Source organism: Rhamphochromis sp. 'chilingali', assembly GCF_963969265.1.
Source record: "Rhamphochromis sp. 'chilingali' genome assembly, chromosome: 16".
Lineage (NCBI taxonomy): Eukaryota > Metazoa > Chordata > Actinopteri > Cichliformes > Cichlidae > Rhamphochromis > Rhamphochromis sp. 'chilingali'.
In genome coordinates, this window is record NC_137943.1 from 33,340,969 (window position 1) to 33,629,326 (window position 288,358).

Below are 288,358 nucleotides of genomic sequence, written 5' to 3' on the forward strand. Positions count from 1 at the left end.
CTGCTTTCTCCTCCATCAGAGTATTCAGTGACTTTGTGCAGCCATGCCTCAGAAGAAACATCAGAAACTCAAAGAAGAGAAACACGAAGCTTGTAGTGGTCGGACATTGGTGGCCTGCACTGGTAGTGTGAGGCGCTGACTGGAGGAAGGAAACTGAAGCTCAAGCAGGGGTGAAATGCTGGTTTGTTTTGCCCTGAGGGTTATATTCTCACTGTAATGCGTTTACGATATCAAAGTGATTATGTAATCAAGCTGCTATACCACAGGGGATAATGGGTTTTTCCCTCTCTGTCAAACAGATAATATCAGTGATGCTGAAAATAGAAATATAGGAACTCATCCCAGAGATGACTGCAGAGGAGGAGAGTGTGTTTCCTTTGAAAATGCAGTAAAGGAGAAACTCTGAAAACTCAAGAAACTGTAGCTCATGCCAGGTTCAGACTACGCAGTGTTTGTGTCTGATAATGTGGAAGAGCTCGAATCTCAAAACTGCAGTTCCTCTAACGACCACTTGAGGCTGGGCCCAAAAGTGAGTCAATCCCCATAAACTCGCATGTTAAAAAGTACAACTTTACATCAGCAATAAACATGTATACAGCCTGCTCCAACAAGCAGTTTAGATCTGTATGGGAAGTTTCACCCCTCGTAACATTATGGAGGTCATTTTTGTTTCTTTTAATAACTTTCTTTTAAGCCTGAGCACATGGCTAATGTTATTCTTTGTAATTATGTGGAGTCACTAAACTTGTTCTTTGGCAGTGTTTGTGCTTTTGAGGTGTTATTCAAATGGATGAAGTGTGTCAGCTAATAACTAGCTCTCTGTCCATTTTTCTAAATATAGTCAACTGTGGTTCTGAAGCATTGTGGTAACCAAAACACTAATGATGAGGCTTCAAACTACAGAATGTAAAAAGACAGATTTTTTTTAATACTGTGGCATAAAACCATCAAAATGTTGCTCATTTGTTCTTCTAATGTTGCTTGGACCATTTTTGTGCTAATGTCTATATAAAAACAGAACATTTTGACATTAAATTTTCAGTGTCTGATGTCTGAAAGTGATAACTCAAGAACGAAGCGATGTAAGAGTTTTAAATTTATACCACAGGTGTATTTAATAGGAAGCTGTGGGGTAGCACTGTCCACTGTCCATTTTTATTATGGCAAAGACTCTAGGAAATAAAAAGACTAAAGAAATAAGGAAAGATGAAGCGCAAACCAATGGGGGAAACGCTGCCCCCTGGTGGAGAACATTTTCATTAGTTTGTAAAGTATAATTACAAAAGCTACCTTTAAGTTTGGAACGAGCTCGTAAAGAACATAACACGAAGAAACGATAAAGCCCATGAATGTTGACTCTTGAAGCAGAGTTTCAAACTGGGATGAAGTGAGGAGTGAAATTCTACAAAGAAGCTAGGAAGGAGGTGAAGTCATTACCTTAAAATGACCAGCCCAGGTAGACAACAGGAAAAACAAAGACCTCAGCATATTTCCACATTACTGTAAGCTCCTTCTCAGCATGCACTCTTTCTATGCGCGGTGCCTCTGCTAGTCTCTGCTATCAGCTTACAAACATCGGATTTATTTGTGCAAATGCAATTTGAAACTTCCCGAGCTTTCAGGAGCTCAGACCATAAACCGCTCCAAACACCGTAATGGCTTTCCTGCAAGAGCAGCTGCCGTTTTACCTGAAACTTAATTAAGTGCTTCAGGTGAGCCAATAACATGGAGCCAAGGTAGACAAGCTAATATAGGAGACGTATGATCTCGGTCTCTTGTTCCTGTCTCAGATTTCACATCAGAGGCTTTTCAAAGAGCTACTGGGACATCCTGATAATAAGGAATTAGACTAAGAACGCCCTGTCTCAGAGTGATGCCGTAAAACTACATGTAAAAGTATGAAGCAGGCCGCCCAAGAGCAATAATCAAAAGTGTATTTCATACCAGAGGAACTGTAATGTCCAGAGTAATATTCTAAGCTTCTGTTCACGAATTTTTGGTGAATTTATAAGTATTAAAGGTCAAAGTTCTTTCTTGGCTCATACAAGTTTCCATCCTCGAGGAACTTCAGAGTCAGTTTGGAATGAGACACAGTCTGTTAGCTTAGCTAACAGAGGTAAAATCCTGTTTAACAAATGGATATTAGAGTTTCCCACTGAAACCAGTTAAATATGTCCATGATGAGAGATGGCGATTGTTTTTCTGATAAGAACGTGGAGTTGGAGCTCAGAGGTGTCTGAAGGACCTCGGTATGACTCTATAGCACTGGACTGCATGCTGAGGTGGCAGTTCAGCCATTTGATGTTTCATGTTGCAGCAGCTCATGACTGAATGAACATGGTGCAATAAAAGTATTTTTAGAAGCAGATTTTTCCAAACACTTAATTTACTTGAGTAGGGTTAGGCGTTGCCACTTCAGCATGCAGTCAAGTTCTATACTCTTGCTAATGGCTTACTAATTTTATTTAGGTGTGTTGCAACAGGGAGACATGGAAAAGTTTCAGGACACCGGCCCTCAAGGACTGGAGTTTGAGACCCCCGGTTTAGAACATGTTCATTTGATAAAACATGGAAGAAGCAGTGGATCCAGAAACCGTCCCAGGACATGGACAACTGTCCATTTCTATTTCCCTTTACATCAATAATCTGTACCATTTTAATTAATGAGGAACATTTATCAGCAATTAAGATTCAATAAAAGAACTAGATGTTACAGTCCCTGATAATGTCTTTTTGGGAAATGACAAACATCTGAATGTAGTTTGTTTGAGTGTTGTAGTATTTCAACCGTCAATGTTTTAAAGTATTTTAAAGTGAAACTCAAATAAAGAATAAATAAATCCAGAGACGCTGATGTGTGTGTGTGTGTGTGTGTGTGTGTGTGTGTGTGTGTGTGTGTGTGTGTGTGTGTGTGTGTGTCAGAGAGAGAGTGTGTATTGATATCTTTGTGGGGACCAAAAATTGGAAATTTACTATACTTGTGGGGACCAACAGCCCTTATAAGGACCCAAATCCAGGTCCCCACAAGTTTGAAGACATTTTTGAGACTCAAAATGTGGTTTTAGTGACAGGGTTACAACTGGGTGATGGTTAGGTTTAGGGTAAGGGTTAGGGTTAGGCATTCATTTTTCATGGTTAGGGTAAGGGGCTTGGGAAAGCCTTATGTCAATTAGATGTCCCCACAAGATATGAATACCCGACGTGTGTGTGTGTGTGTGTGTGCGCTCTCTGGTTAAAATTGACTGAAGTCTTCAGACTTCTGTCGATTTCAGTCCAGACTGAGACACTGGTCCATCCAGCTGCTCCGTACAAAGGCTACTAATGGCGCTCGATTGTATGCGTGTGTGTGTGTGCATGTGTGTGTGTGCATGCATGTCCGTGTGTGTGTGTGTTACAAGCGTGCACACACAGCGCTCGCACAGAGACCCCATTTCCAAATGTCAAGTGTTTGTGAAATAAATGTCAACTAGCTGAGGGATGGGAAATCAAAAGGCTCCTTTAGCGCCGGCTACAGCAGATACGACGGGAAACGGAAAAAAAAGTCATCGATTTTTCTTTTTTTATTTCCATCTTTGACGTGTCTTAAAAAACCCAACAAAAATCCACATGAGGCCTGCAAAGAGAGCAGACGGGGCCGTCCTGGAATCTGCAGAGAGCAGCTGGGGGAGAATCTTTGGTATTGACGGACTGTCAGGCCGCCTGCCTCGCTCTCATAACGTCAGCAGATCTGAGAGAGGCTGGGAGACGCGTTATGACACCGGCGTGCGGTGGCAACCATCCCACGGATTTCTGGTTTTAGTCAGCCTCCAGAATCCGCTCCATCTGTTTGAACAGGTGAGAAGACGCCACCTGATTCCTGCTGCCATCATAGCACACCTCGTCCTCAAACTGTCGCTTCTTTAACTCAGTTTATTTTGCCAGAAAATGAGCCCAACATGTCAACTCATGTGGTATTTTCTGGACAAACCGACAGCCGATGAATGTCTGATGACAACTGATAAAAAATGTTATCATATCATCCATCCATCCATCCTCTTCTGCTTATCCAGTTCAGGTTGTAGCCGATCCCAGCTGTCACGGGGCGAGAGGTGGGTACACCCTGGACAGGTTTCCAGCCTGTCACAGCACATCTCCTGGAAGCTAAATAGTCTTTCCCTCTTTGTGCCTGCATGACGGATGTAAATAAAACTGGTAACTCATGTGGGACGTTTTGCACACAGCGCAGGTATTGCACATTGGAAAAATAAATTCACGAGGGGAGGAAACCTCTTTTGTCCAGTAAGCTGACCGTCTTCATTACTCACCTCTTGTCTTTGGTCACATGTAATGGAATCACCGAGTCTTTGTGAGCGGGACGGATACGCAGGCGCGCTGTAATGGTTCACCTTTATGGACGTGCAAACTGATACTGGGCGGTAAGGATAGCAAACACTGCACTGTGTTCCTCTGCCTTCATTACACTGCAGGTTTTGCTTTGAATAAGTTCGTTCTGTTGCTTTGCAGTAAAGACAAAACTTTAGAGCACTCTTTGCATCTGATTTCTTCCTGGTTATCATCACTTGCACTGCATCTGAAGTATTTCTAAACGGCAGAAAATCCACTTTGAGAGACGAGCTCGTCACGTTCTGCTGTGCCAGACTTTTGCTGTATATCTGTCGTTTAACGCGATGTTCCACATCCAGACTCCTCCAGGCAACTTCACTGTGCTGGAATTCACAGGTTTACCACAAGGTTCACGTGCTATCAGCCAAAGGCTTCACCCAGGAAGTTTCCCTGAACTGTGACACCAGCTGAACCGTTAACATTTGCGGCCACAGACTGCTGGTTGTTTGGCGAAATGATGGCATATTTGCCCCACAGGAGGTTGATCAAGGCGTGCTGTTTGTACTTTTTAGTTTGGGTCACTCTAATCAAACAGAACTGTAGTTTTCCATGAACAAACATGATGAACTGCTGATTTTGAAAGACTCATTGATCACTAATGAAAGAACTCTGCGGTCTTTGCTTTTAGCAAATCAGGAAATCTTCCTGGAGATGTTCAATCAGTGACTTTTCTGTAAAACTCGAGCAGTTTTTCTGGTTGTTTGCAAATCACATCTTTACTGTAGGAATTAAAAGGACGTTTTTTGTAATTCTCTACAAATACGAACAACCTCAGGGCTGAGTTGTAATATGCAGATTGCAATATTTCATGCTCGCAAAGGAAACAACCTGTCTGATATAAAATGTTCAGAAAGGTCTTTGTGCTCTTTGCTCTGAGTGTCTGTTAGTCTCATTAATGAGCCACCTCAGAGCCTCATTATAGTCTCACTGCAGGTTTGGTCATAGTAAAAAGAATGTGTGCACGCTAAGCTAGTCCACAGAAGCTTAATGCTTGTACTTTTGGCTTACTGACTTATTGAACGTCAAACCGGAGCACGAACAGATTCAGGGTGTTTTTATATGAGATCCTACAGACGTGACTGCTGTAGCCATGAAAGCAGGTTTCTGAAGCCGCCATTGTTTGTGCTTTGTGGTGCACCGACGCTCTCGTGCACACGCGTGCCTCTTTTCTTTTGCAGTGTACCTGTTCCTTCTTTTGTCTCCGGTGAAACCTGCCCGTCACGTCCTACTTTCAGTCCGATCCCATCAGCAGAGACCTCTGTGTGCCGCGTCTGAGTGCACCGAGAGAGGAAGCAGGGAACACAGCAGCAGGACAGCAGCTCAACTCTGCCCTCTAAGGTGGGAAATGTGGTTACTGTATGCTGGTCTGTTAGTGGTTCAGCACATTTTCTGTGTTTTTGTTTATCAATCTAGCTGAAATAACGCGCTGCAGCCAAACGATTTCCTTTCTGAAGTTTCTCTCAGAGCATGTCTGAGTCACCACATCAAATACAAACGTAGGAGTAATCCTCCTAAAAGTCAAGTAGTCATCATTCCAAGAAAGGAAGAGTTTCTTTTTATCTTCATTTAACATCGCAGCTCTTGTGCTATCATTCAGCTTTGTTTCGTGCTCCAGTATGGTGGCTCTGCTGTGTTATTGCAGAGGGAGGATGTACACAGCAGCGGTTCATCCAACGTTCATGCAGAATCTAAACCTCTAAGTGATGTTATCTGCAGACTAGAGGTTGCATTAAAGGGCGGAGCTGTGAAAATTCATTTGAATCATTTTTTAGTGGTAGACACATTTAATAGAGATCAATCGGTCAAATCAATTTCAGTCACTGATACCATAAAGAGAGGGCTTTTCTCAGGGCAAGATAAACACGACCCTGAGTTTCCTGCACTCGCTTTCATGAGAAAACAGGAAATAGTCCCCAAAAATTAAAATGCACATTTGTTTATATTTATTTTGTAACTTCTCTAATTCAGTATTATAATATCGTGTTTGATCGTTACAGCAGAAGCACTGAAGCGTCGCCGTACGTGTGTCTAGACTTCGCTTGTAGGTCTTTTATTGGACAGACAACTTTCATATTAGATTTTATTTCATCCCTCAGCTGCCTTCTCCGACCCTGAAACTGTCAGTGTCATGGACTGCGTGAAGCAGGCAGGGATGAAGGACCCAGAATGCAGACTCAACAGGCAGACTTAACTCAAAGCTCAGCTTCATTGCTGGAAGGAAAAACACAAGACTAAACTGGGAGATACTAGAAACTACACTCTCAAAGTGAACACACAGCCAGGGATGAGGGAGACCGTGACGCCGAGCAGAGGGAGACGCAGACACTAAATACAAAAGGGAAACAGGGCAAAGAGGAAACACCTGGGAAACATGGCTGGCAACTAATCAGACAAACGAGACGTTGGAGAAGCAAAACAGAACGCGACGCACAGGAAGTACAGGAACACACTGAGACACAGACTGACTAGATCAGGCTTGGTCAACCCCAGGCCCCGAGGGCCGGTGTCCTGCAGGTTTTAGATCTCACCCTGGGTCAACACACCTGAATCAAATGATTAGTTCATTACCAGGCCTCTGGAGAACTACAAGACATGTTGAGGAGGTCATTTAGCCATTTAAATCAGCTGTGTTGGATCAAGGACACATTTAAAACCTGCGGGACACCAGGGCCTGGAGTAGATACAGGTAACAGCAGGAGCGACAGAGACACGACTGGGAATAAACAGAGACAAGACTTTACGTGGGGCATGGAACAGCAGGGAGGCAAGACAACAGAAGACCTCAAAACTAGATTGGAAAGTGAAGACGACCTTACAACATAAACAGAGGGTCGACAGAGAGCACACAGGAACTGGGGAGACAGACCACTTAGACAAACAGGAAGACAAGATAGACTTCACAGGAAACACACAGCGGCAACATGCAGACAACAAGAACACTGAGACGAGACCAAAACACGAACAGGACCAACAGGACTAACTTAGACACCAAAACCAGAATAATACTGAATAAGCTCCCTTGGTCAACGACTCAACAATCGGCCAGTATTCAGCCGTGGTTCGTTGGTCAGGAGAGATCAGAGTCACTAAAAGTGAGAGTTTCTGATCCTGCAGAGTGGCCTCCTTCTGCCTCTCTGACCCTGCAGATGCTCCAAGACATTGATGCAGGATTCAGCCATGTATGTTTAATGTTATAAAGACAGCTCAGTGTTAACAGTGTTGTGTGTGAATTTTATGGCAGATTCACCATAAACCTTTGAATCATTCAAAATGACAAACAGCCGTTGGAAATGTGAAAAAAATATTTGGTTAATGAAGCTCTGCTGCAGGCTGTTGGTGCACTCGGCTGTGTAGTGTTTGGTTTTCACTTCATGTTCACGCTGCACAGTTTTAAGATCCCAGTAAGATTTAGTCAGCCTGATGTTTAGATGCTTTTTGTTTTTCATTCTTTTCTTTATTTGTGATCTAACCCGTGGAAGCTGCAGGTCACCTGTTACTAAATAAAACGAATGGGATTTCTACACCCAGAGCCTGGTTCTGCAGTCTGTCGTGTCCTCGTCTTTGTTTGCCTGTCTCATTCTCCTCCCAGGGAAACAGTGAGGGGACTCAATACACTTACAATATCAGGCATCTGGAATTTAAACTGGGATTTTATGTGCAAGTTTCAATTTATTTGAAACTTTTCATGGTGAAACAACCAAATCATTTAAACCTAAGAATCCAAAGCAGAAAAAGAAAGAAGACTATGATGTGGAACCAGCTAAGAGTAAAGTTACTCAGAGTGCTCATTTCCTCATAAATTAACATAGATTATATTTAAAACCAAGCAGTCTTAAACCTGCAGTCTTTCTAGTGGCCAGCAGGGGGAAAAGAAGTCCAGATGTACGGAGTTTTTGCAGATGTGACCACAAACGATGTCGTCTGCTATTTTGGACATCGGACAACCGCGGTGATGATGTATGATCAAGTGAATAAGGACTCGGTCACAAAGGCTTAGAGAGCGATCCACACGGAAAAATCAATATTCCCCAACTGGTTGTGAGCTGTTTCTGGAAATCCCTGGGAAAGTCGCACAGGCCTTCAGACCAGTCCATGACCCCCCCCCCCCAGTAACGATCTATCGCTGGGGAAGAACGTGTATTCTTCAACCTGCTGGCAACCAAAACAATGGCTGCGAGGTTTCTTATGCATGTCATCGAGCAAAAGCTACCTGCCTACAATGCCAACCAACCAGGGAATACACATTTTCCCTGGCTGCATCCTGTCGCCAGCTCGATAGCAGACTGAGAGGTCAAGGATCACTAGAGCCCGGCCGAACAGCAAACACACCCCGCAGTCTTTCGCTACTCAAGTTAAATATGATATACATGCCAGCAAACATCCTCTCAGATGTTTGCTGGCCCCTCTCTAAGCTCATGTTAGCATATTTTTACATATAAAACAAGGCAAGAACAATAAAAGAAAAATTAGTAGCTATGAGTGAAACTAATCTCTGAGAAAATGGCTGAGCTTGGTTGGTTTGAACTGGGATACTGGAGTACACAGAAGCTCAAACAATGAGTGAGAGAATACGAAGTAATTAAAATCCAGTTTGGGCGTATGTGCGCATCCCTGCAGGAAATCAAACACCCATTGTTCCTCCACCTGCCACTGCCTGCTCATCTCCTCATCCCCTCACTCTTCCAGACATGCCGTCTCCCCCTCTGTGGAGGATGACTCATTGTTTTCAGAGTTTCCTCGACTCACAGCCACATTGGAGTGGGCTTATTTCTCCCTCTGTGCTGTGGGACTCCTGAACCCCCGGCTCATCAGCTGTAACGCAACTCGTCACATTGACCTGCCAAAGTTTTCAAGGATTCAAAGGCTCAACGAGAGCTCGGAGCCCTTTTAGAGCGAATAAACATGAAGATTTCTTCCAGAAGTGTAACTCATGTGTGTGAAAAGAAGCAAAACTAACACAAAGAGGCTCGGAGAAGCAAAGGGACACCAAAGGATGAGTACAAGATGCAGAAAGACATGGAACCAAACACGGAGCTCCACCATCTCCTCCAAATGTGGTCATTCATGTCTCCAAAAATGACCGTCTGAGGCTTCAAAATGTTGAGTCCAAAACTAATCAGTGACATGATGGTGGCGATGATCCAATAAGAGGCCTTTACCCATGACTACCACACAAAGTTACCAGAACAGTGATAAAATATGATATAATGAGGAACATGAACAGGTTCAGATGATTATTTGCCCTCCTGTCAGTCAGACTTTGAGTGTGTTTTCCACCTCGGGCTCAGCAGCTGTTATCGTGTGTCAGAAACTTTCCTTCCTGCTCAAACTGTGATCTCACACTTACAGGTGCACTCGCACTGCCTCGCTGTTTTCATTCCTCCAAACCTCGGTTCCCAGTTTCATCCGAGTGCTGCTATTCTCAGCCTCCTGATGAAGAACAGGGCCCACAGCTGACACACAGGTGCTGCGACACCTTTCGCATCTGACGGAAATGAATCGACAGCCTGAGAGCGCACGAGCGCAGCGGGCTTTGTTCGTTGTCATTATGTTTTTACAGTTTAAACTTCTGATTTCGTTTCAGCACCTCGGCTTTTCAAAATGAAACTCGCCGACGAATGATTCAAAGCTGGCAGAATACAGATCTTTAGTCTGCATTTAAATGCTCCATGCTGAAATCTGCAGACCTTTAAGGCTCCTGTCAGCTCCAGGTTTTGTGGCTTGTGGCTGGTTACATATATATATATATATGTATGTATATTCTTATGGGAAGTGATCCTACAACATGAAACGCTGGTATCGGAAGTATGGATATTTTAGGATGGCTCCACACGTCACTACCCCTCAGTCAGTGAGTGAGATGGTAGACAGCGGTGAGGAGGAGAGTGCGAGTGCGTCGCAAAAACACATAAATATGACTGACACAATAGACAAAGCAGCATCTGGCTGCAGTTTAAAGAAGAAGCAGATACTAAGAGGAGAAACCGCATCAGCCCATCCAAGCTGTTTGGTTTTCAGCCTGCACTGAGGACAGACTGCTCGGCTGCTGAGTTTGGGTCTGTTTCTGTTCTGTGGTTTTGTTTACAGTGTTTTGTTTTTGTGTTGAATTAAAATGAAGTTTGATTAAAACATTAAACAAAAGTAAGAATGCCTGCTTTTGTAACAGAACAAATAAACAAAATTAGGCAATTATAAGGTTTCTCATAATAACACTAAATGCAAAAGAGTTTATCAACACACATGTATGAGGCTTCAGACGTATGAAGGAGAGGAAGGTGAGAAAACTTTCAAAGGTCAACTCTAGGAACTGGAAATTTAAATCTTACATGTAACGACTGAATTCATTTTATTTTTACATTTTCATTTACTAAATCGTGACAACTGAATGTAAAGCTTTTTGTGGCTGAGGCACAATCGGCCCTGTCTCTGTTACACAACAAAGACGAGTCCTGATGGTTTAGCTGGTGACTCAGATGAAATGAGCACAAACCTGTTTCTTTTCCTTTTCCTCGCTTTCCTGGTTTGATCGTCTGAAAGTCCATAAACAGGGTCTGTTTATGCCGTCAGGGTTATGAATCTTACATGTAATATATCCCCTGAGCTGGAAATCTTGCCTTCTGTCTCAGACTGGATGACACTCTAACGGCTTCAGCGTGAGCGCTGCCTCTGAAGAGGAAGATTTAGGCAGCAAGGAGACGATCAAAAAACTCTTTTTAGCTGAGGTACAATCTGTTCATGCTGGCGCATTATTACCATTTAATATATGAAAATTGCTTCATGTTTAACATTTAACTGTTGATTTTTAGAGATAATGAAGATTTGGGGATTCTCGTATGCAGTTAAACATTAAAAACAGCAACAATTTTCATTATTTCCCTGTTTCAGCGATCTATCAGGCAGAAGTAGGACGAAACTGGCAGATTTGGTCTTTGAGCTTCTTAAACGATTGACGAGAACATCTCACATCTTCACTTTGGGATCCAGTTACTATTTACAGACATCTCATGAACCATATTAGTAATGAAAAGACTAATTTGTTGCAGTGGTAGTGTAAATGTTTTGCTTATTAGTCATGCAAAATAAACTCAGCAGGCAGGAAACAATTTGCAGAGTCATTCATACGGAGATAATAGATGAGTGTAATCTGCCTCGCAGTCTGTCATCAAATATCCTGAGAGATGCTGCGCTCTCTTTTAACCTGCCCGGCCCTCCTCTGCTCTTCACACCCACTGTCTGCTTTATGTACGAGCAGCTGCACTGCCTAAAACGATGAAATCACGTCAATCATTCACAGAGTTGATCCACTGGTTTTCCAAGTCAAGTCCGGAGATAGGCAAGCCTTTCAAAGCTACAGGGATGTTTCAGAGCCTGAAGGTGGGACTGTGCCAACGACAGAGGAAGAACAAAGACCATCCATGTGTCCGTGTGCGCTGTGGGGAGTTATCGAAGCCCTAACTCAGGGAAAGCCTGGCAGGAGATAAAAATTCGGGTCTGTTCACTCAAACTGATGACACACGACTCATCATTTGACTTTTAAAATGAAAACAGTTTAAAGGAAAAAAGTTTCTCCAGTGCCCTCAATCTATAATTTCCTGCCTCAAATTGCTGTGATTACTGCCTATTGTGCAGCTCGTTATGGGCTGAATAATGTTTCACGATGAATGCTCAGGTTTGTTTGGCCTTTCTTTCATTTTTTCTTGTAAACAACTAAGAAAACCTCCAAGAATGGTTTCCAGGAACAGTCTGAGATCACGCAGCGTTGTCCAAATGTTTTGACAGAAATGTTATTGTTCTTCTTCATGACGGATCACGTCTTACCCTGTAACAGAAATATGCAGCGTAAACTTCAAAGAACAGAAGCAGCTCCTGGTATTGTTTAGGCACCTGTGAGACGTGGACATTAAATTGCTATTTTTTCTCGGGCTCTAGTCCTGGTCAGCTACCTTTCACCTGGACATCTTTCTTGGACTTTTAAACAAAGTAAAGTTTGGGTACAAGAGTAGTTCAGTTTATCCTTCGTACTAAAAATAAGAAAAGCAGAGATAAAGTCAGTCTTAGAACAATATTTGCTGGGTTGCTAGCAACCAAAGGAACAATACAGACTAGATTTTCCAACTCCTTGCTCAAACATGCATGATGTAAACATTTAAAGTTAGCAGGAATGTGCGTTTGCGTCAGTTTGACTGGACGGCGTTGCAGACTGCCGGATGACGGCGTCTGAAGTTGAGGCTGCTGTAACCGAGTTTCGCCACGCAGGATTCACGTCTGTTTTGTTGACTTGTGCTCCAGTTTAATTGCACAGTGTGTGTTTATAGTTTTTCCAGATATTCACTCTGCAAGGTGGAGGCAAACTCCAGATAGTCCTAACATGAGTGAGCTTTTCGCATTTCCAGCTGCGTTGGATGCTGGCCTGGTGGAGAGCTTAGAACAGCAGCAGACGGAAGTTCAGCAGTTTAAACAGCACACCGAGAAAAATATGTGTAATCACCAGGAGGGAGGCTGGCCCTGCTCTCTGTGTGAACATGCAAAGGTTACAAGACATTTTGACTCTATATATAAGGTGACTGAACCCCCCCACCCCACCCTACACCGCTGCAGAGAGGATTGTGTGGAAACGTGTGTGTTTGTGCACGTGCATGTGTAGAAAGTTAAAGTCTTATGTATGCGTGCTTTAAAATAACAGTTTAACATTAAAGTTAATGTTTTGTCTCCGAGTTTTGTCTCCAGTTATTGATGTGTTTTAATAAGAGTGAACTGCTGCCCATAGAGTCGAATATCTCCTTTAAAGAAGAAGGAAGGGCGCGTTCAATTTTCTTTCACTCGAGTGAACTTTCATCACATTTTCAGGCTTGTAGGAGGCAGGTTTGTAAAACATTACACATTTCATGCTACTCACCAAAGCATAAGATCTCCTGTAATCTCATATAAATGGCCCAAAATGTGTTTAACTTTTACACTGACAGGGATTTCAAACTTTCTTCATCCAAAGTGAAAGCAGAGTTGCAAGTTAGCCCAAGGTTCCTGATAGATTATTTAACAAATGTCGAAAGAGGACCAAGAGCTTTCATCATCGTAGATACAAATCTGCCAGGAGCACACACAAGGACTTCAGTTTCAGTAAATGTATAACTGAAGGCCATCTGCATAGCAGCAATAGCAAATGTCTTCAACGGGGCTCAAAATATGCTGAAGAGGAAGTAGATATATTAGAAACAGTAAGGGGCCCAATAAAGAACCCGGTGACACACCGTGGGAAAGGGAAGTGGCAGATGACCTGTACTTGGAAACCGCCACAGAAACGCATCGTTCAGACAAACATGAGAACCACTCCAAGGCAGATCCAGATACACCGACCCAATATTTGTTGGGTTTTTCTCTGTGTGTAGTATTGTGGGGTCTACCTTACAACACAAAGCACCTTGAGGTGACTGTTGCTATATAAATAAAACTGAATTGAATTGAATAATTAACATCATAACAAATGCAGCAGCATTATGCAAGGAGACGTGTTGCAGACAGGTTGCACTCATCAGCACACACTGGCTCAGGCTGACTGCAGTTATTCTCTCCCTCTGTGAGTGATTCAGTGACCACCAGGTGACCTCTGCGATAACCCTGCTACTGAAAGCTGATCCTAAGTTACCATCTCCAGATTCAGCCACAGTCTTCCTCCAAAACCTCTCTTTAAAAATGACCCATCTTCAGATGCTGCTCCTGTCTGTTTCTGTCCTGTTGGTGCTGACATGAACTTTAATTTTACCCAGAAGTTGTTTCAGAGAGCAGCAGAAAGAGCCAATCAGGAGTCTCATCTGTTCACCGCAGCCGCTCGTCAAAAACTAAACCGGTTCTGACTCGAAGCACAAAAACATCCCAGAGCAGCCCGACAATCAGCAGCCATCTTGGAGGTAATGAGAAAACTGTGACTGTTTTAACGTTTCATTGACCTCACCGGCTCGCTGATTACACTTGTCAATATTGTGCTGCACGCCGCCGCCGCCTCCTGAGCAGGAAGAAGATGAGACAGCGGTGAACAGGCCACTTATGGTCTCAGCGCCTCAGCAGAATCGCAGATGAGTGGACTGACTCCATACGATGCAGGATGTGTTCATTTCTCAGTCACACAGCAGCTAATATATTAAAGTAGGATTTGTTTCTGATAGCACAAAATAATCACCACGTACTTTTCAAAGGGGGGTGACGATAAGTGTTTTCCCAGCTGCTTCCTGGCTTTTAAAATCGGCTGTTTTCAGCGGCTCAGTGGCAGCAAACTGGCCTGGTGTGTTAGAAATGTTATAATTAACAAGCATTCATGGCTGAAATGTTTAATGGCACAAACAGTTTGCAATCAATAATTCACAGGATGTGAGAGACGGGAATGTCGGCAGGTATGCAAAGATTGACCTTCCCGCAGGGACTCACCTGTCAGCAGATCAGGTGTGTGTGGCTTTAACATTTTAAACTCGGGTCTAAAAGGTTTACATTGAAAAAAGCAATAGATGGATGTTTATTTTACTCCCTATCTGACATCCCATTGGTTTAAAAATTAGACAGAGCTCTCTGTGTGTGAAGCCCCGCCCCCTTCACACACATGTAAACAGGCTGAGTGAAACATCTTCCTGGTTAAATAACCGTCTGTGTTTCTGTGCTGACAGCGAAACGTTGCTGACTAACGGATAAATCTGTTGATGTTTGCTCGGTGATCACAACACGCCCCCCCAGCTTTATTTATAAGCTGACCCACCTCTGTCACTCTGTCCAGATGTGACACGCAGGCATCTCCTGCATTAGAGTAATTACGCACACACAGAAAAAATGTGTTTTCGTGTATTTTGCGTCAGGCGGAGGGAGAGTGCTGCCGGCTGCAGTTGACTTTAACAGACGCTCGGCGTGCCATCTGTGGGGCCAAAGCTCTTAATCACCCTTAAGTCTATTGGACAGTGCAGCAAATGTCCTTAAGAGCTTAAAAAGCACAACCGGCACACTTTCACACACATTTACACATCAGCTCTGAAGGGTTGTGCGTTCTTTTTTTTTTTTAGCAGAGTTCAGATAATTACCATCTGCAGATCATTATTTATTCTCTTATCTTGCTAACATGTGACAAATTAAAGGAAAAACTGAAACATAGACCCCTCCCACCAAATGCCAGACGTCCAATGGCTTTGTTTTCTGGGATGAATCTGGTCAGCTATAGTCTCTGCTGTTAGAAAGGCGTTCTTTTACACACTTATAGAGGTGAAAGTGAAAGATTTTCAGCTTAATATGGGACTGGAATTATTAGCGAATCTGCCTCAGCTGTTACAGCCACCACTTTTATTATCATAAACTATATGATGCAGTCTGCTTAGTGTCTTCATCATCATCAATTAGCTGAGCTGCATCATAGAGATTACGTTTTAAAAGAACTTCCAGCAGATGAGCTGATGACACTCACACAGCTGTCACTTCAAATCTATTTTTAATGAAAACATCAGGAAAAAAACGTTCATCATTGAAATATTAGCTGGGAACGTATAGTAGGAACAAGAGTGACACATCCAGACAGCATTCATAAGAGTAGATATGTACTGATAGCAAAACCATCAGAGCTGTAAAATGAAGCCAGCATGGACATGACAAACACTGCACTTCCTCTGATGTCCACTAGGGGCTGCCTCCAACCTAGTCCTCATGGATTCCCAACTTTACAGCAGAAATAAACATGTTTACAACCTGCTACAAAAGTAAACAAACAAAAACCACTTTAGGTCTCTACTGACAGTAATGGTAAGGCTTAAAGTTAGGGGCGTGGCCACTTTGATTGACAGGTTAGAAACAGAAAGCTGTTGCTTCTACCTGTGTGCTGGGCTTCACCTGCACAGGACATTTCAACCATGTCTGTGTGCTGCAGTCTGTGCTTCAAATTTGATGAGAGCCATTCTAGTATAATAGTCTGTTACTTAGCAGTAAGTGGATAACCTAGCAGTGTGAGTGTGTGCAGACCTGTATGGTTTATAATTTAGCTGATAAACACTCGGCCCATTTATCTAAATAGGGTCAAACACTTATATCTCCATAAAGTATGACAGCAGCCAAAATGCTCATAGTGGTTTCCAAATGTGATGAGTAAAATAGTAAAATAACCACAAAATTAGTTTTTGTGACTATTTTACATCTTGACTCGGCTCTTTGTGTTAATTCACCTCTCTGCATTCAGTCATTAGTTATTCATCTCTGGCTCTCTTTCACAGTGTGTATTCTCCCCCACCTCCAACTGATCACAGCAGATGCCTGCCCTCCCTAAGCCTGGTTCTGCTGGAGGTTTCTTTGTGTTGAAAGGGAGTTTTTCTTTCCCACTGTCCCCATGTGCTTTCTCATAGTTTTTTTTTTTTTAAAAGGCTGAAATGTAAATAATCATGTAAATATTCAGTCAGTGTGTGTGTTCGTTTTGGACCCTCATACTTAAACCCAGCATGCGCTGAGGTGATGTATCTCATAATGAGCTCATGGTAACATGACTGAACTCCATCATGGCTAAAAACGCATCGCTGACCCTCTGCGGTGAGCTCCGGGGTCCCGTAGGCGGCTATAATTAGCACCGTCCCGGTGAGCAGGCAGCATATGTAGAGCGGGGGCGGTTTTTGGCTCCTACACACACACTTCCGTGTTTATCTGTCACCGTAAAGCAGGAAGCACTGTAGTAATGTGTAGGAGTTGACGAGCCCTCCTGCTGCTGGTTCCTCACAGGTATGTCCACCGGTTACCGTCTCAACTCTCTCCCCCTAACGTCCCCCTCCCGCCTGTCTCCGCTCCGTAAACCCTCCGCAGCCGTTTGGACCGCAGACATTAGCCTCTCCCGGGCTAATTCCTCCCGGACGGTCCGTGTTTACACCGCTGTTCCTGTTTAGCCCATTAACGAGCCTCCCGGCCTCTCTGTTGAAGGTGTCTTATGAAGCCACAGTCAGGTGATTTCTGCCGTTACAGGTAAAGAGAAAGCAGCCGGGGAAGGAGCTACATGGAGGCTAACTAACTGAGCCCGGATCCGTCGGTGCTCGGCAGACGATCACACACACACACGGGGACTGCGGTACATCGGTACCGAAATGCCAGCCGGTAAGCTGCATGTCGGTGTGTGTCAATGAGTGTGAGTGTGTGTGCTGACATGTTTGACAGCTATCCCTACAGTCCGGTGTGTCAGTGTTGCGTTTAAGTGTTGGGCTAATTGTTACAACGGTAAATGGCTGTCTTAAAAAAAGTGCGGTGGTGTGTTCATGGTCACTGTTTCACTGTGGGATTTTTAAGGTGTCACCTGTAGTCCCCGCAAATGACGGATCAATCGATTAATTGATGATCTTCATCCTTAAAATGCTTCTCAAAGTAGAGAATCTTTTTTTTTAGTCCAGATTGTTACACGTTTCACCTATAGAGTGTAACACATATCTTCAAATCAGTTTAGAAGCAAAATAATCTGTTTTGTTTTTTTTTTTAATTTGAGAAGCTGCAGATTGTTACTTTTGACATACAAAGGCCCTAATTCATTTAACTGTTTAAAAAAAAAAAAAAAAAACCCAGTTATGATTTAAGTTTCAGTGAATATGGAGAATATTACGACAGTGCAGCTCTTTTGTCCATCCCTAAAAGGTCAAACTCACTTGCTGTTTAGTTCAGTTCCAGCCGAGATCTGCTCAGCTCAGCAAGATTGGTCTCGAGGAAGAAAAAAGTTTTGACAAGAGAATGTTTGGAAGTTACGACTCCAGAAAAACATTACTGACAACATCTAACAAGGAAGGGCCTGATATGTCATCACATGGTTCAGAGTGAATCATTGTCCTCGTCAGTAGGGAGTGTCCACTGGAAAACTTGGGTGGTAACTTGTACATCCATTGTCTGCTTTTGTCGAATAAACATAAAAATGCCTTTCAATACAGAAAAAACTTTTATGTGGTGCAAGAAAAGCAAGAAAAACACCAAAACAAGGTGCTCGGTGGAGGATAAGCCCCAGAAATAAAATATCCAAGTCGTTTTTAAATCTAAAAATGGAGACTGCGTCCTTCTCTTTTCACCATCGCCTGTCGGTTGGGTGTAACTGCTTCTGTGCCGTGAAAGAAATAAGGATGAGATGTGGGCTAAATCTATCAAGCGCTGCCTCGAGCCGTGCAGTAACTGTGATAACGCTGATATAAACTCATAGCTGAGTATCATTTCTGATCTAAAGCTTTTCCTCTGAATGCTGTTGTGAGTCACTCCTGCTGCCAGTGCGTGTAAGGTGCGGTCAGACCTGTGAGGCCAGGTGGAGTTTAACCCTCTGATGTGATGAAAAGCAGCCGATGATGAGAGCAGGGCTGTAAACAGGAATAAATTGTAGGAGATGGCACGAGTTAGCTTCTCTGAGCTGTTCCTCCTGCTCTGCTGCAAACATTATTTGATCATCCAGGTGAATAAGCTGCACTTTATTTCTGAAGATCAGACTTGTTTGTAGCCTGAAGCCAGCCTATCACTCCTAAGCTGGCTGAACACTGGTCAAACTTCATTGTCAGTGTCTGTAAGTTCAGACCACCATGACTGAAGACTTTATTACACGAATGTATTTCCTCCTGTATGTAAATCACTGCTCTCTGCAGCAGCTGTGTAACTACTGGTGCAGTTGTAATGTCAGCTTGGTTTCAACATAATCATTTATTAAGGAGGAATTGATCTTAATTTTCAATCGACAGACCTAAACATTCACCTACATGCACACGCAGCTGAATCCCTGATGTCCACTTCATTAGATTCCTGGAATATTATGGGTTTTTGTGGAAGTGTGTTGCAGAGAGGAAGCATCAGTCAGGCAGTCTCAGAGGTAATTTGACGACTGGGTCCCTTTAACAGAAATGAATCCAGATGCTTTTTTCCTGTTGTTTCCCCCCTCACGGTATTTTCTGCATCCAGCCCACAAAGTTTGATTTGTGGAAATGACGCAGCTGCTGTCGGCATCACAAAGGATTTATTGTCATTGAACTTTTGTGGTGTATTCAAGTAAATAATAAAACATGTGTAAACATAAAAACAGCTCTCATATAGCACACTGGATGCGTGAGACGTCTTCCAGTGTAAGATACCGGTGCCAGATGAAACCCGTCCAAGTGCTGTTTGTTTGTTTGTTTGTTTGAGCATTTGGAAAGAAGCTGTGGTGCTTCTGGATTTCATGGATTGATGACGTCTACTAGAACGCAGCAGAAGTCACACGTGAACTTCTGATAGTTTCAGGGATTTCTTTTCCTCGTGCAGACGGTGACAGACAGGTCGGGGTGGTCTGTGGTGGTATAGAGAGGGCTGTTGATGAAGTGATTCCTGCCCTCACCTGTGGTCGCGAGCTGTGCATAGTGATAGAAAGAAAGAGCTCATGGATACGAGCTGCAGAAATGAGTTTCTCTGAAGGATGTCTGGGCTCTTCCTTAGAGACAGAGTGAGGAGCTCCATCACTTTAAAGGACTCAGAGTAGAGCTGCTGCTTCTCCACGTTGATAGGAGCTGGGTGAGGTGGTTCAGGATGTCGCCCGGGGCACCCACGACATGCTGGAGTGATTATGTCTCCCAGCTGGACTGGAAAAACCTCTGTGCCCCCCCAGAAGAGCTGGAGGAGTTGGCCAGAGAGAGCAGAGTCTGGGTCTCTCTGCTTGGACTGCTGCCCAGATGCAGAGAAGCAGCAGAAGATGGATTTAAGTTTTCTGCTGTGAAAACTTGTTTCTGAGTTTGAAAACCCGTCTCATTCATCACAGAGGAAGTCCTAAAGTTTGATTCTCAGGGATTTGACAGGATTTTTGTTTTCTGCCGGCTGTAGGTGGAGTGAGTCACACCTCTCGACATTGGAGTTTATCATCTTAAAATTCAGCATTTTTGTTTTGCTTTTTTCTTCTTTCGCTCTCTGTAACTCTCATCTTTTATCTGCTACATTAAAGATGAAGTCAAATAAAATAAATCAGTCTTTTTATTAAAAACACATCGAGGTTTCTGTGATCTGCTGCAGTGGTTTTTTTCTTGTCCTTCTTACTCTCTGTCCTCACTTTAACCCCTTTAATCTTGAATCAGCGATACGTGATTTCAGACTCTGTGTGTGTGTGTGTGTGCGGAGTCTTGACTGTTTCTATTTTGGGAAAGTTGGACTTTGGGCGCCCTCGCCTTTTCTCCTCCTCGAGCAGCAGCTCTGGCAGGTAACCAGCTGCTGTTTACTGCAGATCGTTTCTCTCCTAAAAACCCACTTGGCTGCTGAGACAAGTAGGATGAGAAACGAGTCTGCGGGCCAAGAAACAATCTCCCCCCAGACGGACTCATTATGCTTTGGAGCAGTAGCTGGTGCTGGTGGTGGAGGAGGAGGAGGAGACGGAGGTGGTATTTCAGGCTGCTGATGTGTGTGGATGCTGGCGGTTTTGCTGCAGACAGCATCTGCAGCTTCAAGGACTCTGCATCCCTGCAGGCCTCGAGTCTGCTCTATAATTAGTCCTGGTGGTAAACTGCTGATTGCATTAGTGTTAATGTGACGCTTTCAACATCGATCCCCGATGGGCTGAAGGAGCCGCGCAGGGGTGCGTGTATACATGTATGCATGCATGCATGTATGTATGTATGCATGTGTTTGCTGGACCCAAACGTCCCTCCTTATGTTTGTTTAACTTAACATTAAAAGTTTTCCACTTTTAAAGGGTGAAAACATTGTTTGGACACACGCAGCACTTCAGAGCACTGAACTAATTATTATAATATTTTATTATTAATAATAATAATATTGTGATTTACACTTCCTTAATAAATGACTCCAGATTGAAGTAAAGGCCTACGCTGGGAATAAAAGTAGGGATTTACATTTACTTGGAAACTACTCGATAAAGATGAGACAAAACGAGACTAAACCTCTGAGGGTTAATCAGATCAGTTTGTGATAATAAAAATGAAAATGTTCTCAGTTTTTACAGAGCTCAGGTTTCTCGGTTGCTATGGTTACGCATCCCACTGAAGAGTCTCAGTCATGCGTGCTGTTGGTGTCGGCAACAAACAGCGCTTTGTGACTGTTTCACTTTATTTTAAAACGATTTAACGGCCAAGTTTAAAATAACTTTATTCTAAAACGAGCTCCCAGACAGACGGTGGGCGTCAGTGATTGGTCCTTAGTTTTTCACGCTCGCAGCTCATTCTCGCCTCTGTTTGGCTGCTAATTGGGCGAAGGAATGTGCTGCTCCCCTCCCCCGCTCGCTAAACAGTCGGTTCACAGGGAGATGCTAACAGGCTGCAGCTGCGGTGATGTCACTTTTTTCTTATTTTTCACATGAATTCTGGAGCAGACGTTACAAACTCGCTGTTGTCTCAACGACGATCCCTCCATGCTCATGTACATCCAACCAAAGTCTCGTCCAATCAGCATCGGTGTCACGTTTCCTTAATTCCATGTCAAACATGGCTCAAGTTTCAAGTTATGACATCAGTGTAGGTACAAGGCTTCAGATTGCTTTAAACACTCAGTATCGGAGCATTGCGAGGGAATGACGCTAATATGGTCATCTCATTCCCACGGTTTGCAAGGGACAGCCAATCAGAAGACAGCTAGCTTAAAGGAGGGTTGGCTTCAAGCCTACCCAGTCAAAGTTGAATCAGGCGTGTGCGTCTGAGCCACTGGGAGACAGGAAGTGGATAAAACTGTGTTGATTTGGCTCATTTTCAGTTCTGTTGGCATTTATAGTCGACACAGATTTTTCTGAGCGCTGCTCCATTTCCAGAGCTCTCACTCCTGGGTGTGTTGTGGTCTAGAGGCTCTTATTATCCTCAAAGTGTTAACCACCTCAATTAAGTCATTATGTAGGACAAACCCGCCGTCGCTGCTGTCGCCTCTCCCTGTGCTGCTGCTGCTCTTTAAGTCTGAACGAACAGTCAGATAAGCGCACGGGGAGATAAGTGGAGATAAATGGAAATATTCCTGATGGGAAACATTTTTTATTCTCCTGTTATTATGCAGAGACATTTACATTCAGGGTGATCTGAAGAGGACGCTTCAGTCTACCACTCAGATCCTGATGCCCGTCTTCTTGTAGCCACTAAACGATGCTTTAAACAGTCATGTGTGGCCTTTCGGCTCTGTGATGAAGCACCTCTGCTCGCTCCCCAGAAGCCTAATGTTTTTCATAATGCTGTCGTCACTTCTTTGGATGTTGGCAGAGTGCCTGGTTGGTCCCAGTGCTGCAGGAGGTCTGCTGATGCCACATTTACCAACCCTGCCTTAAAACTGTCTTCATCTACTGGCTATAAATCGATTGTACCAGCAGGCTTTGAGCAAACAGCACCAGCTTGTCTTAAGAAGTCAGGAGTTTTGGGTCTGTCTTAGGTCTTAGTTTCCAATTGTTTTGGCCCAGTGTCGATAAGTGAACCATCTTAAACAGTTACACATGGGTTATTAGTGGAGATTGACTAATCACAGAAACCCCTGAAATTCTACCATACAAAGAGCTGAATGAAACAGATTGTTAAAAGTGTCCACTGCAGCCATCGTCTGTGATTTTCAGATGTTTTTTTGTGATATTTACCTTTTTAAATGTGTTTCTTCCATTCCTGGTGAACGCTGTCACTCGCTTCCCTGTTACGGTCGATTTATCAAACAGCCAGAATTCAACGGCCGCGCAGCATCGTCCACGTTCAGCGCCGAGTTTGGGTTATTCATAGGTAAACGCTTTTGCAAATGGACACAACCGCAGTATTACTCGGCATAAGAGGCACAGGATGAATGGAAATCATGTACAAAACATCACGTGCAGTAAGCTGGAGGAGCTTTATTTTGAGAACTGCTTCAATGAGAGTGATAGAAGTTCTTGAGATCTGGTGCAGCTGACAGCAAAAAGAAATAAAGGTTACTAAAAGCTCGGTGCTTTGTTCTGAACATGAATGAAAAGAATCACCAAATCTGCTGTAAATCAGAGCTGCTATAAAGGGAATCTGAACTGGAACACCTTTAAAAACATCAGAAATAAGAAGAAATGTTGGAGCACCTGTGTTATTTACAGGTGGGATCAACGTTTCTTTCTTTAATTTGAAGAAAAAACAAGGTCAGGTTCTCCCTTCCTGTTGAGCTGCTTGTACCTGTAGCGGGCCCAGTCTTGATTCCTTGATCGATCCGATGGTTCAGACTTCTCGATGTGCGGCCTGGCTTAATGAAACATACTTACGATCAGCCTGAGATGATCGACGACTTCGGCCTTTAGGAGACTGTTGGGATTTGTTGCCATTTTCTGATCTTTTGCAGATCATCATCATCAGTTAATCGAGAAAAATATCTGGCAGATTAATTGATCATGAAAACAATCATAAACAACAGCAATAATGTAACCTTCAGAAGATGAGACACCAGCGTACGGTGATGATTACACAATCTAAAATTAGCAGGCTGCTAATTGATTTTCATCCCCTAAAGAAAAAAAATGAATCGAGAAACATTTGACCAAGAAAGAAACGGAGAAGAGTGCAGGACGCATTCAGAGATCATCAGTAGAAATCAGGCAGTGTTCAGAAGACTTTACAAGCTGTGTCAGAATAAAGGTTAACATGATAGATGTGCTATAACTTAATCCTCTTTTCTGCCACAGCTAGCGTGTGCAGGGTTGCCATTAAAAAAAAACATTTAAAGGTTTATTTCCATTTGCGTTGCACTTTTATTTGCGTTGTCGGTGCTTACGCCGTTGTAAAAGCGTCTAAATAGATCAGGACCACCTGCGGCGAGGGCCCTCCGTCCGCTCACATCTTCAAAGTTGTGTCGGATGAGAAGCTGGTCGCCCGTTTGCGTCCTCGGTGGAACACGGGAGTATTTAGGATGCAGGAGGAGTCGCAGTGAAAGAAACCCAGCGGGCCCGTGCTGTTTTGATGCTCCGCTGGCTAATTGTACGTGAGCTGTCGGTTCCTGTGCTCTTAGGACGGTTCCTCCCTCAGTTGTTGGCTGTGATTTGTATTCACAGTGGAAGATGGTTTGTTCTGCAACGGAGGATTTTGGCCTAAATATAACTTCAAAGGAGATGCGCCTCGCTCTGTTTCCCCCACCGGTTGCGTCTTTGCAGACGGGGAAGCTTTTATCTTTCTGTGCTTGTTGTTTGACGCCCAGCTCTCTGCTTTTCAGCACTTTTGGATGGATTTTGCACCTTTCTTCTGGTCTGTTTTGTAGTCGGGTGTTTGCACGCGTCGCTGTCAGTATCACAGGTGTCGGTACAGAGATGTTGAGCCGCAGTCCTCTGTCAGGACAACAGCAGCATGTAAAACAGCCAAACGGGGGGCAAAGCTTCCAGTTTTCACTGCAGATGCTATAAAATGACTGTGCAGCTTCCACATAATGTTAACCCTCTGAGGTTGCCATCGATCACGACTTTAATCTAAATTCTAATCATAAGTAGATTTAGTTTTTATTAAATTGTTCTTCCAAGTCTTGGAGATCAGGGGACAAAGACGACGGTCATTCTAGCTGACAAATCAAAAACTCGTCACGCCTTCCTCGCAAACGCAGGGTTGGGTCGGGTTATGCTGCGTAGCTGATTGATTCATCTAGCGTTCATTTCTCCAGCCAGGTGTGTGGAAGCAGCCTGTGGATCATCAGCAGATCACATCTGTACAGTCGCTTGATGGAAATATTCTAACATTTATTAGTGGAATAAAAATGTATTTGGTTTTGTAGCTGAGGGGGAACCTCATCATATCAGGAGGCTGCTGACATTTAAACTCCGCATGTTTGATATGGACCAGCTGAATTTCAGGCTGCTGTCAGTCCAACCTTTAACCTTTGCTGTGAAAACAGGAAGAGTGTTTTCTTCACGGCACAGCTTAATCTTGTAGTTCCCACATCGCTCCCTTATGGCTGTTTGCTGCCAGACCTTGCCTTTCAGTTCAGCGTCATGTTTTTAAAAGAGATTTTTTTTTTTGCAGTTAGATTGTTGTTTAGAAAGGTACACAGTGTCGTATCTAAAGACCACAACCCGTCCATCGTGGCGCTCTCGTGTTCCTCTCTCGGTGTTTTGTTTTCAGAGCACACGCGACTCGCGCGGTAGCGGTCCAGACGCTCGCTGTGAGGTCCCTCTGGCTCTGCAGTCTGTCCTTTTTTGGATGCGAGAGGCTGTTTGTGAAGTCTGTGGAAAGAATGTCAGAACACAATGAGCAGGAGGAAAAAAACACAGCTAAACTTTGCTTATTTTAGAATAAGCAAAGTGACTAAAGCTTGGCATAAATGAGCACTGTCTACAAACACCACGCAGTGACCTGCTTGGATGTTTGATGTTTGGCTTCACTTGGTCAGGTGTAGGAAAAGGTCATGGGCGGGGCTAAAAAACCCTCTGGCTGCTCAAACTAGTGATGAACCCAGCATCTAATTTACTGTTACGCCGATTTAAACAGGAAGAAATCACGTTTAGTTGATTGTTTTGAAACATTTCAATACAAGTGAGTCGTAGATGAGGTTAAATATTACAAACATTAGTTGTGAATTTTGACTTTAAGGAGTTCATAAATCAATCGATTTGTATTCATAGGTATACTGCTGCCGTTCCACCCCCTTATTGTAATATTCACATCTTCATGACATACGTGCGAGTCAGTAAGGACAAATGACTCAAATTCATGACAGCACTTAACACTCAAATGAAATAATATGTAGGAAATATTTCCACCTTAAAAGCTTCCAGTAGCTGCGGGTTCATATGTAAACTAACAACGAGTTATCTTACTGGAGAACAACAGAGTGACTGACAGACACGGGCAACATCATAGATCATCATGTGATCTGCTGACTAATGTATGTAAACATGAGCCTTGATCGTGTGCTCTGCTATCTGAACTCATACCTCTGTACACCTCTATTCTTAATCTTATACCAAACAGACGTCAGAAAAAGGTTAATCTACTAAATAAATCATGTATGTGTTGAATGTTAGTAACAGTTCAGAGAGTTGTTCACTTTGTGTGATGTGATTTGTCATTGGGGTCTGGTCAGTCGTCAGCATTTTGTTATCATTTCTGGTTAGCGCTGTAGGTCAAGCAGAAACGGACCTCACAACAACTGGGAGACTTTGATCCATGCACATCTGTACGAATGAGCTTTGTGGGCTCACGGTGTTTGAACGTGTCAGCCAAGAATGGCTCTCGAGCCGGCTCAGCTCACGTTCACGACTTTTTCGTTATCCAAAACTATCAGCGATGTGTTGATAACGAAGCTCGTGCTGTGGATGGCTCGTCGCAGACGTTTGGTCCATTTTCAGCGTGGCCTTCCTGCCACCTGATGGTGTTTACCTCTGCTTGAGACCCGGAGCTTGAACTTTTACTGAAAACTGTTTAACCATCATGCTCCATCCTCCCTGTGCTGGCATGTTTATATTAGCCTAACCTTAGCTCTGTAGTCACAAGGGAGCACGTTGTGTCAACTGGCGTAAATTCACCAACTGTCCAAACGTTGCTAATTTTTAGCTTCTGGTCTTTGTTCATCGCAGATAGCTGACAGACGTTGACCTCAGACCAAGTCTGTTTCTCTCGGCTAGGTGTCATATTAACATGAATTTAATGTAATTGTTGAGTTAACAGTAGCTTTAATAAGAGTGCACGACTCACATGGAATATACTGGATGCACCTTGTGGTTCAAAATGGTTTTGTGCAGCTGAGCTTCGTTATCAACTCCATCTTCTCTGAGATACATTACATACACGTCCCAGCTGGTGTGTATTCAGATTCTGTTCATATTTTTATTATTTTAGGTTTGAAGCTGTTTGATAAAAAGCTAATTTAAGAAACAACTAGAAGCTAATAAAACACCATCAGAACTAGGGCTGCCACGATTACGTCGACTATCAAAATCATCGACGACTAATTTAATAGTCGACACGTCGTTTTAAGCTTTGTAAGATCCCAAAAGACGCAGGAATAAGTAGCAGGATTTAAGAGTGTAATAACGGACTGAAACGGAAGATGGCAGCACTGCATGTACAAGGATGCCAGCTGCCGTTAATCCTCGAAGAAGAAGCTGTGTCCGGTATCTTAGCTGTGTCCAAATTCTGGAACCGCATCCTCCTGTGCCCGCGTTTGTAGGCCGATTATGTTACACCGACACGACGAATACTGTCCAAATTCGTAGAGTCCGACAAATACGCCCTTCGTTTCCCCAGATTTGAAGGATGGGTCGGTTGTATACTTCGTGGCCCAACCTATCCCAGAATTCATAGCGCGGCCCAGCTCAGTTTCCAACAATGGCGGCAGCTAGTTAGTTTTAATGTTACTCTTATTATTCTTTCTGGGTCACAAAATAAACGTTTAACAGTTTCAGGCGAGAATGTAGCTGTGTAAACCTCAAATATCGGCTCAGTTTATCAGGACACCACATATTTTCAAAAGCGCTCTGACGTTTTCGGAGACATCTGTTACCCACTAGCTCGATAGCGAGCCGGGGGCAAGGCTCACTAGAGCCGTGAGAACACCGGACTCCCGGCAAATCGTTTTCAAACCCACCGCCGTCTTTCGCTACTCAGGTTAAACATACATAAGTCACTTAGATAACTTAAAAATGTTATTGTTTGGCTTTTTTTTTCAGTATTTTATTTGTTCCTGAGTAAATCGGTTTGGCTGAGATTAAAGTTATAGTTTTTACACAGCTGAATAAACGTCAAGCAGACAGCTGATTATCAGAAGTGTGAGATGCTCCAGAATTTACTCCGGTGTCCTGTTATATTTTAGATAGCAAGGAGTTTATTAAACTTCACCGAAACAATCTGCAAATTTCATTAAAATTTAACAAACTATCATCTTGTCTTTATTGTTATTTAGCACATACCTTAAACACTTAAAGCTGTAAGCTAATGATAGTTATATAAGAGCAGATGCTGCTGGTGCAATAAGCTGTAGTTTTACGTTCAGTGGATGATGATCTGACTAGTCGACTATCAAAATAATCGTTTGTGGCAGCCCTAATTAGAATCATCTCAGTAAATTCAGGAACAATAAAGTTTTGTTTGTCTCTCACAAGTAGTAAATACAAAAACGAAAAACAAAATCTACACAAGATTAATAAAATGTAGCAAATATAATATGTAAATATTTCAAAAAGTAGCAGCAGCAGGAAACAGTAACTGAAGCTTTGAGTGTTTTCTGGCAAATGTCTGAGCAAAATAAAGGCGACTTAATGGAAAAGTGTTTATTTGGAGATTATTTTTAACAGTTTCTGTCAGGTTTAATTTTGCAGCCTGTATGTTTATATAAGAGTGGAAGTGGAAGCTGTGTCCTTCCCTGTTCATTCAATAATTGACCAGTTATTCTTGTTTTGGTTGTTTTTTGCTGCTCTAACAGAATAAAATCTGGTCCTGTCCCCTCCATTTAGTCCTGATATTGCATCTTTTGAACTACGCTGCGGTTCAGGAAACGGAGCCCTGCGATAAAAGTTTTAGGTAATTTTAACAGACCGAGCGCTGCTGTGATTTGTGCCTGTCTGGAGTGTTTTCAGCTCAGTCTGACTCTAAAATTAGAGCCTGAGCCGCCTGACTGTGTGAGGTATGACGGTATCTGCAGCAGCCATCTGTGGCCGTTACGCACCGAGCTGCTCCACACTCGCGAGGACCCGACATCAAGCGTTTCTCCGCTATCTAACCTTGAACCCGAGACCATGTCTACACTAACCCTCTGAAATTGAAAGTGCAACTTGGCTGAGCTTCTGTTTGGACTGAAACGTGAACTCTTTTAAAAACAGACTGAATAAATCCATAAGTTTGCTCACTAGCATAGATGAAAACATCTTTTTAAAACCTCATTTTGTGCCACATCAGCAAACTTATTAAGCATGTTTCTAAAACCAGATAACGACTGTTGTTATTTTTAACCCCGAGTAACTAGCAGCTGTTTGGCAGGCGTCAAAGCTGGTCAAGGATTTTATAGGGTTCAATTTTCCTAGCGACCGCAGGTTGCCAAGTGGTTTCCAGGTATTTGCCAGGTGGTTGGCAGCCAGTCTCTAGGCCTGTGTGACAGCGCTCTTGGTGATGGCTCTCTGGCAGGTGTGAGAACTCGTCGAGGTTTTCCGGGGAGCCGAGAGTCTCTGAGTTCTTGTTTGGGGCAGTTTCCCACATTTGTCCTGCACGAGGTTTCGACTTTTTGCGTTTGATTCCTGCTAGCTGTGATGACACCTTCAGTTTGTGCCTCTTGTTGTGAATGTTGAGGTGTGTTTAGGATCAATATCTGTTAGAGAAACCGTCCTCTTGTCATCTTTTTAACGCTCCCGTGCCTGCGGTTGCAGCACCGCCTGAACCAGCATCGATTCATGTTTGTGCTCAACATTCGGAGCTGAGGTTGCAGCCAAATGTCCACATTTAGACGTCGTCCTTGAGCGCCGTGGGGCCGGTCACAGCGGGAGGGTAACAGTGAGGATCTGTTCAAAGAGCAGATCATCGTGAAAGAGAAAACCTGGCTCTGAATGTCGTCTCTCTTTGAATCGCACCAGCTTTCTGAAATGTTCTTTACTTCTGAGAAACGTCCTCGTGTTCAAGGTCTTCAACTAAAATTAGTCCCGAGTTACACAATCGCAGAGGCCCACACACACTCACACAGATGTAAATGCACATGCTCACACACATTTTTAAAAACGCCAAATTCCTTCAGCAGCAGTCTCTCAACAAATCTGCGTAATTACTCTCCAATCAGGATGATTAAAACACCGTCGACCCCGCACACGCACAAAGCCAGAATACACACGCTCATTATGTCAGCTCTCCAGAGTGTGTTTGCATCTGCGTGTGTGTTTTAGCATCCTTTCCCCTCAGCTGTCGGTGGGGGAATGATACCGACGTGGTTTTTTGGAGCCACTCTGCAGCGTTGCAGCTTCACCTGCGGCGTTTAGCTGAGCTGCTGCTGCTCTGCCGCTGCCGGCGGCGAGGGGAAACGAGCACTGCAAGGTCAGTGGTGAGTGTCAGCATGTGAGGAGGGGGGAGGAGAGAGGGAGCGAGCGAGCGAGGCTGGAAACAAAAAAAGGAGAGGGAGAGAGAGACTGTGGAGTCGAGGTCCACCTGGCAGGCCGTCCTCTGCGTCGCCTCCAACAAGATGGATTCAGAGAACAACGAGTCGGGTAGGGAGCTTCTTTTTAATAAGCAATGCCTCTCCTGTGTGTGAGGGTGTCTGTGTGTGAGAGACATTGGCACAGTGAGAGAGGCTGACAGAGTCCAGGTCTCGGGGATGAAGCCTGCGTGGCAGCGGCCATCGATCTGCTCGTCTCGGTCGTCCAATCAGCTGCCGGTGCTCCTTGACTGACGTGCCTCGAGACCAATGATGGCGAATGCACAGATTTCATGTTGTGAGGGATCCTGACGCTTTCTGACTGCTTTTGTTTTTGAATCGAAGCTCACAGTCGCCTCAGCAGCTGCAGACGGTGTGTGTGCGTGCACGCATGCATGGGTGTGTGTCTGTAGGATTTGTGCCTGTACAAATGTGAGTGCTAGATTCTCTTATTGTTGTGTCATGTATAAATGAGTATGGGTGGCATTCAAAGAGCTACTTAGATGTATGAACATATTAAAATGCTCAAACATACAGAAAACTCCAGAAAGAGAGGGGAAGAGCTGAGTTACACCATGAAATACAAAAGTTGTGCCTTATTAATCCCAAAAGTTCGGAAATTATTTTCACAGCAGCCAAAAAGCAGCGATAAACCTGAGTGACGGTTTCTCGCAGGATGTCGAAAACCCATCGGCTCGTCCGACGTCGCCGACTTTCAGAAATGGAGGAGGAGCTCGCTGGAGCTGGAGCTGAATGGCTCAACTTTGCTTTTATGCAGGAGACACAAAACAAGCGAGAAGTGAGAGAAATCTCAGCATCCCACGTGAGGTTCTGGGAATAAGCTGCTGTAGTTTGGTTCCAGCTGTTAGAACATTTCCGGGGAGTTATCTGTTACGGGTGCAGTTATGACCACAATGATATTTATCAGGTTATTTATCAGGATTATGCTTTGAGTTTTATGTATAGTGCAAATCTTTGCATCAAAATAAAACTGTTCCTCATTCACCTAAATTCAGTGCACCGCTGAGAAGAGCATAAAAAACAACAGGAAATGAAGTCAACATCTGGCCGACATCACGTTTACCTGAAGCCTTCGGTGCTCACTGTGTTTATTGCACTCTCACCTTTTGCCAAGGGGAACACGACTGGCTGGAGATTCAGGTGAGATGGACAGAGCGCACGCTCGCTTTCATGGACGTCTGAGCTGACGTTGGGCGATTCATGTTCGCAGCCACTGACCTGTTTTACTTTGTCGTCACGCATTAATAATACTGCAGTTTGTGCTGTGTTTGCTGGCAGCTCATTAAGTCAGTTACGTTGCTTTGTGTCATAGACACAGCTCTACAGGTATTCATCACTTATGCTAAATCTGAAGTACTTGCAAAGAACAGATGACGACGTTCTTCTGGGAACAAGCTCGTCACGTTCTGCTGTGCCAGATGTTTGAATTTTTGTTCTCATCGTCTGGTGTCAGTTGTGTATCTGTCTCTTAACACACTGTTACTCATCCCGACTATTTCCAGGAAACTTGGAGCTGCGTGGTGCAGTATGAGGTCGTGTTCATTAAATTGTATGAAGCCAGAATCCTGATTTGGATTCAAATCGTGTGGCTCAATTAGCCGTAGTGTTTCCTTCCCTCGTGTTGTGATGATGGCTGTTCAAAGTTTGGAGGCATAAATGGCAAAAACTGTTTCATGCAAAAAGATTTTAGCATGAAAGTTTTCTACTTTTCCTCTTCAGAGCTCTCCTGTTTTGCAGCTCATTGGCTCGTCTGATTAACGCTGCAGGGTCTTTACAATATAAGACTGCTGTTGTGTTTGTTGCACACGTTAGTACTTAACAGTTGCTTGGTTAGCTCATCAATGGTTTAAAAAAAGGACAAGAACCAAATAAAAACAGCTTTTTTTTATTTTTTTTTTAAAGCTAAAACAACAATTTGATTGGTCACAGGAAGTCTTTCTGGGCTGATGGCATCCATTTGTAAACGAGATCTCTCAAACATGGCCGACTCGATCAGCTGCCTCACATTTACTCGTTAACCAACACAGAGTTCACGAAGTTAATCCACTTGTATCTGAAGCTGCTTCGGCCTGTGTTCCCAGATGAAGCTGAGCATGAAGGACTGCGTGTGCGTGTTTGGGTAGCGGGCGGTCGTCCTTCCGCTTCAGGCTGGCAGATGTTTGATTGGCGGCAGCGCTGAAGCACCAGAGGTCATCCGCTGCCTTTCACGCTCAATTAAGTCCCTGCCTGCGGTACACCCTGCACGTCTTTATGAGGGCTCTCACTGATGTGCATGTCTGCTAACTAAATGTAGCTCCAACAGCAGTCTGATGGTTAAAGCTTTCCTTTTAGAGCCAAGCTTGGAGTCAAACGGTTTTCTCAGCGAGTGAGGAGTTGATGGCAGGCAGCACTTCGATTTCCCTGCTGCAGGCTGTGATATTGGTTATAGTAGTGGCTTTCAGAGAGAGTGTAATGCAGGTCATTGCTTGTAGCAGGCAAGGATATATCAGGATACACTCTCTGAATGCATGATTGTGCCAGATTATAGGTTGCAGCGCTCATCCAAACAGCACGTGTGAGAGACTGAAGTCATTTGTTACAGGAGCTCTGCACGGCTCTGATGGCTGATGCCACAGGTGCTCTTCACATACGTTCAGATACAAGCCTGGAAACAATGGAGGCGCTTTGTCTTTTATTTTCTTTGGGTCTTTTATTGCTGTGCTTGTGCTCGTATCTAAAACCAGTCCACGATTTACGAGCCTTATGGTCATAACTGGTTTGATAAGTGATTTGTCAGCTTGTGCTTACTGAGCGTTTTAAAAATATCCTGAAAGACCAACATCTTCCAGCCGCCCAGGAGCAATTTGTTGAAAATCTGCTTTTTCCAAAAGGTCTTGGAGATTAGACCAGATCTACTCGAGACTCACGGCCCGCCTGTCGGCACACCTCAGGTGTCACTTCAGTTAAGCCTTTTAGTTGTTGTATCTCACTTATTTGTTACTGCGAAGTGTTTGCCTGTGATTAGTTTAAATGTAATTTTTGCATTGTGTGAATTTTGCATTCGGTTTTTATGTTCTGTTGTCTATTTTCTGTTTTCTTCTTTTCCATTAAAAGAAACATGTTTCCTGTCAGTGCAGATCAGATGCTTTCATGCTGGATGGGGAGGAGTTTAGAAATGTTGTTTGAGTTTTCCAGTAAGTCGTACCCCGATGCAGTCTGAATAACATGATGATTGTTGAAAATGATCCTGTAATAGATGTGTGGCATGTCTGGAGTGTGAGGAACACACGTGAGCTATTACAGAAGTAAAACTGATGTAAAAGCCACAGACAAATGAAAGTTAAGCTCCGAGTCCACATCAGCAGAGAGCGTAATCCCTGCCTTTGAAAGTCTGGTTACAAACTGTATTTGACTGAGTCCTGATCTTAGACTTCATTATAATGTAAGATATGACATCTGAGATGCTTTGTGACAGAAGCATAAATAAACTTTGATGTGTTGCATCAAATTTCAGTCAGATCAGACATCAGAAGTCAGATGTGAGGACTTTCATGCGTCGCATCAAGTCTTCTTTCATATTGTGGTTTTAAATCTTTCTCCTGTCAGATCCTCTTGATCTGAGCGGCGTGCCGGGTTGGAAACCGCTAAACCAGGAAATCAAAACCTGAATTTCAGTCACAACTAACTACCTTCAAAATGTCCCTCTCTTTTATTCCTTTGGCAGTTTTCTCTCTGCTCTTATTCTGCATTAACATTTTTAGACATTTTGCTGACATTTAACTTTGCAGATATTTCACCCACAGTCGACTTGGATTTGTAGCTTTTCATCTCTGAGGAAGGTCACAGTCTGAGCTCCACTCGAAAAGATTCTTATAAAACTAGTTCACAGTTATGTAAAATATTATGATTATATAGTTCTGTATTAATTCTATAAATCATCACAATCAGAGGCTCCTCTACAAATGTGCTTGGTTCTCTGTTCTTGGCTACTTTTTAGGTGAAACTAAATAAAAAGCAGCGTAATCCGAGTGCGACTGTGAGCTTCAAGCTGGGTGTTTGCTTGAAATGACTTAATCATTGTTCAGTCAACATTTTCTGGCTTTAGCATTTCAGTCATCATACCTGCCAACACCCCCGTTGTTTCCCAGCAGCAGGTTTACTGTTTTACCTGGAAACCTGCTCCAACTTTATTATGAATGATTCACAGTTTTTATGTAATTAGAACCTTTGTTAAGCAGCATGTTACAGATAATAAATAATAGCTCCACATAACACGATTTTCCAGAATAAAGTGGATGGATGACGGTTGACTGTGTGCAATAAGGAATCTGTAATTTCACCCACTGAAGATCGCAGAGGTTTGACATGGAAAAGGTGGCATGTTGGGACCACGTGCCTTTCATTTATCTGATCCGCACTCCTGTTCGCCGCTCAGTTTCATGCTGCCTGCCCAGAGCAAAGCGTTATAGCCCGAGCCTCGATGTTTTCAGATTTGCTAATGAAGCTGAGGTCAGTGGAAACCGCTGTGTTTTCCAGAATACTGCGTTCTTGGAATCTCGGTCTTTGCTGCGGGATTAATTGAAATGGCAGTGGCTGAACTCCTAATGTGATCAGTGTAATTCAGTCTCTGGCCGATCGAGAAGATGGGGCTGCTGATAGATTCATTCAGAGGCAGTCCCGCTTAATTGGATTCGTTCTGCCTTTAAAGAAGCAGGATGTCTTTTATAAGGTTTCTGCCTGCAGAGCTTCGCTTCACGTGGACCTCGCTGACCCTAAAGCAGCAGATATTCTGCATTCAGTAAAAATATCACTGAGTTAGATCTGCAAAAATATAATGCGCATCATCATCATGTTAAATCATTTGCATACCAGAACATTTCATCGAGTCACAGCTCTCCAGCGCTGGCTGACAGACTGGCCACAAGCGATTACAGCCACAGTAGCAACATGTCAGAACGGTCGAGCGTCTATATTCGGGTTGCGCGAGTACGTACGCTGGTGACAGTTTTTATTTGTGGCAGCAAAAATTCCAAGTGTGGCTGCAGCCAAATGAACACACTGCTTGGACGAGCTGCTGCTGAACAGTTCGGGTCTGTCTGTAGTCATTCATCCAAAGCCGAGGCATAGTTTCCACTACATCTCATCAGGAGCCTCGTGGATGTTTTTCTATTGATCGTCTCTGTAACATCTTTGTTTCGATCTCTGTGAGAGACTCGCATTTGTAAATCCCAACTAAAATCTGCACAGATGCAGTAAATCGTGGTATTTCTGCCTTAGCTCCAAGGTGTAAATGTAGAAATCCTTCTAGGCTGCTCATCCGTTTGTGGAGCATTGAAGGACGCGTATAGTCGTGTTCTACAGTGAAAGACTTTACACTTATTTAGAGATGTACTCAAGACTGAGAATAATGCTTAATTACCCACATGCTGCCAATGTTTAGGATCGTGTTATTCACCTTTCTAGTCTCTAGTTATGAACCCACAGCAAAAATAAACAGGTTTAAGTTGAATATTTTCATTGATGCTACATAGAAATATTGACTCAACTTCAAACTTGCTTTGGTTTCAGAAAGCTTGGGTTTGGCTCGTTGGAAAAAATGACCCAAATCTTCTATTTTGCAGTGTTTGGTGACCTAAAAGCCAAAAGATACCAGGGAACCTCTGATTGGCCTTTTAGCAAAACAAACTTTCAATATTCCACTAGCTTACTTGGCTATCCTTTGGGATAGTCTGTTAGCTCATATATTTTTCCAACATGGTGAAAGTGCAGTGATTTCAACGCTGGTATTCTGCTGTACACCAAACGCAGGATGTCTTTGTCTGCTTGGAAATATGAAAATATTTAAGCATTTAATGGTATTAAAGGTTTGGGCTGTAGATGAAGCATCTCCTTTGTGTTTTCACTGATTTATTGTGATCCCTTAATGATGTGCTTCCTGATGTTGGCCTCCACTGCATTCAGTCTACTGCACAGCCATCAGTCCTGCAGCTGCAGTCACATGACGCACATCATGATGCGAGCTGCCTGTCTAATGTCCTGTAGTGTCTCCTATAGGAAGGGGGAGAGTTGATGTCTCATGACTTTCACAACAGCTGCATCACCGCAGAGACGGTCGAGATCAGGTCCATAAGTATCATCCCAGTGCCATGATGTAATATGGCTGTTCTGTGAGGTCAAGCGAGGCACGCAGTGCTACAGTCCTTCTTTACCTCAAACAGCATTCTGTACCATAAAACACCTCCCAGTGCCTGTTTACTGCCATCCTGTGGCAGGAAGCAGGTTTGATGGCGCTTGACTGGGATCTATTGGAATCTGTAACTTCTGTCATTTTAATGGGTGTGTCCTCGTCCTATTAACAAAAACTGAAGCTTTTTACTTGCAGTTCACCCTCAGCCACACCTACTGCTGCACATTTTAACATGGGAGTCTCCCTTTTTGAGAACTGTAGTTCCTTTAATGGCCACTTTACATGTCGCTCTATACACTCGTTCTTGTGTAACCATATTCTTATTTACTTTGACATGATGCATCCAAAAACAACAACTTTCTGACCTCAGGCAAACTCAACCAAATGCTCTTCTTGGTTCACTTTTCCTCCACGCTGAGCCGTGTTTGAGTTGCCGTTGCGTCGCTGCGCCTAGCAGATGTGTTTTTTCAGCACAAGTAAACTCAAGTGGTGTTGCGTAAACAGCGCCATATGCCCGTGAGTGCTGCATATCGCTTCCTGTGGCAGTCCATTTGCTGACTCATAGAGAAACTGAGACTGTCTGTCAAGAGAGGAAGCAGCACAAAATTGCTCCACTTCAAACCTTCATATCCTGCTGGACCAGAGGCTGATTTTAACTGCTTTCGTGCCCTTCAGCCTTCGATATTTCAGCAGCTGAGCTGGATAGTAAATGTGTTTGTTTCGGTGAACAGCTTGTTTGCTCTTTTTTTTATCATTTTGAATGTGGTTTAAGAGGTTTTTATTGACAACATTTCACAGCCTGGCCGTCCCAACATATCTGCTTTGTGAAGAATAGAAAATAATATTTTGAAATTTGATCTGAAGGAGAAATGAGCTGATAAAAGCTTTAGGATTGAATTTTTCCCGCGCTTCCCGTACTCGACCTCATCTCGGTTTTCCTGCTGTTACTGTAAAGTTTTTGCTCATTGGTTGTAAGAAGCGATTTTATTGGTCAGATTTCATTGTTTAGGATGCAAAACGAGGAGGCAGAAAAACCTGTTTCACAGCACCTCTGGAAAAAGGGAAGCACAGTTTTGATCTCTTTTCCTTTTTTTGGGTTTGATGGGGGTTTTTGAAGATCACAGCGTGGGGGCAGCGCCTCCATCAGTCCAATTGAACTCCCATTGTGAGCTGACATAAAGCTGAAGGCCTGGCGGATGGAAGCGGGAAGATAAACATTTGACTGTGATGTGAAGCAGCGGGGTCAGCCGTGTTGACTGAGGTGGTCCTGAACTACGACTAGATGGGAATAGATGTGATTTTATTGCCGCTGAGGTCACAGAATTAGTTTATAATGAAAATACAGATCATCTGAATGTTGTTTTCTGTCAACTGTTGCTGAGGTTTAGTTGAGAAAAGATCAGAAGCTGTGACATTTTATCTAATCCAGCAACTGGATCAGTTCATTACCTCTTTTTTTTCACACTATTAAACAACCGTAAACACTGTCAGCTTTGTTTGCTGCAAGTTACCATGAAAACCAAACAGAGCTTTCACTACAACAGTGAAACGTAATAATCAAAGGCCTGTCTTCAGTCCATAAGTGTAGCTGTAGCCAAGCGTGATAAACTTTGCGACTGCCCTGAAGTATCTGCAGCTGTAGTCTCTGTCAGTCACGCCTGTCGGCTTTCTTCTGGAGCACGAGTTAAGTGAGAGATCCTGTGAATCCCCCCTCAGCTTCCACTGCAAACACTTCACAGCAGCTTCTTTATCAGACTGACGGCTCTCATCTCACCACAGCCGGTGGAGATATGACAGGGAGAGAGGGAATGCTCCTAGCTGAGGCTCTACACTGACACATAATGGCTCCGTGAAGAGTGCCAGACCTGTTTTTACTTTTTTTAAAACTGTGTTTGTTAGCAGGACTGCTGAACGAGTTGTATTCACATTTGCATTCAATTGTTCCTGCCGTGGAGCTCTAACCAGGAAGTGATTAAATGTGCCCCGATTTATTTATTTTCATGTGCTGTGGCACAAACACACACGTGCACACCTGCCATGTATCATCTACACCTACGTGCACGTGACACAGAGCTGTAAAAGAGCAGCAGTCATGCAGCAGGACGTGTTCCCGGTGTGTATTCGTGGTTTGTGACTCGTGTGCAGCACACAGCAGTTGTAATGCTGCCTCTGGATATCGAACTATTACAGTGCGTCTCTCCTACGTCTCTGCTGTGGATTTCATGCATCACATTTTGTGTGTTTGTGCTTCAAGGTGTGTGTGTGTAAGTGTGTGTCTGCAGGCGTGTCTGAGTGAAATGATGATGTGATGAAGTTTTTATTAATTATTCTTCTGTGTGCAAAGAACAACAATAATCCCATGTTGTTTTTTATTGGCAGGTGTTACATTAAGAGTTAAAATAAAAAATAAACGTATATGCAACAATAAAATTTAAAAAATGCAGTGAACGTAAACAATCGTCAATTTAAAACAAACAAAAGTAGTTAATGTGAAAAATAATGTCAAAGTGAAACAAAAACACTTGGCAGCTGATGACAAACTTAGCGTTTACTTTATTAGTTTCTATCTGAACAGAAGGGTCGGGCCGTGCAGCTGAGACCACCAGCTGTCACCGCTAAGAGAAGAAAAAGCTGCACGACTCGGTGAGGGAGAGGCTGAGAGAAATTATTTTATTTTAAGGCAAATTATGTTATTCATGTGTTATTCATGGAAAGCCGACCTACAGACAAAATACCTGTGAACTATACTGTGCTGGAGCACAGAAACGTCAAAAGCACAGATTTTTACCTGATTGGCTCTTTTAGGGCCGCATCAGCTCACCTGCCATGTTTGCTCCATCGATTTACGATCTGTGAAGTGTGTGTAATAGATGGTTCTACAAAAGGACCCCTGGGCCTCACCTTACTCATCATTTAGATTCAGGTAGCATCTCTAGATTCCTTATAATGTAATTTAGAGACTCTGCAACATTAGAGAGAAACTAGGAATCAGGTGATCGGCTATGAGCAGCACAGGGCGACAGTGGTGAGGAAGAACTCCTTATTAACAGGAAGAACCAGATTCTTCATCAGTTAGAAGATGATGGGAAAGAGGAGGGAATCCATCACACTTTCAAACACAATGTATCAAATGAACGTTGTATTTCCAACACTTTCTGCAACAACAGTAACGGCTCGTTTGCACCCCCCGCTTCCCCAGCTCTAAGGCTGCAGTTTGGCATCCAGCAGCTCTTTGATTCAGGCTAATGTATTTAATATAACACACATTCTTTGCCAAGAGTTGAACTGAGAGACATTAAGAAAGTGATTCAATCCAATAACCACTGAGGGATCCTGAGCTCTCAGGATTTATGAAAAGGAATGTCGAGTTAAATCCCCTCGCTGCGCCTCTCTCCCTCGATAAAAGGCTTAGACAGGTAATTGTGTGCTGGCGCTGACTCTCACCACCCCACTCCTCCTCTTGGATGCCCACCAGCTTCAGTTTTAGCAGCTCACTCTTTCACTTAGCTGCTCCCCTGAAATGAAGGCTGGTTTAAAGACGTCCTGATAGCTGCGATTCATTATTTAGCAAATACATACAAGTGAAGTTTTGGTCTGGACGTCAGATCTGTGATTAATGTCGTCATCTTCAGTGTCCTCCAGAGCTTCCTTGTCTGGGAGGTGGATGGGAGGGTGGAGGTCTTTATATTGGGCTCATCTGTCAGGTTGTAGCCTCTCCTCCTCCTCATAACCTCTTCAGTGTTTTCTCCCTTCTTGTTTTTCTCCCTCTACCATCACCCGTGATGCCACCCGTTCAAGTCTTTTGCCCTTTTAAACCTTTTGTTCTGTTTTGTCCCTTTTTTACCCCCATTTTCCTTCCTTTCTTCCCCTCTTTCACTCCTCCTCTCGCTTTTTCCTCACTCTTCCCCCTGCATCCACCTCTCCCTGTCTATGCTGGCTGATTTCTCCCTGCCGGTGGCTGTAATTTGCTCAGAGACGGATGGGTCGGCTCAGCAATCATCCTCCTCCCTGCTGTTTTTGATGGATCTCCCGGCTCAGCCGTTGGAGTCATTCTTCGAGCCGCTCGGCTTTAGCTACCCCCTCTGTGTCAGACTGATGGAGCGGGCGGCTGGGAGACAGCAGCTTCTGTTTCTTGAATGCGTTTTTTAAAACCCAAATGTCGCCGGATGCGCTCTCTGGGTCGGCATTATAAGCTCGACCTCACTGGTGCTGAGTAGGATCCCCACTGGCCTTTGCTGAAAATGTTGAAATGCTGGACCCTGCTGAGTCGCCATCTTGGACTTCCTGTGGATTTTCAAGAGGTCGCTTTGTGTTCCCTCATCTTGATGGTGGTCTGTTGGGCTCGGATCAGGAGGTCACGTAGATCATTTGAGTGTCGTGGAGAGAAGATGATTTATTTAAGAGCCTTTATTCCTGCTGGAAGCCTGCTTTTTAGAACCCGTCTGCAGATTGTTATGAAGCTCCGATTCGGTCATTTGCTGCTCAGAAGACAAGAAGTCTGCAAGAACTGGCATTAATTAGCTTTAAGTTTTATTCTTTATGTAAATTTGTAAGGTTTTTTTTTTTTTTTTTAATAGATGTTGAACAGGTTTTCTATCATTCAACAGCCACTTACTGTTTTGTGGTTTTTATTTGACTAATTTAATGGTTTGCTTTCTCAAGAACTCAACCTTTTAACTAATTCAGGTCTTAAACGGGTCACAGGTGCCAAAACGCATTTTCTCAAACGGTACGGCCTCAAAGATGCGATGAAGAGCTTGGACATCCAGAGGGAGCTCGTTGTAGAGCAGGGGTGTCAAACATAAGGCCCAGGGGCCAGACTGCCAGACACTCCGTAAATTTCACAGCATTTCTTACTGATAGGTAATAGATGAAAGAGGTAAAGACATGGCTGTTCATACTATAATTATCAAAAGCAGAGGTTCTCTCTAATCTTACACATTTATTTCTTACAATTTAAACCCAAAGACTCGAGGGTTGAATGTGTAGGTAAACTTCTTTACGCTGACAGAGGAATTTACTGTTCCAGCCCATTTTAAGATCAAAGTGAGCTGTATGCGGTCCACCATGGAAAACGAGCTTGGCATGGCTGGAGAAGATCCCGGGGAAAGGATCCAGCTGAGATGATCCAGGCATCTGATTGGATGGGAGGAGACTCTGAGCTGGACCCACAACAACATTTTGCTGGGAACAAAGCACATTTGGATTACCTGCTTGGCTTCCTTGACCTAAGTCTGGAAAAGTAGAAGATGCTTTGGGAAGCATGGCTGTCAGTGATGTATTGTTGACCCCACAGACACACTAAAGTCTACCTTTACCAGTCAAAGAGTGCTTGATGTTTTTCTAGTGCATCCTTTACTGCTTTTTAACATTTAACATCATCAGGAATCTGTTCCAACACACCTTGAGAAGCCGTTATCTTTTAATAAAGGATTATAAAACAGTCCTTCGTGGTCTGGCCCAACTGTGACCTCAGTCACCAACACGCAGACATTCATGAAGTAATACTCACTTTAAAGTATTTAAACCTGAAACCTGTAGCTTTAAATAAAACTGCAGTATTTTTTGTCCCCTCTGTTCTGTTTTAGGGGTTAATATTCACTGTGCTTAAAGCAAAATAATCCATTTGTCGTTTTGTAAGACTTGTACCTTCCCGCCTCAGCGTTTGCAGAGAGCTCAAGTTCCCCGTGACGCCTCCTTCCTCTTCACCATCTAGGAAACGTGAACCCTCAGATTTCATCTGACTCAGTTTCCATTTCCTTCTTTTGTCTCCTCTACATAAATATTTAAATGAGAAACACTGAGCTTCCACCGCCTCCGCAACAAATCCACTATCTGTAGTTGGATCATAATTCACTTTCGAACATAACAAATTTATCACAAGGCGCCGACTGTTCCTGTGGCTGCTGGTTAAATGTTTATAAGGCAGTGCCACGGGGAAGGTGAGAGCGCTCAAGGCGATACCATCGCAAATCTCTCTACTGTATAAATAAGGGAAGTGTTGGTGAATATCCTTGGTTTCAGGGAAAAACTTTAACTTGTAGATTTATTATGCAAATTAAGACTCAACGAATTCTGCACGTGCTTTAAGATGTGTTAACTAATACAACACGAAGCACGGAGGGAAGCGTTTTAATTGTCAACTCTAGATGAGGTTGAGATGTTGTGTGATTGTTAAAGTGTATAAAGGTAAGCGTAATTCTCCAAAGCAGAAGTATTTGCTCTATATTATCTTACAGACACTGTGGGTGAGGGGGTGAGGGGGGGGAGTAATTAGCAGAGAGGGTATTTGCATAATTCATAAACAAATGCAATAAACTAAAATTAGTAGAGGTTATTATAGCTTCAACGTTGAGATTGAAATAAACTGTAATGTAAATTAATATTTGAAGATTCAAAAAAGAAGTGTAAACGACCAGATAATGAAGTTGTTGTACAGACACCTGAACGTAACTTTACCCTCATCACAGTTTGTGGAGGAAAAAAATTATTTGTTGATTCAAACAAAGAAAGTCTCGGTTAGTTCATGTTGGATCAATTAAACGTATTTTTAGATTAAATGATATAAACATTTAGAGATTAAATAATTAGGGCCTTGTAGTCTACATTGTGATGGGTGAGTTTTTAGCTTTTCACAGATTGTCCAAAAATAGGATTAAAAGAAAAAGATGAGTATATGAGATGATGCCGACTCCCTGACTGGTTTTGAATGTGAAGATAATTTTAACCAAACAACTCACAGGCTGCGTGGGAGCAAACCTTTTGGAGTAATGTCACAGCTATAGCATGCTAGTTAGCTTAGCTTAGTCTGTGATAGCTTTGGTATCGTTTGGATGATACTGGCAGCATGTTTTTTTGGTCTCAGTTAAGTCCGTTTCCTCCGAAACTCTGGCTGAAAGATCAGATCTGATGTCACTGATCGCACCAAATGGAACAAATATATTATATTTGCAAAGACAGCGAGTTAAATCCAACAGACTGACTCGTTAAATGAGAAACAAACTGGACTAAACAGGCTGTTTTATGAGTCCTCCTGGCATCCTGCGTCTGCACATCGAGGAAAGGTCGCAGTAATATTGAGCACCACAGGAGAGTTTATTACTCTGCTTATGAGTCCAAACTCCCTCGACCTGTATTGCTCGACTCCCTTTTATAATGTCCCAAAATGAATGTTGTCCTTTCGCTCTGAGGTCTAAATGCCCCGGCTCATGTAACCCTAACAGCTCACTCTGTATTTTCTTTTTTTCCTGAAAGCTTTAAGAAGTTTAAGGTGTTTCACCCCATCGTTCATGTCAGAAACTCATTATAAAATATCTTCCTAAATAACAGCACATCCTAACTCTTTCATCCTGCCCATTGTTGGGAATAGAATGAAGAGTAGTCCTTATCTTACTCGAGCCAGAGACGAATTGGAGAAAAATCCACATATTACAGAAGTTTAGCCTCCACAGTTTCATTTCGCAGTGGCCACGTTTATGATGTGAAAGGTAGCAGTGCATGCAGGGAAAATAAATCTGATAATCTGATCAGTGTTTTGGTCCCAGCGTTTCACAAACTAAGGTTGAACTAACAAAATAGGCAGAAGTCTTACAGCTGAACATCTGAGCTCTCCGACTGTGCTTTAATATAAACAGCATTTCTGCAAAGGAACGGGTGCAGCGAGCTCACCTTCTGCTGATAAATAAGAGACCTTGAGAAGTTGTGTGTCCGGCGGTCAGATAATCCTGCTGACAGACCGCCGAAACCCGGCCACAACTCCGAGCCACAGACTGAGGGGGAAAAACAGATTTTTAAGCAGCATAAATTTAGATATCCGTCTGGCTGGGACAGCTCCAGAGCGACAGGGAGGCTGTAAATTTATGGGCCATCATCTGTTTTTGTGCATGTGTCCTTCAAGGTTCAAAAGCAGGATGTGGTAATGCAAGTCAATGAGCCCACCAGCCATTCACAGGAAGGGTTTTCAAAGCAAGCAAACACTCGGGCCATTTGCAAAATGCATAAATATCAGGATATTTATGGGTATGAGCAGCAGACATTCATGTATAAATAATGTGTAACTGTTAATGTAACAAACAGGCTCACAGCTGCAGATCTGATGAGACACTTTTTAGGTGTGAAGTAAATATTGGAGTCATGATGTGTCAGATTTCCATATTTCCTTCGTCTTCCTGACTGACAGTGAGCCTGTTGGAGATGGATGTACAAAGTGGGTCCTTTTTTCTTTCCAGGTGAAATAAAAACGACATATTTGAATATGTTGGGCACATCGTATACAAACAGTTTGCTTTTAATTCTTGAACATGCATTCACAGATTTGCATATTTCACCAACAGGTGCAATGGACAGATTCATATATCTGCTAATTGGTACTAACAGACTTGAATACAGCAATTTCACTCACCAAAACTGGAGCACAGACAGATTTTTATCAGCTAATTCCAACAGTATAAGTGTAGCAGAGAGAGTCGGGTTCAGTGTCGTGAATTAGTGGAGGTGAAATCTGCAGCTGCTTGTGTCGGGCCACCTATCAAGTCAACTAAGTCAGTAACTTTAAATGGATGAGTTCTTAAAAAGGGAGAAATTGACTCTACAAGCCCATCTTATTCATTTTCTTTACTGCTTTATCCATTAGAGGGTTGTTGGAGAGGTGGGACTTGCAGAGCCTACGTCGTACCAGCATTTATGCTCCTGTCTGCTTTGTTGTTCAATTTCACCACCAAAACACTAGTTGGCAGAGTTTCTGTCTTTGATTTGCTCCATTCTCTTCTGATCTCTTTGAAAAATGGTAACAGAAGAAGAAGCAGCAGTAAACGACAGCACTAAACGGTATAGCAGGGCGATATGGCCAAAAATATTTATCACGATATATATTTGAAAATTTGCGATAACGATATAACTCACAATATAACTGATTGCGAGACAAAATACAACTCCACAACTTTACTAGCGCAAAAAAACCCATTCCATTTATTTTCACTTAAACAAGCAGCTGTTTTTTTTTTTTTTTGTGCACTAAAGCTATATAAAAATGTAACAGTGCCAATGCAAATTCCTTGCTGACAGTTTAACCAAAAGGCATTTCCAGTAGAAATGGGCTGACGTATCCTGAGCATAACCATGTATAATATCCACTAAAGTTATAAAGAGGTGCTTTGCAACATTAAACTGCAGTGTGGCAAATAAAAAAGTGAAATACGTATTTTTCGGACCATAAGGTGCACGGGGTATTAAGGCACATTAAGCGAAACAAAGCAGTCAGATAAATCAAACTATTCAACTCATTCTTCTTGCTTCTTCCACTTCTGTACCATTGATTTGTTAATGCTGTATTCTATCACAGCTGCTCTGTTCCCATGTTGTTGCAGTATATTAATCACTAACCTGGTATTGTGGATGGATTATCTCAGTTGTTCTCCTGACTGAAGTTTGGTCCGTTTACAGCATCCTGCCATAGGATTGCATTTGTCCCTGACCACCAGGAACCTTCACGTTAACTTTTATCGAGTGGAAAAGTGTTAGCTTAAATCCTGCAGCTTCACGGTTTATGTTATGCTAACATAGCTGTGTCGCTAGCGATCACGTAGCACATCATTATATACCAGCTAGCCCAACTTCAGTAACCCTACAAACGTCACTGCTGTTTAGTTTCCTGTCTTCATTTATGTTGGAAGTGATAGCAGAGCTGTACATTTGAATTTTTTCAGAAATCTCAGTCAGAACATGCTACATCATGCTTAGGTAACTAGCGAAACTAGCGAGCTAACTTCCGCTAACTTCCTGCTAACTTTTAACTCCATTAAATGTAATAAATTCTTTTTTTCATGGATGCCTGGATGTTAAACTTCATAGTTACACCTGGTAAAGCAGCAATGCTGATTGTTTTATTAAAGATGAAAGAATTTAGACAGCTTTTAACTCTCAGTGATGCTGCAGTGTTCGTTTGACTTTGGGACCTGAAAGGGACGGAGTATAGGACCCAGATTACTCCCAGATTTACGAGCACCTTAGTCCGACAAATACGGTAATAACGACGGCTCGCTTGCATGTTCTACAAAAAAAAGTGCTTTGATGGGTATCTGACGGACAAACACCAAACCAGTTCCACATCACTGAAGTGGCACCATTTTTACAAACCAATTCTGGTTCATCCGTTTCACTGAACGATCCGCTTTCTCCCTTCTCATTCTCCGTTACCGCCATGCTTTTTCGGCCATGTGCACATGCGCGTTTTACACATATTATCGCGATATTTCTTTTTCTTATCGTTGCCTAACATTGTACCGGGGACCATGCTTGTGCATCAGATCAGTGTCAGAGCTGATGAAGATGGATCTGTATCAGCTTTATATCTTCATATAAATACCTGCGTCCTCGTCTGTAGTCCTTCAGTGAGAGGATTATGTTTCCTGTCTGATAACATCGCCCTGCTTTCCCTTGAAAATTTTAACAATAACACGCTCAGCCGCCCGCTGCTCTCCTTCAGGCCGCTCTCACAGCTCATTTAAATCCAGCTTCTATCATCACAGACTCAACTTTATTAATTTTTCTTATCTCCAAGGACGGCGTCTCAGCAGCCAGACGGGCCCGCGCACACTCATCTGCGACCCCAAAAACGCGAGGCGAACAAGGGCGCAGCGAGGAGGATGCTGTCGGGCGCCTGATTGACAGTGTGTAGAGAGAGAGGGAGGGAGAACATGGCTTTCATCTGCTTGTCAAAGGGCAGGGAATTAATCAGCAGGGGTGAGGGCACTCTTTAATCTTGTAGATTACGTGCCTTGCAGACCGTTTAGGTGTAGATTAAAGGACGGGCCGATGCCAGAGGTGAGAGTTGCGTTGGTGGGAGGTGTGTTTGTTTTTACTTACGGCTGGAGAAAAGATGGAAGTAGTAGATGGAGCAGCAGCGTCATGCTTAAGAGGTCTTGAGGTGTATGTTTTCATGGAGCTGTAGGGTCTGAAGAACATAATTCTACCTCTGTATACGCCACTGGAAGTATACGGTAACATATCTGATGAAAGAAAACTAAACCTGATGTGTTTACTGGCTTTAAATATGGATGAAAATGAGGAGGAAATACAACCGCCCTCTTATGTAGGTTGATTGGTGATGTAATCATTTATACAGCTGGGGAAAACATCCATCCGTGAGTGTAGAGTGGTGCTGAGTGTCATCATTTATTTTTTTAGCCTTGAAATAAAATAGCAACAGACAGAAGGCCATGTATCAATACCTCAACTCAAAGGCAACATATTCTGCTCTACAGTTGCTTTGCATGAATCACTGTTCAAAATAATCCCTCTTTATGTGCAGCATCTCACCTGTTTCTGTAACTCTTTTTGATTGGCAGCCCATTAACCTGCAGATGGGTGGGGCTTCCTTACCTTACGTGACCTTTTCAGGATATCTACACTCTGTGACATCATGCACATCCAAGAGTAGAAAAAAACGTGTGAAACAGAGTGGTTAGCCTGAAAAGTGCGTCATTAATTAAAACTTTGTCCATGTTTAAAATGAGCATCAATGAGTTGAAGATGACGTGTGTCGCAGGAAATAAGCAAAACCAGAACAAGTAGTCTTTAAACCTTTGAAGTAACAGTTTGAGTTACCAAAACTGATTGATTGCACTAAAAAGCCCATTCGAGAGGTCGAGTGGAATCGAATTAGCTGATCTGAAGCTTCTCCAATAACAGTCAGCAACAGCTACTTCAGCTGGTATCCACCCCTAACTCTGAATTATATGCAACTTTAAGCATAAATGAAATGTAAACAATTTAAAGCGCCCCTCTCGTAGTTGTTATGAACTGGAAGCTCTCCACAGAGAACTACAATCATGCTTTGTTGCAGGCCTAAACATTTATTGTGTAAACTTGCCTGTGGGGACTGACTCGTTTTTGGAGAGATCCTACAGAGGCCATTAGAGGAGGTTCAATTCTTGGCTTCATTTTTCATCCCTGGAGGTTCCTGGTTGGTTCTTCTGCTTTCAGTTTGCATTTTTTGGATTTCTGGTCCACAGGTGTTCATGTATCCAGACACAGGGCTGGTTTTGGAGCTGTATGTTTACTCATGTCTATACCAACCAAACTGGCACATTCCCAGGACTTTTCCCAAAAGGCTTTTCCACATTGTGTGATTTCTACTGGGAATCTTTTCCATTTAAATGCCTCAGCTTGCCAAAAACTACTTGTAGCCCGTGTCCTGACAGCCCGGTCCATTCTTCTAGATCATTCCTTTTAATCTGTTTTAGTTTCCATTTATTTAGTTATTTGAACAGCTCTTGGTCATCGTGCTTCTTCCAGCCCTGATCCTTCCAGACCCTTTCTTCTCTGTTTTGTTTTGGAGATATAAATATAGGCTGACTGTAAACTGCCACTCACGAGGACAGGATGTGTTACCAACAAGGATGTAAGGGAGCTCATTTACATGCATTTTTTTCATAGTGTATAACCATTATTAAAAATGTGTTTACATTTTCATGAATAGAGCATATAATTCGTTTTTGTGTCCAGCTTGTGGAACCTTTCTTCTCTGGTTTTTTACCTTTTAAGTCTTGTGACGTCCTGTCATGTGATTAAAAGGAACCACAAAGCTTTTATTTGTGGTTCTCAGGTTAATGTTCCTCTCATTTCTCACTGAGCTCCTGCTCTGAGATGATGTCAGAGACACTTTGAGGCTCTTCTGTTGCCAGGTTTTGTCCCCGTCTCTGTGTTGGATTACGTTTTCCAGTGAGCGCAGAGGCCGGTAACCCGAGACCCTGTAGACAGACCTACATTAGGCCCGGCAGGGTGTCGTCTTCTCTGCCAGAACGTGGGGTAATCCCAGGTGATTGTAGACTCGCAGCTCCAGCTCGAAGCCCAGTGGTTGAGCATGTTGTCCATCACAGATGTGATGCTGATCCTGTACCAGGGAAAAAGCATGAAAAGGTGAAGCTGGAACGTTTTCTTGGTGTCACTGGTGAGGCGGACACAGAATCTACTTTTTGAGCAGACAGTCTCATTTTGGAGGATTTACTCCAAGAAGAGAAGCCCATGCCTGCCCACTGAGGCTGTGGGATCTGTTTGGACCACAGTTGGGATAAATTGAAGTTTTCTGCAATTATGCCGTCATTTTGTGGTAACGTGAGGAGGGGTATCCTGAGGAGATACAGGCAGGTGCCTCGAACCGAGGCTGACGGAGCCTTCAGCTACAACCGCTCCTCAAACAGACGAGGCCTCGTGAGCTCCGGTAGGTCAAACTCGACCCCACGTTTGTTTTTTTTCTATTTAACCAACATTTCAAACTCTTCTGTTTAAAAAGTTTAATGATCATTAAACTTTTCTGAAGTAAAGAAAAATAAAGTACTAAACTAGATGAGAAGGACAAACGCGACGCTTCAGTTCAGTATAAAATTTTAATCACAGTCTGGTTGGTTTCTCATTAAAATGAGACACAGATATTAGTCTCAATGTGACAAACGAGCAGAAAATCTCAGAGCAACAGTTTCAGAAATCTGAGTTTATCGTGCTTACCTCTGCAGCTCTGTGATCCTCCTGCTTTAGCTTCTTATTTTCACTTCACATAAAAATGCAAACCATAATATTTGATTAATCAAACACGTGCAGCTCTGTGCTGGGCTGGATATCAACCAAGAAAAATGATGTTAGTACTCAGGTGTTGCTCGGGGGCAAAGCAACTGTCTGATGACAAATCTCTACCCAACATGTGATTAAAGCACGTGTTACAAGCTATTTAGACCCACTGCAGACAGAAGTGGATTCAGACGTTTAGTGGCGATTCATGCTTCGCTGCATGACTCCAGCGGTTTGTCAGGACGTGTTAACCAACGTCCGTCCGCCTTTGTGTTCGTCGCTGCAGGATGATGGATTCCATCCTCTGTAATGGCCTCTCCTCAGCCCGCTCACTTTGTTGTGCGTGTTTGTAATTTATTTGTGTGTTTGAACGACCACCACGGTCTCTCCGTCTGAAGCCCGCAGCAGTCGCGCAGCCTTCTCTGCAGCGCAATGCTTGAATTGATGCATCGCCTCTATTATGGCGCTGAAGTCACGATGCTCGAAACCAGAATTAGTTTTAATGTAATTTAAAGCTGCTGTCGTTCATTTTCTGCTGTTGGTGCCTCCATACAGACGAGCTGAGCGGGGCTGAAGGCGGTCCAGGAAACGCAGTGAGATGGTAAACTGATCAAAAAAGGATCACAGCTCAAAATACAAGGCGAAGAGGACCGAATGTTAAAGGAAGCATTAGAGCTGTCAAGAGACAGACGGCTTGGCAAAGAGGAAGCTGAGCACCGGAGCCCGGGTGCACTCGATTAGTCCAAAATTTGACCTCTGCCCCCTTTTCCTTGACCTCAGTGTAGTCAGGAGGTAGAGGAATACCGATGGTGCTCAGAGAATCTGACTGACGATACTTCACTCAGTTAGGAACCTTCCTCAGTGAAACTGACTTTTTAAATACACCCCTGAAGGTCTCTGAGGGCGGAGCTAGCGGGATTATATGATAACTGCACATGTGCCTTGAGCCTCTCTTTAAACTAGTCCTTTAAAGGTGGATGCATTTTCACCCTGAGCTGCTGCGGACGCTGGAATGAGAGGCGAGTTAACGAGGATGGAAACAGAAAGCTGTCACACCACCTCCCCCCTCTGCAGCGCCGTGTTTGGCCCGATCCATCTGCTGTCCCTGAACGCCTCGCGCAGGAGGAGCCGCGGCCTCCCAGGTGTTTCCACTTCATCCTCAACGTCTGCAAACACACAAACACACACGCTGTGTCTCTGCAAGAGCCCAGCATGTGCGCGTTTACATTCATGCGTCTTCACCTTTTCAAGTGTGAAGGCTGTAAATAAGCCGTGTATAAGATGACTGCAGCGAGAGGCACAAACGCGATGTTTAATCTGAAGAAGCTTCTGATTTTACTCATTCTAGAGGCCCAACTGTTGATGTGCAACACTGTGATGGACATGAAAGTCGTGTCAGCTGACGGTCACAATAACGAGGCCAAAACTTTGGTTAAGACATGAAAACGAAGATTTAAGTCAGAATTAGCAAAGCAGGGACGTGCACACGCTCATGGCTGTGAACAACGTGACTTTGTCAGAGTCTCTGTGTCGCGCTTACAGGTGTAGAGCGTCGGAGCTGAATTCCATTAAAGCCGACGAGTTGCACTAACAGACGGCCGCTCCCCCCGCCGCCCTAATGTGGCAGGCAATTGTAGGATCTGTAATGAATGCTTTAAAGTGGCGGCAGGTTGTTGATACAAGCCTTAATGAAGTTGGTAATCTGCAGGTTCCCCCGAGGACTGCTCTCTGGAGGTGTTGCAGTCACCTTCCATCTTATGAAGGGTGTCAGCAGCAGGGGCTCCTGGGAAATGATGTCCCAGGCCTGATCCCTGAAGTTAGTGTTCTGAGTCTGAGGAGGGAAGCGGAGGAATATGGAGAAAGTAGCATTTCTGCTTTTGTTTCCCATAATCTGCCTTTAAATGTTGGTATTCAGTGTAACAACTGAAAATAAAATTTAAAAAAATTAAATAAAATAAAAAAATGTTGGTATTTAGTCAATAAATGGATTAGAAACATCTTGGCAAAGTGTTATCCTGATGACACACCCACACCGCCACATCTGTCTCGCCGTCAGTCTGTGGAAACTTCTCCTTTTCAGGTTTTATCCATCCATCCATCCATTCGCTTCCGCTTATCCTTTTCAGGGTCATGGGGGGCGCTGGAGCCTATCCCAGCTGTCACAGGGCGAGAGGCGGGGTACATCCTGGACAGGTCGCCAGTCTGTCGCAGGGCTAACACACAGGGACAGACAACCATTCGCGCTCACATTCACTCGCACATTCACACCTAGTGGCAATTTGGATTATCCAATTAACCTATCCCCACAAGCTGCATGTCTTTGGACGTTGGGAGGAAGCCGTAGTACCCGGAGAGAACCCACGCAAACACGGGGAGAACATGCAAACTCCACACAGAAAGGCCCCGGCCTGATGGTGGAATTTGCCACCGTGCTGCCCCCCCCCCCTTTTTTTTTTCTTTCAGGTTTTATAGCACAGAAAATTAAAATTAAGGCAAAGTGTGAGAATGTGTTTTATTTACCTGTTTCTGGGAAAATGTTCCAACATCAGCAGCGTGAGGAGGCGTTGGTGCAGATGTTTTTGGAGCTGGATCTTCTGATGGTTGTGAGCCAGCTGCCCGCTCAAAGCATCGAGCTTGATTGATTTTTAAGAAATATCAATAAATGACGCCCGGCTTCATAAACTGTTTAAACGTTTCTTTGCAGCTGATGGATTTAAATTTAATTCTGGGAAGTGTTATTTGGTGTTTTGGACGATCATGTTTGGAGGATTTCTCTCCTTTCTTCTGATTCTCTGCATTTGGATTCAGCTTGAGCCAAATTTACATGCTGTTAATTCCTTAATTGATTTTTGGTGGTTTCCAATAGTTTTTCAAATTTAGTCTGAAGTAAAAAAAACAACAACAACTACTCCTGCTTAGTCTCTCAGAATTAAGGTCAAGGTCTAAATTGTTATATTTGTATTATTTTAACACAATGTTACAGAACTGCTAAACATTTTTACTGCTTCCATAAACACCTTGCATTTATTAAACCTTTACAAATGCAGTGCTGTGTGAAACTCTTAAGCCAGCACTTCTGTGGTGAAAAAGCACCAATGTCCAAATCAGAACTCTGGAGCCTCAAAGTTTGGGGAACTGCTGCTCTCAACCATTTGATCATTTCCAGGAAGGAAACAAAGCATAAAGAATGAGTGGTGGCTCGAGTGTGCACAGTGCTGTTGTCCTTCTCATTTCAGATGTTTAGAGTTGCTTCCCCTCGTACTAATGTTTTGCCTCATTGATCGACTGTCAGGGCAGCGCGGCGCTGCCGTGACCCCTCGGCTGTGGTCTGCTGCTCCTCTTAATGCAGAAACGCTGACATTTCACTGATGACACTTTGCACTGACGGTCGAGGTCATCAGTCAGGAAGAGCGTTCACAACTCTGTGTGCACGTGAAGTTTGAGGCCTGTCGGGACAGAAAGATGATAATGTTTCATGTTGCGTTAGGAGAATTACTGGATAATGTTAGGAAAGGACAAATTCTCACCTTGGATTTAACTGCTTAGAAAGAAATGGCCATAAAGTACGCAGTAGTTGAACACTGCATGAACTCGCCTGAGTCAGATGCCCCTCGTGAGGACTTCTTCGCCGCCGATCCTAGACTCTGATGACTCATCACTTTCGTATTGACTCCCGGCCTGCTGCTTGTAATGCTAATTCATGTTGGTCAATACGAGGTGACCTATCAGAGCCAGCTCCTGACTCCAGAGTAAGTTTGGATTGTCTCAGGCGCTCGTCCATGAGTCACAGGAGGAAACGTGAATGTGTTTTACAGTCAGGTTCCATCGATCCAATTGAAAGCTCCACATTTCGTCCTCAGCTACTCTGACTTAAAAGGGTTACAAGCTCCATTTCTTGCCCCCAGTTTTCTGTTGTCTGTGAGGCATGAAGACAGCTGCTAATTACAGAAAGTTGGAGGTCAGGCTTCACTGATGGCCATTTCTGTCTTCGTTGCAGGAGTTTGCGGCTGCTGTGGGCCGCTGAGGCCGAGGTACAAACGCCTGGTGGACAACATCTTCCCTGAGGACCCCAAAGTAAGTACCTGCAAACACATTACATGTTTGTTGTCTCCCCTATAGGACATTTAATCTAATCAAATACACAAAGACTGGACCCAGGTGTGACGTGACCTCCGCTGCATAAAATCTACCATTAATGTGAAAATGTTTTACATCCAGATTAGTAAAGTATCAGATTTTTACCTTAACACAGCTGAAACAGCGCTCCTAAAGACCTTTACTAACACTAGTTTGTGCATTCATGTGTGAGGCCACGTGTCAGATTTGTTCTACTGATCCTTTATCTGTTGCTCTGGGGAAGCTGCGAGGGTTTCCCAACATCCTCCGCTGTGTTTTTATGGACTGAGAAGTTTGTGTCCTGCTGGCATTTGATCAGAAATGCTGTGGTACAAAAGACAAAGGAAGCAGAAAACCTTCAGACTGAGTCTGTTAGACAGAAGTCTGTAGCTTCCTCAGTGTGTTAGCGCTGCGTCTGCTGCCCGGGTCTTATCACACCTTTGGGATTGCTGTGGAGACCCGGCGACACGCCCACCGACGAGCTTCATCGACACAACACGGAGATAATTGGTCGACCGCAGAGCCACGCATGAACGCTTCAGACTTTGATAATTCTGCCAGTTAAATGTGACGTGGCTTTGATAACCAGACCACCACAAGTTGTTCTCACCTGTTTGGTTCTTTGACGCGTGTTAATTAAAACGCCACGTGTGTGCGGTTGGTCCGGTGCTCAGGGGAGGGATTTTTCTTTTTTTTTCGCGTCCTCCCCACACGTCTTCTCACACGTCTTTTGGTTTAAGCAAACATGTGCAGTGGGAAATCAAAATGCCTGAACGATCGAGACCTCGGCCAATTAATTATCTCTCACTGAGCGCCCGAGGGGTTGAAAGCACTCGGGGAGCAGCCGGTCTCAAATTAACTCCCCCCTCTGGCCAGTCAGTACATACAGTATGTATACGTGTTGACTACAGTACAGCATTGAAGTCCTGAGGTTGAGCACTCTGATAGAGAAGAATCTGAATCCCTACACCGGAACGAGCTCTCGTTAGTTTTAACGAGGCAGAAATGGACCCTGAGTGAAGAGAGGGCCGTGAATACGCTGCAGTAATTGGACTTCAGTATGAATAATTTCTGATAATGTGCAGTTTCAGTCTCTATAATGTTTCTGAGCACTGATCTGTGGTGCTCATTCGTTTGCATCCATGTCAGGGAAGCCAAATTAAACACACTCACAGTCCACTGGTTTTAATGTCAGTGCCACAAAATGAAGTTTAGGAAGTTAAAAGAAGGATTCAGATGACTTTGATCAACTGAAAGAGTCTGACTGGAACTTTGACAGATTGATTTTTGCCGTTCGATGAACCTGCTGATAAGTGTTCGTTTTTTGTTCTGACAATGAGAAATTGAGATCATGGGTACGAGAGCTGGAAATGAGCTTCCTGTGAGTCTGGGTCCAGCTTTAGAGATGCAGGGTGAGGAGCTCAGAGCGGAGAACGTGCTGGAGAGATGATGTCTCCTGGCTGGCTTCTGAACGCCTCGGTCCTGCAAGAGCTGGAGGAGACAGCTGGGAATACCAGATACATGTTCAAGTTTTTAAATTCTTCATCTTTACATCTGATAGAATTCAATCCAACCTTTTTGATCGCCACATCGAGTCCAAGAGTTTTTAGTATTGTAAGAATATTCTTATTACTTTATTATAGTACCGCAGAAAATCTGTATCATCGATGAGCGATGGCTGCAAATAGCAATGAATATTTGGCTTCATCACATCGTGTGTAAAATAACACTGAAAAGCAAAATAGAATCAAAGTGATGTCGTCGAGTTTTGTGTTTCGTCCGATCAGCAAAATTCAAACATATTCAGCACAGAGTGCTGTGATGTCTTAAAAGGCACTGAGTTTATTTTCAATCATACGGGAAGATTGTGATGTGTTTTTAGTTAAAACTGCACTGATTTATAATTTGTGTTACGGCTCTGCTTTGGTATCGCCCTGCTTCATGTGCACGCATGAAAGCCAAGTGGACAGGACAGCATCAGTGACAACAGATAAACTCTTTTAAAAGAAGACGTGGGTTGCAAAGTGGCTTGCAGAGGCAGTAGTGGCTGTATGCAGGCTGAAGCAGCTTATATTTTAAGTGGACAGGTTCTTATGTAACTCTTTTCTACTCTGCTTGAGCACTCAAAGCATTTTATACAACACGTATCCTTCACCCAGTTTCACATATTTGCACAAGCACTTTTTTCTACGTCTAAATGTTTTTCGAACGTTCACGCTCTGAACGCTGCTGGAGTAACTCTGGGTTCAGGAAGCCTGCTCTACATGCGATGCTCTATATGACAAAGTGCATCATCTGATCCGTCAGTGCGTCAGTGTTGACAGAAGATAGTTTTAGCAGGCTTTGTTTAAATCCTCTGAATCCTGACTGCGTTGTTGTTTCCAGGATGGCCTCAGTAAGTCGGACATGGAGAAGCTCACCTTCTACGCCGTGTCGGCTCCAGAGAAACTGGACAGGATTGGAGCTTACCTGGCCGAGAAGCTGAGCAGAGACGTGGTGCGACACCGCTACGGGTGAGTGGTGTTTGACTTGTTAAGTCCCAAGCACCAGATAAATGTGTTTTATCCCGGAAAACCCTTCATCACCTCAAACAGCAAATGCTGTTAGCTTCAATTCATGATGCAGATTCAGTGAGATAGCAGGAGGAGAATAAGCTGCACAGTTCCTGTGAAACAGTGAGCTGCAAATGAATTTGCCAAAAAAATACTGGAAATCTGGAAATGACAAGAGAAAAAATTCTGAGGGAAAAATACCTGAGAATGTAGTGCGACGTAGCAAAGACACGTAAGGATGCTGAAAAACAGGATGAAAGCAGTCGCAGTCAGCCCGAGGTTCAGAAATACTAGGTGACATTTAAAAACAGAAAGTGAAGGAGACTGTCCAGCCACCTGTCATTAAAACTCATCAGAAGAAGTGCAGTGACATTAAAAGTCTCGTCCACTTCCATTTCTGCTCTGGAAAGTAATTAAAATGAGCTGAGAGACGGAACAAAGAACCTCCCTGAAGTATTTCTGAAAGAAGACTGTCAGCACTGAATCAATACAACCATTATAATGTCAGACTTTCTGTCTGAATGGGCTCTGATGTTGTTTCCCTGAGGATGACGGTCAGAGAGTAGACGCGTCTACCTTCTGCACGGCATCCACGCACCCTTACCGGACCGCTCATCACCCAGCAAGGCGACATGTTTGCATGCTCGGGTCTGTAACGTCAGCCTTCTCCTTCCAGGTGGAGCTGCTGTAAAGTTACATCATGCAATAATGTGCTCAGTGCACAGACACTTTCAACCCGACAGTGACCCACTCTTTTTGTGTATTTTGATCGAAACACATCTGCTGCACCGTCCTCTGTTCAGAACCAATCTCTCGTCTCCACCCTTTGCTGCTTCTGTTTTTAAATAGAGAAGAGCCTCAAAAAACTGTTCAGTTAGCACATTAGGAGGTAGTGGGTTAGGCAAGGTCTGGGTGTCTCTGCTTAGACCTCTCCCCCTATGACATACATCCGGAGTAGTGTTTCTGTAAACTTGCAGGTGTTGAAAAGCTCCTGTGTCATGAGTGTAAAGCTTATTGCTGTGTGCAGGAATGTGGTGATAGCCATGGAGGCTCTGGACCAGCTGCTGATGGCGTGTCACTCTCAGAGCATCAAACCCTTCGTGGAGAGTTTCCTGCACATGGTGGCCAAGCTGCTGGAGTCTAGAGAGCCAGACCTGCAGGTGCTGGGAACCAACTCGGTAAGACGAAAACACAGAAACACACACTCGAAGCCTTTTTTCTAGATGAAGGGAAAGGAGGAGAGCATGCAGAAATGTGTTGATAAAGACACTGTGAACTGTAACCTTAGTGAAGCCAATTGGTACAGCAGGTAATCCAGACTAATCTGTGGATTATGTAAAAGATGAATGTGTACAGATTTCCCTTAAATGAATGCTTTACAGCATCGGAAACCAAAACATCGTTTCTCAGAGAACTTTGCTTCCACTTGCACTTTCTTTCACTCTTTTAAAAAAACGCCTCCCAGGTGTTGTGCTCTGTCCACATTCCACAAATGGTCTTACAAAGAAGAAGCGTTAGCATGTCAGGTGACGCACAGCCTGTTTTGCATAGATAGGACAGTTGGTGTGCCTTCATCATGCATGCCAGCAGCATTTGAAGCTGCCGACGCTGCAGATGTTGGCCGGACAGAACTTCCCTTCACACGCTGTAAACTGCGTGCAATAAAAAGCTTCTGCTCTTCTCACTTTGAGCTTGATTATACTTTTAATCTCAGGCGGATACTCTCTTAGCAGCAACCAGGATTTTATTGTTGACTCTGCTTTATTCATACTTCGTATGTTTCCCATCACAGACTAACCCACAATCCTCCAGATTAAAGCCACAACAACGTTTTTGACACACACAAAAAAATAAGGTCATAAATCAAAGCAGGTCAAATACGTCAGTGGTTGATGTCGGCACTTTAATAGCTCATTTCACTTCTCCTCTCACAGAGGAAATTGTCGTGTAACACATCCCGTGAAAGACTCTAATTATTATTAGCTTCTAAGCCGCCAGCAAATGTCAGCCCCGTTTCTCCTTCTGTTTCTTCTGAAGGTGAACCCGAAGTTTTTCCTTCATGCCGCCTCCTGTTCTGAGCCTGTCTGTCTCCATTGTTGGGGCTTCATCCGAGCAGGAAACCGAGCCCAAGGTTTAGATGTGAAAGCCTTTGCATTATTTATGTGTGGTATTTAGACTGACAGAAGAGAAGAGCAGTTAGCTGAATCGGGGGGCTGGAAGGTGCTCGCCCTCTTTAGGTGAGAGCCGTGTTAATTAAATTTTCCTTTACGGCGCCGGCTCCAAACGGAGACGTTTCGTTTAATGTCTCCGTTTGGTTTTGTGGCGCAGCTGAGCAAAACGGAGCTCCTTTGTTTGCTCTGTTGCCTAATTATCAGTTTAATGAGTTTGTTTGAGACGTCTGCAGAAAAGCACCAACACAGAGAGCTCAGCAAATTACAGCAATTTGGTCAAAAGACTGTTTGAAACCAGCTGGCCGGCCTCAGCGGTGTCTAATTACTTTTAAACGTCACACTTTTAGTGCTTGTTGTTGCTGCTCAGCAACAAAACAGCTTTACAGTAGCTAAAGAACTTCATATCCTTCATGATACAAGCAAACAACAGGAGGTTAACTCCTAGAGTCCTAGAGGTGCTTATGTTGAATGTCTGTGCTTTAAAGCATCAAAATAAACTGCTATGAATTTTTGTCCATGACACGGAGTCATCGTGTTGAAGAGCAGAAGCTGAAGTAATTCTTCTACCAATTTTACCACAAAATGATGCAGTGAGTCAATCATACAAGTCATTAACGACACGTTACAATTTAAAACGCCAGGACTGGAAAAAGACGACTTCTTTAGAGGAAATGCCCCCTGGTGGTGAAAGTTAGTTACATAAGTGTCTTTAATCCTTTCCTCCATAAAGATGACGTTTGACAACCTCTCCTGTTCCCGCAACCTGGTGAACCAAACATCTGGTTCCACGTGTTGCCAGGTCTGTTGTTTAAATACAGACATCTGTGGTATCCACACAAACATCAGAATCTCAGCTCAAAACTCACAAAAATCATTTCTCCGACCGCAAAACAGAACAAAAAACAATTATAAGGCAGGTAACGATGTAAACACAAACGCATTCTATCTTCCAAAACTTAACAGCGAGAAAACTGTGAACAACTCAACGCCCCAGAGTGCTTCAAGAGCAGCTTCCCATCGGACATTGACATTTTCTGGTGCCAAATTACAAAATGTCTTGCTATGTCTGTACTACAACCTCTGTAACTTTGCAGATGTTGATTCATTCCACATGTTGATTTGTGGTTTTCTGCAGTTTTTGGTCAATTGCAGCATATTTTCAAAGTACAAAAAGAAAAGAAAAGAATCTTTCTGTTCCATACTCAGTTACTGTGACACAGTGGCATCTATTGTGATGCTTGTTTACCTTCATACTTCATACTCTTCATACCAAGATGGTTTACATGGAGTTTGTGATCGCAGAGAAACACTCAGTTCATGTTGGGCGCATCATTCTCGAGCAGGAACCACAGAAAGAGAGTTTTAATGAGTAGTTTGGACATGTCACTTTATAGCTCAATAAAGACGCGGTTTGACGACCATTGGAACAGATTCCAGGTTTTTCCAGGTGTAGCCCGAGTAAGTTGTATAGGCAGAGATCATCCACATTAACTTGTGACGTCATCTTATTCTAGAAACACGCCTGAAATATAACAGAAATTGCTCAGTTCAGAAAAGAGAAACAGGGATTTCCTCTAGTAGGCATCCAAGGGGCAAAGGGTTAGATTTAAAGATAAAAGACGGGCGGGGATGATATCATATCAAAATAGATGGAGTGTTAGCTGCAGACCTCAGTTTTTTTCAAAGCCCCTCAAAAGCCAGCAAAACTGTTACTCTTACAAAACTTTGGACTTTGGAAAAAAAACTTGGAAAAGTAGTGAAGTTGGGCTCGTTGATACAATGACGACGACGGGAAGGAAGGCCGAAAATGGACCAAACTTCAGTCCAGACTATGTCTGAGATGATCCATCAACAGCTCGAGGTTGGTCACTGCTGTGTGATTTGGTTTAATCATTATGAAAAAAATCCCACATCCGCACTGAAACCTTAGTGGGCACAAAAGCGTTTCTTCAACGAATCATTCAAATATCGGTCTTCGGGAGCTCAGGGCTGTTTTTAAAACCTTGTGTTAAAACAAGCTGGAGAAGCAAAGAATGATGACTGAGTAGCTTTTAAGGAACAGTCCATTTTAGCTCCTCCCCCTTAGCTCTCCCTTGTAAACTGAAGGTGGGTGGGGCGTCCGTGCCTGATTGGCATATTAGGAATATCCACTCTTTATGACATCATGCAGAGCCAACAGTAGAAAAAAAAGTTGACCTTGTACTTTTGTACAAACGTGGGCCTCTTTATCTTCTGCTGTCTAATGTGAGCATCCAGCACTTGGCGAGGACATGTTTGTCAGACAATGAGGGAAAGCCCAATAAGTCCATTGCAAGTTAACTTTGGAAACATTCGGTTGACTAACGAGCCAAAACAAACCATCGTGGGGGGAGGTAGGTGATAAATCATCCTGTATATAAATAATACCAAAAAAGTTCCAATCAGTCTAACAGTGACATTTTCATTAAACCAAACAACATTTGTCACCTTTAATGTAATCATTTTCCTCCTACAGCCCCACTGGCTTTCCTATTTCTTACCGTGCCCAGTATAAATGTGTGTGACCGCTGTGTTCTGCTGCTGTCTGGCTGCCAGCCGTTCACGCTTTACAAATTCATCTCCCAGTTAACTTTATCACAAGAAATTGGCAAACTGTGACGGCTCGAAGTGGCGCTTCCTTCACTCCATCTCAATGGAAGAGGCGCTCATCAGTCCAGACTCAGACACCGAGTCAGACACACAGGGGAGTCCATGTGTCTGCGATCTATAACCTGTGGAGCCAGATGTGAGATAGATGCAGTCTACAGCTTTATCCCAAAACCCAATTTTCCATGTTTAGATTTGTGTACAGTTTATGGATAGCAGAAAGTTTTGGTCAAGTTCAAAAACTATGTAGGAATAAGATTATTTTTATTTTCATTTCTCCAAAGTTTGAAGCATTTTGACACCTTGATACCTCCGAGACGCTCCGTAATCAGAGTCAACGTCTCTGGTTTATCGAATTCCATCTGTTGCTTTTCACTGCGGCCTTTGTTGTCCTTCTCCTCTTGTGATTTCACACGTTGCAAGCACTTCGCAGATGGCCAGAGAAGTATGAGCTCCGCTTCTAACAGACGAGCCTTCGTTAGTCAACAGTACAGCCTTTGTTTCTTCCTCTGTCGGAGCCTTTAAGTGAAGCTCAGACCCCAATTTGGGAAAAAAACCAACAGATTTACAAAAGTTAGATTTGGAAAAAAAAAAGATATTTTTTAGCAGATTAAAAAAAAATTGCACATCATGCAACATGATGGGTGTAAAATACAGAAAAGTAACTTTACAGTGCAAATAACATCAAAATAAACATTTTAACGTTCAGTAACCGCCAGCTGATCGCACGGTGAACTCGATTTTTGATGAGTAAACCCCCTGTCCAACAGTTACCGGGGCAAGGAGTTCTCCATCATCATCATCATCATCAGCTGAGTCAGGGCTCAGGAGGAAGCAGCCAGTTATGAATCTGTCTACAGCTCAAGACGTTCCCCCAAGTTGTCGTAAACTTCCTGTGAACTTTCTCGCGGGAATGATGCCGAAATGTCACGTTTGATGAGGTTACAGGAAATTGAATGCTATCAGGAAGTACAACACCTGTAAACTGCTTCAGGCGCACGATACATGAAAATGAGTCAGCCCTGTTATTACAGGTTATCATCACTTATAATCAGAGCCGCTGCCAAAGGGAATACACGCTAATAATTAGTTTAAGCTTCAGTATTCCACTTCCTGGCTTGAGTCTGCAAACATTCAGCCTCCTCCCACTCAGACTGTCAAGCTGACACTCCAGCAAGTTCACCAGTGAACTCTCAGCCCAGGCAATACATCGTCCCGATGACTAAATGTCAGACTTATGCACTAATGAATTAAAGACCCTAAAATCAGACGAGAGGCATCTCAAAACAGCACATATTCAACAAAACGTGGAGCATTTTTAATGCCACAAAGGACTTCAGACTCCTTTCTGTGAAGTTTGAGCTTGTCTGAGAGTTCTGTCATGGTTTTACAACAATGCAGTGTGCATAGTGTGTGGATATTAGAGAGTATACCCAAACTAAAGCCCTTCAGGATGTCTTTGTGTGACGTGCAAATTCAAGTTGTGACCAAAGCTTCTCCTTCTACCTCCTAAACACGACTGTAATTGGTCTGTAAGTGCCTACAGCTTGAATTTGCTCTTCTGCAGCAGCACAGCAGTACAGTACCGTAATCTGCTGAGGGGAAGCCACTCTCCTGTGCGCCAGCTGCCGGCATAGCTCCTTCCATCTGAGCCATTACCCCCAGGAGAGGTTAGGTACAAAATGGGAGGAAATTACCGGTAGAACGGAGTGGTTTTTGCCACTGACGCTGAACTGTGCTGACGCAATTTGTCGTAGTGGACAATGACAGGTTGGTGAGAGAGGCTCCTCGAGCGCAGCCGGCTGAGCCGGGAGGAGGAGGCCTCTCTGGAGGACACTCGAGGCTCGTTTGGAGGGAGAAGATTACAGGCTGGGCCGGGTGGGGGAGGTGGTTCTAATAGTTATTGTCATTGTCACACTGGCTCCAAAATTAATTAGTGTGCAGGAATGTGACGGTGCTTTGGCTCACAGGAAATGCTCTGACATGTTATCAGTGTTGTGATCGAGGGATTTTTTTTTTCTTTGTATCTGTTGTTGAGGTGAAAGGTCAAACATTTATCAGCTTCCCATTTTCAGGACTTCAGGTTCCTGCATAAATGGACAATATATAAAACATGGCTGTCCTGCATTGGTTAGCAAAGCCTGTACCTGAGTGTTTTTACGGTTGACAGGTTGGTGTTTTGAAACTGGATTAGATGGGCGTGGACTCATCAGCTGACGTGTGATTGGCTGATAATCTGTTAGACAAAAATTTATTTAATGTTGTTTAAAGTAAGAAACAACAGCTCGAGACTGTGAATTAATCAGGAAGTACTTACTGAGGTCACAGGGCCATTTCCCCCACAGAGTTATTTAATTGTCTTTTTGCAAGCAGAGGAGGCTTCACTTTACAGGCCTGGAAGCTTTTTGAGAATATTTTTTTACTCTAATGTGGACACCTCGAGGAGTGCACCATTCACTAATTCTAATTATTATTATTTATTAATAGTACAGTTACTACTTTTCAGAATTTCACAGAGCCTGTGTTCACTGTGTTCACACAGAAAATTCAGGCTGATGAATGTTTGCTGATTCTTCCTCTGCTCTCTGCAGTTCGTGAAGTTTGCCAACATCGAGGAGGACACACCTTCCTACCATCGCCGCTACGATTTCTTTGTCTCTCAGTTCAGCGCCATGTGCCACTCTACTCACGAAGACCAAGAGACCAGAACCAGGTACAGTCCAAACTCAGACATTTCAAACAGACCCTCTAATGACAAGTATACTATATTTATATTTCAGGGTTTTTTCATCTTGAAAAACCTGAATAAATTAATATTAATTAATTTAATAATAATTAATTTTTTAAGCATTAAACTACACAAAATGCTGGATTAAGCAACAATATACAGGTTAAAACTTCTATATGGAAACAAACTGAAATCTCTTTTAGAAAAATTGTCACAAGGTTCAGTGAACATTTCAAAAAGTAGAGTTTTCTCATGGTTCAGGATTTACCCACAAAAACTGACTGCTACACAATATCAGGACATCCTCTAACTTTTTAGCAGGTTTTAATTTTGTTTGTCCTCATGATTTTGTTTTTATCTTCCTTTTAGTTTTATATCTTATGTGAAGTACTTTGTACTTTTTTCTGTGATAATGTGTTTTAGCTCTTTCTTTTTGACAGTGATAATGGGCTGGTTTAACTTTTCTGACCCTCTGCCATCAGCTTTTAGATTTATTTCATCTTCCCTTCACAGCATTGTTCGTGGAGTCCCACAGGGTTCAATTTTGGGCCTCCAGTTGTTCTTCAAAAACATGCATGCATTAGAAAAAATGGTTTAACTACTACAACTATAACAAATGTGATATAAAATTCCTTGTTTTCACCATGCATGGTGTGTGTGTTCATGTTTTAAGCTCTAATGGATCCCAAAGGTTTGAGGAATTGCAGTTTTTTGCTTCCCGTGACTTCATTTTTCAACCCTGGAGGTTTCTCCTGGTTACTCCAAGTCATCAGGAAATGTTAATGACCCAGATTTATGTTTAACCAGATATTATTATAAGAACTTGTCGAAAAAGACGACCAGAGGACTCGAGTAAGGCTGCTGTTTATACCAAGAAGAACAAACACATTCATTATGTCACGTTCTTTCTCTTTATTCTCACATCACATTTTAAAGACTTCCACAATAGTGCTGGGCGATATGACGATATATATCGTGTGGACGAAAGAAAAGTGTCTATCGTGCCATTTGTCTTCTATCGTTTCTAACCTAACTTTATAAATTATTACATAAAATATATAATTAACCCTTTACAACCGGTCGGAGCAGGCGCACTCCGTTTTACCTAACTGTTTTTAAATCCCCGTAGAACTGGAACCACGTAAGCTAGCGCAATATTTTTTTTATGCATGTGAAACCATTGGAGTTGTACTTACATCTAATGCCATTAGCTTTCCCTAGGTCACGGTTTCCTTCCACATATAGCTTTGCAAAAATTGCAAGAAGTGCAAGAAGCACTTAAAGCAACAAAAAGATAATATTCCAGAAACACACTTTGCCGATGTTCAATAACACTTCCTACGTTGGCATATACGCCAGCGTGAACTATCGCATGTCCGCCATTACCTGCCCGAAACCGGAAGTGACGTCATTTTCGCGAAAGGGCCTTATAAGCCTATGTTGTATTTTTTGTTTTTTTTAAAGTCATGTTTGACTTGGAAATGGTTTGTTTTGATGCATTATAATATTTTCATTTTTCCTGTAGTATATAAAAATTAGTGTATCTCAAAAATAAAACTATGAAGACACTCAAAATAAATTTCTCGTGGTTGGAAATTATTTTGTGCAACCTTTTTTACAGTTTTGACGGATAAACCTCTTAAATTTTTCTTACTAGAAATATATGTAAAAAACCCAAAATGTTTTTCAATTTTTTTGTAGTTTATTGCACTACAATTGTTTGCAATTTATGTAGTTACTATGGACTTAATGCATACATATATTAAAATTTGGGCTATAACAGTTGTATTGATATATGGAAACTTGAAATGCTCCCACAAATGGCACTACAGCATGTAAAAACATAAAGATAAGCTCTAGCGGACTTGGTTCTATGGTAGGTCTTAATAAAGGGTTAAATAGCCTGTGGCAAATATATTAGTGTTGTCTTCTCACTATACATGCTCTTAACTTTATGCAAGAGAAAATAAAGTATAAAAAAATGATATTTTTCGCAAAGAAACTCCGTCTTGTGGTTTGCTAGCTGGTGCTGCTGTACGTGCACCCAGATTTGCGACATGCTTTACGGTAACTCAAAACAAAGACTGCACCCTCGGCACTTGCTGTTTACAGACTGCGTACTTTCTAGATGACCACAGGTCAGGTGGTATATTGTGATATAAAATAATTCATATCGTGATAAATATTTTTTCCATATCGCCCAGCACTACTCCACAACTCAACTGTTGTTTGTTGCACTCAGGAGAGGCTGAATAATCCTAAATTTAAAATATAACCATTGATTCTCAATCAAAGTTATAATTTTACTCCCCTGGAGCAGTCTGAGTTAGTGATTGGTTTCCTTTTTGTGTTCAGGCCGATTCACTCGAAGCTGCTTTTTTGGACCAAATTAAAATCTGGAAGCAGCGAGCTTTACTTCTAAAATCTGGGCTTCATGCCGCAACATCATTTTGGAGTATTATGAAGACATGTCATGGTGCTCCTCCACCGCTGAAAATTTCATGAACGACCTCTTTCAAGCCAGCGAGGAAACATGCTTCAGCCAAAAGAGGGGCGGAAATAAAATCCCCACCAGGGCCGCCCTCACCCCCACTAGAATCCAGTGAATAAAGAATTAGAAATACGTCTGACTGATTTAGATTTTCGGGCCTTCTTCTGAGAGGGCGGGGCTTGGTAACACCACCACAGGAAAGCATTGCTCCACCGGCCAGGTTGAAATATAAGGATCTGAAATGATGATGATGGAATGATGTGTTGGGAAGGCTCTGCATAAATGAGGCTACAGAGAAAGGAGCGTACCTGCCTGCATTGCTTCCAGCATCAGGAGCTCATTCTTCCCTCCACAGCAACAACTTCACTCACAGTAATGAGAGAATACAGCAGGATACTGATTTGTCCCGTTTGGCTTTTAGCCGTCTTTAATCTTTAACGTGGATTTAATATTCTTTTATCTTTCAGAAACGTTTTTATTGTGTAATAAAGCAGAAATCACAGGGATGTTTATGAGGCCTTTAAATGAGTAATATTTTATGGCAGCATCACTAAAAACAACAAAAATAACTTTGCTTGAACCTGACAGGTGGTAGTCTGACAGTTTATTCCTCAGATTATATCTCGACACCTAAAGCTCCCTCAGTTATTTGCTGGTGAAGGTGTTATGTAGGAAACATTAGCAGTTTTATTAGGTGATGATTTGTTGAAACAAAGATGCAGCACCGAGAGGAAAATGGCTGGTTGAGAGTAATCACTCACAGTCAGCAGTCTTTCGAGACGAGAGAAGAATATATAATGTTGCAAGCCCACAGGATTTGGAGCTGAGGAGAATAATAAACAGTCGAGCAAGCCGCGTGCAGTTCAGAAATATAAAGTCTTAAAAGAAACAAGCAGGAGCTGCAAGTAGGGAGAAAAAAGTCAACGCCGATCCACAGACTGTATATAAAAGACAGATGTAGTCCACGTGATGTTGCTCTGTGTTTTACGACGTCTCGCTGTGAAGCCTCAAGCTGAGTCTTTTTGTGCCTTTGAAAAGGGGATCTGACAAGTAAGGCTTACGTAAGCTTACGATGTAGCTAATGCAAAAACTTAAAGCTGCACTCTTTCCAATGACTCTAATAAAAATACTGCAGTGCAGATTCAGGCCGACACCTTCCAAACTAGCAAGGTGTAAAGACTTTGATGGACCACAAAACATAAAAGAATATAAATACAATAAACGCAAACAAAAAGAAAAACATTTCTGATTAAACCATGAAAGAACTCGACTCCACCAACCTAAGAAATGAAGCTAATTTCTTAGTTTCAGGTTGAGGGAAGGATTACATCCGTTTTCAGACGCTATCCGGGTCCAGGTCATGTGGGCAGCAGTCTTGCCTGAGATGCCCAGCATTGGAAATGCCTGAAACACCTCAGCTACGAGGTGTCCAGGAGGCGTCCTGGTTAGATGCTCAGTCTCAGGAGCTCTACTCTGAGTTCTTCCTGAATGACAGAGCTCCTCAGCCCCGTCTTTAAGGGAGAGCGCAGGCACCCTTGTGAGGAAGTCCTTTTCCATCACTTGTATGTTCGATCTCACTACACAGAGCTCATTGTTCATTGGTGAGGATAGGAATGTCATACCATGAATTGGGGGCTTGTCCGGGATTTGAACCCGGGACCTCTCACACCCCTAGCTAGAATCACAGCCCTAGACTTTACCACAATAGAAGGTAAAACATCCACATTACTCTCTCCATCAGTGTCCCGCTGTGTCCTCGCCTCATTCATGAACACGACGCAGAGATTTACATTTTAAAAAGAGGCAGACGTCAGGCACTCGCATTTTTACTGTGAAACTGAGAAACTGTCTGCTTGCGATCTTTATTGTAAGTAGGGTAAAAAATAACTGGTTTGGCAGCGGCGGTGAGGTTGTGACACCACACAGCACGTTAGAAGATGCTTTCCCCGCCGGGGCGCTCGCCCTCTGCATTAAAACAATACCTGGAGACTTCTGTCTCATTCACTGTGAAGATAACTTCCCTCCTCCAGAGTTTCTGAAATCTCACTGCAGCAGCGACGAGGTGTCTGCACGTATTCGTGCATAAAAAGCCTCTTTTATCTCCATTTGTATGTATGAGGGTGTGTGCGTGCTGCAGGTTGGTTGAGGGTGGGTGGTGCGGTGAGAGCCAGGGGATGCTGGGATTGTTTTTGAGTGCGCTCTATACCTCGCCGCCACCGCTGAGCTATAAACTGTTTGATTTCTGACGCTGCTTCTTTTTTTTTTTCCTCAGTGTTTTATTATTCCACTCAGCAGTGTCGGCTGTAGGTGGAGAGGAATTCCCAAATAGGATTTCTGTGGCAGTGATTAGATTAGCTCTCAGGCGAGGTCATCAGTGCTGTTCTTTGTGTTATTGCTCATGGAGTTATCCGTGTCCAAAAACGAAATAGTAAAAGGTGAAGTCGGCCTCACTTTGCTCCTGAACATTTCTGCTGTGCAGGCTGCTGAACCTCTTCTCAGGCGGAAAATTAGATTAAATCAAAGGTTTGGATGTTTTTCCTCTGAAGTGAGATAAGATTTGGAATTTGAGGGAAGAACTTGGAAGGTTAGTCTTTAGTAGTGAGTTATTTGAGAGACGTTTTCAGATTAAAAGCACCGTGATGTTGTCTGGTAGCTGTTTGTCCATGACCAGGTAAAACTGACTTCACTGGGGACACTGATGCTGGTGTTCCAGCAGTTTCCAGGTTACGTTAGCCTTAAGCCTTTTTAGTTCCTGGGTTGTTCCTGAACATCCTAACCAAATTCCTCTCGCCTGAGGGTGACAGTTTGCCCACATCTGGAAGCAGACCCAAAGTGGTGACATATGTGAATATTTATGTGCGGTCATTTAAATGGATGGCCTTTTAATCCTCAGTTATTCAGAAATATCTCCCAGAGACCCTCCCAGTCTGTGTAAATCTACAAGGAGTTCCTCAGATTTTCCCGTTGTTCACAGTGTTGGTCAGTCCAGTGAGTGCTGTCGAATCTTGAGAAACTAGCACCTGTAGTCGATCATGAACACTAACGGGAAGCTAATAGGCCTTGGCCTTTTCAAGTTAAAAGATATAATTTCAGTACCACTTATAAAAAGCTGTGTATATATTTGACCCTGTGTGGGTTCGAGAAAATGAATTAAGTTGTGCACCCAGATTTGTTTTCATAGTCTTTAATGGTTTGTGCTGTTAAAATCCCAAAATGACCATGACATTCATGCCTGTGATGAGTGATGTAAACTTCTGTCCACAGCTGGATGTGTGCCTTGTTCTTCCTCTGAGTCTCTCTAATCTCTGCCGTCAGGATCCGTGTGGCCGGGATCAAAGGTCTGCAGGGCGTGGTGAGGAAGACGGTGAACGACGAGCTGCAGGCCATCATCTGGGAGCCGCAGCACATGGACAAACTGATCCCATCCATGCTGTTCAACATGCAGGACAGTGAAGACCTGGACAGGTACGACACACGCCAAAGCTGCCACGCGCTCGCCTCAAACCGAAATCTCCCTGCCGTGCGTTGTTTTCCCATGACTCATTATTCTCTGCCCTGAATATGGAACTGGAGCGATGGCAGTCTCTCAGGCAAATGTTTGATTTTCTGAAGTGAGAGCTGTTCTCTTTCAGAGGTGACCTTTTTTTAATGGGCCACACAGTAATGCACAAAAACTGCCAATCAATTATACATGCTGAGCTGCTGCTTTTCTCTCCAGGCAATCAGCAAAGTAAACTAGTTTTCCTGCAGCATCAAACTTTTCTGCACACGCGGGAATGAGTGTTATTGTTGTGCGGCCAGCTCTCATATCCCACAATTCAGCTGTCACCTTCACCAAAAAGTCTCCAATCAGACAGGATCTGCAAATCATGGGGAATGATTGAGGCCTCAGAGGTTTGAAGGCGCAGTGCGTCATAGCTGCAGGGCTCTCTCTTAATGATAGGGTGAGACGTTTGGGAAGGACTCGCAATAGAGCCGACACTCCTGCAGTGGAAGAAGCAAGATGAGGTGGTTCGGGCATCCACCTCCTGGGTGGGTGTTCCAGGAGGAGGCCCTGGGTTAGACCCAGTTAGGCTGTCCACTGTTAACTGAGAGGTTGAAGGATAATCAGGGCTTTTTTTACTGCTTTGAATAAAGCACAGGTTCAAAACTTTGGCACAAGCTTGCAGACAAATAAATGCAGTGATCAGGAGCAGTTTGTTCCAGCTCAGCAGTCGCCAATCTAACAAAAACCTTCTCATCTGGAAAGGATGATGCATTCCTTAATTACATCTAAACTGGACGACTTCACTCCTGTGTTTGCAGCCTTGCACTGTTACAGAATCCAGTTTAAAGCGGCGCCGTTTGTGTTTAAAGCCGGTCTCTCACCTGCATGTGTGGTAGATACGGCGTGTCCACATATTCCCTCAATATCATTAAGGTCTGAATGTCCGTCAGTCGTCATCATCTTTGCTGTTGCCCCGCCTCTCTGGAATGACCTAAACAACCTCAGACGAACAACCTCAGCGACTGTTTCCAAATCTAAGCGTTTGGAAGCGGCTGATTTCTGTGAAGGTGTGTACCGTCAGTTTTTTAGGAACAGGTTTATTCTGTTTTAGTGTAGCGCACTTTGGTTTTAAACGTTCTGTAGAAATCAAGTTTGCTTACTTGGCTCTCTCGACTGGGAATGCCCACGTGCCCCCACGGGTGAGCTGGGAAGAAGGAGGCCTGTGTATCTCTGATGAGGATGCTGCCCATGACCCTGCAGACAAGTCATTAGCTTTAAACTGGACTAAAAGTGGTGTTAAATGGTAAATGGACTGATTCTTATATAGCGCTTTTCTAGTGTTAGACTTCAGCTCTAGACTAATCCACAGGATTTCTGATAGGTCTGGTTGCTTATCATTCAGTCGCCATCTTTTCCTCGTACATGTGTGCTTGAGGTGTTGATCCACCTCATCCTCTGTTCACATCCTGCTGCTGTCTGCTGTGATCCTCGGGATGATTTTAAGCTGTCAAATCCACTCTGAGAAACAGCTGGACGACAACATTCGACAACACAGACTCCATCAAACCCGGCCAACACATGAAGCATGTCGTAGCCATGTCAGGATTAAAGCGGCAGCGTCACCGTTTTTTACACGAGCTGTATCTGACACTATGCTTCCTGCTTTCTTTAGAGTTTAGAGAGGCTCATATTGAATCGGAGGGACAAACTGGTTTACGCCACAATTTTTGTTTCTCTAAGAAAACCGACGATACAGCTGTTTTTCATCTGCAAAGTGGGAGGAGCTAATTCAGGCTCTCCTGTTTGCAGCATTAGAGACTCCTGTAGAAAATTATCGTGTGACTCTGGAGCTGATACAAGCAACAGAGATTCACAGACTCCAGATTCAATAATCAGTTGATAATTTTTGGTTCTGTGATATTTAAGATTCTGCCGCTTTCACACTGAGTGTTAATATTTATGCTTCATAGCAGTTTAACACAGCTCATTGTTCTGTCCGCGATACAGAGAATTTAATCATAAAATAAAATAAAAACAGCTAAAATATTAAATGATCTTCTCTCAGATTGGATTAACTAGACTCAAAGTATTTGTCTCACGGCTGCAGAACTGATCCTTAGTGTCACATTGTTATTGCTGCTGTTTGTAGTCCAAGTTAACAGGTGTCATCATCTGTCAACATCTGCCTTGTTGGTGTTAATGAAGCTTTCAAAGAAACTCTAGTCGGACTTATCTTTAATCAAATGAGTCTGTCTCCAGGTTAAAGCACGTCTCTGTAAAAGTAAAGTTTTTTCTGTTATTAATAATTTAACTGAAAAAAACTGACAAAAAAACTGTCAAAATAAAGGAAATATAACAAAACCCAGAAAATGTTCACCAAACAAAAGACTAAATAAAAAATAAATAAAAAACTAAATCACCAAAAACCCCACCCTCCTCTCCACAGAGCAGGAGCACGACACACACCCCGGAAACAAAGGAGCGCTCTGGTAGGCCACACCCACACAGAGTCAACGTCACAGCAGCACAGAAACCTCACAGCTGTTGCAAGGTCTGTGTTTCCCAGTAATGTTGGACCTGTTGAATAAAGTTAGTTGATGATTAATTCAATTCAGTTTTATTTACACAGCGCCAAATCACAACAACAGTCGCCTCAAGGTGCTTTATACTGTAAGGTAGAGCCTACAATAATTCATGCAGAGAAAAACCCAACAAACCCCCTGTGAGCAAGCAGGCGACTGTGGAAAGGAAAAACTCCCTTCTAACAGGAAGAATCAGGGAGGGGCGGGGCCATCTGCTGCGACCGGTTGAGGAGAGAGAAGGAAGACAGGATACAGACATGCTGTGGAAGAGAGACAGAGATTAATAACAAGTGTGATTCAGTGCACAGAGGTCTAATTATTAATTATATTTTCATGCCGATATTACATCCACACTCGATAGACTCCACAGCGCCCCTGGTGGCTGATAATTTTCAGAGTAGGTGTTTGAAAAAAGACTCGACTGTGTGTGACTTTCAGGTGTAATTTCAGCAGGAGACACAAAACCACCAATCATGCAGCATTAAGAAAGACAGTGTAGAGAAGCTGAAAACATGATTTATGACCTCAGTCAGTCTATTGTTGAGTTCCAGATCAGTTTTTGTACAATTCACCACCTATAATCGAACATTTTTGGCAGAACTGTCTTTTGTGGCGTGCACATGAAGATGAAAGGTCAAAATCCTGACCGTGCTTTTAATTATAACCAGCGACATTAAAACCAGTTACCAGCTCTCAGGTGTATTTGTGCCAAAAATTCACCTGAAGCTCATTAATCAGCTGAAGAATCCAAAGACGGAATAAAAAAAGACGTGTCCTTCGTTACAAAGTGACAGGCAGAGAAAAAATACTTGAGTTAGTAAATGGAGCAGCGAGGGCAGGTTTTTATGAAAGGAAACAAATCTGTGCCTGCGTGTCACCTCATAACTCCATTTTCCCTCCAGCTTTTATTCCTTCCTAAACATTTCTCTTATCGTATCCGAGCAGAGTCCTGGGACAGAGCAAGATTTATTGCCTTCACAGTCTTTCATTCCTGCTCTCCTCCTCAATGTATTGTTGGGTAAACGTGGAAGAGTAGCGACTCTGAACCCTCACACGAGGAGTTTGGGAAGCGGTTTTGCTTTTGCAGAAACGGTTAGCTGATGAGGTGTGTGTGCAGGTTTTATAGATCATCGTCATTAGAGGCGTAATTTGATTTGGTATTTAGTGGGAAAGGAAGCCTTCTCATCATGTTGTAATGCAAACGATACGCTGTCGTCATCTTCTGGGGCCTCATGAGTGTCGGATGGGGGCGTGCAGCACAATTTGTGTTGGATCTCAGATTGCGTTAGATTTCGGCCTTCAGTGATGTGTGAAAACTGTAATTACTCGGTTTCATATGTTGAAGGTAGGCGTGGGCAATATAACCTTAAAATTATATCAGCATGACATCATTGCATCGTTTATTCATTTAATAATGGTTTTGTAAATCATGCAAAAATATACCCAGGGTTAATATGGATGGTGTGTTATGGCGCAGTCCTAGTTGCAGGACTCCGGCTGGACTCTATCGAAGAGCCTTCATGTACTGGAAAGGTCCCGTCCGGCCATGAGCTGGGAGTGAACGCACAAGCATGAGTGCTGACAACGACGTCGACCGCTTACGTAGGTTACATCATCGCTCTACAGAGATTCAGCGCAGAAGTCTAAATCAGGCCTGAGAGTTTTTTCCACCACGCATGAACCAGTGTGACAAAGAAAGGGCTAACAAGACCCAGAGCTCCCAGTTCATGCTGTTCTCAGTACTTTAGAGTAGAGAACCCCAACGATCAAATGATCCCCGTGAAGAAGCACGTGGCAACTTCGGGGAGGAAGAACTCCCTTTTAATAGGAACACACCTCATTCAGAACAAGAGGATTTATTCAGTTTGACAGGAACTTGGACATGATAAGATTAACGTTGTAATACCAACCCAAAATATGACCGCTGGTCACGCTGAGCAACCGAAGGATCTTGGCTTGTGTTTACTTGGTTGGTGCGTTTTCTTCTTCCTGCTTTCTAACAAACTCTGCCGGTTTTCTGTGTTTCTCGCTCTTCTTTGGACCTTTGACGTCTTTAATTCTGCCCGCAGCACGTGGAGAGTCAGAATCCAAAGTAAATCCTGCTGTTGGATCTGCCGTAAATCACTCAGGATCATCAGGTTGGCCGACGGAATACAAACCTTCACCTGAACTCGAGCGGAGGAATTACCGCCTCCCACACACCTCAAACCTCATTTTATTCACTCAGCCCACAAATCCAGGCTTGTATCCAGGTGAAGGAGGAAATCCCGATGTCGTGCTGAGGAGCTTAGTTCTGCTCCTCATCCCCGGGCTGGGAGTGATGCTGTGCCTGCACTGCAAAGATCAACATGACCGAGCACAAAGCTTAATTCTGGTGTCTTTGTCTCGTTCGAATTCCTTACCAATCTTCTCCTCTGTCTTTGAGACAGTTATTGATTTAAAAAAGAAAAGATGTCTGAAATGTACAATAATAGTGCGTCAAATATCTTTTCTTGTTTTGAACTAGTGCTTTGATCATTTGCAGACATTTTCTGTCACATATTTAATAAGAAAATTAACCCAGAACTGAAGTAGTTAAATTAAGCAGATGATGGTATCTCTTTACTCTCCTCGCTTTTCCTCCTCAGCCTCTCATTTTTATCACCTTCTCTCCTGATTTCACCACCTGAGCTCTGTTCTGTAGAAACCTCTCCTTTCTCATTTGTGTGGTTTCCATGTGAACAAAATGCTATTTTTGGACCTGCTTTTTGCCTCCCTTTGACTCTTTTTTTTTTCCTCCTTCTCTCGCCTGTTTTTTCTTTTCCTACCTAAAGCCCCACAAGAAGCTCGCTCCCTCCCTTCCAACACATGTGGAGGAATGAGAGCGCTGTGGCTGTTCGGACAGGTTGGTGTTCCTGTCACCCACAGGTGTGGTGGGAGGTTACTTCCAAGCATTTAAAGCAGGATACCCAGGGGTCATTCAAGTTCAACTGCATGTGAACACGTATCTAACCAAAATTGAGGATCAGAATGAAGAAGAAAGAAGATTTAAGTGACTTTGAACATGGCACGGACGTTTGTCTGACTGTTTCAGTACCTGATGATCTGCTGGGACTTTCCTCACAACAACCTCTAAAGTTTACAGGGAATGGTTTGAAAAACAGGAAATCGCCAGTGAACACGTCTGCGAAGGTTCTCAGTCATCCAGGTCATCGTAGTCTGAGATCCCTTCCCAGACGCCTTAACGCCCACTCACATCCTGGGCCATCTGATCTCAGGAATTCGCATGATAAGGTGGGGCCAGGTTTCACAATGAACTCACCCGAAACTCTGGCTGATTGGGACCCACACCCAGTTTCACACCTTGGCTCAGGCGATTAGAGGATCATCAGGGGGTCCTTTTGTCCCTCTGTGGGGGGAAACTCCCACTAGGTTTATATCTGGGACTCTCCACCATTTGACCCTAGAATTGAAGAAGCTTCTCGGATGAGAGGTGAAACGTCTTCAAGTAACTTAAAGAAGTCCAGACGCTTTTCTTTGCAAGCTCCTTTGACCACCAGTGAGCACGTTACGCTTTTAAGATTTTAAAGTTTAGCTTTAATTAATTATGCTGATCTTGAGATGAACGTCTTCTGTTGAAGGAACGAGCTTTGCTGGACCACCGTGAAACACGGGTCTCTCTATTTAACTGTCATGCACTCTTTGTTTCTCGTGTTTAATCTCGTGTTTATTTCCTGCTCCTAACAGTCCAATCACCAAATCTTATCTTCACCATTTAAATGGAAATGCACCTTCCCATTTTCCTGGGATAATTGTTCTGCATATCTTCCTTCCCCGCTGTCCTGGGGGGGAAAACATCTCTGCAGTAATGGCAGCGTTCGAGTCGTTTCTGCGACTTAATGAGCAGAAACCCCGAGCCGGATCTGAGGCTGGAAGTGTGCTCTTTGAAGGAGGCGAGGTAGGATGTGTGAGGTTAAACATGAAGGACACGTAGTTAAATATTTAAGTCTGACTCTTGCCTTTAATCTGTCCTTTTTGGCGTAGATTGACTGAACCGCGAGTCTAAAGTTATGAAATCATGAACTCCAGCCACACTCGAGTCACGTTACATTTTTCCTGACATACAGGAAAGAATAGCACTGCCTAAAGAGGTTTTACCTTTCTCCAAAGAAACATCACTATAGTGATAAAAATGCTTTTTAACCTGTTTTTTAAATCAGTTTTAATTAATTCAAGCTAACAAATAAATAAATAATAAAATTAAAATCATAAATAAACTAGCACAGTTTTTTTTTTTTTTACTTGACCATATGCAGAGGAGTCAGTTTGGTAAAGTTTGGTAAAGTTGGGGTGGCTGTAGCTCAGGTGGCAGAGCAGGTCGGCCACTAATCAGAAGGTCGGTGGTTCGATCCCAGGCTGCATCCTGGCTGCATGCCAAATATCCTTGGGCAAGATACTAACCCCGTGTTTGCCTACTGGTGGTGGTCAGAGGGCCCAGTGGCGCCAGTGTCCGGCAGCCTCGCCTCTGTCAGTGCGCCCCAGGGCAGCTGTGGCTACAATGTAGCTGCCATCACCAGTGTGTGAATGTGTGTGTGAATGGGTGAATGACTGAATGTAGTGTAAAGCGCTTTGGGGTCCTATGGACTAGAAAAGCGCTATATAAATACAGGCCATTTACCATTTAAAGTTTGGAAGAATTTAAATCTCTGAGTTTTTTAATCTCTGAGCCGTTTTACTTGGATTACATGCAGCGGAGTTTTATTCATATAGCACCGTTTCACAGCAACAGTTCGATGCACTTTTATATCGTGAAGTAAAAACCCTGCGATGTTAGAGAGAAAACTCGTGATCTGTCCTATTCCCAGTGGATACTTAGCATCAGCAGATACTTAAAGCTAAGGTGTCAGCATCTTACTGGAGCAGGCTTCATCTTTGAATTTTGGTTAATGTTGTCCCCCTTCCTGATGTAACTGTTCTTAGCTGCTGTAATTACACATCACTGCTGAGGGAATATTCATGTCAGGCTCTAGACCAACTGACGAGCCTTCGTCTTGTAGCTGCCGTCCACTAGAAGACTCTGAAAGTCTTATAAAACACTGAAGTCTGGTGCATCCTCACATCTGTGTCAGAAGCCAGGTTGGGAATTATTTGGGTATTACTAAAAATGGGGAATTTTATTTAATACCTTGAATTGAAACTCTGAACTTCACCACAGAGGATTTTAAATCGGACACAAAACTACAAAAAATGTCCTCGTGCACAAACTTGTGGATCCAACTAAAGGTTTTTAGCTACGGACTGTGAGGGTTTGTAAACAGTGGGGATTTCCCATCATGCTCTTCTTCAACATTTACGTGGTGAGAAACAGTTGAACGCTGTAGCTGTGCTGATATTTGTGCTGAAGAAGATGATGGTGGCGCAGAAAGTGAACATGAGGCTAACAGCAGTCATGTGTTTCAATGTCACTGTTTGCATGACCCAATCAAAAACTGTACAACAATACACGTTTAATATTATCGCAATATCAAGTCTAGAAAAAGGCCTCACACAGCTTTGACCTAACGCCAAGCGATCGAGAAGATGAGCTGGCCTTCAAATCCAAACTGTTATTTTTCTATGACTCTGACATGGTCTCACTCACTTATTCCCCCCACTGCTAAAATAGTTGATCCAGTATCTGCAGTATCTTCTCAATGAACCTTTGACAGGAAAAGCAGAATTCTTGCCAATCCATCTTCCATGGCTGGAAGATAAATCTCAGTAAAACCCGACCCTTTTCTGGGTGGGTGTTAAAATCCATGTGTAACCAATACCCGCATAAATATGAGGCACACGTCTGCAGAGATGTAGGAATGCGACACATTTAGTTTTAGAAGCTGTTCAGTCAAATCTCTTTTTTTCTCTTGGAGCTTTTATTGTTTCGACTTGATCTCTTGGCAGGTCTTGTATACCTTCTAAAGGCCTGTAATGCCCTATGAAGCTTCCCCAAACTTCGAAGAATAAGTAAAATGCTAACGTTCGTCTGTACAAACTGACGGTTCAGCATCGAGTAGAAGGAAGCTTCTCTCACAAGGCAGTTAGCAGTTATTTGAGGAGTTTACTGGTGACAGTTTAGCTAAAAAGAGCTGGAGAAACGAAGAGCGGGTGGTCCGCTGAGGATAGTATCACCTCCCTGCAGGGTAATCATTAGTCATCTGTAATCAGGCACCTTATCGTGTTGCTTTGTTCATGCGAATGCAATCACACGCAGCTCCATGCAATCACAGGATGCATAGCTTAGCTGGAAACATGTGATGTGCATTTTATTTTTTCCGATAAACCAGTTTTCTTCAGCTTCTCTCGTCGGTCTGCCTGTTTCACAAAATCTGGGAGGTCAAGTGGAGGAAAAGGCTGCCTGGACTCATCAAAAATCTCTCCCTGGGGAGTTCAGACTTGTTTCTCCATGGATTGAAACATCTTCCAGTGGCAGGTGAACATTTGTTCTGCACTTTTCTGCCCATTCGGATGCTGACCTCCCTCCTTGGAGCAGCTCAGCATCACTGCGGTCCAGCAGCATCCTGTCAAACTAAATGTCTTTCTGCAGGTTTGGGGTTTGTTGGTTTAATAGTGTGACTCAGAGCTCACCACTGAAACACAGTTTGACTCTCGCCTCTGAGGGAATCGCTGTTGTGCTTGTTTGTTTGGTTTTTTTTCTTTCTTCTGATAATTTTGTCCCCGAACTCGGGCTCGGCAGCATGTTGTCGGCTTTCTAATCGAACCTCTGGAGGCTGCTGGGAAGCAGCGGTCAAGGGCGTTGGATACTCTTAATTGCGTCTTGGGGAAGGCGGACGTGCCCGGCGTGCAGAAACCAGAGAGGAAGGCGAACAAAGCCTCCTCCTGCGTCACGATTAACTGCCTGCTTGTGTTGCTCATCAGCACACACACCTACATACAAACACGCAAACACACTCTCTCTGCCACCTTGGAAACGACTTTGACCTCTAACTTGTCTTAACTGCCTTAATCTTTGTAATCACACCACCGTCGTTTCTTTAGAGCACACTTCTTGATTAAATGCACGCACACAACAGAGGCTTCAACAGTACAGGATTGTGTAGTCTATAAATACATCCATTCTGGCATTTCACAGTTACTGACAACTGTGGATCTGAACACAACGTACGAATGGAACCAGAACTTTTTTCCTGATAAAAGTGTTAGACGGTCATAACTTTGTCATTTTGACATGTAACTTGAAAACTTTCTTAAACTTCCTTAACATTCAGTTCAGGAAGCGACCGCTGAGGGTTAAGAGGACAGGGAGTGAAGAGAGGAGTGGTCAGTGCATCAAGGAGGCTTTCCTTAGAATATTCACATTTAGCTAACCCAGCTGAAATCCAGTAAAGACAAACACATTGATCTTAACGATGTGCTGGTTGCTTCACAGATTCATCTGCTGCATTGAGTAACCTGCAAACATCAAAAGCTTGCAGTAGCTGCTGGTTTGCACATTAAACATAAGCTCAGAAATGAAAAGTAAACCAGGATTAAGGAACATTTTTGCATCATTCACATAAACTCTGTGTCTCATCTCATAGACCCTGATTTGCCTCACCTGCTGTCTTTTTCTTACTCCTACTGTTTGGTACAATAGTAGAACAGTAGGAGTAAGAAAATGATTATTGGTCTATTTTAATATTTTTGTTTGGCCCCCACTCTGTTGGAGGTACAGCTCTGTTAAACCACTCCAGTATCTGTTTCAAATTAAAAGGCCTATAGCATTTTAGTGGACAGAAAATATTTATTTCTCAACCGGACTTTTATTGTGAAATCTGCAGAAAACTCCAGGTTTTTCAGCTGATTTCACAGTAAAAGTCCTGTTAAGAAACACACAGCATAAGAATATCTACAGCTGACAAAGCAAAGTCTTAAGTTTAATTTTAGTAAGCAGGTTTCTGTCTCCTGAACCCAAACTGGGAGCTGTTTCCACGGAGGCGGGGCCTGAAAGCTGAAGGCTCTGCCTCCCATTCTACTTTTAGAAGCTTGTGGGAAGACAGGAGGACATTACTCTCAATGTTGTTGGTGCATTTCAGGAGGACGCTGCTAATTAAGTTAGACAATTACAGGGTGAATTCGCGTTTATTATTATATTTACAAAATACCACAGTTCTTGTCTTGGTCGTATAGTTTTATTTTGTTGTATTTATCCGCCACACATTAACTGGTCCGTGAAAATATTGTCTGGCACAAAAAAGGTCTGGCCCGCTGCTCTAAGATATGATGGGGCCTCATTAGTCTAGATCTGAATGAAGAAAGCCAAGAGAAGCCAAAATGGGAGAAATGTGGTCTCTCTTTCTAGTCCCAGTTGAGTTTTTGGATTGACTGAAGCTCTTTATTATTTCCATGTTTAACCCCCGAAACGCCACCATTTAAAAAAATAAATAAATAAATAAATAATGCGAGTAAACTTTTTTTTTTTAGACTGTAGGACATCAAACACGAACTTTTCACGTGTGCTGTAAATCCTTTCAGACTTTTCTTTTCCCGTGGAGGCTTGAAATTGAGTTTCTATCTGACCGTTTTTTTTGTTCTGGAATGTTTTAACAATTTTTTTCCTAAAGTGAGCAATCATGTGGCTGTAGCTCAGGTGGCAGAGCAGGTCAGCCACTAATCAGAAGGTCGGTGGTTCGATCCCAGGCTGCATCCTAGCTGCATGCCAAATATCCTTGGGCAAGATACTAACCCCATGTTTGCCTACTGGTGGTGGTCAGAGGGCCCGGTGGCGCCTTTGTCCGGCAGCCTCGCCTCTGTCAGTGCGCCCCAGGGCAGCTGTGGCTACAATGTAGCTTGCTATCGCCAGTGTGTGAATGTGTGTGTGAATGGGTGGATGACTGAATGTAGTGTGAAGCGCTTTGGGGTCCTATGGACTAGAAAAGCGCTATACAAATGCAGGCCATTTACCATTTACCATCATCAGGAAAAGTCTGGCTTCAGCAAAGTTTCTTCTATTTCATTAAATAACAACAGCCCACCTCCTATAACATCAGAGATTTTCATTTTTGCCTCATTTCCCTGCTTCTAACGAGCAATAAGCATTTAATTTCCCCTGAACCGCCCGTGTGGGCTGTCAGTAATTGCATTGTTTCCCTCCTGAGAGCTGGCTGCCTACAGTCCATCTGTGACCAGGCTTATTGCTTGGGAAATTATTTACTATTGCATTATTTTATCAATATAACACATAACATGAGGCTCTCCTGGTCTCCGGCCAGGACTGTGGATTCCTGGCAGCTCTGCAGGAAAACTTCAACCAACAAGACGGCAGAAGAAACTAATTGGCAGCATCTTTCCTCCATCAACATGAAGCATTTGGAGTTTGTTGCTTAAAATAGGCCCGGGTTGTGGCTTTGTGAATAATAACTTTGTTCTCTCAGAAACGACGCTGGATTATTCTGCATTTATTAAAGTGCTGCAACACCTCTTTGGAAGGAGGTCCAGATGCAGCAAACAGCGTTCGAGATGATTACCGTGACCTTCCCCAGTCATCGTAGTTACTAAATATTCAATATAGAAATCTTCAGAAAGTTCATTCATGGTGTCTTAAAATCCTGTCCTCTTATAAAGCGATTCATTCGTCTTGCAGACGAAGCCAATCCCAGACTTCGGACCTTTGCGGTCCAGTTTGAAATGTCAAAAATCTTCCGTGACCCACCCAAACCCTGAACTCGGATCATCACATAAGCAGAAAGTTTCGTTTTTGATCATTTGATTCCCAAACAACAGCTTTAAAATCCAGTTTAAATTCGATTTTCATCCACCTCGTGCTGAGATGAGACGAGTTCAGGACCAAAAACAGGTCCAACGATGATAACTGGAACAATGACAGGGCATTAATAAAGTGCGTAGCTGTGTTTCAGTAGTTCAGTTTCTTTTTAAAATGTTAATATTTTATGATTGTTTTAAACTACATTAGACAATCTCAGACTACAGGCCCTCAAACTACACAGGTATTATTATTGTTGGGTTTGTCTTTATAAAGAAAGCGCCTGTATTCTTTATAAATGCAGGCGCTGTCTATACAAACACATTTAATCTCAAACCAAATCAATTTTATATCCACAGTCTCATTTTGTGAGTGTCAACATGGTTTCAATGAACTACATCAAATTTCCCCCCATCTCTAAGAGCTTCCAGGGCCTGTAAATATTCACAGCATGAAGGACTTTTTGTACAATAACTTTATCATATTTAACAAAGTCCCCGCTGACTCTCAGGAGGTCAGGAGGAGGCACTCTGGCGTCCGCACGCATCACTACAACAACACGATTGCTTCCTGTTTGTGTTCTTGAGGCCGGTTTATTGGAGCACAGGTGCAGGACAACCGCCATCCTCAGGCTTTCCCAATTTTTAGGGTGTCCTAAAAATCTGAATGATAAAATAGGAAGGAAGAAGAAAATAGAAATATAAAAAATGGTCAACATCCATGTTGACCTTACGTGGCTCATGTACGTCGCTGACAGCCCTCTGCAGCATCTTCAGGACCGCACCGCTTCACGTCAGTCTCAGTCAGCGCGTTCCTCAGAAGCGGGAAACGCGCTCCCTGCAGCGGTGCTGTCTCGGACAGCTTGCACACCTCAGATTTCACACCTCGCCCAACGAGCTTGAGCTTCAAATAAGTTGAACTTTAACCCTGTTGTCAGCTGACATTTCACAACAGGTCCAGTCTCATTACAGAGAAGAGAGCCCACGGGCGTGAGAGGACTCGCTTCTCATTGGCTGCGAGGTGATGTTTGTAAATTACAAAACAGGAATCCTCAACATTACTTATCTGCCTCTCTTCCTGCTCTTCCACATCTCGGTCCTGCTTTCGACGTCATCGTCTGACAGCTCATTAGGATTACTTTTTATTATTTTCTGATATCAGAATTCGCTCTGCTGCAGCTGCGGCGCTAAACATTTCTTGGTGGGCTTACTGTCACCTCTGCAGAGCCACACTCCGAAATCTTCCGCTCATTATTATTTACTCATTCTGCTGGGCTGCGGCTCCTGCTCCTCAGACTGTTTTCTGTTTCTGCAGGTGACAGTGATCCACCAAAGTCTGTCAGGATTTGAGTTTTGGCTCAAAAGGCAGCTCAGTTATTAAAGCAGCTCTGCATTCATGCCTGCAGAAAGCAGCTTTATTTATTATGACAAAGGTATGACTTCTACAAATGTATGTGTGAGTGAAAAAGGTTTATTTCAAGCAACAAATGGGTTTATTGGGCATGAACAAAGGTCTACAAGCTTGTTAAAATGTGTTATTAACCCTGAAGTGGAAAGTCTGTATGTTTAAGTGTCTCCAACACCTTTATTTTGTCTTTTAAGTGGTCAGACTCTTTCTGCAAACCTTGAATGTCTTCAGTTGTTTTCTGCTCCTTGCACAGCTTTCTATTGTAAGGTAAAGCGCCTACGATTATAGAAAGAAAACCCCATATTAGCACGCTCTTGGCGAAAGTGGGAAGGAAAAACCTCTGGCGGATCCAGGCTCAGGGAGAGGTGGCCATCCGCTGCAACCGGTTGGGGTGGAGGGAGGACACGGGACAAAAGAGCTCCAGAGGTTGATTGCAGGCAGACCTGCCTCTTTTCAGCTGCTCTGGAAAGCCAGCAGAGAGACATCATCTCTGCAGAATGAGGTCTCACAGATGGGCGTCTCATCCTTGTCAGATGCTGAATAACCCAGACTGCATCCTTTTGATGTGGCGTAGCGGCAGCTCTGCTCTGAGCTCCTCAGCCTGTCTCTGAGGCTGAGCCCACGCACTCTTCTGCTGCTTGCATCTTCGATCTCATTCCTTAGGTCACTACCCAAACTCGTGACTGTGGCTGCGGCTACCTGACCAGTAAATCAAAAGCCACTGCTTCCTGCTCAGCTCTTATTCTTTGCTTGTGAGTATCTACAACGCGTGGGATAGAAGGGCATGGCTGCTGTTGGCCGTTTCTATAACTCTGTGTTTCTTCTCTGTTTACAGTAGTTTCATCTTTATCTGGTTACTGTTGATTTTATTACAGTTTTCCCCTCGAGAGTAACACAGTAATCCTCAGCCTTTGAAGGTTTGCACTGTTGGTTTGCGATAGCTGACCCATCGGACAGGCAGCCGTCCTGAACGCTCAGTCATTCAGTCAGAAGCCTCGATGATTCATCAGTGAGCCAATCAAAGTCATTATTTCAGTCCTGACTTCTTCTCTCTTTTCTGATGTCGCAGTGAAGGAAGGCCTGTTAAAATCTCTGCCTGGCACAGACTTTGCAGTGTTTCTGTTTCCTCTGTCTGTGCGCGCGCGCACACACACACACACACACACACACACACACACACACACACACACACACACACACACACACACACACACACACACACACACACCCCCCTCTGGTTGAGGCAGGTCGATACCCTCATTGATTTCTCCTTTTTTCCCAGCTGCTCTGATTGATTCTTTTCAGATCTTTTCTCCTGTTATTCTGTACTTGTTCTTTCCTCCTGGCTTCCTTCCTTCCTTCCTTCCTTCCTTCCTTCCTTCCTTATGGCCTGAAAGCTTCTTGCGTCGTTCCTCCTGTACAGATTTTTGTGTTCAATGTGATAAATTGATTCTTGGTTGTTGTTCAGTCATTTAAAATTAAGTAAATAATTTGCTTTCTTGTTTTCAGTCCAGCTTGTTTAAGGTGTTTGTTTCTCGTGAACGGTCACCGCAGGGGGGTATTTTTAATTTTTCTTTCTAAGCATCCTCTCTGTTGTTGTTTTGGTCTCTCTGGCAGGGCGGGACACCCCAACACGCCATCGGGGGCGGGTCAGGATGGCGAGGAGAACCCGTCAGCGCTGGCTGAGAACTGCTTCAGAGAGCTGCTGGGCCGAGCGGCGTACGGCAACATGAACAACGCTGTGCGACCCGTGCTGGTGTGAGTACCTGAAGTATCGTACACTCGCTCCTTGAGGATTCAGACTTACTGTGATAAGCTCCCCATAAGTGTTCCAGATGTCTCCCCCGGTTTATCATCGGGCGCACGGTGGATCCACGAGTGTTTCAGAAACGGAGCATTTAAGTCTGCCGGTAGTCTTTTATTTTGAAAATTGACTGGCTTCTCCCTGCTGACTTCCTGCCTCCTCATCTTTTCTGTGAAGCTTGAAGATGTGCTATTGAAACGTGTGTGTGTGTGTGTGTGTGTGTGTGTGTGTGTGTGTGTGTGTGTGTGTTTATTCCCGGGGTTAGAACACAGATCTGATTCCCAGTTTAAAGGACTGAGATATTGTTACCAGCCTTTTTTCAGTATATGCAGTGTTTGATCCAGAGTTTGAGCAGCCGTGCTGAATCCATGCGGCACTGCGGCTGTTATTGATTGAAAAAATAATAACAGCATCTCTGTGTTTGCTCCACATCGCCTGGGCGTCGTCACATTCCTGCCGCCTCCTCGTCACTCTGCGGAAACACGGCAGATTTATATTACATGTTGGGTTCATGACACAGAGAGGAGGAGAGGTGACGGGACGCCAAATAAATCTGCCGCCAATAAGCGCGAACACACACACACACACACACACACACACACACACACACACACACACACACACACACACACACACACACACAGGTTTATATATATCTATACACTGGCTTTCTTTCATTTTCCCTCTCACACCCTCTCTGACTCCCAGCACACAGAGGAAATTAAATGAGCTCTGTTATCAGCTGCCACGTGAATGCTGCACACCGCCTCCAGCCGCTGATCATGCCCTCCCCTCATCAACCCCTCCTGGGACTCCGACATCCTCAACACTGCTCCTGTTGGATGCACCGGCCCGCCACTCGGCACTGTCCACCTAAATTGGACAATTACCAAGCGAACGCTGAGCCCACTGAGGTTTTCTCTGTTTCTGCACCGATGAGTGGAGGCGGCTTTTTTATCCTCCCCGGCTCGTGCAGATATTTAAAGTAGCTGTTTAGGTTTTTGTGTTCAGCAGCCTGGCTCCGTGGGCGGTGCTGTCAATTTGGTTGGTTTAGGCTGGGCCTCCGTTCCACCTGCGATACAGACGGATGGATTTTATAAAGATGCCACTTCTGAGTCTGTTCAAAACAAAGAGGAACAACAGGAACAGTCACAGTTTACACATTTATATAAATATATATATATTCAAAATCACATCATGTTCGAAATGCAAAAACAAGCCATGCGTTGCCATGCGTTGCCATGCGTTGCCATGCGTTACGCTGCTCCAGCCTCAGACCATCACGTGCATGTTTCTACATTTCATGACAGGAAGCACAGAGCTGCTGTCAGCCTGCAGCAAAGTTACCCAAATCAAAGATGATGGCAAACTCAGCTGAGAGTTTATCTGCACAGCTTTTACTGTAGCTTACGTAGCTTTAGCGTAGCTTTGCAGCTGAACAGTTCAGTTTAGTTTTGCTGGGAAAAGTCTGAGAATGGTTTTAATTGCCGTTACAGAAACAAGAGCTGCTGCTCAGCTGCTCAGTCCACACTGCCTGGGCTGAACACAAAGTCAACTGACCCAGTGAAAAAGTGAAGATGGATGCTTTTAGATCTTTATTTTTTTATGTGTTGAGTTGCTTGTTTTAAATGAATACTGTATAAAACATGATATGTTACACTTATCAGTGACAAATCCATCCATCCATCTTCATCCGCTTTATCCGAGGCCGGGTCGCGGGGGCAGCAGCCTAAGCAAATCCGATTTTCAGAAAGCTGAAGCTGGGGAGGGTCTCTGCCCGTGCAGCCATCATCAAACCACGTCTTTATTGATACGCGCTGAGGTGCCAGAACTGATCATTGAAGGTCGTCAGAGATGAGTCAAACTCACAGGTCGGCTGTGAGAAAAGAAATGAGCTAAAATCATTTTTTTCGCTCTTCTGTGTTTTTGTTGTTTCTTCAGCCTGGAGTCAGAGCGACGACTGTTAATTAACTGTATAACCGCTGCTTGTATTTTCAGACGGGGGAGCGAGCCTCTTAATGCTGCCATTAGCAGTTAATTACACAATACCACTGTGGCTGTTTGACATCTGCAGGGCCTCTTCAGGAAGCAAGCAGCCGCTTTTCTCACCTCTCGCTGGTTTCGTGCCTCAGAGCTTTTTCAAATAAATACTTGAGCGCTCGCCGTCCTTTCTTCTTCATTTCTTCCTCCTTTGTTCTTCCTGAAACACGACCTCAGGCTGACCTCACATTCGTGACCATCTCATTAGTGACCCGTTTGACCCCAGATCAGTTTCTTTAAGGGATAAAATGCATCCCCACCTGTTGCAAACCCGCATGCGTCAAAGATGTGCTCGATGTCACATCGAGGGCAATTTGTAGCGAGGGAGCTACAAACTGGCCTCTCCCCGTCTTTCAGGCGTCTCTTTCTTTCCACCCCGGCTTTATTAAACCGTCTCGGCCTGTGCGAATCAATGTGGCTGTCTGTCTCGGAGGAAAATCACTTTTCTACCAGCAGAACACAATCACCAGGAGGAGGAAAAGCTTTAAATAGACAGCCTTCATTTTCTGTCTCATTCTGTGGGCTGTGAGCTGAAAATGTACAGCTTAGCAAAACTACATCTCTGCAGTGGGGAAAACTCTTTTATTCCCAGGTCTCCAGCTTCTGCGTTACATACACATTTCTGTTTCTTCTCTGAGATTATTTAGGCTTTAGTTTAGAAGAACAAACGCCTGGAGCTTATTTGATGAAGACCTCCACCTGCTGCTGGTGGAGCTCAGATTGAGCTACGCAGGAAATGTGCAACAAAACTATCAGCCTATAAAGCTCAGATCCTCTGCAGAGCTGCTGAGAGGTTTCACCTGGACTTCAATCAAACACGAATCAGAAGGGTTTTTGCAGTGATGGAGGAAATATTCTGTTAAAGTCTAAATAAAAACACTGATATTTTTCTTTTAGTAAAGTATGATATGTAGGAAAATGGCTTTTCAGATGTAGTTTGTATGATGCAATTATTAGGTGAATTTATATAGTCCGCTTTTATTTATCAAGGTCAAATTTTCATGGACCACCCTGTCACATCATGCAGTAAAGCATGCATTGGTGAAAACAGCAGCACCATTTTACTGCATCAGTATAAACATCCATCCATCCCTCTTCAGGTCTGGGGTGTATCCCAGCTGTCATAGGGGAAGAGGCAGGGTACATCCTGGTGTCGCGTCTGTCTCAGGGCTAACACACAGACAGATAATTCACACCTCAATTTACAATAACAAGTTAACCCCGTGCATATTTTTTGGACCGTGGGGAAAGCCGGAGCACCCGGAGAGAACCCGTCCATACATGAGGAGGAACATGTAAACTCCACCTCCATAGCACCAGCCTCTTGCCCCAGTATGAAGTTCAGTTTCAGTCTGTTCTCAGTCCCGCGGTGTTCAATAACACTTCTGTCAAAGCTGCTGGTGTTTGTCGGACGCAGGGTGTTCTTTAGGGAGAAAGGTTTGTCACTCCCAGCTCACTATTCATCAGCCATCAGGGTTAGCTTTGTGAAGAGGTGCTTTTTAACCTGAATCACCATCTTTTCCTGACTCTGGACAGGTTTCAGTGCCTAAAGCTTAGCAGTGAGTGAAAGTGAGTGGAATAAAGGCAAACCACCACGTCTCACCTGGCTATGAAATATAAGACCCACCCTCCCTACGTGCAGTTTGAAGTCATCTGAAAGTAGCCAATAGTCTCACGTTATGGCGAGGGGAAACAATGAAACATGAAGTCAAATAACAAGTTCCTCTGTCTGCAGTTCCTCTAATGTCCACTTGAGGCTGCCTCCAGAAGCGAGTCAGTCCCCACAGTGCGCTGCTTCCAGGTCTGAAGAGTGAAGCCAGCACAAAGGTGCTTTAAACATGTATTCTGTTTAACAGCCAGCAGGGGGCAACACATGGTCGCAAAAAGACTATCAGTTTTATTGAATTCAATTGGAGATCCGAGCAGTTACTCTAGTAAACCGTGGTCGCTGCAAGAGTCAGGAAGGAGGATTATCGAGGGTACGTTCAAGAGTAATCAGTCACAAGCTGACTGTGGTGCACCTGGTTCTCCAACCCCCACCTGCTTCACAGCACGTCTTTACGAACCAATCAGTGATGTCACAGTGGCTGTGCCCATCTTTTATATACAGTCTATGGAGAAAACAAATAGAATCAGCAAGTGGGACCCAGTGTCTCCTCATATACCTGTCAGATATACCACCACCCCTCCGTGTCATCATGTGTGACGACCAGAACATGAACCACTGATTACAAAGACACCCTGTGATAAACAGAAGCATTCAGGTAGCGTCATAGCCTCTGGCATATTGAAACTGCTGACTGGATAGCCAGTTTATAGAAAGATTAATAAATACAATTACTCATTTTTAACGGAAACAAAGCTGTCAAATAATTTTAGTGAGGTACAAAAAGCACATGGTTGTCCTCTGAGTCATACCCAAGTAAAGCACCTAATTTGTGTGTAACTAGAAGACTACTTTAATACCGTACTTAGAATACTTCAAGAGTTTGTTAGTTCACGTTTTTGTTTTCGAGTAATTTGTTGGATTGTGTCACTCAGGCCCGTCTTCACTCCATGATGTCTCCTTCCTCTCTGTTGACACCCAGTCAGAGCTCATCTGAGGTCTGACACTCGACACAGGGTGTCTGCCAAACACACACACACACACACACACACACACACACACACACACACACACACACACACACACACACACACACACACACACACACACACACACACACACACTCCTTCAGCCTCTAATAACCAGCCTTTAACACTGCAGCGGTGTCTCATTCTTATACTTCCAGCTGGTTACTGTACTTCGTGTGTTCAGTGTCACCTCCGGCTCTGACTGACTCACTAGCATTGTGCGCCCCCTGCAGGTCAGGCGATGCCCCCCTGAGCTGCTACTGTTGGAAGAATCCAGCCTGATGATGATACAAATGGTTTGTGTTGCATCTCTGTGTGTAAAGCTGCTGAGCAGAAACATTTAGTCCCTGTGAAATCCACACGAGGTGCTGCCGACGTGTCTGAATGTGTAAGGCTGAAGCTTGGTGACCTGATGGAGGTGGTTCAGAAACACGACAACAGGTTTTAAAGATTCAGCGGTCATGTTTTATTCAGCTCAGCATTTTATTCTCCAGTAGGCTTTTAAATATTTTACAGTGCAGGGTGATAAATACGTGAGGTTATGCTTCCCCTGCGTGGTTATTTGGAGACCAGCGCGCCTGCCGTAGCTGAAGGTGGGGTTTAAATGCAGCAGGTGGAGCTGACTGACTGAGCGGGGCTGCATTTAGTTTTCTGGGGTTAGTTTGTAACCAGCAGCAGAAGAAATGTTTGATAAATCTCTGTTGGTATTTCATCAATCAGTGCTGCCAGTAGTGATTAAAGTTGCACTGCACAGGGGGAGCAGCGCCACCCTCAGGCATGGAGGAAGGAAACGCAGCACACACACACACACACACACACACACACACACACACACACACACACACACACACACACACACACACACACACACACACACACACACACACATACCAGCTTCCTGCAGTGTGTCCTCTGACTGGTCTCCTCAGCAGTGGTTCTCTGTTATAGCAGGTTCTCATTTATAATTAACAGCCTGTAGCCTTTCTTTTACTCGTATATCACCTGTTTATAACCTGCTGGGACCTCACACAGAAATCACACGTCAGACTTTCTGGTGTGTCTGCAGAGCTGCGACGCTCTCTGAATAGCAAATACATTCCCGCCTATTACGGCCTCATTCAGAAAACCGACAGGCAGAACAAGACTGAAGACTCCCATTAGTGCACTCCACTCTTTAATTTTTCTCTCGATTGAACAGCCGCCGCACTCCCCAGCCCGTCGTTCCTCTCTGCGCCGCTCTCTCCTCCCACGCTGCTCCTGCAGGGAGGAGGACGGAGGGGGGGGGGGCGCGCGCGCGTCTTCAGACTATAAATAGCAAGCAAGGATTGGGGTTAACGGAGGGGGTGGAGGAGGCGGCGAGTTTGGGGTGTTTGAATTGACGTCACGGTGCAGAACTGTTCTCATGATAACAGCTTCAAGTCATTCTTATCGCTCTCCTCTTTCGCTCTACTCCCGACTCTCTTTATTTATGCAAGTCTGAAAAGCATGATTACTGTCAGACCGCCGAGTCACCCTCAGGGTTTCAGGCCTTGTACGTTCAGTTACCCGGCATACTTACTTAAATGGCTCTTTTTTTAATGCCTCGTTTTCAGCAGAGGTGATAAATTCAACATGATCAGTCAGATCTCGATGTATCTCGTGACATGTTATAAAATGCATACGTGGCTTTGCTGCGTAGCAGGTGTGGTTATTGTGGCGTTGAGCTGCAGGCAGGTGTGATGCAGGACTGTTGGGTTTAGCCGGGCGGTGCACCACTTCAGTTTCGCTCACGGGACTGAGCAGGAAACCTGTTTGACCCAGCTTTCCTGTCTTTCTCCACTGTCCTTTCACAATAAAGGCTCAAGTTTCACTGTGTTTGGGAAATCCTTACCTGTCCTGTTTGTTTCTATAAGGTTTGAGTCAGAATGAGGGGAAAAAAGCATCATCTGGGGAATGTCAACCTGAAATGGGATGAACATTTTCCCCATCTGTGATTTGGACAGATGTGATTTAAACCATCTGAAGGAAAAATATTATATGCATTATATTCCAGAAGCTGTAAAAGAATTAAACCCCTCCTCCAAACCTGCTGTCAGAGACTTCGAGCATCCATTGTTTTGTCTTCTTGAGCTGCACTGCTGAGCGTCACAGCGCCCAGAGATGAACTGTAAACCATCTGAAGGATGTAGCTCCATAGGCTCAAGGAGTTTTCTGGATGATGGACATTGAAAATCAATAAACTGATCCCAAAATAAAGAAAAAAATCTAAAATCAACCAAAGTTCATCACTTAGTTGTTTTTATTTGTTTGATAAAACGAATGAAAGTAGAGTCTAAGGAGCTTGGAAAGAAAAGCGTCTGAACTTCTTTAAGTTTCTTGAAGACGTTTCATCTGAGAAGCTTCATCAGTTTTAAGAGTAGGTGGAGAGTCCCAGATTTAAGCCTTGTGGTAGTGTCCCTAAGAGGGTTGTGGACCCTCTATTGATCCTCTACCTAATCACACAAGCCAAGGTGTGAAACTGGGTGTGGGTCACAATCAGCCAGAGTTTCGGGTGAGCTCATTGTGAAACCTGGCCCCACCCTATCATGTGATTTCCTGAGGTCAGATGGCCCAGGATGTGAGTGGGCGTTAAGGCGTCTGGGAAGGATCTCAGAACTGGATTATAGATGGCAGACAGTTGGTGTCGTAAACCACCGCCTCTGATCAAAGATGGTCGCTCACAGTGGGCATGGATGGATTCTGTCACTCCTCTTTCAAACCATCTGTCCTCTCTGTCCAAAATGTGAACATTGGCATCCTCAAAAGAGTGACCTTTGACCTTTAGATGAGGGTGGACAGCCAAGTCTTGTCCCGTGGAGGTGGCTCTTCTATGTTGTGCCATGCGCTTATGAAGTTGCTGTTTGGTCTCTCCAATGTAGAGGTCTGAGGATTCCTCACTACACTGTGCAGCATACACCACATTAAGTTTGTGTTTGGGATGAAGCAGTTTGTGTCTGAGTGTGTGGGTGGGTCTAAAGTACACTGGGATGTCGTGCTTGGAGAAGACTCTCCTGAGTTTCTCTGATAAACCTGCTACACAATCAGAACAATATTGTCATCCCTTATCAGAAACTTCTGAATCTGATGAGGGATGACAATATTGTTCTGATTGTCCTTCTGATTTTCCAACTAGGGAGAATCAATAGGGGTCCATGACCCTCTTGCAGACACTCCCATAGGGCTTAAAACCAGTTGTTCTTAGAACTGAAGAAGCTTCTCTGATGAAACGTCTTCAAGAAACTTAAAGAAGTCCAGATGCTTTTCTTTCCAAACTTCTTAGACTACGTTGACCTGGATGACTGAGAACCTTCACAGACGTAGAGACCTTAAACTTCCCGTTGAAGTGCATCTTTGCTCCGGGAATTTTTAGAGAAATCTGTGTTGGTCAGGTGGCGCGATAAGGTCGCGTAACGACAGAATACGGGTCACTCAGCAGGGCTGGAAACGATCCCTCCATCTTTATTCGTCTTGCTCTCACGCAGGGCAGCGGCGTGGCCTCTGACAGCTCTCGTCTGTTGTCACATAATCAATCCACGCCTACAATACGAGCCTGTAAATGGACTGCATACATAACGATCTCCTTTGGACTTATCGACCGCTCAAAGCGCCTTACAGAACAAGCCACATCCTCTCGTTCACACAGCTCCGTTTTATTTATCGATCCGTGTTGGTGTAAATAAGCGGCCGCTGTTGTGCTTCATACAGGGAGGATATGAAGTAACGACCATAAAAACAGCAGTTGGCACTCTGAGCAGCCTCCTAAATGAACCTGATACCTGAGCAGACACAAACATGAGCTGATGAAGACGAGCCAGCGCTCTAAAGATAAAGATAAAGCAGAGATGGGAATCTTCAAGTGGCCGTCAGAGGAACGGCATCTCTCCACACTCCCGTCAGCCCTGGAAGCTTTATTGTCGGGGAATTAATGTTCACGTCTCTTTCTACCAGCTCTGCACGCTCTGAGCTGTGAGCCGCTGGGCGAATAAGCCGTCCTCCCCGCGTGTTTGTATGTATGCACATATATGCGATAGATGAGTTTACCTCGCTCCCACTGAGGTGATTAAATCTGCCGTTATCGATCGTTACCGCTCCTCTTCCTCACCTTCACGCACACCCACGCGATGCTTCTTTAAATCTGTGACCGAGTGTGTGCGAGCCTCTACGACTCGGTTCATCTTCGAACACATACCATACGTGTTCATGGCCTGTGTTAGTCAGATTTTCAGTTTTCCTGCATTTTTGTGTTTATGCGACTGATCCTCCTCTGCACGATCTAATCATAATCTGTCTGTGTTACTCTGCAAGCAGCACATCCTTCACTTACACAGCTGGGCTGTGATCCTGACATGAAGGCTGATGATGATTATTGTTGCTCATCACTGAACCACGATGAGATTTAATTTGCAGACTCTTAGCCTGACATCCACTGACTAAAGTCAGTGATGAACTTTTTATTTTTCTTCTTGTTACTCTTATTTGTTTTTGTTGTGTTGTTGTTCTTCATTGTTACGCAATAAAAATGTTGAACTGACTCTGAATCTGTGGCTCAGAGCAATGCAGCATTATTATTATTATTATCCTTTAAATAATTCAAAGCAGCCAAACAGCAGAGAGGGAGATCTGACAACAGCAAACATGAGCCGGCCGTCAGTCAGGCTTCATCCCGAACTCCCTGACAGCACAACTGCTGTAGTAGCAGGAAGGATGAAGGAGCTCCGGCTGTTTCCAAAGACACAGGACAGGAGAGAGTTCACCAACCTCTGAAAACCCCTGATGGATTATAATATTAGGATTATATTAATCATAACACTAATATTGACAGATTATAAATCCGTTCTCATTCATGCAGCCGAGTCTGTGTGCGATTTCTGGATTGTGTCATTTTAAAGATGCAGTCTTTGCAGGGATGCTCCTCAGAACTGGGTCGATTGAATAATCACTTTATTTTCTTCTTCCTTCAGTCACCTGGATAACCATCACCTGTGGGACCCCAACGAGTTTGCAGTTTCCTGCTTCAGAATCATCATGTACTCCATCCAGGTACGTTGCACTTCCTCTGACATCTAGGTCGAGATGGCAGAGGCTAAAAAATGGAGCTGATTTGATCTGGAAGCAGTGAAAACCAGTAGTCGAGAGCTCTGCTGACATGCCGAGTCTTTAAAAAGGAAAAGTTCTGTCTAAAGCAGCTGCTGGAGATGTTTTAAGGTCGAGTTCACATCCAGCAGCTTCACAAAAACTTCCTCGATGTCAAAGGTCGCCTTCTGAAGTAACTGTTTTATAGCAGTTCAGCTGCACAGAGAGAGGAGACGCAGCGAGCAGGAAATACTACAGACTGCTTTAATAACTGAGATGCTTTAAAGAAAAACAAACATTTCTTCACTTTCACTTGTTTGTTTGTTCTCTATGGAACTTCAGCGGATTATTGCTGCTGCAGTTTGTCCAGTTTTACAGCCGCTGTAAGATGTTCGTTTCAGTGGAAATTTGCTGGTTTATTAGCAACAAATGAAAGAACACTTTGTCTAGTATCTGCATTCAGCAGCATGCTAGCACAAATCCTCCTCCAGCATAACAGAATCAGCCGCACCTGCTCAGACGTTCACTAACTACAACTATAAACTTTTTCTATTTAATGTTAATAATTCTGCATGAAGAAAAGTTCATTTGATGAATGTGTGATAGTAAATCACATAATATGATTTAAGGATTTAATCATAAATGATTTTTGCAAACTGAAAAAGTCTCACTTAGCTGCATTCTTTCTACTGGCCAGCAGGAGGCGCCTCCTGGTTCAGAGAACTGTCATTGTAGAGAAATTTATTGGAAAAAGTTGCAAATTGTAACTTTAACATATGACATAATTCAGCATTTTCCGATTAGTTTGTGGTCTCGTTTCATGGTTTTGTTAAATCTAGCGTGATGCTCATTTTGTAAACAAAGGTCGCGTTTAGAGTAAAACAGATCATCGTACTGTTTACAGCGGACCTACCTGCTGATTGACACTTTTCACCCTGGTGCGAGTGTATCGTTTCCTGCTGCTCGTCACGTCTGGTCTAAAAACACTGTCCGCTCGAGTCTGTAGGACGGGGCTTCAGAAGCTGCTCCATCATTTATATACAGTCTGTCTGTGAAGTTCACCATGTGATCGACAGCAAACTCTATATTTGTTCCAAACATCATTTGAAATCCTCTTTGGCTTTTTCAGGCTCAGCACTCGCACCACGTGATCCAGCAGGTTCTGAACCACCTCGACACTAACAACAAGAACACGCCGCGGGTCAGAGCCGGCATCGTCCAGGTGCTCCTGGAGACGGTGGCCATCGCCGCCAAAGGATCTGTGGGTGAGTTAAAGTGACGGACTGCTTCCCTCTGCAGGACGTCATGGAGGAAGATGTCATCATCTCTCTGAGGTTTAAAAAATGGTGTCATTAGCTTTACCACTGCAAGTCTGCAGATGGCCATAACGTGTCAAACACAACAACAACGCGCTGGTAGAGGCACAGACAGAGGAGGCATTAACGTAAAGAAAGAATCTGAAACGGCGTCGCCCAGAATCAGGATTAAATACGTGCATCAAAGCAGGATGTTGTTGGCCTTTAGCTTGCTTCTCTGCAGCCAGAAGAAAGTTATCATCCGATGTGAGCTGGCTCAGTTTGCACACACAGGTGTGTGATCATCTGCAGTAACAGGCTGGTAATATTTTCACATTTTAAACAGGAAGCTGATCTGTGATGTTTCGGCTGTTAGGCCAAAATAATTGTCAGCAACAACAAACACAGTTAACAGATCCAGTTCAGTGACCCAAAGAGGCCACACCCCTAAATTTAACCTTCACCAAAATCCAATAACAGGGGAGTGGCTCAGTTTTAAAGGCAGCCTCAAGTGGAGGTTAGAGGAAGTACAGTTTTTGACACTTCCACGTCGATTTTAGCTTTCTAGCTCCGTATGTTTAGTTTAAAACCATAAAACCAAAAGGCAGTATATATATAGTATATTATTACTATATTATTATTAATTACATTTTCCTTTGACAGGCTCGAAACAGTAACGAGTTTTGTTTCTTATGTGCGATTATTAAGCCGAGGAGAAAATGTCACGGTCCGGATGAAGCGTTGACATAAACACCTCCCACTGCAGAGGAAGCTCAGACTAAGCTGGTTAGAGATGAGTTGTTAATAGACGATCTGCACTCTTATTAAATAAACTGTCGGAGCTGAAACAATCAGCCGATTAACTGATGAAGAGAAAAACAACCTTTTTTCTGTTGTTTGTTTTCAGCTGTTTTAAGATGTAAGCTTGGCTTCTTACCTGTCGGGACCACGTCAGTGAAAATGTGTCCTTATTTCACCTGAACTTACAGTTGTGTTGCTTATTAAGTTGGACAGAGCATTAAAAGCAGGCGCTGGGTGGAGGAGGGTTGCAAAGCAGCTTGCAGATTCTCAGCAGCTGTTGACAGGTTGAAGGAAGTTAAATCGTAGGCTTTATATATGAGATTTGTCATGGTGAATGCTAAACTGACACTTATGTTATTGACATTTTGACCTCTTTAGACTTTTGAATCTTGGGAGAAATTAAAGTTTTGCTACAAGTGTTACTTTGTTACCCAAACTTGAAGGAACACGTTTGAATTTGAAGAAACACAAAGTAAAGACGGCACTCGGAGGTGTTTAAACAGGTGCTCCAGTGTTTTTGATGTTGTCACATTGTGTCTGCTGTCCCGGCGTTTCATTCTGCTTGAACGTTTGTAGATGCTAATTGCCTGATAATTAAATCATCAGGTTTTTCACTGTTAGGAAGAAAAGAAGTCAACAGAAACATTCAAATTACTCTGTCCCACTGAGGTGTGGAAACAAATTAAAAACTTGAGAGTATTTAATTGAAGAAAAGCTGTAAGTAGTAATTATTTTTACTGCCTCTTCCTGGAAATAAAACACAACCTTCCTCCTGGATAGGAATGATCCAAGGCTCCAAAAGAAGTGACGTGTTCACCTTTGAAAGCGAATGCACGATTCCTCCTAATCTGTGGCTCGGTACGGTATGACCCTGTGCTTGGATTTAAACTGAGTAGAGCAGCTTCTGCAGACTTCCCCCCTCGGCACACGCCCGGCGTTAACGAGCATTCTGGGTAATCACAGCTTTCACGTCTCAAGTTTTGAGAAAAAAATAGATTTATTTGAACCTCTCTTCTCTTGAGTTTCTTTCCCCTTTATTCTTCCTTTTATCTTTTACCAGCAGATGCTCTTAGAGCTCTTAGATGATGATGATGATGAGCAGGAATACACCACCAGATACTTTCAGTTCAACTTTAACGTACACAGACTGATCAGAACCAGATCATGTTATAATCTGATGTAATGCAATAACACTGCAGTAACTGGAAGGGTCAGCTTTATCGTCAACTTCTGCAGCATTTTGTGGTGTTTGTCTCTGAGATTTAGGTGCAAGCAGCACTAAATAACAGACAGTCATACTGTCAGCCTTTACATAGGCAACGTCTCCCAGTTAACATGGTGAGCAGCTACGTCCCAGTAATACCAGTAGGTTGATTTCCCTGATGCTGTAGAGGTTCTGCAGGGTAGGCTTGAGCAGCAATCTTTATTACAGGTTTCTTCACAGTGTGCCCTCTGTAACTATTCTATATATTTCTTTCTGGTCACTCAGTGTCATGTGACATTTGAACAAATCCACAGAGTGTCCGAAGTGTGAGCTGAGTAAACGGGGAAGCTGCAGACGCGCAGAGATCACGCCGTGGTTGTGTAGCTCAGTGTTGGTGGTATGTAGAATAGCACCGTCGTGTGATGCTGTGAGTCAGTCTGTGTCAGTAGATTAGAGTAAGTATTACTAAAGGTAATTCAGAATGTGTTGTTGTAGATAATTGTTTGCTCCCAGACTGCTAGAGAAAGTAAAAAATAACCCTTCAAAGAATCCTGATCTGTGAGATTTACAAAGATGGATGTAGCTACTGTGATGTCATCCACTGGTTTGTGAAGTCCCATTTTAAATCAAGATGAGCGTTTCCACCATCACCATGAAGCTGGATGTGATGACAGACGGGCACTCCTCAGATAATCCTCCTTTCTGAAACAAAGCATTGCAGCCTGACCCGTGTACTGGCACACCCATAATATCAGCCAGTGTTAGCTATTGGCTGATCTACTGTATTGGCATTTATGGCAGCCAATAACAAAAAGGTAAAGAAGACATGGAGAAACATCCTTCAACCATGTTATAAGTGCTGACATTGCATAGTAGTCCACTAGAGGGCACTCTGCAGTTTCTCTGTTTGGAACGCCGTAAACAACAACGAGCTGAGCTTAATCGATTAAATAACAACCCTCGACAGTTTGCTTCATGTCTGAAAGAAGAAAAGACGTCTGTTGGAATATTAGATTATTATATATCGCCAAATATATTATCTGTACTGCTACATGTTTATAGGACCGGAAGTCTTTTTGTAACCAGTTATCTCCCTCTACTGGTCATTTATAAAAGTGCAAGTTTAAGGCACTTGTGCATTGGCTTCACTTTTAAGTCAGAATACTTTAATAATCCCAAAGGAATTTATGTAAAAGAAAGCTATTAAAACAAGCGAACACTCTAAAGTACTGAGTAAACGAAAAAAGTAATAAGTAAAAAGTAAAGAAGCAGGAGCAGCAGAAACGGGCTGCACGCTGGTTGACGCGTTAACCTTCGAAGTCCATCTTTTATAGTTTGAGGTTGACTCACTTTTGGAGGCGGCCTCAAGTGGCCACCAGAGGAACTTCAGGATTTTGGCACCTCTGTAATGTCGCTTTTCATATTCATAATATTTGCTAAAATTTAATGTAGCTTTATATTACCGTCTCCATTTGTTGTTTTTCATTTTCCTGTCTCCGTTTTTTTTAAAAGTTTGTTTTCTGTCTTCTTTAAACGAGCGAAGTCCGAGCTGTGCCTGGAGCTGCCCGTTCAGCGCTGGCTTGTAATAATCTGTGGTGTTGCTTTCTGTGACAGAGTGAATTAGGACTGCAAAGCAGAGCCTGTTCGTGTTTATTTTACTGCAGTTTATGTCGGATATCTGCAGGTTCAGCTCCACCAAAAATAGCTCACTAGATAATTTTAAGTGTTTAAAGCAAATATGTTTTCTTCTCCTTATCACAGCAGCCTGGAAGCTCTCCGAATTATTTATGTTTTAATTGGTCTATTGGTAACATGGCAGCATCTGCCTGATGGAAAAGTATTTAAAATTCTTCCTGAGTTTATCCATGAACCCATTAAAATAAAAGTTAAAGTTTTAGTAAAAATGTTTTGCCTTATTTTTAACGAAGCAGTCAAACTGTATATTTCCCTTGATTATTGGTTAAATACCACGTCGGCTGCATTATGTTAGCTTAGCGGGGCCAGAGCTAAGCATGTTGGAGCAAACAGCCAGTTCAGAGACCAGCTGGGTAGAAACAAGCAGGAGGAAACTATCAGAGCACATGTTACACGTGTGTCTCCTCGACAGATCAATCTGAGGCAGGAGTGTCGATATGTTTCCATTTAAGGCTGTTTGAAACTGATGGTGACTGTTCACATGTTGGAGGTTTCAACAGCTTTCTACAAAAATGTGACGGCTCAGGTGGAGTGTGGGATTTATCCAACGAAGGGAAACAAACCACGTAAATCTGAAACCTGAAATTTGTGTGAAAACCACAGAATTTTATTTACTGTGAGATTCTGACCAGTCTGTGTGTTTGTGAAGCTACTGAGCTCTCAGCCACTCGTGGACCACACAAGCAGTGTCAGCAAAACCCCAAATTTCACTTAGTGGCAGCTGACTAATACATGTTTAAACGACTCATTAAAGAGCTCGACCCAGGCTGTTTATACAGATGTTTCTACAACATCTGCCACTGGCCTTCAAAATAAATGAACACTTTTAGCCACACCAGGTGCAACGAAACAGGCCCTGTTTTAGGATTAAATAATCCTTCTCTCTTCACCTTTTTGTGGCTTTTCCTATGCAAAGCTCCTACGAAATCATAGTTAAAAGGCCCGATACGAACAAAAGATGGAAACCCGACTCTTCCTGTTTACGAAAATGTCAGGCTAATGTTTCCTGTGATGTTCATTTAACCTGCGGGTGTGATGGCAGGGCCCACCGTGCTGGAGGTGTTCAACACTCTGCTCAAACACCTGAGGATGAGCGTGGACTTTGAGCTGGGCGACAGCTCGAGGAGGAACTCCGCCTCCAGCGTTTCGTCCGTCCGCGGTAAAGAGAGCGAGGAGCGGATCGTCCAGAACGCCATCATCCAGACCATCGGTACGAGCTCCTCTATTACTCCAGAGTGTGTTTGTCTTAATGAACATGTGCCTGCATGTGTTAGTAAAAATAACCTTGAATGTCAACGTTTTTTTCATTCACTGAGTTCTGACTCATCTTTTTCTCTTGTGGCGTCGCCGCCAGGCTTCTTCGGTGGAAATCTGCCAGACTACCAGCGAGCTGAAGTCATGATGTTCATCATGGGCAAAGTGCCAGTCTACGGGACGCCCTGCCACGCCTTGGACACAGTCAAGATTGGGTGAGTCACACATTCATTATCCAGAGACCCGGAGGTTCCCTCGTAGAGCTGCAGCCAGTCAGCTCACAGCTCTGAAACGCCGCCGCTAACGCTGCGTGCAGCTAAGACGCCGATTCGGCTGGTCGCTCGTCACAAATGAAGCTGTGCTCACAGGACTGTACTGTCAGGAGACTTCTCTGCAGCTGGATGATGATGATGATGGTGACGATGAGTGGATTTTACTGTCACGGCACATTTAAACTGTCCTGAACTCCATGCTTGTGTCAATGAAACGATATGATTTGATGATACGTTTCGTGCTTTTAAAATCATTTTTGTAATATATTTTATCCTCAGAGACCAAAGGGCAGTCATTGGGTCAAAACATCGCCTCTCAGTACTTTGCCTCTGTTTGTGGTCCTTCAGTAGCTGTGAGGTTTGGGCTGAACCTTTATATTCTGGTTTCATGGAGTTAAAGCTGTGCTGATTTTTTAGCTCAGCGCTGTAACGTGTAACACTGGAAGCAGTTTCTAAAGAAGACGCTTGCAATTTTTTTCTCTCTTCATCAAATCTTTCTCCTAATCTGTCCTCACTTCACCTCCTGGACACCCCGCGGTGCACCCGTCCCTGCAGCCAGAATAAAGAAAGAAAAACAAGCTAATCCCTCAGGCGAGAGTGCAAGGGCAGATAATCCCAAATCAGACGAACGCCCTCCTCCTCCTCACAGACGCTCGCTCTCTCTGTTCCTTTTTGGGTAATTTCTCTCTGCAGCTTGTTGATGCTAACAAGGAGGTCTGACAGCGTTTCACTATAAAAGTCAACACTGAAGATGTCCTGCTGCTGCTTACAGCACCTTTACTCTTCTTCCTCGTGGAGTCTTCAGACTGTGAAGAGAACCACAGACTGTCTGGATGTCAGTGCACATTCATTTTGAAGCTTCAGGTTTTGTGTTTTGGCTGTTTGCTATTTTATAGGCAGAGGTGAGCACATCTGGACTGCATGTTGAAGCTGTCAGCTAAAGCTAGCATCGTCAGGTTTTCACTCCATGAAGTCTATTTAAAAACACTGAGTGCATTCTCACTGCCTCTGTGATTTCAGACAGTGAGTAGTACCTCAGAGCCACTTATCAAATACACTTGATTAACTGATCCTCAGCAAGTGTTCTCATTTCTATAAACGTTTGCTGGTCTGAACCAATCGTGTGTTGACAGTGACACTAATAAATACGAAGTAGCAGATAAAATGTGTTCATTTCACTTCTCGGGTGTTCTGAACCTCACAGCTTTCTTATTTGTCATGCAGTTGCTGTAAACATGTAACATGGCAGCCTGTGGGGACTGACTGCCCTCCGGTCTGCTGTACTGGACACTGTGAGTTTGCGGTCGGTCCTGACGGGGTTTCTTTATCTTTTGTGTAACGCAGGCATCAGGGCACCAAGCGGATCCAGACCATGCTGCTCAGCTCCCTCATCATGGTGAGTCCTCGGTTTGTTCCCTCCGTTCATGAGACAGGAACAAAGACACCGGCATACAAAACCTGAGCTTCAATAAGGAAAACTAAAATAGTGCACAGTCCTACCTGAAATACCCACGGACGAAAACTCTGGACGTCCTCACAATGAGTCATGTTCTCTAAATGTAAAAGCATCAAAGACGCGTTTCTCCGTCCTAATGACGCGTCTCCAGTTACATGAAAGTCGTATTTGTGTGTTTATTATCGGCCATGTTGGAGCTCTGGCTGTTTAACACTCGAAGTCTGCGTGAAGTCGCTTCCTTCTCCTTCATTATCTGCTTCAGTGAGAGACCCTCATCTCCCCGAGACGAGGAGGCACAGGTGGCACACACACACACACACACCCTCGTGCCCGCTCTCTCGCCGCTTCATTACGGATGTCTGTCCTCTTCTCCCCTCGTCGCGCCGCCACCTGCTTCTCAGAGCAGCTGGAGGAGGGGTGAAAGGTTGAAGTTTTTATAATGCCATGCGACAGCAGATGGGGCTGAGCATTATGAGGTGTGTGTGTGTGTGTGATTTTGCAGCCTGCTGGGAGAAAACCCAGATGTTTTCAGGGTTCGTAGTCGGGGTGAAAGCAGGGACTCACCCAGGACGAAGATCAGGACGCAGCTCGGAGAGGTTGCCAGTCCATCACAGGGCCGACTTATTCAATTAAAGCCATTTAATAACTGCGCTGGTAAATTAGACCACAGTGCACATGTACAAACACCGAGTGAGAGTCTGGACCAGCTGACATGCTCGGTTCACTCTCCCACCTTGTTTGAAGTAGGCGAGTCTGCTTCGTTACAGATTTCAGCATCTCTGAAGCTGAGTGATCATCACAGCCAGGACTCAGCAAAGTTACACTAAAGCTTCTCATTTGCAGCTGCTGCTAACAAACCAAACGGTTCGAATGTTAAAAATTCAGCGAGTTGTGACGGTTTCTACTGCGTATGCATCTCTGATGTGCATGTATTGCGAGGCCCTGCTCTGGCTGATCACATGGGCCACATCACCCGTTACAGTGATCAGTGTGGCGTCTGCATGCGTCTCTGACAGGATACATTTTTTGCTAAAAACAGTGTAGTGTTTGTCATTTTGTGCCTCGACGCGCTCTCACGCAGCAGAGTGAGGCGTGCCGACGCGGAGCGTGATTGTGATAACGATCAGATTTGTCTTCGGCTGTTCACGCTGATCGAAAATGATCACGTCAGAGTCACAAACGGTGGGAAAAATCAACACTGGCACACGCTCACAAGCTTGTGAACGTAACCTTTAAGCTCTGCCGATCAGCCGTTTCTCCCTCTGGGGTAATTGCTGCACGCCGCCATGAATCTCACCTTGTCTCCTCTTCCTCAGGTCACCTCCGGCTTCAAGTCTAAGTCCATGGCGGCGGCTCTGCCTCCTCCCTTCCTGGACCCGCTCTTCTCCATCTCTCTGATGGAGGACAGCGAGCTGAGGCAGCTGGTGTTCGAGATCCTGCACAACATCCTCGACCGCCACGACAACCGCGCCAAGCTGCGCGGCATCAGGTAGCGCATCGCTCACCGTACTTACACGAGCCCTGCGGTGCTGGCGCCAGGTTTAACGACGCTCTCGTGTCCGGCTCTGTTACAGAATCATTCCTAATGTCTCCGCACTGAAGATTAAGAGAGAGAAGATTTCCAAGCAAGACGTCGCATTCATGAAGAAGGTATCATAATCGCGCTGAGGTCACAGTTTCTCTTTTCTAAAGAAATACTCCTTTAGATTCTCAGTCTTTTACTGCTGACCTCATTTAACCTTAATCATCTCTTGGGGGGGAAATGTGACACACAGAACAGTTGAGAAACACAGAATGATTGAAACAAAATGCAACTTTTAAAGGGGATCTGATGCTGCATAATTTTAGCCGATTTTAGCACTCAGTGCTTTCTTACTACAAGTCTCATTCTCCCATTCACTCACACACACACACACACACACACACACACACACACACACACAAACGCAAGGACTTTTTCACACCCTCACACTCCAGTGCATCCATGAGAGGAAGTTTGGGATTCAGTGTCTTGCCCGAGGATACTTCAGCATGCCGGGGATTTAACCACCAACCTCCCAGTTGGTAGATGACCTGGTAGATGGCTGTATAGATACAGCCTGTGATTATACAACTGACTTAAATCTGCATTCTTTCTTGTGGCCAGCAGGGGGCAGAGAGTCCGGTTTTTAAAAAGAAGGCAGGTTTTTATAGAAGTTTATGAAAAGAACCAAATTTGCAAATTATAAACATGAAAAAAAATCGTTGTTTTTCTTTTGTACATGTTAACAATGTCAAACAAGAAAAGCCGACAGCACCGTGTGGAGCGATGTGTCTGCTACATGTTTGAGGAGTCACCTGATATACTGGTGGTCATTCTGTGAATAAGAATAATACAGGGGCGCAGCTGCCTCATTCGTCTGCTGGCCAAATATTTGCAATGCCAATCAGAAGGTAGGGGGAGGAGCTAAAGCAGGTTATTTCAGACAGATTATTTTGAACCGGGAATCTTGGAAAGCTGCTCCAGCTGAGCCGTAGTGAAAACATGGAGCTGGAGATGATCCGAATGCAGGTGTTTTTACAAGCGAGGTCTTTGGAGCTCATTGACCTGGGCGGGAAGCCTCGGTCATCATCAGCACGCGGCATTTCCAAAATGAAGCCCTGCGATTTCACTCTTTCACCTGCGAATCACACCTGAGCCGTAACCAGAGGTCGGGGGAACGACCTCCTCTGTAGGCCGGTGTCTAAGGTCATTAACGTGTCTAACTGTAATTAATTAGCTGTAAATAAAAGTTTTTGTCTTCAGCTGTCGAGCTTATAACGAATGCAGGCAGCCGGGCTCTGCTTTTATGTGTTTCATAAATCCCACTCCAGCAGCGGTGGGATATTTTTATCCAGATTTTAATGGGATTAATCATTTCATTTGCGTTTTCAGGGACAATAACTTTTTGATTCATCCGCAGTGGAGCTGCTGTGATAGATGTTCAGAACAGGGCGATTAATTAAGACTTTAATCCGCTGGTTGTTTTTTTTTTTACTGAGAGAGCCATTAAGTTCTGCTTATTGTCAAAAATGTCAAAAAATGTCCTTAAAAATCGCCGTCATGCATTTTTAGAGCCCAAGGTCTGTAAATGTCTGTATCCATCTGATAAAAAATGTCAGGTTAATATCGCAGAAGATAAAAATGAATCTTTACAGCTGGAAAAGAGGAAATGTTGATATTTTTTACTTTAAAGAAATTAAATTTGAAGCTAAGCAATAACAGCAGAATTAATAATAATAATAATGGATTGGATTTATATAGCGCTTTTCAAGGCACCCAAAGCGCTTTACAATGCCACTATTCATTCACTCTCACATTCACACACTGGTGGAGGCAGCTACGGTTGTAGCCACAGCTGCCCTGGGGCAGACTGACAGAAGCGAGGCTGCCATATCGCGCCATCGGCCCCTCTGGCCAACACCAGTAGGCAAGTAGGGTAAAGTGTCTTGCCCAGGGACACAACGACCAGGACAGAAAGCCCCGGGATCGAACCGGCGACCTTCCGGTTACAGATACGCTTCCCAACCCCCTGAGCCACGGTCGCCCTAATCTCAAACTCCTGTAATATAGTTACTATCCCCCCGCCGTCCTCAGCTTGCCGTCTGTTATTAGGCAAGGCAAGGCAAATTTATTTGTATAGCACAATTCAACAACAAGGTGATTCAAAGTGCTTTACAGAGACATTAGAAACAAAAACAAATAAAAAGCATGATTTAAAATTGATTAAAACAAGCAAACAAACTAACTAACTAAACACACACATTTCACACCTGTTCGCGCGATCTGAACCCTTATCGTAAGGGGAGCTACCAGTCCTTCTGTGGACGAGCTACTTTCTATTTTAAATTCCCCGAATTTAAAATACTCTCTAGACCCAGTCTAGACCCAGCTGGGGAGCTACCCAGAGCTCTAATCCCACTTAACAAACAAACAAACAAACAAACAAACAAACAAACAAACAAACAAACAAACAAACAAACAAACAAAACAGTATATAAAATCAAAACCGATAAAATCAGAAATAGATAAGATCAGTAGTTAGTGTAAGTTTTGAAATTTAAGCTTAAAAGTGTGGATTTGGTGCTTTATTCAAATGCAGCTGAGAACAGGTGAGTCTTCAACCTGGATTTAAATAAACTGAGTGTTTCAGCTGATCTGAGGCTTTCTGGGAGTTTGTTCCAGATATAAGGAGCATAAAAGCTGAATGCAGCTTCTCCGTGTCTGGTTCTGACTCTGGGAACTGATAAAAGACCGGATCCAGATGACCTGAGGGATCTGGAAGGTTCATACTGGGTCAGGAGGTCACTGATGTATTTTGGTCCTAAACCATTCAGAGCTTTATAGACCAGCATCAGAACTTTAAAGTCTATCCTCTGATGGACAGGCAGCCAGTGTAAAGACCTCAGAGCTGGACTGATGTGGTCCACTTTTTTGGTCTTAGTGAGGACTCGAGCAGCAGAGTTCTGAATGAGCTGTAGTTGTCTGACTGATTTTTTAGGTAGACCTGTAAAGATGCTGTTACAGTAATCAAGCCTACTAAAGATGAATGCATGGACTAGTTTTTCCAGGTCCTGTTGAGACATCAGATCTTTTATCCTTGAAATATTCTTGAGGTGATAGTAAGCTGACTTTGTTATTGTCTTAATGTGTTTTTCTAAGTTTAGGTCTGCATCCATCACTACACCCAAATTTCTCGCCTGGTTTGTGGTTTTTAGATGTATAGATTGAAGTTCTCTGGTGACCTGTAATCGTTTTTCTTTGGCGCCAAAGACTATTACTTCAGTTTTGTTTTTGTTTAGTTGGAGAAAATTGTGGCACAACCAGTCATTAATTTCCTCAATGCATTTACCAAGAGCCTGTACAGGGCCTCGGTCTCCTGGTGACATTGTGATATATATTTGTGTGTCATCTGCATAGCTGTGGTAGTTTATTTTGTTGTTCTTTATAATCTGTGCCAGTGGGAGCATGTAAATGTTAAACAGAGGGGGTCCCAAGATGGAACCTTGGGGAACTCCACATGTGATACTTGTCTGCTCGGATGTGAAGTTACCTATTGATACAAAGTATTTCCTGTTTTCTAAGTATGTCTTGAACCAGTTTAGTACAGTTCCTGAAAGACCTGCCCAGTTCTCCAGTCATTTGAGTAATATGTTGTGGTCAACTGTATCAAATGCTGCACTGAGATCCAGTAAAACTAAGACTGACATTTTTCCACTGTCTGTGTTCAGACATATGTCATTAAACACTTTGGTCAGAGCGGTTTCAGTGCTGTGGTTCTGTCTAAAACCTGACTGGAAGGCATCGTAGCAGTTATTCTGTTTTAAGAAGTAATTGAGCTGTTGAGAAACTGCTTTTTCAATGATCTTACTTAAAAATGGGAGATTTGAGATCGGCCTGTAGTTTTTCATTTGTGTCTTGTCAAGATTGTCCTTTTTCAGTATAGGTTTGATTACAGCAGTTTTTAGTGGTTCTGGAAACACACCTGATAATAAAGAAAAGTTGACAATCTGTAACAGGTCTGACTCTAAAGTCTTTGAGACCTTTTTGAAAAAACTTGTTGGCAGGACATCTAAACAGCAGGAGGAGGAGTTCAGTTGACCTAAGATGTCCTCCAGGTCTTTGCTGTTAATCGGGTGAAACTGTTTCATGGTGTTTAAACAGTTTTTTGGTGGACACAGTACATATCCTGGATCTGCTGTTGATGTACCAACTGCTTGTCTAATTTTTTGGATTTTTTCAGTGAAGAATTTGGCAAAGTCATTGCAGGCCATGGTCGAATGAAGTTCAGCTGCCACTGACACAGGAGGGTTTGTTAGCCTGTCAACTGTAGAAAATAAGACCCGAGCATTATGGCTGTTTTTAGTGATGATGTCAGAGAAGTAGGACCTTCTTGCACTCCTCAGTTGTAAATTATAATTGTGAAGTTTCTCTTTATAGATGTCATAATGAACCTGGAGGTTTGTTTTTCTCCATCTGCGCTCAGCTTTCCTACACTCTCTTTTTTCATTTTTCACTAGTGTGGAGTTTCTCCATGGAGACTTTTTCCTTCCAGAGATAACCTTCACCTTAATGGGGGCAATAGTGTCCATTACATTTAACATGTTAGCATTGAAGCTATTGACGAGCTCATTGACTGAACCTTTGGACAGGTCAGGTGTTAATGGGAAGACCTGGTTAAAAATTGCACTACTGTGTTCAGTTATACACCGTTTTGTGATCACTGCTGTTGATATATTTGTGTGGGCTGAGATTTTACTTTCAAAGAAAACACAGTAATGATCAGATAAGCCCACATCAGACACAGTAATGTTTGAAATGCTCAGGCTCTTGGAGATCAGTAGGTCAAGAGTGTGTCCTCTATTATGTGTGGCCTCTGTTACATGCTGAGTCAGCCCAAAGTTGCCCAGAGTGTTACTCAGGTCTTTAGTCCCTTTGTCCTGAGGGTTGTCCACATGGATGTTAGAATCCCCAGCAATAATTACACAGTCAAAATCAACACAGATCACAGACAGCAGTTCACTGAGGTCATTAAAATAGTCTGTGCAGTATTTGGGAGGCCTGTAAACATTAAGAAACACAACTTTGGATGGGGCCTTCAGCTGTAAAGCCACATATTCAAAAGACTGAAAACTTCCAGGAGATAGCTGCTTACATTGAAATGATTCATTAAATAAGACAGCAACCCCTCCTCCTCTCCTGCTCACCCTGGCCTCACTGATAAAACTGTAGTTAGGGGTCGTCTCGATGAGAACAGCTCCACTGTTACTTTGGTCCAACCAAGTTTCAGTTAAAAACATAAAATCAAGGCTGTGCTCAGTGATTAAATCATTAATTAAAAATGTTTTCCCAGCTAAAGATCTAACGTTTAATAAAGCCAACTTAAGTGTTTTAGAGGCATTACTTGTCCCCTCGTGTTTGGGAGCAGTCTGTGGCATCGTTACATCGTTTGACCCTGTATGCAGGACAATGTTTGTCACAGTTGGATATTCATCTGCAATTTGAAGAATTCTCTCCTTCAGGATGTTGACCATATCGTTAGGAAAGCAGAGGACTTTAGTGTTCTTACCGCACATGCTTTGTACATCCTTTACGGCAGAGTCACCCACAATCAGCGTTTCAGGCCTAGCCTTTAGCTTTCCCCGTGGATTTTCAGGCCTTACTTCGCTACTTTTAGATGGATGGTTGTCCGATATAGATCCAGGGTCCTTTGATAGTGGAGCAAATCTGTTCTGCAGTTTCACATTCAGTTGTTTTGAAGGTTTGTTGTTAACCTTCCTATTTACGGTTGTCCAGTCCTGTTTCCTCTCGTGTACAGGGGTAGAAGAGCTTCTCTGTCTCGTAGGAAGTGAAGGCCAGTCGGTTTCAGAGATTTCAGTTCGCTGTGCCCTGCCTGTGATACGTCCTCCCTCTTCCAGGAGACATGATTTATGTCTTGGTTTTGCACCAAGACAGTCCAAGGGGGGATTATCGCTTGAAGATTTATAATAGTGCACAAAGTCTACTTTCTTGGTCATGTTATCTGTGCTCCTTAGCTGTGTGCTAGCTTGCTCATCGCCATTGTTTTGAGTCAAAGGCAAGGTTGTTTCATTTCCACACAGTCCATTTACCTCCACGTTTACTTCTAAGCGATGAATTTTTGTCTCCAGTGCTGCAATCGTCTGCAGGAGGCTGTGGTAGTCATCTGTGGAGAGGGAAGGCATCTTGTTGCTAGTTAGCCTAGCGGTTAGCACCTTTCTAGGCTATTGAGGCTGCTCGGTGCCTAGACACTGTAATCAGGCTTCAGCTGTGTCTAGGCCACAGACACACGGAGCGCTGAGGATAAGGTAACTATAAAAATGTTGCTGTTTCTGTTAAGAACACTTTAGTCCTAATGATCTATAAGTGTCCAGAAGCTATCGCAGGTAAGCTCATACGGAAAAAAGGGAAAAAATCAGCATAAAAATCGGTAAAAATCAATAAAAGAAGAAAAGCATTTAGAGAGCAAAGAGATGAAGCGTCCACACTCACAAAGGGGGAGGAGTACTAAACTCAATTTACCTGATGGTCCAGAGTCAGCGTCTCCTGCTGACTGTGTGGGTGACGCAGCCTGAGTCATGTGACTCTGTTGTCATCCACATCAGTGAGTCTGCACTGGAGAACATGGACCATCATTAAAGTGAACCCACATGCTGCAGTTTACATTTACCCCACACTGCCACTAAACCTCCCCACATATCGTTTAATCCGCCACTGAAAATAGTCCCCGACACCTCCGCTGTTTCCTTATGTTAAACATGTTAAAGGTACTTTTTTTAAACAGCTCTCATATTTCTGTCCTCCTCTTTGTTTCTGTCTTTGCTTCTGGTTCTGCGTCGTCCCTGAAGCACGGCCAGCAGCTCTACCGTCACATCTATCTGGGCTGCAAAGAGGAAGATAACGTCCACAAAAACTTTGAGCTGCTCTTCACCACCCTCGCCATTCTGACCATCGAGCTGGCCAATGAGGAAGTGGTCATCGACCTCATTCGACTCGCCATCGCACTGCAGGTAAAACCGATGAATTCACATCTGAAGTTTCTGTTTTTAGTCAAAGCGAAGACAAAAAGCAGTTTCCTCTGTTTGGTTGTGTTTGGAAGCTCAGTCAGAATAATCTCATCATAAGTAGATTTTCTGGCTCTTTCTGTCACATTTACAGTTTCAATTAAACTTTACATCCATAATTCCCAGAGTTAAGTATCTGAAATCTAAAAATAGTCTGCACCCATCTGTAAACTCTCGATTTCAACACACTCAGGAGAAAGGTGAGGGATTTTCTTCTGTTTCTGATTTGTTCTGATCTCGTGTCGCAGCCTCACTGAGCTCGATTCCTCATTAACAGCTTCCATGACTGTGGCTGTATCTCACCTCTCTCCACACAGATGTGAAGATCTGTGATATTTCTCAGATCAGAGATTACATATAGTCAGAAGGTTTTTTCCATCTGTAGCACTTTATATTCAGGACGTCTGTGTCTCTGTGCAGAGATCAGAACAGGACAGAGAGGTTGCAAAGTGGCTTGCAGCCAACGAGCTGAGGCTAAAATAAGTTTTAAAAAAGTGCATCTGAACATCTGATTTGTCATAAGGATGTGTCAAAGCGTGTCAGATGGGAATTTTAATCTAAATAATGTTTGTTTAACACTTTTCATTTATTTTTACCGTCTCTGCATCACCACAGACACCCAAAGCACCACGTGACAGCAGAGATATGGTGGTCAGAGTTTTTAAGATCAGATCTGACTGATGACATGTACTTTATGTTCTGGTGACCACTGAAATGAGTTAAGATGCCTGCAGTGATGGTGTGTGTTCGTAGAAGGCAGTAACAGAGTGACACAGTCCCCAAACATTCACTCAGATATAATGTAAAAACGTAGCTTATTATAACTTGAATACCGTAAAATTAGACGAGTCATGAGTGTGCAGTGTTTCCAGGTCACCGGTATCAGGTGATAGTGGAAACGTTTTATCGGCGAGGAGATCAAGTCGTCTGTTGAAGCTGTGGTGCTGTCAGTGCCGAGGTGTGGAGTAAACATCCTCAGTTACATCCCTGTTTGGAGGGTTTGTGTTTAACCTCGTGTTTAACCAGCTCTTCACGCTCCACATTATGGTGCTTCAGTCTAAAGCACCCTCGATGTGATTATGCTATATTTTTGGTGTCAGGTGTCATATTTAAGTGGCTGATGAGTAGCTGTGCTGTCATTTGCCTTTATGTCATTAGACCGTGAGAACCCACGCAGCTCCAATAAAACCTCCTGGAAGTGCAAGAGAGGTGCGAAGGAAATGTGCACGCTCGCACCAACACACATAAAAGACACGCACATGCACACACACACGTGCAGCTTCAGTTTGTTTGTGCATCACGCTGAGATCTTATCGTTTCCAAATGTCACAGCACTGTAGACATGATGTTTGTGCACGCACACACACTCTGAGTGCTGTGTTTACCTTCGTTTAATTCAGGGAACGTTTGAGACATAGAAGTATTAAAAAAAGACTGTTTAGTTTCTTTCTCATGCAGTTTCAGACAGGAAGTGCTTCATAGCACAAATTCATGGGGATGCATTTCTGTCACGTTTCCCTTCAGTCTGGTTTCTGTCACGTGTCTGTTTCACAGTCGCCTTGAGAAAAGTTGGCGAGTGTTTACAGACAAGTCGGCATTTTTCATGCAATTTACTGGCCACCACTGCAATCTGCTAGTAACCAAACCAGTCCCAAGGTTTCCAGTGCAGCATCCTATACCAGTCTGTAACCATTCTACACTCATGACCAGCTCCTGCAATCACTCGCCAGACAATTTTAGTGCTAAAGTGTTTGCGTTTAATTTAAAGGCCACTGGGGGGCGATACTGGCGGTTGGAAAAAGACTCCAGTCTTCTAGACATCGATGGTAAAACGTTCCTCCAGCCTGACCTCTGTAAACACTTTGAGTTTATGGTTTCAAGCCAACGACTGCGGCTTCAGTCAAATCTGATCGTCACATCTTGAGTTTCAAGATCGAGCACTTAACCCGGTCTTGTGTCAATTTTCAGAGAATCTGATGTAAAATAGTTTATGAGTATACTGAACCAAAGCAACCACACATCTGCGCTGGTCCTCTTAGCTCGAGTGAAGCCAGATATTTGTTTCCAGCTTCTCCACTTAGATAGTATTTTGCTTTTTATTGGCATTATTACTGTAATATTCTTTGGTAGATTTGGTTGAAGCTAAAACAAAGTCGCACTCAGTGCGTCACAGACATGTGGCACAGTGTATTTAGTCTGCCTTGTTTGCTGTGTCACCTCAGGGTCGTTACCTTGACAACAACCTTTTTACTGACGGTGTGTGAAAATAGAAGATACGTGTTCGTGTGACCTTAGAGAAACGCTGCTGCATGCTATAACCCTGCACACAGATTAAAGGGGAAGTAAACCTCAACTCCTGTGAGGGTGTACCGAGTGTATGCGGGGAGTTCTGATGCTTCCACGACCAGAAACGGAAGCCGAGCTGCTGGTTTGTCCTCGCTAACACAGTTTTTGCAACTGGTTTGTGCAGGAAATGGCTCTTAACAACGAAGAGAACCTGCCCATGTTTATCCGCTGCGGCATCATGGCGTTGGTGGCCGCGTACCTCAACTTCCTGAGTCAGATGATTGCCAACCCGCCCTTCTGCCAGCACGTCAGCAAGGTGACTCCTCCCTGACCTTACTGAGGATCAGAGCAGCTGCCTCTCATTCCCACTTTTTGTTTTTACTGCCATTTGTTGCAGAAAATACAAAAATATGATTTATTCAGTATGCTGATGATGCACCGCCGTTTTCTGCCTGTTAGCTGTTTCTTCTTGTTTACGTCTTTCTTATTTGTAAATAGTGTAACATCATATAATCAGCTGTTCTCTGTGCAGGTTATTGAGTTGAGGAACATGGATGCTCCTTACCTCCTCCCAGAGCACATCTTCAGAGACAAGTGTCCGTAAGTGCAGATTACAGCCTGAATTTGTTTCATGAGAAATAATCCAATGGCTCGGGTTAGAAAAAGGCTGTGAAGCCTCATTATTTTCTAATAAACAGAGCAGTAATGAGTGTGGCAGCTGAAGCTTAAAAAGTTTGAAAGTTTACGAGAAACAAACTCAGGAGTGAAGGAACCGTGCTGCTTCACTTTTCAAGGTTGCAGATAAATTCACATATTCAACTTCTGGGATCAATAACTCATAAAAAAATATTATTAGAACAACAGCAGCATGTCTTTGCATCGACAGATGTAAGACTGACAAACAGCTACTCGCTTCAGTTCAGTTTTATTTATACAGCACCAAATCACAACAGCAGTCACCTCGACGCTACCAGCTGCTTTTCATTTAAGCGATTTGTGCTCCGACTGGGACAAACCGAGTTTGTCTCTGTGCAGCCAGCTGTGAGATGCGTGTGCAGGGACCCCGATATGAACTTGTACAGAGTTGAATTACAGATGAGAACAAATGTGACCTTTTTGCAGCGTCGCTCTGAGAAGTAAAGCCGTGCTGTGCGTTGACTAAAAACACGCTTTCTTCTGAGGTTTTTCCTCAGGAAGTTTATTTTTGTGTCTTGCGTCTTTTCTTCCAGGCTTCCTGAATCTTTGGACAAAGAGGACAGCCAGCTGTACTTCCAGACGGCCGACATGGCCGAGTGTTTGGCCGGGCCGGGGTACAACGCCGAGCGCCTCTCCATCCCCTACGTTCCTCAGGTCACAGGTACGACAGTCCAGCCTCCGTTAGGACGGGGAACTTCATGTTTCTATTTCTTCTTATCTAAGAAAACTGCTGCTCTGATAACTTTTTTTTTTCTTCCCTCATTGGTTGATTCATACCTTTTTAATCTCATACCTGTTGAGCAGCCTTTTGTCCTATTTCATGGTTTCTCAGATACCAGAGACGCTTTCTGAGAAAATGTGCCTGAACTGATTCTCGGAGCATCTAAAATATTTCCTTTTGATGGAAAAGTGTAGCTGTAAAAATCCACCGAATTAGACGATGGTCACATTATGCTGTTATCTCTTAAAGAGGAAATATGATAAAAGTGATACAAGTAACAAGTTAGAAGGAAAGTCAAGAGTTGAAAAGGTTGTAAAAAGTCAGATTAAAGGATTTAAGGCGCTCGCTGTCTGCTGCTGCGCTGTGTGCTGTATACCATACCATACCAACTTTATTTCTAAAGCACTTTAACATAAAACCAGAGTTTCACAAAGTGCTGTACATGTTAATAGCATACGTAAAGAAAATTAAAATGAGATACGATAAAATAAATAGATACAAAAAATTGAAACATGTTAAAACAAATTGAGTCAACCCCTCTAATCAATGCCAAAGGCTTCAGCGAATAAATATGTTTTAAGAAGACTTTTAAATTCAGAGAGAGAAGAGGCCTAACATGCAAGGGCAGATCATTCCACAACTTTGGAGCAGCTACAGCAAAAGCACGATCACCTTTAAATTTATACTTAGTTTTTGGTACCTTAAGGAGCTGCTGATTGGCGGACCTAAGGGAACGGGCAGGTGTATATGGTTGTAGTAGCTCCGAGAGGTAGGGGGGGGGCCAGGCCATTAAGAGATTTAAAAGCAAATAAGAGAATTTTAAAAACAATCCTAAAATGTACAGGTAGCCAGTGGAGTGAAATTAAAATAGGGGTAATGTGCTCAAACTTTTTTGTTCCAGTTAAAAGACGTGCTGCAGCATTTTGCACAACCTGCAGGCGCCTAATGGACGCATCACTAACCCCAAAATAAAGTGCGTTACAATAATCCAGCCTAGAGGTAACAAAGGCATGGATTACTGTCTCAAAATGCTGTTTCGATAAGATAGGCTTTATTTTGGCTAATTCCCTCAAATGAAAAAAGCTAGATCTGACAACAGCTCTGACCTGGCTTTCAAGTTTAAGATTTGCCTCTATTTTAACTCCCAGATTAGTGATGACTGGTTTAACATACTGTGCCAGTGAACCAAGATCTATAATAGTGGCCTCAGAAGCGCCACCAAAAACCATCACTTCTGTTTTCTGTTCATTAAAATGTAAAAAGTTCAAAGCCATCCAAGTCCTTATTTCATCAAGGCATCTGAGCAGCGGGTCTACTGAGAAGCCATTTATCTTTTTAAGTGGGAAATAAATCTGGGAGTCATCGGCGTAGCAGTGGAAAGAAATCCCATGTTTCCTGAAAATAGACCCAAGGGGTAGGAGATATAGAGAGAAAAGAAGCGGGCCTAAAACTGAACCCTGTGGAACCCCACATTGAAGAGAAGCAGTAGAGGATACAAACTCCCCTAGTTTCACAGAGAAAGTTCGCTCTGCCAAATAGGATCTGAGCCACTGCAGTGCGGTACTCCGCATACCCACCAACTGCTCTAAACGGGAAATTAAAATATTATGATCCACTGTATCAAAAGCAGCAGTTAAATCTAACAGCACAATAATAACACAGTCACCTGAGTCATTTGCCAAAAACACATCATTAAAAACTCTTAAAAGGGCAGATTCAGTACTATGTAAAGCTTTAAAACCAGATTGGAAAACTTCTAAAATACCGTGTTCTTCTAGGAAGGACATTAATTGCTTGTAAACTACCTTTTCAAGAATCTTTGAGATAAAAGGCAGTTTGGAAATAGGTCTGTAATTCGCAATAATATCAGGATCAAGAGCAGGTTTTTTGAGTAGAGGCTGAATCACTGCATGTTTGAGATCACTGTATGTTTTATTTCCCTGCTTTTCATACTCACCGTGCCCTCAGAACTGTTTGAAGCTTTGTCGGATTAAGAGCTTAAGGAGTGTTCAGTGAAGAGAAAATAAAGTTTCACCAACTCTGTGTGCGATCAGCTTTATTAGTCCGACGGCTGTCGCCGTCTCCGTAATTTAAAGGTTTGTTTCAGCTCAGAACAACGTGAACCTCTGCAGGAGTTCACACACACAACTTTCTTTAAAAGCACTTCTTCAAAATGTTGCTTGACTTCAACCTTGAAGTCTGCCCACGTCCAAAAAAGGCTCAGGAATAGTTCGTACTTCACGTGCTCTTCCTTTGACCTCGTGTAGATAGAACGAGCGGGAGGAGAAAACTGATAATTGTCTAACAAGCTTTTGTTTTCTTCCCTCTGTCATGCTTTCATGTCCCTTCAGTTCTTTACACAGTAGGAAAAATCCTCCACAGGTGCAAGCAGACGTCCAGAGGTAACCAAGGCAACCCTGTGCAGGCGTGTAGAGATGTGTTGTCACCTGGTGTAGCTGGGTTTAGATCAGCTGACACATTATTTGTGCAAAACCAAAGGCTTCACTTTGCAAAGTTGGGTGAATGGAAACTCGTCACGCTTCAGACGAGGAGGCGCAACAATGAAGTTCTTCCTTTGAATCGGTCCGATTCTCAGAAGTTCATCTTCTATGATCGTCCCACGTTTCCCACTCATCTGTCTTCTTTGATCTTATTGGTCTTTGGCCTTTGAAATGGCGACTCCGACCATGGGGACCAGGTCTGCGAGCACTCGGTGGTGCATGAAGACGACGATAAAACTACAGTAAGACAAAGTCTGCCATCAGTCTATAACTGAAAAGGCTCTTTCACAAGAACTGTTGCTGTCTCCAAACACCAAAATTACTTGCAATCAGCAATCAAAAAAGTTCAGTGTAATCAATGCAAACCCCAGTTTTTGATTGCACACCGCTTTCAGTGTTTGACGGCTTCTTTCTGACCTTGAAGTCTCCGAGTTGAGCTGTCAGTGTAAGCAGGTCTCCACACTCGCTGTGGACCCCGAGATCCACGTCTTTCACGCACACTTCTCAAAATCTCAGGATTGGATCACTTTGTTAGTACAAAAGTCAGATCCAGTGAAAACTCTCGCAGGTCTCCTCCTGTTAGCTTCTTCTGCACTGCTGACTCACCCGGTGGACTCGGCAGAGAAGGAGAGCGAGGCTGCTGCTGTGGAGAGGAGCAGTGTGGACACATTTCTACTGTGTCGCTAAAGCGGCTCGAAAACAGGCCGAAGTAAAGCAGCAAAATGCTGCGTTGGCAACAGTAAGCTTGATAACGGCTGCTCTGGGCAAGAGGTCAGACGGGGTGAGGTGGCTTTAGATCCGCACGGTGACAATTTCATTAAGGCGCAATTTACTTATCAACCCCAGAAGCACAAGTGATAACAGCATCGGTATAAAAGCAGCGTCTGAAAGGCCCCCCAGGAGGAGACGGAGGGATCAGCTCGCACAGAATGTCCTTTCATGGCGCGAGGAGCCGCGGATCAGCACCTGGTGCTGACGTGATGTCACAGCGCCGAGCGGCGTCTGCGCGCTGACGAGTTTACCCGACATACAAAGTGAAGCCTCGAACTTGTGTTTAAAAAACATACAAGAAAAAGAAATATCTTTATAAGTTGGGGGTTAAATTTAAATTTGAAAAGAATTTCAGAGATTTTCTTCATGATCTTTAGTTTTCTTTAGTCTCAGACTGTTTTATTTATTTATTTTAATTTGTTTAATTATTTTAGAAGATTTTTTGTCAGCTTTTTTTTTTAATTTCAAAGATTTTTTTTTTTAGTTTTTTCCCTAATTTGTAAAATCTCAGAATATTTCTTCTTCTTTTTTTATCATTAAAATTTTCCCTGAAGTTCACAGTTTTTCCGCAGGATCTTTTTTTTTTTTGAGTTAATAATAATAATAGCACACCCTTACATTTTTAAATACTGCGAGTATGAAAGGACCCGGGGTTTTGAGCTGTGACGGTGAAGCATCAGAGTCTGCAGGAGCTCTCGCTCTGCTCGCTCTGCTGCTGCTGTCGTCTCAGCTGAACGTGTAGAAGAACAAATATCAGGGTCTCAAACTCAAATGAGCTGTGGGCCGCCGCTGGCACCGTCATCTCATGTGACCACTTTACTGTTCATGCAGTGCAAAAAACAACAAGCAAACAAGAAAACACCCACAAATATTTCCAAAAATGTAGTGTTGTGTTTGTTTTTTAAAATGTCTCACTCTTAACTGAAGCCTTTCATTGAACTACCAAACAAACACAAGCTGCAGACAAACACGTGTGCCCGTGTGGCCCCCGGGCCGCGAGTTTGAGACCCGTGGTGTGAACAGTTTAAGTGTTTTTCACACTGAGCAGAGACCAAACCTTGAATTCATGACAGCATTTTGACGCCTGCAGAGAAACTCGCCCTGACCTTTAAACTGCTGAGCAGCTGTAGATGCGTCGTTGAGGTGCTTCGTTGTTTCAGAGCTCGATGTTGTGTAGCTGTAGATTTTCCCACCATGTGATTTGGTAACTCTGTGAAATGTTTTGCCTGCATTGCTCGTGGACCTGTTGCGGTGAGTACACGTGCTGCCACGTCTGTGTAGAGCAGTTTACCCGTAGTGCACTTAGATTGTTTACATGTGTGGAGCTTCTGTCTGCAGTGTTAACAGAAAACAAACTTTTCATGTAGGGTGTTATTAATGACATGAAGAAGTTAATCATCATGAAGCAGTTAGAGCTCAGAGAGGAGAGTGGGTGGGTTCAAACTCCTAATAAGGACAAACCAGTGCAGACCTGTTGGACTCCACCAGGCAGCCTGGTTTTATGGACCAGAACCAGCTTCGTCCAAGCTGTGCAAGGTTTCCTGCTCAGTTTGGTGGCCTCAGGATCGCCAGGTGGAGCAGTTTGCAGCTGAGGGTGAAGCTGTGGGTGGATGGGCTTTGTCTTAGAGATGGAGGTCGATCATTCAGAGGGGTCTTGGCCTCCACATTGAAGGGAGGCGGTTCAAGCATGTGACTAGGACGCCTCCCAGGTGAGCTGTTTCAGGCATGTCTAACTGAGAGGAGGCCCCGAGGCCAGACCCAGGACAGGACTCCTGAGAGACTGTGCCTCTTGGCTGGCTTGGGAACACCTTCGGGGAGGATCTGGACCAGATGGATGGAAGAGAATGAGGGACGGATGCTGCACAAGTTTGCAGGTTGATCCTCGATCATGAATCACAGCATCTCTTTAATTCCGGCTGCGCTTCAGTAAGATTAAATTCATTCAGACTGTAAATGTGGTGAGTGGGACCTTAAATCAGTGCATGAGGCCTTTAAGAGGGAATCTGATCTCTTGAAGTCCGGCAGGACCGGGCTGCATTCAGGCTCAGGTGGTCAAAGTTTTTGGAGACCGTGGCTTCCTGTCACGTCGGCTCAGTTCTATGTGTTTCATCACCGTGTGAACAAAATCTTAAAGCTCCAGCGGATCAGCCGCGATCAGATCGTTTTCCTCATTAACGCCCGCAGGACGGCTGCTGAGTCAGGCCTCTGCAAAGTTCACAGCAGAGGTCGTCGTGCGATTGTAAAGAGCTGCTTTCTGTCGCTTTTCACGCCTCGGCTGATCCGCTACCTTTCTGACCTTATCAGATGACCTCACAGCTCAGACAGTAGCTGCCCTTCTGTGGTCCTTATTTTCCCCTCTGCTGGCGATGAATACACAAGTGCTCGAGGTGCGTTTGTCCCCCGGGGACGAGTTTATCCCCGCGGGATCAGGCGGATTTGTTCCTCGTTGTATTGAAGTGGAGAAAAAAGATGGAGTTTGGTGTGCGGGAGCAGAGATGTCACCGCTGTTGTCAAGGACGCGCAGATTACAGGAGCTACCTGGGTTTCAGTAATATGACAGCTTCAGTAAGCACAGTTTGATTATTCTGAAATCGTTCTGCTGGAAAGAAACAACTTTTACTTTTACGTGACACTAAAGTTAGAAATGTTTGTGGCTTTTTAAAGCATTATGTGGTGTGAATCTGTCATCCTGAAGGTGAAGAACGTCTGTCCAGGAGGCCGAGTTTCGTGGACACCGTCTCCCTCCAAGTGGACATCATTTCCAACAGCCTTCCAGAAAAGGTCTGAGTAATCTTCTTTAAAGCAGCGTGTGGTCCTGGAGGGAAACATGAGGTCACGTTTGTGTTTTTGTGTCCACAGTCGCAGCTGGCTGAGGAGATCACGTTTGAGACCCTGAAGAAGGCCATCGGTAAGAACGCGGTGACTTCCTGCTGTTCCTCATGTTGACTCTGGGTTACTTTGTCCACCAGGCAGCCATCTTCACCAACACCTCTGGGCTCTAATGTGTTCAGTTATTGATAAAAATGATCTAAATGAACTTTTAATTTCAGTGACCAGCAGAAAAAAGCAGCAAATCTGATGAAACCACTTAAAGTTTGCAGATTTAGCCTCAAAATAAGTTTTCAAAAGCTCTGATTTTATGACGTTTCAGTGAAATTTTCACCATTAAAAATATTTTTTAACCAGCAACGTAAAAGGACGAGAAGCTCGTCTCGCGGAGAAGAAAGAGCGCTCACAAACCACCACATAGTTAAGTCTCTGTTATTAAAGCAGCTCTGTGTTTGCGGTTTGTTTTCAGACACCACCGGTTTGGAGGAGCAGGAGAGGGCGAAGAGGCGGCAGGTGATGGAGAAGTTCCAGAAAGCGCCGTTCGAGGAGATCGCCGCCCACTGCGAATCCAAGGTTATTAAAAAAAAAAAAAAAAGAGCCAGAAATCAGAAAATAATAAACTGTCAGCGCATCAGAAAAAACACCCAAATAAACTCCTGCTCACTTCTTCCAGGCAAACATGCTGCACGACCGGCTCGCACAAATCTTTGAACTCACAATCAGGTGAGTCTGTTATGCAAGTTTTCTAATTTAAATATATGAATTTAGATAAAAGTTCTTGGTGTGGTGACATTTACACCACATTAGAAAAGCTTAGGCGTGACACTAAAAGTCAAAGAAACCCAGAACACCTGGCTGATCTCTGGCTGATCTCCCGTCGAGCTCGTCCCCTCGGCTCTGCTGCCAGCGTCCCGTCACGTTCTGTCCTCACTGCTAAAGCTGCGTCTGTGATTTCACCACCGTGGCTGAGACGCCCTGAAGCCTCAATCACCCGCCGTCACCACAGTGTTCTCCTCAACAAACAGATGTTTGATTATTTTTGGCCCAGATGTGGCTCCAGGTGAGTGTGGCTGCCTGAGCCCAGCCGCAGGTTCACCTGATCTGCACCAGGCTTCAGGTGTGTCGAGATATTTGGAGCGAATGTGGCTCATGATAAAACACGACCCAGTGTTTTTAGGCTTAGCTGTGTTCGTCTGACATGTTCTCACTTCTTTTTTGATTGCATCGTCACATGAACACTATAACAGTCTGTTTGCAGCACGTGAACGAGTACGACGCCTGCAAATAACGTGCACTTTTCCTCATAGTCATGCTTACATTGCTAACACGGCGTTCTGGAACGGTTTGAGTTTTCTTTGAGTTGCGGGTCGTTCCCCTCAGTACTGGCCGCCTTTTGAAAGGATTTTTTAGAGGAAATGAAATGCTCCTTCAGTCATTACCTGCTGTGTAGTTCTCCTGAGTCACAGCACTGTGAGCGTGATTAGACCCGGCTGTGTGCGTTAGCTGAGACGTGCACGTACGTGTGGGCAGGACTGTCGGAGCGCTGGAGGCAGTGCACAGGTGCACACGGAGACGACTTTGAAAGGGACAACAGCCTAATAATCAGGTTAATCAGGTGGTTTTTGCTTCCTAAAGGTTACATTTGTGCACGTCTGCCAAACCAAAACCAGTTTTTCCTTCTAATTTAACATCTTGTTTCACGCCCCGTCACCAGGCCTCCTCCCAGCCCGTCCGGAGTGGTTTCCATCTCAGCGGGACACACCCAGCATCAGTCCGTCCCCGTCTACGAGATGAAGTTTCCAGACCTGTGTGTCTACTGAACGCACACATCCACAAACCAGCTCACACGCAACATTGAAAATGCACAGAAAGAACAACACACTCACATCTGCACTCCAGTCTCCTCTGTTCAGGTGGCCGGGATGCCGTCAGGGACGAAGTTTAAATCCTGTTTCCCGACTTGACTCAAACCTGCTTTAATCCACGCTGCTCTGATTGGTTACACTTTGTTTCCTGACTCGCGTCCCTGAAGCCAAACTGAACTTTTGAGTCACCAAGAACAAAAAACAACAAGAAAACCCATAAACTGCTTCCACTCTGAGGTTTTAGTGTATTTCTGCTGAATCAGACGTTGCTTCTCTGTTCCAGTCCAGCCAAAGCTTCACTCCTTGTACATACGCTCTTAAAAAAGCAGCGTGAGGCTCACAAACGCAGCTCCTGCCTCCTAACAACTATCTGTCTCTTGTCAGTAGCCGTCGGTGCCGTCACTGATTAGTAGGAATGTGCAATATACATATATATATATATCTATATTAGCCGTCAGCTATGAAAACTGAAATTACCCAAGTGGTGATAGAAAGCAGTTTAGTTTCAGGCTCGCTGCTCCTCAGCTCTTCGCTCTAATCTTCAGTCTTTGCTGTTTAAGATAAAAGTGTGTCACAAATGACTCCAACAACCAGCTGAGTTCTTATAAATAAATTCAATGACAGCAATACTCGAACTGCTAGGCAGCGACACTCTAAAGCTGAAGAGTCGACGTTTGGACGAGTAGAAATGGGCTCGCTCGTGTTTGGTGATGACGTGATTGTTTCTGAGAGGCGTGAGTCTGTAAGAGGAAGGTCAAGAGGAGTGTTCATGTCCATCAGCTCCCACCTGAGACTCTATAAAAGATGGACATAGTCAGTGTGGTGTCAATTTAGTGGGGAGCTTTGACATTGGATTACCAAATGGTGGAACTAAGACTGTATACTCCACTAGTACTACTAGTACAGTAGCCACAGGTGGACAAAATCCGAGACATCAGCGTCTGGTTTTGAGCTCCACATTTGGAGCCTCAGTGTTGAGGTTTTCGATGATGTCATAATGTAGTCACATGATCAGAGCAACCATGTCTCCTGTATCCAGATGAATTATCAAAAAAACATTTTTTTTAGGATGTAGTCATGTTTATTTCTGCTGAAAGCTTCAACATGAGAGTCTGAGGACTGTCTCACTGCTGGAGTCGCCCTCAGGTGGCCGTGAAAGGAACTGCAGTCTTTGGTGCTTCCATATTGGCAGCTTAATGTTACAGTAATGAGGACGTGATTTATAAAATGAAACTACAATCTGAGCTCAGTGTTTACTGACGTCTAAACGCAAGAAGGCCTTTGGGTCTTATTGTCAAAGAGTTCAAACCTTTCAGATATGGAAGCTACATCCATCTTTAATATACAGTCTGTGGCTTTGACGATGGTCCTTAGAGAAGTTGTTGTAAAGTTTGTGTAAAGTTCTTGTGGCGGGGCTGATGATTTTAGAAAGGACTCTAAACTTCCTCTATTAAAAATTTGGGGTTAATATTCTCAGAGATTGCAGTGAAAATATCACAAAAAAATACAAATGTAGCATCTTTTAAAGAGTTGAAGTTTATTCCTCAAGTATGAAGCAGTGCAGTTATGATCACAGTTACGGGCCTGTGTGTAAGTAAAATTAAAGCTACGCGCTCTTTGTTTGTAATATTTCCTGATATGAGGGGGAGCTGCAGGCAGCGTGTTGGCTGCAGATGAATCTGATCCAGCTCCTTGACTTTGCGCTGTAGTCCCTGCGCACGCCTGCTTTCCATGAACGAATCAGCCGCCTCACAGCTTTGTTGGCAGCCTTAAAAAAAACAAAAAAACAAAGCTGTTTCATTGCCAAACACAGAAGTTTGATTTTAAAACGTCTCAATCTAAAAAGGCTGTTGTTCGTATCCCGTGAGGAGCCATATGGTGGAGCTTTTCATTCCAAAACGAAGCGACCGGCAGCATCAAAGTTAACCTCCCCGCTGGACGCATTAATATTAATATCCATCCTCAGCCCCGGCGATACAAAGCACTGACATTTTGGAGGATTTAATCATCCTTGCATTTTCAACAGTTATCACAGGGCCGTGATTTATTTCCAAAACAGGTTACAGGAGGCGCTCTGGGAACGAGAGGATTCGTATGTGGTGCAGCTGTGATCTGTAATAGCAGATGGTTATCAGTGTTTTCCTCTGATCTGAGCTCAGCGTGGGAAGAAAATCCCTCCAGTTGGAGGAAGATACCTGCTGCCTCTGTTTGGTGCGAGCAGCTGTTGGAGGCTGAAGGTCGGCGCTTCCTTTCACTCAGAGCTGATTGGTGTGTTCGGCTCGTCGGCGAAGGAGAAATGAGTTTCTCGAGCGCTGGTTGTGTTTCTGAATGAGAGATGCTGGCTAAGCTGGAAGTCTGTGTTTGGCATCACCAACACGAGCCTCACAAATCTGAGAAACTTTGTTAGTAAATGTGTGTTTTTCAGCATCGGGTCGAGGCCAAGCAGTTTGTGAATGTTTGATCTGGATACGTGACAAGTGGTGCGACTGTCCCGATCACATCGCAGCGTCACATCTGTACAGTTGAGCCCGTGCAGCTGTTTGGACGTGGATGCTTTAATGTGCAAGGCCAGGGTCACGAAAGCTGCAGGACATGAAGCAGAAGAAATTCAGAAATGAAACGTTGGCTGCTCACGGAAAGTCGACATAAATACTGATGCCAAATTTTTAGGGATTCTTTTTCTTCTTTGCTTATATTGTAATTTTTTTGTATTGAATATTGCAGAACGTTGCGTTGTGATCCCGTCGTTATGGTGAATTACTCTATACTCCACTTCCTCTGTGGAGCCAGCAAAGCTACAACAAAAACAAAAATTTAAGATTTCAATTGATTTCCCATCAGTTCTTCTTCTGCAGATGGAATTTTAAAGCTTCTCAGGTGTGCTCGGGTACCTTCTTGTTTTTTTAAACATGGTCAGTGACCCAGGTCTGGGGTAGTGTCCACTTTAACATTCGGGTGTGCCAAACAGACTAACTTTAAAAGTTAGAGCAACTTATTATAGAATTTCGACTGCCAGTGGAGGTGGAGAAAAGAAGCTGATTGGCACATGATGTCAAACAATGTTACCTAGGTGGTTGCCTAGGGAACCTGATAGCCACAAGTAACCAGCTGTCACCATGGGCAACAAAGCGATGCACTGATGGTTGGATTGTGTGTCTGGGTACAAACTTACTACAGGCTTTTAAAAGTTCACGACCAGCATCAAGGTGATAAACGTGACCCTTACCTTGCACATCAAAGCAGTCCCACTTTACTTTCCTTTACCTTCACGGTTGCTGACCGTTCATCTTCTCCGATTGCCGCTTATGTATCGATAACCAGCAACAGGGTGGGTTTGATCTCTTAACATCCATCGGGCACCAGCGACCCGGTCAGGGTTTTGTTGTAGCCAAACGCCAAAAAGGCACATTTTTGAGAAATTGAAAGGTCTTAAGGTCTTTAACCAAACCCTAACCGGATATAATCCAGTGGCTGTTTGGAGGTGAAATCTTCTGTTCTATAAGTATTACATGTCTAATCATTGTACTGTGTGAAACGTAGGTTACAGAGGACTTTTTACTGGAAACGATGAGCAGAGCAGCCTGAACAAGCGAAAAGTCTCTTGCTGGTTTTTTTTTTCTGTGCAAATCTACGCAACATAATGTCTTAGCTTTAAACTCTCGTGCTTTAACATCGTAGAATCATAGCTTTTAAAAAACATGCATTATATGAACTAACTGCATGGCTCTTTAACTTCAGTCATCGTCGTTGACCCTCCGAGGGACGGGACTGGGATCAAAGGCTGAAACTAAATCTAAACGAGCTCTTTAACAGCCGGATCCTGAAGTTGGGCTTTAGAGAAAAGTCGGGTTTAGATGTGGCTGGAATACATGATATCTTCCTCTCATGAATGTGTCGTCGCAGCAGCATATATATACATATATATCATATATTTTTGTACATTTTATGCATCACGTATCATTACATTGTTGCCTAGCAGAGATTTTAGAGGTTGGGAGATTTCTTCTAAGACGAGGACAAAATGCTGAATTCTTTATACTCGTGTACTTTTTTGTTGTTTACCTCGATGGTTCAGGTTTCAGCGGGATGTTGCAGTGTGGGGGAGATGGTCTCGTTTTTATTTTTTCAACTGTAGATTCTATTATACCATTTCAAAAATAATGAAAAATGAATGAATATTATATGTAGAGCCAGATGTTGGTTATTTTTGGATAAAGGAGTAAATCAGTGCAATCTGCTAATGTTAAGATCCAGATTTATTTTTCTCTAAGTGGCGGCTCAGGCTCCACCTTCAGACCTGAAACTCTCAGATGGTCTCGGTTGAAGAATCGGCTCCAGATTCACTAAAATCATTTAAAATTGGGTCCACAATAGTCGGAAAACTGTATTCCCATATGTGACCTCGTTCCTGACTATGCTTACAAGTTCCTCCTACGTTTGAAGACCATCTCTTGGTGTTCTTCTCCTGGAAAACTCCTGTAATCTGCATAAGCCTCAAACGTTGGTTTTTCTGTTAATCAAGATTTCCGGTTGTCCCAATTCCACCTTCAATTTGCCAAAGGTCGGATGAATGTCCTACAAGAATTATACTGGGAAAAAAGTCCTCTGCTTTTCCCAGATTTAGTCAGAAGAAGCACGAAAAGATGGGTGGGGGTTGCAAAGCGGCTTGCAGATGCTGCTTCAGCCTGTAGGCTGGTTCAGTGGACCAGTTCAGGAGCTCGGCGTCGTGTCTGAATTAATGCTAAACTTATTGACAGGAAATAACGGCTACAAGGGATCGTAGCCAAGCGCTTGACATTAATTCCGACTTTTAATTTTGATTCAACGGAACCAGCATTTCCACAGATTACTTTAAAACTCGTATCTCAGTCAAATCCGATGTTCACTGGAATTAAACGCTCACGGATCTGATTGGAAGTTTGTTTTTTCGTATACACGTTCATCGGTAGCGATATCAGTAAAGCCGTCTAAACCTCCATGAAGACGTTACAGGACATAACTAAACGATCGTGTTTGTGGGAGGAGCTCACCTTCAGACGGGTTTTGTGAATCTGGATCTGAGTCTGTGTTTCTGAGCCGAAACGTTTAAGACCGGCTGATGTGAAGTCTGTAAATGATGTCGGAGCAGTCGGTCTGCGAACGAGCCGCTCTGCTACTTTTGATAAATGTTCAACCGATTCAGCTCAAGCAATCATTCAAATAGTACCAGCTGATGTATTAATGAACTTTAAAGTAAAAATGCTGAACAGTTAATAACCGTTACGGTAAAATATGATGTTGTGTTTGCACTTTGATCACTGTGTACCTGGTACTATAGCAGAAATAAATCGGCACCGATGTGTGTTTGGTACAAACAGATCTTAGAAGTATTTTTGATGAAATGATCTCTGTGGAGCTGTGAAAAGTTTCCCTCCTGATTGGTGATCTGAGTCCTAAAACTAAGACAAAAGAAGAGAGCAGAATATTCACATGAACTCTTCACCTTTCAAGATGGATTTTCAAGAACAAAAAAAAAAAAAAGCTTCCGATGTTCTTTTTTATGTTTCTGATGCATTTTTGTGCCAGTTTTAGAGATTAAAGGCGTCGCGTCCGTGTTCACAGTGACAAACTTGCTATAGCTCGGCTTTGTTTCAATCACACTGATGGTTTTAACCACTAGATGGCGCTGAGGCTCCCGCTGCTGCTTCACGCGTTCACCTTCATTGTTGTTTTGGTGCATTTCTTTCAACTTTTCATCTCAATGACAAAACTACAGCTACGTGACCTCAGCTGCTTCTGGAGCCTCAAGTGGACATAAGAGGAACTGCACTTTTCCCAAACCTGGATTTGCTGTTTGCACAAAGCTCCAGTGAGTCAGGAAGTATCTGAGTTTAGATTATCTTGTCACGTTTGATTAATTTGGTCTTAGAAATTCAAAGGGACTTCCTGAAACATCTCAGTTCCCAATCACGTGGAACAGAGAAAAGCAGGAAACGTAAGAAGCTGGAAGTAGTTTCATGTTTTATTTTCCATTTTGATTCGACTGAGCAAAAGCATAAAGCGTTCAGTGCACATTATTTCTGTGAAGCTCGGCAGCAGCAGAGCCTCAGCGCTTCATTACAAAGCCTCTATTGAAATAGAAAAATGTGCATTGAGATTAAAGTGTTTCTATCAAAGCTGTTGAGTTGTTGTGTCTTTATTACTGTCGGCTCTCTGAACCAATCAGAGGAAGATCCCAGAGAGGCGTGTTTGCCGTCATTTATTCAACAGATTCATTTCATGTGTTTAAAAAAAAATCAAAGTAAATAAACTGATTTTCTTCTTTTTTGAATCAAAGATGTCAGAAAACATTGAGTCCAGCTTGTGACACAGCAAGGCCCCAAAATGACTTCACATCACGACTGTCACAGAGAAGGAATTCTTTAGCTTCTATTTTTCCTCCTCCTCTTTCTCCGTTTCCTCTTCTTCTTTTCCATCTTTCTCCTCCTCTTCCTCCTCCTCCTCTTCTTCTCCACCCTCTTGTTCTTCCTCCTCTCTGTCTCCCGGTTGCTGCCCCTGGCCCTGCCCTGCACTCGGCCTCGTGTTCTGGGTTTGAACCCCGCTGAGTGTCGGTCGCTCCCCGCTCTCCTCACTGGAGGCAGCAGGAGAAGGAGGGGGAGAGAGAGGAGGAGGAGGATGTGTCAGGTCTCCGGGTGATCCAGCAGAAGGAGTCAACTTCTCGGCGTCCTTCAGGTGGGAGCTGTCATGGCTGCAGAGAGAGATTTGTTTTTAATTTCATGTTGTTTGTGTTGTGATATTAGAATATAAAATTAGGACCTTACTGCATGAAAAAAAAATTAAAATTATCTATATAATTTTCTTTATTAACAAAAACAGTGAGATCTTCATTTTGTGGCTCTCTGACGTTAGCGTCTGCAAATCTGTTTTTAAATGATGTAAAAGTGGAAACAAAGTAGCAGCTGAAAGATCAAAGGATCTGATAATCAGCACGGCACTGACGGGACGAACTTTGTGTCGGTGTTTGTTGAAGCTCCATTCGATTACATGGAAATATTCAATAACGCTTTATTCCAAATGTTGTTAATTTGTCATCTTCGTAGTTGTTTGAATCATCACTTTCGCACACGTTTACCTGCTTTTCCTGCTGTAAATAAAAAGCTCACCTGTGAGGAGGTTGCAGAGGTGGAGGTGTGTTCGCAGCCGTGTCCTCCTCACTGCTGGCGTCCCCGACCTCCATGTCCGACTCCTCGCTGGACTGGGGGGAGACCCTCAGAGGTTTGGGGGGTCTGCTGGCTCGGCGGCAGGGGGGCGTCGACCCGTGGCACTGCGGCGCCGGCAGGCTGTGGTTAAAGTGTGCGGCCGCCATGCACTCTGCTGTGGTTTTGTCGCATACACACTGTAGTTTGTCGCACACAGTGACCCCCTGACCTGAGCAGAGTGAGGAGGGATCAGATGGAGAGGCCAACAAGCGCTTTAGAGGTCTAGGAAGTCAAATATGATGATGAGCTTTTTTAAAAAACAACAACATCATACTGCAAATCCAGGCTGTCGTAAGGCTGCTGTACCTGGAGGCACAGCAGCCTTATGACAGCTGACCATTACCCTGGAAGCAAGGAGAGCTACCACCTCGCTCCTCCCTTCACGTCTGGTAACAACGCTCAAGATGCCAGACAAGCCGAGCTGACTACACACATCATCAGGTCCCATCAGCTCTAATTTATACTGGAGGGGAAAATAACTCATGGCTCTCCAGGGATTTGGTAATACCCGTCTGATCTGCTAGCAAAGAAATTAATTATAGCTAAATGTTGGATACACCAACAGAAGCAGAAGCTCAGTATAACGTTTCATAAACAAAAAACACGAGCTTTTCAGAAAACATGCATCTGCAGGAAGACCAGAGAACCTCCCTACAGTGGAAATCATTTCTCACGAGATTTAGGTGAACCGTGTTTTTTCTTCCTCTGTGGCAGCTGCAGGTTAAATGTTTACATTAATATGAGAATCAGGTGTGAAACTGATCTGATGTCAGCAGTGCAGCAGACTTGGGTTTCGAGGGATTTGCCGTACTCACATCGTGGTTTTGCGTTCTCACAGGAGATCTGAGCGTTGAGCTTCCTCTCCGGCCTGCAGCCCATCGAGCTGATCTGCTTCAGGCAGCAATGATGGAAGAAGCAGCACCTGATGGAGACCAGCAGGAGTCAGTCATCAGGGTCTCTGCAGCACTCACACACTTAAACTTTGGACCATAACACCATGAAAGTATGAAGGATGTGAAAAGCAGCAGATGTATTTGTGCGCTGATAACTATCGCGCTGTTTTGGAGAATCGGGTAACCCTGACGCAGCTGTGGGCGTCTTCATGGACAGTCCCGATCCTTATTCCTCGACACAGCTCACCTGTCCAGCTGATCCAGAGGCTGACCGCCGCCCTCCTGTCCACAGTAGCAGCCGTACATCTCGTACTCGTGTGGGCAGCGTCCCGTCAGGCAGTGGAGCATCTCCCCCAGCGCCGGCATCTCCCGCCTGGACTGACCGTCGCTGGCGTACACGCTGAAGGAGCGACTGCATTCTGCTGGGAGGATGCAAAGATCTCAGCTCAGCCATCAGTGAAGAGCTCCACTCAGACTTTGGAAGTGCAGCTATCCGTGGTTACCTTTGGTGTCTGGCTGCAGGTCGATGTCAGTCAGCCCAACAGACTCCAGCAGGGACCAGGCGAAGAACGGCACCGCCCTCCTCTGAGGAGCGAACCAGTCTGCCAACAGAGAAACGGTACATTTAAAGAAGCGTGACCTCCAAGCAGCGGCCGCGAGCTTCAGAAGAGGATGAAGAAGCACTGCACGAATACAGAGTCAAAGATGGTTGACATTTACATGGATCTGTGGAACTTAAGTGCAGTGAAAAAATACAGAAATAAATTTCAACCGCAACTCCCGGTTTGATGATCAGGTGAGGAGCACTGTTCCACATTTAAAGCGTTGTAGCTAATGGTTGGTCCGTAATGGATGAAGCTCCACCCAATGCGTTACCATCCCCTCACATGTCAGCCAGCAGGATCCTCAATCGTTCATCTACTTTGTTGTAATTTTGCCAGTTTACCAATCACTAAACTTTATTGATACTCAATCGTCTCTAGGTGCTACTACACTCCTAATCATCTTGTTTGGAGGGCCTTAAAGACATCTGCAAGAATTAAAGACTTCACAGTATAAAAAGGTGTTCCCATCGCCTGGCATGGATCCACTGATGTGATTTTTTTTAAAAAGCCACATTTACAGGGCTGCAGGACCTGGCACTAAAGGTTCTGGAGGAAATTGGCTTGAGACGGCTCCACCAAACTGTCATCTGATGAAAATATCTGCTGTTTGAAGAGTGAGCAACTCAAGCTGAGCTAGAACGGAGCTGTACATTTGTGCAATACCAGTTTTTACCATAAGATGGCGCAGTGAGTCCACGCGTCCCACTGACACTATAAAACAGGGACGTAGCTATGGTAACATCACCCGATTGTTTCGGAGACTCAAGATAAGCGTTCGCACCATCTTGTTGAGGAGCAGCGGGTCTGCCAGTTGAACCGAATGCTCATTGGCTAATGACTTGTGCCAATGAAAATGCAGTTTGACACTACAGCTAATCCTCCTTTTTTTTTTTTTTTTTTTAATGCAACCGAGATTTACTAAATTTATTTGCAAAAACATGACCCAGAATGAGTGACGTGCAGCTACACCGTCGCCATCTGGTGGCCTCCACATAGATGCAGGTTTAAGGTACTTTTGCCTCGGCTTAATTTGTCTGACCTGGAGCTACGTCCATATTTTATACTGTTTAACCCTGCAGTCATTTACAAACACTCTTCTTTGATGGCGTCCTGGTAAAAGGAAATGAGCATATAGCGCTAATAAGAAATATCAGCAGAGTAACGACACACCTGCTTGTAAAACGCTGCCCATTTCTGCGTTTTTGTACTTAAAATTTCAAATATTAGATTCAAAGTTGGGAGTTTCAGTTTTAATTTTCCGTTTTATTGTGACTATTCTTCTACATTTATTGAACAGCTTCTGCACAGCAGTCTGTTAACATGTCTTTTCCACAGAGTTAAAAACAATGTTTTTCCTGTTTTATACCTCTGAGCTTAAGAAACCAGTGTTTCAGCAAGTGTAATCTAAAAAAGCCTCATTCTCAACCCCATCAGCACTTAGACGTTTGCTGTGTGTTCGTGTGTTTGCTCCTTTGGGGATCTTTCTCTTCCTATTTCGCAGCTTAGACCTCGATATTATTAAAATAACGTTTATTGTTCCTGTCAGTTATGAGCCTGGCTGTCATTACAGGTCACAGATTACTTAATTTAACTTCCATAACCCTTTGAAACATAATTAACTTTATTGAACCCCTGAGAGAAAAATGCTTAATTTATTCATTTCATCTGAATTTTCATTTAACCTGTCGAGTCAGAGAAGAACGAAGAGGTCAGACAGGAGAAAGGCAGAAGGCCTCCTGATGGGGAAAATGTTGCATTTTATGAAGTTTAACCAGCGTCTGGTCAGACGTTACCGTCCGAGTCTTTCTCCCGCGAGTCGTCCTCCTCTCCTCCTTCCACACTCGGAGGTTTGACCGTCATTGTTCCGGTCTTTTCCTCGGATCCAGCCTCGGCAGTGGAGTGTGGCGGAGGTTTTAAAACCGCTGCTGTTGTGCTTCGGGTGTGGACCTCCCACCGCGGTGTGACGGAGGTGGCCGGTCTCCTCTGTGTCGTCTCTGCGATGGTTCTCACTGTAGCCGCTGATGAAGATGTGGTTGATGCAGATGTTGGGAGCGTTTCACCTGAAACGACAGAACGGTAGCTGTCAGCTTTCTGCAGGAATCCCATCGTGCAGGTTGACTCACTGAGACTTTGAGGAGCACGGCCCCTCACTGTGAGAACGTGATTAAAAGTCTGCCCTCGCATTCGGACAGTCACAGGTTTCAGCTCCACACAGTGCCTCTGCATGCACATGTAATGCTGCTGCTGCTGTACAGGAAACTACTCTCACATTCCCATAATTCCACTCTGCTACCAGGCCTGATTTGGTCGATCTCACATTCAGGGTCATCTCCTCGTGCACCTCTGGTCTGTGGTGGCTGTCTTTAGATCTCTCCACAGACGTCCCGTTAGATTCTTTTTACTCGTACCTCTTTGAAAATGCTGAAACTACTCCAGTCTGTCAAAAAGCTCATCCTTCTCTCACCTGCAGCAGATGGCCCCGCCCCTCCCTGACCCTGGTTCTGTCCGAGGTTTCTTCCTGTTAAAAGGGAGTTTTTCCTTCCCACTGTCGCCAAAGTGCTTGCCTTGGGGTGACTGTTGTTGTGATTTGGCACTATATAAATAACATTGAATTGAATCGAAAATCCTTCTATTGTTTTTTTATTTGGGGGAGGAGGACAAAGTTGGCACCAGTCACCAGTTCAGGTCATCAGTTTTACCCTGGAAAATGATTTAATGGCGTACAGTGAAACTTGCATTGGCCTGGTCTCACTGAGAAGATGGTAAACAGAACACAGACAGCTGAGGTTTTTCACTTTCTGATCTCGTATATCAGATTGTATAAATAAAACTATAAATGTTTAAAGCCACACAAACTGAAGTCCATCTCCTTTAGTGGGTGGCGGTAGGAATCTGAATTACTCAAACAAGCCTTAGATCCCTCCTGTAAAGTCAGCAATCCAGCTACCCACTGCACCCATGGTGTCACAGTTTGTAATGTAACGCAAAGGGTTGTTTGTTTTTTTAAAGAAACAGAAAATGTAGAGTCCAGTAAATGAGCCTAAGAGGTTAAAGGCGAGGGCTTACTTTAGAATAAATAAGTCTAAACTTTGACTGGCAGTTACCCTGATGGATAAAGTTAAACACTTCTAGCTAAACTGGAAGCTGTCAGTCTGAATCCACCGCAGAATCCGTCTTTAATGGAAAACTTGGAAGTCTCCTTCAGTGGACCGCCCGCTGTTCTGGGATGAAAGCACAACTTTCAAAACTGTAAATCTAAAAACAAACAAAAACTATTTTTGTGTTGAAATGCAACAGAACAAAAAGAAATGTGAGAAAACGTGCTGTGAAGATCACCCCGGAGGCTTTGTGGCTCCCCTCGCTTCATTTAAATATTCCTCACCCATCTCTGATGAGCCGGCTCAAGCAGACTCCTGCAGATTGAAGTGATCCTGACATTTCATGACACGGATGCAAATTTCAAAGACGGTGCAAACATGTCATTAAATTCTCACACCCACAGGTCGGCTTAAATGCTAATTCATCCCCATCGGGGCGGGGCGAGCTGGGCCTTTCTCACCTTGACTCTGAAGACTGAAAGCAGCAGCAGGAGGAAGAGGAGGTGTGGCATCTTCCTCTGATGAGTCATCAGGAGGGGTGGTGGTTCTCGCTGGTTTGGTTTGTGGGAGCGAGCTGCTGGTTGAGGCCTGTGTTGTGACTCTGGTTGTGATCTGTGGGCCTGGGAAGCAGGTCAGAGTGAGGAGTCCCTCCCTAATCAGCCCTCCTGACCACTTACAATAAACTGAGAGAGGGAACATCGACTCCTGCTTCAAACTCCAGCAGAGGCTGATGTCTGAGCCTTCACATGAAATTCTGCGACTGAGCCGGTCAGGTGAGCAGAGCGACCACGAGGATGCTCAGAATGTTTTTTTTATTTCCCATCATCACCCACCGGCTTACTGTAATGCTTTGTTCTCTTACTGAGGAGAGAGATCACCTGGACAGCAGCTGAAAGAAGAAACCAACCACGCTGTGGCGCTGACACGTGTGCACGAAGGTCTGTTTGTTATCGTAGTAAAAATGTAGCTTTGACTTTGTTTTTGGTTATTCAGCCTGTAACATGAAGCAGCGTGATTAATGAAGCCGTAATGTTGTGAAACATGCAGGAAACACTGATTTTGAACTTTGTTTTGGGGCAAAGTTGACAAAACGGTGAATAATTTTAGTAATTACAGCTTTTATGTTCTCTGTACTCAGTGATCTGATCTGTGCCTCGTTCTGCCACAGACTTTTTTATTTTTGTCACCAAGTGCTGCTCATTGTTGAGTTATCAGGTTTATTTCCATGATATTTTCAGGTCTGTACCTTACAATATTAAACTAGATGACAGTTTTATACACATTAAAAGCCAGAAAGTCTGTCGCTCAGTAGGTGATGCAGCTTTGCACTTTCTGACTCTGTGGAAAAAGATTCAGGGGAGAAAATAGCTGCACAACAAAGAGTACACTGTGGGGGGAGCAGGAGCTTTTTTTCCTTCAATGAGTCGCTTTAAAGGCTGTGGGTGAATATGCTGGTGACGGGGTCAGCTGGCCTCTGCTGCCGTCTCAATAATTGCTGTGTTCACTTTCAGTCTAATAAAAGGAGGATTTTTTGGGAAGCTGCAGGGAGCTCGCACTGCTCGCTGTGATATACACTGATGTGTATGCTGACAGCTTGCTGTGTTGTTACATTGTGAATATTTGTCTCTGATATTAAAGTTCAACTGCACCTGCGGTTGGACCGAGCACTTCTGGCATGTTAAAATAACATCGTTTATGTTTGTCTGCACGAGCAAAGGACAAACTTTTGTGCCAAAACTTAAATATTTTTGCAAATGCAATCATCAGTGTCGCTTATTATAATGATCTTCTGTTGAAGGTAAACCTTTCACCACCAGAGGGCAGCGTTTTAAAGATGATTAGATGTGTTTTTGTGCGTGCACTAATGTTTTGATCCCTGCCTCTGTCTTCACCAGACACTTTGCACCATCTTGTGGTTCACACTGGTATTACACTAATGTACAGCCCAGCTTTAGTTCAGCTTCAGCTGACATCTCTTTAACGAAGGACACAAACGTTTTGGACATAAAGTCCTGCTGTTTGGGGGTTTTTTTATATTCTGTTCGCTTGTAGTTTTTAAAATACCCAAAAAGTGCCTTTACATTTACTTTGTCAGGTTGAAGTTGAATTATTCTGTAAATGTTACAGTGGCAGCAGTAATAAGACACCAGGCTTCAACATGAAAACCCTCCACGCTGATTCTTTTCCCCACAAATTGCACCTCGACTAAACCACACTGGCTGTTTCCCATCTCACTAGTTCTCCTGAAATTGTAAAGAACGTACATGTTTGTTAGTAGGAGGCTGATGTTTGAGAAAAATTGCTGGAAACTGGGGAAGTTTCACCAGGAATGAAGACTAGAAACGTGGAAACAGCCAAACTGAGAAAATCGGTAGCTCTGTAGAGCACGTAGCCCTTTCCTATCTGCAGCTGCCTGATATCGGTCATCTCATCCAGCCCTCTGCTAGAAAGCCAAAGAGCAAACATCCTTGAATGTTTCGCTGTACATTAAGGTCAGATTTTTCCTCATCCGAAAGTTTCTGTAATGAAATGCCTGCTTGTTGCTAAAGAAAAACAAGCTAACCTTCAGCGGGCCTCGGAGAGCTCGTCTCCTCTCTGACACCTCCCTCCCCTCTCTCCTGTGAAGCTGGAGGTGGTGCTGGTGTTAATGTGAAGCTGACACCTCCTCCACCTTCTGAAGAGCGCACAACACAAAGGCTGTCAGAAGTGAGACGTTAATGCAATCCACTTGATTAACGCCGGCATTAAAGAAAAGAGCTGGAATTGGTCTTTTTTTCTTTTTCTTCTTGAAATTAAAAATATACCCGGTGATTTCTGAGCGAGCGAGGCCCCTCAGACACCTGTCAAAGCCTCGCTGCGTAATTGCAGACGCAAGGAGAGGAAAATAACCACTTCAATAGTTACATGTTTTTTACCCGGCAGCGGGGTTGTGACACTCGATCAAACCATTTGGCAGCTCTCGGTGTGTTTGTGAAGCAGCGGCGAGGAAAGAGTCTAAATCCGAATCACGTCTCTTTTATTTGAAGGACAAAGACTCCCGGTGAAGTGCCTGCGTCGATTAGAGTCACACCTTACTCCTCTGTGTTGTACAACTTAAAAACCCACAAAGGAGTCGCACAGACTCATTTTATTACATGAAAAGACAAACTGTATTTAAAAGATGGAAGCAGCCACTGTGACATGGCTTACTGATTTCTGGACTCTGGCCTCACTGTTAGCATTCTGAAAAACTGCAGATTTTCATAACAAGTCACCATAATTGAATATGATGGTGGTTGCTAATGTCAACAGCTAAAGCTAACTAGCTCGATTGATAAGCATAAACTGTAAACTTTCACCTTCCCTGTACATGTGCAATGGTTTAAACCATTCATAGAGACCAAAACCATTTCTGCAGCAGCATGTTAATATGTTTATTTCTGCTGTATATGTCAGTCTACAGCGACTGACACAATTTTGGAGCCTGCCTCAAGTGGACATTAGAGGAACTGCAGCTTTTGTTTTTTTTGCTTAGGCTTCATTTTTCAGCATAAATATGTCATAGTTTGTCAAATACCAGGGGGTACTACTCCATCCTGTTATACGTCGCAGTACGCAGGACAGAATATCCTTCCTGGCCATCCTTATAGCGAGAGGGCCAAAGTTTAATATTATGACAAAATTGTACGTACCATTTTTATAGACCGTGCATGTTGATATAACAGTTGATATAACTTCATAAGGGAAGCTGCAGAATAGCTCAAAGGAAAAATATGCAGTTTAGAACGAAGCAGCTAAAAATGAAGCAAATGTCAAAAACTGCAGTTCCTCTAGTGGCCACTTGAGGCTCCAACAGTGAGTCAGTCTGCATGTTCACAATAAGAAATAAAGATGTTCACAGCTTGATACAGTAAACAGTTTTGGTTTAAACAGTTGAATTCCTCCTAACTGCACAGAGGGCTGTACAGGTACCACTTCCTGTTAAAAGGAAGCTCTTTCTCCCCACTGCAGCCAAATGCTGCTCCTAGATGACTGTCTGTCTCGTAGTCTGATAATTGTTGGCAGTGGCACTTTATAAAGCTGATATTTCTGTCCCCCTGTGACAAACTGACCTGTGTGAGGAGTTTTCCTTGGGGCTGACGGTGTTGCTGCTGTTGTCATTGTTGTAGTTTTGAGCACATCAAAGACTGAGGATGAAGAAAAGAAACATGAATATTCAAACTTCCCAATGAGTCCAACTGAAGTCTTTTGGGACTCACAAAGGCCTGATTTATTCTTTAGTTCCCGTCATACAGTATGAACTCACAGTGCTCACCAGACTCTTGCTCCTCTTCATTGTCCTCCTCCTCTTTCCCATTTCCTTCCTCCTCAGATGACTCAGAGGGACTCGTGGTGGTTGTTGTTGAGGCTAAGATTAAACCTGTTAATAAGGAGGCAAAAGAGCTTCATTTCAGTGCTTTATTTGACTTCTGGTGCTAAGACAGAGTCTCACACAAGCTCAGACAAGGGCAAAATACAACAATCTCAATCCAGCCAGTAACTACAAAGAAAAATACCCAAACAATCCAGAGTCACAGGAATTCAGAAAAATAAAACTACATAAATAAACCAAACTACTTGACAGCTGGTTAAAAATTCATCATGCTGTGCTGATTTTTTCCATTGTGAATGAATCTCCTGTCTCCATAAACATGTTTTGAGGGGTCATCATGGCTGTGCACCGGGCCTACGAGAGCTCTGCAGACTGTTGTACATGTGTACCGCCACCAGAGGGCAGTGTCATGGACAAACAACTAAAGCTCTTGAAATAATTAAAGATACAAATGTTTGGAACAATCTTTGGTTTGGCTTCATTGTAACTTTCTCATATGGACAATCTAATCTTCAACTCTCTGGGGGTGAGGGCGGTGCCACCTTAAGCCCCTGCTTTGACCACACCCCTGTCCTTTTAATTCTTTTTGCATCATCTATAATTTGAGATTAAAAAAAAATCAACACATCATAAAAGGATAAGTATTTCTTCATCACCTGTCTCGGCTGATTCTTCCACGGCTGCTGATGTCAGCTCTCTGGGAGTTGTAGGAGGAGTGGGAGGAGTCGATGGTAAAATGTGACCGAGCGGCGCTGATGCTCCCGTTTGATTCACCTGTGCGTTTTCAGTGGCGGAGCTCAGTGAAGAAGTCAGCTCGGATTCTGCTTCAGTTGGCGTCTCTTCGCCATGAAAGCGCAAACCTGAATCTGCAAGAGATAAAATTATAACGTCATCACATCACAGATACACTGTCTGTATTTTTGAAGTCCTGTCTCACTTCTCTTGCCTTCGGTGTGCCACAAGGTTCCGTTTTGGTGCCTTTGCAGTTTCTATCCTGTTGTTTCTGCTCCCTCTTCTGCACATTTTGACACTTTTAAGAACATTTCTTGTCACTGCTCTGCAGATGAGGTTCAGCTCTGTTTCTTTTAAACCCCAAGAGGTTTCTAACCTGCAGATCTTGCTGAGACGCTATTAAAATAGAGGGTTCAGTCATTTTCCCCCACTTGTGAAGAGAAAACAGAAACAGTGTCTTCTTGCTACATTTGCTGAATCTTCTTTTAGGAATCTTAATTTCCTGAAAAAGGAACATTTAATCTTAATTTTTGACTCACCTTTCAAACAAAAAGTAACTTTAGAGTCCACTTTAAGATTCTGATTTCGACATTTATCACCAGCGTACAGTACGCCAGCAGGTCCCTGAGGTCATGTGATCAGGGCCTACTGGCTGTACAGCGTATGAGGCTGGGAACTAAAACAGGAGGAGGGTTTGCATCAGTCCACAGGCTTTTCTTGAAATCAGTGGTCTCTTTTAAAAGCAGCTAAAAACTTCTTTTTAAACTTGCTTGTGGGGTAACTTCATCACAGACCCAGTTGGAACAAACACACTTGTGAAAAATAAGACTCTGGTGTTTAATCAGGTTTCAGAGCTCCCTGTGGGCTGTGGGGCTGGAAGCTGCCCACAGGTGTGGAAGGAGGTGACCTTGAGGGGGGAAATCAGCCACTTTTAATCAGTTATGCTTTTATGATTATTAGTGATCTGTATTGTAACTGCACCTTGCATAAATACTTTAGTTTTGTTGCACACAAACAAAGTCAGAGACACTAATATCCATTTAAAGTTTGACTGGATGAAGTTGCAAGTTTCACTTTGGAGTACCACAAAAGAGAGATTATGATTAATAATATTTCTGCACATAAAAAGCCAGTTTAACGAAGGTTTTTCTGGCTCCAACTTGCACCCGAGAAAGTTTCCTTTCTTTTTTCTTCTGTCCACAGACGAGGACATGTTCCTCATTTAGAAAATCTTTTATGAATTAGACGCCGGATGAATCACTGCTCAGTTATGGGATCATATAAAGCACACCGCGTCATTGAAATAAAAAGAGCTGCTTTATATTAAGCCCGAGGCGGACGTTTGTATTTATCAGTCGTGATCGAGACGCCGAGTGTTTCTGGCTCACCCCGGCTGATTGCTGGAGGATTGTGGGTCATCTGATCCCCATTTATCTCTTCCTGCTCGAGTGCTTCCTCTGCGGCGCTCTCATTCAGATCTGTAAAAGTAGGAAACGTCTGAGCCAAGTGAGTCATCGAGCAGCAGGAGTCGAACAGCGGGGAAATTATTTCTGCTGTTTTGGAAGCTGTCCGCCGGTCAGCATCTAGCAAATGTAATCTGCTAGAAAAGTACTAGAGAGAGGATGGAGGGGAGACGGTGAGGTAACCGAGGTAACCGTTACCTTTAGAGATATAACTCAGGTGTGTCATCTCTGCCTCTTCCACCTCTGCTGCACCTCCTGCGCCTTCCTCAAGCTCCTCTGGAAAAATGAGAAATATTAGGATAACACGCAGATGGTGCCGAGTTAAACCTGTGGCCCGAGGGCCAATTAGAGGTCATACCAGCAGGCATCAGCGGCGCTGGAGTGCTGAGGTTGTACTCCATGGCCTCGGTGTCACTCTGGTTATCCACCCTGCCTGTTGTTGGTGGGTCCATCCCTGCTGAGGAGACAGTCACAGTTCATTCATCTGTCTGGGATGCAGGTAGATGTTTTCTGGCTTTATTTAATGTGTGAGTCTCATTTTTCTTTATTTACTGAATGAAATGTTCACACTGAGGCTTTAAAAGTGTGGACACCAAAAGGCAACGAAGGCTGGCGCCATCACTGAAATAGAATATCAAGAATATCAAGGCTTAATGTTTTCTGTGTCTGTCTTAGAACGACAGACTGATGGGTGCATGTAGCTGCCTGCTAAGCTTCACGCTTTACTAACCGGAGCGACTAAACTGAACCTCGTAACCGTGTTCGTGCTATTTTTAGGCGATTAGTTCTCACACATCAGATCATGATCTGATTTCATGATCAAAATTGTTGTTTTCCTCTTGGTTAAAGACCAAAACAAGCTTCATTAGGAGCTTCTGATTGTAGACGTCTGACCTTTAAATGGCAGTGAGTAAAAGCTACCATCAGACTACATTGTTAAATCTGTTTTTATCAGAAAAGGAAATCTGTTTCCACTCCATTAATTCTTAAAGGAAGTGGAGGGAGGTCCATTTTATGAGCACTCCGAGTTCAAGGCTGGAAGCATCTTAAAACTCTCCAAAACCTGAAATTTCACTTTGTTCTGCTCTGGAGACGTGCAGAGTTGTAGAAAGTAAAGCGAAGCATAAAAACAGGAGTTTTACCTGCTGGCAGGAAGGACGAGCTGGAGAAATTAAAGCTTTCTGAGGTGTTTTCTGCTGGGAGAACATCTGCAGAGACACAGGAGAAGTTCAGCCTCTCCACACAAATATACACTCGAACAAAGCAGAGAGAAGGAAACACATTAATGCGCTAACGTGATGCTTCATATCTCAGTTTGGATTTGTGTCGGCAGGATCAACGTGAGCCCAATATTCTCTCTTTTATGTCCTTTGTGATCAGAAACTTAGTCCAAGGATGTAAGCACTGCTTTACAGATATGTGTAACGTATGGACCTCGACGTGCTCCTGATCCTGTTCAGTTCAATCTGCTCCTGACATCAAAGTAACAGATAAAGTGAATTCGAGCTGATCTCGAGTTTAAACAGAGTGGGTTCAGTTTCAGACAGATCTCAGGTTGACGTGCGTGACAGGCCGTCCTCAGGTTTAAAAAAACCTCCCTCCCTTTAATAACATCCTTCACTTCAGATTCTCCTGATTCTGAGGCGGCGAGCAGCTCGGCTCGACGTGACATCTCTATCTGGACACATGGATGAAAGGAGGTCTGAACAATCACTGGTTTCTTTCTCTTTTAGCTGGATGTGGGCAGGAAGCTGCAGCTTAAACATCCAGAGGTCCTTGTTTTAATTGGCTGAGGTGTGACTCAGCCGTCTGCGTTTCTGCCCAATCAATCGTTTCCTGTGATGCGACATCGCCGACCCGCTCAGAAAGTGACGCGCCGTCTCAGGAACGCTGATCGTGGCGCCCCCGGAGTTTCACACAGACTTACCTGCTGCTCTGAAGACTTCACCTGTGTCCTCGATGCCGCCGAGCAGCTCTGAAACACACGGTCAAACTAATGAGAAACTCAGACTGCTGTTAGCTGCGAGCTCTGTCAGACACACCGGAGAAAGGCAGGACTAATGAGCTCACTGCTAAAATTTATTAAATCAGCCTCGCTCAGAAGGACAGCGAGGCCGAACGTACAGCAAGAGTCATGAAGAAAGATCTTCAAAGAGAGCAGAAGTTTTTCTCCTCACAGCATCAACGATTCATCCGGCTTTACGTCAAGAGACAGAAACACTGAGACCAAAGATCCACAGACGGAGTGGAAAAGTTCTCCAAAATGTTCTGAGACCAAATTAAAAATCTGTCGGAAACGAAGAAATCAGTCTAAAGGAACCTGTGCCACACTAAGCCTGGATGTTTCTGAAAACAAAGTAACCAGCTGAAACCCAGCAAATAACCACGTCTTAGCAAATAAAACCAGTGAAACCAGAATGAAACAAGTTTGTAAACAAGATTAAAAAAAACAACAATCTTACCTTTAATTTTATCAAAGATCAGAAACAGAAAAAGCAAGAAGGCCTACGTGAATGTCACAGAGATAGTAACACGTTACTGTAAGGGATTACTATTGCAAAAAAAGTAATTCGATTACTGTTACTTTCCTGTAAGCACGCTGTGTTACTATGTTACTAAGCTGTGATTTTGTTTGTGAGAGTGTCTCATGACGATGATGCGAACCTCGTGCGACGACCGCGGTAACAGCTGTGTGCAGATCAACAATGGATAACATGGAGTGCAGGAGAGAGTGCGACCGTGCAGCCTTTAAAGCGTGGAAGTAATCACATTACTTTGAGTTTAATTCCGTAAAAAGTGACAAAAACATTAGTATCCGCTGTTCACTGTGTGGGAAGAAAACTTCTTTCTACAGAGAAAAAATAAACTTCAAATCTGAGCAACACCGAGCACGCTGCCACGGGAATGTGACACTCACAGATCCCCCCACTGACATGACCGCTGTGGGCAAACCTGCACCAAATAAACAGCAGCACACTCAGAATTAAAATATTTATTTTACTGTTCTTTTTACTTGCAACAGTTGTTGTTTTTACAGTCAGGCTTCACCATTTCATATCAGGATTTATGTGAAGGCGCACTGAAGCACAGAGCCCGGCTTCACTGCTGTCGTGTTACGACCATCTCCGACTGCAGTTTTAGGATTCAGATCGAGCCGATTTTAAACCAAGTCTGGAAGTTTGATGCATGTTAAAGAACTGTCTGAAATTTGAAATAATAATAATAAAAAAGGTCTGAGGTTACGTCCAAGGAAAAGTGTTAAACACAAACCTAAACCAGGTTTTAAATGTAAAAATAACTCAGCTGGAAACGAGTCAAACAGCCGGATTGTGAGTCTGGGTCTAACTGTGTGGGTGTGCAGAGGAGCTGCTCCTAAAAGAACACCAGACTTAATTGGATGCATCCATGTTTCTCTTTGCTCGCCTGGTGACTGAAAACTGTCTGCGGTACCTCGATTTACTTTAAGTGGCTCAAACTGTTTCCACAGTGAGTTTGCAGGACATCGATTCTTCTTTTCTCTCCTTTTACAGACTCAAACTGAGGCTTCACCCACAGTGTGTTCAGTATTTTATTGCACTGAAGACCCTTTTGCACACGATTTATGTCTTTGGAGTTATTTTTATATTACCTGTATTGATCAGTGATTTTGATCCACTCTCCTCCTCGTCCTCCACAGCACGAGTCATGGATTTGGTCCCATTTTGCCAAACTGGTGCCATTAAAGAGAGCCAGATTTATTTTCTTGCTTGTAATGCAGATGTACAGAAAGACGCAGTGGTTTCAGGAACACTGAAGGAAGCTGAATCTATATGTTCCTTATAAAACATGAGTGAAGTGACTAAACATCCAAAGGAACCAAAGACCGTAGCCAGATGTTGGCTCTGGAGACGACTTCGCTTCGTCTCACCTGTTTGATTTGTAGCTGAGCAGGACGTGTCGGCGAGGCCTCTCAGCGATGAGTTGTACGGGCTCTGAGTCATGCAGTCGATGGCGGCCCGGTCACATTCACAGAACCTCTGCTGGCACAAATCAGCAGCATCTTCAAGACAGAAAGAGCCACATTGGTACACTGTACTAGTGCCACAGGCTTTATTTACTCTGCTGTGTTACTCTGTCGGAGTCACTTTTGTATCGCTTCTTTTCACTTTGTACAAACTCCTCGTGTGAAAACGATCAACTTTGGTTCCACTGTGAGTAAAACTTGTTTTTTGTTGGCAGCGAAAGTCTTGTGATGGTTCCCAGTGTGAAAGCAAACAAGCACATTTCCCAAAATAAACTAAGTCTCACCACAGCTGGTGTTTGCAGCTGCCGCACAGCTGAAGTTGTACGGGGCAAGCGGCAGCTCCTGCCTGCAGGGGGCAGCGTTCTGGTAACACAGCCGGTGAGCCTCGCAGCACCTGTAGACGGAAACCGGGAAAAAGAAGAAATGATGAATAACATGACGAGAGTCCGATCGATACGCGAAACACCACCTGCTCAGTGCAGGGGTGCTTCCTGCACGTGCCTTTCACAGTAAAAGCTCTTCACATATACACTTACAGCTGGTGTTTGCAGATACGTAGAGGAATATAGTGGCTTATTATAAAAGTACATCAAAGCAATTGAGTCTGGGATTAAAACAAAAGTCTTTGCCTTTTTTTTTTTATCTGAGAAATAGTCATAATTATTTTCATATAAACATGTTTTCTACGATATGGCACAGAAACAGAGGCTACATGTTCTTTATCAAGTACAGTGATTAGCTTCACAGAGATGAAGGAGCTAATTTTGTAACCCATGAATAAAAAAAGTGACTTCAGCTGTAAATGTAACATTAAAAAGAAAAAGAAGTCATAATATTTATTAATTATTAATTCAGCTCTGAGCTCACAGCTATTTGACCAAATTTAGTATTTTGTACAGAACTTTATTATGTAGATAACATATCCACCTTTCCCTGACTGGTAGCTCCTCCCCTTCCCTGTTGCAGGGGCGGAGCTACAATAATAAAGTGCTTTGTCATCCCTAAATGGGACACAATATACGCATTTCTATCTCCATATTTTTATTCCTTTACTATGTGAGGGCAGCTTTGCATGATTCACAGTTTATAATCATCCTTATTTATTTACCCTGGGCCTTACTACAGCGACTCGACTAATGCTCTGTCAGAAACAAGCCCCTCCTCCTTTAGTCCAACCCTTCCTTTTCAGTGACGTTTCTTCTGATTGGCTGCCCCAGCAAGTGGGTGTGGCTTCTGTATCATCATATAGCATCATACAGATCCAGGTTAGAAAAAAAGTGTCTAAAACTGAGTGTTTAGTTTAGCCTGCAGTTTTTGACTTGCTGAAGATTTCTAGGTTAGTTTTAGCTAAAGTTAACCTTTCTACTGCTAAAGGTTAACTTTAGCTAAAGCTTTAGCTAAAGTTAACCTTTCTACTGCTAAAGGTTAGCTTTAGCTAAAGGTTAGCTTTAACAGTTGAAAACGGTGGAAAGTCTCTCAAAAAATTTTCAACCATCCCTGAGTTGCTTTTTCCTCTTCTTGATGACTTTGACAGACCTTTAAGGTGTTCAGCCTGAGAGATGTACTACAGTAAGTACATGGTTTCATTTATTATTCCAGTCCACCCTAAAGCTATTGTCTCTTGATTTTGACATTTCCTGTACTGTAACTCCTGTGAGGGATTCCAGCATAATGAATAATATTTTCCATGGGAATGGGAGGACTGGTCAGCGAAGACTCTCCCAGCCCGCTTCACACCTGCCTGCCTCCAGCCTCTGAATTCAATTTTGCCGTATTTTAAATTCAGCAGCTGCTGTAACCGCAGTCCCGCTGCGATCTGAGGCTTACTTACACGTCCAGAGCATCCACGGGGTTTCCAGCTGCCACATATCTGCAGGAGCAGCCATAATCTTCCAGGTCACGTGGGCAAATCCCCGTCGCACAGTGCAGCTTCGACACAAAGCTCAGCATGGAGGGGAAGTTATCGAAGACCGAGTGTATCCAGGTGAAGCGCAACCCGAGACAATCTGCAGGAAGAGACGACAGAAGGTGAATGAACAAACGCGCCGAGGCTGCGAGAAGATCGAACCTGCAGAGCTTCTGTAAACTTTGAGGTGGAGAGCAGAGCGATTTAATCATAGATAATCCTGTTTGCAGGTAACTCGAGTCCAGAGAAGCACACAGGGTGGAAGATTATTTGGACTGCAGGTCTCCACATGCAGGTACAGTGAAGATTAAGACCATAGGAGGCAATGAACATCAAAGCCTCTCGACCTTGATGTCAACAACGGCCCACAACGCCACAGAAAGTCTACGACTGTTGTTTGAGCTATCCAAGTTGAGAACACTGGTGCTGCTGTAGATCCATGAAGGTTTAGGAAATTTACACAACGCAGCTTCGAGTCCGTACCTTTATCACTACAATTAAGTCTCATGTTGTAACACCGAAGACTCAGCAAAACTCAGCTGGAAAAAACAAAGTCCTGAGTCCATACTTCATTTAAAGATGCAGCACAGGGGTCCACATGTGAGGACGAGACTGATCATACAGCAGACATGTCACCATCAATGTCTATTTTATAAAGAAATGCATGACACAAATGACCACAAACAGCCTAACGCCAGCCTGGTGCTCAGCAGGAGGCTGGACTCACTTAAAACTGTGGCAGAGGGGGGCGATGGACTAAAGTAGACCCTCTCTCCGTGGCCTCCTGGGTGGGCACAGGAGCAGCAGATGGCTCCTCTCACTGTACTGTAGATCTGAGTGCTTCAGGAGCTCCTTCATCCCCACAGCAATAAGAGTTTGTAATGCCCTCTGACCCCCTCTCATACACATTCTGCCTCCAGTCCTGTTTTTGTCTATTTTTATCCATCTATCCGTTCATTTTATTACATAATGTTTGCTTCTGTTCTCACCAGTCATGTGATATGCCTCCGGGTCTGGACAGAAGATGGAGCCGGCAGGAAGCGCTGGATAAGGATAAATAAAACAATTAAGGTCATAAATGTAACCTTTAAAACACCAAAGTTAAATCTTTCCACATCAGCACACACAGATGAATAAACTAAAGGAGACATAACGTTTCTGCTCAACCACTAATCTGACACAAAGATTTATTCATGCTTTGAAGGCATTTCTGACTCTTTAGTAGTTAATAAATGATTGGTAAATTATCCTTATAATCTTTGAGTCAGCAGGTAAAACAAATGTATGTATATCGGGGCGACCGTGGTTCAGGGGGTTGGGAAGCTCATCTTGTAACCGGAAGGTTGCCGGTTCAATCCCCAGCTCTGTCTGTCTTGGTCGTTGTGTCCTTGGGCAAGACACTTCACCTACCAACTACTGGTGTTGGCCAGAGGGGCCGATGGCACGATATGGCAGCCTCGCTTCTGTCAGTCTGCCCCAGGGCAGCTGTGGCTACAACTGTAGCCTCCACCAGTGTGTGAATGTGAGAGTGAATGAATAGTGGCATTGTAAAGCGCTCTGAGGGTCTAGAAAAGTGCTATATAAATGCAATCCATTATTAGTGTAGAACTAGTAAATGGATCCTATATAATGTGGTTTTACAGAGGGACTCACCGTTTGGAAGAGCAGACAGCAGAAACATATACATCAGGAACATGACTCGTACCTGCGTTCAGATGGAGAAAGCTTTTTTTCATATTCAACTTCCTGTCGGGTGCACAAGCTCATCATATCAGACCAAATCCGATCAGGCTTACCTGTCGCTCCTGCGTTTCTAAAAGCTACCATGCTCCTCACCTGTGGAACCAGCTCCCAGTGTGGGTTTGGGCGACAGACCCTCTCTCTACTTTTAAGAATAGACTTCGAACTTTCCTTTTTGATGAAGATTATAGTTAAAAATGCTGTTTCTGTTGTATGGACATAATTTTAATCTTTACTGAAGACAACATCAAACATAAAGAAGAAAATCACGTGAAAAATGGTTTCAGTGACCCAAGGTAATCCCACCAATCTGTTACAGTCATATCACCGCAGCAAATGTGCCAGCTTTAGATCACATTCACAGTGCAAACCTGGTAAACTATCAAGGTGTGTGTTTGATGATCATAATCAATAATCAAAATCGAGGTAAAATGTTCAATTAATCGTGATTTTCATTTGAGGTCATAGTATTGACCCTGATTTATCCCCTATAGTTTTTCTGCAATAGGCTCCACTATCACTCCCCATGTGTTTATGGATCACTACCTGCTCCCTTAATCCAATTAAATTAAATAAATTCAACATTTAAAAACCAAAAGCTGCAGTCCCTCTTATGTCCACTAGAGGCTGGCTTCAAAAGTGTTTCCAGTGTTCAGAACAGAAATAAACGGCCTGGTTCAAAAACAGTTTCGGTTTCTGTGGGTAGTTTAACCCTTCGTAACACCTGTACCTGTACAGGGTGACATTTATGCCAACCTATTTATTTGGATGCTGGTAAGGTTTAAGTTTAGGGGTGTGGCCACGTTGATTGACAGGTATCACTGGGCACTTGCAGTTGCTAGCTGTGTGCTAGGCCTCACTTACACTACTTTGAATCACTGGACCAGATTTCGCCACCATATTTCAACTGTCGGTGTACTTGTAATGTTGTATAATACATCCAGTAGACTGTTTTATTACTTTGGTAACCAGCAGATATGGGTCTAGCTAGACACTGCTAGCTAAGCTAGCTAGCATTAGCTGATAAAGTAGCACTCCACTCTGAGGCAAATATGGTCACTTCTCCCTCCAAAATACCAACATTTTAACAACACTGAAGATACAAAACAAATTTGATATTTCATAGTGGGCATCTTTTATATACGGGTATCATACTGAGCATGTGCAGAGTCAGTGTAAGCATCCCAGCTTGTTTCTGGGGAATTTGAGATTACTACACTTATCCCCGATCTTGCTTCCTGAAACAGACTTGAATAAATGGTAAATGTAAATTTCATATTCTGATTTGCATGTTGCTGTAATTCTCTGCAAAACCAGAAGAGGTCACAGTTTGAAGCTTACTGAGCCGCTGCTCTCAGCAGCAACGACGCTGTGATTCCTGCAAACGCTCAAAGGTGAGGATCATCGACCAAAGCACAGCAACAAAGTCATCAGACAGCACCACAGAGGTCACGCGTTTTAACAAATATGTAACATCTGAAAATACTCTGACATCAGCCATTACAGCGCTGACTCCTACACAAAAACAAGGACGATGACCCTTCTCCACCTTCTCTGCTCAGTACTTCAATGTTTCTAACAGCTTCAAACGGTTCGGCTCACCTGTGGCTCCCGTCTGCTCGATGAGGTGAAGAAGTGTTTCATTAACGTTATTAAAGCCTCAAGCATTTTTCACCAAGAGCAGGGAAGTGATCAGTGCCTCTCAGGAGGTCAGCTGTCTCATTATTGCACTTATATTTAATCTTTAATGGGACCTCAAAGCTCTGCACATTAATGGATCCAGATGACACTGACGAGTCTTTTTTTATGATCTATGGAGTGATATCAATAGAGCAACAACAATGATGAAGGATTCTGCAGCAGAAAAACAACGAATGCTGCATGCTGATAGGTACCGTGCAATCCAGGAAATATTTCATAGGAAAAGCTGCTGTAGTTTACTTTTGCATCGGATCCTGTTCCCTTAAAACTTTATTTCATCTTTATTTAAGCAATTAAATGTTTCCTCTAGTATTAAGTCGGACGTATTCATTTGAAAATGAGACAAAATATTTACATGTAGATTTGTGTTTGAGGTTTTAGCTAGCAAACATGTTTTTGTTATCAGTACTCTCATTTAGTTTACTGAGTAAAATCAGATGTTTATGTCTTTGAGGGGATTAGTGAGCACACTTCCTGTAAATATATCAGGATAACTTCATTGTTGGCTTTAAAACTGGACTTGACTTGATTTATTTCACTTGATTTATATATATGATGTTTTCTGCACTAAAGCCAAATTTGCTGTCTCACTGGTCACATGACCTCCAGGGCAGCGTGGAGGGATGTGAAGAAGAGTTTAAGGACTCAGGAAAAGAACTGTGTGGTTTGCTGAGGTGGGTCTGCCATGATGAAACTACAAAGTCCTGAAGATGGACTACAAAAGGCTAATCTGACTTTTTTTTTTTTAAATTCTTTCATGCAGGTTGTATAAAAGAAATCCACAGAAAATTTTCACATCATTACAAAGATTATAATTTTAAAGAAACAGGAATAAATAGTTTGTGGTTTATATACACTCATGAGCATGAATGTCTTTGGTGGAAAGGTTGCACAGCATATAACTTTACTGCATTAAAAAATAATCAAGGACTGGGTTTAAATGTATTTTGTTTGGATTAGGAAAAATCCGTACACTCACTTAAATCTTTTAATAAGTGATTCTAAAGGTTCTACAATGTCTTTACATTGAAATAGACTTTACAATGCCAAGGTCTATTAACTTCTCGTGTGATCCTGATTAACTACGACTGGCAGTTTCTCTCTTATTTTGATGTTTCACCACTTTGCCAACATCTGGAAGAAAACCCTGTCACCCTCAGATGAGAGTCTGGATGTTCAGGAACTAACCAAGGCTCAAGCGAGATTTACATCGCCATGGACCGAGAGCGTGCTGACCAAGAAAGAAGCCTCCGTGAATTTTCAGCTGCATGTTTTATGGTCAAATGAGACAAACACTGAGTTACAGTGGCTTGCAAAAGTATTCAGTCCCCTTGAACTTTTCCACATTTTGCCACATTACAGCCACAAACATGAATCAATTTTATTGGAATTCCACGTGAAAGACCAACACAAAGTGGTGCACACATGAGAAGTGGAACCAAAATCAGACATGATTCCAAACATTTTTTACAAATAAATAACTGCAAAGTGGGGTGTGTGTAATTATTCAGCCCCCTGAGTCAATACTTTGTAGAATCAGCTTTTTCTGCAGTTCCAGCTGCCAGTCTTTTAGGGTTTGTCTCTACCAGTTTTGCACATCTACAGACTGAAATCTTTGCCCATTCTTCTTTGCAAAACAGCTCCAGCTCAGTCAGATCAGATGGACAGCGTCCGTGTACAGTCAATCCACCATGACATTCATGCTCATGATGAGCATACGAAACTTCTCAGTTTCTTTAACATTTCCTTAATATTACCTCTTTACATTCTGTGCAGTGTAAAGCTAAAAACCCATCAGTTAGTCTCTGACTACAGAGTGAAAATGCTCAATAATATCAGCCTCTGTTAGCTGTGATAGCTGTCAGAGGCTGAAGGCCAGAGGGGCTGCAGCACTGCCTTTGCCATGGATTTTTAAGCTGTCTCACATATCCAGTGATCAGAGGCAACGTTACGCAATGATAAGTTGAGCGCTTTGAAGACTTAACATGAACGTTATCCTTGCCTGTTACACTCATACGTCCTTACTTTATAGCTGTGCTGTTTGATACTGTGTATGCACACATGCACACACTCTGACCAAACCAAAGACAGATTTAAACAGCAAAGAAACTCTTACCTTATTTGTGGGATTTCTGGTTTGTTCAGTGAGCATTAAACTCGGTGCCACGTTCAGGAGTGAGACGCACCTCGGTGGGCAGGAACCCTTTTTAATGCTTGTTGTCTAACAGAATAAACTCTGAGCTCCTGTTTATCTCTCTGGGGCTGGGGGGTGGGGGGTACCTTTATCCTGTTCAGGTCAGCTCTTATTGGCTATCAGGTGATACCTGAGCAGGAGCTTATCGTGGGTTTTTTTCCATGCAGGTATTTCAGGCTTTAGCACAGGTGGGGTCCTGACAGGGGGGACCCACAGAGTGGTCTTTGTCCCCGCAGGAGGGCTGGCTCTGTGACCTGGGGTTCGACCTGGACTTATCTGATCCCCCTGGAGTTCAGATCAATGATGACCTGCAGGAAGGAGGCGTGACCGCCGTGGGTTTAATAACAGGGGGCTGATAGTGGGGCGGCAGCAGCTCTGTTTAGAGGGGGGAGAATCGTTTCTTTTTCCTCTAAAGCAGCTGGTTTCCTGTTTTCTAAAAAACTCTGAAATTCTCTGAGAGTGAACAGTTTGACAGTCGGTGGATTCTTCATCGATATTCATAAATATCTCTGAAAATTAAACAGAGTTCTGGATCGAGGCTGCTCCAGTGAACTAAAACTAGGCTAAAAAAACGGCCGCTGAGCTCCACGTGTAGTCCTACAGATATCCTATAGATGGATTTCATTCTGTTTAACTTTTTCCACATAATCGGTTATATCTGAACCTACGTCATCTTTATAGAAAAAGACAACTGGAAAACCAAATAAAGATTTAAAAATCTGAAACAATAAGATGTGCTTGAAAAACGAACTACAATCAAATAAAATGCAGAGAAAACGTCTCCAGTTTGAGTTTTTGTGGAGCAGATGTTGACTCTGAACTTCTGAAACCTGACGTCTGACAAATACCCTCAATAAATAAATTAAAGAATCGGACTTAAACTGAATCCTCTCTGGAAGCTGACTAGAATGATGAGGAAGTATAATAACTCTGTTCTGGGTGTTTTAGGCTTCATGGATACGTGGCTGTCATCTGACACTCCAGGTTTTTCTTTGAGATCACGCCTCGCGCTCCAAGCCTGCTGATCCACAAGGATCAGATACATTTTTGATAACTAATAGTAAGAGGAAAATGTCCCATCTTCACCATTTTTATGCTCATGAACAGTCAGATCTGGATCGACTCCGACAGGCTGAAATAATTCCCTCCTCTGTCCAGACGATCCAAACCTCTTTGATTAATCTGAACAAATTAAGGCTGAACGTAGATCCAAAAACGAGCAATGAGAAAAAAATACAACAATTACCAGACGTTTATTTAACAGACATAAAACCTCAAACCCTACATCTGTTTCTGGGTTTCTACAGCTTCTTCTTCAGATTTCAGACTGTATCAGCCTCACAGTCTTCATTTGATCTGAGGATAAACAGTCCACACTTAGTCTGAGGGTTGCAGATTTCAGAGTCCAGTATTAATCAAATTATTTTTCATCTTCTTGGAGATACAAAGTAAATGAAATCACAGAGTAGATAACGGGGATGAATGTGAAGCCGCGCCGCTGCGTGAGCGTGTAAACAGTTTCCAAACCCGTGCAGATGCAGAAATCTGACTCAGATCTGGCCTCCGTAATCGTGCTGCGTGCCGTAGTTCGTGATGATGAGCGGCTCTTTGTTCCTCTCCGGTCACAGTTTATTGCACATCTTTGTCAGGCACCTCTGTTTCAGGTCTGTGGAGGAAAGGTTACAGCCAGGTCACAGAGTTTTACGACAAAACAATACCAGCTACGGCAAACGTTCCCCTCTGTTTCCTCCGATTACAATCCACAAATGATCCGTATTTTAGTGTGTTTAAGAGAAACGAACCGAGCTGCTGGCTGTTTCCACAAACACGCACGAGCAGAATCACGTGAAGGATTTATTACAGTGCAGGCAACCACAGCATACCACATTAAAAAGGGGTCGCACTCCTCAAAACACCCTCTGTTCCTTTGGTCAGCGGACACAATAGGAGGAGTGTGACGAGCTCTGAGCTCTGATCTCAGCCTGAAGGACGTCAGCAGGCCTCCCGGCTCAGGAAGACATTCAAACTTTCTGTCATTCCTTCAGCGTGCGACTGACTGCACTTTTTACTCGTGGATCAATCAGGCTGATAAAGATTAGACAGACCCAACTAATCACTGCTGCACTGTTGCATTATTACCAGCTGCCAAATATTTACTCGTTATCACGTCAGTGTTGCTGCACTCGAGAGGAGTCGAGCGACTCTGTAATGAGATCTACCACGAGCATCACCCCTGCACAGATTCAGCTTCTTCTTTTAAGTATGACACACGTTCACGAGCTGCAGCTCTTTTCATACCTTTGGAGAGATTACACACTAATGATGCGTCTCTCCACCCTCATCTCCATCAGCCACTGTTCAGGGTGTAGAATCAAAGTCAGTCAAAGGGAACCGGCAGCTGCTGGCAGCTCTTAAGGTGGAATGTTTTCTCACATCATAAATTGTCTCTGAACACACCTTAAATATTGATATGACCACTCAAACCCTTTCGTTTGTCTTAATCGTGACGTCAGCAGTGACTGGGCTTTCCCATGATGCACTGAGTGTTTCTTCTTCACTGATCGTCATTCTCTGTGTTTATACACCTCTCTACATTTAATCATTATTTATTATTAATCTGTGGCTCACCTGTCTTCCTCCCCTCACCCCAGATGGCTGCACCGCCCTGATCCTGGTTCTGCTGGAGGTTTCTTCCTGCTTGAGTTTTTCCTTCCCACTGTCACCAAGTGCTTGCTCACAGGGGGTCATGTGATTGTTGAGGTAATGTTGTGGCTTCTATGTAAATAAAACTGAGCTGAATTGAACAGAATGAAGAAAATCCTAAACCTCTTAAAAATCCTTCTTCCTGTTAATAACAGTTTTCCACCATTTTATCTTCACTGGGATCATAATCCGAACTTTGAGGAGAACCTGTCATGAAGTTTTGTCATGAGCTCGAGTGTAGAAAGGTTTAAAAAGCTTTAGCGAGCTCTCGTCTCCACACTGGTCGTCTCCAGTCCAGGAAAAACAGCAGCACATTTAAACTGAAGCTTGAGATCACTTATCTGAAGGAGCTTTTAGTATAAATGTGATTTATCTTCTTAAGTATTTAAAAATAAAAAGATAAAGTCACTAAAGTCACTGTGAAGTGCCGTGAGTGACTCGTTCTCCACCTCCGATGGAGGCAGTCAGCCTCCGTGCATGGATCCCCACAGGGCTCCTCGATCACAGAAGAAGAAACGATCAGAATGATTTTGTTCCATAATTGTAGCTTCATGCATCGCTCCATCATCTGCTGCTTTTCTAGTCAGGGTCAGGCTGCAGGTGCAGCAGCACCTCCTCCAGCTTTTCCAGAGAAACAATCTCTCCAGTGTGTCTGGACGTCTCCTCCCAGTAGGACATGAAACACCTGACCAAGGAGGCATCCTGGTCAGATGCCCAAACCCCCAACTGGCTCTCTTCATAGCAAAGGAGCATCAGCTTTACTCTGAAAAACCCCAGACGCCAGACAGAGGAAGCTCATTTCTGCAGGATGTATCCACCATCTCACTCTTTCAGTCATCACCCACAGCTCGTGGCCGAGGGTGGGAACAAGAGCCTGAAACACTTCCTCCACACAGGGAAGCAGGTCATCCCCAGCGTATTTACTGAGCTTAAAAAAAGATTTTAATTTCAATGAAATCAAAAATAATTCAAATAGTGGGCATGCTGTTGTTGTGGGAGGTGCTATAGGCAGCGAGGGGAGAGCTGCAGGAGGACTTTGCCCTCAGATTAGGCTCGCAGGTGCCTGCCTCCGTTTTCATAGCCTGGTTATAAACGCCTGGCTGGTAGCCTGGTTTTTATAGACCGTCTGCAGGAAACCTTCTGCAGCACCCATCGTTCAAGATCCTCCAGTGACGGGATTGCAACGACATCACATGACTTTTCACGCTTATCTTGTAAAAAGTTGCGTCATCGTGTTCGATATCGTTGCCTCCTGAACACCTGAAACATTCTGTGATGATCCACCAACGATTAATTATTAATGATCAAACATGCTTAAAGCAAAGGTCTCACACATACTGAATAAATGATGACTATATGAAACAGATTATACTGACGACGCAGAGCTGTCATCTTTTCCACATTTTCTTTCATTATTTTCTTTATCTTAATCATAAAATAAGCATTATGTGGAGAAATGAATGCGATCTCGCTTGAAAGCTTACCCATAAAACTCCAACAACCCTGAGTTTGCTCCCCATAAATGAGCCGGAGCTTCTGCGATGTTGTGCTGTTAGCTGAGTTTTTAATCTTTGCCTTCGCTGCTTTTCATGTCACTTTCTAATCAGGTTTATCGGAGTCTAAAAATAAACCCGGAGGTCTAATGAGAGCCGGAGGACTGAGCTGACAGGCCTCTCGACGGCCTGCCGCTGGAATCGTTCGGTGTGTCAGACGCCGGGAAAGAGGCGACTCTCTCCACAACCTCTTGAGCCCATTAGATTCCTGCAGAGCTGCTGCTCTAATGAGCTGTGATATGGGCCGACACGTCGCCATCAGCACAGGTGAAGGATGGAAGCGAGCTCCCAATTATCCGGTGTGCTTTAAATGCACCAACATGGATCGACTCTCGTACCAGCTTTACTGATGAAGCAGGAAACAACAAGTCATTATAGAACTACAAAATGACCTCATCTTTGAGGCTTTCACTTCTCGGTCCTTACTCGTCAGATTTTCTCCTTGTTATTGTTAAAAGGCCTACACAGACTGTATATTAAAGATGGAAGCAGCAACCGTGACGTCACCCTCTGGATCTGGGAGTCGTCTCATGTGAAGCATTTTCATCTTGGTGTTTTGAAGCACGCGAGGCATTTAGAGGACCTGCCGTCCTTCACTCACCTCCCTGTGCAGGTTCCCGGGTCGATGTCAGCGTTCACCTTTTAACCCTTTTCTGATAACAGCTCAGCGTCCATGTTTACGATAGTTAGCCACAAATTCTGAATGAGGAAAAACGGCTCAGCTTTGTACTCAGTGTAGTGTTCTTCTTCAATAGGTTTTATGTTTCCTTTCTTAATTGCCGTCATCGTGTCCTGTCATGTTTTCATCTCATCTGATTATTTTAGCACTTTGCTTTAAATCTGCTACATAAATAAATTTGACCATATGCATTCATTACCTCTAGACTGGACTATTGTAACTCCCTCTACTGAGGCCTCCCTCACTCCTCTCTTTAGCGTCTGCAGTTAGTACAGAACGCTGCTGCAGCCTTTTATCAGGTGTCAGACTGCATGATCATATGACTCCAGTTTTAGCTAACTTACGCTGGCTTCCTGTGAAATTTCGCATTGATTTTAAAATTCTTTTACTCGCTTATAAAATCTTAAATAACACTGCCCCGTGCTAAAAAAAGCACTAAGATCTTCTGACCTGATGCTCTTAATGCAACCTAAGTCTGGGTTGAAAACCAGAGGTGATCGTGTCTTTGCTATTGCAGCTCTCATTCGCTCTTCTGAGACTGTTCAGTCTTTTAAATCTCGTTTAAAGACCCACCTTTTTACTCTGGCTCTGACGTAAAATATTTTGATTATCATTTGGTTTGTTTCTATGGTGTGAATGAGACTCGGCGGGTCCAGGGATCATAGGTTTCAGCCATTTTATTCAATACTTGTCACACCACGACACACCCCAACCCCCGAGTCCCCGTGTTTTTAACTCGGCGGGCGTGATTAAGGGTGCCGTGCAGGTGCATCCGCCCTGCCTGCACGGCACCGGAGACCACGCCCCACCACAGTAAATTTGTCTTATTTTATTTATTTCCTAACTTGTGGAGCACTTTGATCAAAACTGTTGTTTTAAATGTGCTATATAAAAAAATTTATAGTTTATTTGATTTTGATTATCATTGTCGGGTCTTCACCTCGCGATATTAAGCACGGTGAGGCGACTGTTGCTGTGATTTGGCTCTATGTGAATAAAATGTATTTTATTTAATGGAACACTAAGAGTGAAACATCAGTGGGTGACATTTCAGATGCTTCCTCCATATTTTATATACAACCAGCTCAGAAACCAACAAATCAACATCATGTTGTATTCTCTGCATGCTTACTGAGACAGACCCGGCTTTACACTCTTTGAGCAGGACAACCATTTTCTCATAGACTTCTATACAGTCTGGGCTTTTCTGCACACCGGGTTTCGCTTCCTACCGGAAGAAAGAATGCAGACAGAACTGGAAGCTACGGCCATATTTCATGATGTCACACATCTCCAGCAGCAGCCACAGAAAGCTTCTTTTACGTCTTTCGCACATCCAGTAATTCTCTAAATGCTGCAAGACCCACAAACGGCAGCTCAGATGCTTTGGAACCAACCACATCTCCCAGAAAGCGCACGAATGGATCCGATTGGGAAACCGAGGGATTCTGCAACACGTCGGTCAGGCGGTAAGGCGGGCCCTGATTTATATTCTACTGGAAGCTAATGCAAACCATAGTTTTCAAAATGATCATCATGTGAGACTTAGGAAGACTTGAACAAGCAACTGAGAACATAAACTAACTCAGAATTTACCGAGGTTATGATTTGATTGAGCCGGTGAGTCGCCTCCTGCTGGCCATTATCAATAGCGCGGGTTTAAACCACAACCAATAAGTTCATCTACACTGAACAAAAATATAAACGCAACACTTTTGTTTTTGCTCCCATTCCCCATGGGATGGACGTAGAGACCTAAAATTCATTCCAGATACACAATATAACCATCCCTCCCAAACAGTGGTCACAAATCAGTCCAAATGTGTGGTAGTGGGCACGTCTGCTATATTGAGATAATCCATCCCACCTCACAGGTGTGCCACATCAGGATGCTGATCTGACATCATGAGTAGTGCACAGGTGTACCTCAGACTGCCCACAACAAAAGGCCACCCTGGAATGTGCAGTTTTTTGCGCTATTGGGGGTCTGGGGACCCAGAACTGGTCAGTATCTGGTGTGACCACCATTTGCCTCATGCAGTGCAACACATCGTCTTCGCATGGAGTCTATCAGATTGTCAATTGTGGCCTGTGGAATGTTGGTCCACTCCTCTTCAATGGCTTTGCGAGGTTGTTGGATATTCGTGGGAACTGGTACACGCTGTCGTATACGCCGGTCAAGCACATCCCGAACATGCTCAATGGGTGACATGTCCGGTGAGTATGCTGGCCATGCAAGAACTGGGACATTCTCAGCTGCCATCTGCCCTGAACAATGTGAACCGAGATTCATCCGTGAAGCCCACACCTCTCCAACGTGCCAGACGCCATCGAATGTGAGCATTTGCCCACACAAGTCTGTTACGGCGACGAGCTGGAGTCAGGTCAAGACCCCGATGAGGACGACGGGCATGCAGTTGAGCGTCCCTGAGACGGTTTCTGACAGTTTGTGCAGAAATTGTTTGGTTGTGCAAACCAATTGTTCCAGCAGCTGTCTGGGTGGCTGGTCTCAGACGATCTTGGAGGTGAACCTGCTGGATGTGGAGGTCCTGGGCTGGTGTGGTTACACGTGGTCTGCGGTTGTGAGGCCGGTTGGATGTGCTGCCATATTCTCTGAAACGCCTGTGGAGACGGCTTATGGTTGAGAAATGAACATTCAATGCACGGGCGACAGATCTGGTTGACATTCCTGCTGTCAGCATGCCAATTTCACGCTCCCTCATTGCTTGTGGCATCTGTGGCATTTTGCTGTGAGACAAAACTGCACATTCCAGGGTGGCCTTTTGTTGTGGGCAGTCTGAGGTACACCTGTGCACTACTCATGATGTCAGATCAGCATCCTGATGTGGCACACCTGTGAGGTGGGATGGATTATCTCAATATAGCAGATGTGCCCACTACCACACATTTGGACTGATTTGTGACCACTGTTTGGGAGGGATGGTTATATTGTGTATCTGGAATGAATTTTAGGTCTCTACGTCCATCCCATGGGGAATGGGAGCAAAAACAAAAGTGTTGCGTTTATATTTTTGTTCAGTGTATGTTGGTCAGCTGGGTAACGTTGCTGTTTATGTGTAAACTATTTTCCTTTACAGCAGCTGGGCTCCACGGTGGGAACATTTTGCTGCATAAATAAGAGAAATTGAGAGTTGGGTGATTAATCTTTCATCTTCCTGGTCTCCAGCAGCCTTTCATTTCTAGTCGGCGCCGATCGCCTCTTTAATCAGTACCAAGTACAAACGAGCGCACCCAGACTTCAGATCAGCTTCAGATGATCAACAACGATTCTCTGAGTAACAACGGAGCAAAATTAAAGTGAGATTTGATTTTTCTGTTCTCGGTCAGCAGAGCTTTGTAGGGTAAGCATGAAAACTGAATGTTTTTGTCAGCCTGTTGTCATTAAATGCTTTCTGAATTAAGTTATCGCTGTTATCGCTCCCTGTTTTCTCCTCTTTGTGAGCAATTTCTCACCATGAAACACAAAAGCAGCCTGAGAGATCCTCTGGTAATCACTCCTCGTTATTTCTCACTCCAACATTAAAACCTAGTAAAGGTTTTAGCTTCTTCTTCTCCTCATCTCTGGCAGATCCTTCCACACGAACCCAAACAGAAACCCGCCGATCATCCTATCCATATATTTAGGAATATTAAACATCCCTGGGTTTTCCTGCAGTGCTTAGAAGAGCACAACATGAATACTATCCTAAAACATTTTCATCTTCTATCATAGGGTGACAGCATAGCTTAAAATGCACCGATATGAGAAACAGTTCACCGTTTATACTTAATAAGATCACATCTTTCCTGTACTTCCAAACTCCTCACGCCATAGCCACTATTTTCTATGTTAAACTTACAGCTCCACATGTTTCTTTTATGCCTCATGCTGATACTTGAGTAGCTTTGCATGAATAAGCGTTTAAATTAATCACTTTTAACTCCTGCTGAGCCTCGGTGCAGCTACTGAGTCCATCCTCTGACTCAAACCAGCAGTTTTTGCTCCTCCTCCTTTGAGCCAAATTTCTCCTCATTGGCTGCCCCATAAAGTGGGTGTGGTTTTCATACTACAAGATGACATCATACAGAGCAAAGAGAAAAGAAACTGTCTGATCCATCACATTCTCAATGTATATGAGATGAATTAAATACAGAAGGTTTAATTGAGACTCAGTAATACATCTAATAACTTCTCAGTGCTCTGCAGTTTCAAACCAGCACCTTCAGGATTTGGATCAACATCAGTTGTTTTATCTGACTCCTTTCAACATACGTGATCAGACTGCTTTAACCCTTGGATGCACAACCTACCAGTACCTACACTCTTCCACGAGTGGGGTCAAAAATGACCCCAAATAGAAACAATGCATTTTTCTATAAACTCGGTTGTTATTTGTCAAAATCTTTAAAACGAAGAGTTGTAACATTCTCATATTTGAGGTATTCCTCATAAAACGTGTTTGTGACATGAGGCACTTTGCATTTTTATTTATTTTTTCATTAATTTTAAGAAATCGCAGTTTTTGTATCACTTGTATCACTTTTGTATGCTTGCTCCGCATATACTGCAGAAGCTGGGTCTTCCCTCTGAAAGGCACAAGTTGTTCATCCACTGTAACACAATCACTGAGGATGAATTTCTGCCTGCAGTTGACCAGGAACAGGCCCCATACGTAGCTGAAAGCTGCCATATGGTTTGTTTTCAGTCGGTAGGCTCTGGTCCTCTTGTCATCAAAGTGCAAGAAACGGCGAATATCTTTAAATCTTTGAATTGACATAGTGGCCTTGTACAATAGGTTATGCAGAGGACTCCCAAAAAGCACACCAACTGGTACATCCCAGTTCTTCTCACTTCCTGCAAAAATGGTCAATCAAATGAAGGCCAGGAACTTATGTTTGATTATATTTTTCCACTCTTTCCCCTGTCTGTGGCTACTCTTCGTGCCTCCATGTTTGTGTATGACAGCACCTCTTCTATTATATTATCAGACATGAACATCTTCCATGCATTTACTGGGGAGACAGTACTAAACCCAACTGCAAGCCCTGGCTGACTAATTCAGAATATTGTGGCTAGAGCAGTAAGAGGGGCTCATTCTGTTAGACTCAATATCCATTTCCTCTTCAGAGGACTCATCGGAGGACTCCTCTGTATCTGACTGGCCTTGTTAAGTGGGGGGCACAATAGTCTGGGTCCTCTATATCTGAGATGTCAGATTCTGAGTCAATGCCTCTGATGGGCTCTTCATCCCATCCGTCCTGGATCATTTGTAAGTCCACAGGGATCCTTGCTGGCCTCATAGCAACCATGCTACTTTAAATATTTAAAAAAAAAAAACATCAGAAAGGACAATGTTTGAAATGCACAGGAAACTATAAACAGGGCTGCACATAAATGGTCCTCAGGTGCGCATTTGCAGAACCAGATAAGAAGTTGGAATGCGTGTTTGCGAACATAAGATGTTCTGGAGGAGGACAGACATTTGTTCAGAACTCTTAAAGATGCCAAAGAAGCAAGCTCCGTAGGCAATAACTTTGGTGTTCCTCCACAACAAAAGAAGCGCCTATTCTCTGAATTTCTGGGAATACTTTTATTTTGACAGCGAATGCACACCTGCAGACCACTTATGTGCAGCCGTGACTATAAATCACGTATGTTACTGTGTAAAAATTAATTCTTGATCCATCAGAAGTGTAAGTGGGTCAGTGAGAGTTGCTAAGAATGAAAGTTTCATAGAAGATTCCATAGGAACTGCTTGGGGTCATTTTTGAGTGGGGTAGAGATACAAAAACTGCATTTTTTTTAAATTAATGAAAAAATAAATAAAAATGCAAATGGCCTCATGTTACAAACATATTTTATGAGGAATACCTGGAATATGAATATATTACAACTTTGCATTTTAAAGATTTTGAAGAAAAACAACCCCTGGGGTCATTTTTGACCCCACGTGTGCATCTAAGGGTTAAAATCATCTGTCCATGAATCGTTCGTCACTATGAATCGTCTTCATGTTCTCAGTGTGAAAATGTCTATTTTTTTATTACTTTCTTTCCTGTTAGCTCAAACATTTTGGAGGTGCATGTTTTCTTCAAGTTTCTTGGTCAAAATCTTAACAAACTCCTACAAAATCAATAGATAATGTTGTGGCCGACTGCATATTTTACAGAAATATTTTACCGATTTGAAAAGTTTACTCCTTTTCTCTTCAAACATCAATAAAATATGCAGTTTGCCCCGGGGCGCCCAAACTCTTTCATACGGCTGTATCAGGCTGAAGCGCTGAGTTTATAATTTGCTGCTGCAGGTGTTGGTTTTACTGCACAGGGAGTCTCGAGCATCAGAGCCCGGCAGGTCAATGACTCATGCTGTCCACTTACTTCTGGAGAAGGAGACCCTCCTGACCCGCCGACACACTTCAGAGGTGTGCTTCTCATACCAGAGGTGGCTGTCGTCACAGTACCTGCAAGACAAGATGACAGCATGAAGCGCTGACCTTGAGCTTCTGCTTCAGAGTCAGCTCGCCATGAGTGGGAACTTCAGCTTTCAACAGACAGAAATCAGGCTTGTTTTGAGCCACATGTCCGAGAATATACATTTTAATTGATGATTAACCTGCAAGCAAATACAGTCTTTACATGGAGGTGGTCACGGTCTCTGATCACACCAAAGCATTCCCAAAGCAGCGAGCAGACATAAATCTCTCCAGGACGTCCTGAGTTTGCCCAGGGGGTCTCCACCAGGTAAGACATGCCTGAAACACCTCACCTAGGAGGTGTCCCTCTCAGGTGACTTCAGATGTGTCAAAAAGAAAGGAAAAAAAAGGTTTTGGCAGCAGGGGAATTAAACCACCAGGACTTCCACCCTGAACGCTGCCCGGCCCACAGACCACTTCACCTCCACAGCCCGACCTGCTGAGCGATCAGGCCAAAGAGCCACAGCTGTCTGGCCTCTTCCTCTGACCCGGCTCCAGCACGGATCCTGGGGAAGGTAACTCGCTCTTTTTTTCTTCTTCATCATTCGTAGTAAGAGCTGTAAGCCCCAAACAGGAGAATGGCACAGGCGTTAACCCTCAAACAAGCAGGGTAAGAAAAGTCAGAGCACCTCTGACGCCACAAGGATTACACCAGGAGCTCAGTGATGCCCCGGCTCAGATCTGGGATGTCAGGCTTGTATTTAACCACATGGGGGCCAAAAGAAACTACTGAGCATCATTTTGAGTTGTTGCAATTTATTAAAATTTCAGCCAAATCGACTGACCTGTCGCATCATTGTTTCACTTTGATTTTCAGGTTTTTTTTTTTTTAAATCCAGCCCTCTGCAGGTCGATAATCTTTGTTTCCATCAAACAGCATGAATAACACATTGTCCGGTCCTTCTCAGTGTACATACCCAGCATGATTTCTTCTCATTTTCTGAGCAGTGCTCATTAGATCGAGAACACAAACAGCTTCATTTTAACATTTGCTGCTGTGAACTGTGAACTGAATGACGTCAGCCACTCATTCTTGTTAAGAATACTTCAGAAAGCTTCACCCTGTAATTTCTGTCTACCTGTGTGTGTCTGTGCCTTACACTGCCGGGGTTTATTGTGGCCACCTAAAGAAGTGCAGCAGCTGAGAGAAATAAGTGATGCAACACTCTGAGCAGGAGTACAATTCAAACCGCCGTCTGCAGCGGTGCTGTCTGGAGGCAGCAGGGGGAATTTGCCGACCTTTTCATGCGCGTCTTGTGGCTGAAGGGTCTGCACAGGCACTGGGAGAAGAACTTGCACAGCTCGAGGACGCAGGGCTGCAGCTTGTGGGCGCCGACGGTCGTGGCGGCGCCGGGGACGGACTCGGCGCTCAGCTCCGGCCTCCTCCAGGGACAGCCTCTCAACACACAGAGAGAAGAACGTCAGTCGTGAACCGGCTTAATTAATCTGTGTGTTCTGCAGGAGAAAATCTAATTAGGAGGTGATGTCCACAGACAAAAGGTGATCGTCACATTAAAGATAATAAACATATCATAAATTAACCTTTAAAAGCTCACAGAACATTCAGATGAATTTTAATTGCGTGCTCGTCCACATGCTGCACGTTTTTGTTCGCCTTGCAAACAGGATCACGATGGGAAAAATCTTTTCCTATTCAAATTTAAACCAACAAGAGGGATGTTTGGTCGCTGGTGTGGAAATGCAGCACAAAGGATTTCATCCTGGAGCGTGATTAACATCAGCTTGGCAACCCAACCAAAAAAAGCACGCACAGAATCTGCTTTTCATACATGGGACATTTTAGAGAACATATTACAGACGGTGTGATGACGTGAGGGAAGGCGTGCACACTATTGTCAGTGTCGCTCTGATGGTGTCATTGGAATAGTTTCCAGCTGAATGAAGCTGCAGTCAGTCGGGAAAATTTCAAGAAAGTTTCTTGAAAAGCTAAAAAACCTGAGGCTGAGGAGTTTCCTCTGCAGCAGGGGCAAAGTTCAGAGTTCAAACACTGAAAGGGTTGGCTGAGAGGAGACCTTCATGATGAAAGTCTGCAGAGAAACCTGAACAGAAACATACAGAGTAGACTTTGGACCTGCAGAGAGCTGGACTGATACGTTCAAAATCCCACAGAGTCGTGTTAAAATGTTCACCTTTACAGCAGAAATAAGCACGTCCTGAAGCAAAAACACCGCCCGCCTCTGTGACGTTTCCTCCTTTGTCACAACTGCACGACTGTGATAATTTTTATAACTCACCTTTTTCAATTAGATCAAGCTTAAAGTTAAAGTTGGGGGTGTGGCTGCTTTGATTGACAGGTAGATGCTGTTAGGTGTCTCCTAGGCCCCGCCTCCACATCAGTAAGTCAGATCTGCAGTCTTTGGTGTTTGTGTTGCTTCATTTTTCCCATATTTACTGAATTTTCTTGGCTGCCTTCTGTAAACCGATCAGCTTCAGTTCCCTTTAAACCTCAGTGCTCTTCTGTCCTTCACATTTGTCCTGCAGCTCATCCAAACCTCCATCTGCTTCTTCTCCATCACCACTAGCCGCTACACTCCGGCGGGTCCCGTCCTACCGCCTACTGCTGCTGGGGCTCTGCCCTGCGATGTAGCTTCTAATATTTTATAACTCTGTGCTTCAATAAATTATGTTCAGTTCTCTCAGAGTCTCTCTCCTTATTAAACTGCAGTCACTGAACACGAACCATCGATTCTGGAGCAGTTTTAATGCAAACATCCAAAAAGTCTGTGCTTCACTTTTGGTGAATTAAAATTCTGGTATTGTGTTCGTCTTTCACTTCACATTAATTAGCAGATGACTGAGTGTGCAGCTCACTATGATTCAACGATAACTCAGCTCTGAAACATGGATTTAGTTACATTTGTAACTTTGTAACATATTGTAATATTAAGTTTACTTAGTTACTGTTCCTACTGTCGTGGAGCAACTGTAACCACATAACTTCCTCTGGGATTATTCTGATTCTGCCACGCCCATCTTTTATTTACAGTCTATGTTTCCATGGTGACACACGGAGCTGTGATGGTGTGGGGGGGCTTCAGGCAACAATGAACCCACAGCAGCTTCCTGCAGAGAGACAGCAGCACGTGAGGTTTGAGGGTCATGTGACTGACGGACTGCTGAAAACCTGACGTGAACTCATGAGTTCAGCCAACAAGTGTCAGTTTTCCTTCTTCAGCATCATTGTGAAGAGGAGAAAATCAGTCAGCAGGTGAACTCATGCAGCTTTTCATCTGAGCTCCTGTCTCCAAATTTACTCATCATTTCATTTTAATTTGAACAGAAATAAACACAAAAACAACAACGACCTGATTTTCAGCGTTCATTCCTGAGTGTGTGTGTGTGTGTGTGTGTGTGTGTGTGTGTGTGTGTGTGTGTGTGTGTGTGTGTGTCAGTCAAACATCAGCCTCCACAGGCCGACACTCAGACATGTGCAGCTGGGTGACAAACGCTCATTTCACTGCACGCTAATGACTCGCTGACAAATTGCACAGGATGCTCCGGCCTTCTGATTGTTGCTAGGCAAAAATCAGAGGAGGGGACGGGAGCATTGGGGGCGCAGCTGTTATCTGCAGTGTGGTGTTACTGCCATCTAGTGGCTGTGCTGGGAAAGGTGAAGAAACACACTGAGCGCCTCACAGGTGATATCTTAGGAGCCACAACCATCACGTGCTGCTCGACATTAATGCAGCGCAGGGCACCGGGCACATCAACAGCAGGCGCTGGGTTTGGACTCGCTGCTGGTAACAGATCGGAACATTTCTCTAACTTTTCTCACTCATTTGTTGGACAAACTGTAACAATCATGATTACGATCACCTGTTTCAGTTTACATCACCGTCACATTATTTACCCCATTCCTGTCCCAGTTTTAGTCCTGAAACCCCAGAATGGCTGTGAATGAACAGATGACACAAGCCAAACCTGAGATATGCTGAATTCATGCTGCCAACGTTTACATAAAAACACCGGCGGCGTCAGCCTCCTTGTGGAGACACGTGTGGTATCAAACTCCTGCATCACATTGTTCTCAATTTATAGTCACAAGCTTTTCAGAAACCTTGACCACTGATTTTAACCTCGGGGTCAAAGTCACTATGATTCAAACTTGTCAGAGATTTTTAGTAGATACACCCATTGTATAGATGCTCCTATGTCACCTCGTACTCTCGTTATTACATTCACACACTTGCATGTCCATGCCACCCGCCCGTCACGTCATGATAATCGGCCGTTTACAGCTGAGGGATAAAAATCCAAGAAAATATACGAAGGGTGTCCCAGCAGGAGGGTCCTGGGTTTGAATCCAGCCCAGGGCCTTTCTGTGGGAGTGTGTGGGTGTTCTCCAGCCTCCTCCCACAGTCAAACACATGCAGTGAGTGTGAACGTTGCCTCTGTGTGTCCCGTCTTCCTCCCTGACCTATGATAGCTGGGAAGGCTCCAGCCCCGCGTGGCCCTGAACTGGAGAAGCGTAAGAAAGTGGATGCTTGTTGTTTTTCTACACAGTCTCAACTTTATCTACCGTGGGTCACACTATTTATGCAAATTACACTATATTCAATTAGTGAATGTGCATTTCACATATTTTAATCCATTGTCACATAAAATAGTCTTAATGTACGTTAACGGCTGGAAACTGTTGACATTTGAATCCGTATTCATTTTCCTCACGATGTAATTATGGAATTTCATAACGAGCTCCTGGTTTACGCTGAGTGCAGCAGACAGATAAACGCTGAACGCTTGGCCTTAATTTGACTTTAACCTCTGCAGCTTAAAACCCATCAAAGCTTTCACACAGGAGGCTGCGAGCCTGCGTTACCATGGTTACTATCTGCAGCATGGCTTCCCGTGCCCCACACACACACACACACACACACACACACACACACACACACCTTTCTCCTGGCTGAAATTGAATCAGTGCCGCTGGTGTGTCCAGAAATGACAAAGGAAGGCTGCAATGTGATTAGAGTCGCTTTGTGAGAGCAGGTCAGTGGGCGGAGTCAGACTGTGGCTACAGTGATGTTACACAGGTCTCCATGTTTGATTTCCTCCGTATCCATTCATCAATAACGACATAAAATCACTCGTCTGTCCTTATGTTTCCCAACAAGCCGTCATCATGGGTCACAGTGAACCCGTCGCCATCTTCGTCTGTCCAGCAGGTAAAACTGTGAGAACTTCTTCAGAACTGAAGAAGCTTCTCGGATGAGAGGAGAAACGTCTTCATGAAACTTAAAGAAGTCCAGATTTTCTCTCATGTATTCCTCTGGTGCATTTTTGGTTTTATTCATTTTTTATTCTGGTTATTTGCCACATTTCATCTTTTTTATTTTGAGAAACACACAAGAGCATCTTCCTCACTGCTGAAGCTACAAAATAATTCATATTAAAATATCTGAAAGAACAAATCGTTTACCTGGTTTCTCCGTTGGCTTGCTGGGAGTTGTAGTTCCTCTAACCAGAGGCCCTGTAGTCCTCCTGGGCACCGTGGGTCCTGCTGAGGCTCGCACAGGTGGAAGTCTCGTGGAATGAACTGTGGACGTCGTGTGCGGGGCTGCTGTGCTTGTAGACGGCGGCGTGCGGATCAGACTAACTGCTGGTGAGAAGGTTGAAGCTCTGCCCGGCGTCGTGGGTAATCGTGGTGCTGCTGTGGTGGGAGCTGCAGCAGTCGGAGCGGCGGTGGTGGTGGTTTGCCGTTTTAAGGTTGTAATTGGTGCTAAAGTTGTTTTTTCCACTATAGTTCCACTCTGAGAAGATGCCACAGTGGGCGTGGTCCCCCTTTGTGTCGTTACAGCTCTTGCGGTCATGCTTGGCGCCATGGGTTGCTGGATTGTCTCCGGTGTTTCGGCTGTAGTGTAACTCTGAGGCTTGACGGTCGTAGGCTGTGGAGCTGTTGCGAGCGGCTGAGCTGTGGTGACCTTCGCTGTAGATGCAGCTGCTTCATCCACAGCTGTTGGTGAAGCTGATAAACCAAGAGAAAGAAATAGGCTCGATTTTCTGTCTCCACAAGAGTGAAAGCAGGACGCAGCCATCATGGGACTGAAGACAGAACCACGTGTTAAAAAATAAACACGTTTACAGCCTGAGTCAGCAAACAGGTAAAGCTTAAAGGTGTCCTCGACTCCACCTCAGCAAACTGGACCTCTCCACTGTGTCCATGCAATTTAAACTTTTAACAGAACCTATGCATATAACTGTAATCTGTACACAGTCATATAAACAGCAAACAACAACAATAAACAACAAAACTACTTCATTAAACTTCACCAAAAACAAACAAAACAAACCGAGAGACAGAGAGTGGGAGCATCAGTGGTCTGATCAACATTTTAGTACACTACAGGATTTAAAAAGGCTCGATGACCACAGAAGACCAGATGGGGGATGATCACAGGATCTTTTCCATGGTAAAAAAACCCCCACACCTTTATAGGAAAGAAACACCCTTCAGAAGGTAGCTGTATCCAAACACAGGGAAGACAGAGGTTTCACACTGAGATGCAAACCAGTGCTGAGTCTCAAGGACGGAGGCAGAGCAACAATGAACATATGAAGCTAAGATCAACCTGCATCACAACCACAACAAGAAAAAAAGCGCACAGGAGGCTTGAACAGGTAACAACGTACATCATACGACACTGGCTGTAAAACAGTGTGACGCACAGACGCATCGCTTCCTTTAGCCAATAACTAATGTTTCTCAATCATGTGACACGACACTCGACCACGGAGAGAGCTACACACTCTGCTGAGATTCACAGCTCAATAACATGACAATGAAAAGTAAAAAAGACCCTGGCTGCAGTCGCTCCGTGTGCTCAAAGATCAGTCTTTTGGTCTTCCTGGTATTTCTCACACAAACAATTTCTCCTAAAAATTAAAACCTAGCATCTGACTGACTTCATTATACTTTTAAAAACCTGAACAATCTCTTTTATTTAGTGTTCATTCATGCATATCCTTTTAAATGTGCTTCCAGTTCTTTGTTTTACACATTTGGTTGTGAACATCAGAGATAAACCAGCTTAATCCTGATTAAACTTTGGAAACCGAGTCTGGCCCGAACTTCCTGACAGATCGAGCTGTGAAGACGAGCCAAACGCTGAACGCCGGCCTCCTGGAGAGACTCACCATGTGCGGTTGAATGGACTCTGCTGGTTAGCATGGAGCTCATCCCAGATGGAGAGATGTGACTCAGATTCGTGGGCAGTTGGTGCCATTCTGAGATTTAAAATAGACAATTTGAAGAGGAGAATTAAGCGGCTCTTCGAGCGTCTGGTTGATGACAGCAGATGCTTGAAGGGGCCTGTTAAAGGTCCTGATGTACTCACCGACAGGGAGCCGGAAGGAGATGTTAGCTGGTTCAGAAAGACAAAGTGGGGAAAAAGAAAGTAATGAAAAAGAAGACATTATGAGCTCTACACTGATCTGGTGCTGTTCGTTTTAATCTGCCACCTGCTGGTCATCAATGAATCCGTCACAAACCAGTGAACAGACCTGTGTGCGGTCCTTCCACGATGGTCTGGTTGAAGAGCGGCGTGATGGAGCCGACGTCCCACAGCTCAGGCACCTCTCTGCCTGGACAAAACAACGTCGCATTCAGACAGACACCTTCATCAGCAGCATCATCATCAGCCTCATCTTTGATGCCAGAGATGTTAAACTCATTTTACAGGGAGGACTGCGCACAGCCCACCGATCCAACGTGGGCCAAACAGTGAAACGCCAATCAACAAAGTTTAATTACACATTTAGAAAAAGAAAAAAGGGGCAATTTCTACAGTATGTCTCAGCTTCCTACGTGATGAAGATGAAATAAATGTGTCAGCATGATGTAAACTGTGTGTGTGTCTGTAGGAGAAGCTGCAAAACATAAAAAGTTAAAAATATAATAAATATACGCCCTCCTACTTATTTTACAAAGCGGTCCAGCGGGCCCCGGGCCTTATGTTTCACACCATTATGAAAGATTTTTCAGGTATACTACAGGAGCATTTATAAGGTTTAGTCATATATTTTATCTCTTTAATCGCTCTCTGAGGTCTGTGGAAGATAACAGAAGCTTCCCCACCAGGAGGCGCTGTTTTACCAACTGCGATTGTTTTTGGATCTGCTGCTCTTTGACCTTTTGAGAGCTCTTTTTAGCCCCTCTGCAGGATGCTTTGCTGTGTTAAAGTGTAAACAGAAAAAATGTTTTGTTGATGTTTACGTGATATCTCTTTAAAACCAAACATGGAGATAAGGTCACATAACTGTTTCTTCACATTCTGCTGAGAGCTTTCATTTTTAAATGTTTAAAAACACAAACATTTATAAAAAGTTCCTCAGTTTCAACCTCATCTTATCTGATTTTTGGCTTTTAAAAATGCTTCACCATGAAATAAATCAAGGGAGAAAATAAAAATGTGATACACACAAAGGAAACACCCTGTGGGCTGAACTACTGGAATATACCCAACACATTTCTTACTGCTTGTTCTCAGAACAATAAAGATTCAGCTTTTAAAAACAGTTTATAGTTTCACACAGCTATAATAAATCTGACTCCTTTCTTGTGAGCATGGACCGGGTATCAGTCTTAGACGTGGGTCAGGAGCAGGAAGAAAAGGTTTCTACTTCTAGACCTCTGTGAGGATAAAATAAGCATGCAGTGTCATTCCCCCAGGCCTCAGAACTTTACTCAGGACAGAGGAGGCCTACACATACCCATCTTACCGGCCATCACGCAGATGTAGATACAGTCTGAGTTATTCCTCTGGCTCACTGAGACACAAGCAGACAACACGCCGTTAGCCAGAGACACAAACACATCATATAGCGTTTCATTTAAATAGCATCTACCACCTGAGAGTATCGAGGAGGATTTAAAGAGCTCGTGCAGGTAGCTTGTAGAGTTTCCCATCACATCCAGCAGTATGGCTGTAAAGTCTGATGGGAAACAAAAACAAGTTTACATGCAGCAAACTGCACGAAGCGTAAAATGAGGCCGAACGTTCGAATCCTCCTGCCTGTTAGGTCGTTGGTCTCGTTTGTGACGCAGTAGCAGAATCGCCTCCTGAACACGCTGCTTTCTATGCTTCCCACACTGGAAACTGCAAAACACACAGAAACTGTTCAGAGAGCACAAAGTCATTCATGGATTTAAAGTTTAAGACGTGTCAGGACGACACGGCCTCCAAACATCTGCTGACCTGCGTATTTCCAGCTTGTTAGTCTCAGCTTCTGCTAGCAGAGCTTTGCATGATTAACAGTTTAAAATAATCCTCATTTATCTTATTCTGAGCATTGATGCAGTTCATGCTCCGCCTTCAATGCTCTGTTTTAGCTCTTCTCCTTGGGCGCCTGGGGCCTTTGCCCAGCTCAGATGAACATATTAGGCATGTCTCCTCTTGATGACATCATACAGATCCCACAGCAGGAAAAAAACTGTATGAAACTGTCCATACACTGACCTCACGACTGAGTGGATGACAACACAGCCACCACTGGAACAGGAGATATATGACAGATAATAATCAAAGTAACAGAATAAGTCCTCCTTAACAAAGTTTGGCAAATAAGATTATTTCTGTAATATGTTAGGACACGTCCTCGGTGCTTTATTTTGCAGTTTTAAATAAAATAATGGGTTCTTCCCTTTCTCAGCCTTCACCAGTGCATCAAACTTCATGACTGACCCTAAAGGTAACAATCTGACACGATTAAAGAGAAAGTCTCGTCTTAAGAGTAGAGATGGTTAACATGCGGTGGTGTAATTACTACACATTCACACCACCAGATGGCAGCATAGACAAATGCAGCCTTCGCGTTACTCTTTGCTGTCTGCAGCTTCGGAGGAAGCAGACGTTTGTAAGGAGAGAACATTTACTGTTGTAGACCAACAGGGTGAGTTTGTGCAGAGCCAGGGAGCTGTAGGACGTGACGCTGAGCAGAGAGAAGAGCTGCCGGGAGCCTGCAACACAAAACAGGCGAACATGTGAGCTCACACAGCCTTAGATGCATTATTACATACAGGAGAGCACTGCGTTCACTAATGACAATCTCATGATTAAGGAGAAAGGTGCAATAATCAGTAAGAGGACGGGGTCGATGTTGCGACCTCGTCAATGAGCCTGAAAATCAAAATCAGAGTTAAAATGTTAAAACTGGGCTGAAGGGAAGCTGCTCTTTGAGCGCACTGCTCCTTTAAATGTTGAGTCCTCTCTGCAGTTCAAAACCAACAGAAGTGTGACTCTGTGGTTCAGACCTGAGAGACAGCGACAGGACAACGTACCCGAGTGGCTGGAATTTATTAAAGTATTGACGAGCGGCGTGAGGTCGATGGCAGCGGGGTCGATGTGCTCTGCTGGGATTTCTGGGAAATAAAAGCAGAGCGTGAAGTCAGCGGGAGCTCGTTCTGGGTGTAATCTCCGTTATGGAGACAGCAGCATCAGCAGAATGAGCCAGTGTAATTACTGGATGTACTGGAAGGGAAAAAAAGTGACAGTTACCCAGAGGAATGGGTCCCCGGGGGGCGGGGCAGTTATTTAAACAACACAAGGTCAGTGTAACAGTTGGTCTAATCGGCATTTCACTGAACATTTCAGTGATACAACCCAGAGCAGGTTCACAGATGTTAGCTGATGACTTCTCTGAAGTGTGTGTTGGTGATGACGGTATTTACCGTTAGACAAACTGCTCCTCTGGGACGTTAACGACGTCTTTAACATTCGGGGTTTGAGTTGGTAAGCTTTGGACTGAAGCCTGATGAATGGCACATTTTATGCAAATTAACTGAGTTTTAGTTACAAAAAGGAGGATTTTTTCCACATATTTCTTAACATTGACCAACTGTACCCTCCATCCATCACCGCTGCAGCATCCTCAGCAGAGGCCCAGACCTCCACCAGCAAATCCAGGCAAACACTGAGGCGTTCCCAAGCTAGCTGGAAGATAATCTTCAGCAATTTGCCAGGAACTCCTCACCTAGGAGGTGTGCAGGAGTCAGATTCCCAAACCAGATCAACTAGCTGAGCTTCACCGTTTGGAGGAAGCTCGTCTCAGCTGCATCCTATCGGTCACTAGCCAGAGCTCGCGGTTGTTCGTGGGCGCAGATCGAGCAGTAAATCATTAACTTTGCTTCCACGCTCTCTCTTCACCACAACGGATCAGTCTGTCCATCTCCTGCTGTCCCCCCCCTCACTTGTGAACCCAGAGCTCCACCCTTTCCCAGCTGTGAAGCTTGGTATTCATTGACTTTCTATCCATCCTCTTCCACATATCCTTATCAAGGTTGTGGGGGGGGGGGGGGGGGGGGGGGGGGGTGCTGGAGCCCATCCCAGCTACCATAGGGCGAGCGGGGGAGTATACCCTGTGTTGTTGCAGGGCTAACACACAGAGACATACAGACAGAAAGGCCGCGGCCAGGTGGAGGATTCGAACCCAGGACCTTCTAGGTGTGAGGCGCCAGTGTTAACCTTATTCAATTAATATATTCAAATATCACCTGGTTAAAGAAACAATATAAAAAAGAAATCTGACATGTTCAGTGACTCAGTCTGTGCTGTGATGCAAACCCAGAAAGTTTTTTATTATTCAGAAACTGCAAACCTCAATAAACATAGTTTCCTGAATGTAGTGGGGGACAGTCGTGATCTTTAAAAAGATATTCATATAAAAAATACACTGAAGCCAGTTGTGTGCGCCTCCACATCAACTGTGTGTAGGGTTTTTATTTTTGCTAGGTGACAGCGCTGCAGTCGAAGTACTTTGTGGGGCTTTAAAGTTTCTTTGTTCGAGCTGGAAAACAACACGTTGAGACGTATTTGGCAGCCACAGTATGTGAACAAGCAGAATGAGAACCAAGGAGGAAAAATACCCGTGGAGTCAGCAAAGTCTCTCCTGTGCCTGTCCTCCTGCTGTCTGCAGATCAATGCTGGAGGAAACAAAAACAGCAGTTATTACTATTATTAATAATTAAACCAAACAATAGAGCCTTTATAGCCTCGGCCTACCTTGGCTCACGAGCAGGAGTATTAAAACTGCAGAAACACAGATTATGAAAGAGAAGCGTGGATGCTGTGTGAACCTCCAGGAGCCTGCCATGACTGCTGCAAACACAAACAGCATGCAAACGTTCACTCTCAACATAAAAATACAGCTTTTAGTGGGCTACATGGTTAGCACAAGGGCAAAGCCACCAAACCCCGTGAATTTGCATCTCATGTAAGCTGCAACAATCAGCTCATATATGAGAGACACGTTGCTCTGTAGAAATCAGCCTCACATACAAACAGAGCAGAGAGACAGGAGTTACAACATAAAAGCTGAATAGATCATCGTCACATTAGTGCTGGAGACGACGTTAAAAGTAATTATTGTAACACTTTGTAATGCAGCTGAGGGTGTAATTACCCTGTAACGGAATGAATTTCAATGCATTTTATTTGACATTACAGTGTAATCGAATACTTAAAGCTAGGTCTGTGAGAGTAAGGATGTAACAGGGTGTAAGTCAGGCTTTTACAGGAAACAAATAAATAATTATACTGTAAGTAAATGTAAGAACACTGTACTTCTACTGTAAGTACAATGTACGTACTTCCAATAGAAGTACATGAGTCCACTCCATAATACAACCCCACAGAGTGGAGCATATTTATGATGCAAGCTGTGGAAATAATGTTTGTTTTTCTGCAAACTTACCGTGAAACTGAGCACTACATCAAATTACTTACAGTATAATTATTTCTTTGTCTCCTGTAAAAGCCTGACTTGTTGACACTCTGTAGTGTACCTACCTTTAAGTATTTGTAAGTAAATATAATTACATCAGAATTTTAAATCAGATGCACTGAAATTCCATTTGATTACAGGGGAATCACACCCTTAGTGGTGGCCCACCAAAACAAATAAACTCAACAGAATGAGGCCATAAACATCTGTGTATAGCTCTGAAAGCTAATAACTGAAGCTGAGTTGGGGACTGGCCGTACTTTAATGTAATACTAATTTAAACCATTAGGTGGTGCAGTGAGTCTAGATAACCTTTATCCAGGTAAATGATGAAACACACATTTCTTCTGTAAAAATGCAAAGTCTGTGCAGGAAACAGAGAAGAGGCTAAAGAGAACTACAGAAAGTTAAAGATCCAGAAACATCTGAACATCTGGTGATGAACGCGTCGGCCAATTAAAACACATCAGCCTCTCTCTGCACACTGCAGGTAAACTCTGTGCCTCCATCAAACACCTTCAAAAGAGTGTCGGGTTTGTGTAAAAAACGTCACTGTGAAGGACCAGGAAGCCCTTCACAGTGACGTCATGATGACTCTATAATCCCACCAGTAGACCCAGTGCTCCCCAGAATGTCGGTAAAGATTTTTAGGAGCTTTTACATTAAATTTTCTTGGCATCTAATTTGCGTTTTGTGCGTTCAAAGTAGGGCTGCCACGATTTGTCGACTAGTCACGATTACGTCGACTATCAAAATCGTCGACGACTGATTTAATAGTCGACGCGTCGTTTGAAGCTTTGTTAGATCCCAAAAGACCCAGGAATAAGTAGCAGGATTTAAGAGTGTAATAACGGACTGAAACAGAAGATGGCAGCACTGCATGTACAAGGATGCCAGCTGCCGTTAAACCCCGAAGAAGAAGAAGAAGAAGCAGCTGTGTCCCAGAATTCATAGCGCGGCCCAGCTTAGTTTCCAACAATGGCGGCAGCTAGTTAGTTTTAATATTACTCATTATTCTTTCTGGGTCACAAAATAAACGTTTAACATATTTTCAGGCGAGAATGTAGCTGTGTAAACCTCAAATATCTGCTCAGTTTATCAGGACACCACATATTTTCAAAAGCGCTCCGACGTTTTTGGAGACGTCTGTTACCCACTAGCTCGATAGCTAGCCGGGGGCTAGGTCACTAGAGCCGTGAGAACACCGGACTCCCGGCAAATTGTTTTCAAACCCACCCCGTCTTTCGCTACTCAGGTTAAATATATATGAGTCACTTAGATAAATTAAAAATGTTGTTTGGCTTTTTTTTTCAGTATTTTATTTGTTCCTGAGTAAATCGGTTTGGCTGAGATTAAAGTTATAGTTTTTACACAGCTGAATAAACGTCAAGCAGACAGCTGATCATCAGAAGTGTGAGATGCTGGAGAATTTACTCCGGTGTCCTGTTATATTTTAGATAGCAAGGAGTTTATTAAACTCCACCGAGACAATCTGCTAATTTCATTAAAATTGAATAAACTATCATCTTGTCTTTATTTTTAGTTAGCACCTTAAAAGCTTAAAGCTGTAAGCTAATGATAGTTATATAAGAGCAGATGCTGCTGGTGCAATAAGCTGTAGTTTTATGTCCAGTGGATGATGATCTGACTAGTCGACTATCAAAATAATCGTTTGTGGCAGCCCTAATTCAAAGAAAGTCTTCCTCAGTCTAGTCACTGCATTTCTGTATTTCTTGACTCATCAATTCTGATCAAGATAAAAATCACACACATGCACAGTCACAGGTTTCACAAATCAAAGTCAAAGCAAACTTTTTCTTTTCAAAGTGAACCGTCTTTGTTTCCATAAAAAGAGGAAAATATATTGTTTTTACAGCAGCAGCACTCAAAGTTCACAGCATTCAAAATTTTAACTCCAATTCTTCGATAGTTTGACCTGCCATAATATTATTATTATTATTGGCTCCCAGCTAAAATAAAACCAGTGAACACGTCTCACCTGCTGCTTGAATTCACCTGCAGCCCTGCGGAGCCTCCACCAGCCTCCACCCTGCGGTCACACACCGGCGGTCAGATAACGATTAAACAACGCCTGTTTTCTCCCCTCTGAACATCAGCGGGCTCTGGCTGCAGGCCGGGTACTGATCCAAACTCACTCCTGCAGCTGCACTGCAAGAAATATCCAACTGCAGGTGCTGCACTACACTGCCCCCCAAAGGCAGAGACAGGAACTGCAGGAGGCTCTGAAAGCCTGGAGATCGACTTCATGCTGTTTGACGGTGATGAGAACAGAAAACTGTACTTCAGCAAGTCGTTTTGACCATGTCTACGTTCCTAATTGCTGCCACGTGATTGGCTGGTTATATATTTGTGTTAGGGAGCAGTTGGACAGTTGTTTCTGTAAAGTGACAGGTCAGTGTAAATTTAGTCAGTCAGACACTTCAGGTGAGGTCAGGCTGCTGTGTGTGGCCTCTCCTCACACACCTGTTTTCATTTAGCACGAGCTAATTCAAGCTCTTTTCATTTATTGGTCCAAGTTTCATGCATCCTGCAAATAAGCTGCTGGAACTCCAAATGTCTGACTCACACCAACATACAGCCACCTCACTGAAACGATCCTTGTGAAACACAAAACTTTGAACTTCTGTAAAAATCTAAATCATACCTGACGTGTTTCTTCAGTTACACCAGATGAAATCCATCAGGATTGGTACTTAGCCTGAGTCTGTGGAAAGTTTATTATTAGAAGGACATTTCTTACAGTGTAGGTAAGTGGCCATAATAAGCCGCTGGAGTGACATACGAGCCGTGGGGAAGATCAGTGAATGAGGGGAGTGAATGTGAGTCTTTAATGCCGGGGGATCGGCGGGCACTTTGGCCATCCTGGCGTTCACATTCAGGCACGCAGCGGTAACTGGCAGTCAAGGCTGCTCAGGGCCTGGGAACGGCCGCCCCCGGGGAACAGAAACAGACTTTTAGCGCATAATTCTAACAAGAACGAAATGAAATGAGCTAATGAGTGAAAAACAAGCTGCACACGTGTCCACTGATGTTTGTGTTCTGGGGTGGAAACGTTATAAAATAAGAATCCTAAAAATGAGTTACACCATCTTCACAGAGTAACAGCAGCGACAGCCGGAGCCGCTGTGAGCGAAATAATAACGTTCATCTGAAGGTTTTCAGCAAGAGGCCACACATGAGAGTCAAGGCTGAGAACAACAATACTGCAAAGAGACAAAACAACTCCAGAATGAAACAAAAACATCACAGAGAAACATGCAAACCAACACAGTATAAATACACAAAACAACAACTACAAAAGAACGCACACGTGAAGTAAAAGCCAAAAAAATGCCACAAGCTGATGCTAAACAAGAGATGGAAAATAACTGCAAAACAGAAAAATGTCAGATAATAATGGGGACACAAAGACTCACAACACACAACATGATGCACACGAACAACAAAAGCCTGCAAACTGGTCCCAAAACGAAGAGACATGAATGTAAAACAACTACAAAGAAAGAAGAAAAAGTACTGCGATACAACTAAGAGACGGGACACATAACAACCAGAAAAGTACACAAAATCACTACAAAGAGACATCAAACAACTACAAAGGGCTGGGAACATCCGCAACTAAGCTCAGACACACACAAGGACAAAAACAGCCAATAAAAAAAGCACATGTTAACTAAGACGACATGCAAAGCAGATACATTACCTCAAATATTGGACACACAAACACAGCAAATGCACACAAATCTACTCCAAAGACACACAGCCTGTCTGCAGAGGGCTGCAGGACATTTAAGAACAGCTATTTTATAGCAGGGACGCCAACAACGAGTCCACGGGTGCAGAAACGATGCAGCCTGAGTGATTTCAGCAGCATAAATCCATCTCTGGTTTAACGCTTGCAGATAATAACCACACCGTCTGCTTTCAGTTCAATGCTTTATTAATAACTGGTGCAATTGAAAAGACAAAAAAAATTAAAAAATCAAGTAAGAATACATTTGCATATTATATCATCAAAACAAAATATCCAAAGTGGTCTAATACAGAATAGAAATGGTAGGTTTATTCTTTTTTTCAAACTGGTATGAGAAAAATGATGCACAGCTCTGAAGGCCACTAGTGTAAAGTTGTCCAAACTTCCCTTAAATGAAACTTAAGAACAACAGAACTGTTTCTGACCCAGAAAAGCTGCCGTCATCAACCAGCACAGAGCTGTCAGTAACCTCCCAGACGTAGTGGCTTTTGTTTTTACTGCATTTCGGCTGCATTTAGACGTCGCTCCTCTCAGATTTGCTTCCTGCATCGTTCCTGTGGGAGAAATACAGGAACTGTACGGCCCAAGACTCTAAGCAGAAGTGATTTTATTTATTTATTCATTTGCTATTTATCGAGCACGTGTTTGGCACTTGTTTGGAACTTTTGTTTCGAACCTGTATTCTGCGTAATGGACACCAGGGGGCGACTCCTGTGTTTGCAGAAAGACTTCTGGTCTTATAGAAACGCCTGATGAGTTTAGAGCTTTGGTTTATAGTTTCAGGTCATACAGAATAAAATATTTGGGGTTATTTTATAAATCAAGTTCAGTGAGAAGCTCATTGGCTGAGGACTCAGTCAATCACAAGTCGTCAGCCAATGAGTGCGTGGCTTCGTCCGTCACACCTGGCTTAACTAACCAGCGAGTATCATCATCGTCCATGTTTAAATGTCACACTGTGAGAGATGGCTCTTACTAACCTTCTTTAAAGCCATGAGATGACTTCTTTTTAACCCTTTAAGACCTACCATAGAACCAAGTTCGCCAGAGCTTATATTATATTTTTACATGCTGTGGAGCCATTTTTGGGAGCATTTCAAGTTGCTATACATCAATACAACCATTATAGCCCAAACTTTAATAATATGTCTGCATTAGGTGCATAGTAATTACATAAATTGCAAAAAAAGTGCAATAAACTACAAAAAAATTGAAAATCGTTTTTGTTTTTTTAACATATATTTCTAGTTAGAGAAATTTAAGAGGCTTATCCCTCAAAACTGTAAATACAAAAAAGTTACACAAACTAGTTTCCCACCACAGGAAATTTATTTTGAGTGTCTTCATAGTTTTATTTTTGAAATGCACCAATTTTTATACACTGCAGGAAAAACGAAAATAAATATTATAGTGCAAATTTGCAAAATAACAGCATATGCATCAAAATAAACTATTTCCAGCAGTGCAATATGAGTCTTAAGCATCCCAGAAACGACACAGAAAGTCATAAAGTCAAACATAACTTTTTAAAACACATAACAAGTAAAACACAAGCTCATAAGGCCCCGATCGTAAAAAACTACATTTCCGCAAAATGACGTCACTTCCGGTTTCGGGCAGGTCATGCGGTCATGTGATAGTTCGCGCTGATGGACGTAGGAAGTGTTACAAACAGCTGATGGATCGGCGAAGCGTGTTTCTGGAATATCATGTTTTTGTTGCTGCAAGTGATTTTTATGCAGTTTTTGTAAAGCTATATGTGGAAGGAAACTGTGACCGAGGACAAGCTGATGGCATAAGATGTAAGTACAACTCCTCCAGTTTCATATGCAAAAAAAATTATTGCGCTAGCTTACTTGGTTGCAGAGCTACCGGGATTTAAAAATAGTTACGCAAAACAGAGCGTGCCCGCTCCGATCGGCTGTAAAGGGTTAAAGCATTTACAAGATATTCATCTTGTTCACAAGACTGTTAACTTTTTGTTTAAAGACTAAAATTGTGTCACGTGTTTCAAACTTCATGCTTCATCACAGCCACAAACAAAATGTCCAGTTTGTGTAAAAAACACAAATCTGAGTCTTGATCTTAAAAGCTAAGCAGGTTCGGCCTGGTCAGTATGCTGAACACCAGGTTAGGAGGTCTGCTGCAGTTTTCTTCCTGTTAAAAGGGAGTTTTTCCTCCCCACTGTTGCCTCAAAGGGGGATGTAATTGTTGTGTCTTTACCTTTATCATTGTTGTGATTTGGCAGTATATAAATAAAACTGAATCAGTTTATTTTTTTACAAACTGCTGTGAGACTGCACCATGTCCATATGCAACATGCATGCAAGGCTTTCTTCTTTGTCAGAGCAACGTGTAAAATCTTATCTCTAATTGTTTTGGAGGTCAAAAGTTCTTTTATAGCCGCTAAGCACCCTGCTTTGACACTTATCAGTTCACCTTATAGGTACTCATGTAATTTTGCATTTAACCTCCAAGGACCTGGCGTCCACATATGCGGACATCGCATTTTAGGTTGTCTAGACCAAAATACTACATTTTCTCATTTTCGTCAAAAACAAAAAACAGGTAATTCATCAGGTCCCAATCAGCCCAAATAGCAAAGAGGGTGCATGCCATGAAAGAGTTCGTGTCTTAGGAGGAGATTAAGAAGATTTTGGAAAGACAGTTTGAGAGTCGCATCAAAACCCTGCAAATTGTGAGGTTCCATCAAACAGCAAAAAATTAGCAGGTTAAATATTGCAGTGTGTGGACAGCGTGTCTTCTTCCATTGTTGGTGCTTCTGCCCTGTAGCTGCTCCCCCAACTGGAACTGTAAAAGCAATATCAGCCGCTGTTTGGAGGGGTGGTTTTTGAAGAGAGAAAATTTAGTACCCCCCCAGCTACTGCGCTGATTTTCTATCAGTCTTGGCTCCATAGATCGAGGCCGCTGAGCAATGAGTGCATGTAAATGCAGCCCTCCACACAGTTATTACCGACAGCTTTGTGCTGCGTTTTGACAGCCATAGCGAGAAAAGCACGACCAAATTAAAAGAATTGCATTGAAAGAAACATCTGTACTGTAAAAGGCCAAGGCACAAATAATTTGTAGCAATCAAAATGTCCATAAAATTACAGGTTATGCAGAATGTGCCGATCAGTGCATTGCTTGGTATGCAGTTACAGTGAATACAACCCTAACAGAATAATCACAGCGAGTACTATTGCCCTCTTAACTACACGGATGCCATAAAGTGCTCCTTTTCATTCAGAATCGATGCACATGCAGACGAGTTCACACACAGAGAGCTGAAAAAATAAATGACGCACAGTGTAAGTGCACACATGTGTTTTAGAGGGCAGAAATGTGGAGAAAATGCTCGTTTTAGGTGCACACGTGTTTCGATTAATGGCATTGAATTTTGGGGAAAGAGTCAGATTCAAGCCAACAAGAAACAGTCACGTGATCGAGTATTTGCTGATGTGCTGAGCATTTTAAAGTTATTTTTCCAGTTTCTCCAAGACTTGGCTGCTACAACAAGTACCAAGTTGAGCCAGTTTTTACATGAAATTAGTCAATATCTTAATCCCGACACACAACACTGATACCAAGAGTGTTTCCACACACAAAACTTTGTCAAAATCTACGTTTGTGGGGGGATTTTAAGCCTCTTTGGCTGTTAAATCTAACTCATAGAGTACTGTTTAAAACAGTGTTAAAGGAGTGCTTCATACAGGACTGTTCCTCAGAATCACCAAATGAATAACAGCTGCAATGCAAAGAGTGCAGACACATTGGTTACAGTGTTATATGGCAAAAAACACACTCAAACTGAAATAATCCTTCATCCTCAAAGTAACAGATATTAAATTGCTAAAACAAAGTGGATCTATTCTGCTCATATTTTATACTTGGGCTCTTCTAGAGTAGCTTTGCACAATTCAGAGTTCAAAATAATCCCCCTTTATCTTCTATCAGTGAGCTCTTTTAGCTCCTCCCACTTTGAGCAAACTTTGCATTGACGGGCTGCCCCTCCCAAACAAATTAGAGCAGGTGGGCGGGGCTTACTGTGCCTTAGATGGCCATATTAAGGATATCTAATCTCCGTGACATCATACAAACCCAAGCAGAGAGAAAAAAGCAGCATTAATTCACAGGGATTCGCCGTTCATACACTGGCAGAAGGCAGAACGGATCCACTTTAACCATCACATTAATTCACCAGTATGTGTGTTGGTCAGAGTTTGTGTTTTGGAGGTTACGCAGACAAATGCAATGTCGAAAATAAAGAATAAGGTTGAAGTCTGTACTGTGCACTGATGCCTGAAAAGGTGATTTTTCAAATGCAAGTCAAAAAATAGCTCTGAGCTGTCACACAGCATCCCCCCTTATTGTCAAATAATGAGCACACTGTTTAAGCTTTAAGAATTAAATAGCCAATCATGATCACCCGAGGTCAGCAACTTCATTTCATCCCATCACACTGATTCAGAAAAATAAAAAAGACAAATTGGTGACAAAGCCATGAGTACATGAGAGAACATCGGGTTAGTAAATGTTTAACTCCTCCAGTGACCTCATCAGCTGATTAAAACCTCGTCTACAAGCCAGAGAAGCAAAGGGCTCATTCACAGGGCAAAGTAATGGGACGAGTCACCAAAACCCATTCAAAGTCACTCTTGTGTCCGCTTACAGTATAAAGTAAACGGAGACATAAAGTAAAATAGGCCTGGTGCCAAGTGTGCAAATTTATTCAACTTCACTGGAGTGACTCCTAGTTTTGGCTCTGCAGGTTTTACTGGAGTTCCTCACACCTCAAATCCCCTTAATAAACATTATTGAACAGTTTTGTATCAGAGGCAGCTGTTTCAACAGAACAGCTGTTAAAGTGAGTGTTCATCAGCCACCAGGTACATCTACAGATGAGGTGACTAACAATTCCCAAAACATAAGAAGAATTTAACTTTTTTTTATTTCCAATGAACGGTGACCAATGGATGTTCTAATTCCACTCCTTTTCATGTTTGCCCAGGACAAAGTGGAGTTTAATCACTTCCTGCTTGAGGTGAAGAGGTTTCTCCCAAAGACGTGACTGGAGAACGTTTGGCAGGAAATTCATACAGAGTAATAACATGGCCACTTACAGGACAAACCCTTCACTACAAAACAGCAACACAGTATCATGTTCAGACATCGTTTCAAACACGCAAGATGTCTTTAATTCACGTAACGTGGATTTATTTTACTTACTTCATCTTTTTAGTTTCAAATAGCTGTACAGCACTTCGTTTGAAAGCGCTTTATAAGTTATTATTATTATTATTATCATTATTACTGTGAAAAGTAATGCTAGCAAGTTGGTTAGGGATACTGAAGATGGCTTTGGTCAGCTCACACTGGTCCCTAACAAGTCATTCAGTCACATATTTTATTTAAATAAAAATGGTTCTGATTTGGTTCTCCAGAAATTTAGCTAACCTTGTTTCAGAAGTCGTTAAAATCATCTCACGTATGGGAGATTTATTGGTTTTAAGGAAACAAAAGAAATGTAACTGTAGACAAAACGACTTGTTAAACTGCAACGTCTGTGATATTGTCACCATGCTTGATATAAACAGCGGCTTTAGCAAGCTGAATACAGCGGAACCCCGACTTACGAAATTAATTCGTTCCCGAGGGTCTTTCGCAAGTCAAAAATTTTCGTAAGTCGAAGCACCCATCGCGCCTTGTGAGTGAACGATAGGCGTCGTTCAAGTGGAACAGCGAAGCGCAAGTCCGAAAGCCAAGGGGGTTGTCACATGATTCGGAAGGCATTGTGGGCATTGTAGGCATTCTGGGCTCAGCCAATCAGAGCCAGCGGACTTCGTAACACGGGTAGAAATATTGCCGTTAAGCGCCTTCGTAACTTGAATTTTTCGTTAAATGGGGTATTCGTAAGTCGGGGTTCCACTGTATTTGAAATTTTGTGAATTCCTGAGAAGAACTTCAGGTTTTTCGTGTGTAATCTGACATATTTCCATTTTACTGTTAACTGCTTTTGCTAGCATCACTTTTTCACAGCATACTTCAGCGTCCTGGAAGACAATTTTTTTTCTGTTTTGACAAATTTTTACAAAAAAAACAAAAGTTCATATTAACAGTAATTTGCCATGAAACTATAAATGTACCAATGCTGTCGTTATGTATTCCCTGTGAGACATTCTTAAACTGATTCGTGACTGTAAATTTAGAAAGGAAGCCATTTGTAGTTTTTAGTTTCAAACGGAAGCAGTGTCACTAACTCACAGAATACTTTCTGTAAATTAAACTGTGCAAGGCAACAAAAGCACAGGCTTGGAGCGAGACCGATCAAACCTCAACAGAACAAGACGAATGAACTTTAGATATAACGAAGAAAGCAGAAGTGAACCATTACAAAATTTCTGTGCAGCTGAAACCATGCTGAATCTGTAAATGAGCCAAAAAGCACCACAAAAACTACAAAACGGCATTTTACAAAAGCAGGACCGCACTCTGAGCTGGTTTTAAGAAAAGACGAAGCACTACAGAAGGAAACAGAGCCGACATTCAAAAATCCCGTGTGCTTTGTTCGGTGGAGATGAAGTGACGCTGAAACACTAAATAAAGAATGACAGCGTGGAGTCATTCTGAATGTTGCTTCTTGCTTCAGAGGCACAATGAATGAACGTCTGCAGGGATATTGTCATCATTTTTACATCTATATGTGGTGACGTCTGATGCCGGTGTTCATATAATAAATAGTTTAATGACTTTAATTTAAGGATTAGAGGATAACAGCAACTCTAACAATACACTAAATAGATAATAATAATCATAAGGGTTTGGTTCACCTGGCTAATTTCACAGATGGTAGCTGGATCCACACCAGGCTTCTTTTAACCTACCTGCGGAGACGTTTTACTAAAACCAAACCAGCAGTTGGTCCTCTGGCTGAGGTCGGCTCCAAATAGATGGATTTAATTTATACTTTAGAAGATTTTTCTAAAATTTAAAATTTTCGTGACCACTGCTAACTGGAGTCACTGAACTGGATCTGAGGACTCTTTGTGCTGTTGGAGTCTTCAGAGGGATTTTTATGGGAATCATCCAAAAAAATATTACAGTTTACTATGAAGTGAAGACATCCAAGAGGTTTGTGCTTCAGTTTTGGTGAGTGAAACTGAGGTTTTATTATTCTAGTTACTAGCACTCATTAGCAGAAATCCATGCCTGTGCAATGCACCTTTACAGTCTAAGAGTCAGATTTACTAACACCAGCACCAACTGGGTTTTGGTGCCGCTACTCTCAGTGTACACAAAGAAACCAGTGAATGCCAACTTGTCTGCAAACACTCACCAAACTCTTGGTCGTCCAACCTTTTGGTGTAGCAGTAGGTACATCTGTGTGACCGATTTCACCAAGCAACAGCAAGTAGTGGTTGCCAGACGGTTGACAACAAGTCTCTAGACCTGTGTGAGTGAGGTCTAACCAAGTTTGTTGGCCTTAGCTGATAACATCCACCTCAAATATGGTCACTTCTGCCTCCAAAAAACCAACATGGCAGAGGCCAAAAAGCAAAGCTTCAAAACCAGTGGGTGACGTTTCATCTCATTAAACTGAGATATTAGAACAAACAAACTGTAATTACTCCAACTTTGCCCTCTCCTTCTTCGCTGTAGAGATTCACACAAACCAGTAAACAGTGAGAGGAGCCTGCAGCCTCCAAACATCATCTTAAATGTGTTGTATCTATCTGTGTTGTTCCAGTTCAACACAGAAATGATCTGGCTGGTCATCACGGATACTAAACCAAAACTTTATCCATTTAACGAAGTTAAAAGTTAATGTTAAAAATAATTAATGCAAGATAAGTTCATTAGTCATGATTTTTAGGTCAGAAACAGTAAAAGTAAACAAAGCAACGAATTGTAGAGTTGAAGCCTGGTGTGGAAGTCTCCTCTGTCAATTAACTGTGAAGGTGCCTGAACATGCTATAACTGTGTATTGATAATAATTCATGTGCGTACATATTGTGAGATATTACATTCAATATCAGTGTCGTCCTAAGTCTAAGGTAATAAATGCAGTTTAGGCCTATACGTGGTCGTCTGTAAAGCTTTTTATTTGCAGTAGGTGGTCAGGTCTGGCTTTGTGGTGTTTTCATTTTAAAAATACCTGTTGATCAGGAAGCTCCGCCTTCACGTACCTTTATTTCTCTTTTCAGTTTGAGGTTTTCTGTGTTTGTAACTAGACATTCGAGTTGCTCACAACACAGCACTGAACTATACAGCAGGTTTAAAGTTGCAATAATTCAAACTAAAATTTAAATGATTAATTGGAGTGTAGAAAAGCTAAATTCAGTATGCTAATTTTAGGCGGTGTCCTTATTGTTCTCTGAGCTACAGCATACAGAGTTACAACTTTCAGTTTTTAGCTACCATACCGGATTTATTGGAGCTTTGCAGCAGAAATCGCACCTAAAATTCAGTGGAAATTATTGTTTGCGTTCCTTAATTCGTATTTAAGAAACAAAACACAGCTACAGAATTTTCCTGGCTGTTCTGATTCCCAGAACACTAAATAACGTCAAAACCGTGTACGTGTCTTTCACTAGTGATGTTTGATGGAACGCTGATATGTCCAACTCACCGTTTTTCACAGGAGAAGATTTGTAGTGTAAAGAAGCACATCTGAACCCATATCAGAGATTTTTGTAGCTGGAGTCCAGCTGTTATTTGAGCCTAAACTTACCTCAGGGGCCTAATAGGGGTTACCTTAGTGAACTGCAATCGCTGGTTAATAAACCTGTAATCTGGCACCTCTTCTGTTGGGTTCTATAGGTCTTTAAACTGGGTTGGTTTATTTCTTGGTGACCAGTTCTGCCAAATGAAAGACACAGATGCGGCATCTGACAAAACGGCGCTATCCAACACCTGGGAACATGACTGCCTCGAATTTGTTGTGGTTTATTTTGATGCAACATGGCTAATATTTCATTATTGCTTGTTTTTTTTTCTTTTCTTTTTTTAAAGCAACTTTAAAATAAGAGTGAACATTTTAAAAAGGAATCTGAAGACTGTCCCAGTAACCACACGTCATCACGAGTATCCTAATGCACATTTATTTGGTGAATTTCCAGTATTGTTGGATCTTAGATACACAAGTACACCATCGCTCCTGCAAATACTATATATGGCTCAGCTGATTTACGGGAAAGTACACCAACCAACCACCCGGTCTTACTATTATGATCTGAGGAGCTAATAGAAGTAAGACAATCCAAAAACAAAAAGAAAGTTTTTTTTAGTGAGTAAAATCTAGAAAACCATGAAGTGTATTTAGCATGCTATAGCTTCTGTTTGTGGCATCGGTCAAAACAGCAGCGAGCCTGTCCTTCACTGTTCTGTTGCACTATTGTATGAACTGTATGTCATCTACTGCAGCTACAAGCCCATCGTATTACTGTGAGAACAGAATGATATCAAAGCTAAAATGCCAGACACATGCAGCGTGGCTATAGTTAACTTCCCTTGCCGTTAATCACTCTTTTCTAGTACTGTAGAAGGTTAATATTAGCTATACGAGCTTAATTTGAAGTGCTACTCAATTTTGTCTTGAATTCAATCAACTGATATAATTTATAAGCCATTATATCACATTTACTAGTTACTTAGTGAACTTGCACTAACACTCAGCACCTATGTCTCAAACCCTTTTTTTTACCAAACAAAATTGGTGTTATATAAATAAAACTGAGACCAGATCTCACCTTTGATTATTCCTGTGTTAGATGCTCGGTAGGAATGTGTTTGTTTTTTTGGGGTTTTTTTTGTGATTTCCCCGTAAAATGTGATGCTCTGAATCCCCTTTATTCTTCACTGATTTAGTTAACAGTAGTTTTCACTCAAACAGTAGTGCTTAGTATTTGAACATAAAAGGGATCATTCTCCCCATGCAGTGTCTTCTGTAATGTCCTGGCATTGTGAGAGCTGAAAGTCAGCAGGCCCACACCCATAACAATGAAAAAAACTGAATTTGAAACATGTGACACTTCTCGCAATAAATGGTAGCCACACTGGCTTTGTAAAAAAAGAGATGGACCACCCAACAATGCTCTTCTGAAACTCAGACTCACAGTCTGAGCAGGAGATAGCTGGACTAGCTAGCTTGCTAAGTGGTGTTTACTGCTAAATTGTCATCGTAACTGTGCAAGAATTTATCCTTATGAGTGTTCATACAATGCAGCGATCATAGTCATATTCAAAGATAATTTCTGCCAATGGTCTGACTGGGAATGATCGATTTGAGACGGTACCTTATCAAAACGCTATACACCACCACACAAAGAAGAATATGACAGTAATGTTAGCAAGAAAGCTAAAGGATAGCTGGTTAACTATAACTTAGCTACACTGCATGAATCTGGCATCAGCTACAAAGCAATTTAAAATGAGTAGCCAACCTAGCACCAGGTTTACCTCCTGAACGAGCTTACCTTATACACTCCAGATAATATTTAGCTAGCAATTTGTCTGTGTTAGCAACCTAGTGTTAGCCAACATTAGGCTAATCCCCAGAAACAAACAAAGGGCCCACCATTGATCAATTTTTTGATAACAATGAAAAAGTTATTAATAACGACACATTAGAAAATCAAAAGTCAATTATGTAAATGCACAAGTGAGCCTATTCATCTTCATTTTGAGTAGTTCTTCTCATTTGATAAGTTTTAAACTACAGGCGATCCAAGTTCTTAAAAACTGAATTTATGCAGTATTACTCCAAAAAGGCTGTTTTTTTCCTGGAAAAGCTGAGCACAGAAAGTTATTAGAAATACTTACAAACTTAACTTTGGAGAAATGTGCATCAAGAACAGATTGTGTTACTTCAAGACCACAAGTGTGAGTACTGGGACAGACATATTGTGCCTCCCTTTATGTAGGAATCTTTTTTATCTTTTTAGTGCAGGAAATTTAAGCCACTATTTTTGCATTGAAGTTACGCTCTGAATACTGATCAAGCAGAAGCAGAACTTCACAGGTGGTTTATATCCCTGAATTCATGTGCCAACAAAGCAGCAGATTTAGTGTTTCAAACGCAGTCAAATTTTCAAGTGGATAGTCAGTTCACACAAAGTGGTGACACACAATTTGAGCACAGTGGCGTGAAAACAAAACACTGAGACCAGAAAACAAATCTGGTTTCTGGACAGAATTGATCCTCAGAGACCTTACAGAGCAACATGAGAAAAGTAGAAACGGTGAAACATGACTGCCAGCAAACTAGCCATGGTTTTATTACCAAAGTCTCTCTCTCTTCTCTAACACACACACACACACACACACACACACCAAACAACTAAAGACAAGGAGACTTTTGGTTCCAGGATCACCTTCTAATCGTCAACTCCTACAGTGGTGCATTATCATGCAAACCATGCAAAAACAATGAAAATGTATTCATATAAAAAAATAAGTGTTACAAAATGGCATAGCAAGTATACGTAACCATTCATTCTCTTTTTCCTTTTCCTGATATCCTGAACTTTGCAGTGACTACACTAAAAATCGCATGCGTTACATGCAGTGCGGTTGGCTTTGCAGCAATAAAGCTTTTGGGTGTATATAGTATGTATATTATTGTTCTTTTTTTATGTCAGCTAAACTTTTGCGAAGAGTGCGCTGTACAGAGTTTTACTTTACAAACGGTGTGGTTTCCCTTTTTCTTTCTTTTTTCTGGGCAGTCTCAGTGCCATGGCTCTCTGACTGGACCGTGGATGGCATGATGAGATCTGCGGTGGCCTCTGAAGGTCGATTATCTCGGATAAGATCCAACTTAACCTCCCCAGACGTTCAGTCCACAGCGGTGGCTTTGACCCAGGGCTTGGGTTTAGAGGCTTGGGTTGAATTTAATATCTTAACTCAGAGTGGTGGATATCTGCGCCGAATTTGTTTCCTCTCAGGGTGGCATGGTCCACACAGCGTCGCCGAATCCCTCACCAGTGGAGGAGAGAGGCAGGGGGCCCCCACTTGGTGTGAAAGGGTCTGTGTCTGTGTCCGTCTCCCCCTCCGCCAGGTAGCTCGGCCTGGGTCTCGTCCAGCCAGGGTCCCCGGGCGCCAAACCGGCCCCCATTGAGAAGTTCTCCCCTTCCCGCTCCCCAGAGATGCTGAATCCACTGGGCGAGCGCTCCAGCTCCTCGTGGTTAACCGATAGCATGGAGAGCGGTGAGTCACCACCTTGCCCCCCTGTGGTCCTACCCAGTCCCACTGACAAGTCCTGCAGGGAGCTGATGGGCAACACTGTGGGACGCTCGGTGTAAGTGGGGATGATTGCTGAAGGTGGGGGTTGGGGTTGATGAACCGAAGGGGCAATGCCGACTCCTCCTGCCAACCCCACCCCTTCTCTGCCTCCTCTTCCACGGCCATAATAGGGGTTCGCCTTGCTGACAGGCACCTGGTACATGTGTGGGAACGCCTCGGCGTAGTTGAGGAAAACCCGTCTGATCTCACCGTTTGCCGTAGGATTGCAGGTCTCCAGGGTCATGCGGGCAGAGCCGGCAGAGTCCACCTGCAGGTGCTCAGTGTGCTGGATGTGCATGTCCACCAGGAAGTCCAACTTCTTTTCCATGTCCTCCACCTGAGAGAGAGATACACAATGGAACCAGTGGATCGCATAACAGGTGTGTTTATTTACCAATCACCTTGGCCAAAATATGATGTAAAGAAATGTTAGTAACCCCTTCAGTGCTTTTAGTAAGGTTTGATAAAACCTTTGCAGACATTGCAGATATGAGAAATATCAAATATCATGTTGATTCTTTTACTGATAACTTGGTGTTTTCACAGTTTAATCTTGGTAATCTTCCTAAAGAAAACCATTAATTATGAACCCTGCACCACCACTAATAATGACGACAATGCTCCAGATGCAGGAGAGAAACACTCAGCACAGGAAAGACGGGCAGAACAGAATCATGAAAGTCTCTTTTTTTAAGCCTGGTCCAGTTTATCTTGTAAAGTGTTAAACAGCGGATGATAGTTCGGTGGTGGTGAAGGTTATAGACTCTTTTTGTCTTGCTGTAGAAGTCACTGCATGCTGCAGAACTGAAATCGAGTAAGAACTGCAAGTGTAATCGCATAACATGATTAGTAATATTTGCTACAGTTGGGCCAAATGGGTTGAATAGATCTGCTGTTCAAAGTCATCTCCAGCTGAAGCAGCTTGTTGCCATATTCAGAGGGTTCTCTGACCCTGGCAGTGCAGCGCTTTGTTTTATTGGAAACAGTAATTTAAGTGTCCTGTTCCAAAAGGTCTGCCAGTGTTTCTGGTCTCATCAACGTGACAGTTTTTTTCTAAATTAGCAAATTTTACCGGCATTACATTAAACTCTAAATTGTCGCCAGATGTCTCAACATACAAAGCCCAAGGGTAACAAACTAAACTATAAAACAATTTATCTCAAACAATACAAAGAGTTACTTTGTTTGGAGAAGGAACACCTTGGCAGAATATTTGCCTTTAGTAGTTTTAGTTGTTACCTGTCTCTCCACCCTGACAAATCTGCCCATCATGCTTTGGTCTTCCGCATCTGGCATGGAATTGGCTTTGGCTATGTAGGACTCATGCCTGGAACAAAGGGACATCGAGTAGATGTGGACTGCACAGACATTTGTTACAAAAACTAAATAACATAGTTATAACTAACCTTTATACTAATTTGTAATTGTTTTACAACATTGTAGCCATTTTAGAGCTCTGTAGCAGTACCTGGGTGACTGGTTGGGCGGGTAAGTAAAGGGTGTTTTCTGAGTTTTCTTGTGTTTTGGGGTGAGAGGAGGTCCAGGGGCAAGAATCATGTCAATCCTTAAAATAAAAAAAATAATGAGCATGAGGAAAAGAGAAAATTGGCTTCGTTCAAACTGATCAGCCTCGTGTGTAAAAGACTAACTCACCTCGTCTGGAGGTATTTAATTCTACAGAGCATGTCCAGGTGTCCAGCAGAGTACTGCTCAATAACATCTTTGACATCATAAGGCCTCAGAGTTTCCTTAAACCGCTTCTTGTTCAAGAGGAATTGCATGATCCTGTGTGGCAACAAACACTTCAAATGAAAACACTTCTCAAACATCAGACACAGTTAACAAACGTCAGCTACCACACTTACCTTCATTGTATAGACACGTGTTTGTCAGGAAACAGGAATGCAAGAATCAAACAAATGAGAAGCATTTCACTGGTTTAGATCTTAACATTATTAACGTATCTGATCTAAACAACACTACATTTACTGGCCCTAATAACTAGCGGATGATACCGTGGAGACAAAGACTATCACAACGTTTCCCAACCAGAAGCCGTGGGTGGATAAAACCATCCGCGACGCTCTGAGATCCCCCACCGCTGCCTACAACACGGGACTCATGACGGGGGACATGGACCCGTACAAAGCCGCGTCATATAACGTGCGGAGGGCGGTGAAAGAGGCGAAGCAGCGCTACGGGAGGAAACTAGAGTCACAACTCCAACAGAGTGACTCTAGGAGCCTGTGGCGGGGACTAAGGACAATAACGGACTATAAAGCACCAACAACCGGTATGACGAACGCGGCCGTGACTCTGGCAGACGAGCTGAACACTTTCTATGCTCGCTTCGAGGCTGCAGCTAAGGTCTCCAACAATGCTAGTGTTAGCGGCGCTAACGGCTGCAGACAGGAAGATACTGCCAGCACCGGAAACGTGCTCGTCATCTCCGAGCATGAAGTAAGGAGAGCCTTCAAGAGAGTGAACACCAGGAAAGCAGCAGGACCAGACGGCATCCCAGGTCGTATCCTAAGAGACTGCGCATACCAGCTAGCTCCTGTGTTCACTGAGATATTCAACATCTCTTTATCTCAGTCGGTGATCCCCACATGCTTCAAAGAGTCCATCATTGTTCCTGTCCCGAAGAAACCCCACCCTGTTTCTCTCAATGACTATCGCCCTGTAGCCCTCACCTCAGTAGTGATGAAGTGCTTTGAACGCCTGGTCAGAGACTTCATCATTTCTTCACTACCAGACACACTGGACCCACTACAGTTCGCTTACCGTCCAAATCGTTCCACAGACGATGCCATCTCTCATCTCCTCCACACATCACTCACTCACTTGGACACTAGAAGGGGGAATTATGTTAAAATGCTCTTCATAGACTACAGCTCTGCATTTAACACCATAATTCCCTCCACACTCAACACCAAGCTGGAGCATCTGGGACTCAGCTCATCTATGTGTCTGTGGATCTCCAACTTCCTAACTGGCAGACCACAGGCAGTAAGGATGGGCGGACATGTCTCAGCCTCCACCACTCTCAGCACTGGAGCCCCCCAGGGGTGTGTTCTGAGCCCCCTGCTGTACTCTTTGTACACATATGACTGTGTGGCCACTACCAGCTCCACCACCATCATCAAGTTTGCTGACGACACCGTCGTGGTGGGCCTGATCTCTGATAACAACGAGACGGCCTACCTGAAGGAGATTAGGAATCTGGAGAACTGGTGCCAGAGGAACAACCTCCTTCTAAACGTCAGTAAGACAAAGGAGCTGATAGTGGACTTCAGCACTAAGCAGGAGAGGAACTACCAGACCCCCGTCATCAACGAGTGCCCAGTGGAGAGAGTGGACAGCTTCAAATACCTCGGAGTTCACATCACGCAGGACCTGTCATGGTCCTGTCACATCAACACCGTGGTGAAAAAGGCCCGACAGCGTCTCTACCACCTCAGACGCCTGAGAGACTTCCAACTGCCCTCCAAGGTGCTCAGGAACTTTTACTCGTGCACCATAGAGAGCATCCTGGCGGGAAACATCTTAACCTGGTTCGGGAACAGCACCATGCAGGACAGACGAGCTCTACAGAGGGTTGTGCGGTCAGCTGAGCGCACCATCCGCTCCGAGCTCCCTGACCTGCACTCAGTCTACAGCAGGCGGTGCTGGACCAAGGCCAGGAAGATCGTGAAGGACCTCAGCCATCCCAACAACAGACTGTTCTCTCTGTTGAGGTCAGGAAAGCGATTCCGCTCCCTGAAGACCAACACAGAGAGACTGAGGAGGAGCTTCTTCCCGCAGGCGATACGGTCTCTCAATCACACCACCACACAGTACTGACCCACACATATGGTTCTTACACACACACTGGACTTTCTGGACTTTGGTTTTGCACAACACTGGTCACTATATTCTTCATTTCCGGTTAATACTTGTACAGCTGCTGTTATTGTGTATATATTTATTTATATTTAGATTTCTTCATACATTCTTATATAGTTCTATATTGTGTATTTTGTTGTACAGTTATTTTATTTTCAACTTTAATTTATATATTTTATCTTATTCTCCCAGTTAAATTTACCCTTCATTCTAATTTGTGTTGTACAGTTATTTCATTTTTAACCTTAATTTATATTTTATTCCTTCCTAGTTAAATTTACCCTTTTTAATTTTTCATATTTATTTCCTATCTTATTCATAGCCTTTTCCTTTTTTGTTTTCTTTAGGTCACGAGCAGTTGTCCAAGCATTTCACTACATATCGTACTGTGTATGACTGTGTACGTGACAAATAAAATTTGAATTTGAATTAATGTTTGTCTGCGGTCTTTTACCCCTTTTCCACTGACACGGTGGAGCCACCAGTGGCCGTGGGAAGAGCGACCACCAGAAATTCCTCAATTATTGGTAGATTCACTCCATATTTCTTTGCCCACACTTACTAAGCACAAGTACTGGCACCATGTTACTATTAAATAGATTTAAGGCGGAAAACTAAAAATTGATATATGATCCCGTGTTTCTATCGGTTTATCTACTGGGAGACACTAATTATGGGAACTGAACCAGTGCAGAGGCTGTGGAGTACAACAACAAGCCAAAGCCTCATCGCTTCTGCTCAAAGTCAAATAGTAAGCTGAAAGCTTGAATAGAAACACACCACAGTCGATTTGTTATCCAAGGAAAAGGTACAAAAACAGTGCAACAGTCTCGTAGTCTGAAAGCACTCCAAGGTTAAATTGTTACTTTTAACAGCTTCACTCAAACACAAATAACTTCTTCATCCATTTTTGTCTTTTCTGTAACAGGTGCAAAATGAACAATAATAGCAGTCAAAGGAGCTTGCAAAGAAAAGCGTCTGGACTTCTTTAAGTTGCTTGAAGACACAAGAAGTGGAATCCTTCACTGCGCACATTAACGCTGTGGATAAAAACATCAAGTTCACCAGGGAAGACACAAAGGACAACTGTCTGCCTTTCCTGGACTGCACTGTGCACATTGAAGAGAACGGCAAACTCAACATCGAAGTTTACCGGAAGCCCACACACACGGACCAGTACCTCCTCTTTGACTCCCATCACCCTTTGGAACACAAACTTGGAGTAATCAGGACCCTACACCACCGGGCAGAACATGTTCCCTCTAAGCCTGAAGGGAAAAAGAAGGAACACACACATGTAAAGGAAGCACTCAAAACGTGCGGCTATCCTAAATGGGCTTTTATAAAGTCAGCAAAGAGGCAGAGAAAAGAAGATCAGACACCAGCGAGGGAGGATAAGAAGGACAGACGCAACAACATTGTCATCCCCTATGTAGCCGGCGTATCAGAGAAACTCAGGAGAGTTTTCTCCAAGCATGACATCCCGGTGCATTTCAGACCCAGCAACACGCTCAGACAGAAACTGGTTCACCCGAAAGACAAAACGCCAAAACACAAACTTAACAATGTGGTGTATGCTGTACAGTGCAGCGAGGAATGCCCAGACCTCTACATCGGAGAGACCAAACAGCCACTTCACAAGCGCATGGTACAACACAGAAGAGCCACCTCCACAGGACAAGACTCAGCAGTCCATCTGCATCTTAAGGATAAAGGACACTCTTTCGAGGATGCCAATGTTCACATTTTGGACAGAGAGGACAGATGGTTTGAAAGAGGAGTGAAAGAAGCCATCTATGCCCACTGTGAGTGACCATCTTTGAACAGAGGCGGGGTTTACGACACCAACTCTCTGCCATCTATAATCCAGTTTTGAGATCCCTTCCCAGACGCCTTAACGCCCACTCACATCCTGGGCCATCTGACCTCAGGAATTCGCATGATAAGGTGGGGCCAGGTTTCACAATGAACACACCCGAAACTCTGGCTGATTGGGACCCACGCCCAGTTTCCCACCTTGGCTCAGGCGATTAGAGGATCATCAGGGGGTCCTTTTGTCCCTCTGTGGGGGGTCACTCCCACTAGGTTTATATCTGGGACTCCCCACCATTTGACCTTAGAACTGAAGAAGCTTCTCGGATGAGAGGTGAAACGTCTTCAAGTAACTTAAAGAAGTCCAGACGCTTTTCTTTGCAAGCTCCTTTGACTACGATGACCTGGATGACTGAGAACCTTCACAGACAACAATAATAGCAAAAACAATCACGAGTAGCCTACGTATCTGCTTACTCATCACGATTGTTATACTATTTCCAAGTGGCATCTGCAAAACTCTGTGAAGCATCACTGCAGTGTCAAACTGGAGCTGTGAGGAAGGCAGGTATTACCATATGATTCCTCCCGTCTAGTCCAGGGTCTCCTCCCAGCTGGATATTTCCAGAAAGCCTTTAAAGTGGATCCTTCAAATGCCAAAAAACAACACTACAACCTCCTACTGGATCCAAATGAGTCCTCGTGTATTAAAGAGCCATTTCTTTTGGTCTTCACCTTAAGGTTCTTCTTCCTTGTCACAATAACAGTTCGGAGCAGTATGCTTGACAAGTTGGTGAATAAACAAAACAATACACCATTTCTTTCTTCCAGCAACTAAATGTAAGTGACACCTCTTTACCTCAAAGAACTTTATGACATCAGATTTGGAGCTGCTAACACTTAACAGCTTCATAACAGGACTCCACAAACTGATGGTTACAGAGGTAACATCTGTCAGTTATGTGTAATTAATGCCCCCTTCACAGAAACCGTGCGTGACATTTTCTGTCCGGTGCATTATAGTAAGCCCAGCATCTTTCAGTCCTGCATCACTGCCACCCACTGAGCTCCGGTTTTTGTCCTACAGATCTCCTACTTTCAGAGTCAGCTACTGCTGCTGCACGAGCTCCAGTGTTTGGCAGAAAGTCTTGGGTCCTGAAACTAAAACCCTCCAGATCTGAGCATCCTATTCAGAAACCCATTCAACACTGATATAATGGAGTGGAAGGAAGCAGCACTTTCACAGGGTTAATCACTCATCTCGCAGGCCCTTGCACTAGATTGAATTCCTGCATTATGTCAGCTGTGTGGCCTATAGATTTACCAATGCACTGTCAGCATGTGTGAGTTCTGCCACACTCTGTGGTTGGCATAGCTCACTGTGTTGAATTTTGATTGCTGCAGAGTTTTCTGAAAGCACATACAGCGAGGACCAATCGTACTATCATACTGTGCAGAAAACTGACCAAAAGTTGTTATTGATATTTTAAGGTGTAAATAAACATTTTGAATTTGTTACTACAAAGTTCTGTTTTCTGTCCTGTCAGTTTGTTTAGCAGGTGAAGAAGAACTGACCAGTCTGTACGTTTGGATTCTAGCTAATCCATGTGACTGCATTTAAGCGTTTTACAGCCAGCAGGTCACTGATGACCTGTCCAGGGTTTTATGAGACTTCATAACATTTTCCTTTCTCCAATCCAACAGTGATGTCATAATGTCCTTACTCAGTCAGTCTACATCACTGACTGAAGACAAAGCAATCGAGCAACCAGAAAACATTTCCTTGTTCATAACACCCATCTGCGCATCACAGTATAGGACATTTTTCTCTTCTTATCAGTATCAATTTATACTCTTTAATTGATTGGGTCTAAATCAATTAAATGATGACTTTAAAGGACCACAGAGCCCAGTTCTTGACCCTAACCTGACTGCCCTGATGACCAGTTTCAGTGTGGGGATCATCTCTTCCAGGAGGATGTCAGGGGGGAAACCCCGTTCCTCTAAGGCTGGATCTGCCACACCTCCGGCATCTGAGAGAAAAACACATTACGAATTTTGCGTTAGTAAAAAAAAGGATTAGACCAATATGGAAGACAAAAGCTCTCTGAGCTATCCGTGCTTTTTTGGTTTCAAACCTTCAGAGCTCTGGCGGAGTGTGTTGGCCTTCATTCGGAAGGCAGTGCGGAAGCGTTCCCGGTTAGTGAAGCCACCAGGTTTGGGCTCCTTGGAGGGACTCTCCTCGATGGAGTCTGCGTTTCCTGTCAGCTTCTTTACTGCCACCACAGACGGTCTTGAATTAGGAAGGCGAACACGCTCGAGTAAACTTAGTTTCTGGCTGAAGAGGGACAAACGAGAAAACAATACAGTATGGACCAAGAGAAAGCATGTGAGCACCAGCAAGTAAAGTCTTACACATCACCCAGCTGGGTGTGATCAGACACCGAAGAACGTTCAAGAAGCAAAGCAGCCAAAAGTTTAGGCAGATATTCAGATTAAAGCCACATTCTTTTAAACTTTAAATACTGATATAATTTTTCTGATCATCACTCAATTCCTGTTCTCTTCATTTTCTCCCACACCCCAAACTGTACTCGGGAGATGGCTGCTCCTCCCTGAACCAGACTAAGTCTGGAGGTTTGAAGATATAAAAGGGAGTTTTTCCTTCCCACTGTCGCCAAGTGCATGCTAATGAAATTTTTTGCACAATCAGTTTTGTTGTGATTTTTGTGTAATATAAGTTCTCCTGGTCTGCTGCTGCAACGTAACAATGCAGCTTTCCTGGCAGAAGGAAGACTCAAAGAACTGAGAGGAGATTGGTCTCCTTTACTGTCCAATGGCTGACAATATTTGGCAGCACAAAGACGAGAGCTCCCTGGGTAAAATAAGACTCCTGTGCCTTGGAAGAGGGAGAGAGGCGGGGTAACCGGAGCTGACAACAGCCCAAACAAGGCCTCTGAAACGTGGAGCGTTCTCAGCGACTTTGCTCCCACAGCAGACACACAATATGAGCCTCTATGTGGCCTCGAGGCAGAATAGGGACGGCAGATTACGGCGCTGAGAGGCCGCAGAATAGGAAGCTGTAAAGGAAGAGAGAAGCTCTTTCTGACTGCTCCTTGGCCGAATAAAGAGCAGAAAATGGGATGTGATTATCCCGTGGATCTCTGTAAATGAGGCAGCGCAGCAGGCGAAAAAAATGATGCTCCTTATCTCCCACAGCTCTGCCTTCCCAAGACACACATGTTGGTTCATAATACCTGCACAAAGCTGCGGGACAATATTAAAAGATAATTTCAGTTATTGCAAATATGGATCTTATTTCCTGGTTGTTAGGATAACAAAGGGAATACACCAGGTTACATGGGTGGGACTCATTTTACTTGGAGGTAAAAGTGAAACTACTGATTTTAACAGCTCAAAAAAAGCAGAGAGTGTCCGACACATGTTCGTTTTTCCAAATGTGTTTGGTCGAACTGAAGGTTTTTCTGTTACCATTCTCTTGATCAGGTTTTTAGTCTCTGATACTTGTTTTTTGTTAATGCACTGTGTCAATTAAATGTTATGTCTCTGAACACAAAACTCTTACCTTGTTGTTTACATTTGTTTCAGCTGTGTCTCGTCACCCTCCCATATCCATTTCCTGTGTGAGCATTAAAGCTCTGCCTTTCCCTTTCGTTGTTGTTGTCGTTCCCGTTTATTCCCTGTCTGTTTCTGAGTTTGATGGATTTATTGACCCTTTTCTTTTCGTGGACTTTGAGATTATTCAGGCTGATGGTAGAACTCAAAGATTTGCTTTGTGTTTATTTCTGCTGCCTCTGGAATCAGTAAAGCTAAAGTTAAAGTATAGCAGCTACCTGGGCACCCACCAATCATCCAGTTCATGGTTGCAGGCACAGTGACAGCTAATCTCAGCTGTCACAGGGCAAGAAAAAGAGTGCATCGTGGGACAGTCACAAATACTTAAAGTACATGTGCATACTAGAGTTTTATATTTGTTGTGTAAACATTTTAATAGTGAATATCTGACACTGACTAGTCCTTTGACTTAAACTAAAATTGTTAAAAAGGTACTTTGTCGACATAGATGTCACATAAAAGACGTAGTTTACACCTGAACTGTGGTGGAGGAGAATCATGCATCTAGTAAAACTGATACACACACACACACACACACACACACACACACACACACACACACACACACACACACACACACACACACAATAAGTAGCTTATCGGCCTCTTGTCGGACATCGTCGCACTGTTGTAGTTTCTGGCCGCCGTCCACCTCTTCGCTCAGCGCAACAAGATAATGTCAGAGTGCTAATTTCCCAGCCGCTGATCCTAAAAGGCTTTTAAAACTCTGACTGCCTGCTTTTCACTCCGTTTGACTTCATCACTCAGCGTCTGCACCCTCATTTCTTTCCACTCTTGTTCTCCCTCCACATCTCCGTCTCATCTGAATTATGTCCCCGCTTAATACTACAAATACAAGAAAAATGATTGTAATCGTTGTAATGCAACCCTCCGGTTCAGCCTATAAAACAGACGCCATTAAGAACAGGTGACCCGACCTCTCTGCTCTGCTCTACCAGCCCGTGTATCAGAGCCGTTTCAGCTTTTAGCAGCAGTAACTTAATCCAGCGTGTTGAACACAGAGGCCGGGAGGCGTCGGAGCAGAACGCTGCGCTGTAATGAGCCTGTAACGCCACCTCTGCTGACCTGAGCTGATGCGAAATGGCAGGTTTAGCAAGACTACAGCACATTTCATATAATGGCTCTGACATGTGTTTGTCAGCACTGAATGATGACATCAAAGAGCAAAGTTTTTCCTAAGTTTAAGAAATCAAACTTTTAGCTGATTATGTACTCTACATTTGTGTGTGCATGTGTGTGTGTGTGTGTGTGTGTGTGTGTGTGTGTGTGTGTGTGTGTGTGTGTGTGTATTCAACTAAAACTGGCTCTCATTTCCACTTCTGAACATTTTAATCCTTTAAGACCTACCATAGAACCAAGTCCGCCAGAGCTTATAGTATATTTTTACATGCTGTGGAGCCATTTTTGGAGCATTTCAAGTTGCTATACATCAATACAACCATTATAGCCCAAATTTTAATGATATGTCTGCATTAAGTGCATAGTAATTACATAAATTGCAAAAAAGTGCAATAAACTACAAAAAAATTTAAAATCGTTTTTGATTTTTTAACATATATTTCTAGTTAGAGAAATTTAAGAGGCTTATCCCTCAAAACTGTAAATACACAAACTAGTTTCCCTCCAAAGGAAATTTATTTTAAGTGTCTTCATAGTTTTATTTTTGAGATACACCAATTTTCATACACTGCAGGAAAAACGAAAAAATATATTATAGTGCAAATTTGCAAAATAACAGCATATGCATCAAAATAAAATATTTCCAGCAGTGCAATATGAGTCCTCAGCATCCCAGAAACGACACAGAAAGACAAAGTCAAACATAACTTTTAAAAACACCAGTATAGGCTCATAAGGCCACGATGGTAAAAAACGACATTTCCGCAAAACGACGTCACTTCCGGTTTTGGGCAGGTCATGCGGACATGCGATAGTTCACGCTGATGGACGTAGGAAGTGTTACAAACAGCTGATCGGATCGGCAAAGCGTGTTTCTGGAATATTATGTTTTTGTTGCTGCAAGCGCTTTTTATGCAGTTTTTGCAAAGCTATATGTGGAAGGAAACTGTGACCGAGGACAAGCTGATGGCATAAGATGTAAGTACAACTCCTCTGGTTTCATATGCAAAAAAAATTATTGCGCTAGCTTACGTGGTTGCAGTGCTACCGGGATTTAAAAATAGTTACGCAAAATGGAGCGTGTCCGCTCAGACCGGCTTTAAAGGGTTAATGCCAATGTATAAGTCCTAGCTTACATGTTGACTATATTAAGCACAATTACAAAAGTATAAACACGTGTTAGGCATCAATCACAGTGAAGTTGGTTCCCCCCCTTTGGAGCCACCAGTCACTGGGGAAAGGTGCATCCCCTGGTCAGCCTCTCACTGACCGGTGTATCCCCTGACCCCAGTGAGAGGCTTCTGGAGGTTGCTGCTTGGAAAACGCCCCTGTGATTGCTTCGGTTGCTAGCGCTCAGCCATAGTTTGCATGAAAGATGCAGACTTGTCTGCAAACACTTGCCAACAGCTTGCTGATTGGTTAAACTCAGACAGACAATGTTTGCCGTCAAAGTAAAAGTTGTGAGTACTGCTACAGCTACTTTGAAATGTCACATTGCTGCATCTGCTAGTATTCTGCATGGAAGTGCACCAAAAACCAGAACTGCATGCAAAATACAAGCAGATGCAGCAATGCTCCAGCAACCAAATCAAATCAAAATCAAATCAAATCACTTTTATTGTCACATCACATGTGCAGGTACATTGGTACAGCACATGTGAGTGAAATTCTTGTGTGCGAGCTTCACAAGCAACAGAGTTGTGCAAAATACAATAATGTAAACCAAAACAATCTCAAGGAAGTTTGTGGTGCAGCACCCTTTGCAGCCAATTTCACCATCTTCCAGAAACCTCTCACCAGCTGCCCAGTGACCAGAGGTTGATGGTGGTCGCAGAGTGGTCTCTATGCCTGTGTGACTGAGGCCTTGGGTAGGATAGAGTGCAAAGCAGGTGAGACCTTTTCACCTGTGCACTGGGTAATTTGTTTTTATACTGTGTCCATATGCAAACAACCAAGACCAAGGTTAGACAAGTGGCTGCTATGACTAACAGGTGAGCAGACAGGTGTCACTGACTTCACATGTGCTAATGCCACTCAGTCAGTCTGTGCGGCTTCTGTGTCTTTTGCAGGACTTTGATTAAATTATCTCATTATATCATTATATGTCGATAACCGCGGTGACACATCTGCAGCAGCTCAAGTTCAATCTGCTCCTCAAACCGAAAGCCTCAGTTGGAGTTTCACAACACTTTTTGATGTGGAGACTCATTAATGTCGCTCAGCAGGACGGAGAAAAATGAAAAGTCAAACCCATAGACCTCTTCTGAGGCCCTAATTACAAGATCTAAACTGTCACTCATAATTGAAACACAACTAATGGACTCGCTAATAGGTTTCCACAGAAACCTCTCAGCTTAAATGTCATTAAAGCAGCTGATGTGGAAGGCAGAGGGACGCGTGGGCGTTCAAAATTCATACGTCCCACGGCCATTAGCCCCGAGATTTATCCGACTGGTGAATTAATACAGGAAGCTATTTAAAGGCGGGCAGGGTGAGATATTCTAGGAAATGTTCATTAGTCTCTCCAGCATGTGGGGCTAATTAAAGCCCCGTCAGAAAGCATTTACTTTAGGCACAGCTCTGTGTGATTAACTGTGTCTCTGCATGGACACCAAACGGTGACCTACCTCGCCATGACCTCCAAGGTGTCCTTCCTGTGGACGGGGAGAGAGGAAAGGATCAAAATCAGGTATCTGCATGCAACGTAGGATTTAAATATCCTTTGATAAAGACTAAAAGTCAGAAGAGGACCAAAGCACGACAAAAATCCTCAGTTTGAAATCCACCGAGTGCATTTTTCTTGGTTGATGTTCCAAAATAGTGCAAACTGCTGATTCGTCTTTTATGTTTAATCTTTAATGAAAATTTTAATTTGAGTTTTTTTGCTTCTTACTCAAAGAAATCTAAAAGTAAAACTCTCCAGGTCAATCAACTTAGTGTTAAATCTGCAGATGCAAACAAAAAACAACATATTTAATGTTGTTTGCTAACTTAAGGTAATGCACGAGGACTATAAAAGTGACTGTTATGTTTTGTGGTACTTACCTGAAACAGGGAAGAGAGATGACAGTTTCGTAAAACCTCCAAGTGGCAATAAGGTCTTCCCTGATTGGATTGGTGGAATAATATCTCCAGGCAGACTTGAGATGGGAAGACAGGAGATCAACCAGAAGTTATAACAGCGCTCAGCTTAACTGAGTCCAGAAAACATAGAAAGTCTCAGCTGGACCACGCAGAAAGATGCCGATGCCGTCAGGTAGCGTCTCACCTGGATGAGGCCTGCAGCCGGATGTCTGCGCTTCTCAAAGTGCTTCTGTCTGTGCTGCTCCTGGACCTTCAGAGCCAGGCCCGAGCCCAGAATACCCTGCAGCCATAAAAACAGAAAGCACGTCGCTCAGTGCTCCTGCCGTGCTGCGGGACGCCAGTGCCGAGCAAAATGTTAACACCTCGCCTTTATCTTGGTGAGGGTTAGCAAAAGGTCACAGCTTGGCTCAAAAGTCCTCCTTTGTCCACATCAACCAAAGCAAGCAGATGTTTTACACGTACTTATTCACTCGGCTGCTCATGTATCACATACATGCAAACACATGACCTCCTGGTCATTAAGGAGGTGCAGGGCGGTGCTCTGCTAGCTGTATCCATGGGACTGATTACAGCTGATAACCTTCAGTGGGAACATGTTTTACCCACATGTTCTCATCGCAGAGTAACTGATGCTTCCAGAATGTGGAGGCTCTGGTTCGAGTCCCACTGAGACCTGCTTTCACTTGGTCGAGTGTCGGTAAATTGTGGGTGTAAAGTAAGGCTCTTTATTAACAATAGCCCTGCACAGTAAGAAGGTAGAGAGTGACACATCATAACCCCGGGACCAGAGGACGCCTGGTGTATAAACGAGTGACACCAGTGGTTGATATCATGGCACTAACTGATGCCCCGGGAGAGAACTGACTGTTTTCTTATACTGAAAGAGGCGACACTTACTAATAATCTAGCATTAAAGTGTTACAATCAACTTGTGTTGCACATTTTTTCTTCATAAATAAAAAGGTCAGAATTACTTGTGCAGTTCATACAAGACAGATTTCCTAACATGAGTATGTATTGATTGATTTATTCGGACTTAAATGAAACCCTGCACCATCAGCAGCGGTGTGTAGAGGAGAGCGCACTCACTGCAGGCAAAGCGAAGAAGGACACTCCGATCAGAGCGAAGGTGCCGGCTAGCAGCCTCCCAGCCCAGGTCTTTGGGGTTTTGTCCCCGTAGCCGATGGTGGTCAGTGTGATCTGAAAAACACAAGGAAGATAAAACACAGGCAGAAAATCTTTTAAATTAAATCACTAAAATTCGACACAACAGCCTCGGCGTCCTCGTTTCAGCAGTAATGTTTCCGTGGAGACTCATCTCTCTCTGTGACCTTCGTATCGATCCGTTAAAGGGCTCTTCAGTGTTTCCCGGAGTCAGAGGATCGCCCTGAAAAGCAGGCGGTGACAGTGGAACATCTTGTTGAAGGACATTCTGGCGGCGCAGATGCTCGCTGTCATGGAGCTTGAACTTTTGGCCCCTCTGGTTGAAGGACGGTCGCTTTAATGAGGCATTGGTGCTTCCCTTGCCAGAGGCCCTCATTAAAGCTCAGAGCTCTGCGAGCTTTCAAACGGGATTCACCGGAAACCCTCAGGCTTTCCACCGGCACATTGCTAGAAACTAAAACCTGATTTTTTCCTGTCCTCTTGGCAGAAATCCCAGATTTGATTTAAAGCCAAAATATTAGCAGTTGATGATTTGGCCAGGCACCATCTGTCCACCGAGCTGCAGCCAAATCTACTCTCACCTCTAAGCTGCCAAAATCATTTCCAGACAAATAATTTGCAGAATTCAAGACAGGATTTTTTGTTTCCAGCAACAAAATTTCAACAATATGCATGTTAATTCACTGAGTGCAGTGCTAGTCGTAAACTTGGAGCTTGTTTTTTTTAATGCACGTACCAGCCCCCACCAAAGCGCATCAGCGTAGGTGTCAAAGTCCTGCTCTTTGGGCTGGGCCGTGGGGTTCTCCTGGTCAGACATGCTCACAGAGGCGTCATCCTTTTCCACCAGGTAGACAAGGAAGGACGCCAGGATGAGAGACAGGAAGCCGATGTACCAGGCTGTGATCAGCTCCTGCAGAAAACAGGGAAATATTTGAAAGAAGCTGATATTTTTTTATTTTAAATCCAATAAAAGACTGTTCTAATTCATTATTTACACATTCACAGCTGAGCAGCAGATTCCGGGTCTGAGAAATGAAGCCAACAGCCGCAGTTCCTCTAATGTCCACCTGAGGCTACCTTCAAATCTGAGTCAGTTCCTGCAAACTCCCATAAACTTTCTAATTGCTTCCAGTTTAGTTTCTTTACATCTTCAGCTCATGTGAGTGCTTCACTACACTTTACTCGATACTTCAAGCACTTTCAGTCGTCTCAGAGCGACAGCCGACTCCTTCCAGAGAAGTGCACATTTCCATAATTATGTTTTCCAGCAACTTCCTTTAAAATGCTCACACGTCAGGAAGCAGGAAGTGTGCTCGGGTCCACGCCTACCTTACTGTGCGCGTAGATGGCGGAGCCCAGCAGCTTCCACGTCCCTCCTCTCCGGTCCATGCGCAGCATCCGCAGGATCTGCAGGAAGCGCAGGCTGCGCAGGGACGTGGCCAGCACATTTCCCTGGTTACGCACCGCCACCACCGGCACCGAGGCAATCAGCACGAAGATGTCTGAGCCGAAAACACAGCAGACAAAACCTCGCGTAAAAGACTGTCAGGGAAAAGCTTTCTTCACATGGTTAATGAGACTGACCCGACACGCTGATTCAGTCGTCTTTGTGGGACGACGAGTTCCTAACAGGAGCTGAACATAAAGACGCCGACGAGATGCTCCTAATACGTTTAATGGTTTTAACACACAAGGAGAATTAATGTGAATGCTTCTTCCTTCAAAGTGCCGCACAGCACATTATATTAGCTGTAAAATATTTGGAGGGTATTATTAACATAAAGTATATTCCCTGTGTGCACTGTGTTACTGCACACACAGACTCACTCACTAACCACTCGTCAGTGCACGCTGGTTATTACACCAAGCTGGATGGTTGAACAGAGGAGCTGTCTAAAGCTTTTAGAGCCTGGATCAGATTTTAAAGGTTGGTGATGAATAAAAAAAAGCCTTTCATGGCATCACAAGCTGTAATTCTTGTCCTGGAAGACTATTTCTGTGTTTATAGGTCAAGGCATCTGCAGGAAATCGAAAACTCATCATCATCATCCAAAACCGTTTCCCAAAAACTGCAGAGAAGTCTGCAAAATAGTGAGAGTCGCTTCATCTTCATCTGCAGAGCTGCTGTCATTAAAACCAGAAAACGTAAAAGAAAAAGCTGTTTTACAGGAAAACTGACACCCACGTGCTGCAGCATCGCATCAAAAACACATTATGACGGAGCACATCTTGCTGCTATGTAAAGATTTACGTCACAGTAGCTACGTCCACCTTTACACTCTGTATGGTCTAACAACTGAAACAATCCTGATTTTCACTCTTGTGAACACCTGCAGATCTCACTGAAAGTCGAAGTTGACATTTACAGGTGCCAGAAAATGACGGAAACAAACTCTACATTATTAATTTCAGGGGTGGGGAACTCCAGGTCTCGAGGCCCGATGTCCTGCAGGTTTTAGACGTGTCCTGGATCCAACACAGCTGATTTAAATGGCTAAATTACTTCCACAACATGTCCTGAAGTTCTCCAGAGGCCTGGTAATGAAGGGTGAGATCTAAAACCTGCAGGACACACTTAGGCTTGGAGTTTCCTGCCTCTGATTTACTTATATCCAAAACCCCCTGTAGACGTGTCGGTAAGCCTTCCTTACTGACGAGCTCCCAGTAACACATCGTTCACCAAACAGGATGTTCAGCAGCAGATTTCCATGTTTAATGCTCAGAAACCTTTAATGACCTTACCTAAAATGCACAGGGGTTTGCGAGCGAACTTCAGCCTGCCCCTCCATCCTTTATAGCGACAGCAGCAACCGGCCGCCCAGATCCTCAGCGCAAACTCGGCTCCAAAGATGAAGATGGCGAACGTCTCCTGCACAAGGACACGTCAAAAACCCATTCACAGCTCGCTCAGATACGAGCTGCATGCTACATCAATAACGATTCAAATTCAGTGAAATCTTTCAGTGTTACTGAATCTGCCTCTTTGTTTGTTGTTACATCCTGTTTTGGACCCACTCCACATCTGCTCTCTCGGTCGTGAAGCAACAAACAAGATTAAAAAAAGAGAAAATTGAATATTTGAAGTGTTGTTTTGTCCAAATAAGCTCTGATTTGTTCAGAAGGGCAAACGGAAACTGTCCAGGTGGGAATGATTTCAACCAAAAATTGGATTTCAATTTTATTTTGTACATTTTTCCTTCGGACGCTTCATTTTTGGAGATTTTCTTGTAATTTTCTGGCAGTCCTTTTATTAAATCAACATTTTCCTGCTTTAATCTAATATATTTATTATTTTGTACTTTTTAAAAAAATGTCCTCTAACCATTTATTGATTTACTTACTCATGTTTTACAGCTGCTAATTACTATCAGTCCTATTTCAGTCCTTTTAATGTTTGTGTATCTGCATTTTACACTATTTATTTTTTAAAACAGTGAAGTATTTATATTATAAGTATTTATATCAGCTGAGTTTAGTTTATTTAAATGTGAAATGCAAGTACCAGATTTTATGCTCCAGCACCCTGCGACCCCTGAATTTGACATTTTTTTTAAAGGTCAAATTTGCTGATTTGAGTGAAACATGCGTCTGATGATGCACATTAAAAAAAAGCTTGTGTTTAGTGGAACGATATATATATATATATAAAAAAAAGATACAAACATAAATGAAGAAATGAAATCTCACCAGTATGACCAGCCAGTGTGCCGACACGTTCTCGTGTTCCTTGAATGTGGTCAGTATGGCCAGAATCAAACAGCCCAGAACGATTAAAAACCTGCAGACACACAAGAGGAAAAACATTCAGTTACAATAATGCACGACACTCATGTGCAGGACACACAAACACTACAGAGTGCAGGAAAAAAATCACTCAGAGTGAAACTGCACAGTCTTACTGTCACCACTAGAGGGGGCCACGTCTCCCTTTAATTTATGCACGGGGGGATAAATTATATTATAATGTGTTTATATCACATTTACTCAAACCTGCAGGAGTAACTCCAGGATAAAGACTAAAAAAAACCAACAAAAACATCCTCATCAAACTTGTTGTCATGAATCTGTGGTTGCAGACCACGAGAGAAGCACTGACTGAACCTTTAGGACACATCAAGTCTTCAGGGGGAAGTGGACACGGAGGGGAACGAGACACATCTGAACACAAACTAAAACTTAAAGCTGTAACTGGATGAAAGATGGAAATCACAAGACAATGAAAATATAAAGTCAAACGGAGAATATTTGATGTTTTAACACATCTAAACCGAGACCACTATGATTAAAAAGCAGGAACACTGGAGGTCTGGAACTGCTTACTGTAACATGAGGTCTAAAAATGAAAAATTATACAGTCTTATTTAACAATGTGACATAAACATACAGAAAGCACGCCGCAGTGATCAGAAAACAGTGTAGATACTAAGAACGAACATTTTATTAGCACACGTCAGATTTTTTGTTAATTTCTGTTTTAATTTGACTGCATGCACAGAGTTTCATTTAAATGAGGCTAAATTACAGCACATATATAGCAAAATTCATTTCTTTCCGTTCCGCCTTTTTAATTTAACCGGGTAGGAGCGTTCATCCTGCTGCTCGTGCTGATCGGTTTAACTTCAGCGATTGTACTGCAGGCTCTCTGTTGCATAATGAATGTGTGCCTGGCAGATGAGTCGTTCAGAACTGGCTGAATTCAGACTAATCTCCACCGAGCAGGCCCGCTAACCACACAGCATCAGAAAAACAGCAGAATTTTCCTTTAAACTAAACAAATTGTGAGATAATTGTGAAGCCAGCAGGCTCACTGACAACCTCCCACTGCTACGGTGAAATCTGCACACAGCGCTTTAAAAAAAGGGTTTGGTTTGGAAAAAATATTGCCATTAATTTCAATGGACAAACCAACAAAGTCAGTTTAAGTCACCTGTATTTATGCAGCACATTTGAAAACTATAGGAGCTGATCTAAAGGACATTACATTAGAAATATAACAACTACAAAAGCATAAGTGAAGCAGCACAATTAAAGGAGACCTATTCTTTTTTTATTTATTTATTTGTCACATGTAGTTATAGCTGGTACAACATACAGTGAAATGTTTTTCCTGGCTAAAAAAGTACTCCCCCCGACTGTGCAGACATGCTAAAAAGGATTTTACATAAACTAAAAAAAAAGGGGGGGGGGGGGGGGGGGGGGGAGAAACAAAAGTTAAAAAGTAAAAATAATATAAAAAACAATGTAAAAGTCCATATGTTTGTGCTTATAAGTATATATCCATGACGTGCAGGATATTGTACTGTAATAATTTAAATGAAAAAAACTATAAAAATATACATTATTTACATAGTACAGATATATATAATAAGGTACGGATAAGGTTCAGAGAAGAAAGGTAAAGTGCAAATTATGTACTGTGTGTGAGATTGTCCATCATGTCGTCCGGTTTGTGTTTTGGTTGAGGAGTCTCACTGTTTGTGGGTAAAAACTCCTCCTGAACCTTTCTGTTCTTGTTTTCAGGCTACAGAGGTGCTTTCCTGACCTCAGTAGCCTGAACAGTTTGTGGGCGGGATGGCTGGAGTCCCTAATGATCCTGATGGCCCTGGATCTGCACCTTTCAGCATAGATGTCCTGCAGTGCTGGTAAAGATGTTCCCATAGTGCGTTCAGCTGTGTGCACAACCCTCTGCAGGGCTTTCTGTTGCTGTACTGTGCAGTTCCCGTACCACACCATGATGTTGTTGCACAGGATGCTCTCAATGACACCAGTGTAGAATCTCCTCTGTATATTCTTGGAGATCTTAAACCTCCTTAGACGCCTCAGGTGATAGAGGCGCTGTCTGCCTTTACTAATGAGGAAGTCCGTATGTGTACTCCAAGTAAGGTCCTCGTTGATGTGGACACCGAGGTATTTGAAGTTGGAGACTCTCTCCACAGGGGTTCCATTGATCTGAATTGGGGTGTGAGTTTTCTCGCCTCTCTGTTTTCTAAAGTCAATCACCATCTCCTTTGTTTTACTGATGTTCATGGAGAGGTGATTTGCCTCACACCACTTTGCTAGTCCATCCACCTCACTCTGGTAGGCCCTCTCGTCGTTCCCAGAGATGAGTCCCACCACTACTGTGTCGTCAGCAAACTTCACAATGGAATTAGTGGGGTGTCTGGCCGTGCAGTCCGCGGTGTAGAGGGAGTAGAGAAGGGGGCTCAGTACACATCCCTGGGGGGCCCCTATGTTCAGTGAGAGTGTATGGGAGTACACATCCCCTATTCTCACTGACTGTGGTCTCGCGGTCAGGAAGCTATAAATCCACCTGCACAAAGATGTACTGAATCCCAAATCTTGGAGCTTACCCGAGAGGGTGTGGGGCACTATGGTGTTGAATGCTGAGCTGTAATCTATAAACAGCATTCTCACATAGTTCCCACATCCCTCATCTAGATGGCTCAGTGTGGTATGCAGGACCTGTGCTACAGCATCTCCGGTAGATCTGTTTGTCCGGTATGCAAACTGCAGTGAATCGAAGTCGGGAGGAAGAAAGGAACTGATAAAGGGTTTCATGAGCCTCTCAAAACACTTCATCACTACAGATGTTAGGGCTACTGGGCGATAATCATTTAGGCTAGCTGGGCGGGTGTTCTTCGGGATCGGAACAATCACTGATGTTTTAAAGCAGGTGGGGACTACCTGCTGAGCCAGAGAGGCATTGAAGATACTAGTGAAAACTGTGGTCAGCTGATCTGCACATACTCTTAGCACACGTCCCGGTATGCTATCTGGTCCCGCTGCCTTCCTGCAGTTTGTTGCCCTCAGAGCTCTCCTCACATCATGCTCAGTCCAGCTCCAGAAAGATAGTTTAGCTCCTCTGCCTTTAAGAAAAATGTCCTCTGATTGGCTGCCCCTAAACAACACATTAGAACAGCAGGTTGGTGGGATCTCTATGACATCATACAGCACCAGAAGTAGAAAAAACTGAGTGAAGCTGAGTTTTTAGAGCCGGCTCCAGTCTGAGCTGTTGGCTCATAGGGATTTCCTTTACACACCCTGACCTGATACGATAATAACTTTTTAATATGAACAGCCTCCAAGAACAGGATAAACAATATGACAGAAAAAAAAGGTATAGACAATTGTTCCCCTGTAGAAGGCTTGTAGGAGGAAGAACGTAGGAGGGTCTGTACACAAGAGCTGATGTACAATCACGAGGGGGCAGCGCCGCAGACAGATCAGCCAGTTTTGGTTTTAAGGTGGAAGCGAGAATTAATTAAACAAATTCAAGCATATTTATCATGACGCCAGTTAGCAGGCTAACAGGTGGCATCAATTTTCAATGCCCTTAAGCAAAGCACTCTCTTTGTCCAAACACAGCAGCATCCAGGGTGATAAATCACCTCTTGGACCTGTAGTGTAATAAGTAAAGCGAGGCTGTTATCACATTTGTTCACCTTGTGCTCGAGTACGCGCTGGTTGGTGGTCACATGATTATTAAAAATCCAGCTATGCAGCAGCATCATTGATCATCATCAGTAAATAACCAGTGAAATAAAAACCACAGCCTGGTACTGCATGCAAACGCTAATGCAGATTTTTATTCACTCATGTGATTGTCATGTTTAACCTGTGAGCCAGCAGGATGTGAGTCACCATTACAGAGCTGAACACTTCAACGTGCACAGTAAATGAGTAACAGTTGACTGTAAACAGCTGCACAGAGGTCACCAAGTGATGTTTACATGATGGTGTTAAAAGGTCTGACTTTCTAAACAAGCTGCATGAATCAATTACTGCAGTGGAAACAGCAAAATCATAGCCTGATGTAATCCCTATAAATCAATAAACAAATAAGCAATAACAATAAAAACAAAACAATAGAAAAAAAGATAGAAAAAGTAAAAAAAAAAAAATCACATAAAAGACTTGTATGTCTTGGTTAATGATTGCTACCCCTGAAACTGAATGAAACAACCCCCCCCCCAAAAAACAAACAAACAAACAAACAAACAAACAAACAAACAATATAAATCACACTTTAAAAACAAAAACAAAAACGTACTATCCACAGACATCCACAATAGGAGTCACCAGTGCCCTCGATTAGTTACCACTAACATTAAAGTAAGAAAACAGGAAATCTGGGATGGAGCAAAGCCTTCTCAGCTGTGGTACGTGGGTCACGGCTCGTACCAGGAGGGAAACTTACCAGCTGCAGTAATCTGACTTAAAATATCAGGAAGCTTCATGAAAGCCAGAGAACAAAGTACAGAGAGTATAGAGTGTATAAAACAGCAGCTGGTTTGGTTTTCTGGAGCAAGAATTGAACAAACTGAGATAAGAAGGTGACGAGCTAGGTTATCAGCTAATGCTAGCTAGCTAATTAGCAAGCTACACTACAAACTAAGATGGTGAGCAACAAACACAAAAACAAACAGAGCTGCCAAGTCACAGCAGGTTGATCACCAAAACGTCTTTGACATATTATTGACAGGTAACTGTTCTAAAAAACACCAAATGTGACTCAGCGGTGCAGTAGTTTAAGTTAGCAGAGGTCAGGCCTAAAACCAAGGCAGGGAAAAACAAGATACCAGCGATCTGATCAAGTCGCAACAGTAGAAGATACTCTCCACAGAGCATCTTCTACTGTGGAGTAGGACTGGATGCAACAGAAGCACACTGGGCTGTCAATCAAAGGAGCCACACCCTTAACAGAAGTGTATCACCACCTGTACAGGTGTTAAACTGTCCATAGAGTCTAATCTGTTTTTGCAGCAGGCTGGGAAATTTTAACATTGGAGTCTATGGGGAATGACTCACATTTGGAGGACATTAGAGTAACAGAAGAATTTTAGTATTTAAGGCTTCATATTCCAGCCTCTGAACAACAGAATAAAGGCCCAAAATCAATTCATTTTTTTATATAGCACCAAATCACAACAACAAATCAATTCAAGCCGCTTAATATTGTAAGACCCCAAGATAATACAGACAAACCTCAGCAATCATAGGACCTCCTATGAGTACAAACTTAACAATGGGAAGGAAAAACTCCCTTTTAACAGGAAGAAACCTCCAACAGACCCAGGCTCAGGGAGGGGCGGGGCCATCTGCTGCGACTGGTTGGAGGTGAGGGGGAGGGAGGCACAAAGACAGGCAGGGGTGAAGGTGGGTCAGTGGATGAAATAGAGCCCCCTGTGCAGCACAAAACATCAAACACATTCAGCTAACTGGAGAAAATGTAGTAATTATAAGAGTTAAATCCTCCTTCATTTGTGTGACTAATGACACGAACGCTAAATACATCAAGATGAGCTTTAAAACAGGAAAGAAAAACTCTCTGTGCAGTTCAGTAGCTCCTGTTTCAGCCTTAATAAAAACATATTAGTTGTCCTCTATAATAAAATGAGAGCATAAACTATTTATTGTCATTTCCACTTGATGAATCCCCTAATTCTCATTCTGTGCCCTGCCACCTAAATATTCAGTTTTCCACGGTCTAATGCTGTATTTTAAAAAGCTCGTACTGCTACTCTTACACTTATATTTAGCTTCCAGAGCTCAAATTAATTGGATGCACACGTACAAATGGCTATTTAAATGCTCCTGTAGAGTCGATCACACTGTGGCTGGATTCCAGGTACACTGGAGTTAACCGCCCAGCTATGATATACGACCCCGAACTGCGCTGAGCAAACTCAGCCGCAGGAAGGCAGCCAATTAACATTTATCCAGAGCGCCCATTACTCGCCACCATCAGCTCTGCAAAAGATTATTTTGTTCTTTCTCAGCTCGGGTGTGATGGGGTCATTTCAAAGCAACTCATCCAAGAGCTTCACAGCAGCCACGGGACAGCCACTGATAATAAGAACCTCTGGAACATGTTATCATTTGCATAATTCGCAACACTACAGGCGTTGATGTTAAGACGCGAGTCGTGCAATTAGAGTCCAAATAAAGGCTTCTTGGTTTTTAACTTACTGTAGCCTAATCCAATCAAGTATTTACTGCAGTATTTCATCAGGGTCATTGATGTAAAATGGTTCAAATCTAAAAATAAGTGCAGAAAAGAAGCTTCAAGGCAGACGAAGATGAAGCAGCTCAACTGACAGATAAGTTGGGTTAACTCGATATTGCACAAAAATGGTTGAAAATGAGATTAAAGGAAACTGTATACGTTTTTCTGTGGGGTTAAATTGTTAGTGAATTTGTTTGGCCACTGCAGAGTTAATTAACTGGTAAGACTAGTATCTCGAGGAAGATATGGATTTGGATATTTGGGGGAAGGATCCTTTACTGTACATGTTTACATAAATGTAGGCGTGGAGCTCAAAAAGCCATCGATTGCTCCACCGTTTAGATTCTTTTCCAGTCCTCCACCCTTCCATTCCTGAGTCTTGAATCATTCATGGCCTGTTGTATTGCCATTAGCCGGTGTCGACAACTCGGAGAAGTTTCTGAAGTGCTTCACAATCATAACAGCATCAATATTTCACAGCCAAACAGCCTGAAGAGCTTTATCGAATTGACCTGAAAGAAATGGTAAATGGCCTGTATTTGTATAGCGCTTTACTAGTCCCTAAGGACCCCAAAGCGCTTTACATATCCAGTCATCCACCCATTCACACACACATTCACACACTGGTGATGGCAGCTACATTGTAGCCACAGCCACCCTGGGGCGCACTGACAGAGGCGAGGCTGCCGGACACTGGTGCCACCGGGCCCTCTGACCACCACCAGTGATAGTTGAGCGCTTGCACATGTGGCTGTCACACGTTTCTCTGACTCGTCACAGTTTTTCCTTCCTGCATTCCTGTCCTCTGAATTAAACTGGAGCGTTTCTCCTCAAAGTTATCCAGAGGACAGAGATAATCCTGGAGCGAGCGCAACCAGATCAATGTTAACTCGATATGATCCGACAGATACAGATCTGCAACACAACCGGCTTCCTATTCGTCTTCAAATAGTTTGTTCAATAAGGCACACAGAGCGCCGTCGATGCCCATTAGAGGCGACATGTCGAGTGGAGCCGGGCGGAAATCAAACAGTCCGACTGAATCCGCAGGAAAAAAGTCAGCCAAAGAAGACGTGGCAGGCTCGGGAGTGACCACATGGCTTTGACGGGTTTAAGAAGAGTCCAGTTCTTGAGTGGGGCCAGAGTTAAACAGATAAATCAATAGAAGAGACACAGTCTTTACCATTTCAATCATCCACAGCTCCACACAGACAGAAAGTCCGACTCAAGTGAATGAAATGAGTCCAGTCTAGTCCATCGATATCCACACCAGGTGGCTTCCTCAGGAGGTCTGACCCATAACAACAGACTATGAAATACCAGATTTCTATCCTGCTTTTTGATGTTCCAGTGAGAGTAGTGGCAAAAGTAAGCATCTAGCTATAAAGTCCTGTTTCTGGGACAGCCAGCAGTGTTTCCACAGGAGGAAGTGACATAAATACACCCTGAGATGCCACCAACACCTCCAGCCTCACTATTAGTCTGTGTGTATGAGGTGAGGTGGTGAAACGCTCCTGGAAGCTCCATTAGCTTCCTGTTGGACAAATCAGTGAAGCATGCCGTCCAATCTGTGCTGTGATTGGCAATCAAGAGTTTCCTGATAGAGAAAACGGTCTTTCCATCCATTTTCTTTGTGATAAGGTCACGAGTGACTGATGAGAGGGGACTGGACCTGGTGGCTCTGCAGGAATCGGTAAAATGATGGAGATTCGCACTAAGAAGAGGCACTGGTTTTTGAGAAAATGGTCTAGTGCCTGGAACAGCTTATAGAGTGTTTGACATATGCGATAAATAAAGCGTCACAAGGCCAGAATCAAACAATGACCCAACTAAAGGAGACAGAGTACAGCTACAAGGTAAAATCCTTTAGTTTTAAAGCTCAAAAAAGCCACTGCAGATACTGAAATATGTCCAAAAGTAAAAGGATGGATAGTTAGGATAGGACCTAGGATAGGATCTCCAATCATACAAAATGCCTTCAGTTCTCTTCAGTTTTGTGACTAAAAATTGAAACAGCTAAAACCTAAAGTTCAGATTTAATTAGTTTATCTGTTTATGTGGACGAATGGTTTACTGTTATTAGAGGTTATGTGGCAGGAATGATGAGGTCATCCCACCTAAACTCCACTCTCTCCGTTAATCCACCTTCCCTGTGTCGGCCTCAGCTATGCCCGGTGCTGATACCACCCCTGAGGTTTCCTAACATCCAATTTGCCAACGAGATTTAATAAAGAGTGCCGACGACGCAATTCTGGCAGTTAATTTGCTCAGTAATATGCAAACACTGGTGGGAAAGGACAGCAGCAGGACCGGCGGTAATGACTGCAGTCACAAGGACGAGATGAGAGGATCTGTGGGAAGACGTTTGCAAACAGTCGAACATCATTGACGTGCTGCTATGAAGCGGAGCGAGCCTGGTGTTCACTGCTGGCTGACAGCTGCAGTTCTTTGACTCACTTAAATGTTACAGGGAGTTTTAGGACTTCAATATCTGAAACTTCTGCTTTGGAAATGAAATTTTACAAAACTGAAAAAACGAGCTACTCTTTACCTGGGTGAGTTTATTATTAGACACTCACTTCAGTTCAGAGTGATCAGATTTGATTTATCAAACAGTTAAATTATCCAACCATCCATTTTCTGAACCAGTTCAGTCACAGACGCTGGAGCCGATCCCACCTGTGATCCTGTGAGCAGACATGAGCTGACGGGTTTGAACCCAACACCCTCCAGCTGGTTGGGCCCTGGTTTTGAACCCAGGTAAATTAATTAGAGTAAACTAATGAAGACAACTGTTACATTAAAGCTGTGGCCTGTTTTGTTGTTATCCGTGATGCGTTTCATGATCATATATTGTATGTATTGTACGCTGTACGAGTAAATGGAAGACCTGCATACATGATAACCAGATTATCTGTATAACGTCAATAAAGCATGCGATGAAGTCACAGGTAAGTCAAAATTTTGAGTTAATAACCTGAAACTTTACCTTACAAATGGATTTTGTTTTCCAGAGCAGGTTTTCATAGAGATTAGCCAACCTCATCCAGTCATGTGCTTTGTATCTGGTTTGTTAGCTAGCTTTTAATTTATCTGTATTGTCAGGCAAGCTAGTGTTAGCTAACATTAGCCAGAAGAAATACAGCTCAGGGTTTCATCCAAAAAACGATCTCTTGATGAACTGAAGATCATGCTAATGCTAATCATAGCTTTTCACTGAGGGTAAAATTTCCATTTTATCAGATACACTTCAGTAGATAAAGCTAACAGCTTAGCTAGCTGGCTAACTTTAGCTTTTCTCTACTTCATGTGACATGTCTGTCAGGCTTTTTCTGTACAAGGAGTCTGTTTATGAAAAATGTGATTTGGGTTTCTCACTCTGTATTCGGAGTAATACCCGACAATTTACTGATGAAGTAACTGATCAATCGGGTCACTTCCTGTCTTTATCATCTACAAAGACATCTTCTCCTCCTACCTTCACCATTGGTTAGAGTACTGGGCTTCACCTTTATTGATGACTTTGGAAAATGCATTCTGCCCTTATTGATTTATCTGGGAAGCATTCTGAAATATGGATTCATTTTCCCTGAATGCTCCGTCTCCCAGGAGACTCCCTGCTGACCTCAACACTGCTTCTCAAAGCTGACAGAAGGTGAGATTTACAGGCATTTGCAGCGATCCTGACAGAAAACCATGTTGGGAGTGATGGCTTTCACCTCCAGCACCTCCCCCTTTCCCTCCATCCTCCCCCACCGAGGACGGCCCAGCAGCTGGAGACAGGAAAAAGATATTCAGGCTGTGATTTGGGATTTGCTGATCAGGCAGAACATGGTGTTTCACTGGGGATATCCTGACCCCTGGATGTACTGGCGCATGGTGTGTTTGTAGTTGTGTATCTGTGCATGTGTGTGTGCCAGACAGCTTCAGACAGCTTCATGAGAATAAACCATGGACAGATTAGTAGATGGACTGGTACTTCTAGTCTTATTTACCCAATCACTCGATGGATGAATCAGGGTTCAGATTTCTTATCTTCAGTATTTTCAGTTTCACTACAGATTGGACAGTAGCTGGACGGTGTTTCTACACAAGTTTGTCGCTTCCATTCAAACTAGGACCCCAGCAATATTTTTAGCAATCAAAGCAATCACAAAGAAGTTTCTGCCAACCACCTGGTGAAATTTATCCCTAGTGACAAATGGCTGCCAGTGGGGTCAATGACCAGTCTGTAGATCTGCACGACTAAGTCCCACTGCACGAGTAGGACTTTAGTCTCTAGGCCCGTGTGCCTGGGCTTTACTCTACATTGTCACCATGACTGTCACACATCCAAAATCATGCACAAGTTAACATTAACATTGTTAGTAGCCACGTACCTGCAATACCTTAACATAACTAAAAGTCTTTTAGCCACTATTGATATCACCATTAGTAAAAAAACAAATTTAAAAACCATGTTTAAACATTGTTGTGTTAGCTTCACTTTTCAGATCTGGGAGTTCTGATCAACTTTTACAGTATTTGTGGATAAAACTTCCTTCCTTTGGCTGGTGCTATTATTAGCTTACCTGCTAACAAATTGAATACTAAAACTCAACGTTTTAGCTAGCAGGCTAACCTTAGCATGTGTACCTTTTATTGCTAACAAAAGCACACATAAGCCTTATCTAAAGCCTCATGAGTGCTTGTTTTTAGGCCTTTATGTAGAGTTTGTGTTGTGTTAAAGGCCTGTTATTTGTTGATGACCATTAATAAATGACCATTAGGTAGTGTCTAAGCTAATGTTAGCTAGCATTTAGTTACTGTAAAAACAGAGGTCTTCAGTCACAAGACTCAATCACAGGCCCGGTTTGACTTTTGTGATTCACTTACTTTGAGTGTTTACTCACTCCCTGATTGAGCAAACAAAATGAGATAATTAGTCAAACTAATCAGATTCATTTAAGCTAATTATAGAATATTTTTTAATTAGCTTTAAAAAAGCCACAGCAGCAAACCCACATCAGAGAGTCTCCTAAAGCAGCCGAGGAGTCAATAAGCTGCAGAGATGATGCTGATTACTCAGGAAAACATCTACCTGCTGGATGCATCACACTCAAGCCGAGTGCTGACTTTGAGTTTCTCTCCGTCCTTGTGAAGCGCCAATCAAATCGACTCGTACAGTCCCACCATGAAGTCCTCAGTGGCCTCACGGGACTGAATTCAGAGGTTGGACGAGATCAGTGGAGCTCTGTTTTAATCTCTCCTTCTGTGTCTGCTTGATAAAGATTTATGAGTGTTCAATGATTTGAACAAGGACGTCGTTCATCCTAAAAATAGATCACACTCCTTATGTTGAGCTTGGTTTTCATCTCGGGGGATCTGATAGGTCAGACTGTCACTTTATCATCTCTACCAGCTAAGTCACATTAGCTGGTAGAGATGATAAGTAAGGTAAACCTTTGAGTGTTTTGCACCCTGTAGTTCACTCATTTCAGTGACTTAAAACTCCTGTGATCTGTGCTTATTTTACATTTTTTTTAACTGAGGCTGCTGATGATGAGGAGACAAGAGGGGGAAGCAGGAAGGTGAGAAACACCTGAAAGTCGGAAATGGGCCAAATTAAATTTGATAAGGTAGAGTAAGTTAAACTCATCTCAACTTTGAGACAACAGAAGCCAGCTGGAGTTAAGAAATGTGGAGTTAAAATGTGTATATTTTAAATGCATTGATTACATCAAAACTGGATTGTTTGACCTTTGACCTTTAGATGCAGATGTACAGATGTCTTGTCCTGGTGGGGGGACTCGTCTATGTTTTGTGGAGGAGTACATATGTTAGCGCCTTAATTCTGTTGGTCATTGGAAAAATAAAATTCAGATCCCAAAGTAACTCAAAGTAACTATGAGCTAATGACCTTCTATTGATCTATGACATCAGTACACATTTTTCTGAGTGGTCTCAATCACTAGATTTAGCTCTCATTGATTATAGCGTAATTTTTTAAAATTATGGTCACATTTAAAGAAGAAAAAAAAGAGAAAAAAAACAGTAGTAATGAAAAACAAGCAGCGCCAGGAGACGTCTGGAAACTCCGAGTACAAAAACAGTCTGGGCTAATCTGAGGGGGGCTAATTAGACACTGGGGAGATTATTTCAACACAGGTAAACCCACTGAAGGCAGGACAAACAATTACAAAGGAGGTAAAACTGACCGGGAATAACAAAACGGAAAAAATGAAATTACTTTAAATGCAAACTCAAACCACGAGCATATAATAACTTCAGGCATATTCAGTTGTTTTGTTTTTATTTTTGATTGTTTAGAAAACAAACTTCATGTTGGAGGTATCGTTACAGCCGGCTGGATGAGAGGTAAACAAATAAGTCTGAGACTTCATCCTGAAAAAGTCTAAAACGAACTGCAGATGCAGTTTAGTGTTAACAAAACACGAAGCTACTTTAGTCAAAACAAAGCTATTATTAACATAAGCAAGAATTTATATTTGGTAATACGGCTCTGAGGTCTGCAGGCTGAAACAGAGGTAAAGGTGGGTTGCAAAGTGGCTGCAGATGAGCAGCAAACGTAGGCAGGGTAAAGCTCCTTTCTTTTAAAGAAAACTTAGAAAAGTCCAGACAAGCCTGCAGCGCCGTGAAAAAACACGGGTTGAAGGAAAACAGAGAAAAATAAAAACAAAACTCGACTGGAAGCTTTATGGATCAGCAGTTCGTTTGGTCGTCACAACCTCCAAACTAGTGATTTATGTTCCTGTACATGAACCTTTATTTTTCACCCGTCTGGTCTCAGATGCACTGATCTGTTTCCAATATTGCGAAATGAATATTGTCCACATTCAATGGGTGGAAAAACTCCACATTTGGAGGGTGAAGGTTGGGTGGAGTTAATAATTTTCCAGTTAAACAATTTTGACTCCTGCACCCGACAAATTTCTGCTTCATTTGGTATCTTTAACATTTTTATTAATTTGAAACAAGTTTTAAAAGATCGTGGGTTGTTGTTAAAATCCAACGAACGAATCTGTGCCTTCATTAAAAAAAACGTGACAGTTGATGTCAATGAACACGAACAAATGATTTCTTTTCATGGCTATTTCGTGTTTTTGCTAATTGACCATACTGATTGATCACACGTTAATGAAACATTTCACCCGATCTCTGCGACTCCTCAGGCTCACAGAGGGTTTTATTTTTTAAACCATGGTAGATTTAGCCGAATACCAGCTGACTGTCACTTTCGAGCTCTCTCCATCGACTTCAGCCCCTATCACTCGTCTTTCACAGCTTCTTTACTGGTTATTCCAGTCTCCAGTGTATTTGGCTACCAAAGGAAGGTGAAGGTTTATTATTCTTTCTGCTTTGGAGATTTTGTCCCTGTTTGAAGGCAGAAATGCACGCTGAAAACACTGCAGCCAAAATAATGTACCATCGGTTTTCGTCTGCTGCCACTTGACTCCAGGTCGCTGTAAATAAAACATCTCTGAAAGTCACTGCAGAGAATCAAACTGCCTCCCGTCACTCTGGGTCAGAGCTCATTTTATTCTGCTGCTGATACAAAGCTGGAGAAATGGGAGCAGCTCATGCAGATCACCTCGACTCGCTGGGTCTGATCGAAGCATTCGCCTCAAACAGCAGAGCTGAGGGAGCCGACGGGTGAACGTAGCCAACAGATAAAGTCATGCAGATCTGCAGCAGTTTAAAATCACTGACACTTCTCACCACAGTTTCCTCTGGAGGGGAAACTGATGCAGTCCACTGACCTCATCTTTGAAAAGTTAAGGACCAAATCTCAAATACCGAGAGCTAATTATCTTAGATTTCCTGGCCGCATAATTAGGGTCATTCCAAAGGAAATGAGGTTCAGTAACGCCTCCCTGCCTCTTGGTTGGAAAGATGAGTGAAAGACAAATATGGCTGCCACAGTCATACTTCAGTAAAATGTAAATGTCTCCGAACTCACACAAAGAATCAAACCGACAGATCAGACTTTAAGTCTGAAGCTCTGTGAGAATAAATGTAAAATACAAGGAAGAAAGAAGAAGTCAAATTCAAATAAAGCAGGAATGAAAGAAGCATGAACGAGAGAAGGAAGAGACACAAAAATGATAAGGGCACATGAAAGGAAATGAGAAGGGAGGGAAAAACAGAAGAAGAAGAACCACTGGAAAGTGGAAAAAGAAAGTAGGAATGAAGGAAATACAACAACAAAATAGGTCAGAAAGACTTAAGGAAAAAGGAAAGGAAGAAATGTAGGAAACAAGTAAAACAAGGATGAAGTGAAGAACATGAGGTGAATAAGGAAAGGAAGGACAGAAGCAGAGAAGGAAGAAAGGAAAGGAAGAACGATGAACACACTGAAAGGCAGAGAGAAGGGCGCGCTGTAGCATCACACTAAAGTACAGATTAGTGAAGTAAAAGTACTCGGATACTTCCTGTGTTTGATCGGTCGTTCTTAAAGGGCATCGCTCGCTCATCAATCATTCTCTGATGCTCATTCATCAATCAGATGCGGCGTCACAGTCGTGGCCTGTTTTGAAGTAATCAACAGAAAAATGGCGCGATGATGACAAATGGTGCTATTAAACGTCCCGAGGGATGTGGAGAGGCTTCTTAACGAGCAGCCATTTGTGTTTGTTTACAGGATTTATGAAAGCAGACGCACTGACCCAGATCCAAACCTGAGAGATAACGTCATCGCCGGGGAGTCGGTGTCACTGCGACCAACTGTCCCCGACAGGAAGTGGAAATAAGGTGATGGTTTCTTTACATTTCCTGAGAAAATTAAAGACGCTCTCTCCCTGCAGGTGTATCTGTTTGAACTAATATTCTTTTATTTATGTTCGACAACAAGAACAAGAACAGCGCCAGTAATCGATCTGTGAACATCACCGGACTAGGCGCTCGTCTATGCTGCCTTCTGTGTGCCAAACAAGTACCTGCCCGAAACAGCAGAAATGAACCTCTAAATAGAAATCTAAGAAGAAGAAGAGGAATATATTTAGACTGGTGAAGAAACAGAAAAGTCAGTGAAAGGCAGAAGCACAGAAAGAGTGAAGGAAACGAGGATAAAAGAGGACGGATGAACCAATGGACGTAAGGAAGAAGGACAGACAAGCCAAAGGAAATAGGAAAAAGAAGAAGGACAGAGACTGAAAGGAAATAAAGAAATTAGGAAAGGAGGACAGAAGACCCAAACGAAATAGGCCTTACATTTGAAATAAATTGTCTTTAATATTTCTGCTCATTGAATTAAAAACAGATTTAAATGTTATCATCAATCTTTCTGGTTGGCTCCCACCTAAGTCCTTCTGTTTTGTGATTGGTTAGTTGAGCCATGTGTGAGTCAAAGCAAGGACACTGAAAATTCCTCGTTTCTCTTCCACTCCAGCTTCAGGCCCTTCAGCTGGAGTCGTTTCGTCTTTGTCTCTGCGTCCTTTCAGCCGACCGTCAGAGGTTTAGATGAGCCTCTTCATTCGGTCCATATGCTCGACAGTCCACAGCTGTGCGATTCAGCAGGGCCTCCGATGAGCGGCAGTCCTTTCATGGAGCGCGTGTCATCGGTTCTGCGAGGGTTTTGCCTGCCAAACGCTCTAATTTGTCACCTGAGTGCCCTCAAGGCCAGGGAAGCCATTACAGGCTTGGCAGGCGGAGGTGTAGGCAATCAGAGTGAGTCGGCCAACAGCGGCGCTCATTAACACGAAACACTGCTCGACTCGCTGCCTCCGACGTCTGAACGGCACCGTCGGCCGCCAGCTAAACGTCTGAGGTCAGACGTGAGAGGAAGAGCCTGTAAACACAGCGTTTAGACACCCACGCTCACACGAAAGCACGTCTATGTTCACGAATCCTCGTACGCACGTATGGAACTGCTTCAGCTGCACGACTGACTGGGAAACGTGAACATGCTGTGTGAGCATCGCTCCTCTGACATGAACCCCCGAGAGTCGGCTGAGGTTTCCTATACTACAAGGATAGGTGTAAGGATATGAAGTCAAGGAAACAAGGGAAGGAAGGAACGAAGGGCTGAAGTAACCAAAAACAAAGGACAGAAGAGAAGGAAGTAAGGAAAGAAAGAAAAAATAATGGCATAGAGAAGGAAAAAAGTATAATAATAAAGAAGAAGGATACATGTATGGGAAGGAAAGGAAATAAGGAAAGGAAGAAAGACAGAAGCACTGAAGCGAATAAGGTTATGAAAGAGGTGAGAGTGCCTAAAGGAAACAAGGAAAGAAGAAATTACAAAGGAGGAAGAAGGTTGGGTGAGGTAAAGGAAATAAGGACATAGAGGGTACAAGAGCTGAAGGAAATATGACAAGCACAGAGAAGGAAAAAAGGTAATGAAAAAGGTCAGATGGGCTAAAGAAAACAAGGAAAGGAAGAAGGATATAGGAAGGGAAGGAAAGAAGCAAAGGAGAAACGTTATAAAAGAATTAAGGAATTAAGAAGGTCAGACTGAAGGATACAAAGACAGGAAGGACAGAAGCAGCGAAGGAAACAAGGCAAAAAAGACAGACTGAGTAAAGAACATGAAATAAAGGAAATGAGTAAAGGAAGAAAAGCAGAACAGCTGAAGGAAATGAGGATACAGACAGGGAAGGAGACAAGGATAAGAAGAAGGCCAAAGGAGAAATTATCAGAGAAAGAAAAAGGTGAGAAGGAAATAAGGAAAGGATGAGTTCTTTAAAAAAGAAACAGGTGTGGGTTTGGTGGATGCTTAGAGCAAGTCGTAGTGAAAAATGTGTTTACTTACAGACCAGCACCGTCTTTTAGGGGACGTTATATTAAAGAAAAAGACATTAAATGCTGCAAAAACAGAAACATTTCTCAGTTTGATCAGAAACAAATGAACACAAAGCGAGTGGGTGTTTCTTTGATTCTGTGGGCTGAGAATAAATGCCACTCATTATTAAAGATGTTCTTCGTATTGGATCAAAGTCTGAGGAAAAGGCTTCCACCCTGGAGGACAGATGTGGACAGCTGGAGACCGCCTCGGGCCGGTTTCAGCTGCAGCAGAGCAGCCAATCGTCTGCTTTCTACTACGCATCGATCGCTTTAACCCACAAAGATAAATCAGGGACTCGTCTTGTTTGAATTTAACTTTCGTGTAAACAAACTGCTCGTTAGCAGCAGCAGCAGCAGAGAGCTGAGCCAAAGCTTGAGGACAATATTTTAGCTTGTGCGAATGCATTAAAGCAAAAGAAATGTCAATTTAGAGGCTGGCAGGAAGTGCTGTTACAGGCCTGACTTATTTAAAGGTTCAGTACATCATGTTTCTGTGACCTCTCCTGAGTTTAAATCTGTGGCTCCGCATCAGGACACTGTGTCAATGAGGCTCTGCAGATTCACTGTGTTTGTCCAAATTAGATCCACAAATGAAATTTACAGGAAATAATCAATCAAAACAAGACAGAGAGCAAATGCACGAGTAAGAGAGCAGAATGTTCCTGGACACCATCAAGACATCCATCCAACATGCAGCTTTCCTGTTTCAGGTCCACCTCCAGATCATCCGGAGCAATGCTGAGGAGTTCCCAGGACAGCCGAGAGACCTAATCTCTCCTCCAGGACCTCCTCCTGATAGGACATGACCGAAACACCTCAACTCTGAGGCATCCAGGAAGCATCGTAAGCAGCTGGCTGACCCACCTCAACTAGCTGCTTTTGATGAGGAGGACTAGTGGCTCTACTCTGAGCATTGACTGATCCAGCTCCTCACTCAGCCACTCTATGGACAAAGCTTATTCCCGCCACTTGAAATAATCGGCCGGTAAATCTACAACTTTGCTTTTAGGCTCAGGTCCTCCTTCACAACAACAGGCTGGTACAGCATCATCATAACTGCCAATCATCTGTCTATCTCCTCTCTTCAATAGAACCACAACATCTGTGGAGAACAGCGACGTCATTCTGTCAATCCAAAGCCACCAAAGCGGAGAGCCTCTGTTAGTTGGCTACATTCAGACTTCTGAAAGTAAGTCTCCACTGTGTATGTATCTGATATATATATCTGAATGTAAGAGTCAGTGACCGCTGCCCATACAAATCCAGTTCATGTATCCATTCAGAGCTGAGTTTGAAGTGTGAAATGTGCGACATTGGATTGTATAGAAGGCTGTGCACACACAAACTACCAGATTAGCTCTCTGATTGTGGCTAACGTTAGCAATGCTAGCAGTGGAAACAGCTTTCCACACTACTGCTGAATGTGGTGACGTATCACTCAGATTACGCTACATAACCGTCCATTTTCTGCATCAGAGTAATTTCACGTTTTCTTCTGCTGTTTAGCTTCAGGTCAAACTGCAGCCTCTGGAAAAATGATGCCTATGAGGAAAAAGGTTCAGAACAAAGTGCAGTTCCTCTAGTGGCCACTTGAGTCTCCCTCCAAAAGTGAGTAAATTCCCCACAGAGCCTGAAACCCCTTGGGTAATTTTATAAAAAGGTTGTGGTTTGAATGAAAAAGAAAAAAGTCATCCTTGAAAGAAGGTTGAGTTGGAGCCGGCTTGACACCATGACACCAGCACAGATGCCAAAGCACAACATGTAGTTTAACATAAAAGCAAACAGTCTCACTTCTTGAAGACATTAAAATTCTCCCTTTGAGGTTCTGCTGCGAGTAAAAAGAAACATTTTCTCTGCAGTTTCTTAGCTTTCCATTCACGCTGCCATTAAAACGGTTTGAACTGTGACACGTTGCATTATCCTGCTGAAAACAGCCATTACAAAATACAAAAACTGTGATTCTGAAAAACTCAGGTCAATGGAGCCGACGCCAAATCTACAGCAACAATCTGCAGCCTCGCCATAAACACTGCCTCATCAGACCAGGCTGTGGTTTTCCTGGTTTTCCAGTCAAACTTCTAGCCATACATTTCTATTCTCAGCTCACAGCACGAGGACCTGATGTGATCTTCTGCCAAACCACCTTAAAAGTTAAACATGTCGGTTTTGAGTCCACTGAGCTGGTACAAAGCCTTCCTAAGCCTTCCGGTAAATAACAGAAAAATCAAAAGGCCATGTTCCTCTGAAGAGCTCGAGGGTCATTCAGCAGCCACAGTTCAGGTTCATTAACAGACACTTCAGTCTCATCCTCTCCCAAACTCCCAGTCCAAACTGCACCATCATTACACAACAAAGAAGCCTCCAGTCCACCTGACAGCACTGGAAATCATCTGACCTTGGCTGCCCAGTCTGGTGACGCTCTGAGGCACGCTCATTAATCCTGAACCTGGTGGATATGAAGAACTGTTACAGTACACTGGAGATGCAGGTGTGCAGGAAGCAACAGGAATAAAAGGAAATGTCTGCAGATGTAGGCAAGTAGACATCTTAAAACTTCAGCTGGGTACCATATTTTTACCATAAAATGATGTAGGAGGAAGCAGGAGAACGTGCACCCTCAGCAACTCTAACAATGACAAATACTACATGACATCATCATTTACTTCACATGACGGACTGTGACATCTCTACAGCCATAGCACATGCTGTACGTGACCTCTACTGCAGAGGTCACTCTGCACATAAACACTGAAGCCAGAAGCATCAGCTTAAAAACAGTTGTATGTACAAAAACGCTTCACAGAAAGGTTTCCAGTTCGGTGTGCACAGACACATAGACTGTAATAAAAAGATGGCCACCGCATCTGTGATGTCAGCTGATCTTTAGCATTAAAATTCTCCAAAAGGCACCAACAGCACAAACACAGCAGAGACGTCCAGTTCAACGATGTTAAAAAGTTCTGCTGGTGACTTTCAATGAAGAACAATTAAAACCAGTGATTCCCAGAGTGTGGGCCAAGGCCCCTGGTGGCCTGTGGATGTACTGCAGGTGGGGTGTGAGGTCATTTAAAATAAAAAAATCTCATGTATGCTTGTCTGCTCCCCAACTCTTCAAACTGCCTCGAGTACCAGGATGATTACCATCTACACAGCTGCTGGTTTTTGTTATTGCTTCTGATATTTTTTATAAAAGTCAAATCCTTACAAATTTGAGATGTTATGTGTAGAAGCTGATCTCAAAACGAATGGCAACATTTCGTGTACACGCGTCTGTGGTTTGTTTAATGTACGTTTATGTGCATTCACAGCTAAAGATTTTTATTTTCTTGAGTTGGTAGGAATTCCTGTTTTTCATTGATTTCTACAGTTGTGCATTATTTATTTATCATACATGTTTATAAGGAAAATAACAGATGAGAATGGCACATACACGTGATGCCGCCATTCGTTTTGAGTGATATTAATAGTGCCATTGATTATCGCGTCTTATACAATGAATATGTAACTTGTAAATAAGATCAAATTAAAATATGTAGTAATTATTCAGTTGTTTGGTGTTTATGCTATCTGACTGTATAGAGTGAAATATTGAAGACAGAAAGAAAAACATGATAAATTAACATACATGTGCGTGTTTGCAGACATGGGCGAAGCAAAGAAAAAACTACTGTAGGGCTTTAAAATGAAACATAAAAAAAAAGAAACCGATCTAAAGAGTCAAAGCCCCTGTATTTACAGCTGACACATCCTTCTTGTTCTTCACCTTTGGACCGATTTTTTCTCCTGAACTCGTGTTAGATCTCCTCGAGGATGTTTTGGTGTCGAGTGAACGGAGTTACAGCTGTTAGTAAAGATTCGTCCTCACGCAGCAGAAAGCCCGAACATCAGAATGAATCAGTGCAAACACAAAGAGGGAAGCACGTCATCTTCAGCTGGTGTGATGGTCACAGCTGTGACTATAGGTTTGGGGAGCAGGTTTTCAGAAGTGGGTCGCTACAGTCTTATGTTTGCTGACTTTGACATGATCTGATCATTAGTGAAGATTGATTTTTAGTCAGTAAACTCATTGACTAACCAGCCAGTGATCGGCGTTTGCAGATTTGAGCTCTCTCGCTGAATCCTCCTCCATTTCTATCCTGCTGAGCATTGCATGACATGCATTCTGTGTCTCTATGGCAACAGCTGCTCGCTGGAGTATCCCTCTGTCTCCAGATCACCATGGCGACACCTGCTCGGCTCCCTTCCTCCCTCCTATCGGTCCTGTCAGGGATCACCACTCATACCTCGTCTGTGTGTGTTTCCATGGAGATGCTCGTGCTGCGGGGTGAGCGGGTTCGGGATGCGGCGCGAGGTGCGACATGATTGGTCAGTTTGAGGAAGAGAGGGTTCGGCGTGGCAGGCTGCGGACGCGTTTTCCTCGCAGGCTGGCAGCAGACGGCGAGTGGAGTAAACAGAGTCCTCACAGACAGTCTGCCGTCTGTAACGCAGCAGTCTGTCGTCGATACACGCCGTCTGTCACTAAGTATTGATTAGGTGGACTAACCAATCATCTGTGATCACCAAGATACACAACTGTGCATATAAAACACAGTCCTAATTATTTTTAATGTTTCAGTCTCATATATATTTCAATTGTAGTTTCTTATTCATTCTTCTGGTTTGTAGCCCTGAAATAACTGCTAACATATGTAGGCATGAATAACAACAGAATACAATAAAATACACAATATTAGTTATATTATATACTGTGATATTACACAGCTGCACCTTCGACACACATGTCGTCGGCCCAACCAGGTGAGCACTGAGGATTTCTGTTATTGTCAAAACATTAGAAGCATTTCCCACAATATATGCTTACAAATAAAAACAATATCATATTAATGATTTCTATCTAACAAGTAAATGAATTATACCACTAAAGATCATATCGTAGTACACACACACACACACACACACACACACACACACACACACATATAGAGAGAGAGCGTGATTATTATAAAATGTTTATATTCTAAATATTGATCTAGTTAATCCATTAGTCGAATTTTGATTTAATTGTAATTGATGTAACAATTAATAATTACTCTAAACAATAAAAATAAAAAATACTTTTTAATCATAGTTTTAAGTGGGTAAGATGTATTTATGGATGAATTATATATATTTTATATAATGTACCTTAATAATAACAATTGCATTTTCATTAAGCTATTATAACCATACATGTTTAATTAGATTAAAATGTATTTTAAGCTATATTTTAATATTATAAAGCAATAATGTAGTATAAATATTTCCATCGTAGGGGTAGGAGGTGTCCACACTATCATTTGAAATCATTTCAGAACAGTTGTTCATCCACACTGAAATGACTGAAACACTTACGTTCCTGTATTGCGCGTGCGTGAAACGTAAGACGCGTCGACCTGATGCGGTAAGCTGAACACAGCTTCAACCGTCTGTTTGTTGAAAAATAGTAACGCGACTGCATTTTCGTGTTAGTAACGGTAACGGCGTTGTAACGATAGAAATAGTAATTAGTTCGGTTACTCATTACTGAAAAAAGTAAGGCCGTTATTAATATCACTGACTTTAACTACATAAAACTCTTTCTTTAATAAATCTAACAGACAGTTAACGTCATTGGTGCTTTACCTCCAGTGACAACCTGACGTCAATGCATCTCAGCTGCACTTAGACACATAATTCTGGCATTTCAAAGTCCTTTTATGAACCAAACCACAGTGTATGTTTCAGCTGCCACTCCAACTCCTTTCAGCCTCAACTTTAATCTCTTTCAGTGCTTCTCTGTCGACTGCCACCCCATCAAGTCTTCTGAGTGCTTCAGATTTAACTAAAGATTCACACGCGACAGTGTCGAGTCCTGACACAGACATTCGAGGTCCATCTCAGTTTTTCTCCGTCTCAGTCTGCTGGGTTATTGAGTTAAACTTTGGGAAAATGAGGCGAGAGGTGCCAAGTCTGTCCCCCCTGGCGCTTCCTTCAGCTGTCAGGCAGGATGATGAGGTCTGGATCAGCGAAAAGCCAGAAGGCTATACTTAGTTTCTCACAATGCAAATGCTTCTGTGAGGACACTGTAGGCGCTGTGGTGTGAGAGCAAACAGCTGCAGACACACCAGGATGCATCCTTCTTTTAGATTTCATCCACGGTTTGCATCCTGAAGGCGAGCAGAATCTGTTTTCCTGCATCGATGGAGAGCTCTCTGCTGAGAAGCCCCGAGGTCATCCTAGGAGACAGCCGGTTCCCTCGCCCGTGAAGTGGGAAAATGCCACGAAAGCTGTTTGTCTTCAGTTCAAAATACCAGTTTATCACAACTCAGAGGCCCAGTTTTACTTCCAGCCTGCGACTGGAGACATTAACGCCGTAACATTTGCATCCTGAAGCTGTGATTGTGGAGCAAGTCGAGCCTGTTCGGTTGTACGTTAGTCACCGCGAGTACACAGCCAATCACTACGCATTTATTTTTATTGGAAATTTCTAGCTGGCCATTTTTCACGATCAGCCTTGTTTTACTCATTGATGACCTGAAATGAGTGAGAAACTCATCAGGACGGGGTTTGCAGAGGTCAGGGCCCAGAAGTCTTGTTCCAGCTATAGGTATCGCCCCCTGGTGGCCATGAAGACGTAGGCCGGGAAGCTACATTAAGCTCTCTATGGTCGTACAGTCGGCCTAACTTCACTGCACGAGTGCTCACATGTTCTTCCTCGTTAACACCTGTCAGGCTGTTTTTTACAAATAACACGCAGTAAGAAAATTCTCACAGTGTTTTTTTTTAATGAAACCACAAAGTCAAGAATATGCGTCTAATACAAGTTTAAATGTTACAAAAAGAGCTAAAATGACACATGCTACACTCCTTTGTCTTGTGAAAATGGATAACCGCACCCTGATCTCCTCAGTGACAGTTGGTCAGGCCGACTCTGGCCCGATGGATTCTGGGTGTAATCACACATAAATGAACCCAACTGTTCCCGCCGTGCTGAGAGCTCAGCTGACAGACAGAAAGAGAGAGAGAGAGACGCCTTCGCCACCGTCTCGCTCAGCTTTATGACTCCACGACCAGCCAGTGAAAAAGCTCCTCCAACAGTTTATTTCCCATGATAACAGTGGGCATATATCACACTCTGTGCGCTGCGAGGGGGTGTGCGTCAGAGTGTGCGTGCATGGATGGCGGGGTCTCCTCTCCTTTGGTAGGAGAAATATTTTGGAAGGAAATGTATTTTAGAGCAGGAAGGAAGAGGAGGACAGTTCAATTATTTCAGCACAGAAGAAGGAAGAGGAGGAGGGGTATGGCGAAGAGCGTTAATGGTTATACAGAACTGGGAATACGGCATGTTTTGCAGTGCATGCTGGGATAAATGGCAGCTTAAATGCAGGACAATGTTACAGCTCCACACTCCTCACACAGGTGTGAATCTTACTGGAGTTGCAGCTGACATCAAGTCATTAACACCAAGCAGCCGAATCAAGTTACAATCTGCAGTTCCTCTAATGTCCACTTGAGGCTCTCACAGTGAGTCCAACCAGCTGAGGTGCAGCCTAGCTGGTAGCTAGCAGCTAACGCAGCCTGTGTCAGCATCAGTTAAAGCAGCCACGTCCCCAATAGCGCAAACGTTCAAAGATTCTAAATGGCCGAATGTCTTTTATGAAGAGTGAACGTCGGAGGGACTTAGTTTTGGAGCCAGCTCCAGGCCTCGAGGGCCGGTGTCCTGCAGGTTTTAGATCTCACCCTGGGTCACCACACCTGAATCAAATGATTAGTTCATTAGCAGGCCTCTGGAGAACTTCAAGACATGTTGAGGAGGTCATTTAGCCATTTAAATCAGCTGTGTTGGATCAGCAACACATCTAAAACCTGCAGGACACCGGCCCTCGAGGCCTGGAGTTCGACGCCTGTGCAGTAGAGGAAGTGCAGTTTTTAGCTCTTTGAGGTTCCTGCTTTAGAAGAAGTACGACTTGTGCCACTCAGTAAACTACTCATGAATAAAGTCCAGAATATGATCAATTAACAGATAATTTATAATTAATTATTACTTAATGAATCAATTCTGGGGAAAGTACATACGAAACATCAAAAAGCAACAAAAGGTCCGTCCTGACTCGGCCGTCACTCCATCTTTAGAACGTTTGCAAATTATTCTGATGAAGTGTTTTTGAATATTTTGATATTTGCGTATTAGAATATTTCCTCTAAGTGTGTTTATGTTGAAACAAGGTCATGAAGTATTTTGCATTATTCAGAAATCCCCCACAGATCCTCTGCAGCGGAAACACAGTCAATACTTCATATAAAGGACACCACGCCTTCACACACTGTGAGAGGACGTGCAGCTCTACAAACAGCAGCCTATACATCACAGCCCCACGGTTACAAGCTAAAATGACCTTTGTGGTAAAAGTTCAGCTTCCTCTTCGATCTCGTGCCTCAGATGACTTTGAAATGTTACCTGCGAATGAAAAATTCACCTGCAACTCTGGGAGATGTAGGCTTTTAAAGACGACGACAAAACGAACACTTCTGGAGGACAACAGTAAACATTCAGCTTTAAAGATCGACTGACTCATCAAACTATTTAAAACCTGACAGTAAAACGCCAATATGGCCCCCGCGTGACGCCATGCAGCAGGCGAAGCGCTCAATAAAGCCTCTTTTCAGCATTCAGCTTTTAGATGTGGGACTTTTAAAGGGTTAGTTCACAAAAATAACTAAAGTTGACTTTACTCTGAAAATCCTTTAACCATCTGACCATTTAATGCACGACAAATACAAAGAATATTCTTAATGTTATTCATTTTAATCTTAATTTCTTTATTATTTAGTCCATTGAACTTGTAAACATGTAATGCAAATACTTCCTCCAGAAAAAAGACTTTCTAAGAAATAGCAATGGTCTAGGTTAATTATGATCTTTTACACATTTATTTAAAATAAATAAATTTTCTATAAATATAGTATAGAGTCAAATAAGCTGAGGTCTTTATTATATAAGTCATTTATATTAGTAATTCAGCAAGACTTGACGTTTAACCTCCTAGGACCTGCCGTCCACATATGTGGACATCACATTTTGGGTTATTTAGACCAAAATACTAAATTTTTCCCTACATGGGCCTGATATTCACTTACGAGGACATTATGCTGCTACTGTTCTATCAAATTTTTAAACGAATATCCTCATAATGTGGCTCTTATTTTTCTCAAAAACAAAAATAAGGTAAAAAAAAGATCTGTTTTCTCTTTGTTTTTACATTCATCGGGCCCCAATGTGACCAAATATCAAAGAGAAATTAAAAATGCATGTTGTGGAAGAGTTCGGGTCTTAGGAGGTTAAGGCACCAAGTTGTCAGTATTTAGTATGTGGCGTATGAAGAAAACCTGGATCAGTGGTGATCCTTGGCTGTCCTACCAACAATCCTTCATCAAGAACTCAACCAGGAGGTCACAGAAGGACCCAAAACAACATCTGCAGGCCTCAGCTTGCCTCAGCTTAGTTCAGAGTTCATGAGACTGGGCATTTGCAAGGAGTGTAGCTACCCAATCCATCCCGGAAACCTGACCCGTACCACGCATGTGCGAAAGGCGTCTACTTCCGCTTGAAGCGTTTTACGATAGTTACGGGTCAGAGTATCTGTTAAGATGTTAAGAATAATACGCATCTCTTAAAATGTTTGCAATAGTGAAACATTTCAATATAATGTAGACAAAAAAAAAGATCGTTACAGATCCGTACCATGTGCAGATGCTCTTCTTCTTCTGTTTCGTTCAATGGCGCTTTACTCCCCAGTGTACGAGGATACTGCCACTTGCTGACTGAGCGAATGAGCCCTATTGTAAACTGAACTTGCGTCATTACAAATCGTGTTTGTGTTTGCGTTAAATTTGATTTAGTGATAGTCGAGTGTGTTTACGCTCGTCTGTGTGGAGAGGATTGATTGGAATAGTGATGATGTCCGCTACCACTGCCAACTGTCAGTAAAACCTTCATCTGGCTGATGAATCTACACGTGACATTTTACAAGTTTGTATTTTTTATACATAATAGGCTATATTTTGATTTAAAAGCTGAAAATGTGGTATCATAATACAGCACATATTCTCAATTTGCACTACATATCCTAAGAATGTTTTTCTAATATAAAATATGATATATTCTTGCACAAGTCTTGTTTTAAGTCTCTAATTAGGCGCCATTCTTCTTATTTTACGGCGCTGTGGTTCAATCGGGGGAAGCTCTCTGCTGAGGAGAAAAGCATGAATTTGTTTGTATACGCAGGTATCCATTGTTCAAATGTCGCGAGCTGTCGAGAAATGCTAGGAGCTAACCAGGCGCTAACCGTGTCATTCCCCCAAGAAGCAGTTAATTACTTTTCATGGCTCTGTATATGAGAGCTACCTGAGCATGAAGTGCATTTAACTTAAGATTAAGTCAAAGTCTTTATCATTGCAGTGGATCAGGTTCATGTGACTCAGTGTAACTTGTCCACTTTTACATTGTTTTAATCACTGCTGGTGCTGCGCTGTTGGCTGAGTCTACCTCAGCGGTTCGTGGTAAGAAGAAGACGATGAAATGTGATAACGAACACTTGAGCCACCAAAGAAAATTCACAAACAGAGAGATTTAAATAAAAAAAAGATAATCAGAGCAGCCTTAAGCCTCTTTAACAGATGATATCACGTAAATCTGCTTAAAGGACCAACCTGCAGAGGATGAAATCACCGGTGACTGTGAGCATGCTGCTTCTTCAAAGAGCAGATCACAGTAAAAACACACTGGATTATCTGAGAGGTCTACACACCTGACAGAACTGAGCACACGCATGCAACGCAGTGCTTTCAGGAGGATGGGCCACTTCACACATTATGCATAAGTGCCATCACTTTAAATCAGATAAGAGCCGGCTTTCATCTTTGTCCTCAGTTAATCACATTTTTTTTTTACCTCTCTTCCTCTTTTTCTTCTCCTAACCTGTGGAGAACATCCTGTTCCTCATTTCACTAATTCCTTCCCCGGAGGAGACGGGAACACAATGTTTACGTTTTTAAAACAGAGTCTGTGTCAGGACGTGTAATTCAAGCAGCCACGCTGAAAGGCTTTTTGTTTTCCCACTCTAAATCCCAGCACGGCTCTCATTCATGTACCAGTTATCACCAAGGACTGTTTCCAGTACAGAGACTGGATGAAAAGAAAGGAAACATTTCTACTGTAATGCACTTAATGGTTTCTAATTAACAGAAAATGAATCACGTGGTTGTTTGATATGTTTGATTTCATACAAATTATTTATATCTGCCAAATAATATGGGTATAAAAACACAAATACAGCCATATCCTGTATAAAATATAATGAGGTCATTAATGATGATACTCCTTTGGTCATTGTAGTCACTGAAATGTTCTTGGACTTGAGGGTTAATGCGATCTGTTAGTAGGCGTAGTGTTTGTCATCGAGCTTTAAAGACATGCAGCATTTTTTGCGTTCTTTCCCATTTCCACATTAGCTGTGACCATATTGGTTCTGCAGCAATTACTGGTTTTATTGGGACTTAACTCCAAGCAGACTCATGCTTTTTAGTCGCTAACGCAGCGTGGTCACCTGAGGGTTAAAATGTCAAACCAAACCTTTTACAACCCATCACTGCTTCCACTGTCTGGGTCTTCATTGCTTCCCGAGAAGCTAATTAGCAGAAACCACCAGGTTCATAGAGATGTCACATGACAAGTAAAACATCTGAAAAGCGCTGCCATCTAAACTGTGCAGGCTGTGCAGACACTCGCTGGGAGTGAAGCTGGCATGCATGTTTCAGTTGGTTTTAATTGAGCCGCTTTGAGACAGTTTTTATTAATTTAATCTCTAACAAAACACAGCAGCAGCAGCAGCAGCAGGGCTGACGGAGACCGAAACACGCTCTGCTAACTGAAAGCAGTCGTGTCATCTGCATTGTTCCTGTGTGTGTGTGAGTTTATTTTTATCTCCCCGCTTCAATTAGACATCGTGTTCGTCCTGAGGGTGTGTTCGTCTCCTGTAAAAGGTTCTTCAAGTAGATCAATGGCCTCTGTGTGAAAGCAGGAAGCCATCATGAAACGACCGTGAACTGACAGGCAGTAAACACCAGCTCACTCAGGCAACGATGTTATAGACATTTTTAATAGTATTAAAAAATGTCTAAGGAAACACATGAAAGGATAAAATGGTTTAGTTCAGGAAAATCATCAAAGAGTATTTAAAAGGTTTTCCTAAGGCTTTGTCCAAAGTTTTTGTGTTTTTCTGGAAAGGCAGTGCCTTCATCAGTGTTGCCAACTCCTCAGTAAGGAAAATCGCTATTGGCTGCATAATTGGTCATGCTAATGTAATTGTAACCTACGTTGTTGGGGAGAGAAATAACATCGTGGAAGAGACAAAAAGTGAGTAAAAAACGTCCTAAATGCAGTTAGAATGTATTTGGAACTACAAATTAAATTAAATTTAGCAATTATTGTTTTTTAATGTCACAATTCCAACCCTGCTCCTTTATCCAGGCTTGGACCAGCAAACGTGACCCGAAATTGGCGCTCTGGTGGAGTTACTTTGTGTATGTGTGTGTGTGTGTGTGTGTGTGTGTGTGTGTGTGTGTGTGTTTCTAAGTAGTTTTAAACCTTGTGATCCACAAAACAGCATAACAGTAAAAGAAGAACTGACTGTGTTACAGTCAGTGCGGGAGCGGCGGCTTCGCTCATGCGCGACTCATTTGCAGTTTGGACGCACAGGTGTGACGTCTCCTGCCCTGATAGCAGCGGGGGGAGGACCATCCTCCACGGCAGCACCGCTGCTTGTTGAGAGAAAGAGCGATACGCTTTCACGTCAAAAAGTCGTCATAAATAAGTCTCCAATAACACCAGAAAAAGTCGCCAGATTTGTCGCTAGTCGCATTTTAGAAAAGAAGTCGCTAAGGGGGTCTGAAAACTCGCTCAATAACAAGTTGGCAACACTGGCCTTCATCATTTCACATGTTACTAACCAAAGACAGTACTTTGGCTGTTGTGTAGACTCACAAATAAGGAATGAACAAAATGCACACAAATGTACATTTATTTTAAACCGATGTCGGGATTTGGGTTGTAAATGTAGACGCCACGTCCAAAGTCCACTCTGACGCCTCTGCCTTTCTAAATGGAGGGACAGTAACTGCGTGTGTGTATGTAAGCGTGTAAAAACTGCTGATAGTCAGATTAACAGCAACAGTATTGTGTCTCTATCCGCCATTATAGAAATTCATCTCATGTGAGCAATAACACGGGACACAGCGTGAGGTTAAAAACGGCGCACACCTTTGACGTTCGTGAGTAAATCTCAGTTTTCCTCGTCCACACCTAAATGCAAAAGCAGAGTTTTGGAAAATCTCCACCCTGGCAGGATTTTTTATTTTTTAAATCTCAGTTTTCAGTGACACAAAACGCCGTTTGTGTGGATGAAAGGCCTAAACGCATAGAAAAATCTGCATTTTCAAAAATACCCGTGTACGTGTGGACATAGCCTAAATGTTGTCCAAAGTTTGACAAAGACTCTTCAGGATTTCCAGCTATCAGAAGCTGTATGGCCCTGAAGAGTAATTAATACTCTTCAGTCGTTAGCTGGCAAACCAGCCTGGCTAGCGAGGCCTTCTTCATGTTTCCACCAGAGTATCTGTTTGCTAGTGTAAGTTAGTGATTCCCAGCTCCAAACACAAACACTGTTAAACTGTAGTACAAGCAAGGACTTATAACGTTTAGCCAAATTAGAAGTAAGTAAAATAATTAGCTAGCTCATCAGCTACTGTTTCTTTTAAGGTTTTCTAAAAAAGTGAAACATTCAGCTCTGCATAATCACCGCTATGGATGAAAGTGATGAGGTGAGGTCATCACCTTTTTACCTCTGTGGCTTCATACTTCCAATACACTTCCTTTGAACACCAGTTTATCACCTGGATGTTAATCCTGATGAAGTGTGTCTCATGTGAACATGTCAGTTGGACAAACTGAGGATCCGACCGATTCTGGTGAAGAATTTCGAGATTTCTCCTCATAAAGCCGCAGCTAACATGCACAGATGGAAAGATCAGCTCATGTACTGGCATTCCTCTCACATACTGGATGAGCCACGGCATCGAGAGCTAAAAAAAAAAAAAAAAAAAAAACTGCCCAAAAACTGGGCTAATGAGATGCAGGTTTAAATCCTGCCAGATCCGAATAAGTTAAAACATCAGGCCTGTGGAGGAGATTCAGTATGAGGCAGCAGAACGGCCTCGAGGAGACAGACGGCCCCGTGATGCTACAGGTGCCTTTATTGGCAAAGAAACCAAATCACATTACAGCGAGTGCGTCTTTCAAACTTCCTCAAAGAGAATCCTTAACAGCGATGACGGCAGCAGCGGAGCTTCACGTCACGTCACCCTCACATCGCTGCAGGAGCGACGAGCTGCCGGTCACATCTCTATAGCAACTCTTTACGCTCAAAACGTCACCTCAGATATCAGGTCAACAAACGATGCGAACGAGGGGCTTTAAACTAATTTAGCCCAAACCAGCACCTTTCCTAAACCTAACCGAACACCTTTTTGTGCCAAAACCTCACAACTATATACCTGCTGAGCCAAAAACAGCAGAAAAAAAGCAGAAACAAACACATTTACAGACTGTAGGATGGTTTAATCCTTCATAACAACTATATGGGGACTGGGGGGTGAATTTTCCCTAAATCCACATGAATTTTATTTAGGTTGGACTGACAGGCCTCCTATTAAGGGTGGCTGTAGCTGCTAGCGCTCAGCTAATTTAATTACGTAGCTCTGTGGTTTACACACTAAAGTTTGATTCCAGAAGGAGATGCAAATCCCTCTGGGATTATATCAGGAAGTGAATCCAGCATAAAACTGTATAAAGCTGCGTGTGAAGCTAACTGTGCACCTGTAAAGTTTATAGATGCAGTCTTTCAGTCCCAAACCAACGTGTGCCATCCATGTAGTTACAACATGATGCCTGTAGATTCACAGTTACCTGCACCACTCTCAGGTGGGCGTAATTGGACCCGAGTGGTAGGTGGCTTATTATGGAGGTTAAAGACCATTTATTTATGAAGGTTTATCTTCTCACATGTACCTTAAAAGGATCATCTCAAAGGTTCAGGACTGAGTGCATGTGTGAAAACAGATCAGGTTGGATGGACGGTTGATGGAAAAGATGCAGCAGGCAGGTTAGCGATGATGATGATGATGCACATCCTCGTAAACAGGCTGATTGTGACCCCTTTGTGAACTTTATGAAGCATCACTATAAGCCCTACATTGTTTCTCAGCACGCCAACAACAGCAATAAAATATTAACAAGGCTAGAATCAGCTGTTTGCTGCATTATTCATTTACTACTCTTTGCTCAGTTTGGGGTAAGATCATCATTTCAGGTCATCTGAATGAAAACAGACTTGAACCTGATCCTATCAGTGCTCTGACTTGCATAGCGACAAAATGTTTGTCTCATAATTTTGAGAGCATTAAGTTTTTTTTAAATGATGGTGGTTAAATCCGGGGCAGAGCCACAGAGCATCTCTTCAAAGATCAGATGTGTGATCCATTAAGTACACAGCTCCCCAAGCTGTTGCTTCACATTAGACATGTCTGAGTGAACATCCTCTCTTAATGCACAAGTCTTGTTGTCCACAGAGAGCGTTGCTGGTGATGAATCCTGATGGAAATGCACTGCTGAGGCTCCATGATGATGAAGTCACAGTACAGTAAAGGCGGACCAATGAGGATGGAGCACAGTAACGCATCACGATGACGGGAAACTGTCGTCACAGATGAGTCAAATTAAAGTTTCAAGACTTCAAGGGGAAAACAGCCGTCAAAAAGCCCAAATCTGAAGAGAAAAACAGAAATCGGCTGTGGATTTGGAGGAAGACTGTAATCTGTGACGTCACGATGACTAATTAGAGTTCGTGGGCGTCCTATTTTGACTGGCGTGTCTTGGCACATGTGCAGTACATCGGGGGGCTTAAAAATTTGCATGCTCGCAATTAAAGAGCATCCCACAATACCCCAAGTAGGTCACAGCCAATACAGTGATAAAATATGTTTGACTGCGGTGACATTTCATGATTTCCCACGGTGTTTTCATTCCCACCTCCTCAGAGAGTGGCTGGCAGAGACCACCGAAACTGCCTCTCATGATCCTTAAAACTATAAACTTTGTCACAAATGTCAGGATTTACAATTCAAAAGACACCTTTGGAAAATATTTAGTTGTTCTGAAGAAGAATCAGACGTGCAAAGCTTATTGGTGCCACTTTTTTGAACATAAAACTAAAGCTTCTGTCCTTAAAAGGACGTTTGTGCCAAGTTCAGTATTGCCGTAAAACCAAGGAACCCCCGGTGCGTCTCAGAGATGCTAGCATCTTTGACAAAGCACACCGTATGATCACTTTATGCACGGTTTCTTTTTTATATGGCGACTTCAAGCTTGAACCCAATCAGCACCATGTCTAACCACTGTTGAGCTGGAATGCATGATCGGACTGCTTTTAAATCAACAGCCAGTCACTTAAATATATTTAAAACTTTTTAAAAATTATTAATCATTTATCTTTCAATGTGCGTTTAAGCAGCTTTTGTACATTAACCATGACAACAACAAGACACAAAGAATAGCTTTAAGACTAAGAAATGCACCAAACTAAGTCTTTATAAGGCTTGTTCACCGTTTATTTTAGGAGTTATTAACATGTATTGGAGATCACTTTATTATCCTGCTGTAACTGATGTGTTGAACTCCACCTTTTATGCAGCTCATTAATTAGCTGGAATCACTCTGCGACCCCGTGGCGTCCCTGGAGGCTCAGCGCTGCAGAGTCGGGTGGCTTTGGCTCAGCAGCTGAACCGATTCATCACCACTGACTGCCTCAGAGGGAGCAGATAGAGTCTGTTATTGGGTGTATTCCCAGAGTGAAGACACTATCTGGATGTTTGGGGGATCAAGGTGAATTATAGAGACATAAAACACAACAGCTCCACCGTGACATTATCTCAACACATGTGGAGGGAAACATGGAGCCGATAACTGATCTGGGTGGAAGTTATCTCTGATGGGAATTCAGGCTGGGTCCTTCAAGATGTCATCACAAGAATCCACTCAAACTCAGAAGTAGAAAAACAGGACATTTAAAGAGATGCTGGAAAATCTTTTTTAGCTTGAATAGAATCCATTCAAAGTGCTTTTGAGTCCCGAGCATGCCCTTTCCAGGTCTTCACACACCTACAGTGACTCCAGGGTAGCAAAAGGTCATTCAAAGTGGAAAAAGCTCCACTGACGTTAGTTCAAGTTACTATGCTGCAGAGACAGAGTGGAGGATGTTATTTCTACTATTTGTGATTTTTGCATTTTAGCAACTCCAAATAAAGTTTGCAGATGCCACTATAGCCAGTCAAACCTCCTTATATCAGTCCCTTGAACCAGGTGTAGATACATGACGATTTCCATGACAGTATCCCTTTTCATCCCAGCGCTCATTCAGTTTCAGTCTCTGCTGACAGGTTAATTACTTAAATTAATTAAAAAGTTCTCAATGGGGATAATTCAGCCAAGTTTGTTGTTTGGAGTTATTTAAAAGTAAAGACTTTGTAAAACTATAGTGGAAAAGGTGGAGTGTAAAAGAAGGATGATCACGAATAACGGATAAATGGATTATGGTTTAGGTGTTGAGGGTTGACAGGTGTGTGTTCGCCATTTCTTTTTGAGGTAGGCTTTTACTATAAATGCCATAGAGTGCAACAAGACCTCTGTGACAGGAGACTGTGGATATATTGTGTAATATAACTTGTTAGATCCAAAAACTGTCTTAATTCCACTAGTTGACTTTAATGCTGTTGAGCTAACTAGCTGCTAATTAGCTAACCATTTTTAACTCATTGAATATATAGCTAGTTGAGAACTTTTCAGTTTATTATTTGTTTCATCCTAAAGACAATGTTGTCATGAGAATCAAAACGAAGAATGATTTTGACTGTAACAGTTAACTATAACAGTAATGCTAACATACTAGCTAGTAGTAACCTGCTAGCTAAATTGCTACCTTTCAAGTCTAGTTGACAACTTTTCACTTTAGTTATAAAATGAATATGTAACATATTCATACCTGTTTAATTAGCTTTTTCTTCATAATTTTTGAATTTTTTGAAAGTTAATACAAACAGAAGAACATGCAGGAGTACTAATTAACTCACATTACAATTCACAAACTACTAGTTTCATTTCTTTCAGTTTCTGATTTCTGGTCAGATAAAATGTTAAAGCCCAGTGATCTGTGTTGGATTCTAAAACTAAACTTTAATGTGCTAAACTGCTCATTTGGCCCTTTGACCTTGACAGCATCAAGCCAGGCTGAACACTCGGCTGTGGATATTAATGTATGTATCATGTACTAATACAGAGGGTAGAGTATACAGACACATTCTCAGTGACCTTCATCTTATTGCCGTCTGTCCTCCCGAATCCACCACATGCAGCTCAGTTGCTTTAACAACACGGAGGGTCGTTATTTAGTCTGAAGATCCAGAACAAGTCAAGAGCCTTTAAACAAGGGTGACCTCTAAATCTGAGACCTTGGCTGAAAAGCTAGCATGTGAGCAAACCAGTAAATCACAGATACACAGAAGAAGACTTAAAAAATATCTTTAACATTTTTCTGATAGTTCATCAAAGTTACCTTGAAATCCATAAATTGCTGTGAGCGCCATATGATTGTAAATAAAGTAAATGAGAATCAAGCAAAACGTTTAGCTGAGCACACATTAGATGGAGATCATTAATACATCACCTGCAGTCATGAGTCACTGATGTAAACCTGAGTCCTCTGAGAGTTTCACATCAAGAGCTTTTCCAAAATGTCTGACCTCAGTAGACTCATATGCAAAGAGCCCAGCAGCATTACTAAAAATAAAAGACAATTCTGCGAGTAACAACAAGGAAAACCGTCACAGAAACTTCATATAATGAACTGGATCAGCTCGATCGGCTCTGACAAGCGTTTATCAGACCTTTTCTTCAGAGTTCAGCAGAAGTTCAGCTTCACCTGAACATCTGAATGTTTATCACTACAGCAAAAACACCAAAGCCACCAAACACATGAGCAGCAGAGCAGCATTTTGGTGCACTGTAAAGTGGCCTGTCATAACAAAAAGCACTGAATCATCAGGATTTGTTCTCCGTCGAGGGAAACGAAACCATCAGTCAAACAGCAGAGGCTGCCTTCCTCCCTGCTCAGTCATCAGCTCCCCCAGATTCAATGCCAAACACAGAGTCACAGTGGTGACAGCAGGAAATGATCAATTACTGGAAAATCCTCAAGGCTGCATTAAAAAACCCAAGCAGCTGTTTCAGGTGTGTCATGTTTTATTTGTAGCACGTTCCTGAGGTGGTTTAACCAGCCAGCACAATCTCAGATGGTCAGTAAGCCTGTTAGTCACATCTTACAGCACAGTATACTCCTGCACTAACGGACACGGGCATGCGCCACGCTATTTTCATCCAAAGGGCACGAGTTTGAGTCTTGCCTGTGGTGTATCTATCATTTATGTAATATACTGTATAAATTTTTGGAAACCCACAAATATTTGCCAATAAGGAAACAAGTTGAAACGAGATGGTCCTGTTGGCGTGAACACACCATCTCTTATTTTATTTAATAAATCATTTGTAAAGAACATCCACTGAAAAGCACTGATAACTGCAAAATACCGTGCTCGGTATACTGTGGCGGTCCCTCCTACAAAAGAGCCAGTCAGCAGTCAAATCTGGAAACATGTCGTGTGATTGCAGTGATGCATGCACCACAGTAGATGTTTGCAGCAGTTCCAGCTGTGTGGTGGCAGACGTTTACTTATTGTTGTTACGTGCATGGTTACCACAGCCGTGCCATTCTTGTACATGGTGTTTATTTATTACTCTGATGAGAGGAAATGCTTATTGTGTCGTCACTCTGGATCGAGCTGTTCATTTCCTCAGGAGCTTCAACATCTCAGTCCGTGTTAGTGCCCGGAGGTGCTCCTGAGAGGGCTGCATAGTGGCAAGACCACAGACTGTATCTAAAAGATGAACATGATCAGCAGGGGGCAGCCCACTCTGTAGAAGTCTATGTGAAAACAGCCTTCTTCTTCATTCATATAAACTTAACTAGTAATTTTTTTTTGCCTCAGTAGATATTTTAGAATCTTAATAAATGAAGCATGAAGTTTGTTAATTATGGCTCCTGATCATGTAACTGACAAATCACTGTTGTAGGAGAGCCTTGTATTTGTTGGTCGGCTACATCTTGTTAGTAAAATCTCGTTTCAAAATTTAAAATTCAAAAACATTCTCAGAGTGCTTTTACTGAGGGTTACGTTTAGCCTCCAGTTTGGAAAAAGATACCAGTTTTATATTTCAACCAAACCTGCTAACTATCGAAAAGGTTTTTATACGATTAATTGGTTTGTGTCTAACCATTTGTTTCACTTGTACCGTTTATTCGTTTTTGTTTTAAAGGGTCAAAGATCAAAGAGTATATTTGTTTGAAAACAAATAAAATATCTGTTTAGCAGGTTTACAGTTTGTTTTTGGAGCCTCCAGAAACACAAGAGAATCTTTGGAAGAGAATCGGTTTATGGAAGTCAGGCGAGGAGCATCCAATTAGAAGGAAGTGGGCTTTTAAGGAGGGGTGAGGCCTTAAAGAGACAGGAGCGTTATCAGCTTGTTTCAGATAAAGGAGGAACTGAGGCGGTGCATACAGGGCAGTATAAGATTATTTAAGCTGTGAATCATGCAGAACAAAAACCTGATTCTGTAAGTGAGACTGAAGCTTCATGACTGAAGCTTCTCAGCAGCACAGATTCAGACACTGAACACAAAAAGCAGCAGATTTTCTCTGACAGCTCCCTCTGAGCTCACAGAACATTAAATAGGGTAGGTGTTTTTTTCCTTTTGTTGTTTGGTCTCTTCACCTCTGATGTACTTCTTTCGCTCCGAACGAAGCACTCTTGCTTTTGGCATTTTAGTTTCCATGGTGACTGAAACGCAGCAGGCCCTCTCTCTCCTCCATGCAGTGATTTCTGGAGCACGGAGCCGCTCGCTACACGGGGAGTAAATATGGTAATTAGTGGAGTGGAAGCAGACAGACGTGAGTTAAAGGAAACCACAGACCAGAGAGAACTGAACTGTCAGCCCCTCTTTAGGCTGTTTATTCGTGGACTGTAATGGAGTCTCCTGTGAGAGTGCGACCGATTCGCGCTCCGGTTGTTTGCCATCTCGGTCTTTTCGTGTGCAGAAGTCTCGGTTTATTCATTCGCCACCATTTGTCAATATGAATGAGCATCTTCTTCCAGATTAACACACCCCAACAAATGCTGCAGGCTGACACCCCATCTAATGAGCACAGACGACAGCTTTCCTCCTCTCAGGGAAAATCTGCTGTCGAGAGTCTGCAGAGCAGAATGTGATGAGCTGCAGCGCTGCTTCAACAGGTCAGGAGGGAAGTGACCATTTCTGCTCGTCAAACTGAGGCTGAATCATCAAAAACTGTCACACGAAAGCATCAGATTCACAGTCATTCTTTCAGCACACATTTCTAGATTTAAATCTAATTATTTAACTCTTAAATCTGAATATACTGGCACAAAAAATATTTGAAGCTATCAACTTAAATACAGTCTATCGTGCACACTCTTCCACTGCATGTAGAGCCATGGCTTGAGAAAGGGATCAAACCACTAACCGACCTGCTCTACCTACTGAGCCACACCCTTAGCAGTGAGCCACAGCTAACAGACTCAGAGTAGCCAAAATGACTGAATGAGTCATTTATCAGCCCATTTCTACACTCGATCATCACAGTCTCACAAAAGTTCGTTAAAATTCGGGAAATCATTGCTGCAGTTAGGAAGAATAAATCATTGTGAATATATTCCAGCTGTTTTGGTGCAAATCAAAGTGACAACAGCTGCACTGAAGAGGCAACAACAGGACAAGCCTTAAAAAAAACAAAAAACAAAAGAAAGGCCACAGACCGCTCTCTCATCCAGCCCAGTGTCAGGAATGTGGAGGAGACGGCAGGAGATGGGAGTTACATGAGGGATGCAGAAGGCTTCAGCCCAGCAGCAGAACTGGTATCTGAAGCAGGAGGCGCACAGCCAGAGCCCTCTGTGGCTTTTTTGGGCGTGGTGTTGTTGTTGCCGCTCCAGTGCACCTGATGTCACTTTGATTTGTGTGGTTTATTCTTCCTAAGTTTCACTGACTCTGGGTCAGACTGTCGCAATCAAGCGTTCACTTAACTTTGTGAGCAGCATAGCAACGACCCTATTCGGTAAAGTTAGTCGCTAAATCAGCTTCTGCAGCAGTAAATCTTGTGAATTGCTGCTTTTTCCAGAAACAGTGTCACTAATAAAAAACTTCCTACAAGTAGAGACAAACTCAGAGTCTTCCCGTGTGACTCCGTGACTTTGCAACGTGTCGTCTCAGGATGATCGTAACTTCAATACTTCACCTGCTTCACGAGAGGCAGGAAAGGAGCTGCTGCTCCTCTCAAGGTCACCGAGTGAGTCTAAATAAACCTAGAGGAGCAGAAAGCTCTGAGCACCGCAGCGCCTCGCCTCCCAGCTCAGACTGCACACTCATTGCAGAGGGACTGTGGGACTCGTCGTGACAGCGGGAGGCTTTTAAACCTGTCAGAGGCTGACTCACTTTTTTTTATTTAGAGCGTTGTTATTTTACACATTATTAGCTGCAGGCTGGATTTCAGGGATTCACTTGTTGCATCATCAAAACAACTGAAATAAACCAAACTGCCCTCCGATCGGATCAGATTTTAATAATAATGGCTTCTGGTATTTTTCACTGACACGGTGAAATCATATGTAAGAGCATTCAATAAACTTTATTAGAAGTATTTTTACACGGCTGTTATACCTGCAGGGAAACATTTCACATCGATTTTTTGTGTTTTTCTTGCAGGGAGACAAAAACAAGAGAAAGCATTTGGTTCAAACAGACCTCTGCTGCATCATACTGGCCATGATAACACCAGTTTAACTTTTAAAAAAGTGAAGATATCATCTTGTGTTATTAATGACATAGTGATGCAAAACTCACGACGCAGGCCCAGGCATGCCTGAGAGCGAGAGCAGCGTGTCAGCCTCCGATCATTAGCCCTCCAACAAAGAACGGACTTTACAAAATATGCAAGAAAACGGTTCCTGCTAAAAGTTGGAACAACAAACCCGTTTCAAAACTTTAAACAAACTGCAGAGAACAACCACGCTACGCAGGACGAGATACGAGCAGCTGGTGATGTGCAACCCACAAGTAAACAGCTCCACGGAGCACTAACGCAGTCGAAATGACTTCTAAGCCATTATTATTGCACTATAACGCTGCTGCTGGCACCTTGTAGCAACAGAGGCACAGCTTGAATTAGGCAGTGTGTCATCAGTGACATCAGCTCGCTGTAAAAGAATGAATGGCACTAACACAAATGCTGCTGCATGCGAGTGCAATCGTAGCAAAAACATTATTCAGTCTTTTATTTTCCTGTATAATTTGTTCATTGTTATCAGATAATTCACTGAAACATCATGATATAATTTAGATTCTAGATCAGCTACACCTGTGCTGAAACGTTTACAAACAGGTGATGTTTTTGTTGTCCTCGCTGATGGAGGAGGTTGGGGTCGGTGGTTGGGCACGCAGCTGAGAGAGTCAGTCCACCTCGTGTCATACCCACTGAACCGAAGAGATAGTCCTCAATGAATATGAGCCAAACAACTAAAGGTTAAAAAAACACATTTAACTTTAGTTTACACAGATAAAGTCAAACTGAAGTAAAGTGACGCTTTGAGGTACTAACAGTTTTCTACTGCACGATGGCTGCTCAGTTTAGGACGCCTTTGATGGTTACAAACTGGAGGTGAATTTTACCACAGAATCAAAATTTTAAATCCATCCAAAAACGCAGAAAAAATTAATTAAAATTAAAAGATTTGGTGGATTTTATATGGAATGACTCGGGTGTAAGTCTGTGTGCTGGCTCTGTCCTTCCAGGTACAGGTACAGCACACAGAAGCCTGCTTTTTCCTCTCTTATTAAACTCTGAAGCCTATCAGCGCGCCACAAGCGAGAAACAAAGTTCAACAAACTCAGAAGAAGCTGCAGGAATAAAACCTGCGAGTGCTTTCTTCTAATTATATGCAGCTCCTGACGCTTCCTGCATTGTGATTCTCAGAGTAAATGAGTTCACAGCAATGTGGGAGGTGGGCGAGTCAGAACAGGAAGGTTCGACACGTCGTTCTTTAAGCGAAGGATCAAAAGGTTCGATTCGGCAAAAACAGCCTGCTGACAAAATGTCCTGGAGCGAGATGATGAAACGCTGCTCATCCTGAGTCACTCTGGGAAGCAAAAGTAAAGAGAGGCAGATATATGGATCGAATAGGCGGTGTGTGCTGAGAAACAGAAAGCAGCGTTTCCACAGGGGTGAGCCGGGAACTTTGCGTGCTCTGCGTTTTAATGACGCCGTGTTATGGGCTCAGCGGTGGGCGGGAAGCAAAGGAGGGACACAGACGACGGACAGGAACGAAGCCGGAGACGGAGGACGGCTACTGCAGAAGTCCCCGCAGCTTGCATCGTGCTGATAGTCACAAACAAACAGAACACTATGGAACAAACTGAATATGGAATTAAAGCAATGTCCAAACATAAAACTGTTCAAAAAGAGTTATAAAAATATGATCTTCTCGATCTATAAAGAAAAGGAAAATATTTAAATTAAGTGAATGTCTATATTTAAAAACAAACAAACAAAAAATTCATGATGTGATATTATAGTATATAGTATATCAGAAATCTGTTCACTATTTTTATTACAAATTATATCAGTAAGGAAGCAACTAAATATTAACTGATAATTTATGGGACAGGGGTGGGATTAAATAAGTGTATACTTCTTCCCACTCCCTTTCAACATGTAAATTAATCAGAATGTTTTTTTGTATGTAATTTGTATAGTATTTTTTTCTCTCTTATTTCTTTTCTAAATGTACTTGTATATTGTTCACATGTTGAAATAAATTACCAATCAATCAATCAATCAATCAATCAATCACATGCACAGGATGAAGAATAAAGGCACAGATTAAAGTCGAGGAACGGCAGAAAAAGTGAATCAGCGGCGGGAGTGTTGATGGGTCACCTAGTTTAGAGTAAGTGGAAGTCTGGTTCATGCTGAGAGAAACAGCTGCGAGAGGAGACGACTTCAAACAACCAGTTAAATCAGAGATTTAAAGACGGCAGGGCCTCCTCAGGGGGACTGATTTCAGGTTTCAGGCTGCTCCACTGAGCAGATAAAAAGCTGTTAGGGGAGATTTATGATCTAAACAAATGAAACAATTATTTTTTAAAGAATTAAATTGAATTGTTTTTTCTTTTTAAAACAGAGAACAAACTACAATCTAAACATCACTGAAAAATACTGCCAAAGGCTGCAATTCCTCTAAAGTCCACTAGAGGCCCCAACAATGACAGACACCTGTGTCTACAAACATGTTTATTACAGCAGAAATAAACTTGTTTTTATAGCCTGTGTTGGCCTTTATGGATAATTTCAACATTCAAATATTTTATATTTAAACTCTAAAAAGGTTTAAAGTCTGCATCATTAGGAGTCGTGGCCTCTTCGTCTCTTTGTTTTTGGAGCCACCCTCTCTGCTGGATGGCGACACAGCTGGGTGTCTGTTTGGCTTCACCTCAGCTGGATGGCGTCTCCGAGCTGCGCGTCCTGAGCGTTCTTGTCGTGCTTGTGTGGTTGGATATTGGATTTATCTGACAAAAATGTTTTTTTGTGTACAAAAAAAAAAAGTTGTTGTACAAATGGAAGGTAAAAAAACGTTTCTGCTTCAGTTTTGGTGTTTCCCAGTTTTATTAGTCGTTACTTATCGGTAGTTAGCAGGTATCAGTGTCTTGGGTGATATCCGAGATTGTCCATGTTAGCTGATGACTTGTGGAAATAATCATAAAGCTCATTCAAAATTCATATTCTTATAGTAAAAGACAAAAAACTTTTCAAGATATGGATTTTTATAGATTACTAATCTATCAAAATAAAAGCAAGGGAAAATTTAGGTGCTGAAAAAAAAAGTAAAAAGATCTACACGTCATTTCTTATTCAGTAATTTCAGTATTTGAATTGTGGTAAAGGTGAAGCTTTGTTGTTTTTGACACTTGTGTGCCTGATGTGTCTGACTCGTTCGGGAATGAACACCCACCTCTGAGCCAACATACAAAGAGCAGCTAAAACCTACAGTCACGGCTCATTCACTGCAGCAGTTTGGAGTCCTTCACACCACTGAGGAACAAACCATCTACTGAGGATTGGTCCCGAGCTGCTAATGATGCATTCAAGGTCTCAGAATTTCCCCAAACCAACGTTGTCTCAACAACACTTCCTATTGTGTTCAAACAACAGTGTGTGTGTTATTGTAGTGTGGCTGCTTACAGCTGCAACACTCAGCTCTCTGAAGCAATTATGGTAATGAAGCTGCTGCTTCTCAGAGTCAAAACCCCGTCAGATCCAAACACACTGACATGAAACACATACTTTAGATTCGGCTTGACTTACACTCTCTGAGGACGTCACAAACGTCAGCTCAGAGAGTCTCACTCAGCAGAACGTGCTTCTAAGTTTTGGGTTTTTGTTAACGTAATCCAGTAACACGAGCAGAGGAGGCTGCTAATGGCTGATTTGTACACAAATGCAGGTTTTCAGCCAATATTCCCACAGGCTGAAGACTCATTTTAACAGATGACAGCAAAGTGGTTCACGGTGTTACAGTGTAACTTCCCAACCAAGTTCACCAACCTGGGAACGTGACCGTGTCTGTGTTGTGAGCAGCCTCGGTTAAATGCACTAAAGCCTACTGACACATCGTGTTAGCTCGTGGCACTTAACGGCCACATGAGGCTGGCTCCGAGAGCAAGTCAGTCCCACCAGACTCTGTGTTAAAATGTCCAACTTTGACTGACAGCCTGCGGTAACTGGATCTACACCTGCCCTGAGTTTGTGTGAAGCTGGACTGAAGCACTTGGGATTTTATTTTTGGGACCTTCAGCCTGTATTTGTCAGAAGAAGTGGAGGAAAACAGAAAATGGGTAAAAAGCCCAGAATAATGAACACTCGGCCATCGGATCACGGTCTGCAGAGTCCCAATCCTCAAATTGTTGCAGTGAACCAGAAGCTCAGCTCCTCACGATATTCCCACAATGCACTGTGTCTGTCTCAGCTGCTGCCTGGGAAATTACCCTCGTACCAGGTGTACTGAGAATGATAATTATTATTTTTTACTGTTATTAGTCCTGAAAACTGGCTCGTTATCTTGAAAAGATGCAGCTGTGCTCACCCTCCTCACACACATCTGTTTGAAGGCTCCAATCTCCAGCATTTCTCATGACTCGTTACATATCACCATCAGCAGTTAAAGAAAAGCCATTATTAATGTCTGTTTGCTTCATTTTCATTCTACTGATTAATGTTTTCTTCATAAAAATTTACTTTCATTACATTTTAGTGGCCTAGGTTTAAAAATCTGTGTTCTGGAGGCCTCTGCGAGCTGGAAAAGTAAAGCTGTTTCATCAATCCTTCGCATAGTTTCATCATTTTTCTAGAAAAAAAAAAAGAAATTAGCTCATCTTCAGCACAGCTGGTTTCATCATCTATTTAAAGAAAACATTTCAGGGCGCCATCAGATAAAATTATTCAGTATCTGGGACATTTTTATGCTGCGTGAAGCCTCGGGGGAAGAGTCGACATGACGCCATCGGCAGCTTAACATTTGTTCTCTTTCCCCCGTCGAGTCGATCGGCTTGGCGCTTCCACAGCTGTCGATACAGCGCGCTAATCCGCTCCACCGTCTGACTCGACGGGAAAAAGGAGACCAGGCTGAGAAAGTGTGAGTGTAATGAGGCTGGCAGCGGGGAAACAGAGCTCAGGTGGAGGGAAGTGGAGTGGTCTCCGTCTATTAATTGGACGAGCAGCGTTCCCCTCTGGCCGGCGCAGAACATGATAGCAGATTGTTACTTCCTGCAAACAATGCTGCATTCCTGCACGTGCATTACGCAAAGATGAAGCAAGCCGATAAAGGGCAAAGGTCATGTAACGTGAAACAGGTTGCTCAGAGCAGTTGCTGCTCTGAAGCATGAGGAGGAATTAGATATGCAGCCAATAGGAGAACACTAATTATTCACTTTACAGCTGATGTTCGAAAAACCAGCAAGACAGGAACATACAGGGACACTGATGATTGCCAAATACTGAAGCAGTTATAAAGATGTGAAAAACAGCTGCTGACCTTCTGGTAGTGCGATACGGCTCAGCTACACATCTGTCCGGCTGGTCAAATACAACAACTGCCAGTGTGCTAGACTCCATTAAAATACCAGTCGCCTCTCTCGCGTCCGAGCGAGATTATCATGTGCTGCCACAGAGTGCGTGTAAAAGCTGGACATCCTGGTGGGAGGGGCCAAAGATGAGACGAGCAAAGCCACAGTGTTGTGTAACTTTGTGAATCGCAAACTCACAGAGCCCCGCAAGGGACATGGGAGAAAAAAAATTAAGAAGAACTTTTGCGAGATCTCGGAAACCAACTCCGGATCTCGGAAAATAGGAATTCCAACAATGGCGACAGCTACTTAGTTGTAATATTACTCTTTCTGGGTCACAAAATAAACTTTTAAGATATTTTGAGGCATGAATGTAGCTGTGTAAACATCAAATATCTGCTTGGTTTACAGGACATCACATATTTGCAAAAGTGCTCCGACGTTTTTGAAGCTAACGGGAGGTCGAGACGTACTACAGCCGGGGGAAGCACCGCTCTCCTGGCACATCATGCCTTGACCTCCCGGTCGGCTTCGAGCTGGCGACCTCCAAAGAATGCAGCCAAAACTTTTGCGAGATCCTGAGTTAGTTTTGCGAGATCTCACAAAACTTCAGCTTTATTTTTTTTTCTCCAATGTCCCTTGAACTACACAACATAAACTCGTGTCATGCAGTACGACAAAGGCAGTACTCGACGGCGTTCGTTTGCTGTTCAGGCAAAATCTAATTAATGCCTGCACCTCCAGACTCGAGATATAAGGAATCACTCCCGTTTTATCACATGAGAAGGTCTCCCCTTCACCAAAGAGGCGAAAACGCTAGGAGGGCGACGGTGCGATAAAGCCAAAGTAAATCTTGAGTCGAGTTTCCCTGATGGAAGGAGATGCAGAGAAGTCTCCGGCATTGAGCTCGACGGGTAATTCAGCCTGACATCTTTACACATCGAGTGTTTGTCTTACATGGTCAACATGGTTTGGTTTATGCACTTGAATTAGGAGGGGAGAGAAACAGAATTAAACTGACTGCACTCTGAAGTTTTACACACTGTACCTTTAACTTTATTGTGGATGTCTGACCATGTGACGGGGCACGATGTTTACTTCAGTTTAAGTTTAAGTGGCTTCTGTTAATTACATATTGAAACAATCTGTCAGAGGCTGCACACACAAGGCTCCCAGATCACCAGAACACCTCCTCCTACTCCTTCATCTTCATCTCTGCCACTCATTTCAGTCACTACCCACAGCTCCCAGTCAGATGTAGGACAGGAAGATGCAGCGACCAGCCAAGAGCTCCGCCTTCTCTCTCAGCTCTCTCATTATCCTGGCCCTAATTGCCCACCCTAAACTCCATCACATGGTGCATCAACTCATTCCTAACCCAGAGTGAGCACTCCACCCTCTTTCTGATTAGAAAGTCTCAGATCACTATGATTCCAGCGAACCGCCCAAGTTCAAGTTGCAGGTCATTGCTCGATGAAGCCACGAGAACACCAAAGACACCAAACCGGACACCCTCCACCGTGACAGCCTGTCCATAAAGTTATGATCAGAAACCGGGAACACACTGATTTATTCCCAGCAGTACTCGCATTTACAGCTAATCTTGTTTTAAAGTATTTATAGAGAGGTTCGCATTTCTGATGAAAATAAAGGAAACAGACTGAGTAATGCAGAGGAATGCCTCACAGGCTGCCGGCACACAGTTTGTCACTACAGACGCTGACACGGCGTCTCAGGCAGCTGGACACCTGCGTGGGTTTGCACCTCGGGAGAAATGGTGGTGCGGTCCAGTCTGAGACGCACAGAAATAACAGCTGCAAAGGATTGTGGGGAGTTTCTCGAGCGAGTGTAGAGCATTTAAAAGCATTCAGGGCGGATGGAGGATCTGTTACAGCACGCCTGACCTGACATAACTTTAAACTTTGATGAAACTGTGTAAACTGTTATTCTGGAATCAAACTCCATCTGGTTGGTTTGGAAAACAGACAAATCCCCCGGCAGCAGCAGCAGCAGCCTGTCTGCATCCTCATCTCAGCTTTCTAATCTAACTCGACTTTAAACACTGTGAATGCACCACAGCAGCTCCTCAGACACAGGCAAAGATTAAACTGTGCACAGTAACAACCAATCAGAGGCAGCCATCCAAGAAAATAGATTTTTCCTGTTTTCACTGACATTTATTTTCTGCGTGACCGCTGAAACACAAGCTAACACGTATTAAACCAACTCAAACTATAAATTAAAAATGACATTTCAGGCCTACAGATGAGCTAAATTTGACTATTGCTCACTTTGTACAGAAAGGTAAATTATCGCACAGCATCGCAGGGTCACATCCTATTTCCCAGCATCACTGCATGCTTCTGTCTGTGCCTCTGGCATTTTCCATTTCCCATCAGCTCCAACCAGCTTCACTTCACTCAATCCAAGGAAAACGTTATGAACTCAATCTACCTCACCTCTGTGAAGCATGTTCTAATTTCCCCTGACTTCCATCAAAGCCCTCTTCATCTGAGACGTAAGTCAGGATTATTGATCACTCTCAGACGGACATGATGAGATACTAAAAGTGTCTGAAAGTATTAATAGCAAACAAACAGTCCCATAAAAATCTACCAAGCATGTGAGAACAAACAGGCTTCCTCTCATCTGAGGCGCAAACGATATTGACCTCTGTCAGACAAACACGCGGCGAGATATCGAGCCAACACGATGGATAACCATCAGCTGACTGTCTCTTATGGACAGGTTAAAAAAGGTTTCTTAAAATGATCATGATCAGAAAAATGTAAGTTTTGAAGCCTTGAGTTGAGCATCCTGGTCTTCTGAGCTCTTTGAATTCAGATGTCCCGAGTATGAGTGGACTGAGAATCCGAGGATACGCTAGCGGTCCCAAAATCCCGGGCCACGGACCGGTCGTTTGGTACCGGGCTGCGAGAGTTGACGCTCGGGTTTGAAATTTATGGTTTTCAGGGTTTTTAATCGTTTCCCAGGTGTCATGAGTAAATCTTTTTTTTTTGTACCGGTACTGGTTTTATTTGTTGTATTTATCCACGACACCTGAAAGGCCGGTCTGTGAAAATATTGTCGGACATAAACTGGTCTGTGGCGAAAAAAGGTTGTGGACGCCTTCTTAAAGCCCACCCTACAGTTCATCACTAACATCCACCAAGTTTTTTTGTTTTAATGAAGATGTTAACTGGTGGATGTCTAGAAGTGCACTCTCCAGGGAATAGCTTGTGATAAATATTAATCAATATCAGTAAATTCACACCCAACAAAGAACAATATAGAGAATAGCTTCTTATTGATTAGGACTCTGATAAGTTTCGTCAGTCTCATAAAAAAAGATGCAACCTGAAAGGAAATGGCATCTATGAAGCTCAGCTGAGGGCAAGTACACCCTCTGCTGTGACCTTCAAGTGACACAGCAACACAATTGTATCCACTCGTCCGGAAAGGTCATGCAAAAGGTCACAGGATAATTTATCCTTGAAGGTCAAGGATGTCTTGATGGGCCAGATCGAGAGATCGAGAGATGCTTACTTCTTTCACAGACTCATTATTTTCATCTTTCGCTCACATCTCCTCCTCCGCCTCTCGGTGCCCTCTGGCCTTTATTCCACAGCTCTTGCATCTTTGTTGAAGTACCCTCAGACTCAGCGCTGCTCCTCTTGGCTCATGCTCCAAACCTCCTCACCAACAATTCTGGCCTTCCTGAAACCTTTGACCTTTCCTTCCCCCGCAGAGTCCAAACCCACCTGCCTGGATGCTTTGTTTCTCTGGCCTCCATGAAATCACTTTATTACACTGTTGTTCATCCGCTTCATTTTTAGCCTTCTTTGGACATACACCAAAATGAATTCTGCTGCATTTCTGCAGGGTTTAAAGTCATCCCCTGCAAAACAAGGAACTCTTAAAAATAAAAGCCTGACTCATCAGTATTGAGATGATGATCTGACCTCACGGCCGTCATTAAAAGCTCATCAGAATCCAACCTGGAGCCATGTTTAACTAAAAGAGCACATTTGTGAAGCTACATCGGCATTATGGAGCTCTGGACAGACACTTTCTCTGCTCTCACTGATGTAATTAACCAAGGTCGCTCGCCACCCACTAATTACTCAACTTGGCTTCTGTCGCAGTGCAGGGATTCACTGGAAGGTTTTCTCGGGAAAAGAACGACTTTAACTCCTGCCACCGGCCTGCGGAGGTCATCGAGGGAAAGTTTCAAAGTTCACGGTGACATCGAGAGTTCAAGAGTTCACAGAGAGGCAACACAAGCCCGATCAGTAAAGAGGAGATTTACAGCTGGGTACTCATACCTGTGTTTTACCCACAGAAGCTACGGGAATTCAGGAAGTACATTTTTTCTCTCTCCATGGTTTGAAGAAGAAGATTAAGCAAATTACTACTTTTTACTTTTTCGCAACCGTACAACAAACTGCTCCACTACAAGGAAGGTGGAGATAACAGAGAAGATAAGTATTTGACTAATTGCAGCTGTTTAGTGCTGGAAGCAACACCCCTATAATTCCTGTAATTATAAAGAGTACTCTCCTAGAGCAGAGACCTCTTGGAGAGTAAAACAGATTCCTGGTCCCTGAAGGTTCCCGCAGTACCACGTCTTCATGATGGAGGTAAGGTAGTGTGGCTCAGGGCTGGGCTTGATGTCCTCCGTACCTTGTGTTTCATGTAAATCTACAATATATCTCATTTTATCTCCTGTGCACAGTACATTTCCTATATTTCTCAGTTCTGTACTCAGCTCATCCTTATATCTGAAGAGTGGTTTGTGTGGTCGACTACTCCCGATTAGTTATTATTATTATTCCCTGATCCACACAAACTTGTCCCAAACTGGGCCGGCCCTTACGTGCTGTGGGTGTTATTATTTCATTTTTATTGACATGTAAACATCAGAAACTGCAGAAAAGATAAAACATGAACACAGATGCGTGACTTAATCAGGCCCCATCTCATCTTAAAGACCTTATAGTACCTTATTATCCTGGTTACTTGTGGTTCCTGGAGTATTTAAAAGTAGAATGGGAGGCAGAGCCTTCAGCTTTCAGTCCCCAGTTTGGATTCAGGAGACAGACACTATCACTATTTTTAAGGTTTGGCTCAAAACTTTCCTTTTTGATAAAGCATATAGTTGGGGCTGGATCAGGTGACCCTGAATCTTTCTTAGTTACGCTGCATGCACTCAGCGTTTCTTCTTAACTTACTCTTTTTCACTCATGTGTTCATACACCACTCGTTATTTTAGAATGAGTAGTTATTAATCTCTGACTCCTTTTGTTCTGCCTCTCCTTCCCTTCACCCCCAGCCAGTGAAAACAGATGGCCCCGCCTCCCGGAGCCTGGCTCTGCCGGAGGTTTCCTCCTGTTAAAAGGGAGTTTTTCCTTCCCACTGTCGTCAGGTGCTTGCTCGTAGGAGGTCATGTGATTGTTGGAGCATCTAATACTGTAGTGTCTTTATATGACAATATAAAGTGCCTTGAGGTGGCTGCTGTTGTGAATTAGTGCTACATAAATGGAACTGAACTGAATTAAAGTGACAGCACGGTGATTTAAAAGCTTCAACTTTGGCGTTTTGGTCGCTGCCATGTTGGAATTATTGAAGAAGTTATCAGTTAATGTTAATGATTCTCTTCAAATCTCTCTGTGATCTCTCTTCATTTGTGAAAGACCATGAGTGTAACTTACAATGAAAGTGGATGTATATGGTAATGATCTTAACATAGAACATACTGGACAGAGGATAAAAATAACGTAAAACACAACAAGAGGTCCTGATCTGTGACTCAGCGAATGGCTAAAGTCGCCTATTTTGGGATACCTGTCAATCATTGCAGCCATGATGCTAACTTTGTTTTTAATGGATACTGCTAGACTCAAACAACAACAACAAAAAAAACATGTCCAGCTCTTATGAACCCCACCACAGAGACAGAAGAGTCTATTTCAGACTCTGAACACATTTATTTCTGCTGTAAAGCTTTACTTTGAAACCCTGAGCTTTATTTTGCAAGTCTGAAGTGCGGTCACCTGCAGCAACGTTTTCCACTGAGGGAGAGGTTTGGGTGGGTTTTCCTCTCAGGTCAGAGGGCGGTGTCTCCTCTGCAGCCTGTTTGTGCCTCGTGTGTGAATAAAAATAAATGTGAGAACAATCTTTGACTGAAGCTCACCTGCCGTTGTTTTCAGAGGTGACGGTTACTAAACTGCTCTCAGGGATCAAATCGATGCTCTACAATCCTCCAGCTGAGAATCTGCTGCTGCACACACACTCCACATTTTTAGTGTTTTTGGATGGGGTTGCCTAGCAACTGAGACTCCTTGTTGTACACAGCTGTGTCATCATGCTGTAGATACATGCACACAGACACACACACTCCCTAATCTGAACAAGCACACCCACCAACAATCTAAATATAGACCGCCATTGAAGGAGTCAGCATACTCGTGCTGTCTCGGGAGAGGCGGAGGGTTACAGCTCCGTGTTTTATGTGCGAACACCTCGCCGCTCCTCCATCAGCAGCATGTATGTGCATCCTGCGACGGCTTTAATCACCGCCGCTGCAGAAAACTGCAAAAAACCTTCCAGCTCAGAAACGAAGCATCACTGATCGCACCACCAAGGATGGAGGACCCCCCGCCTGCCCATCCGCTGGGGTTACCTTGGCAACGAGTCACGTGGTTATGCCTGGTAACCGGTGCAACTGGTCCAGATGCCAGTGGGGGGTTTAAAGTGGAGGGAGGGAGCAGCAGAGCGAGGGTAAGCAGGAGGAGGCATTATCTGAGGTTCTCAGGTAGAAGATAAGACGCCTCCTTCAGTGAGTGCACACGTGGACAGAAACCAGCTGCTGTCAAAGGATTAGATGCTTCCCAATCCCACTGTTATCTTGTAAAAGAGTCCATTTATTGTTTGGTCTTGAAATTGATGAATTATGACCAAAGTAATGCTTTATAATCACCTAGAAAAGCAACGTCCTTTTTTAAGAAAACTCGCAGCACGATGAGCGTCTGCTGATCTCCACGCAGATTAAGCTCGAGTTTCAACAGGTAACAAAGGCAGAGATGAGCGGTCGGACTCGATTTGTAGGAGAGCTGTCCCACAGTACATCAGTCCCACAGTACACTAACTGGCTGCTATTCTGCAGGAACTGTACAGCGACCCCCCCCCTCACACATTAATGTTAGTTTTCACCATCAGTAATAAATCAGAGGATTAATACAACGACACACTTGTAAAAATTGATATCCTGAAACTGATCATTAGATATTAGCACATAGCTAAAGACGAACACAAACTTCAATCTAATTCAGCTTTATTTATACAGCAAATCACAACAACAGTCACCTCAAGCTTTATAGTGTAAGGTAGACCCTACAATAATACATACAGAGAAAAACCCAACAATCACATGACCTCCTGTGAGCAAGCACTTTGGCGACAGTGGGAAGGAAAAACTCCCTTTTAACAGGAAGAAACCTCCAACAGAACCAGGCTCAGGGAGGGGCGGGGCCTTCTGCCGAACTTCCACGTGTGCAGAAGAAGTGGCTGGCTGTGATGGTTGAACGTGATGCTACCAGGAGGCTGCTGCTACAAATTCTCAGCGGCTTCACGCCTCAAAAAGAAATGGAAGCTGCTGTAAAGTGGCTATGGTGTGGGGGTGTCATGGACCACAAGTCACGTCCCAGCTACGCATTCATACAGCACTAACACACTTCATCCACCTCACACCCGTGACCAGGTCCTCACAGGCATGTCTGTGGACTGTGGGAGGAGTCTGGAGAACCAGTGGGACTCTAACATTTATCTGTGACATCACCAAGATGGTGATCGCTGCGAAGTGTCCAGCGCTCTAAACGCAACTTTCAAGTCAAGTCATCTTTATTTATATAGCACATTATAAAGACATCAATTGTCGGCCAAAGTGCTGAACATGAAAACATTATAGAAACATTGTAAGACATCCATATAGGTTTGTAAAAAGTATGTGTACATGCAAACATGCAACTACATATATAAAAATGTACACATTCACACACAAGCACACATACGTGAACATAAAATACATGTATACGTGTATACACATGCAAACATCATCCAGTGAGATAAAAGACCAGAATAGTTCAAACAGAATAAACTTTCACGCCGTTATGAGCACTTACAGGCACTCACACTGTAAATGTGCCTGTTTCCTTTTTGAGGGCACTAAAACTAAACGACGCACATCTTGAACCTGTCTGAAAATCGTCTTCTCATGTGAATCTGTGAGAGGAGACGTAAACTCTCTGCTAAAGCTGGCAGAGCTGGTCTGCAGTGTAAAACAGAGCAGCAGCGTTTGCTCTCGAAAACAGCTTCAATCACAGGAACAGAGAAAGAGTAAACTGCAGAGGACTGGAGGAAAATGATAAGAAGACAAAAGGCGACAGCAGATAGGACCGCTGCTGCTGCTGCTGCTGCTGGTGCTGAGGTGCTGGTGCTGAGGTGGGGGTTTGGGGATGATGGTGGAAAACAAACAGAGGGGGGTGAGAGGCAGAAATGAAAGGCTGAGGAGACAGAAAAGGAACAGAGAGGCAGACAAACTGACAGCTGATGGCAGGAAGTGAGCGAGCGGCGGCGGAGGCTGATAAAAGACCGACAGCATACCAACACCCGCCTTCCTCCACCTCATGACCTACGACCCTGGGTTTCACTCTCATACACTTAACACGCCCAGTTTAACTCCACTAACCAATGAGAGGCAGCCACGTGATTACTTCACTTTTAAGTGTTTCTCATTTTTCTTACACATTTGTTGTTAAGCTCAGTGTAGCTCCGCCCCTTCCCCCACAAATATGTCACATTTAATGGAAGCCCATCCTGCTCATCCGCACGCTGCTGGAGACGACCGTTTACTATCAAGTCTCTTTTCTCTTTAAATAAAAACAGTTTATCAAACTATTTCTCATATTAAAATATACATGCCCTTGTTTTTAAATCAGTTCCCTTAGCAACAGGAGACGGCCATGCCACAGAGCGAAGGCGACGTCCAGAATGAGAACATAATCACCAACGGCAGAAATGTGCTAAACTAAAGACTAAACAAAAACCAGGTCCAGTGCTACATGTGACCCTCAGGTGGGTGGAGCTCCGTGACATCACACAGAGCCATGAGAAGAAGAAGAAGAAAAAAAACACCATCTGAAACAGTGTTTCGAAAGAGTTTTTCTGTTTTTACTTTTATAAGATTTTTAAGTGCATTTCTATTTTATGATTGTTAAACTATTGCAGATCGGTGCATTAGTCAAAGGCAGTTTAACATGAATAACACAATAAACACAGTCGGCATATTTTCACTCGCTGTGCTGAAGACTTTGGTCGTGCTTGAGGACATTTGTAGAAAACAAACAAAACTGCAGTTATTGTTATTATTAAGTAACTTAATGCCAGAGGGACACACTAGTTACACAGTGGAGTTTAATTCAGCTTAATCTAAATATTAATAATATATTAATATGTTTTACTACACATGAAATTTATGATTTAAGAAAATAAATCTGTCACCGTTTAATAAAATCATAGTGACAGTTTAATAAAATACAAAAACATTATTTTGATATTTTCGAACTTCTACCTATAACCAGGCAGAGCTCAGCTATCGCTGTCGGTCACATGACCCTGACCTTTCTCCGGACACCTTGTGAAACTTGAAAAATGGTATAAAACGTGCAGGACGTGTGTTTGGCTACAGAAGCTTCACAGGAAATCAGAGTGCCTGGAGGCAGTCAGGGTAAGTCTCTTTAATTAAAAAAATCCATTTATACTGAGTTTAAAGAGGATTTCAGGCTGATGGACAGACCAACGGCTGCGTGTGATGGACACTGAGCATCTGACTGAAAGAGGTGAGCTCCTGTGATCAATTATTCAAAAGTCTGTGCCGGCTGGAAAATGTCAGCAGGCTCCGCACATGCTCAGATCTCACACGCACGCGCACGCACACGCACACGCACACACACAGTAGGGCTATCAGCCTGAATGACAGCACTTTTCCAGCAGGAATCACTATACTAATCAATATTAAAGCAACACACGTGAACATTACAGCTCTCTAATATTTCACAGCATTCACAGAAAGGAAAACATCCGAGAGTGTAGCAGTCACCTGATGCTTGATTCTTCTTTCACCTTAAGCCGTTCAACTGAGCATTTAATCACAAACAGCATCCACATTTTAATCTGAACCAAACACAAATATCAGCTTCCCCAAAGATCAATCCCTAAAATCATAGTTTCACATGTGATTAGTTAAGGCACCTGATTTACTATGAGTGGGCAACTGCACCTCTTTGCTCTGATTCTGTGTAAACTGGACTATGGTGCAGCTGCTTGTTGTTAGCCCTCTTTTTATAACTTTAAACTGTTAGAAAGAAGTGGAACATCAGTGAGATAAACCTTGTGCAGGACTAAACAGGCCTTTCTGTTTTCATAGGAGGGTAACAGCAGCTGGCTGCTGCTAATCAAATGCATCTGATTAACTGATGCTCAGCAGGTTGGAGCACTTCTATGAAAGCAGAGGTTTTATCAGGAGCTTCCAGGTGTGTTAACACAATGTCACACTATTCCCAGGAGTGGATGTCCCAGAATCCCCCCCAAGTCAGACCATGTAAAGTTCAAGACAGCACAGTATAAATCACAGTGGTGCAAATTTCCAGCGTCAAATGGTGCAATGATAAAAACTGCAAGCATCAAGGAGCTACATCTCAGTTAAAGACAAAGACTGAAGGAGAACGAGACGTTTGTTTCCAGGAGAAGTTCTCTCCTCTCCACAAACAACATGCAGCCGCACAGCTGTAGAAAAGCAGGGCTAAACAAACCGTCTCCTTCTGGAAGAATGAACTTTGGACAGAGAAGAGCAAAGTGATCAAATAAAAACTTCAGTGAACTTTAGGAAGAGTGGGCCAACAGTCCTCCACAACGATGACAGAGACTGAATTACTTCAACTTCTTTCTTCTAAAAGTGGTGTCAGAACTGCATCAGGCATGCATATGAAGTTCATACATTACTAATGCGAGACATACTTAATGCTCTTTGCACTGCCTGGGCTCAGATGACACAGCACAGCTGATCAGATGTTAGTCCAGCTGTGTGAACCACATCTGTCTGAGTCCTTTAGCCTTAAACTCAGATGTGTATTTATGTAAAAATCAGGATTATCAGATTACTGCTGCACTTCTGACTGTGTGAGCTTCAAGCTTGTCAATTAACCAATCAGAGGTCGTTATGTAGAAGCCAGCTGTTCGCAGCTCCACCTTTACTGCAAATCATTGATGTTTCTCACTTTTTAACCAGAATAAAGACGTTTGTTTAACGGAGGCTGAGGCTGAAACTGCATCACTGCTGATCTGGGGCGTGGTTCTGATGAAATGCTCTGTGCCATCTGCTCCGTGCAGATTCCATTATGCGAGTAAGAAGAAGGCATCTGCACGCCACAGAGCCCCAATGTTTTCCAGATCTAATTATCCCTCGTGTTATTCCTTAAAGGCTACGGAGCAGGAGGAGGCATCAGCTCGTGTCGTCCCGAGCTCCTCATCCATCATCTCCAAGACGGCGGCGAACACCAGCGCACATCATGAGGAGGAGGAATGCTATTAATTTAGAGGGAAGGTTGTGTTGTGTCAGGTCTGTTTATTTCAAGAGGTGAGAAAGGTTTCGACACTGATGGATTCTCACATGCTGGAAATAAAATTTCATGTCGTAAAATCATTTTTCTTTGTTCTGACGTTCTAACTTCTTGAGGCGAAGCAAAGGTGTTCTGATTACTAAGATAAACTTTAACCCAACCAGAGCTGAAAGGATAATAAAAGAGTCACTGATGGAGCCACTTTTTAAAGGAGAAGAGCTTAAAAACTGGAAATAAATCACCCCCACGCACGAAGACTGAAAAACTGCTCACAGTTATCCTCAGGTTTTTTTAAAGACACCCAACAAGTGAAATAAGAAGTTAAAAGCAGAACACATGAGACTAAGGAGACCATCACTACATTACATTCCTATTGTGCTGATTATATTTACTTAGCGAGGGAGTTCAGAAGGTCAGAGTCTAATAAAATTTGCCCTTCAAATGCAGCTCAGCATCAGGAGTGTCCCCCACATCCAGTTAGTTGGGCTCTGGTCTTAATTCAGACATGTAGAGCTCAGTGGGCGAGTAATAACTCAGCATTACATTGTTTTTAAATCCATCTCGTGAAGTCAGCAGTCCCTCTGATCCCTCTGCCATCCCGCTGTGTCCTTTCTCGCCCTTTTCCAGAGATTTTGCTTCAGTGCATGTTAAATATTACCGGACGTGTCCTCCCCGCGTCCGCTGATCCTCTTATGATCCTCATTTTAATGCAAAGATGACACCTCCTGCATCTCAGGCCACCCCGAGTCTCACCGATCACCTTCTCAGAGACACCCGAGCTTCTTAAACTCGCTGCTCATCATCAGGAGCAGCAGAAGTAAGAGATTCCAAGAACAGGTCAAATGACAGGCGTCACACAAGATTCGTAAGAGATGATATATTTACAGTGATAATACCGGCACACATGCAAAAGCAGGAATGAGAGTGTGAACTTGAATAATCTCTGCTGCAAACTCTGATGAGTCTTGAATGCTAATTAGCTCAGTGCATCAACTATTTGGGGGGGAAAAAAAGACGTGGTCAGCACTTTTGGCTCGATTTAAGCTTTAATATCTTCTTAATGAAAAGACTGTTTTGAAAATTGCTACCAAGACGCGCTTTTAAAGGAAGTGAAATGGGGTATTAGCGGCGAGAGCACCTGAGGAGAAGCTTCATCTCCCTTTTTAAACAAATCACAGCTTTCAGGCAGACTGGAGACACTTTTGGAGAACTCTGCTGTTTGGATGTGCAGGATCTGTGTGTTTGTAGTTACTGTGAAGCTTGCAGAGGATAAGCTCTGATATCAGTTTCAAAGACATGCGCGAGATGTCCTTTAACGCCAGTGTCCTGGTGCACAGACTGCAGCGCTATTCACAAACCCCACAAATCACAAGAACCTGCAGGAAAATCCATCCGTCTTCTCCTTATCCAGGTTTGGGTGTCGGGGGCAGCGGCTGTGACATCACTTCAGGTGATGGAGGGGGCGGTGTCACTGGAGCTTAATCTACCTGTGTCCAACAGAGCTGGGACGTCACCTGGGACATCATGGCAGAGACGCCAGCTTTGACGAAACATCAGCGTTTGGCGTTTAGAAACCCTCCAGCTCAGCCAATCACACGAGGTTTAACCACCAACAGGAAACGAGGAGCGTTTTAGAGAGAGTGATGTCTCAGGAAAGAACCTCAGAGCATCTGGAAACAATGCTCCATTATGACCCGGAGTGAGGAGGGGTGGATGGAGTTACAAAGGGTGGAAGCAGTGGCTGATGGTGCAAAATAAAGCATCAATAAATGATGAGAGCGTAGCTCAGGCTGGAGCCGAGTGCTCGGTCAGCTGCACAGGAGGTCTGAGAGCTGATGCTTTATCCACTCCTGTCCTAAAACCCCACAAACCGAGGAATCAAATTCCAAAAACACAAACACATCACCAGGTCCTTCACAATAAATGTCCGGACTTCCTGTGAAAATATTCCAGTGTATAATCACAAACCTGGGGTCTTAAAAATGTGAGTTAATGAGATTTACACCAGTTCAGACTGTGTGAACTATTATCAAATATATGATATTAATGAATTGATTATGAATCTCCTTAACAAGCCTGAATCCTCTGTTAGCCTTAGGCTTCACCCTCCGGGGTCGGTCCTGTCGGGAGAAGCAGCTGTGTAACGTCCTCTGTCAGGTTAAACCATGCTGTGAGGATTAGCTCAGTTATACCTGCAGCTCACTGTGAGTTTGTCTAACCTCAGACAGACTGACCTCATCAGCACCGTCAGTCCAACCCAGACGTGGACCAAGGATGGGTGCTATCTGGGAAGTCTGTGTGCATTTGTAGCGTAAAATAAATGTCATATCTCTAATATAACTAAAGAGGCATTTGTTGCTGACATTGACAGTGAGGCTGACGCTGGCTTCTGAACGTGCAGCTCTGTAGTCGCTGCTTTTAAAGATTTACTAACCAAGATGTGAAACATTACTGGATATGAAAGCAGAACTGAAGACAAACTGATGATGACTTTTAGTTTCATTTGAAACGTTCTGCTTATAACGACGGTGGTTGGAAAGCAGCGCTGGGAGCTGATGTAACATCCGTTTATGTTTTTAGCAGATATGGCCCTCAGAGAAAAATCCCCTGAAGCTAACCGGCTAACTAGCGATTGTTTCACCCACTTTAACCCCTGAATAAAACTGACAGCCGTCTTTCTGCACACACACAAAGACAGGATTTTTTTCTCATGACAGCCACTTGTGAGGTTTCTCTTTGCTGATAAAGGAGGAGCGGTCAACGTTTCAGGCTCAAGTTTATGTAAGGACAAGAAAGACATTGTGGACAAAACAAGACACCCCCCATAATCTTTAGTGACAATATTGTAGTTAGTTAAATGGTCTGATTGTTCAAATCTGTATTTTCTTTGATTGTGGTAAAATAATGTGTGCCCCAGTCTCCAAAAATGACATAGTGCAGGAAGCGTAGTTATTCCTCTGTTACACCACAAGAGGGAGTATCCCCTAAAATGAGCAGCTCTAGCGGGAGTAAAGAAGCCAGCCACTACCCATAAGGCAGTGCGCCTATAAGCGTTATGTGAGACTGCAAAAGTGTGTAACGCTGTGCTATGTCCATGTATATATTTGCAGATGCAGTAAAGGCGAACTCACAAAGCCACACTGGTTTAATTTTAATTCAAGTGTGCAACATTTAGAAAAACGCAACTGAAGCTAACCGTAGCAGGCAGATTTATCGTGTAGACACTTAAACAGGTTTGTGAAGGGGGCGTTTAATAAAAACACCTCCAAACTGGCCACGGCAAAGCTCTTAAACATGTTGGTGGCTGCTGCATTAGACACCGAGCTCTGCTGATTACTCCAACATGAAACTCCAAAGTGTTGATTTGTTTCCTTTCGTTTGGGGCTTAAAAACAGGAACGAAAATGAAATGTGTGCAGCATTGAAACGAGACACACTGGGTGATTCAGGCGGAGGAGGCAGGTGCGCTTCTACATAAAAACGTCTTAATGCGGCATTAAAGTTAAGAAATGGCTCCAATCAGCCTCATGCACCACAAACTCTGGGGAAAGAAGAGGCAATCATTTTCGCCTGGAGGTCTGCAGAGGAAGCTTTCAAAGCAAGTCTGGGAGCGGCAGCCTGGCTAAACACCGTCTGGATCAAACCGCACGCTGTCACTTTCCAAAATGGATCAGACGGAGGGGGAGGGCGGTAAACGGCACAACAGCTCCAACACTGACAGGAAGCTCGAACGGGATTACTCATGTCATGGAGACACGAATCAGCCACACTGAGGAGACGTAGCTTACAGTCAGAGACAAAAACAATGACTGGGTGAAGATTTGGGTCGCGCATTCTCCAACCTTTACCTCCTCCTTTCACTTTGGAGACGTTTGATTACACATTTAATCACCAGCGACGTCTCCATCCGCGCGGCTCTGCTGGCTGACACTTTATAGATAAATGTATAAAGTTAAAGAAGAGCAGCTCATTACCCGTCCTGTAAAAATGAGGCCATGCTTACATGTAGATAAAGATAAATGGCTTAAAGTGTTGTTTGTATTTCTAAACTAGGGCTGTGGAGCAAGCTGAGGTGGTACAGGCATCTAGCTGGGATGGCTCCTGGGCAAATCCTACCAGGAGCAGGACATGAACCTGAACATGCTGGAGCAGTTGTATCTCTTGGCTGGCTTTGGGAACACCGTCTTCCCGGATGAGATGGAGCAGGGGGCCCGGAGAGGGAGGTTTGAGTTTCTCTGCTTAGACCGCTGGATGGATGGATGGGCGGGGTTTCTATAAAGTGTACTTTGTGTGTCCATCTGTTCCCAACAACTTAGTAACCAAATCAGTTGTCAATCAGAGACAGGGATTTGCCATCTTAATTTGTAGCAGGTGCTCTGATCGAGGCTCAGCTGTGGAAACAATCTGTGCTTCCAGTTTCCTGAACTGCAACCATTTTGCAGCCGAGAGATAACAACACAGCTTCAACCACGTTTGCCGGAGAGAGCCGGATTTCAAAGAGTCCCCCCCAACAATAGAGACCTGCTCCCCCCCAGGACGAGGTTAGTAGCAGCTAAACTTTCAAAATAAGAGTGAAGGATTTTTGCACCAGTGAGTGCATAAAAATGCTAAAATTGGTGGCTGCATCGCATCCCTCCCATCTGTCAGCCCAGAATTAGACCTGTAACCACTACAAACCACCACACACACACACACACACACACACACACACACACACACAGGTGAACTGAGGTGCCGTCAGTCATCAGGACAATCAGGACAGAGGGTGGTGAAAGCGGGGTTAGCATGGAGCCCGTCGTGGCTCTCTGATTGGCTCTTAAACCAACCTGCAGAGTAATGACACCAAATCGTGAGTCAGAAACAGAAAAGACTCAGGAGTGCGCTCAGTGCGATGATCTAATCCAGAGTTACGGTGCACTGAGTTTAATGAGCTAATAAGTTAGAGTTTTACTGCCATAACACATCCAGCGGCCCGCTCTGTGGCACTTTTAGAGGCTTTAGAGTCTCGGATCATCTCCCTGTGCTGCAGCGTGAAGCCAGGAAACATTAACTTTATTTATATAGAACTGATTTTCACATCTCAACACTGACCCCAACATTTCAGCAACATTGGAGGTGGCCAAGGAGGCAGAAAATATTAACTGGGTCTTTATTCCAGTGAAGGGAAATCCTGATGGCAGCCATGTACCTGCAGCAGTAACACTCAGAGTTGAAACCTAACAGACGGGTTTGGGACACGCAGGCAGTCAGCAGCAGATTTAACTGAGACTTCCAATAAACCTATAAATGCATTAAAATCACGAGCAGTCTGACTACATCAAACCCCCCCGACCTCTGAACACTGCAGTCAAATGTGTATTTCTGAGAGCCTCTCTTGGTTTACACGACCTTTGACCACAGGTCATGTGATTACTGCTGCAGGAAAATCTGCTTTAGTTTAGAAATAAAGAAGGAGTTACTATAACGCCAGATATTATGAAAACCATGTGCCAACTTTATTTATTCATGCATTTGTTCCGATTTGCAGCATCCTGTCGGTTTTTCTTCGCATGGCAACAAACCCACTGACTGAACTGCTATTTCTGTCTTTCTGACGCTTCCTGCTGAATAATCAGGTGTTCAAAAGGAAAAAACAACCAACTGTCTGTCACTTTCCTCTCACACCGATCCTTCTTGGTGGGCTGCTGCCTTTGTGTTTCAGGTGCTTCTCCACCTCAAACAGCATTTGCATCATGTACCCCGAAGTCAGCGGCGCCCGAGGTCGTCCTGACCCACTTTCTCCATAAACACACCAGAGCGGTGGTGGCGGGTTTGAGGCTGTGCCTCCTTCATCCTGCTCACATACACCCAACATTTTTATTTATGTCAACCTTCATTTATCCAAGAAAATCTGGTGGATTTCCACCCAGTTTAGAGCTGTTAAATCTATTCTGTGTCACTTTTTGTCATTGCAGGTTTTTAAAATGATTCAGTGTTTTCAGAGGACCTCGAGGGACAGTGATTATTCAGCTGATTATGAGTAGTTGTTGTTGCTAATAGACTTAATCTAAGTCTAGATTCTAGTTTATCTCGTCAGCTTTTAATCATTGACGTGTTTGTGTGTCAGTTTCCAGCTAACGCTTGTAGCTACGCCCAGCTTAACACTTCCCAACAGAAGAAAACAAAACATGGAAAAAGTGTTCTTATGAACTTTTCCTGCCTTTCTCTAAAGAGCCAAACACGCACCTCTGCGTGTCAATGACAGCGCCCCCTGCCTGCACCCTGCTGTAAAGCGACGCAGCAGATTTCTCCGAGTGTGAATCTGAGCCTTCACCGTGGTGCTGATGTTTGAGATGATTTGTCCGAGCGTTCACGTGCCGCGCACACAAGCACACACACACACACACACACACACACACACACACACACACACACACACACACACACACAGTTGATGACTCCACTCTGCAGGCTAAATCTGTCCAACAACCACACAGGGAGCAGCAGAGAGCTCGGCTCTCGCTGGTTCAGATCTGCAGAGGCTCTGACTCATCCCTCAGCTTTAAAGGGAGCCGGGCTGGAGGAGAGGATCGGTAATTGTCTCCAGCTTGTGCAGTTTATCTCGCGCTGAGGCAGGTGTGCAGTTTACCAAACACACGTTTGCAACCAGCTGCAGGAAATTGAAGATTGACATTTAATCTGGATTACTGGGGGGGACAGGAGGAAGCCTGCGATGGTGCCATACCTTAGGTGTTTTGACTTGAAGACATATAAAGGTGTAAAAATAACTGAGCTAAAAAAGCCATGACGGCAAGCAGAACCGTTTATTTGCAGTATCAGGACACTGCAGAGAGCATTATTGCTCCGTTTTATTGGCTGTTTATTTCTCCAGGGCAGGTGGAGTGATTGTAATCCAGTCCACAGCATACATCACCCTTTATCAGACTCTTTCTCACCCCTCCAGTAACAATTACAGCTGGAATTACCTGCTGTTTTAATGGCAATCTAAATCAAATGAAGTTCTTGGGGACAGATTTGTGCGGTGGTGAAAATGCAGGACGAAGGAAACGCGACCAGCAAAACCAGTGTTTTGAAGCCTGTTTTTTTTTTCCATTTACATTTTACATACTGTGACATTAAATGCAGCTGAATTACCTGTTAGCAGATCCTGTGGATGTACAGTTAATTACTGCGATTCTCCAGAAACCCTAAAAACATGCAGATTCTCAGGCAGCTTCTGCAGCGTGAGGCTTCATGGAGGTTTGTTTGCATTTATAGACAAGCTCCTTGAAGTTTGATGTAATAAAACTGTTCAAACCAGCAACTTTAAAAAGCAACAGGCAAAGATGTCACTCAGACTCTGACATGGCGAAACGACTGGCTCCAAGACCCAAATTTGACTTTTTATTTTTTGCCCTTTAAAAGTGAAATATATTGATTTTGTGGACGTGGACGTGAATTAGTACAGATCAGAGAGACTAGGCTGATGAAAATTCATGTTCAGGGACAAGAACAACAAAACAGAATTTGTATCCAGACGCACAAATCAATAGATTAAAGGTCACAAACAGCTGTGTGGCTGCGTTTGGATGCCACCGACGTTTCTTAGACTTCTGGACAGTCAGAAATGAAGAAACTCTGAATTTATCAAACATTCGAGGTCCAAACCTCTCTCACTTCCTGACTCCGACTCTGTGATTACAGCCTCAGTTCTGGACCCTTTAGAAGCCTCGTTGACCTCTGACCTGCAGTAGATGGCAACTAACACGGGTTTTTTCCGGTTTAATATGGATTTAAATGACCAGCTTGTCTCATGTGGTGAGAAAAAAAAAATCCGGGTCAGTTTCAGACTCACGTGTTGGCGACTGTTCGTTTTACTCTGCTGTAAATCATGGAGCAAATTAACGAGCATGGCGAACGTCCCCTGAACTCTTCGATCCTACAGCGGTTTGCCCTGTCATCATCTTTGTTTTTAGACTAACAAAGAAAAAACCTCTGAAGCGATTCTGATGTTCTCACTTTGAAGTTAAAACTGCTTCAAGTGCCGTTTGTAAAAAGGATCCACGGGACAAACTGCTACAGCAGCCATCAAACACACAGAAATGTCAGCGTGTGGGTGGGGCAGGTTACTGTTCCCGTCATGTTACAGGACGCCGACGAGGCCGGCGGACTCAGGTAGTCTGTGAAAATCACTGACATGGCAGATTCAGGCAGGACTGAAATTACAGACACTAATGACTCCCTCACCACGACCCCCCGGCTTTACTGCAGGGTGTTAACGTGTGTGTGTGTGAGAGCACCGTCTCACACACACACACGTGCGCGCAGGGGTTCATGGAGGTCTGGTATTCAGCAGCAGCACTGCAGAAAGGGATTGTGGGATTGGAGAGGGGGGTTTCCCTTTACAGAGTCCGACTATGCTTTCTCCTCCCGGTAAGATCATCCTCCTCAGGGTCCGACCGCTCTGCCTGCAGCCATCGATCCCTGTGTGTGTGTGTGTGTGTGTGTGTGTGTCAGATATCAGATTAACCCGCCAGCAGCTGCAGTGATAAACTGAAACCGTTGTTTCTTCTTCTGCATTTGAAACAATTAAACGTCTGAATATCAGCTGAGTTAAAGTGGCATCATTCGGACCTTTAATGTGTTTCTGAGAGGACCTCCTGAGCATCTTCTGATCCTCAGAGGTCAAACAAACATCTGAAGGTGCAAAACACCAACAAAAGATGAATGGACCGCACGTACACAGCCTCTGTTTTCAGCTCGTTGCAGTTTTTGCTTGGGAACAACGTGGAGTTTAATGTCTTCACAAATCCTGTGATTAATGAACAAAACACTTCTCAATGTGAGCCACACAACAAAAAAAAAATCAAGAGGATGACAAAATTACCAAAAAGACGTGAAAACTCAGATCAGTCTAAAAATGTCACAGTTTAAGTGAGACGCAGGACTCAGAGACGCATCAGAGGTTTAATTCAGAAACTAACACTCTGATGTTTTAGCTTCTTAAACTTAAACTGGAACGGACACACAGGAGAGACCGCTGCAGAAACCAGGGTACAGGTGAAACTGATCATTCATCATGAGACAAAGGAAGTAAAACCAAGGACATCGCACGAGACACAAAGGACGAATCAAATAAAACAGGAAGTAACACAACGGCACCTAATATAATGACAACGACTTAGCAACAGCAAAGAGACACGAATAAATCCCAAAACATGAACAGCAGAATAATGATAAAACCGAAAAGATGACAAAACCCAGTCAAAGATATTCATCAGAACTAAGACTCAAGAGTAACAACGACAAACACACTGAAAGACTCTCCAGAACAGCCCAAAACTCAAGATAACCCAACAAAACCACCACAGATAAGGAATTACCCCAAAGTGACAAAGAAAAACTCAACGTGAGCTCAAAGGGATGCAAAGCAAAGCCCACAGAGATGAAAACGACGTGTAATAACCACAAAATGAGACGTGGTTATTGAAAAGAGCTGTGAAGAAAAACGAAATGAAAAACTTTCCTGAGAAAGATGGGTGACTTGTCTGACGGGTACCCAGCTCTCATCCAATCACAGCAGAGATAGACAAAGAGAGACATCATTAAAAACATTGAGAGGAAAAAATTATCTTAAAAAAAAAAAAACAGAAACAGATGCAAAAATCACCCAAATTTATGTTAAATGGACCTAAGAGATGATAAGTATCCACAGAGATCATAAAAGGCAGAAAATGACCACAGAAAAACGAAATACGACTACAAAGAAACACAAATTAACCAGAGTGACTGAAATGAGACAGCAACAGTTCACAGACATGCAAAATGACCAAAAATTGACAGAATTACTACGCAGGGATGCAAAATGTCCAAAATAAACACAATCTTGGTCAAACAATCCAAAACAGCTGAAGAGACACGAAACAAGTAAAAAAGGGGGCAGAAGTGCTTTAGTCTCGGGGCTGCTGTGAGGGGGCGGTGGTTCCCAGAGGCACCGTTCAGACACGCTGGACTTTTACATGAGATGAACAGAAACGGGCACGAATGTCTGAAGCAGCTTTTTATTTATGTGTTGTGACAAAATGAATTTTTCTGGAAACCAACCAGGGAGGAGCGTCTGGTTTTGGCAGAATGAGCACGAGAGAGTTCGCAGCGCTCCTTCTCCTTCTGATGCATTAAAGATGAATAAAATCCAACGCAGCCATGAAAGATTCCCACTGAACCTCAGCTGCAGTCTGACCCGTCTGACTGTGAGCTCCGCATGTACCCGACACACCAGACAGCAGCTAAATATCCACCGTGCTCGTTCACTGCTGCCACAGTTTGATCATTTTCACCCCCAAAAAGATAAACTGAGCAAACTTGTGGAGTTTAACGCTCCCATTGGTCTCTGATGCTGCTCACTGTGAGGTCACCATCTGTTAATAAACACACGCACAACCACAGTCATGCGTTCACTCGATGATCACATTAAGAAGATTCATGGAGCTGCGCGTTTCCCCGACATCGCCGTGTTTTAATCACACATCACCTAAAAATTCTCCGCACGAGTCAAACCAGTGAACAATAAAACCACGAGTGATGCTTCATCTAAATTACACCCGGTGAAATCATTATTACCATTACCCAGCATCCACTGCTGAAGCTGTAAACTACACCCGTCACCACGGAGACAAATGAGGAGAGAAACCCTCGTTAGCCACCTGCTAAACTGCAGCTGAGCTGCTGCACTGAATCACTCCGAGGGATCGTAAACGTGAAACGCCTCCGCATGTATCTGGTCACCTTTGGCACCGACGTGGCCTCAGAGAGCAGGAGACTCCTCCAACAGCAAACGGACTGTTTCACTGCCACAAATGTAAACCAAAATCATCGTTACACGACAGGAAATTACCTCAAAATAACTGAAGAGGCACAGAAAGCTCAAAGAGATGACTGAAAATGATCATAAGAAGCTGTGAGATCATGTCATCAGATTTAAGGGGACTGAAAGGAGAAGCAAAAATGTCAACAGAGATGAAAAATAACTCAAAAAGGCATCAAATTACCACAAAGTGAGACAAAATGAGCACAGCGGGAAAGAAAACATGCTTAATGAGTCTCGTTTCAGAGGCTGTGAAAGACAGAGATGCTGGATGCATTTTGCATGCAAAGGGATACACAATGAGTGCAGTGGGATGCAAAATGACTTGAGAGAGACATGAGAAAGCCACAGGGCTGAAAAATGTAAACAAAACAGCATTAAGATGCAACACAGGGACATGAATATACAACTGTCAAATGATTAAAAAGGGCAGACAAACTAATAAATGCAAAAGAACTGATTCAAAATGAGCACGGAAAGGCTCACAATGACAACAGGGCTCCAATAAGAGGCTGTTGGACTCCTACATGATTTCTATTCATCAAAAAAAAAATAACCAAATGGATGAAAAATGAATGTCAAATAATGTCTGAAAAGACATGCAAGATTCATTTGGCATCCATCATTTGGCACAAGAGCCCCATAGAGGCACAAGGTGACCACAAGAAGACAAAAGGGATGCAAAATGATCACAAACAGATGAGAACCGACTCTCAAATTATGTAACGTTACTGAAAAGATATGCAAGATCCAAAGGGACCACAAAGAGAGAGAAAATGACTACAAAGGGACGCAAAATGGTGAGAAACAAATTGAGTTTAAATCCAGTAAAAGGCTTCAGGACAGACTGTGGGGTGGAGTGTCACATGTCTCCTCATCAAACACAGCAGTGGTTTGTTTGGATATTTGTTAAGCTTTGGACAAGAAATCATCAGAAGATGTGAACAACATGAAAATAAATCACTTTGGAACGTCACAGCAAAAACATGTGATTGTGCAGGATCCTGAAAGCCTTTAAGCAGATCTACAGAAACACTGCTGCAGATAGTCAGAGAGCACAGACGTGCTGACTTCATACACCTTGATCTGAAAAACTTGATTCCAGCTCAAACCTGAAGATTAAAGCGTTCTGCTGCACAGCCTGACGTAAATGAAACCTGAAGGTATCGTTCTTAAGCGGCTGCAGCCCAAAGCAAACAGCCTCGGGGGACGCTGGAGCCGCCGGGCACCACAAACATTACCGCCGTCTGGGTCCGAGGGATGAAGAGAGAGCAAGGGGAAATAATAAAGCGTGGCAGAGCGAGAGCCTCCAACGAGGGGCTGCAGAGAAATGTCCAAGCACTGATAACAGCAGGAAAACTCAATTTGCTCCAGTGTTTGGTGTAATTGTGCTCAAGAGGAAGACAAGCTGAATCTCCACAGTATCGTCACGGAAACGTGGAATCGGTCGAACTAATGTGGATCGGAAATGGTCCGGACGCTGAGTCACCGATGAGAGGAGCCATTGTTGTGACGTGACGCAAACGTGACATCAGAGGCAGAATCTGAGCCCCGCTCGGGTCAGACCAGCTTCACCCGTCGGAGCACGACGAGGGGTTTCATCTGCAGCGGCCCGATGGAGGTCCATCGGAGGCCTCCACCGGACCTCTGATGGTGCACAGAAACCTGCGCTGTGTGCCTCCCATGCCTTAGACATTCATAGACACCTTAAAGCTTCACAGACAAACCCTTCGCCCTCGTTGAGCATCAGCGGCTGATGCCGATGGCCTTGCTGTGAACAGAGCAAGGTGGGTGATGTCATAAGTTCTCGGCTGTTCGGGGCTCCCTAAAGATGGACACCTGCTGCCCGTTCACCTTTGCCCTCTTGGCAGATGGTACCATCACCTGAAACGGTGAAAGCATACATCCCCACAGAGTTCTGTCCAAACACAAAGCCGTGTGCACGTGCAGTCAGAGATCTCAGGATCAGGTTAACCTGCTCGCACGGCGGCAGCTTCATGAGGAAGGTGCAGTCACCGTGCTGATGGAGCCGAGCCCTCTGCAAAGCCCTAGTCTTCATCAGCACCGACTTTCTGTGCATGAACCATGAGTCGAGTTGGGGGTTTAGGTCATGAACATCATAAAAACAGCAACCAAGTGCTTCCATGTAAAAGACGGCAATGAAACAGAAAAACACACATGCAACAAAAAGAAACAACAGAAACAAACTGAAATAAAATTTTAAAACCAAAGAAAAATAAAGGAGATTTAAAAAAAAGAATAATCAAAGCTGCCTCTGGCACTAATCTTTAAAGTGATGAAATATTGAGGCGCACTCCTTCCATGATTTATGGGCCACAGCAGCAAACGTCTCGGGGCTCCGTCGGCCCTTTGTGTGCCTGCTTCCTGGTCGTCTTTGTCTTCTTCGTCTTCTTCTTCTGCTGCATCTATTCGTGATTGTTCTTTGTGAGTAATCATAATTATTATTATTAAGTTTGTTGAACTGCAGCCGTGTTAGTTTGCTTGGCGTCGTTTAGGGACCATAACAGAGCGTTTTCATTCTCTTTGGGTTTATTAACAGATTAAATCAAAATATAATCCATGTTAAATCCTGTTTAATCAGAATCATTTCAAAGCCGTCCTGTTGGCCTTTGTATCTAAATGATCTTGAAACAGAGATTAAAGCTCTGCAGTCGTGCACTCGCTGACACTGTAAGATTTACAGATTTCTTTATTTTCTTATTCATTTTCTCAGAGGCGCCATCTGAACAAATACCGCTCAAACATACCGTCTTATAGACTCAGAGGAACGCAGCTCTGATGCATCTGAGCATGCTCTGATGCATCTGAGCATGCTCTGATGCGTTCCTCCTTCAAAAGTTACTGTTTTTTCCTTTGTTGTGTTCTTAAAGAGTAAAAAGCAGCATGTAGTGAGCTATGTGGCACAAAGTGAACCCTGACATTCACTCCAGAGCCTTCCTGCTGTGTTAGCACCTTAAGGAAGTCAGACTTGAATTTTGAAATGAAATTATGCCAAACTTTTTTTTAGAGAATTTGGCTATATTCCATTCAACACAGTGCAAATGGCTTGTAACTGAAAAACTAAAGGGACCAAAAATGGTCCCAGGGCCAAAGAGGGGTTAAACAACACCTGAAGGCTTCATTATGTTCGTGACCACCTCCTGATTCTCCACCGGGAAACATGTTTCCTGTAGGTGGAAGTGTTTTTTTCCCCACAGCTGCCCATTAACTGTCCACTCATCAGGACATGTTAGATAATAAAGATTCAGATTTACATGAAACTGGTGGCGAATCCTCAGTTTAAAGCAGTCATGTGATCTACACCAGCTGATCAGTGATCCTTCTCCTTCCTCTTTGATGTTTTCAGACAAACGAGCTACATCCAGGTAACATCCACCCAGAACTGAAGCGATCGATCGCTTAATCAATAGTTCAGTCGCGTTTCTGGCACAAAGGCTCAAAACCCTCCAGCTCGGCTCGCTGATATTCTTTGTTTTGCAGAGAAACAAACTGACGATGAAACAAATGATCTCAGAGAAACAGTGAAGGACGATTCTTCTTCGTGACATCATAATGACAGGACACGAGCGCAGGTAGGAGCAGACCTTTCATGTTCCCACTCACGTCCCGTTTCAGAGGTGTTGGGCTGTGAGTTTGTTATGTAATGTCGTTTCCTTCTCCACATATTAAAAATTCTGTATCTGTCCTGAGCTCTTGTAAAAGAAAAGAGACATAAATATTAATATAATGATTATTTTTGGCCACATGGTAGCAACAAAAATGAAATCATCTAAAAATAACATTTTTTGCACTTTTCAGCCTCGACGTTTGATTACATTTGGAGTTTAGAGAGCCTCGATCTTACATTTCATCTCCCGGCTGCACGGCGCTCTGCTTCAACATCTGTCTGACATGAATATCATTCCACTAGATGACCACAACCACAGAGTCCATTAGGAAACCCTGAACACAAACAGCCTCCACAGAGGGAATCCAATACATGAATTAAGACACTGAGGTCTTGTTTATGTTTGGATGTAAATCATGAAAATCCTACTTTATTAACTGTCAGTGAACATCTCGCAGTCCCCACACAAACTTCAAACTTTACATGTTAACACTTTACTATGAGAGTGTGAAACATGAATCGCTCATTAGGCCTGAACAGTGACCTAAACGAGCAGAACAAACGCGGCCGTTCATCCTGCCAAATCGGCCAAACCCTCACAATCAGCTCATGTTTTTATACAATAACTTCAGTGTGTTTAATGGCGCCATGCAAAATGTGACCTTTTCATGTTCCAGCCTCTCAAAGAAGCCCGGGGTCAGTCATAATTTCAAGTCACAGTAGCAGCCAATAGTGTTTCATAGTTTTCTTAGCAAAAGCACACAATGTCACTGTGCACTTTGGGTCGTATCAGCACGCGGGATGGGCGGCTGCTCCAAACAAGCTAAAGTCTCCTTTTCACCCACGCTTTGAGTCCACGGCACACTGATCAAACTCTTCCAGGCCCTGAAGACGTTCTTCAAACTGCAGCTTGACTGAACCTGAACATGTGTCACCAAACCTGAGTGTTAAAACAATCCTTCATATTATTCCACGAGCTGTCAACGAAACTGCAAACAGATCAACCCGTCCTGGAGAAACATCTGGAGAACTTAGAGTTGTTTGATCCGCGTCATATGTCCAAACTGTGAGGAACATCAGTGCTGTTTCTCCATTTCATGAGCTACATTTACAGGTGTTTAAATGACCCAGAAGGCATCAGGGCCGGACGATGAGCCCGGCCACAAGCTCTAACTTGTTCTGAGCAGCCTCAGAAACGCTGGGAAAAAAAGTAAAGAGAGAAAAGTAAAATTTCCGATCTGGAGGAAATGTGCGATTTCCCATGAAATGACGCTGCTCTGAAAGCAACAACATGTTCAGTCTGCCATTAAAACACAAGTGAAACATAAATAATTTGAGTCGTGAGATGTGAAGATGCTTTTAGCCTCTTAGATCCAGATCAATAGCAGTCAATCTTAAAATCTGGAGGCAAATAAATGGACTTCTGTGGAAGTCATTTCCTGTTCGCCGCTAAAACCTCTTCTTGATTCGCAGGAAGTGATGCATTAGACACGCACAGCTGGTTTGATGGAAGACGTCTGTCAAACCGGTGAAGATCAGATTCTTCAGTGGAAATGAACGAAGAGGAGCAGAAACAATCCCAGTCGTCGTCTCTGTCAGCAGCAAGTGCACGCCACCATCTCCCAATCAAAACCCATCGACTTGTCTTCAAAGACGTCGAGCCTGGTCGGGTCATTATGTCCCTGTAAGACTGCTGGAGATGATTTTTGGAAATGATTCTCCCCCCACCTCCCTGCTTCCATCATTACACCCAAAACAACCTTATTTTAATGGATATGAAGGTTTGAATTCAATACGGAAACAAAACAAAATATAAAAATAAAATGATTTTAATCTACAGAAATTGTGAGTTAAAGACGTCCTGACACTAACCCCCAAAACTACTGTTTGGACCTCAGCGAGGACGGCAGCAGGATCTGGGGCTTCCAGAAGGAAGCAGCGACTGAGCGGATTGAGTGATTCAGGCCAAAGTGTTGGCACTGTGGTCTCACAGTCAGAGGGTTTGAACCCACGCAGGGTCCCTCTGTGTGCAGTTTGCATGATTTCCCCAAACTCAGGAGAACTCCTGCGTGCAGGTGTCTCATGAAAGAGATTCTTCACCTCAAAAGTTTCACTTCCTGGTCAAACAAAGACTCACACAGCAGATATGCTTCCCGCAGGTGGCTGGGAAAATAGTTCAAAGTCTGATTTTTAAATACTTCTTAAAAGGAATCTCCAAAGTCCAGATGTTTTCTCAGGAACATCTGGACTGATGTGGCTGCTCCCACAGAAACTCTGGAAATTCAGACCTTTCTGAGGAGCGCAGTTTAATAAATAAATCTGGAAATGGACCGCATGTGTAAGTGTGTAAACTGCAATCTGTTACATACGTCACTGGCAGGGCCTATTTATACATCGCTGCACCGTTTCTCACGTCAGCTTCGTCCACCTGCATGAAAACATCAGTAAAAACGGCGAGTGTTCGGTGCTCGAGGTAAAAGTCATCAACATGTGTAAGAGCACGAAGAATCAACCTGATACACCTGAAGAGCGGCTGCACTCTTTCAGCCACTGACGTGTTCTCGCTGAAGCGTCACAGCTGCGACTGACTGCACGCAGGAAGCGAGGTTGGTTTAAACGGGTCACAGGACGAGAGGCGCCGCGGCCTCCATAAAGGAACCAGCTTTTGTGCATCTGTGGGCTCAAACTGCCAGCTGACACTTTATCGAATCCTGATGCTGAAAAGACCATAAATCCACTCAGATCACAGCGCCGAGCCTCTCACTCCAAACAAGCACCAAAACTGCAGACGAGCTTTAAAAAGAAGCTCGCCTGATGTGTCTGCCATGACTGAATCACTCTCACCCCGTGGAGTCTGCTGTGACTGCTGTTTGGAGTTACTGATTGCTAATGAGCGCTCGTCACGACTAATTATCTGCACAGTCTCTGACTCCACTTGCTTCAGCCTGCAAGCGTCTGATCGGGCGGTTTAACCCACGGGTCCACACCAACCTTTAAAAGGTCGCACGTACTCGACGAAAACACCCATCACTGATTCGAAGAAAGTAAGAGAATTAAAGAGAACAGATGCTGTTTGACATCATGGATCAGTGACGTCATGTAAAAGATGCGTATTTAAACTCAAGCCGCCATCTTTTCTTAAACCTGTTCAGGTAGTTTCTGGTGACTGACGTAGGAATGCATTAATCCAACGTTTTCCCAGCGTCCTGACTGTGAGGAACAGACCGGGAATTGATACGCAGCGATCCCACAACATCGGTCTATCCTGACTCAACAAGCAGGATCAGATTTCGGTCGTATCGGCTGATCAGATGTAGGATGTGTCGTTTACGTCAGCGGTCCCCAACCTTTTTTGCGCCACGGACCGGTTTATGCCCGACAATATTTTCACGGACCGGCCTTTAAGGTGTCGCGGATAAATACAACAAAATAAAACTAGTACTGGTACCGAAAAAAAGAAAATGTATTCATAACACACGTGAAAAGACCCAGGAAAACAGAGTAAACGATAAAAACGATAACAAAATAACACTGAAAACCGATAAAAACCCTGAAAACCAGACATTTCACACCTGAGCCTCAACTCTGGCGGCCCGGTACCAAACGACTCACGGACCGGTACCGGTCCGAGGCCCGGGGGTTGGGGACCGCTGGTTTACGTCACCATGCATGTTAGCCACAACAACAGCTTTTCTCTGAGTGTCTGCAAACTGTTGCTCTCTGTCGCCCTCTAATGGAAGCTTTTACTGCAGGAACTGCAGCATTTACTCCACCACCTTCATCTACTTCTTGATAGCTCCACCCAGACTCATGTGAGGAGCAGTAAAGGGAGGTGCACTCACACTGAGAGGAGGAAACCAGCACGACTGTAAAAACTGATGCATCAGGCTACTTTCAGCTGCTCCCTGAAGCCTGGATTTGACCGTGTTGTGGACGCGGACACCACGGACCCGGCAGCCAAGTATTCAGTCCTGTTATACTTCTCTGAAGACAAATGAATTAACATGAAAATACACAAATAAATGTGGTCAGTGACAACAGGCCAAGCTATGATAACGACACCACCCGTCAGCAGCAGTGCACCGTATCACAGGATGGAGGAAGCTAACAGCGAGGGCGTGTCTTTTGTTCGAGGCGTGTTGGTCTGTTCTCGCAGTTTGCAACTTCCTGTGTTTCCAGCAGGTTGAATTTATCTATATAAATATTAATAAAAGTATGCCGGATGGTATGAATCTTCCATCTGTGTTTACGCAGCTCGTGTCATGTGACGTCTTTACAGCCAATCACGCTTGCTGTTTACTGTAAATACACACTGTGGACTTCATTACGACCT

The 288,358-nt window shown here is 43.4% G+C and overlaps 4 protein-coding genes across 18 annotated transcripts in view; 1 reads left to right on the forward strand and 3 right to left on the reverse strand.

The window, feature by feature from the left end:
• Window positions 1-16,782: 16,782 nt before the first annotated feature.
• On the forward strand, window positions 16,783-129,667 carry efr3a (EFR3 homolog A). Its single transcript, XM_080861815.1, has 24 exons — window positions 16,783-17,109; window positions 17,347-17,475; window positions 54,120-54,196; window positions 56,624-56,751; window positions 57,818-57,968; window positions 64,178-64,299; window positions 70,121-70,270; window positions 85,617-85,757; window positions 95,457-95,535; window positions 96,698-96,833; window positions 101,606-101,773; window positions 101,918-102,032; window positions 103,434-103,485; window positions 104,862-105,034; window positions 105,120-105,195; window positions 111,931-112,092; window positions 114,617-114,748; window positions 114,965-115,032; window positions 115,662-115,789; window positions 121,817-121,902; window positions 121,981-122,029; window positions 122,420-122,523; window positions 122,624-122,673; window positions 123,665-129,667. The coding sequence occupies exons 2-24, from the start codon at window positions 17,466-17,468 to the stop codon at window positions 123,768-123,770; spliced, it is 2,463 nt and encodes an 820-aa protein (XP_080717941.1). The 5' UTR covers window positions 16,783-17,109; window positions 17,347-17,465; the 3' UTR covers window positions 123,771-129,667.
• Window positions 129,668-130,038: 371 nt separating this feature from the next.
• Window positions 130,039-153,817, reverse strand: oc90 (otoconin 90). 12 transcript variants are annotated; one of them, XM_080861807.1, is made up of 22 exons: window positions 153,662-153,817; window positions 149,758-149,809; window positions 149,094-149,147; window positions 148,030-148,204; window positions 146,483-146,592; window positions 146,103-146,234; window positions 145,824-145,904; window positions 144,123-144,170; window positions 143,338-143,403; window positions 142,554-142,649; window positions 142,394-142,471; window positions 142,121-142,210; window positions 140,657-140,866; window positions 139,935-140,048; window positions 139,741-139,815; window positions 136,111-136,269; window positions 134,345-134,611; window positions 132,450-132,548; window positions 132,194-132,368; window positions 131,869-131,975; window positions 130,958-131,222; window positions 130,039-130,542 (listed from the first exon to the last, which is right to left on the reverse strand). In XM_080861807.1, the coding sequence occupies exons 1-22, from the start codon at window positions 153,695-153,697 to the stop codon at window positions 130,224-130,226; spliced, it is 2,808 nt and encodes a 935-aa protein (XP_080717933.1). In that variant the 5' UTR covers window positions 153,698-153,817; the 3' UTR covers window positions 130,039-130,223. The 12 variants fall into 12 exon arrangements, with proteins under 12 accessions (XP_080717933.1, XP_080717934.1, XP_080717932.1 ...); XM_080861808.1 differs by having other exon boundaries at window positions 139,944-140,048; window positions 142,554-142,652; XM_080861806.1 differs by having other exon boundaries at window positions 132,194-132,365; window positions 142,554-142,652.
• Window positions 153,818-154,995: 1,178 nt separating this feature from the next.
• On the reverse strand, window positions 154,996-180,011 carry hhla1 (HHLA1 neighbor of OC90). 4 transcript variants are annotated; one of them, XM_080907429.1, is made up of 15 exons: window positions 179,888-180,011; window positions 177,168-177,260; window positions 177,032-177,088; window positions 175,448-175,528; window positions 175,043-175,126; window positions 174,183-174,266; window positions 174,019-174,102; window positions 173,881-173,937; window positions 172,672-172,752; window positions 172,506-172,532; window positions 172,306-172,395; window positions 170,591-171,136; window positions 166,390-166,546; window positions 165,056-165,138; window positions 154,996-155,405 (listed from the first exon to the last, which is right to left on the reverse strand). In XM_080907429.1, exons 2-15 carry the CDS (start codon window positions 177,256-177,258, stop codon window positions 155,362-155,364), a joined length of 1,566 nt encoding a protein of 521 aa, XP_080763555.1. In that variant the 5' UTR covers window positions 177,259-177,260; window positions 179,888-180,011; the 3' UTR covers window positions 154,996-155,361. The 4 variants fall into 4 exon arrangements, with proteins under 4 accessions (XP_080763555.1, XP_080763556.1, XP_080763554.1 ...); XM_080907430.1 differs by having other exon boundaries at window positions 173,890-173,937; window positions 177,168-177,263; XM_080907428.1 differs by having other exon boundaries at window positions 177,168-177,263.
• A 12,914-nt stretch (window positions 180,012-192,925) lies between these two features.
• Window positions 192,926-288,358, reverse strand: part of kcnq3 (potassium voltage-gated channel, KQT-like subfamily, member 3) — a 105,557-nt gene continuing 10,124 nt past the window's right edge. The window contains exons 3-16 of the mRNA XM_080907434.1: window positions 212,351-212,441; window positions 211,406-211,532; window positions 209,993-210,165; window positions 209,400-209,573; window positions 208,589-208,699; window positions 207,684-207,779; window positions 207,461-207,555; window positions 207,043-207,069; window positions 201,778-201,977; window positions 201,567-201,672; window positions 195,596-195,727; window positions 195,411-195,506; window positions 195,182-195,269; window positions 192,926-194,279 (exon numbers count right to left, since the gene is read on the reverse strand). Coding sequence (XP_080763560.1) covers window positions 193,602-194,279; window positions 195,182-195,269; window positions 195,411-195,506; window positions 195,596-195,727; window positions 201,567-201,672; window positions 201,778-201,977; window positions 207,043-207,069; window positions 207,461-207,555; window positions 207,684-207,779; window positions 208,589-208,699; window positions 209,400-209,573; window positions 209,993-210,165; window positions 211,406-211,532; window positions 212,351-212,441 — 2,194 coding nt within the window. The 3' untranslated portion in view covers window positions 192,926-193,601. The remainder of the gene's footprint in view (window positions 194,280-195,181; window positions 195,270-195,410; window positions 195,507-195,595; window positions 195,728-201,566; window positions 201,673-201,777; window positions 201,978-207,042; window positions 207,070-207,460; window positions 207,556-207,683; window positions 207,780-208,588; window positions 208,700-209,399; window positions 209,574-209,992; window positions 210,166-211,405; window positions 211,533-212,350; window positions 212,442-288,358) is intronic.

Excerpts from the sequence above, each read along its gene's own strand:
- efr3a (XM_080861815.1), top strand. Across the intron at positions 102,033-103,433 it reads TTGGACACAGTCAAGATTGG|GCATCAGGGCACCAAGCGGA; the intron begins GTGAGTCACACA and ends TGTGTAACGCAG. Across the intron at positions 122,030-122,419 it reads GACCCTGAAGAAGGCCATCG|ACACCACCGGTTTGGAGGAG; the intron begins GTAAGAACGCGG and ends GTTTGTTTTCAG.
- hhla1 (XM_080907429.1), bottom strand. The coding sequence starts at position 177,258 with ATGGCAGGCTCCTGGAGGTTCACACAGCATCCACGCTTCTCTTTCATA. Across the intron at positions 177,089-177,167 it reads ACTCCTGCTCGTGAGCCAAG|CATTGATCTGCAGACAGCAG; the intron begins GTAGGCCGAGGC and ends TGTTTCCTCCAG. Across the intron at positions 175,127-175,447 it reads AATAAATTCCAGCCACTCGG|GCTCCCGGCAGCTCTTCTCT; the intron begins GTACGTTGTCCT and ends TTTGTGTTGCAG.
- oc90 (XM_080861802.1), bottom strand. The coding sequence starts at position 153,697 with ATGCTCACTGAACAAACCAGAAATCCCACAAATAAG. Across the intron at positions 146,593-148,029 it reads CCCGTGGATGCTCTGGACGT|GTGCTGCGAGGCTCACCGGC; the intron begins GTAAGTAAGCCT and ends TTCCGTCTACAG. Across the intron at positions 134,612-136,110 it reads TTTCAGTCTTCAGAGTCAAG|GTGAAACGCTCCCAACATCT; the intron begins GTGAGAAAGGCC and ends CTGTCGTTTCAG.